This window comes from Microcaecilia unicolor, chromosome 2 (genome assembly GCF_901765095.1).
Source record: "Microcaecilia unicolor chromosome 2, aMicUni1.1, whole genome shotgun sequence".
In the NCBI taxonomy this organism is placed as follows: Eukaryota; Metazoa; Chordata; class Amphibia; order Gymnophiona; family Siphonopidae; genus Microcaecilia; species Microcaecilia unicolor.
The window spans coordinates 230200276-230419953 of record NC_044032.1 but is presented as its reverse complement, the minus strand read 5'-3'; the positions used below and the strand labels follow the sequence as shown (position 1 = coordinate 230419953).

The following is a 219678-nucleotide window of genomic DNA, read 5'->3' as shown; positions in this document are numbered from 1 at the left end:
GTGTTATCTTTCATTAGCAGTGGTAAAATGTATAGCTGGGCAAGGATTAGACCAAACTTCACTAATGTAGTTCAAATTACTCAATCCATTATCAATACAAAGAGGTAGAATGTAGTACAAAGAATGCCACATTCCCATGTATTCGGGCTTATAAATTTATCAATATACAAAGTGGAGTGGAGGAGTGGCCTAGTGGTTAGGGTGGTGGACTTTGGTCCTGAGGAACTGAGTTCGATTCCCACTTCAGGCACAGGCAGCTCCTTGTGATTCTGGGCAAGTCACTTAACCCTCCATTGCCCCATGTAAGCCGCATTGAGCCTGCCATGAGTGGGGAAGCGCGGGGTACAAATGTAACAAAAAAAAAAAAAGTATGCAAGATATACCTCACATGACCATTCATTCTACTGTCAAAAATAATTTTCAGCTGGTCCCCTTTTCTGTATCCCTTTTATCTAGCTTTCGTTCCTTGTTTGCAGTGAAAGCAAACTTGTTTACTTGTGAAAGTTGTTCTCAGAGGTCAACAATACACCATTCCTCATAAGCAGGTAACATCATCCTATGCAGCCATTGTTTTTAAAAGTTTAAGAATGCTCTACTGAGCATGTGCAGGAGTTCCCATGTCACCATGATCATGTTACTCGACTTCAGCTCTATAATTCTATTACTAGGAAAAGCCATTTAAACAAGTGAGGAAACGTGAAGCAGGTCACTGGAGTCTTTGGCAAGGGATGTTTCTGTGGAATGTAAAGTGTGAAAGCCAGATTGGAGTGGATCAAGAATGGCTCGGCTTGAGATAAAACTCAAGACAGCAGAGGTGAACAGCAAGTTCAGGTAAATTTGGATATGAAAGGGAAGATGACAGCAATGCAGATATGGTCCAGTGAAGGTTTGAGTGGTGGTGTGATCACATAGATGAAGTGTAAACAGTTACCAATTCTTTACACAGCAGTTTTTTTATGTCATCAGATTATTTATTAGGTTTCACAATCAGCCCCTTAGACTGCAGACCCGAGCAATAAGTATGTTCACACAAATACAAAAGGATCACAGGTTCTTTCAAAATAGTGTTGTTTTTTTTTTATCTGAGTACTATAATAACGGTTCTCCCAGAGGTAGGGAGGAAAGATAGTTTTATAACTAAGTCATTGTAGGGAGTGTTAACACTGCAATGCTGAAATACAATATGATAAGTTTCTGGATACTAAACCAACAAAAAAGTATAATTAGAGTGTTGAATATTACCTAAAGCTGACAATAAGAGCTCTGTTGGTATTATGTATTTAAAATTTTGACTTTATATTCTCTTGCTCTTTGAATAGTACAGATTTGCTAAAATCACTACCCTTTTTAGGAAAGTAAACTTTAGACTTATACTAAAGGATTAATTCTGGTGTGAACAGAAAATTCTTTTAACATGTATTCAACTGAAAACTTTTTTATTCCCAGGTAATAATGTCACAAATTACCTCGGGTAAGTATTATAGACTCAGTGTGTTTCAAACTTTAAATTCAAGTTAACAAACTTTACAATTTTCAGTAAGTATTCTTTCTTTCACAAAACAGCAAGTAAATCTTCATAATTTTAACTCTCAAGTGTAAATATAGAGCTGAATATATATTCTTAAGTAACAACATTCAATTTAGTAGTTGTTTTACTCATAAAATAATTTTCTTCTCATAGCTCTTCCTTTTACATGTAAGTAAATTCTGTTCTAAAATGGTGTTTACTTTTTCTTCCTGCAGAGAATAAATGTGTTTTTTTCCCTCCCTTACTAAAGCTTAGTGTGCACATGCTAAATGTCAAGAAGATTTTATACCTGTGGGCTTCTTAGCATTTAGTGTGCACTAATTCCATTAGCACGTGCACACTAATCTTTGGTAAAAGGGCCCCTTATTTCAAAAACCTTTCTTCTCTTGCTTGCTAGGGTGCCTTGAAGAAGATCCTTCTGGTTCAGGACTCTACTTGCAGAATCTTATTTGAAGATCTCAGGAACAGAAATACCTGCTACACAGCCAAGAACTCAGTAAAAGAAACTGGATTCCCTGTGTGCATGCATTTCTACAATGTTCTTCATTCATACTGTTTAACTATCTACAGTTCAAAATAAAAACAGCATAAATATCCCTACCTAGCAACTTATCAGCTGATTATTACTGTGTCCGTAAATCTATTTAAGTCACAACTAAAGTTTCAAAGTAGCAGAGGTGTCATCATGACAAACCAGATTACTATAAACACTCTCTCAATACACATACATTATCTTCTCACACAAAATTACATTCAAGGAGTTCTCCTCAAACTTATCTTTTTCCATCAGTTCCCCCCTTCCCCTCCATAAAAATCATGTCATGCCCCTTTGGACACATGCCCGCATACAAGCATCTACCAATGAAGTGCCTCAGGAGCGCTCTGCTGATGTCACATACCCAAAGGGTGTCCACGGGGAAGCCTGCTCCATTCCAGCACACCAGGTGAATCTCACTGAAGTGCACTCCAATCACACTAGGGAAGAGCATCTATTAATTAAGCACCTCTGGACCACTCAGCTGAGGTCACACACCCAAAGGGTGTCCACAGGAAAACCTGCTCCGTTCTGGCAGGCTGGGTGAACCTCACTACAGTGTGTTGACTCTAAGGTGACCATTTCTCCAACCGGCCTCCAGGAGCTGACTCACAGGTCAGTCCAGAGCTGTATGGAATGCATGCCACCATCTGCTGGAGACAGAGAATACCAATGAATTGTGGTTGCACAGAATCTTTTATAGCACAAACCTTGCAGATCATTAGGTCTCTATCTCCATCTGCTAGCTGATGAGAGCAACCCATATATTCTGGACTGTTAGGATAAGGGATAATGTTTACCTAAAAAGAACATGTCCTCTTTCAGTCTTTAGCCCCAACTGTTCAAACTGCCACTCTGATGCAAGTAAAATGTCTTCTCACTGTCTCCATCACGAGGTGTACCCACCTTGAATATTGGTCAATCACAGAGCACTTAGCCGACACCACTCTCCTTGCAGCATGAACTTTCATGCAGGCATAAATTCTACACACTCTGATACACATGAAACTGCCATGTTTTAAAAGTTAATGCAAAATTAACAGGTAATTTAGTGATATCACAGCAAAGTTTTTTCAATAGTTTATTCTGATTTTCTTTTCCTTTGTTAACACACAAAATAATGCCAGACATTGTCAATAATGATTTTCTAGTGTCTCGCCTCCTTTCCTGCCACATGGCTTCTGTAGGTGTTAAGTACCTTAGAAATGTTAATAAAGCAGGCTGTTTGGCAATTCCGAATAACTGTGCTTCTTTCAGATATTGAAGGAAAATTACTACACAGTGTCCTTATACCAGGAAACAGTCTGAATCTGTTTTGCATAGAAATGTCTGCAAGGCACAGTGTATCACACCAAGGGTACTTTATAAGAATATTTGTTGAATTACTCAGATTTGTATTTTAAAATGCTAAAACACAAATATAACCAATAGAAGTGGTAACTGTCAAATACATCTGATGAACATATTGCCACAAATACAATGTTAACATTTTGGTAGTGAAAGTTATCACCATTTCTATCTGCTCTATTACAGTACAAATTAGAAGTTTCCATAATAAAGCTGAGAAATATTATTAGTGATTCTGAATGCTTACCTGTTTCATATAAACAAATCTTAGGAAATTTTTAAAAGCACCAAGTTATAACAGCTGAAGAAAAATCTAAGAAAACAGAACCAGCAGCGCCAAAGGAAAACTGAAGAAAAAAAAAAAGCCAAAAAGGAAATAAAACTATAAAAAAAGTTTCACTTTCTATACTTCTCTCCATAGCATCAGTACTAAAACTGGAAAAGAAACAATGCACATGATAAAAAAAGTGTGTGAAAAAATGTTCAAGGCTGTTAAAAAATATATGTGGATGAGCTATTATAAATTTTGTGATATGTTGCAACATCTTTTTAATGCATCTTGTATCAATTCAAAAATTTCCAGTTATAAAGCAGTGTGGTACCTATATTAGTCTATACAGATCAAATAATTTGTAGAGATAACTTTCAAGAGTTACAGTTCTTTCATCACGTCAAAGTGGAATTAAGCATTTTTTTCTTTGACCTGATGAAGTGGGTATAGTTCATTACAGCTGGTCAGAACTACGGAATACTCCATAAAGTGACTAAATAGCACATGTGAAAGTGAGGCCCTGAAAGGAATCTTAAATGCCCCCTGTTAGTGGGGGAAGAGACTTTACAAACAATGCAGAGGTCCAGAATCATAGAGCCCTGGATCCAGATAGGTTTACAAGTAAATTTTAGAAAATCCTGCAGAACAAGCATTGTGGGGGTGCTGAATACATTGTCTCAGTGCTTGGTGAAACTGGGAAGCTTTCTCATCGACACCAGTGTCTTACCAACTTAGCTAGTTATTGAATTTTGACTCTTGGCAAAAGTGCTAGCAGATAACTTAGCATCAATTATGCTCGTTTTGATTTGGCAAGTCAAAGTGGGCTTTGTACATGGCTGCTACTGTCTTAAAACTTGCAGAGAATATTGTCTTCCACAAAATATTGCAAAAATAAGAATATATTATCAATGTTGATTAGTTTCAATACGAAGAAAGTTTGATCAGGTAAGCTGGGAGTTATTTGAGGTGTTGGAATTTTTGGTTGAATTTCCCTTTCTTTATTTTCATTCCATTTGCTGTATTTGGCTCCCAGGGCGTGGTGTTAGTGAATGTCTATATGCTTGAGGCATTTGAGACAAGGTTATCTGCTCTCATCCCTATTATTGTTCTTTTTAGAGCCTTTTTTGGGATGGGTAGTCAGGAATAAGGTAATCAAGGGGGTAAAATCAGGGGTTCATGAGCATAAGGTTGTTCTTTGCAGATGGACTCTAGTTCATTTGACAAAGCCTCATGTGTCTTTGCAGAATTTAATGAAGGAATTTGAGGTCTGCTACCTCAGACTGAAATTGAATTTAAGATCATTGTCCTTAAATCACCAAGATCAGGAACCAATGGAGCAGGGTATTTCCCCTAAGATGGGTTGGGGATTTGTTTAAATATTTGGGTATCATGTTGCTTGCAGATTTTAGCCATTAAGTTTATTAACAAGACATGAAAGCAAAGTTCATAATTTGAAGGTCGCTCCTGTTCTCACTAATTGAGAGAATAGGAAAAAAAGTAAATCTTTTAAAATGAACTAAGTAGCTTTATTTGCTGCAAGTGTTACCATTAAAGATTTTGAGGAGGGACTTATGAAAGATAAGCCAGACATTGGGTAGATTTCTATGGAAGGGGTCAAGGATACATATTTCCATAGTAACATTGGAAAGAACCTGGGAAGCAGAAGAGACAGACCTGCCCAATTTAGAATGTTACATTTTAACTTGTATATTGCACCATCTGAAAAGCTGATAGTATGAGACATAGCTTTATACCCCTCTAGAAGAATAGCATGACAGTTTCCTTCCTCAGTTTTCAATAACCAGTTGCGTGCCAAGATGAAGCAGATCTCCAGGGAGCCTCACTCAAGAGTGATTATAATTCCAGTGCATTAGGTCTGGAGTACTTTGTGTTCTAAAGTGGCACAGAACCCAAAGAGAGAATGCAGAATTTCAGCCAGGCTACAGTAATCAATTTTTAGGATTTGGGGAAGGAATGGAATTCAGTATTAGCACAAGTAGTACAAGAGGACAGGGTGATGTGTGTTTCAAGACTTGCAGCAACGATATGACCCCTAAATCCTCATGATTTTTAAAAGTTACCTCCAGCTGAAGAATTAGATTGCAACCCAGCGGAAGGTGCCACTATCAGATCAGTTTGGACCCCGCCTCCCAGAGCTGTCTGAGGTGGAAACAAGGGATAGGCTTTCTACTTCAGGGAATGGCTGAAAAGATGAACAAGAAGCTCCATTGTGCACTTTTGAAAGAGAAGTGGATTAGGGATTTGATCTGAAGGAATATATTACTACTAGTATTGCTAGGACCCTGAGGTTGATCTCCAGTGTTCAGATGCAAGAAATGCAATATAAGATAACACTGAGAGCCTATATATCTCTAGTTAGGGCTTTTTCAGCAGGGCACGCTAATTTGGAGACATGTAGACGAGGGCATGGATCTTTCAAACATCTTTTCAGGACTTGTCCTAGTATTCAGGAATATTGGCAGAAGATCCATGTGCATCATGGCCAGGTGACCAAGCAAATGTTGAAGCTTGATCCTGCAGGTAAGTTCTTAGATGATCCAAGGTTCCTAAAGGTGAAGTGGGAACCCTAAGCTATTCATATGGAAGGTATACCTATTGGGGAGAAGGGCATTCTTCTTATGTGAATGGAACCAGGTGAACCCACTTATTGGGGCTGGTGGAATTTTCTTCATGACTAATGCATATTCATTTATTTATTGGGGTTTATTAACTACCTTATAAAGAATTTAGGTTCACACAAATCTCCTATATGTCACGCCAAATTCACAGAAATTTAAGAATCTTATATACAATCCCCGCCACATAGAACTCATAGATAAACACTGATTCTACTTTAGGTGAGTCACACCTTATCCTTGTGGTATTAAAATGGAGCCTTTAACAGGGAGGAAGGATGTGGAGAATGGTGAGGAAAGATAGGTAGGGTGATGTTTGGCTGGTTTTGACTTGGGGTGGTCACCCAGAGAGGTTGTGATGCATTGTGTACACAGCCCCAGGTGGACATCAGAACCTATACCTCAAAGTTGCTTATCTCACCTATGTCATCTGTGGTCATCACCAAGACATCACACACAAACAAACCAACTAGAATTCATTCCATGGGAAATAATTTGTCTCTCTCAAACATGAATGCTCCCCTGAATTGAGAGAGAAACCTTAAACATTTCCAAAAATAAAACTTTGCAATATAATAATATTTATATTAGGTGAGTAACACCACAAAGTGTGTGAACTACTGAAATTTCTCACAGTATACAAAGGGCTCAGATTCAAAACTATATTTGAAGAATAACATGCTAAGAAGGACAAAGTTTCATAAAAATGTTTCTTTTTCCAGCAAAGATATATCTGGTTGCCTTAATACTTTTTCTCTGTTACAGTTTGGAGCTAAGTTGAGTCATCAGTTTTTCCAGCTTAATAGCCAAGCCCATGTTACCCTTGATCTTCAGTTTCCCAGACATAAATGCCATAGTTGGCTTCAGGTTCCTATAGAAAGGAAAGTGATAAAATTAAACAAAAAAAAAATATGATCCCAGAAACAGGATCCATTTTATTTTTCACTACCAATAACAGACATGCAAAGAATCTTATAAAAAAAAGATCTCAGTATTAAGTTAATACAAACTATGAAAAAATCTACTATCAAAATCCTAGCTATACAATGTGTTTCTCTTATACAGGATCTGTGAAGTTAGTCTAGGCAACAAATGACCCTCTCAACTTTGGCAGAGCTTCTTCTGGTCCTAACCTGGACACTTAACATGCAAGATATTTTGTACCATGCCTAGGCAATAAGCGGATGTTAGAAATGATTAAATATAATTAGCATAAAAGGATCATTTGGTTCACCTGGTCTGCCCATGTGTATCTGCATATTGTGCTAGCACAGGTCTTATTCTGTCTGGGGTCATCTGCCCCACTCGTGTACCACAAAGCATACTTAAATTACTACTACTACTTTTTATCATTTCTATAGCGCTACTAGAATTACACAGCACTGTACAGCAAGGTGGGCTTTTAGCCTAGATTTGAAGATGCCCAGAGATAGAGCTTGATGTACTGGCTCAAGAAATCTATTCCAGGCATATGGTGCAGCAAGATATGGACTTAGCAGTGGAGGAGAAGGGTGCAGTAAGAGAGATTATCTAATGAACGGAGTATAGGGAGAGATAAGAGTGCAGAGGTACTGAGGCTGCAAAGAGAATGCACTTGTAAGTCATTAAGAGGAATTTGAACAGTATGTGGAATGGATAGGGAGCCAATGAAGTGACTTGAAGAGAGGGCTAAAATAAGCATAGCGACACTGGCAGAATAAGTCGTGCAGCAGAATTTTGTGAAGGAGTGAGAGATAGCTTAGTAGGAGACCTGTGAGAAGCAAAATGCAATAGTCTAAGCAAGAGGTGATAAGAGTGTGGATAAGGGTTTAGTAGTATGCTCAGAAAGGAAAGGACGAATTTGGTGATATTATAGAGAAAGAAACAACAGTCTGTTAAATATGTGCAGACACAGAGAGAGAGGAGTAAAAGATGACCCCCAAGGTTACGAGCTGATGAGACAGGGAGGATGGAGTGTTATCCACAGAGAGAGATAATGGGGGAAGAGGAGAGGTTGGTTTTGGGGGGAAGATAAGTCTTGGTAATGTTTAGTTTCAGATGGCGATGAGACATCCAGGCAGCAATGTCAGACAGGCAGACTGATACTTGAGTCTGGATTCCTGCTGAAATTTCTGGTGTGGAAAGGTAGATCTGGGAGTCATCAGCATAAAGGTGATACTGAAAACCATGGGATGAGATCAGAGCACCAAAGAAAGAAGTATAGATGGTGAAAAGAAGAGGTCTCAAGACAAAGCCCTGAGGCACACCAACTGACTGTGGGATAGAAGTGAAGAAGGAACCCCCCCCCCCCCCCCAGAGTAAACCCTAAAAGTGTGATGGGAGAGATAAGAAGAAAACCAGGAAAGAACAGAGCCCTGAAATCCAAGCGAGGACAGCATATCAAGGAGTAGGCGGTGATCAACAGTGCCAAAGCAGCAGATAGATCGAGACGAATAAGGATAGAACAGAGACCTTTAGATCTGGCCAGGAACAGGTCATTGGAGACTTTAGCAAGTGCTGTTTCAGTTGAACAAAGATGGCAAAAGCCAGACTGAAGTGGATCAAGAATAGTTTGAGATGAAAGAAAGTCAAGAAAATGGCGGTGAACAACACGCTCAAGTATTTTGGATAGGAAAGGGAGGAGGGAGATGGGAAATGGGACGATAGTTGGAAGGACAGGTAGGGTCCAATGAAGGTTTTTTGAGAAGTGGTGTAACTACGGCATGTTTGAAGACATCAAGAATAGTCGCAGTGGAAAATGAAAGATCGAGGATATGACAGATAGAAGGGATGACAGTAGGAGAGACAGTGATAAGTTGGATGGGTGGGAACAGGATCAGAAGAACAGGTAGTTAGTTTCGAGGAGGAAAGAAAATGTAAAGTTTCCTCTTTAGTGATTTCAGAAAAGGAAGAAAAGGAGGCATGGGTTGAAGGAGGGTTGAGAGAATGGACTGAGGGAAGAACAGGTGAAGATGACTTGGTTGATAATTCAAGGTTAATCTTGTGAACCTTATCATGAATGTACTCAGCCAGAGTCTGGGGAGAAAGTGAATGGGAAGCTGGAGGTGAAGGCACTTTGAGGAGAGAGTTCATTGTAGAAGAAAGACATCAAGGTTTTGAGCCAAGAGAGTTTGTCAACTGGATGCAGTAGTCCTGTTTGGCAAGCAAAAGAGCAGATTGGAAGAAGGTCAGCAAGAATTTGAAATGTATGAAGTCAGCCTGGGCAAGGGATTTCAGCCAAAGGCGTTCGGCAGTTTGGGCATAGGAACACAGGAAGTGAATTCTAGAGGTCAGCCAAGGCTGGGATTTGATATGCCTTACACAGCAGGGAATGGAAGGAGAGTATCCAGAGCAGAGGAGAGAATAGTACAAAGGTACTTACTCTAATATAGTGGTTGAGAAGAGGTTTGAAACACTGGAGGACAGAGTAGAAAAGTCAATAGCCTGAAGATTCCTAAATGTATTGGTAGAGACTGGACGGGACTTGGGGGGGGGGGGTATTTAAGTGTGAAAGTTATCAGATGGTCAGAGAGGAGAAGAATGGAGGCACAGAAACTGGACAGGGAGCAATTGGAGATGATGATAAAATTAAGAACGTGGCCTTTCTGGTGAGTAGGGGTAGTGGAGCACAGTTGAAGACTGATAGAGGATGTTAAAGTGAGAAACTCAGAAGCATAAGAGTCAGAGGGATCATTAGCATGAATGTTAAAATCCCCAAGAATGAGGGAAGGAGATGAAGGTTCAAGAAAGAAGGAAAGCCAGGAATCAAAGTCAGTGAGAAAGGGATTTCTCAGGTGGTCGATAAATGACTGCTACTTGGAGAGGCAGAGGAGTGAATAGACAGATGGAGTGGACTTCGAAGGAAGAAAAAGCAGTGAGACTGATGTGGAGAAGAGGTTAAAATCTACAAGAGGGTGAAAGTATTAGCCCGACACCGCCTCCGTGGCCAACTAGGCGAGGAGTATGGGAGAAAAGGTAACCTCCATTAAAGAGGGCCGCAGCTGAAGCAGAGTCTTCAAGGCAAAGCCAAGACTCAGCTAGGGCAAGCAGATGGAGAGTATGAGAGATAAAGAGGTTGTGGATTTAGGAAAGTTTGTTGCAGACAGAGCGGCCATTTTACAGAACACATGAGAAAGGCAGAGAAGAAGGGGCGAGGACAGGAACAGAAATTAGATTGGAGACATCATGGTGTGACCTGCATGAATAGGATCAGAGCTGATGTGGAGGACCAGGATTGGGATCGATATCCCCAGCGGAGAGCAGGAGAAGGAGCAAGAGAGTACGGAGAAGAGCAGGAGAGGCATGACGACAGCGACAAAGGCGAGATGTACTCAGATAGAATAGAGATGGTTGAATGAAAAGAAGGAAATGGTGAAGGCTGAAACTGAGAAGGGAGAAGACAAAAGGGATGGTGAGATGATGAAAGTAGAAGGTGGGCAATGTGTTCCTGCGGTAAACAGTTGTTTCAGATAGAGAAAGAGATTGGGAAGGGACAGTACCAAGAAGAGAAACTGTACTGAAGCCATAAGAAATAGCAGAGAAAAAATACAAAGTGTACAGAGAAACTGTTTCGGCTCGCGGCACCTGGACCTGGAAGCCACCCCATAGAAGGCTGTGAGGATATGCAGACAGGCTGCAAGTCCTCCATAGCACCTGGAAGACGGCTGGTGGAAATGCTAAGCACCTGGAGCGAAGGCCTTGAGTGGATTGGGGTGGACCTGAAAGTCACCCCGGAGAAGGCTGTGAGGATATGCAGATGGGCTGAAAGTCCTCCACAGCACCTGGAAGGCAGCTGGTGGGAAGCACTAGGGCATCTGCTCTCACCATGCCAATAAGTAGTAAATAGCTGCTAGTGTTGCACATTTAAGTAAGGAAGCATAGGGGGAAGGCCAGTGGTGTGCTGGTAAATGTTTAACAACAGGCTCTCTCCCCTGTCCCCCTCTGCGCCCCCCCCCCCCCCAAATTGCACAGCTGGCTATAGTCGGGGAGAGAGCCTGGGGGGGGGGGGGTGGCAATGCATTACTCCAGAAAAAAAATTTAAATGATCCCAGGTTCCAATCCAATTCATGTTTAATGTGCGATGAAATGCCATAAATAAGTAAATAAATATAAACTTTTAATGTTGAGCACCTGATTCTCAAAGTTAACATATTCCAAACACTATAATGAAAATAAAATGATTTTTTTTCTACCTTTCTTGTATCTGAATAAGGTGTTTTTCTAGTGCATCATTCTTTGAAGTCAGTTCTTGGAACTCCTTCATGAACATCTCTTTTACTTTGTTCATTTCATCTCTAAGCTTTTCTCTTTCTTCTTCTTTCCACTTGTCAAATTTTTCAAAATCTCATTTTCTTTCGTTTTCTGATGCTCATACTCCTGTGAAAGTTTGGCCACTTGAGCACTTTTGCTCTGCTTCCAGCTGGCATTTGGTGAGTAGCAATTCTTCTTTCAACTTGTTGATCTCACCCTGTAGTCTGTCTGTCTGCACCACCTTCAGTTTTTCAAATGCAGTTTCTTCTGGATGGCGCCGATGGACATAACTCTGCACCCTACGTCTGGAATAAACTTCCTGAGCCCCTACGTCTTGCCCCATCCTTGGCCACCTTTAAATCTAGACTGAAAGCCCACCTCTTTAACATTCCTTTTGACTCGTAACCACTCGCCTCCACCTACCCTCCTCTCTTCCTTCCCGTTCACATTAATTGATTTGATTGCTAACTTTATTTATTTTGTTGTCTATTAGATTGTAAGCTCTTTGAGCAGGGACTGTCTTTCTTCTATGTTTGTGCAGCGCTGCGTACGCCTTGTAGCGCTATAGAAATGCTAAATAGTAGTAGAAAGGAATAATTCATAAAAGCCTTATGGCAAAGTTGACACTTGTGATAGGTATTGGCTCCTGCATGGATCATCATCTGCTGAGTGCTGATGATTTTCTTCCTACGTTTGCATTCATCTTTCAAGGATTTTACTTCCTCGGCTTGTTTGGCCACCTGTACTTTAATTTGATCTGTCTGGTTGATGGAGCCCTGCACCTTCTCTTCCAGTGCCTGCACGTTGGAAGTCAGATATTCCTGGGAGTGCAGCAGCAGATATTTGATGGTGAACTGTGCCAACCGGAGCAGTTTCAGGAGAATGGGATCCACCTCATTCAGGCAATGGGGACACTTCTCGTTCTCCACGTTGCAAAAAGTTATGTTTATTATGTGCTCCTGCAGCGTAAGGAAATCCAGCTCGTTGGCAGCTCTGTCCACATCGCATGGCACTGATCCACCTCCAGTCCAAGGTCTCCTGCCGAGCTCAGGAACTTAAAGGCTGGGAGATAGCCCAGTGGCATCCTAGCTGTAATAAGGAAGAAACCCTGGATTGGGGTGGACTCAGCGAGGAAGGCAGGCTGGCAAAACGGAGCACCGACTTCGGTCCCCACAAGGGATAGTACACCTTGTTATAGAAGTCCCTTCGAAATCTTCGCGCTGACTCTTCCCTGCCGGTTCGCGCTTCAAAATGGCCCGCCGAGACTTACAAGGGCGGCCTCCAAGACTTCAGTAGAAGTCTCGCGAGGCCACCTCTGGAAGTCTCGGCAGCCATTTTTAAAGAGCGAAACCGGCAGCGGGGGCGAGTTAGCGCTGGGCAGCAGGCAGGCAAGACTGCCTGCCCTGGACAGGTCGGTGAGGGACGAATCGGAGGGAGGGAGGAGAGCCGGCCGCGGGTTTTAACAACCGGCTCGCAAGTCGGAAGAAAGTTAACAACCGGCTCTTGCGAGCGGCTCCAACACACCACTGGGGGAAGGCAGTCTTCTGGTCTTTACTTCACATGTCCATCGAGTCAGACATAGTAATGATAGTGTTATTTCTAGAGGGGGGACTGAAACTTTCCCACAGCTCCAGCATTACCGCCCGCAGTCACCAGTACTCATTTTACAGCACACCCAAAAACCAGGAAAGATATCAGCTGAATCAGTTTTGAATACAGCACTGGGAGTGTTTATCAGCAGGGGTGGCTCAGTCAATGGACCAGGTGAAGCTCTGATCCAGGGCACCAAGTGCCCGAGCCCATGACGTCACCCGGCCCATATGTTTAATTCAAATCTTACCGACGCACGCCGACGGTCGCAAAGAAAGATGCGCAGGCAGGGGCAGTGACCAGTGTTCTTCAGTCTTTCTCCTATCCCCCTCGGGAGCTAGGTGACATCATGCTGCTGGATTGGTTGTTTCTTGCAAGACAGGCTGGGACTGCACAGCCAACATCCAATCACAGCATGCCTTGCAAGGAGGAGCGGGGACGCTGAAGAATTTAAACTGCTTCAGTGTCTACTGCTGTCTGCGCTTTTTCTTTGGAGATTTTCGAGTTTGCTGCCTGCCTCTGCTGCACAGACCCGCCACTGGTGCCGGTGCCACGTGCTGCCTGCCCCTGCCTGGCGCCCGCTGCTTCCTTCCCTTCTGGACAGGATAGTGTGGGACACAGCAAAAGTGACAAAGGTGGGTGGTAGCCAGCATGGAGAAAGACAAAGTCAGCTCTTAAAAGAACTGGGAACTTTTTCCGGAGAAGAAAGGTGCTGGAGAATGAAAGGAGAAGGAGCTATCCTTGAACTGAAGCAACTCCGAAACAGGCGACAGCTACAGCCTGCAATCAACCCTCAGAGCCTACGCAGAAAGCAAAAAAGAGATGATTGCTTAGGAGCTGGAGGCAAAAGAAAGTGTTGAGTGGGAGCAAAAGCTCCATGCTCCCCAACCCCTATGAGCCCATCCATGTCCTTACACTCTCACTCCAGAGAATGTGCAAAGGTAAGAGGAGATCCCCCACCTTCCTTCCTTCCTAACACACTCCCTGATTTCTGCTGCTGTGAGTTCTTGCTTTCTGCCCTAGCATCTGTATTTGAGAGTTTTACTAGAGATGTGTAAAGATGTTTGCAGCAGAAGGAATTCATGGAATACATTTTTAACAGGGCAGCAAACAACTGGTCGTCGTCTCCCATGTCAAGCTAGTCAGACCCAGCTTTCTCTTTTTTCCCTTAAAACAAAGAGCAAGCTACTGTGCAACAGGCACATTTCACCATTTTCTGCCTCTTTCATCAATAGATTTTCAAATATGTGAACTGGGGGGGGGGGGGGGAGTGGAATTAAGTCTTTGCTAGTTTCAGCAGACATGGCATGCCAGTTTGTACACAGGTCTGTGGGAAGAGTTGTTTACTCATATCATAAGTACATAAGTACATAAGTAGTGCCATACTGGGAAAGACCAAAGGTCCATCCAGCCCAGCATCCTGTCACCGACAGTGGCCAATCCAGGTCAAGGGCACCTGGCACGCTCCCCAAACGTAAAAACATTCCAGACAAGTTATACCTAAAAATGCGGAATTTTTCCAAGTCCATTTAATAGCGGTCTATGGACTTGTCCTTTAGGAATCTATCTAACCCCTTTTTAAACTCCGTCAAGCTAACCGCCCGTACCACGTTCTCCGGCAACAAATTCCAGAGTCTAATTACACGTTGGGTGAAGAAAAATTTTCTCCGATTCGTTTTAAATTTACCACACTGTAGCTTCAACTCATGCCCTCTAGTCCTAGTATTTTTGGATAGCGTGAACAGTCGCTTCACATCCACCCGATCCATTCCACTCATTATTTTATACACTTCTATCATATCTCCCCTCAGCCGTCTCTTCTCCAAGCTGAAAAGCCCTAGCCTTCTCAGCCTCTCTTCATAGGAAAGTCGTCCCATCCCACTATCATTTTCGTCGCCCTTCGCTGTACCTTTTCCAATTCTACTATATCTTTTTTGAGATACGGAGACCACTACTGAACACAATACTCCAGGTGCGGTCGCACCATGGAGCGATACAACGGCATTATAACATCCGCACTTGGAGTCCATACCCTTCCTAATAACACCCAACATTCTATTCGCTTTCCTAGCCGCAGCAGCACACTGAGCAGAAGGTTTCAGCGTATCATCGACGACGACGACACCCAGATCCCTTTCTTGATCCGTAACTCCTAACGCGGAACCTTGCAAGACGTAGCTATAATTCGGGTTCCTCTTACCCACATGCATCACTTTGCACTTGTCAACATTGAACTTCATCTGCCACTTGCACGCCCATTCTCCCAGTCTCGCAAGGTCTTCCTGTAATCGTTCACATTCCTCCTGCGACTTGACGACCCTGAATAATTTTGTGTCATCGGCGAATTTAATTACCTCACTAGTTATTCCCATCTCTAGGTCATTTATAAATACATTAAAAAGCAACGGACCCAGCACAGACCCCTGCGGGACCCCACTAACTACCCTCCTCCACTGAGAATACTGGCCACGCAATCCTACTCTCTGCTTCCTATCTTTCAACCAGTTCTTAATCCATAATAATACCCTACCTCCGATTCCATGACTCTGCAATTTCTTCAGGAGTCTTTCGTGCGGCACTTTGTCAGATTGGCCCTAATGTAGGAGGCAGGGTAGGGGGTAGGACAGGTGGGAGGTGAGGCACAGGAGCGCAAAAACGAAAGTTGGTCTGGGGTGCCACAACCTCTTGAGCCGGCCCTGTTTATCAGGCTGTCTGCATCCTCTCTCACTAGCCCCGAGATCTCTCATCATATCAATTGCTTCTCCATCCTTTCTATTTTGCAAAAAGCTACAGCACAACTAATCTCTTCAGAATACACAATGACGGTCACTTAATTTTCACGAGTCTGATGTATATGTCATAAAACTCACTTGGCATCACCTATGCTGATCATACAGCTTACCTGGCTATATTAACATCATAAAATGTTTTTCTCCACTTCAATATACTTGCATATTGTGGATCAGATTTCCCATTTTTTAACTAAGGGCTAGATTCCTTAAAATGTTACTGTTAGCAAACACTAACACAGTTATTGCATGTTACTAGTAACTACATTCCACTGCATGAAACAGGACCTTTGGTAAATAATGCACATGAATACGTTACCATGGTAGCACCTTTAATAATCTAGCCCTAAACACTATTATATTTTACTGACTTCTACTGATTAATGGAGAAATTATTTTATTAAAAAAAGAACTGTGGAGCTGGGGCAGGAGCAAAAGAAGAGAGGCTGGATTATGAGTCATTTGCTGAGAACATACATGGTTCTCTCTTCTTCCATCAATGGCAGAAAAGATTCCAGAATTTGATTTCTCACAAAACTCTTCCTCGACAAGACTGAAGTACTCAAGAAAAAAAGCCTTCCTCAAAGTACTTAATTGAGCAACAGGCTATGACACTCGCAAAGGAAAGAAAATTGCACAACCACAAGGTCTGTGTTTAAAAGGACACTTATCCTAGTGCATGCGGCACAAAATAATTCAGTAGAAAACTCAAGAAAATTGTTTTTTTGTTTTAACACTTGACAGAATCTTTTGCTAGTTACCTTTAAACATGTTCACAAAGTCAGCACTGTCCAAGCTCATAATTACATCTGCTCTAACTGGCGGCTCTCCACTTCCAGCACTTCCACTCAGATTCTTCAGATCAATGTACCAAGTTCCTGGATTTTCACCTGAAAATGAGGTCAGTGTAAACAGATTTAATGGAATACCTGCAATTTGCTATGCTTTACTACATAAAATGAAGAGAATCTGCCACACCACAAGAAACAGTTGCAGCCAACTGGACCGCAATCCTCAAAACCCTTCAGCTCCCAATCCAGGAAATTAATTTTACACCTGTAAACCATGCACTATTTATTGCAATTACCTGGACAGCAAAGTGTGTTGGATATAAAAAAGTCAATGGTTAGCCTCATTATTAACCATGACACTAGCTAGGTGGTTTCCAGATAAGGAATCAGATTAATTAGGGATGGGCTCATCTGCAGCTAGAAAATCTCATCTTCTGCTGTGGTTAAATGAATGAGCTTGAACTGGCCTTGTAAAAAGTAGGTATTGAAAGATGAGCAGCTCATATATTAAAAATTTAAATTAGATGCTAAATTAGGGAGGAGTAGCCTAGTGGTTAGTGCAGCGGACTTTGATCCTGGGGAACTGGGTTTGATTCCCACTGCAGCTCCTTGTGACTCTGGGCAAGTCACTTAATCCTCCATTGCCCCAGGTACAAATAAATACCTGTATATACTATGTAAACCACTTTGAATGTAGTTACAAAAACCACAGAAAGGTGGTATATCAAGTCCCATTCCCTTCCCCTTATTTAAAAATGCCAGAGGTTCCACAATAGTAAAGTCACCCCTTGCAAAGTTTTGGTGTGTCTGATAAAGATTCTGTAGAAATATTTTAACCTTCTGGGGCTCTGATAAGACCAATACTATAAATATCTAACTTTATTTTTTAATCATTAAAGAAAGACAACTCCTCTTACCAGACAATTCAAACTGGTAAACGCCTTGGGTAGTCTTCACTACCTCTTCATTGAGAGAAACCTTAATTACTCTGAAGGTTTCTGCCACAGGTCCTGTGGGTGCAGCCTGTTCCTTCCCTTGTTTGAAAGCAGCAGAAGCACCTACCAACACAATATTTAATATGAAAGAATGACAAGTTCATCCATTAAGCACGCAATTCAGGAATTGATTAAAGGGGCAAATCCTTCAGAACTAGCAAGTATTGTCCATGCTCAAAAGAGATACAAACGGAAACCAACTATATAAAAAGTTAGCCTAACATCAACTCCAGTAAAATACTGGAAGCTAGTATAAAACAGTTCCTGGTTACACACCTGGAAATTAATAATTAGTACTTGCAAGCATGAGGACGTTTTAGAATGCTGGCAGCAAACTCTAGAGAGAAAACCAAGTTAGTTGCTTACCTGTAGAAAGTATTCTCTTTGGACAGGGGAATACAAGGCCTCATAGCATGGGTGACATCACTGATGGAGCTCAACATGAGAACACTGCTTCAGCTTCAATTACTTTAGGAGCTTTTGCGAAGCATCACTGTGCATGCCACTTCCTGCCTGTTGCTTTTGCAAAGGACCTCAGTCTAGTATTAAGGCTTAGAGTAGAATACAATGCCTTGGGGAGATGGGTGGGGTATGTGAGGACCTGTTTCTCTAGTCCAAGAACACTTACTACAGGTAACTTGGTTTTCTCTGAGGACAAGTAGGGCTGTAAGTCCAAACACCATGGGACTCCCTAGCTACAGGCTGCCTTCAACAGAAAAAAAGGGAAAACAGCTAACACACAGGTGCTGCAATTGGCACATACCAAAATATTTTTGTCCATTTTTTTTTGGAAGGCAGTCAGGAAACAAAGAGAAGCGAGCCTTGAGGGGGTGGATTCTAATCCCAAAAGAGATCCTGAAAGATGGACTCACCAAACCTACTGTCACGTTGGGAGGCTTTCTAGAATTACTGTGATGTGAACAAATGGACAAAGTTCAGGTTGCAGCCTTGCAAATTTCCTACCTGGAGGTTGATCTCAAGTGGGCTACTGGCATTATGAGCTGCAATATGACCCTCAAGAGACAGGCCTGCTTGAGTATAAGCAGAGGAAATGCAGTCTGTAGCCAACAGGACAAAGTGTTTCTGGTAATGGTGGCTTCTGCTCTATTAGTGTCAAAAGAAACAAAAATGGGTGGTCTTGCTAAGTAGAAGGCCAACGTGTGCAATGCATTTTCACCTTTGTGGTCATAAGGCCTGGGGATTTTTCAGATCAGGTACTTTGGTTCACAGGTATTCAGTGGCTCAAAAGGAACTTTCATCAGCTAGTAATGAACAATGTTGAGCTCCCATGGTACTGCATTAGACTTAATATTAGGCTTCAATGGGATTTAAATAATGACCACCAGGACCCTTCAAGGTAGGACTAGGGAGGGGTTGTAGTATGTGGGGGGCGGTGGTGGCAACTGCGACGGTGGTGGGGGGGGGGTGTATTGTGCGGGAGGGGGTGGTGGGCAGGTTTTGACACAGTATAAGTCACACTCATAAGAAGGACAAAATATAAGAAACCAAACAGACTACATTAAGGGCATTAGTTATATTTAAACAAATGAGAGATCTGCATGAGAGAAAATATTTATTTTTATTATTTTGACTTATGAAAACCATTTGTCCCCGAAACATGCTCAAAACAGAATAATCCATTTGTTTAAAAGAGATGAGGTGAAGATGTAATTTCATGTGCCCCAATGAAAAGAGAGTTTTATTTTTAAATGAATTTAATTTCACAGTGTATTCCTTCCCAAGGCAGATTACAACAGTTAAAATGAACCCATCAGTAAACAGGATATCCTCACTGACATTTGGTCATGTGTTACTGTATTGTATAGAACAGTGTAGAAAAAGGAACACAAAATACAGAGATTTAGTACTGTTTTTACCAGGTACGATAATTTTGTAAGCATTTTAGTGATATTAAATTTTATTTCATGATATTTATATCTACATATGGAAAGTCATCCTCTACTTTTTTAGTCATTCCCTTTGTAGAATATATGCTAATAGGCAGAACTGATAAAATAGGTATCAGTCTCTCCTTCCTCTTTCCTTTTCCCACTAGTTATGTTTTATTGCAATATTCTAATTTACTAAGGTAAATCTTGTAAACTGAGTGTTTGCCTAAAGAATTACACTTCCAACTACACAAATGCAAACTTCTTTGTCTCATACAGCTAGTAGATGTAAGAGGTAAGAGACTTCAGATTCCCAGTGCTGCTTCCTATAATTTGGAAATGCATCGCTCTGCTATACCACTGGTTCGCTCTACTTTCAAATGCGGTAACCAGCAGGAATCCTCACTAGTCTTTCTCCCTCTATTAAGTGCCTAACCTCAAATTTACCCCAAAAGCAAGCGAGTACGTGACTTTGAGAAGTTTCTCACAGCTTAAGTAATTCATATTTTGTCCGTAGGGCTCGAGTAACGGGGGTTGGGCTCCTAAGGAAGCGATTGCGAAACAGGAGCTCGCTTTAGAGCCAACCTAAAGAAAAAAAAGGCCATGGAACACGTCCTGTACAAGACAAATTTCTTCCATAAAAATATATTTAAAAAGTGAAAAACTAGGAGGTTAGACACTTAATAGAGGGAGAAAGACTAATGAGGATTCCTGCTGGTTACTGCATTGGAAAGTAGAGTGAACCAGCGGTACAGCAGAGCGGTGCATTTCCAAATTATAGGAAGCAGCACCAGGAATCTGAAGTCTCTTACCTCTTACATCTACTAGCTGTATGAGACAAAGAAGTTTGCATTTGTGTAGTTGGAAGAATATTCTAATTTAGAAACCCCTCCCTCTCTCCCACATCTCAATAGATTTATTTTGTGATGGTTTAGCCATTCAAATTGAATTTAGCTAATGCCTCTTACCATGCTCTTCCATTTTAGTAGTCAGTGTGTCTGGGTCGTCATCTAAAAAAAAATCTGGTAGCAAAGGGTGACCTAAAAAGAAAAGAAAACCATGTGAATGTTCCATTGCTGCTTTAACTACTGATTTTATGGTTGTTGAAGTGACAAACATGATCTTGGATGCTACAACTCTGAGCAACAGAAAAAAACAGTAGACCCAAGAAACAGCTACATGTTCTTGCCCAACTTACAATGTCCTAAATATGTACCTTCCGATACAGAAATTTTTAAAAACTGATCTTGAGTCACCATATTCGAGCTTGTTCATTTCCACCAAAAATCCAAAAAAGGTGCCAACTAGGTGTATTTTCAAAGCACTTAGACTTACAAAGTTCCATAGTAACCTATGCTTTGAAAATGAGCCCCTATGTGTTTTTTGGTTTCTCTCCCATTTTCCACTCCTCTTTTCTATCCATGGTTGTAGTTCTTTTCCTTTTCTGAGTTTTGCTTATTTTTTATTTTGTAAACTGCTTCGATTGCTCTCACTGAAAGGCAGTATATCAAGTACCGTTAAACATAAAATAGGCCTATACCATAACCCTCCAGTAGCACACACAATGCTCTTGAACAAATTTACACCTACTGCTTAGAAGGTGCAAACATAAGAAAAATTACACTAGGCATGTACATATCACAACTCCACCCTCACTCCACTCAAACTATTCCCATAGGAATGCCTACGTACCATCCTGTCTGCATGAGTATTGAGCGCCACAATTTTGTAAGAGCTCTTTTGTGTGCACAGAGCATGCTGTAAAAGTGGAAATGCTCTATGAAATTACCCCCACAGGGAACACAGGAAACAAAATCTAAATCTAAGTACTGTGGAATTTCACTCTGAAAACTGGTGCCAAGTCCGCTAGTTCAAACTACCAGCAACGGTGACTTCAGGCAAGCCAGATCTGAGTTCCATATAGAAAGCTGCACGGGAACAAGGTCAGTGGGAATCCTGTGGTACTGCGGGGATCCCCTCCAGGTCTGCAGGGATGGATCCATGTCCTGTGGGGTTTCCGCACAAGTGCAAGTAAGCCTTCCCTTCCACCCCCCTGAGCCTCAGGGCTTCCTCCCCAAACACAACTCAATGCACCCTGGTGGTCTAGTGGCCACTTCGTGGCAGGAAAGATCCCCACTCTTTCTTGCCTGCTGCCTTCACATAATCAAAATGGCTGGTGAGAGGTCACTGCTTAGTCTCGGCAGCCATTTTAAAGAAGTGGCGACAGAGAGTGGATAAGCGGCAGTGGGCAGGAAAAAGCGGGAATCTTTGCTGCCCCCAAGAGGCCACTAGACCACTAGGGTGCACTGAAGTACATTCGGGGAGGACACTCTGACTCTGTGGAGGGGAGGGGAGGTGGGTGGATGGATGGATGGATGGATGGACGGGTGGCATCGTGGATGGATGGGAGGAGGCTGTAAAAAGAGTGGATGGAGTGTGGATACAGGGAGGGGGGGGGGGAATACAGCACATGGGATAGAAGGGGATGGAGAGGAGAGAAGAGGGGGACATGCTCACGGATGTTTGCTTTTTTGAAAACGTACATCTTTTAAAATTTTGTATTTAGCAGAGTACGGAAGAAAATGCATTTATTACTTCTACCAGTATTTTCACTGCTTATAGAATCTGGCTTTCTTGGGGTGTGGGTCAAGGTGACTGTCCAGCGGGGTGCGATGCGGTGGGGCTGGGTGAGCCAGGGGTAGGGATGGCGATCACTTGGGCTGGGAACGAGTTAAATTTCTGTCTCAGTGCAACTCTCTAGTTCCATCTCAATGTTCAGGTTGCAAGCCCTGTAGAGGAAGTATCCTGAATACCTGGGAAAGTAGGAGCACCAAGCAGTGTGTCAACTGACAGACCTAGCAGACTAAAAGTTTTATACTGGGTGAACTCTAGAAGGGGCTCTGTAACAGAGCAAATTAATGTGGAGACTACATAATTTCTTGCAGTAAACAAAATGATGTCACCTAAAACAAACAGTGATTCCATAGAATAAATCAAGTCACTAATATGTAACAAGTGTTCTCAGAGGACAACTGGATACTTAGAGGCATATTTTCAAAGCACTTAGCCTTCCAAAGTTCCATAGAAACCTATGGAACTTTGGAAGGCTAAGTGCTTTGAAAATGAGCCCCATAGTCTCAAATGTGGGTGATGTCATCCAACAGAGTTCAAATGAAAACTCCTCTCAAACTTGTTTACACACACTTTTGAGAGTGTAGCACCGTATATACTTCGTGCCTAGAACTGTTGCGCAGGTCCTTGCCAGTTGAGTTTCTAGCTTATTGAATACAACTCCAAAGGGAAGGAAGGAGTGTATGTGACACTACATATATATTCTGCTGTTTACAGAGAACACCTGCTGCAAGTAAGTAGCTGTTTACTGGGAGGACAAGGAGGATACAGTAATCTCATATGTGTGACTCCTTAGCTACAGACTGCCTTAAAAACAAAAAACCCAAGACAGAGGGTCCAAAAGTACATGAACCAAGACAGCAAAAAAAGCACAAAAGAACCTTCAAGACTGGAACAATGGTACAATCTTTAATGAAATAGACCCGACACGAGCCGTGATTCGGCACACTGAAACTGTCAGGTTCTCAGGTTCAGAGCCCGCGCAGATGGGCTCTGGAGCAAATGTGAGCCCTTGGGCTGCTGACGAGGAGCGACAGCAGGAGGCAAAACCCACTAACCAACACTGGGCTAGCACACCGGCACAGGCAAGGACTGTAGGCGCTGCCCAGCGAGCCGGAACACTTGGACTGGAATACACCGGACTGGTCCGCACTGGACTGGAACATACCGCACTGGAACACACTGGACCGGAACCCACTGGACTGGAGTACACCGGACTGGTCCACCCTGGACTGGAACACACCAGACCGGAACCCACTGGACTGGAGTACCCTGGACTGGTCCGCACTGCTTCACCTGCACTTAGCCACTAACCCTCCCAGGAGTTGAGCCCCTGGGTTCGAGTGGCCAGCAGGACTTACCGGATACCCCAGGACCAGGATACTAGAACAAGCTGGAAATAGGGTGCTCCAATGCCCTAAACTAACAGGGGTGCTCCTAACAGTAAACCAACAGAATTCCTAAGCACTACTAACAGAAGGGCTCCTAAGCACTAAACTAACAGAAGTGCTCCTAAACACAGTGCACCTATGCACTGAACTACAGCAGTGCCCCACAGCACTAAACTAACCAAGGGGAAACAGGGGAGCCACAAGGAGAAAGCAGGGAAGCAAAACACATAAACTAACACAGGTGCTCCTAAGCACCAAGCTAAAGCAGTGCTCCACAGCATTAAACTACTAAAGATGCTTCCTAAGCACCAAACCAACACAAGTGCTTCAAAAGGGAAAGCAGGGGAGCCACAAGGGAAAAGCAGGAACGCTAAACACAAGTCAAAAGTGCACACTGCACTAACAGTAACCTGGACCTATAGCAAACGCAAGCAGGGAAGCCAGACACAAAGACAGAAATGCACACTGCACCACCCCTACCTAAAGCAAACGCAAACGTTGCAAAGGCCCTGAAGGGAAGAACACCACTTCCTTATCAAGGCCCTGCCTGATGATGTCACAACTACCAGACACAGGCAGCCAGCACACTGAAACCCAGAAAGGCTTAACCCACACAGCTGCCTTATAGTGAAGCAATTAGAGTCATGCTGCTGGAAGCAGCCAGCACAGAGAGACAGAGCTAGCTCAGAAAGGACAGACAGAAGAAACAGAAGCCATCACAGAAGCTGACCCCCCAGAAATAAGGTAAGTCTTGGAGGGGTCACAGCAACAATCGTGACAGAAACATTTTGAATTGGCGAGTCACCGTATTATAAGGAGGACCGTTTGGGATTTTATTTTCTATCAAAGAGAATACTGGTTTGATCCGAGGCAGGCGCCATTCTGCACCAAAACATAGTCCATGTTGGGTCTATTCCATTAAGTGAATGATACATACCTGTAGCAGGTGTTCTCCGAGGACAGCAGGCTGATTGTTCTCACGACTGGGTGACGTCCGCGGCAGCCCCCACCAACCGGAAAAAGCTTCGCGGGCGGTCCGCACGCAGGGCACGCCCACCGCGCATGCGCGGCTGTCTTCCCGCCCGTGCGCGACCGTTCCCGCCAGTTGAATGACAAGCAAAAAGATGAAAACCCAACTCCAAAGGGGAGGAGGGAGGGTAGGTGAGAACAATCAGCCTGCTGTCCTCGGAGAACACCTGCTACAGGTATGTATCATTCACTTTTTCCGAGGACAAGCAGGCTGCTTGTTCTCACAACTGGGGTATCCCTAGCTCTCAGGCTCACTCAAAACAAGAACCCAGGTCAATTGAACCTCGCAACGGCGAGGATACAACAGAAAATTGACCTACGAAGAACAACTAACTGAGAGTGCAGCCTGACCAGAATAAATTCGGGTCCTGGAGGGTGGAGTTGGATTTACACCCCAAACAGATTCTGCAGCACCGACTGCCCGAACCGACTGTCGCGTCGGGTATCCTGCTGGAGGCAGTAATGTGATGTGAATGTGTGGACAGATGACCACGTCGCAGCCTTGCAGATCTCTTCAATAGTGGCTGACTTCAAGTGGGCCACTGACGCTGCCATGGCTCTAACACTATGAGCCGTGACATGACCCTCAAGAGCCAGCCCAGCCTGGGCGTAAGTGAAGGAAATGCAATCTGCTAGCCAATTGGAGATGGTGCGTTTCCCGACAGCGACCCCTAGCCTGTTAGGGTCGAAAAAAACAAACAATTGGGCGGACTGTCTGTGGGGCTGTGTCCGCTCCAAGTAGAAGGCCAATGCTCTCTTGCAGTCCAATGTGTGCAACTGACGTTCAGCAGGGCGGGTATGCGGCCTGGGGAAGAATGTTGGCAAGACAACTGACTGGTTAAGATGGAACTCCGACACCACCTTCGGCAGGAACTTTGGGTGGGTGCGGAGCACTACTCTGTTGTGATGAAATTTGGTATACGGAGCATGAGCTACCAGGGCTTGAAGCTCACTGACCCTACGAGCTAAAGTAACTGCCACCAAGAAAATGACCTTCCAGGTCAAGTACTTCAGATGGCAGGTATCCAGTGACTCAAAAGGAGGTTTCATCAGCGGGTGAGGACGACGTTGAGATCCCATGACACTGCAGGAGGCTTGATAGGGGGCTTTGACAAAAGCAAGCCTCTCATGAATCGAACGACTAAAGGCTCTCCAGAGATGGCTTTACCTTCCACACGATAATGGTAAGCACTAATCGCACTAAGGTGCTTCCTTACTGAGTTGGTCTTGAGGCCAGACTCTGATAAGTGCCAGAAGGTATTCAAGCAGGTTCTGTGCAGGGCAAAGAACGAGGTTCTAGGGCATGCTCTCACACCAAACGACAAACCTCCTCCACTTGAAAAAGTAACTCTTTTTAGTGGAATCCTTCCTAGAGGCAAGCAAGACACGGGAGACACCCTCAGACAGACCCAACGCAGTGAAGTCTACGCCCTCAAATACAGACCGTGAGAGCCAGGGACTGAAGGTTGGGGTGCAGCAACGCTCCGTCGTTCTGCGAAATGAGAGTCGGAAAACTCAATCTCACGGTTCTTCTGAGGACAACTCTATGAAGAAGAGGGAACAGATTGCGAGGCAAAAGGGCGCTATCAGCAATCATGGTGCCGCGGTCTTGACTTGAGCTTCAGTAAGGTCTTCCCCACCAAGGTATGGGAGGTAAGCATACAGGAGGCCGGTCCCCCAATGAAGGAGAAAGGCTGTCCGACGCTAGTCTGCGTGTGTCTGAAGTCTGGAACAGAACAGAGCAGCTTGTGGTTGGTCTGAGAGGCGAAACGGTCCACCGAGGGGGTTGCCCCACTCTCGGAAGATCTTGCGTACCACTATGGAATGGAGCAACCACTAGTGCGGTTGCATGACTCTGCTCAGTCTGTCGGCCAGACTGTTGTTTACGCCTGCCAGGTATGTGGCTTGGAGGAGCATGCCGAACTGGCAAGCCCAACTCCACATCCGACGGCTTCTGGCACAGGGGGCGAGATCCGGTGCCCCCCCTGCTTGTTGACGTAATACATTGCAACCTGATTGTCTGTCCGAATTTGGATAATTTGGCAGGACAGCGATCTCTGAAAGCCTTCAGTGCGTTCCAGATCGCTCGGAGCTCCAGGAGGTTGATCTGCAGATCCTTTTCCTGGAGGGACCACAGACCCTGGGTGTGGAGTCCATCGACATGAGCTCCCCACCCCAGGCGAGATGCATCCGTCGTCAGCACTTTTGTGGGCTGTGGAGTTGGATATGGACGTCCCAGGGTCAAATTGGTCCGAATGGTCCCACCAGAGCAGTGAAGTGCGGCAACTGGTGGAGAGGCGGATGACATCTTCTAGATTCCCGGTGGCTTGGAACCACTGGGAAGCTAGGGTCCATTGAGCAGATCTCATGTGAAGACGGAGCCCAGGGAGTCACATGGACTGTGGAGGCCATTATGACCCAGAAGTCTCAACATCTGCGAGCTGAGACGCTCTGGTCTGCGAAGCCAGGGACAGGAGGTTGTTGGCCCTCGCTCGGAAGGAAGGCCTGAGCGTCTGGGTATTCAGCAGAGCTCATATGAATTCCAGAGACTGGGTTGGCTGGAGATGGGACTTTGGGTAATTTATCACAAACCCCAGCAGCTCCAGGAGTTGAATAGTGCACTGCATGGACCGGAGGGCTCCTGCCTCCGAGGTGTTCTTGACCAGCCAATCGTCGAGATATGGGAACATGTGCACTCCCAGCTTGCGTAGATAAGCCGCTACCACCACGAAGCACTTTGTAAACACCCGTGGGCAGAGGCGAGCCCAAAGGGCAGCAACACAATACTGAAAGTGCCGTGCGCCCCAGGCGGAATCTGAGATACGTCTGTGAGCTGGCAGTATCGGGATGTGAGTGTATGCGTCCTTTAATCCAGGGAACATAGCCAATCATTTTTCTGAATCATTGGCAGAAGGGTCCCAAGGAAAGCATTCTGAACTTTTCTTTGACAGGAATTTGTTCAGGCCTCTCAGGTTCTAGGACTGGGGCGCATCCCCCTGTTTTCTTTTCCACAAGGAAGTACCTGGAATAGAATCCCTGCCCTTCCTGCTGGGTGGTACAGGCTCGACCGCATTGGCGCTGAGAAGGGCGGGAGAGTTCCTCTACAAGTACCTGCTTGTGATGGGAGCTGAAGGATTGAGCTCCCGGAGGACAATTTGGTGGACGGGAAGCCAAATTTAGGGCGTATCCGCACCGCACTATTTGGAGAAACCCACTGGCGGAGGTTATGAGAGGCCACCTTTGGTGAAAAAATTTTAACCTCCCTCCGACGGCAGATCGTCTGGCACGGACACTTTGAGGGCGGCTATGTTCCCGTGGATCCAGTCAAAAGCCCGTCCCCGGCTTTTGCTGTGGAGGCGCAGGGGCTGCTTAGGCGCATGCTGTTGACGAGAACGAGCGCGCTGGGGCCTGTCCCTGTGCCTGTCGAGGCCTTCGGGCCGGCTGGGTGTACCTGCGCTTGGCAAAAGCATAGGGCGCAGCCTGCCGGGCCCGGGAAAAACGTCCACCTGCTGAGGTGGATGCTGAAGGCGCCCGGTGGGAGAGCTTGTCGAGGGCGGTTTTCACGCTGATGCAGTTGGTCCACCAGCTGCTCGACCTTCTCGCCAAAAATGTTATCCCCCCGGCAAGGGACGTCGGCCAGTCTCTGCTGGGTGCGGTTGTCCAGGTCAGAGGCACGCAGCCATGAGAGCCTGCGCATCACTATACCTTGGGCCGCAGCACGAGATGCCAGTCACAGGTGTCATATATACCCCTGGACAGGAACTTTCTGCACGCCTTCAGCTGCCTGACCACCTCCTGATAAGGCCTGGACTGCTCCGGCGGGAGCTTATCAACCAGGTCCGCCAGTTGCTTCACAGTGTTCCGCATGTGGATGCTCGTGTAGAGCTGGTAAGATTGGATGCGGGTCACGAGCATGGAAGATGGTAGGCCTTCCTCCCAAACGAGTCCAGAGTGCGAGACTCCCGCCCCGGGGGCGCCGAGGCGGCGGTATCCCTCGAACTCCGTGCCCTCTTGAGAGCAGAATCCACGACCGCCGAGTCATGGGGCAATTGGGGCGCATTAACTCTGGGTCCGAGTGGATTCTGTACTGGGACTCTGCTTTCTTGGGAATGATGGGATTAGATAATGGTCTCATCCAGTTCCGAAGTAGTGTCTCTTTGAGGACATTGTGCAACGGCACCGTGGAGGACTCTCTAGGTGGTGATGGATAGTCGAGAACCTCGAGCATCTCAGCCCTCGGCTCATCCACAGAGACCACGGGGAAGGGAACGCAAATGGACATATCCCTTACAAAGGAGGCAAAGGAGAGGCTCTCAGGAGGCGAGAGCTTCCTCTCTGGTGAAGGCGTGGGGTCAGAGGGAAGGCCCACAGACTCCTCTGAGGAGAAATATCTGGGGTCCTCCTCTTCCCCCCCACGAGGCCTCTTCCTCGGTATCGGACATAAGCTCATGTAGCTGAGTCCTTAACCGGGCCCGGCTCGACGTCGAGGCACCGAGGCCTCGGTGTCGTCGAGCGGTGGACTCCCGCGCTGGCGGGGACGAAGCTCCCTCCATCAACGGGGACTCCACCTGCGTGGCGGTCGAGACTGGCGCCGCAAGCGGCGGCGGTGTCGAAGGCCTCGGCACCGGGCTAGAGCTCGCCAGCGCCACAGTCAACGGCGCCGAGGGCGCAAGCACCCCCGGCGCCGGCACAGCCTGGCGCATCAGCCCTTCCAGGATCCCCGGAAGGATGGCTCGGAGGCACTTGTCCAGGCCCGCTGTCGGGAAAGACGGGGGGGCCGGTAGAGGTGTCGGAAGCTGCTCGGGTCCAGGAGACTGCACCGAAGTGCTGGGACCCTGACGCGTCGGGACCTCCACTACCGAAGGGGACCTCTCCTCTCGACGCTGATGCTTCGGCGTCGACTCCTCGCGGCACCGAGAGCGGATGCATCGAAGGCGACCGATGACGGTGCTTCTTTGATTTTTTGTGGTGCCCGTCATCGGCGCCAGGTGGAATGGAGGAGGAGGAGGTCGATCCCCCTCGGTCTCGAGGAACCGGGTCAGACAGGGTTCGGTCCCGAGGGCCATGGGCAGAGGGAGTGACCGGGGCCGACTGCCCATGCGGCTTCTCACCCCTACCCTCACCGGAGGACCGGCGGGCCGACGGGACCTGTGCTCCTGGGGTCGATGCCATCGGTGCCGATTTCGCTGACATCGATACCGGTACCGAAGAACCGGCCGTCGATACCGATGCCGTCGAGGTCGACGTCGAGGGGCTGGCGCAAGTTCCAAAAAGACGGTCCCGTAGAACTTGCCTCGCAACTGAGTCCGTTTCCGGAGACCAAGACACAAGAGCACGACTTGATATTGTGCTCCAGCCCGAGGCACTGGAGGCACCAAGCGTGGGTGTCGGTCTGCGAGATAGGCCGGCCGCACCGACCACACTTCTTAAATCCACTCGGGACCTTTGAGGACATCGACGGAAAAATCGCGTCGGCGAAATTAAAGTCGTCGATGGTGGCGGTAAATCACACCTCAAAAATAAATCGACCGCGCGGCCACAAGGCCGCAACACGACGCCCCCGCTAGAAAACGAGGGAAAAACACGCGCGTTCACCTTCTCTTTTTTTTTTTAAACAAGAAAAAGAAAAGGGTCCGGGACGCGCGGGAACCAGAAACAAACAAAAAACTAAGAAATTCGCGAAAACACGACGGTTTTCCGGGGCTGACAAGAGAGAGCGGCGACGCACGACTCTCTCCAGCGCGGAAAAAACAAGACTGGCGGGAACGGTCGCGCACGGGCGGGAAGACGGCCGCGCATGCGCGGTGGGCCTGCCCTGCGTGCGGACCGCCCGCAAAGCTTTTTCCGGTTGGTGGGGGCTGCCGCGGACGTCATCCAGTCGTGAGAACAAGCAGCCTGCTTGTCCTCGGAGAAAAGACTGTACCATTGTTACAGTCCTGAAGGCCCTTTTGTGCTTTTTTGCTGCCTTTAACAAAAAAAAAATTGGAATAACAATTTTGGCCTTACAGAAGGCAAGGCACAAGAATACTGCAACAATAACTGAATTATATATATATCTCAAACAGCCTGGAACTGACATAACTGGGTCTAGGGGGTAGTAGAGTTGGGTTCTAAATCCTATATAAATTATGAAGGACTGTCTGGCCAAAACAGCTGTCATATCAGGAGCCCTGTTCCAAACAGTAATAAGTTCTCAATGTGTGGACCGAAGACCATGTCAAAGCTCTCCAAATTTCCTCTATGGAGGCTGACCTCAAGTGGGCTACCAACGCAGCCATAACTCTTAACATGATGAGCTGTGACATGACCCTGCAGTGAGCCAGCCTGGGCATAAATGATGGAAATACAGCCAATTAGAAAGAAAGAGTGTGTTTGCCAATAGCCTCCTGTCACAACTGTCAGGAATGGTGAGCCCTTGAACCAAAGCCGGAGCTTTGCCAGACAAATCACCTGGGCTGGCACAGGCAGGAATCAGAACAGACTGAACTAAGATAAATTAACAGACTCAACAAGGCAGGACAGAGGTAACTAAACACAATGGACTAAACAAGGACCGGATCCAGACGAGGCAAGGAAAAGAAGGCAAAAGGGGTAGAACTGGATCTGGTTAGGACTAGACTGCAGAAGACTAAACAAAGCACAACTAGACAGGCAAGACGGGGCAGGAGCTAGGCAACAGAATAACAGAAGACAATACACAAGGCAGGAACAGGATTCAGGAAACTCTAACAGGATTCTCAAACAAGCTTGGCTGGAACAGGATTCAGGATTCTCAAACAAGCTTGGCTGGAACAGGATTCAGGATTCTCAAACAAGCTTGGCTGGAACAGGATTCAGGATTCTCAAACAAGCTTGGCTGGAACAGGGATTCTCAAACAGGCTTGGCTGGAACCGGCAGGATTCTCAAACAGGATTCTCAAGCAGGCTTGGCTGCACAGGATGCTAGAACGGGCTTGGCGTGACTGGCACAGGATGCTAGAATGGGCTTGGCTGGATGCTGGAAAGGGCTTGGCTGGAACCGGAGTCTGAAAGGGACATGGCTTGACAGAGAGCAGGGACAGAAACTAGCTCAAACACATAGCAGGGGCAGAATCTGGCTCAAACACACAACAGGAACAGAACTTAGCAGAAACAGAGCTCAAGAGCCAGGAAAACATAGCAGGCAAAGGATTAAGCAGACTAAGGGAAGACAAACAAAAAAGCAATGTGTTTACCAGCATTCACAGCTGGAAAGGGAGAGGCCAGGAAGATTTAGAGGCAGCAGACCCAGCTGCATAGCAGGGAGGTAATTAGGGACAATGCTGGCTTCTACAGACTCTCAGAATTAACAGACAAGAACTATACACACAGGAAACAGAACAGGAGAAACAGAGCTTGGCTTAAACACAGAGCTTAACTATAGCAAGAGTCAAAAGCAGGGCTAGGCTAAAAGCAGGAGCCAAGGGTAGAATTAAACAGATACAGACACCAAGAGCAGGGTGTGACTCTATAGCCAGCCTTTCAGGATCAAGGTACAAAAGCAAACACATAGAAACAAAGCAAAGCATTGACACACAAGACTCAGAGGAACACAGAAAAGACCTTCAGGAGCAAGCCTCTCAGGAACCAAGCCAAGCAGGGAAATGCTCTAAACAGGTAACACAAGATTAAGAGACCTCTTACAAAGGCAACATAGGAAAGCTCCCTGGGTCCTTACAAAGGAGTAGGCTGATGATGTCACAAGTAGGAAATGAAGCAGAAGCAGGGAGACCAAAGCGAGGCTTGGCTTAAAGGAAGAACAACAGGGAAAAAGGCAGACTGGAGAGGTCACAGAGTTAGATACAGAGAAACAGTAGGTCTGAACATAAGGGCACAGCCACAACCGTGACACCTCCTGTTTTGGTCAAAAGATAAAAAAAAAGCTGGGTGGACTTTCTATGGGCTTTAGTCCACTCTAGATAGAAGGCCAGGACCACTGTATTGTTATAAAATTTTTTGCAAGGTGAATTAGTTACTAAAGTCTGGAGGCTCACTGATCCTGCATACTAAAGTGATCACCACAAAAAACAGGACCTTCCAGATCAGTTGCTCCAGGTGGCAGGTATCCAATGACATTTAATCATCTGAGTTAAATGACACCGAGGTCCCATGACACTGCAGGACGCTTCATTGGAAACAAGACTCTCAAAGTGAGCAGAGATGGGGGTTTATCTTCTACTTCATTATAATAAGCATCAAATGCACTAAAACACCCTGATACGGGCAGTCTTGAGATCAGACTCTGAAAAAATGCAGGAGATATTTAAGCAGTTTTTGTGTAGGACAGAAAGAATTTAGGGCCTTACCCTCACACCAGACAGCAAGCCTCTTCCATTTAAAGCTGTAAGAGCCAGGACATGTGATGCTATGCTCAGGAGAAGTCACTGATTGTGCTTCTCCTGCCACCTTTTCAGATACCCAGAGAACCAGCATATATTAACCTCCCCCCCCCCCCCCCCCCGTGTGAATTACTCCGGAGTGGTGTGGTGCAGTGCTTATTCGTCAGACAGGTGTGATGGCTACAAAAATTCAGAAAAAGGAGAGGGAAAATGAAGAGTTACTAAGGACAAGATGACAGGAACTTTAAGTCCTGCAGGCTCAATGATCAACTCAGCATGGGTGGCAGAGATTGCTGTGGAGGCAATAACGGCAATGGAAGCCATCCTGGAAAAGAGGCTGCACCCACTAGACACTAAATTGGAGCGACTCCATAAGTATATAAGTAATGCCACACTGGGAAAAGACCAAGGGTCCATCGAGCCCAGCATCCTGTCCACGACAGCGGCCAATCCAGGCCAAGGGCACCTGGCAAGCTTCCCAAACGTACAAACATTCTATACATGTTATTCCTGGAATTGTGGATTTTTCCCAAGTCCATTTAGTAGTGGTTTATGGACTTGTCCTTTAGGAAACCGTCTAACCCCTTTTTAAACTCTGCCAAGCTAACCGCCTTCACCACGTTCTCCGGCAACGAATTCCAGAGTTTAATTATGCGTTGGGTGAAGAAACATTTTCTCCGATTTGTTTTAAATTTACTACACTGTAGTTTCATCGCATGGCCCCAAGTCCTTGTATTTTTGGAAAGCGTGAACAGACACTTCACATCCACCTGTTTCACTCCACTCATTATTTTATATACCTCTATCATGCCTCCCCTCAGCCATCTCTTCTCCAAGCTGAAAAGCCCTAGCCTCCTTAGTCTTTCTTCATAGGGAAGTTGGCCCATCCCTGCTATCATTTTAGTCGCCCTTCGCTGCACCTTTTCCAGTTCTACTATATCTTTCTTGAGATGCGGCGACCAGAATTGAACACAATACTCACGGCGCACTCACACCATGGAGCGATACAACGGCATTATAACATCCTCACACCTGTTTTCCATACCTTTCCTAATAATACCCAACATTCTATTCGCTTTCCTAGCCGCAGCAACACACTGAGCAGAAGGTTTCAGTGTATTATTGACGACGACGACGACACCCAGATCCCTTTCTTGGTCCGTAACTCCTAACGTGGAACCTTGCATGACGTAGCTATAATTCGGGTTATTTTTTCCCACATGCATCACCTTGCACTTGCTCACATTAAATGTCATCTGCCATTTAGCTACCCACTCTCCCAGTCTCGTAAGGTCCTTCTGTAATTTTTCACAATCCTGTCGCGAGTTAACGACTTTGAATAACTTTGTGTCATCATCAAATTTAATTACCTCGCTAGTTACTCTCATCTCTAAATCATTTATACATATGTTAAAAAGCAGCGGTCCTAGCACAGACCCCTGAGGAACCCCACTAACTACCCTTCTCCATTGTGAATACTGCCCATTTAACCCCACTCTCTGTTTCCTATCCTTCAACCAGTTTTTAATCCACAATAGGACATTTCCTCCTATCCCATGACCCTCCAATTTCCTCTGTAGCCTTTCATGAGGTACCTTGTCAAACGCCTTTTGAAAATCCAGATACACAATATCAACCGGCTCCCCTGTGTCTACATGTTTGTTTACTCCTTCAAAGAATTGAAGTAAATTGGTCAGGCAAGATTTCCACAAACAAAAGCCGTGCTTACTTGGTCTCAGTAATCCATGTCCTTGGATGTGCTCTGTAATTTTGTTTTTAATAATAGTCTCTACCATTTTTCCTGGCACCGACGTCAGACTCACCGGTCTATAATTTCCCGGATCTCCTCTGGAACCTTTTTAAAAAATTGGCGTTACATTGGCCACCCTCCAATCTTCCGGTACCACGCTCGATTTTAAGGATAGATTGCATATCACTAACAGTAGCTCCGCAAGCTCATTTTTCAGTTCTATCAGTACTCTAGGATGAATACCATCCAGTCCAGGAGATTTGCTACTCTTCAGTTTGCTGAACTGCCCCATTACGTCCTCCAGGTTTACTGTGAAGTCAGTAAGTTTCTCTGACTCATCCGCTTGAAATACCATTTCCAACACCGGTATTCCACCCAAATATTCCTCAGTGAAGACCGAAGCAAAGAATTCATTCAATCTCTCCACTATGTCTTTGTCTTCCTTGATCACCCCTTTTACCCCTTGGTCATCCAGCGGCCCAACCAATTCTTTTGCCTGCTTTCTGCTTTTAATATACCGAAAAAAATTTTGCCTCTATGTTTTTTTGCCTCTAATGCTATCTTTTTTCGTAATCCCTCTTGGCCTTCTTTATCTGCGCCTTGCAATTGCTTTGACACTCCTTATGCTGCTTCTTGTTATTTTCAGACAGCTCCTTCTTCCATTTTCTGAAGGCATTTCTTTTAGCCCTAATAGCTTCCTTAACCTCACTTTTCAACCACGCCGGCTGTCTTTTGGACTTCCGTCTTTCTTTTCTAATTCGCTGAATATGTTTGGCCTGGGCCTCCAGGATGGTATTTTTGAACAGCGTCCAAGCCTCTTGTACAGTTTTTATCCTCTCAGTTGCCCCCCTAAGTTTTTTTTTTTTAATTGTTCTTCTCATTTTATCATAGTCTCCTTTTTTAAAGTTAAACGCTAACGTATTTGACTTCCTGTGTATAGTTATTTCAAGGTTGATATCAAAACTGATCATATTATGATCACTGTTATCAACATCCCTCAGTACCATAACATCCCTCACCAGATCATGCGCTCCACTAAGGATCAAGTCTAGAATTTTTCCTCCTCTCGTCGGCTCCTGCACCAGCTGCTTCATAAAGCTGTCCTTGATTTCATCAAGGAATTGTACCTCGGTAGCGTGTCCCGATGTTACATTTGCCCAGTCTATATTTGGATAATTGAAGTCACCCATTATTATCACATTGACCATTTTGTTTGTGTCTCTGATTTCTTTTATCATTTCTGCATCTACCTGCTCATCCTGGCGAGGCGGATGGTAGTACACTCCTATCACCGTCCTTTTCCATTTTATACATGGAATTTCAACCCACAATGATTCAAAGGTGTGATTTCTGTCCTGCTGAATTTGTAATCTATGTCCTGCTGAATTTGTAATCTATCTGAGTCAAGGCTCTCGTTAATATACAATGCTACCCATCCACCAATCTGGTCCACCCTATCACTATGATATACTTCGTACCCCGGTATGACAGTATCCCACTGGTTATCCTCCTTCCACCAGGTCTCAGTAATGCCTATTATATCCAATTTTTCATTTAGTGCAATATATTCCAACTCTCCCATCTTATTTCTTAGACTCCTAGCATTTGCATATAGACATTTCAGAGTATGTTTGTTGTTCCTATTTGCATGATGCTTAGTACTTGACACTATTGATTTGCCATTTTTTGTCTGATCTTTAGTTGTATTTAAGGGCACCTGGCCTACCACGGTCTGTTGTGCAACCTCACTATCCAGAAACCCTATCTTCCCTGTTTGTGAGGTATCCTTGCAAGATACTTTATCCCGAACCATGCGCTTTTGAGCGACTGTCGGCCTTCCCCCCATTTCTAGTTTAAAAGCTGCTCTATCTCCTTTTTAAATGCCAACACCAGCATCCTGGTCCCACCCTGGTTAAGGTGGAGCCCATCGTTTCGGAATAGGCTCCCCCTTCCCCAGAATGTTACCCAGTTCCTAACAAATCTAAAACCCTCCTACCTGCACCATCGTCTCATCCACGCATTGAGACTCCGGAGCTCTGCCTGTCTCTTGGGCCCTGCGCGTGGAACAGTTAGCATTTCAGAAAATGCAACCCTAGAGGATCTGGATTTGAGCTTTCTACCTGAGAGCCTAAATTTGGCTTCCAGAACCTCTCTCCCACATTTTCCTATGTCACTGGTACCCACATGTACCAAGACAGCCGACTCCTCCCCAGCACTATCTAAAATCCTATCTAGGTGACGCGTGATGTCCGCCACCTTCGCACCAGGCAGGCAAGCCACCAGGCAATCTTCATTTCACCAGCCACCCAGCTATCTATATGCCTAATGATCGAATCACCAACTACAACGGCTGTCCTAACCTTTCCCTCCCAGGCAGCACTTGGAGATATATCCTCGGTGCAAGAGGATAGTAAATCCCCTGGTGGGCATGTCCTGGCTACAGGAGTACTTCCTACATCACCAGGGTAATGCTCTCCTTCTAGGAGACCTCCCTCCTCAAAGGTAGCACAAAGGCTACCAGACTGGAGGTGGGACTTCTCTACAACATCCCTGTAGGTCTCTTCTATGTACCTCTCTGTCTCCCTCAGCTCCACCAAGTCTGCTACTCTAGCCTCAAGAGAATGAACACGTTCTCTAAGAGCTAGGAGCTCTTTGCATCGGGCACACACATATGACATCTCACCAACTGGGAGATAATCATACATGTGACACTCAATGCAAAAGACTGGACAGCACCCCTCTCGCTGCTGGACTGCTGACTCCATCTTAGTGTTTTTGAGTGTGTCAATAATTTAAAACTTGCTACAGTATTAAGGATATTAACCTAATATAAAAGTGTCTTTTAGTTTATATAGTATATTGTATGATTTATTTAGTGTTTCCTTCTTAGATGGTAATGAAATGTATTTAAAACTCTGTAAGAGCACTCCTTGCTTGTTACCCTAATTACAATAACTGACTATAATTGAAGAGTTGTCCTAGGGGTGGGCGAAAAGACTAAACTAGATCCTGCAGTGCTAGATTCTATCTGTTAATGCTGTGGTACAAAGCTTTTAAAACTAAGTGGAAAAGACTATGGAGATTAGTTGTTAAAATTTGTTTTTTATATTTTTATTTTGCCTAACACTAACCTACAATTCCTCCTTTAAACCCCAATCTTTAAGTTCCCAAAGCACAAAGCAAAGTAGTGTTCACTTACCAGAGAAATGTCTTCTTCTCTCAGGACTTCTCAGGGAGAATTAGATTACCTCAGCAAACTCATTTAACTAATTACAGATCAGATCATGTGGTTTATGTCGTCCAGTGTCCATGTCATAAATTGTACATTGGCATGAGAACAAGAGCTTTTAAAACAAGAATGTTATTTGGGGGGGGGGGTTCTTCAAAAACTTTTTTTTTTTTTTTAAAAGAGAGGTTTTTATCTTCTTACTAGTAAAAGAGGCCCGTTTCTGAGCAAATGAAACGGGCGCTAGCAAGGTTTTCGTCGCCAACACCCTCCCCCTTCCTCCCTGGCCAACCCCTTCGTTGTTATGCCATTGCTCCGGCCCCAACACCATGATGTTTGAGGCGAGGGCGGGGCCTGGAGTGATTTCCCGCCTCCCTCCCTCCCTCCCTTCGTTGTTCTGCCATAGCTCCGCCCTCGAGGGCAGGGCCCGGAGCGATTTTGGTGGCTTCACCACCACGAACCTTCAAACCTTTTTGAAGGAAGTCAGGGCTTGGCTTCACTGACGACAGTATCCTCAGAACGTTGAGGGTGAGTTTTATTATAGTAGATATCATAAATGATCCTGCTCATCATATAATTAAGCACTCAAAAAGAGGTGTGTGTATATCAGCACTTAACTTTTGGCAGCAATTTTTCACCAGGAACAAACCTCCACCAACATGGCCAGGTTTTGGAGTCCTTCATGGCAGCCATTTTTTCCTATGCAGGAGTGCAGTAAGAGATACATTTCGGACCTCTTCCGTGAAGAAGGACTTCGAAACCTGGCCATGTTAGTGGAGGTTTGTTCCTGGTGAAAAATTGCTGCCAAAAGTTAAGTGCTGATATACATACACCTCTTTTTAAGTGTTTAATTATACCATGAGTGGGCTCACATATAATTAACGTTAAAAAAAACCCTCTTTTTTTTTTTTACGTTTTTGAAGAAGAACCCCCCCCCCCCCAAATAATTGTAATAGAATAAATAAATTATAGGGGTAGATCCATGACGATTTGCGCTGCACCATTAATATAAAGGGACGGTGTTCCCATATGGTGTATGTGGCAAGACACTGATGATCCCCGTTTTAAAAAAAAATGGCTACATAAAGATTATTGATACTGTAGCCTTAAGAGAAGGCAAGATGCTGGTTGTGTACTAAGTACTGGTTGAAAACATGTACTCTATGCATGCATGTTTGGGACATATAAATGGACATTTAATGGATTAAGTCCCCACACTATAATTACACAGTCTTACAAATTGTATGCCTAAAGTTAGGCATGTAACTGCAGACTTACCCTAGTATTCCATAATGACAATTACGCACATAAATGCCATTTTAGAATTCACGCATAGCACACAGCATTCCAGCACCTAACTTCGGGCAACCTAAACAGAATTATCCCCTTTGTGAATACTTTTACTGCTGATGCAAAGCCAAACAGCAGCATGTGATACTGTAAGTGGTGTTCCACTACTATAAATCTCAGATACTTCCTGTAAAGTAGATGTGTCTCTACGTGAGTATATGTATCTTTTAAAGACCAGACAGCATAATCAAATCTCCTTGGCTAGATACAGTTCAGGGCCCTGAAGTCTAGAATGGGATGAAATCCTTCCTGAACACAAAAAACGAGAAGTACTTGGAATAAAATCTCTTCCCTCTTTTCTATGGTGGAATCAGCTTGACAGCATTGGCCTGTAAGAGGGAAAAGAGTTCTTTGATAAGCAATTCCTAATGCAGAGAGCTTAACTTGATGCTCTTGGTAGGCAATTTGGAAGAATGTGTTCTAATGGCAGAAGGTAACCTTCCCAGAGGATGTCACATCACCACAGGGAATGGCAGACTAGGAGGAATGATCCGGGCAGAAATCCCCTAAATCAGCTAGAATGTTGCTGTCGGAGGCTGGGGGGCGTGACAAGATGGCGGCCTAAGCGTTTGAGGACTGGCCACGGTGAATCTGCTGAGAGCCTTGTTTTCTTTTCTTTCCTATCTTTTTATTGCAAATGCCACATACCAAAAGGAAGGGGATAGTAAAGAGCCAGACGCCAACGGCTCGAACTTCCTCCCCATTTCAGCAAACACTGGACCGGTTCACAACGCCCTTCCCTGTTGTGAAGGCGAGCGACGCCGATTTGGGAGCCGTTGGAGGAGCACCGGCTCCCTCGGATTTAGAAATATCACTTTCGCCGCCTGATTAATCGACCTCGCGCATCCAGCGGTTACGGGGCAGGGAGAGGAGGAAGAGCCTGCTCGGAAGCCGTTTCAGACCAAACCTCGTTTGGCGCTAACCCTCCCCTGCACGCTGAGGCAACAACCCTGGAGGGGAATCCTCCAGCGGAGATAAACCTACAAGTGATATGGAGAATGCTGCAGGCTTTAAACCAGACAATAACAAAATCTGCTCGAGATACTTCTCAACTAGTAAGTAAAATTGACTTTTTGACCAATTCTTTAGAAAAAACTAAACAAGAAGCGACGTTACAAACTGAGGTATTTCAGCAGGAAGTAAAATCATTAAAATCAGTGACTGAATCCTTAGTAACGGATAAAATGGCGATACATAGAAAAATTGAGCAATTTGAAAATTTCAATAGAAGGCTTAATCTTAGAATATTAAATTTTCCTTGGACTCAGGAATTGAGTGCTACTGAGCTCTTTAAGAAGTATTTAAAAGAATTCTACTGTACCCGGACTCAGCTATACCTCCTTTAAATAGAGTATATTATTACCAAGTCCTCTACAGCTGAGCCGGAAGATAGTGGCAAGAAAAATAATTTGAACAAACATTTGAACTTTCAAGCACAGCTGGATATTTTCATTAATTTTGGAGACATCTACATCTGATATTGAGCACCGTAGAACTCTATTAATATCGTTTGTTTTTGAACAGGATTTGAACGCTGTATTGAAGTTATACTTAAAATGCTTTGAAATGTTTGTGGTCAAAGAGTGTGGATATACCCCGGATGTCTGTAAAACAAACTCAAGACAGGAGGAAAGAAATTTTTATTGTATAGAGAAGAACCCGAGCTTTGGGGCAACAATATTTATGGCCTACCCATGTAAATGTCTGGTTACATATTTGGGAGTAAAATATACCTTTTTGAACCGGAACATCTTATAGCATTCTTGGAGATGAAAAAAATAGCTAATAAACCTGTAGAGTAATCGATATCATTTAAGTATTAAAGTAATGGGGGTAAGGCCAGGCCATATATGCATTTTCTTTTTCTTTTTTGTTTAAGATCTCCTATTATCTAAATCACTTCCCCCCTTAAGGCAGAATTGTGGTCTAATTAATTGTATAGCTTGCTCTTTTTCTTACTGAAAGTATTGCAAGTTTAATGTTATAATTACCTTTGTTTTTGAACAAGCTGTACAGTGTATTACATATTGCATGTTCCGCATGTACTTTTAAACTGTTTTATTGACGATTATCACAATACAGATTAACTTAGAACATTCATATAACATTGCTTGATATACAAAACAGCATTCTTACAGCTTATACAACATCGCCAAACACTTTTCTTCCCCATTTTCTCCCCCCTCCCCTCTGCACAATTACTTATCAAGTGCTAATATCAGATGTTAAATGGCTTCTATTCCCAATATCATACACTTTAAGTACCTCGTTAGGTGCAATAGTGCTTATCACAAAATATCAGAAAACTAAACATCCAAGCTCTAGAGCACTGTCAAGCTTTAGCCATATACATCTCACTCAACCCCTTCAACCCCCCACCCAATACCTCCCCCCCTTGCAAGCAGGATTCCCCTCTGAACTAAATTACCACTCCAGGCTACCCATACTCTCCATTATTCCACTATTTATCAGGCATTAACAAGCAGACTACGTCCCCTTGGACTGAGAATTTGCAGGTATGGTGTCCAGATCTGTAGAAAGCGTACTCTACGCTTAGGCGATTGTTTTGAGTCCCTAGCCTCCCAAGAGGCCAGGAGATGCACCTGATTGCGCCAATGCCAATAAGCTGGCCCTTCCGATGAGACCCAGTACTGCATAATGCATTTCCGAGCTACCAAGCTCAGCTTCCTACATAACATTATAGCTGGGGCACCTAATGGAGCAAACGCTCTTGGTTGGTCCAACAGAAACTGCCTCTCCGTTCCTTGAATTCTATTCCCCAATCGAATCAAAAACCCTCTTACCCTCTGCCAGAACATACGCACCTTGGGGCATTGCCATAATGCATGATATAATGAGCTGGGACCCCCTCCGCATTTAGAGCACCCCGAGTTGTCCGGCCCAACATATGAGCCAGTTGTGCTTTAGACATATACCCCCGAAGGACCACTCTATAACCACACTCCTCAGCCTCTCATCTGTCACCAATGCCCGGATGCCTTTCAAGGTAGCTGGACACATCCCATGTTGCCAGTGAGGTCCCAAGATCTTGTTCCCATTTACGCTTAAGATCTACATATTGCCTCTGGGACCTACGCCTAACCCAGAGCCCCATACAATGCTGATACAGATTGCTTCTCCATGCATGTTCCGCATGTAAAAAATTTAAATGATAATAAATAAAATTAGAATGTGCTGTCACCAGGTTATTTTTGTTCTTTTTGGTCCCATATTACCTGGCTAACCCTAGAGCACGCTTTGACATGCACAGTGTGAGCAAAGTGGTGGATTTGTCTAGCTTTTACTTAGTCTGGGGCAGTTCCCAGGCATTAAAGTCGCTGCATTAACCACTAAGAGGCCAACTTACTACAAAAAAATTCTGTCTCCCTCCAGCCGACAGGTTGTCTAAGACAGTCACAAAGGTTCAGGCCTCTGCTGGTGACTGGGGAGCTGGCTGTTTGAGAATGAGATCCCCGAGTTGCTTGGAGGAGCCAAGAGGGAGAAGATACCTACACCTGTGAGAATAGTAGTACTTCCTTACCCTCCAAAAAAAAACCTTCTGGAAGAGAAGGATAGGTCAGGAATGGGCTTGGATAGGATTTTAAGAATATTTGAATGCTGTTAGAATATTCTCTTTCTGACTTGGCACATCCAAAGCTTCTCCTGTACTTCTGGCTTGAGGTCCAGGGCTTGCAAGCCATGTGATTCTGCAGGCACCAATCCCTACTGTAGAGGATCTGGATACCATATAAACAATAATAGGTCGCACAGATCATGAATTTTCCACACTCCTTCCCTTTGGCTACTAGCTCATGGAGTTTGTTGGCCTTCTCCTGAGAGACAGTGTCAGCAAACTGCTACACTTCACAGTGTTCCCAAGTGCGTGCCCATAAACAGCTGGGAAAAAGTTATATGGTCTTCTCATTTCCCTCTCTAAAGGGAAGAAAGATTAAAGTTACTTGAAGTAGCTTTGGCTTTTCAAGTTGCTAGACACTGGAAAGAATTTGATGGTATTTTTTTTCTCATCTCAGTCCTACCTGATCTTAAGGAGAAAGATTGATCTTTTTTGTTTTGGACATTTGTTTTGAAGAATAGTTCTTAAATTTTTAAAAATCGTTTTTATTTTACTCTCCCATAGGATTGTTCTGGTTCTGTTGTTACCCCGCTTTGAACTGTGAGGAGTAAGTGGGATACAAGACTAGATTTAGATTCTGATAAAACTTCTTCCCAAAAAGATTCTGTGAATGGCCACTGTCACAACTTTGTGTGTGTGTGTGTGTGTGTTGGCGGGGGGGAGGCAAGGAATTGGAGGATTTCCATGTTTCTGCCTCGGCTCCTCCTCAGTCTCCAAAGGAAAAGGATGGACTTCCCTGAAAAACTCAATGAATGAGAGTTCCTTTAAGGGAGATTTACGGCATCACAGTCAGAATGACCAAGTCCCCCTGAGTCACTTGATGAGGCATATTAAGAGCTAGGTCCCAGCACCTTGGAGGCTGTCATATCCCCTTGATGTCAAGAAGTCTATACGGTCTTCTTTGGGAGTGCTTTAAAGGCACTAGTGACCTCAGTGCCTTGATGCTCTTGGTGCCACACTTGAGGGAGTGTGGTGTTTGTGCACCCTGGCCACCGCTTGGAATCTGGCATCTATTTCCTTCGACACAAAGAGGATGATGACGAATCCTTCTTCCTAAGGACAGGATTGGAGGATGACCAACCCCCATGACCTCTATCAATTCTCAATGTTAAGGGCGAGTGATACACTCTTGATACCAATGCATCCCCCCAGGGCCTGATGTAGTTCTGAGAGCCATGGAGATCAGTGTTCTGATGTAGATGGACTAGGCTTTTCTGCATCAAAAATACATTTGCCCTGCTTTTTTAAACCATGGATTCCCCTCCTTGACATCTGTGAATACAGGAGACAAGTAGAGGAACTATGATTGGGTCACAGGCACTGAAGGCACCAATTGTTAATATCTGTTATGGATATGGTCCTGTTATACCTGGAATACTTTTTTAAACCACTGGAAGCTTTATTTTCTAGGACATGTCTGGAAAAATAGCCACAGTTAAATCAAAGAACTTGATGATCAAAATTTACCTGGCCAAGTGCACAGGGTCTAGGAAGACCAGAGAGGGCCAATGGAAAATAAAGGAAACTTTAAACAGCCAAAATCCTAGGGCAAGTATCTCACATGAAAGCAACAGGGCTTACACAAGAATTAGGCAAAAAAACAGAAAACTTTTTCATCAAATACATTTTGATGCGAGCTGAGGAGCTCGCAGAAAAATGGCAACTGGCTAGGTCCTGCATGACAGTGTCAAGCAGAAAGGCATGTGCATGCACAGTGCAACACTCTCAAATGTTTGTGTGAACAAGTCAGAAAGTAGTTCCTGCATAAGCCCCGTTGGATATGGTCACCCACATGTGAGACTACTGTATCATGCTTGGCCTCAAAGAATATAATAAACATAGAATTATCCTATCTTGAAAGTATCTTACATGATGTATTGAACTTACTTGAGCTTTTAGAATGTTCTCCATCACATTTTTTTAAATGGAGCCTGATATTTTTCCATATTTTTTTCTAATCCTTTATTTTCTCAGGCCTTTGGTTCCTTTGATGTATGATATTGTTTTATTTTTAATAACATGTACATTTACTTTGTAGTAAGTTTTATTTTAAGAATTACAAAGCAAAAAACTTTTTTTGTATAGTTTTTTTTGTGATGAAAGTTTTTATTGTCACTTTTTTTTAAATAATTTGTATGTGATTTGTTCCCCGTTTAAAATTTTACAGATATAGCTGGTTATAAATAAAGTTTTATTATTATTATATCACTTTATTAACTGCTCAGTGCACAAGATGCTTTACACAAGGATAAGAAAGCTGCACACTGATGTGATGGAAGCATGCATTGCATAGCGTTTAACTTTAGAAAAGATGATTACAAAATGAGAAAAACGGTGAAAAAAAGACTGAAAGGAGCAGCTCGCAGGGTAAAAAACTTGCATCAGGCGTGGATGCTGTTTAAAAACACCATCCTAGAGGTACAGGACAAATATATTCTGTGTATTAGAAAAAGGGGAAAAAGACCAAACATCAGCCGGCGTGGCTAAACAGTAAGGTAAAGGAAGTCATTAGAGCCAAAAAACAATCATTCAGAAAGTGGAGAAAAGAACCAACTGAAAGTAACAAGATCAAACATAAGGAATGCCAAGCCAAATGCAAAGCGGAGATAAGGAGGGCAAAAAAGGACTTTGAAAAAAAGTTAGCATTAGAAGCGAAAATACATAGTACATTTTTTTTACATACACTAAAAGCAGGAAGCTGGCTAAAGAATCGGTTGGGCCGCTGGACTAAAATGGTGTTAAAGGGGCGATCAGGGAAGACAAAGCCGTAGCGGAGAAATTAAATGAATTCTTTGCTTTGGTCTTCACCGAGGAGGATTTGGGAGGGACACCGGTGCTGGAAAGCGTATTTGAAGCAGGTGAGTCGGAGAAACTAAACAAATTCTCTGTAAACTTGGAGGATGTAATGGCTCAGTTCTGCAAACTGAAGAGTAGTAAATCACCAGGACCGGATGGTATTCATCCCAGAGTATTAACAGAACTGAAAAATGAACTTGTAGAGCTACTGTTAGTAATATGCAATCTATCCCTTAAATCACGTGTGGTACCGGAAGACTGGAGGGTAGCCAATGTTACCCGCTCGTAACCTCCGCTCACAGGACAAATCCCTCCTTTCAGTACCCTTCTTCACCACTGCCAACTCCAGGCTCCGGCCATTCTGCCTTGCCTCACCCTATGCCTGGAACAATCTTCCTCAACCCCTACGCCAAGCCCCCTCCCTACCCATCTTCAAATCTCTGCTTAAAACTCACCTCTTCAATGCTTTCGGCACCTAACCTTTCAAGAAATATAGTATGCCCTATCAGGTTGACTTTACACTTGTCTTTTAGATTGTACACTTGTCTCTAGATTGTACACCTGTCTTTTAGATTGTACACTTGTCTTTAGATTGTACACCTGTCTTTTAAATTGTAAGCTCCTTGAGCAGGGACTGTCCTTCCATGTTAAATTGTACAGCGCTGCGTAACCCTAGTAGCGCTTTAGAAATGTTAAGTAGTAGTAGTAGTACCGGAAGACTGGAGGGCAGCCAATGTTACGCCAATTTTTAAAAAAGGTTCCAGAGGAGATCCAGGAAATTATAGACCAGTGAGTCTGATGTCGGTACCGGGCAAAATGGTAGAGGCTATTATTAAGAATAAAATTGCAGAGCACATACAAAAACAAGGGCTGATGAGACAAAGTCAGCACGAATTTAGTGAAGGGAAGTCTTGCCTCACCAATCTACTGTGCTATAGAAATGATAAGTAGTAGTAGTACTGCATTTTTTTGAAGGGGTGAACAAACATGTGGACAATGGGGAGCTGGTGGATATTGTGTATCTGGATTTTCAAAAGGCGTTTCACAAAGTGCCTCATGAAAGACTCCAGAGGAAACTGGAGAGTCATGGGATCGGAGATAGGGTATTACTATGGATTAAGAACTGGTTGAAAGATAGGAAGCAGAGAGTAGGACTGAATGGTCAGTATTCTCAGTGGGGAAGGGTAGTTAGTGGGGTCCCGCAGGGGTCTGTGCTGGGACTGCTGCTTTTTAACATATTTATAAATGACCTAGAGATGGGATTAACTATTGAAGTAATTAAATTCGCAGATGACACAAAATTATTCAAGGTCGTCAAGTCGCAGGAGGAGTGTGAAAGATTACAGGAGGACCTCGCGAGACTAAGAGATTGGGCGTGCAAGTGGCAGATGAAGTTCAATGTTGACAAGTGCAAAGTGATGCATGTGGGTAAAAGGAACCCGAATTACAGCTATGTGTCATGCAAGGTTCCGCGTTAGGAGTCATGGACCTAGAAAGGGATCTGGGAGTCATCGTTGATAAGATGTTAAAAACTTCTGCTCAGTGTGCTGCGGCGGCTAAAAAAAGCGCACAGAATGTTGAGTATTATTAGGAAAGGGATGGAAAACAATCACAAGGATGTTATAATGCCATTGTTATCGCTCCATGGTGCGACTGCACCTAGAACATTGTGTCCAAGTCTGGTCGCCGCATCTCAAAAAAGATATAAAGGAATTAGAGAAGGTGCAGAGAAGGGCGACGAAAATGATAAAGGGAATGGAATGACTTCCCTATGAGGAAAGGCTGAGAAGGTTAGGGCTCTTCAGCTTGGAGAAAAGGCAGCTGAGGGGTGATATGATAGAAGTGTAGAAGATAATGAGCGGAATACAGCGGACAGATGTGAAGCGTTTGTTTACACTTTCAAAAAACAACAAAACCAGGGGACACAAGATGAAGCTAGAATATGGTAGATTTATTTTATTTATTTTACATTTGTACCCCAATCTTTCCCACTCATGGCAGGCTCAATGCGGCTTACATGGGGCAATGGAGGGTTAAGTGACTTGCCCAGAGTCACAAGGAGCTGCCTGAAGTGGGAATTGAACTCAGTTCCTCAGTTCCCCAGGACCAAAGTCCACCACCCTAACCACTTGGCCACTCCTCCACTCAAACAAACAGGAGAAAGTTTTCTTTACTCAGCATGTAGTCAGACTCTGGAACTCGTTGCCGGAAAATGTAGTGACAGTAGCTGGCCTTACGGAATTTAAAGGGGGTTTGGACAGATTCTTGAGGGAAAAGTCCATTGAACATATTAATTTTTTGGGGGGTGTGGGGGGGGGGGGGGGGTGGGGGGGTTGCCGGGTTCTTGAAGCCTGGATTGGCCACTGTGAGAGACAGGATGCTGGGCTTGATGGACCCTTGGTCTTTTCCCGGTATGGCGGTGCTTATGTACTTATGTGCTTATGATTTATTACAAGGTGAAATCAACAGCTCTTAGATTTAAAAAAAAAAAAAACTGAACTAAGTCTAGCGGATTTTTTTTTTTTTTTACATTTACCTGGAGAAATGGCATAAACACTAAAATCCTGTACTCCTTCTTTTTTCAGCAGCTGCTCATCAATGATAAAGTTGCCGGTGAAATCCTTTGGTTTTGTTATTATGGAATACGCTGCATCCGCCATGATATCAGGAGTCCGGCACTGTTTCTCTATACCAGAGCCTCCCAGCATATCCATAGCAGCCGTATGAATTGCTGCAAGTACAAAAATGCAAAGTTTCAGCAGTCAGTCTGGAGCTTGCCACTTTGTGGCTCCCACATAAAAGAGACTAATATGACATTTCCCTACACTATACTGCTAAGTTAACTCCCCCATTTTTGCATATGGTGTGCTTCTTAAAAAGAACACAAGGAAATGTTTTTTAAACCTCTATACAACAGTCTGATCCTAGTGTAAAACTACAAAAGTCATAATGTTCAGCGTAATGGATGTCATGCTAACGTATGATGATATACCATTTTGCATTATCTCCTTACAAACAAAATCAAAATACCATCAAAATTGTTCCCTAAACTGTAGCACAACTATATGAAGAACCCGTTTTTCAATATAAAGCCCAGACTGACATAATATGGTACTGGATAACACTTTACAAACAATTATGCACAGGTTAAGCAAAATGTATATATAGAGAAAGCATTTTATGATCAAAAATATACTTGCCTGGCCATAAATTGTACCCTAATTACTGATATATAATGGAAAAAGGGGATGTGAGTTCAATTTATGAGCTCAAGCTGGCTAAGGATGCTATGGGGGAGGGGGGATGTTTGGAGTCTCAGCCTCTGTACTAGCCCTACAGCTGTTGTCTGCATCACTTAGAATGGATTTTTTTTTTTAATAAGGAAATCTTCCATGTACTTGTGAGCAAAAGCTTGCAGCACCATGATCCAGTAGAAGCCAATTTTGAATGGGATGAAGCCTAAACATTAGGAAACTTCCAGGCCAAACCAAATATAAAGTACATCTTAACTAAGTCTACCACATGCCAAGGAGGGAAGACATGCAGGAGGGCACCCATTAAGCTCAGTTCTTTCCAACGGCTGAAGAACTTGGGCACTTTGGCATTCCTTTTGTCGCTATTAAGTCCAGAAGAGAACCCCAACGGTCCACTATCAGCTGAAAACCCTGACTGGATAGTTCCCATTCTCCTGAGTTCAACAAGTGTCTGCTGAGAAAGTCTGCCTCCACGTTCAAGGACACATCAACATGAGCTGCTGACAAGCTGAGAAGATTTTTCTCTGCCCAACTGACAAGGAAGGCCGCCTCCACCACCACTGGATGGCTGTGAGTCCCGCCTTGCTTGCTGATATAAGCCACTGCCATTGCATTGTTGGAGAAAACTCATACAAGGGCCCCACCAGAAAGGGAGCAAAGTCACGTACATTGTCCTGAGCGTCAAGCGATTTTTCGACCACTGATACCTCTGTTCCGTCTAGGTGCCCTGTGTCAGATGGAACTTGTAATGAGCTCCCCAACCTGACTTGCTGGCGTCTGTTGTCACCATCTCCCATTATGTTACCTAAGACCAGATGAAGGTGCCTTCCCTTCTTTGGCACAATGAAGCAGACAGAGTATCTGCCTTGTCCCTGTTCGGCATGGGGAACTGGAACAATGGCCCAGAGCACCAGCAATCTACAGAGGCCTGAACCTTGACTGCCTTTGTTCCCTTTCAACAAGGAGACTGAAAGAAGAGAGGAGCGACCGAGCAGGAGAACTCCAACTTGAAACCTTCAGAAAGAATATATAGAACCCACTGGTCTGATGTGATTTTGGCCTACTCCTCCTGAAACACCTGAAGGCGTCCTCCCACCAGAGGAAGAGAAGAGTGGAGCAGCCTTGCATCATTGCAAAGCTCTTGAGGCATTGGGCGCTGTAGCTAAGACGAGGATTTCCTGACCGCACGAAAGATTGGCATGCCTGAAAGCGGGCCTTATGACCATATTTCTGACAACCAGGCCATTACCATCTGCTGTCTTGAAATCTAGAGCCCCCTGAATATTGATGACCAGAGGTTTTTGGCTTATCCTCCAGCAACTGCTGTGGCTTAGTTCCCCCCTGTTCTTTCACCAAGTTACTGAGATATTCTCCAAATAGCCACTTGCCTCAAAAGGGCAGCTTAACTAGACGCGATACTGAAGTTGCATCTGCTGCCCAATGCAGCAACCAGAGTTGCCAACATGCCATGACAACCAAAGACATGCTGTGGGCCGTAACCCATAACATGTCATAAATAGCATCCACCAAGTAGGCCAACCCCGCTTCCAGCTGGGCATTATGGCACCCCATCTTGTGTTGTTGACTGCTGACACCACTTCAGTTATGCTCCTGCCACAAATGAGTAGTACCCTGTTGCTTGGAAGCCCAAAGAGGCCACTTCTAAGGCTTGTTTCCGCTAGCCTTCTAGCTTCCTATCCTGTAGGTCTTTTAGGGCAATGCCCCCTTCCACCAGCAAGGTGGTGGTCTTACTCACTCCCGTAAACAGGGAGCCCACCCCGGGAAGCTAAAATTTATCTTTCTCCCCTGGAATTAACAGGTAGAGGTGAGCCATGGCTCTTCCCACTCTCAGTTCTGTGTCTGGTGAGACCCATTCTGCTGTAATCAGGTCCTGAAGATCTGGATGCATCGAGAAGGCCTTAGAAGGACCTCTAAGCCCTCTCATGATTGATGAAGATGAAACTCCTGATGCCGAAGCAGAAAGCTCCTAATGGAAAGCACCACCAGTGTCTCAGAAATAAGAGTACTGAGCTCCTTTTTATGAAACAACCTCAGTACTTTTGGATCATCTCCCTCCTCCGACTCCTTCAAAGATGGCGCTTCTGAATAGATCAAGGTCACATCAAATAAAGAGGGAGAAGCAGAGATAGCCTCATGTGCCCACTCCTGGAGGTTTGAATGAGATCTCTTAGAAGCCGGAGGGGCAGCAGTGAAAAGCTGAAGCACCTTGCAGTAACTCTGACTATCCCTGTTTCAGTAAAGGCCTGGTATTAAGAGCAATATAAACAATGGCAAAAACATAGATCTCGATGCAGTTGAATGCTCTGTCAGATCCTGAGGCTGTAAAATGGTGGCCGTGCTCTGCACTTGATCAGCCAGAGGTTGCGCCTCACTACCAGTCAGCCCCAACAAAATGGCACCCATTCCTGCCCACATCAAACTGTACAATGACCCTGCTGGAGACAGAGCCCAAAGACCCAGACATATTCGGATGCTGCACCAAATCTGAAGATGTGCTATTTCCTCCGCATCCCACGGGATTCCCGGCTTGCACACACTGCAATGACCCAATGCTGGTTGGTAGATGCTGCGGTAGTTGTCATTCACTCTGTCACCAGTGCAGCACAACATGTCCCAAGCAGTCAGTTAGGATTCCTCCTCTGCACCAAGTAGAACTTGCAGCCCTCCAAATGGTTCAGAGTCAAAACTTTAGTCGGACTTACCACTGCTGGTTGCATCCCCCAAGCTCACAGTCTCCACAAGCCTTACCACAGGTGAGAAAGGCTCAGACTCAGGACTGATACTCTGTCCCATGCTCTCCAGCAAATCTCTTTCCTTCTCCTTTTTGTTTTCTAGGTTGTTTTTTTTTTTTTATATTTATTTATTGAATGTAAGTTTTACAAACAATAAAAGTTTGCTAGGTAATACAGAGAAATTAAGCTACATGAGGAAATTGAAAAGAGTGAAAGAAAAAACAATTTATAATATTTAAACTCTTCCTTAGACCCCAATAGGTATTCTGGGCCGGGGGGGGGGGGGGGGGGGTGTTAAGGTAAACTTAAGGAGCTTACTTTAAAGTGGAAAAAGAACAATAAATTCTGAATTGGCTTAGTCCTGATCCCATTCTTAATCTGTAGCTGATTCAGACATTCCAATCGGTCGGTTGGATAGTTTTTTTCATGTCCAGGAAAACACGTAGTTGATTTGGTTCAAAGAATACATATTTAATCCCCAGAAGACGAACCAGACATTTACAAGGATATGCTAAGGTAAAAGTTGCTCCTAAAGCTTTTGTCTTCTCTTTGAGGACCAAAAACTGCTTCCTTCTTTCTTGTATTGTTTTAGTCACATCCGGGTACATCCATATTTTTTGACCACAAAATAAGGCTGAGGAATTTTTAAAGTATAGTTTCATAACCATATTTAAATCCTGTTCGAACACAAAAGATACTATCAATGTTCCTCTAGTAGATATTTCTGTCATTGATTCTTCTACAAAAGCGGATAAATTTTGTATTCCAGGTTCAGTTGTGATTGAGGTAAATTCACTAGGCTAACTGAATCAGAGATCTCTTCTCGTTTCGAGGCAATAATTGGCAAATAATATATTTTATTACATGGAGGCATATTTGTTGAGGATGCTTTCAATATATCTTGTAGATATTTTTTGAAGAAATCATATGGTGTCAAGGCTAGTGATTTTTGGAAGTTCAATAATCTAAGTGCTGGTTATAGTTCTCTATTTGTTCTATTTTACGATGTATTAATAGTTTATCTTTCATTAAAACATCCACTGTGAGTTTTACATTATTAACTTCTTCTTGTGTCTGGAGAATTTGGTTTGCTGAATCAGTTTTAGCCTTATCAAGAGATTCAGAAATTATACCCAGTTTACTCACAATTAATGACATTTCTCAAGTTGATTTAGCAACTTCGGCAGTTAAATCCTGGACAGCTTTCCAAATAATCGCCATGATCACCTCCATGGGAGTTTCTTGCTCCAAGTTGCTTTTCTCTGTGAGTCCAGAGGGAGAACAGCCGATCAGGTCAGTGCTGTTAACATCTTCTGGTTCAGCCTGGCCTGTTAACTCGACTCTGGACTTCGCTGGACAATGAGGATTCAGCTCCGGCGGCGATAAGGTGGTATCCAGTCCCAGGAATGACGATGCTCTTCCAGCGGCAGTCAGCATGGGACTCACCAAGCCGGTATCTAATGGTGAACTCCGCATGTAGCGGTCAAGTGTTTGCTGGATTGGAGACGATACTAGGGGCATCAGCGGTTGTCCTTTCATTGTTCCTTTCCTTTTGGAATGAGGCATCTTGAATGAAAATGGTAAGAGGAATCACCAGCATACAGCCGAACTGTTCACGCAGCAGATTAGGACACCATCTTACCACCTACCTACATCTCTTCTAGGTTGTTGTGATGGAAAAGGAGAGCTCCACAGGAAACAGGGAGAGGTGAAGGGAGAGGAGTAAATTCACAGGACACCACAGACAGGGATCTGAAGACCTCCAGATATGACTCTGCAGACGCAAGCCACCCACAAAGCTCAATTGGGGACCAACTGGACCAGAAGTACTCACTCAGAACCAGAGGCTGAAAAGTGTGACCATCCACCTGCTGGAGATAGAAAATACCGAGAACCTGGACTGGATTCCAAGAGAGATATGTCTCAGCTCAGTTTTCAGTTCTCTATCTCCACCTGCTGGTTGATTGACACAACTATTTCACAGGTTCTAGAACAGTGTGGGAAGCTACGTTAATAGAATCGTTGAAGTAACTGGTAGATTTCAAATTAGGTATTCCAGCTCAACTCCTCAGCTCAAAGATTTGAAGAACACAGATCAATTAAAATATTTTCATTCCTTTGAAAAAGAAGGCACCAAAAATAATTATTTACCTGTTTTAGGCCACAATGCATTGACTGCAACTTCCCCTTTATACTCCTCTGCCATTCCAAGCACACACATAGACATGCCATACTTAGCTATAGTATAAGCTAAAACAAAGAGAAGGCAAAAATAAATCATTTATTCACTTATGTATGTAAAGTAGCACAATTTCTTAGCCCTCAAAACACAGTATAACAATTCAAATCTGCAGCTCCTTGAACGAAACCTGCCTGAACACATGACAAAAGGAGTATAAGAGATTCATATTCCAACATCTATATATATATATATATATATATATATATAAAAGGCACCTCCAATGTTCCAATGAAGCCTCAAGCCGGATGAGGTGCCCGAGATATCCGGTTTGGCCTGCAGTCATGTAGCTCCGCCCTCGCGTCAAAACGCGATGATGTCGAGGGCGGGGCAGCGAATGACGTCGAGGGCGGGGCGGTGAAGGCACAACGCACGAGTTCCACAGATTCAGTGATAGCAGCAGGGAGAGCGCTGCGAACTTTCATCACAACCAAGTCAGTGAGGGAGGGAGGGACGGGGGGGGGGGGGGGGGGGGGGGTGGAACTCGGAAGGAAGGAAGGGAGGGACGGAGGGAGGGGGGGAGGATGGTGGTGGTGGGGGATTACCTTGCTAGCGCCCATTTCATTGTTTTCCCGAAACGGGCATTTCTTACTAGTGGTTTAATATTACCATTCACCTTTTCGAACAAAGTAATTGTTTTCATATTAAAAGAGAAACTCATTTTACGTACCCACTTGGTAAAACCTCTAAAGGACTATATTAAGTATATTATTCTTAACATAGAAATATAGCAAATGATGGCAGATAAAGACCATATGGTCTATCCAGTCTGAGCATTCATACCAATCAAGCAGTCCTTTAATCCTTTTCTTTTCCATTTGAGATCTGTACTTGTCACTGAGATCTTTTGTGCTTTCTTGAAGACACAGTCCTCATCTTCACCATGTCAGGAAAAAGGTGACTAAAGTCTCCAGACACAAAAAATTAGGTTTTAATGACTTCTGCTAGAGCGAACAATTTGTAATACAATAAACTCCACCCTTGTGGAAAACTAAAGTTTAAAAAGTTCAAACATGTAACTTTTGCAGACGGCTTATGGACCTATGACATGAAAAACTGTCCATTCTGAACATTTTGGATCTACTTTAGTCACCTTTTCCAAGATATGATCACAAATATTTCCTTATATCCTGAATTTATCCCCTTTAACTGTCATCCACCCACATTCCAAAGCTCCCTTTCAATTCAGAAAGGACTGCCTCTTGTACATTTATGTCACAAAGGTATTTAAATAACTTTATCATATCTCTCCCCTTTCCTGCCTTTCTTAAGGTGATAATGATTTTTGAAGATCGTTGATTTTCTGTGGGGGGGGGGGGGTGTGAAATAAGGATATTACTATATTAAGCAGCAATTTCTGCTTAATGATTTTGAATGATTTTGACTATGGGATAGTCATGAATTTTGCTGTATTAAAATAAATTTGGCATTGACATGTTTTTACTAAATGCTTTCATGATTACATTGGTAAATCACATCGAACACCAATGGGGATAGAAGTGGGTTATAAATGCCTGATCAAATTAAAAATTAAATGCAATACAATAACCCCCCCCGGTCCTTTTCTTTCTTCATTCATTCATTCAGAGAAGTATTTCACCCCAATACTATAATCTTCCCTTGGTTTTTCTAGCCCAAATACATGGCCCTGCATTAATTTTAGACCACTCTTCAAGCTTTGCTCCTCATATTACACACCTTCTAGGAAGTTTATTCTATTGCAGATTTTTCTATCATACGCAAAGAGGCAAATCTTACCCGCAACTCTTCTGCAAAATCATCTAGGTGTCGTTATAGATAATATGCTAAAATCTTCTGCCCAGTGTGTGGTGGTGGCGGTGGCCCAAAAAGCAAATAGGATGCTAAATAAGACCGAGGATACTATAATGTCTGTATTACTTCCATAGTGCAACCTCACCTAGAATATTGAATTCAGTTCTGGTTGCCGTATTTGTTTAAAAAATTAAATAAACTAGAAAAGGTTCAAAGAAGAGCAACCAAAATGATAAAGGGGATGGAACTTCTCTAGTTATGAGGAAAGGCTAAAGAGGTTAGGGCTCTTCACCTGGAAAAGAGATGGCTGAGGAGACATATGACTGAGGTCTACAAAATCCTGAGGGTGTAAAATGAGAAGAAGTGAATCATTTTTTTTACTCTTTCAAAAAGAACAAAGACTAGGGGGCACTCCGTGAAGTTACATGGAGATACTTTTAGAACAAATAGGAAATATTTTTTCAATCAACGAATAATTAAGCTCTGGAATTCTTTGCTGGAAGATGCAGTAACAGCAGTTAGCGTATCTAGGTTTAAAAAAGGTTTGGTCAAACTCCTGGAGGAAAAGTCCATAGTTTGCTATTGAGGCAGACATGGGGAAGCCACTGCTTGCCCTGGGATTGGTAGCATGGAATGCTGCTACTATTTGTGTTTTTGCCAGGTACTTGTAACCTGGATTGGCCACTGTTAAAAACAGGATACTGGGCCAGATGGACCACTGGTCTCAGTATGGTTATTCTTACGTTCTTAATACGGTTGCACATTTAACGTATTAATAACGCAATTAATGCATTAAGGGCTAGGTTTACTATGCGGTGCTATGGGCGCGTTAGTGTTTTTAACGCACGTAAATGGTTTACGTGCATTAAACGCTAACTTGCCCATAGAAATGTACAGGCGCGATAGCGCTTAACGCGGCTTAAATTTACAGGCACGTTAAAAACACTAACGCACCTTAGTAAACATACCCCTTAATGTTTAACTCGTGTTAAATTTTTAACACAAGTTAACGTGTCTCTCCCCCACCCACAAACATCTAGCAATGCTCTGCCTGCACTTCTTGCCTCTCCGGCACTCTCCTCTGTGGCTCCTACTCCTTGCTTCTCACGGTCACTGCACTCAAAACACGCTACGTGTCACCCGGCTCCAAGCCTCTCTGTGAAACAGGAAGTTCTGTCAGAGGAGGCGTAACTTCCTGCTACAGAGAGGCTTTGGTATGGTTGACACAGTGTGCTTTTACTGCAGCAGCAGTTGTGAGGAGCAGGGAGAAGGAGCTGCAGAAGAGAGGGGGCTGTCCGAATACCGGAGAGGTAAGAGGAGGTGCCACTGCCAGCAGAAAAAAAAGGGAGACAGAGAAAGATGTGAACCGTGTTTTTTTTTTTTTGGGGGGGGGGGGGGTACGGCAGTGGCAGAAAGAGGAGAAAAGCCAGAGATGCGGGGGAGAAAGAGGAGAAGAGCAAGATATGTGAGGGAGGGGCAGCAGTGACGAGAGGAAATATGTGGGGGAGGGGCACCAGTGACGAGAGGAAATATGTGGGGGAGGGGCAGCAATGATAAGATGAAAAGAAGAGAGATGTGGGGGAGGGGCAGCAGCAGTGGGAGAAAGAGGGAGAGATGCGAGGGAGAAAAGGGTCAGAGCAGGAGAAAGAGGAAAAAGTGAGAGAGATGTGGTTGAGAGGTTGGGTGGCAGAGAGGTAAGAAGAGGTGCCTGGATAAAAAAAAGACAGAAAATAATATGAGGACTGGGGGGGGGGCAGTGGGAGAGGGACAAATGCTAAAAATTGGGGATGGAAGAATCAAAGAAGGGAGATGGTGCCTATAGAAGGGAGGGGAGGAAAAAGAGAAGGGAAAAATGGTGATCATGGATGGAAGGAAGGGATCATGCAATTAACTGCGGTTAAAATTTTTAATTGATGGACAGCCCTAGATCTTATGCTTCTTCTTCTCTCCTTATACGTTCAGAAGGATACCTAACAGTAACATCTGTGCCAACATGGATGACTGGCATTGGATAATAGTAGGCTTGATAAGTCTTGGCAAACTCCTTAATGTCTTGGATCTTAGCATTAGGTACACAGTACACTTCCCAGGACATCATGTCTGGTTGGCAGATGGATGCCTCTATATCACTCAGAAGGATCATCAACTGCCACTACCCTTTGCTTCCTAGTGGCCCCTGATCCAGCACAGGTTTTTGTGCTGTGGTTCCTCCTGTTCCTGGGATGTTCTCACTTGCTCCAAGGCTGCATAACATTTCTTCAGTTTGAAGGAAGGTGGAGTTGAGGTGTTGAATCTGCAGGATCTGGTGATCTGTGTCCAAGCTGTCCTCTTCAGTACAGTTGCATATTCTCCTTGTAGATTTTTGATACCTCAAGAATCATTTCAATGTGTTTCTCGTTGTCTCAGATGCTTTTCAGACTTGTCACCTCTTCACTCTGATCCTTAATTTTTTTCATGAGGGATTCAACCCGCAAGCACCTTTGCACATGGAACAAATTCCTCGCTTTGGAGAATGCTACCTATCTAGGCAGAAACCGTAACGGCAGCAGTAGCTTTGGCAACCTGATGGCTCCCAGTAGTATTTCAGTTGTAGGGTTTTTGTAATTGTTGAAAGAATAGAGAAAAAAGACCTACCTGTCCTGTTAATCCAAAACATAAACAATAATTCACTAAGTACTAACTAAAGCCACTCAGTGATGCTTAGATATTTTCCTGAATTTGAGGGTACTCTTTCTCTGTCAGGACCTATCGAACAGCTTCAAAATGCAAAAAAGTCTTTATTAAAATTATTTTATAAATTGGAATAAATTTATTTTACACAGACTATAACGTTTGCGTTACCTGCTCAAATACTGCCACTGCAGACCAAATGACACCATGGCTTATAAACTCTGGTCATTTAAGGCACTTACCGCAGTGATTTTTAAACCAGACAGGATTCATATTCAGTGGGGGGCTGAGATTTAGAATATGAGCGATTTTACTCTTCCTTAAGTAAGGAAGGCACAGCTTTGACCTGAAAATATAAACAAAATATCTGTATATACAATAGTATTCAAAACAGCAATAGCTTATACTACTTTAAACACTTCTGTAGTGCTATAAGATACATACAGTGCTATGACATATGAGGAAGTTCTAGTTAAGATGGATAGAAAAGACAAATTAACAGACACCATTAAGAAGCTAGAACTATACACCTTTGTTCCAACAAATACGTAAGGATATGGGAGGATGGAAGGGAATGTGGTTATCGTGGTGGGGCCGGATAGCAACGGCCCGAATGAATGTTTTACCCAGAGTGCTATTTCTGTTCCAAACCCTACCGATACAGGTACCCAGGGTGGAGTTGGGAAAGGTACAACGAGAGGTATCAAAATTTATATGGGGGGGCAGAGCACCGAGACAAAGTAGGAAACTGCTATGGCGGTCGGTGGATATGGGCGGGAGAGGTGTCCTGAATTTAGAATGGTACTATTGGGCAGCCCAGATGAAATTCATTTCTGCATGGAGTCAGGAGAGACCGTCAGTGGCGGCGCGCATGGACCAAAATGATGGTACAGAAATATAGCTGTATCTGGGCCTCAATACCACCCCATACCTATAGCAAGATATCCTCTAATCCATATGTGGGACATCTTCTAACCCTGTGGGCATCTTTTAGGACCCGTTTTTGGAAATCTAGAACCACATCCACCTATGCACATATTGGGGGGGAGCCAAGTTTCAGAGTAGGGGTGGGGAATAGGGTTGTGAAGCGGTGGGCGGAGAAGGGTTTGGTTTGCTTTAGAGACCTGCTGGAAGATGGGAAAATGAGAAAGTTTGCAGAGCTCAAGGAGCAACGTGAGGTCATAGACACAGATAGATTCTTTTACTTGCAAGTCCAACACTATATACACAAACAAGGGTGGTTGAGGAAGGACCCAGAGGAACATGAAGGGTTGGAGAACTTATGGGGATCTCTGGGGAAAATGAAGGGGGTTATATCTATACTGTATAAGTTTATACAAGGCAGGATTTTTGAGAAATGTAATTACATGTCCCAATGGGAGCGAGACTTGCAGAAGGAGTTCACAACAAATGAATGGATGGCGGTTATAATAGAAGTTAAAAAAGCTTCGAACGGTGTGTTGTTAAAAGAAAATGCCTTCAAGGTTCTCTCGAGATGGTACTTAACTCCGCACCAGCTGCATGCAATGTTTCCAGGTGTCTCGCAGCAGTGCTGGAGATGCGGTGCGGAGGTGGGTACCTTCTTACACATTTGGTGGTCGTGTAGAAAACTGCAATCTTATTGGAGAGAGATAACAGCAAAGATAGCAGCGCACACGGGCAAGCCGTTTCCATGTGATCCCCAGTGGTGCCTGCTAGGGCTGGGCAACAGACGTGGAGCAAAGTGGCAGAGACATTTAAAGAGAATGTGCAAAACACTGGAAACAGATGGAGGCACCAACTGAGCAAGATTGGATTTTGAAACTATCCCTTATCGGGGAAATGGAGAAGCTCATGGACAAGAGGGTGGGAAGATACAGCATGACATCTGAATTATGGACCCAGCTAAGGGAACTGACCCAAATGACTTAGTGTGTAATGAGTAGGAGGGGAGGGAGGGAGGGAGGGAGGAACGGGGGGGGGGGGGGGGGGGGGGAAGGGGGGAGGAGAGGGGGGTATAGAAAACTTTGTGTTTGTTTGTAATATCAAATCGAAGCTTGTTAATAAAAAATTTAAAGTTAAAAAAAAAAAGAACCTAGTACTATACAAACTATCTTTATAAGCAAATCTGATAGAACATTTCTTGCTAGCGTGACTTTTTCTTCAAGCTCTGATTTCTTCAAGTATATTAAAATTAGAGTTGTACCGAATAGCGTATTTTACTATTCAGCAGAATATGAATAATGAAAAATATTATTTGGCCACATATGAATACCAAATATGAATAATGGGCATTAAGCTTTAACCTAACAAATTTAACTTATTTCCTGTGCACAGTGGAACCCCCCCCCCCCCCCCCCCCCCCCCAATGGTTGGGTAAGAATCAGAGCCCTGTTGTACAACTGCACTGAACTCCAAGTGATTTTGGTGCAATATTGCACTAGCAGTCTGTAAGGGGAATTGGCTGCTACAGTTTTTTTCTCTTTGAATCACACTCTGAAAAGTATTTTTGCTCACTTTACACCGTGTCCTAGCTGTGTTTATGAAGGTACCTCAGCTCAAACTATCACAAAGATATGCTATAGTTTATCCTTTACCATCTACATTTGATCATATGAATTGCATGATAATGTTGAAGAGAAAAAATTAACAGGAACACACAGGAAAAATATATGCTAGCCCACAATCATTAATCTGGTAATCATTCCTGTTTAGGACATCTAAAAGCTGCGATTCAGGTAAGATTATGAAAATTAGAGTTTTAGACCATTACTCCTTGTCCAACATTCAGTTATGATTAACAAATATCACAGAATGTATGCTTGCAACTTTTTAAAATAGCTTGTGAATTCAGAGATCATGAAAGGAGCCAAGTTGATAGTACTGTAGTTCACTGTTCCTCAGAGTGTCACTGAATATTTGATAAACAGCAAACACAGCTTTCCATAAGAGCTATAAGGTCCTACTGGCTGCAGAGAGCACAAAATAAGGAGCAAGATACTTGAAATCCCCCATCACTGCTCTCTATTGCAGATTTCCCCTCCATCTATTGATAATCACAACTGTCATGTTTTACATTCATCTGTGTTGTCACCACAAATCACCATCAACCTGGGCTGGAAATAAGAACAACCCTACTGGGTCAGACCAATGGCCCATCTAGCCCAGTATCCTGCTTCCAACAGTGGCCAAACCAGGTCACAAGTAACTGGCAGAAACCCAGTTAGTAGCGCCATTCCATGCTACCAATCCCAGGGCAAGCAGTGGCTTCCCCCATGTCCATCTCAATAACAGACTATGTCCTCCAGGAACTTGACGAAACATTTTTTTAAACCCAGATACAGTAACTGCTGTTTCCGCATTCTCTGGGAACAAGTTCAGGAGCTTAACTATTCTTTGATTGAAAACATATTTCCTCCTATTTGGTTTAGAAGTATTTCCACACAATTTCCATGCTGCATTTTGCTACTTTCCCCATGAATGCGATCACAGACACTAGCAGCCTGGCCCAAAAATGTGAGGTTCTGCTCCCTTCCTTTTGACCAAAATCACCACCACTGCCAGCTACAGAGGAGATGGCATGAAAGACTCCCCTGCCTTCCTCCTCCCACCAGCCCCAAACATGCAGGGAAGGTGAGTTTTAATGATTGGGTCTGTGGCAATTAATGCACGTGGGAAGCCATGGTAAAATTAGCACAGGATATTGTGGTTAAGGAAATAGGACGTAAACTCCCTAATTCTATAACCTTGGTGCTTAAAGGTAAGTGCCACTTGTATGCATTTAGGGCTAGATTCTATATATGGTGCCTAAAAATTCTGCATGGAAAAAAATACGCCTAGGTGTATTCTCCAAAGTATGCCTACATTTTATAGAATAGGCTTAAATTTCCACGCAGTATATAGAATATGCTGAGCACCTCTCCACATGACCAAATTTAGTCGTGGGCATAAATCCAAATGCCTAAATTACGCACAATGTGGGTGTATTCTATAACAACATGCATAGATTTTAGAAATAGCCACAACCCTTTTCAATTATGCAACTTAGAATTACGCGAACCATATTACAGAATACGCATAGATCTTAACGGCAATTAGTGCTAGTTGCTTGTTAACATCCAATAGACAGACCTATGGGCTAGTCAACCAATTAATTTAAACACAATGTTATAGAAAATGCTTCAATTTCCCCACAAAATAAGGCACGATATACTGAATCTGGCAGATAATGCTTGGTCCAAAATAAAGAAACGCTATAGACCAATGATTATAGTGATTATTATGAGCTAAATGTAGGAGTGATAATTGTCTTTGTCAAGACTGTGACCGTGACCCCTCTTTTGACTCACCTTATTCTTGCTGGGCAGCTCATGAGCTGGCTTCTTTTCTACATGGTTGTGTTTGTCCTGTGTGTTCCAAGCCTCACTTCGGTGTTTAGTGTGTATTTCCTGTTTCTGTCCTGTAGGGTTTCCACGTCCTCTGTGTTTCAAGCCTTACTTTGGGGTCTGTGCATTTCCTGTCTCTGTCCTGTTATAAGGAAGTGGTTCACTTGCATTCAGGGCCTTTGCAATGCCAAAGGTCCCCAGGTTAGTCTGTGTGCTTGTGAGCACTTCTGCCTAGATCCTTGTTGCTTTGTTCTTAGCCTGTGTGCCCGCGGGCACTTCTGTGTCTTGTCTTCTTTATTGTGGTGCCTGTGTGCACTTCTGCCTTAGTCTTAGTTCTGTTGTTTGTCAGCTTTGTATCCTGCCTAGTCTGCCTTGCTAGTTCTAGTCCCTTCTACCTGAGCTTCAGCCATTGTTCTGTTGTTTGTCAGCTTGTATCCTGCCTAGTCTGCTTTGCTAGTTCTAGGGCCCTCTCCTTTAGCTTCTGCCTTAGTCCTGTTGCTTGTCTGTGTGGCTCAGCTTTGTATCCTGCTTGTCTGTCTTTACCCTGGTAGTTCTTAGCTCCAGTCCCCTTCCTGCTTGCCTCTGCCTTGCAAGCCTTCTACTTTGGTTCTGTCTCTTCTTGTCTGTCTTTACCCTGGAAGTCTCTGGCTTCAGTTCCCTTCCTGCTTGAGTATCCTGAATCCTGTTTCTGCCAAGCTTGTTTGGAAATCCTGAATCCTGCCTGAGTATCCGGAATCCTGTTTCTGCAAGCTTGTTTGGAAATCCTGAATCCTGCTTGAGTATCCTGAAGTCCGTTCCAGCATTTGGTTCCAGTCCAGCCAAGCCAAGCTTGTTCCAGTAGCTGACTCTATCCAAGCCAAGTGCATCTTGAATCTTGCCTAGTCTTGCTTGGGGGTTTTTGCCTCCTGCTGCTGCTCGCTGACAGTAGGCCAAGAGCTCATGTTGTTCCAGAGTTCACGCCTGGTTGTGACAGTCTTTATGCTCTTTCTATATAACAGTCTTTCCACAACTCTTAATATGAAGTTTTTTCACTGCTCACTTAGTTATGAAGATTGGGTGTTATTGATATTTATTTTACAATCTCATAGAAACCTTCTTTATGGGATTTTTTTGATTGCTACAGCCCAATAAAAATGGCATACCTTATAGCATTCAAACAACAGATATGAAGCTGATGTCAGTAGGCAGCTGAGGTGGCAAATGCAGCAGAGTCAGACACATAGACAGACAAGAAGGGCAGAGCAAAGTTGTTGGGTCACAGGAGTGGCTAAATTGAAGGCAGATTATATGTACAGTGGAATAAGGTATATGGAACTGGACTTAGTTATAAGGTGTGTGGCAAGCTAGTCCAGATGCTGAGTGAGTGGAAAGGGTTGGAAGAACAGCCAAGCAAATCACCTGCTTCCTGAAGTAGAGGTAGTGTTGAGTTAGGCACAGCTTCTCTGGGTGTGAGTTCCAAAGTGTAGGGCTACTCCTGAGAAAGCTCGCTAGCGGGTATCGCATCCCAACCCTGTTCCTTCTAGGTGCCAGATAGTTTATCATTCAATCTCATATTGAAAAATGGTACCCAGAACATTATCCCAGATTTCTCACTGATGAGGTAAGCAAAGTTAAACTTATGAAAAAAAATGTAATAACTTTAATGGGTTTGCAAAAAATAAACTCTTAATGGTTTTAATTCCTGTGTCATTTATAATAAAATATTTAGGCTTTTCGTCAGGGTAAATAAATTTTTTTTTTTTTTGTTTTTTGGGGGGGGGGGGGGGGGGGGGGTCCTTTTACAAAGCTGCAGTAAAAAGTGGCCTTAGCACACTCTTAAACGGTTCCTTCCCATGCACTAAGGCCACTTTTAACTGCTGCAGGAAAATGGCTGATTTTCCATTTTCCGAATGAATGGCCACACACTAAATGTTGACATTATCGCGTGGCCATTGCCAAAAATTTGTGCATGAGCCCTTATTGCCACCTATTTTGTATGGCCCTCCAGACACGCCACTCCCAGAAAAATGTACAAATATTTTTTAGCACGTGGTTTGCGCATGCACACATTAATTAAATTTGCAGATGATACAAAGTTATCCAGGGTCGTCTCGTCGTAGGAGGAGCGTGAAAGATTACAAGAAGACCTCATGAGACTGGGGGATTGGGCGTCCAAATGGCAGATGAAGTCCAACGTTGACAAGTGCAAAGTGATGCATGTGGGAAGGAGGAACCCGAATTACAGCTATGCCATGCAAGGTTCCACTTTATGAGTTACGGACCAAGAAAGGGATCTGGGAGTCATTGTGGATAGGACGTTGAAATCTTCAGCTCAATGTGCTGCGGCGGCTAAGAAGGCGAACAGAATGTTGAGTATTATTAGAAAAGGGATGGAAAACAAGCATGAGGATGTTATAATGCCTTTATATCGCTGCATGGTGCGACAGCACCTGGAGTACTGTGTTCAGTTCTGGTCGCCTCATCTCAAAAAAGATATAAAGGAATTGGAGAAGGTGCAGAGAAGGCCGACAAAAATGATAAAAGGGATGGGACAACTACCCTATGAGGAGAGGTTAAGACGGCTAGGACTCTTTAGCCTGGAGAAAAGGCGGCTGAGGGGTGATATGATAGAGGTCTACAAAATAATGAGTGGGGTAGAGCGGACAGATGTGAAGCATTTGTTTACACTTTCTAACAATAATAGAACCAGGGGACACAAGATGAAATTAGAATGTGGTAGGTTTAAAACAAATCAGAGAAAGTTTTTCTTTACTCAGCGCGTAGTTAAGACTCTGGAACTCATTGCTGGAGAAGGTAGTGATGGCAACTGGCCTTGCTGAGTTTAAAGGGGGTCTGGACAGATTCCTTAAGGAAAAGTCCATTGATCATTATTAAATTTGGGGTTTTTGCCAGGGGCCGGAGACAGAATGCTGGGTTTGATGGACCTTTGGTCTTTTCCCAGCGTGGCAGTGCTTATGTACTTATGTAAGCCCTGGCTGTCTGTAGCTTTCCCTTCCAGTTCGTTCCCTCAAGAGTCCTGCCCTCGCGGAAAGAGGAAATGACGTTAGAAGGCGGGACTCACAGAGAACGAACTCGAAGGGAGGGCTACAGACAGCCAGGGCTTTCAAAGGAGCAATGGAGAATCGGTGGGTGCCTGGAGGAGGGGGGGGGGGCAGAGGAGAAAGGACAATCGGAATCGGTAGGTGCCTGGAGGGGGGGGCAGGGGAGACTGGAGACTCGCTGGGTGGCTGGGGAAGAAAGGACAATCGGAATCGGTGGGTGCCTGGAGAGGGGGCAGGGGAGAGAGGAGAATCGCTGGGTGGCTGGAGGAGGGGGGAAGAAAGGACAATCGGAATTGGTGGGTGCCTGGAGGGGGGGGCAGGGGAGAGAGGAGACTCGCAGGGTGGCTACAGGGGGGGTAGGGGAGATAGGAGAATTGGTGGGTGGCTGGAGGGGGGGGCAGGGGACAGAGAAGACAGTCTCACTCTCTGTCACACACACACATTCACTCTCTCTCTCTCACACACAGTCACTGTCAAACACACTCTGTCAAACATACACACTCCGAGGAAAACCTTGATAGCGCCCGTTTCATCTGTTAGAAACGGGCAGTGCTTTTTTTGTAGAAAAAAAGGTGTTGGTGCTCATTATGTGCGGGGTCACCACACATGGCTCCACCTCTTTTATAGCCACACCCACATTAACCACGCCCCTTATACCAGCCATGGCGCATATAAACAGACATCATTGAAAATATTATACTAGGAGAAAAAAATAACGTGATTTTTTTCATTATAAATAATTTCTGTAAGCTGTTACAGCTCCAGTTTACCCAGTGCAAAATAAGACAGCAGATGTAAATTCTCAAATTGGACATATTCCAAACACTAAAATGAAAATAAAATGAAATGTTCTACCTTTGTTCTCTGGTGACTATTTTTCTATCCACATTGGTCCGAGTCTCTGATTCTGCTGCTCTCTATCTGTTCTCTTCACACCGTTTCCAGGGCTTCCTTTCCATTTATTTCTTTACTTTCCTCCTTTCTTCTTCATTTATTGCCCTACATCCATAAGTAAAAGCTGTGTCCTCCTCCGTGGAATTGACTGGAGGAGGTATAACGTTGATCCAGCTTTTGCCTATTTTCTCCATCCATGTGCAGTTTTTCTCCTCTCTTCCCTTTTCCTCATCTCCATCCATATGCAGTTTTTCTCCTCTCTTCCCTTTTCCTCATCTCCATCCATATGCAGTTTTTCTCCTCACTTCCCTTTCCCTCATCTCCATCCATGTGCATCTTTTTGGAGGGGAGGGCAGGGAAGAGAGGAGAATCGCAACTTCGGGTAAAAGAATTTGAAGCGCGGGAGCAGGAACGGAAGGGAGCAGGCAAGTGAGCCGGACCTCAAAAAAAAGGTGCCAGTACGCCATACCGGCACAAAAAAAGTACTGGAAACGGGCCTTTTATACTAGTTCTGAATAAAACACCAAGACTGGAAAGTAAAGGCTAAGTGTTTAACCATGGAGTGGAGGAGTGGCCTAGTGGTTAGGGTGGTGGACTCTGGTCCTGGGGAACTGAGGAACTGAGTTCGATTCCCACTTCAGGCACAGGCAGCTCCTTGTGACTCTGGGCAAGTCACTTAACCCTCCATTGCCCCATGTAAGCCGCATTGAGCCTGCCATGAGTGGGAAAGCGCGGGGTACAAATGTAATAAAAATAAAATAAATAAAATAAGCTCAGATCCATGGCAACATACTAAAATGTTACAAGCAAAAGCTAAATGAAATATCACTATTCCTCCTTAAATTCCACATTGATGTTTTGTTAACTGGCCCACCCCCAGTAATTCCACCTTGTTTATCCATATATCAAGGATAGCGGCATAAAGTGCAGAAAAAAAAAAAGCTTCTATGAGGCTTGAGTCCAAATGAATGCCATAGAATTGGGAACTCTGTACAATAAAACTGCTTACTTCTAACAGGTGTTTTCCAAGGATAGAAGAATATTCATTCCATACACTTTGGCAATTTTGATGGTACCGTGGATTGGATCACTCTTAGACAGTTTGCCAGAAATTTTCCATGCCCCACTTAGCTTGTGAAGGCTACTCCCACATCATCAGCAAAGCGTAAGAGTCCTTCCAGTTCAATATTACAATTTATTATTGAAGTCTACACCTTGGAGAAGTGGGTATGGTTGTGTGGAATGCATACCCTGCTTGCCCTGAGAGAAAAGAAAGTTGCTTATCTTTAACAGCTGTTCTCTCCACAGACAGCAGAATATGTATTCCACAAGTTAGAATAAATGGCTAAACACTTCTTTGCCCAAATTACCAGTGAACAAACAGTTAACAAAACATCTTCAATTTTATGTCGAGAGAGAGAGAATGGTGCTTCCCCTCAATAAGTTTTAAACAACTCCTTCCAACTAAGCTTATGTGTGTCCATGGATGTGATTTAAGACCAATTCTTGACCCACGAGTAAGACTATCAGTGATGTAGGTGAAACCTGCAATGATAAAACTGCAGAATGATTTTTTCCCTGCTCATTTTAACTTTTGAGCTGCTTGGTTTGCAAATTTTGGGTGGTTATATAGAAATTTTACTTTTTTTTTTTTTTTTTTTATTAAAGAAGACCTGAAATAAATAGGGAACAAAACGCCAGCTTGGATTCTATCCCTCAAAGATACATTAAGACAGACTGATCAAATCTGCATCAAAGTCATTGTTGTAAAGCAGGGGCTCTGAACCCAGTTCTGTTTTATTCTATTTTGTATGCTTAGTGCAGTCCACTTTCATTTACAGCAGAATATAAATGAAAAAATAAATAAAATAAATGTCCCAAAGACTGGGTTGAGAGCCCTGTTCTAAAAGTAATAGTAGAATCTGCATTTGATTGACTTTTCAAACACTTCTGAGTCTCACCATATGAGATGCTTTAGAAATACGTCCTTGAGGTTTTAAGAGTACTAGAATCCTCCACTGCTCCTATTTCTAAAATATATTATTTTACCTAGTGGGAAGAAGAAACTAGATGCTATCCAGCGGTCTAATCTTTCTATGAACACTTTGGATTTGACTAATTACCTAGAGAAATCTGAGGTGGAAGATGTGGCAATGGTGACTTTGATTGTACAACTAGCTTTGGACTCAAGGAATGATTGCCAAGATAATTCTTTAAATTTCATGATGTTTCTTTTCTTAATTGTAAAAGTTTGTATGCTTCCTGATGTCTTACCTATGACATAGAAGAAAAGGAAACAATTCTTATTGATGAACTGCACCATGCAGTAGCTTGGTGCTTTTTTTGTTGTAAGATATCCTCATGAATGTGTGGTTTAATACCAGCACGCTAAATGGGTGGGGGTTTTTTTTACACCATCCCCCCTCAGATAGCAGCTTTTTGGCTAACAAATGGGCTATTTTTCTTCCCCATCTGAAATCTGTATCATTGTGGTTCCCATATTCTTAGTGCTTGTTTTGAGCTATGATCTTTTTTTAATGATTTTTAAAAAATATTTTCCGATTCTTGCTTTATTCACTGCCTCCACCGCACAGCCTTTCAAAATATACTTCACAGAGACTTAGCTTAAGTAGGAGCAAGAGTGGGACCACTTAGCTTAATAACTAGAGAGGAAACTAACAAAGCCTAGTTTTTAAAAGGGGAAGTGATGATAAAATAAGGAAAATAGTAAAAAAACAAAACAAAAAAAAAGGAGCAGCTGTAAAAGGTTTACATTAAGTATGAGTATTGTTTAAAAATACCCATCCCAGGAGCCTAGACTATATGTATTCAACACATTAAAAATAAAAAAGGCCAACTGTCAACATGGTTAAAAGGTGATCTGAAAGAGGAAATCCTAACCAAAATAACATGTTAAAAGTTGGAAATCAGATCCAAATGAAGAAAACATGATAAGATATAATGCACTGATAAGGTAGGCAAAACAAATTTGAAAATAAGCATGCCAAAGGCAAAAATTCATAATAAAAACATTTTTCAAGAGCAGTCAAATCAAGAAGCCTGTTGGATTGTTATATTTAAAAGGGGTACTCAACCCATATGTTGCTGAGGTTCTAGCAAAATATAAACACTCCAGATTTAAAACGAATACTACCAAATAAGAAATTCTGAATGTCTTGCTGAACCAGGACAAGATTCAGGCCCTGCAAGCTTCCTTTCCTTTTGTTGGGCAAAGGACAGTATTATAGCTCAGCCCAGTGAGTACTAAATTGTATAGGTTAAGCTATGTTAAACTACTTAAAAGCCTATCTCATGACACTGACAAATGGCATGGAATTAAATCATACCTAGTTAGGTAGAATTGCAGTTGTTAAAATGATGCTGCTGCTAGATTCCTAAACGTATCAAACATTACCTCTTAAAATCCCAGACAATGCTATGCTCCAATTGCAGCAAAATGATTTTTTTTCTTATATTTGGAGGAAAAGACCACTCTGTGTTTCAAGGGAGGTCAGGGTGTTCCGGATCTTAAACAATATTATTGGGCTATACAACCAGAATCAAAACCTTAGGTTAGGATTTACTGCTTTCTATGAGGGATCTAATTTGTGTCTCAAGCTCCCTGCACGCAGTTAGTGCAGAACCCATTACAAAAGGAGATTCAGGAGGTGAATATCAGATTTTATGCTATGAAAGGCATTAGTAAATGCTCATGCTGTCTGTAGTAAAAGAGCCATGATATCAAATATAGTGCAGAACGAGTTTTGTTTTGTGTCACTGAAAGTTGGCTTCAGGAAACTGATTACACATTTGACTCAGATTTGGTCCAGGGTTTGAGCTTCTCCTAAGAATGGGTGATAACAGAAGAGTGAGGATACTCATTCTTGTAACATCTACCTTATAACCCCCCAAAAAAACCCAAACAACTTTTGATGGTATAAACCAGTGGTTCCTAAACATTCTCGGGTCACGGTGTCCGTAGGATACACATTTTCTCTAAGGTATTGAGACCTACCTTTGCTAGCAGGGATGCCCAAGTGCTGCTAGCTGAAGAGGTCCACTATCTGAGGCCCGAGCTCTATGCTGTGCAGCGAGCAAACCTATAGCATGCTTCAGCCACTGACGCCGGTATTCCCATTCATGTCCTCCTCTCCCCACTTCCATCCAGCCACTGCCCTCCTTCTCTCCCCACTTCTATCCAGCCACTGTAGAGTTAGCAATTCTAGTGCATTCAAGATGTTCCTTTTCAGGGACAGAGACCTATAGGGATGATCTGAGGCATTGTCTGGTAGTTCCTTCCCTGCAGCTCTTTCACTGACAGTAGTCAACGTACATGCAACAAATAGCCAACAAGGAGAGTTTTTCAGAGGAATTACACAACCCTTAGTATCTTTTTCTATAAGGGCTACGATTTTAGGAGGGGACTTTAATATTCTACCGGAAGTGTCTTTGGATCATTCTTAACAAAAAAAAGTTGGGAGGGGGGTAATATAGTATACTACATAAGAAAGCTCTGTTATCATTAGTTAAGGAGTTGGAATTAGTGGATGTCTAGCGCTTACTTCACCCAACACACAGGAATTATACTTTATAGTCACACTACAGGGACACACATACTCGAACAGATGTGATTTGGTGCCAAAGAAACGTATGAGGACAAGTGCAAGAAGCGCAAATGGAAAGTATTAAATATCGCATTTTGCCCCTATATGGGTAAAACTGGGCAATATGGAGGGGGTGGGGGGTGGGGAGAGAGGCGATTTTGGAGACTTAATGAAAATCATTTAAAGGACTGCCAAATCTGTGATGATCTTCAGGAAGTGATGCAACATTATTTAAATGAAAATGATCATGAGGATGTGAATGATAGTACTTTATTGGCTGCACTAAAAGTGGTAGTGAGGGGAACTTAATTAGATAGGAAGGTTATAAGGGCGCGACTCCTGCTTATGGCTTGATGGAGCTTGCTGTTATACCTCTTGCAATGCACATTTCAGAGGATGCCTTAAATTCAGCATGAACTTTGTCAGTATTTGCCAAGGTCTGCAATGTCAGATGCAATAGGTGGGCAGTCATGGCAGCATGTACTTATTGTTTTGGAACAATGACCCTGAACAAATTGAGCCAGCATTTGCAGGATCTGGGATTCAGAGAAAACCTTCCAGAATGATGTAAAAGGGGCAGTCGTGTGGTTTTTCAAGTCATAACACTTGGAGCCAGAACTGTTTGTTTACCACAATTTCAGGGACACAGTCCCTGACAAATCAAGATAAAAGGAACATCTTGGAGACCAGAAATCATCTGATAACCTAATCAAATCTGGGCTAGAAACTGTATCTAAACTTTCCTGTATCTCTTTGCATCCAGACCACCACAGAGCCTGCCCTGCCAGCTCCAGCACCTGCTGACCCACCTTCACCCAAGGAAATACAGACTCTATAAGTTATTGGGCAATAGGCAGAATGATTGTATTGTGGCCCAAGGTGTATGTTTTTCCTCTGATTTACTTTTATCTGTAGCAAGCATTTAAGGTGACATTAAACAAAGTATTTGTTGCTTTTCTTTGAGCTATCTGGCATATGCATTTCTTATTGACATGTTGAGTATCTTTGCACAATTAAGGCTGCTATAGTGGCTTGTAAGTAATTAGCTTTATTTTTCTAACTCTGGGGGCCAGCTGCACTAAACTTAACGAGCCCTTAACGAGCAAGTAGTAAATCCTGGCATGCACTACGGCCCAGATGCATCAACCAAACGTTAAAAAATAAGAATCGTAAAAGTGCTTAACGATTTTTAAAAAACGAGGCATGCACTACAAAAACACTCCAGAAATGTTCGGATCGGTATTGCAAAGTAGGATGTATCACAGAATCGTTAAACCAGTCATTAATCAGCGCCTAAAGCATGCGCAGAGCAGCCCAAGCGTTATGCTGGCTGCTCTGCGCATGCCACAAAGGCCCAGCTGTCAAAACAAACAAAAAAAAACCCCACAAACACATGTGTTTCGGGAGGGGGCAAAGGCACTCGTCGTGAGCGTCCTGTATGGACGCCTTGTCCCCACCCCCCCGCTGCTCCCTGCTTCCCCCCTCCCCGCACGAAAAATCTCCAATTTTAGCAGCCCCGGGCCGGCCCTCCTCCCTTCCTGTATTCTCCCACACTAGCTCCGCCTCCTGCCATGCTCCGGTCCCGTGCCCCGCCCCCCCTTTGGTCGTGGCTGCCGCTCCCCCCGTCCAACGATCCCCCCCCCTTTGCCTTACCGGCCCGTGCAGCGCCTCTCACCTCTGCTGCATGGGCAAGAAAGGGCTGATCGGCGAGTCAGAAGGCCTCCTCAGACGTCCCTTCTTTCTTCCTGGGCCCGCCCTCCTCTGACGTAGCACTGTTTAAGGTAAATCTAGACAAAAACTAGACAATGAGCATTACTATAGATAAGGAGAAGGAAGCTAAATTACAACGGAATTTCCCATTTAAGTGGGCTAATGTGGGAATATGATACTTGGGGTGTGCAAGTCGAGACTTGACCTTGCTACTCAAAGGATTATACTAGAATATTCCAGCAAATTTGAACAGATTTGAGTAAATGGAGGGGCATTTAGCTGTGGTTAAAATGAATATTTTCCCTCGCTTACAATTTTTGTTTCAGGCTTTGCCTTTGGACATACTAAAAGCTATTCTGACTAGTGTCCAGATAGAAATTACTACTATTGTAGCAATGCACATAGTTGGGCAGCAGGACAGTTGGAAATAAATTAATATAATCTGGTATTATTGGACGTTTCAACTGCGACAGCTATTAGACTGGGAAACAGGACCAGCAAGACAGGTGTACTATTGAAGCAAGACCACTTCCTAAATTTTGCTTTGAAGCATTTATCCCTGGATTCTATAAAGGTCACCCAAAATTGGGAGTTAATGGGATGGGCTCCAATGATTTAATTACTGGCACTAACAAGCACTTAATTGACACCAATTATGATTTGGGTACTGATCTGGCAACTCAAGGGGGGCATGGCTATGAGAGGGGCATGGGCGGTCACAAAAGATGCATGCAGTGTTACAGAATAGTGGTGGTCTGCACCAGGATTTACACCAGGTTCAGCTGACTTAAGTACCTGAGTGCCGAATTTGGTGTCCAAAGTTGAGCACTAAATTCGGAGCTCAACGCTGTTCTATAAAGAGAGCTCATCCAGAAGCATCCTTTATAGAACAGTGTTGAGTGCTGAATTTTCTGTGTCATTTATACTACTACTACTATAAATCATTTCTATAGCGATACCAGTCGTACGCAGCGCTTAGAATCTAGCCCTTATTGTGGTTATCTGGTTCTGTAAAACATAAGCTAAGTTTATTTAGATCTTCATATAGAGCAAGCCATTTGAGCTGAAATATTAAATTGCTGAAATAAAAGCAAGAAGGGGCTATTATTGATAGAAAAGGGGCAGGCTGAGAGTTAAAAGAATAAAACAGGCCAAATGTGGCAAGACGTGGTAGCTGATGTCCTGAACCTTGCAGGGGTGAAGGCAAGGGAACCAAAGAGAAAAAACTCCCAAAACAACCACACTAGTTTTTATAGTTTACACTTCAAGTATGAAATGCGTCTTGAAATACAAATGTCTTTATAGGTTATTCTATGCCCAACTGGTAACCAATGTTCTTTATACAACATGATCAAATTTATAGGAGTTAGTGAGAAGCTTTACTGCAGAATTCTGCATAATCTGTAAACAGTAGTGTGCTGGAGCCGGCTCGCACGAGTAGGTTGTTAAATTTTGCGAGCCGGCTGTCGATGGAGCCAGGCAGCCAGCACACAAACAACTGTGGCTGTAAACATTATATATCCAAAGTGTGAATACCATGTAAGAGTGAATTACAATAGTCAAGTTTACTAATAACAAAAGCATGAATCAGTAAACATTACATTAGGGCTTATATCCCACTAACACCTTTTCAGTTCTAAGTGGTTTACAAACATCTTAAAAGGATATAGAGATCAGAACATTCCTCTGAGAATTACAATGGTTGCTTTGGAGACAAGCAGAAATCTAATTATAATACATATTTCTTAAATAAGAAAGTTTTTATCTTCTTTCCTTGCATAAATAACTGAATAAAGCATATGTAATTTGAAGAAACAGGAGCGTACAATTGCATGTATTTGTGATCTAAAATTAAGGTGTTGATCTAAGAGCACTCCCAAGATTAACAGTTGATTGGAGGGCAACAGTTGATTGGAAGGCAACAGTGTATCCTGCTATACTGATGGGAATTATCGGTTTGGGGTCACTCAGGTGAAAAGAACTCCTTGTGTCTTATCTGGATTCAGTTTTAGTTTGTGGGTTGACAACCAATCGGCAAAGAGATCTAATTTGTTATTCAGAACAGAAATGTCTTGGGAAAAATTGTAATCGAGAATGCTAAGGATCTGCATATCGTCTGCGTATATGAACGGGGTTACATCTAAAGACTGTATAAGTATCAATAGTAGTGACATAAAAATATTAAACAGTGTAGGTGCAAGTATGGTGCCTTGCGGTACCCTGCATACTAGGGTATACAATTCAGATTGTGACTCCTGCCCCCTCTGAAGGGACACCACCTTGTAGTGGTGGAGGGGCTTCTGTGTTTCAATGACTCAGAGGGCTATGCTGAAGGTTTACCAATATCAGACAGGCCTCCGAGGAGAAACCAGACAAAGAATGTCCCAAACTGGGAGAGTGGTAAGATGGCGACCTGAAGTTCGTATGCCCAATGGTCCAGCTGCCCTCTGAAGTTTCGTCTTCTTTACGTAAATTTCCTCTCTGCAATTGCAGTTACCTTAACTGAGAGAAAGGGGACAACCGGCGGTCAGCAGCCGATTTGCCAGTGTTCTGTCCCCTGAGCAGCAAGTACGGGACCGCTGCGCGACGAACTGCCCACAGATGAAAGGGTTGGCGAGTCCTTTGATTAGCGCTGGCGAAGGAGCATTGACGCTCTTGGACCTGGAAAAAACAACTCCATCGCTCCCAAATTATTCAACCACTATGTCCAAAGGAGTGGAGGAGTGAGTTAGAGGCATATGCTGAAACGGAGGATGTTTACAGCAGAACCCGAATCGGCGGAACCACTCCTAAACACCTAAGAGAAATCAGCTTGGATTTTTGGGCTCCCGTGGAGGTTACATTGAATACCATCTGGAAGGCGCCTCGGGACCTAACGGTGGCAGTAAATAATTTTGTTTCAGATATAATTTTATTAGAGAGTTACATGGACAATTTAACTGAACCCTTTGAGAGTGAAAAATTGATATAACAAATGATTCTAGACGAGCAAGAAGTGGTTATGATTTTGAAATTGATAATAGACCAGAAACTTTGAATAATAAAATGAATATTATTGTAGATGATTAATATCGAGATTATTCTTTTCCCAGAGTTCCGGGTATGACGCCTAAAGTTTTCCTCAGAAATATTTCCTCAATTATTACTTTAAAAGGAGTGAAGCCTGTGAAAACTGGGATTACTTTAATCGGTGGGATTTGAATTAGAGACTGTATTGTTAAATAACTTCTGTTTTTTAAAAGAGAAAGAATGTAGTCAGATGTATTATTTCTAACTAATATTGGACAATAAGTATGTTTTCAATGAAATGATTTGACTATACACCTTATTGGCCTTGAAGAAGACAACCAGATGATCAATGTGGAATAATGAATTAGATGAGTAATATCTGGGGATAATCAGGTTAATACCACTTTTTTTTTCTGTTTACTGTTTAATTGATCTCCTTGTCTTGTTTCACTCTCCCTATTTAGTGGTCTAAGGAAGAGAATAGAATTACCTGACTGAAATAATTCCTATTTATTACCTTCTCTGTATTTCCGGCAAGTTGTTTTATCACTTGTAAAAATGTAAATGGTTATAAATAAAAAATTTAAAAAAGAGATTGTGACTCCTGCCATAAAAGAGAGTACTGGTACGATCTTTAAGGTATGAGGAGAACCAGTCATAGACAGTGTCCACGATATCTATCGCATGTAATCAGTAAAGTAGGAGATCACGATCTATAAGATCAAAGGTTGCTGTTAGATCAAGTAATAAAAGCAGCACAGCCTTATTTTAGGCTAGATGATAATTGATGTAGGTAGTAATACCGAGCTATGCAGTTTCAGTACTCCGATAACACCCTGTCTGATTGCGGTGCAAATGAACTGATTTTTTTTTGTAAAGTTATCCAATTTTTATTGGACAATTACTTCTGTAATTTTGGATGCAAATGGGAGATTAGAGAAAGGATGGAGTTTAGAAAGAGTAGAAGCTCCAATAATTTTCTCTCATTAAGCCTTCATACGAAAGCAAAGAACACAGCTGGAAGGGTATGTTTCAGGCCCCAAATGCTGAAGACACCAAGAATCATGTCTTTGCCAGAGATGGTCCTATTGCACTGGCTACAGCGCTTTAAACCACTAGGAACCTTTGATGATGACATGGAAGGGAAAACAGCCATGGCCAAATCCAATGACTCAATGGTAATGGAAAAAAGGGGAAGAGTCCAACCAAAGCTCAGGCCTATGCGGGCCTACCGAGTGCAGTAAAAACAAAGGAAAATTTAAAAAAAAGTGAGGAAAATTGAACTAAAACTATAAAGAGAGGGAGAGGAAAATTTCCCGTAAGAAAATAAAACAAAAATCAGGGAAAAACCTCTGAACGGAAGGTACAAAACCAAAAAACCTATGCTCACACACTAGACGCTGTGAAGAGAGCGGGACAATCACGTTCTCTCCTCACTGTGGATGAGAAGAGACTGATGGTCCCGTGCTCTCACAGCAGATGTGAAGGCACTTGTGCATGTGCGGTGGGGACACTGAGCATGCTCTTAAAGCTGTATTAGCTTGTATAAGCTCCACACTGGGCGATGTCGTCACCCACAGGTAAGAATGTGGTCTGCTTGGGCTTGGAGAAATAAAATTATCCAGAATGGAAACTATTAAGGGCAGTTTTTCAGGCAGTATTGGATCTTCAAGGTCAGGGAAGATATACGTATTAGCAGTAAGAAAAATGCTGAATTTCCACTATGTGTAGAGAGATAGCAACATTTTTTGAACAGGATATTACAGATATGTGTCAGACAATAACAGCCAGGAACTGACAGCAATAATAGTGCCCTTGACAAATTTGATCAGCTGGACTGTGAAAGAGTGAGGCAGTGCAAACATTTAATACAGCAAGTTCCAGTTCAACCATAGTTAGTAAAAGACGGTGAAAGTGACATTTTGAAACCACTTACATGTATAATTAATACTTTGAATCTGTAATCGCTATCACAATTGAGATACAATTATTTATCCAGTGCTGAAAAAGGAAAATCTGGACCCTACAGTCCTCAGAAATACAGACAATATCAAATTTTTTCCAGTTCTTGGAAAATTGAAGGAGTGGTGGTTGGAGAATAACTAACTTCATCCATACCTGGCTGATTTTCATTAATTCCATGGTACCAAGACAGTATTGGTTATCTCTTAATGACATCAAGAAATCTGGCTAGGGGTGTTGACTTAGTTTTGATTACTGGATTACTAGCTTTGAGATGAAATCTATTTTACACACAGATATACAGATCTACTGTAAGCTTGGGGACTGATTGACCTGGAGGAGCATTTTCAAAAGAAATGTATAAGTTGGAATTTGGACGTCTTTGTAAAACGTCCAAATTCGGAGGTGGGGAGAAGGTCATTTTCGAAAAAAGATGGACGTCCATCTTTGGTTTCGAAAATACCATGGACGTCCTTGGATTTGGATGGCTTTGGTTTTCGGTGATTTTCGAAACCAAAGACGTCCAAGTCTAAAACATCCAAATGCAAGCCATTTGGACATGGGAGGAGCCAGCATTTGTAGTACACTGGTCCCCCTGACATGCCAGGACAGCAATCGAGCACCCTAGGAGGCACTGCAGTGGACTTCATAAAATGCTCCCAGGTACACAGCTCCCTTAGCTTTTTTTTTTTTTTTACATTTGTACCCCGCATTTTCCTACTCATGGCAGGCTCAATGCGGCTTACATGGGGCAATGGAGGGTTAAGTGACTTGCCCAGAGTCACAAGGAGCTGCCTGTGCCTGTAGTGGGAATCGAATTCAGTTCCTTAGTTCCCCAGGACCAAAGTCCACCACCCTAACCACTAGGCCACTCCTCCACTCAAACAAATAGGAGAAAGTTTTTCTTTACTCAGCGTGTAGTCAGACTCTGGAACTCGTTGCCAGAAAATGTAGTGACAGCAGCTGGCCTTATGGAATTTAAAGGGGGTTTAGACAGATTCTTGAGGGAAAAGTCCATTGAACATTATTAATTTTTTTTTTTTTTTTTTTTTTTTTGGGGGGGGGGGGGGGGGGGTTGCCGGGTTCTTGAAGCCTGGATTGGCCACTGTCAGAGACAGGATGCTGGGCTTGATGGACCCTTGATCTTTTCCCGGTATGGCAGTGCTTATGTACTTACGTGCTTATGATTTATTACAAGGTGAAATCAACAGCTCTTAGATTAAAAAAGAAAACTGAACTGAGTCTAGTGGATTTTTTTTTTTTACATTTACCTGGAGAAATGGCATAAACACTAAAATCCTGTATTCCTTCTTTTTTCAGCAGCTGCTCATCAATGATAAAGTTGCCCAAACCCACTACCCCAACTGTACACCTCTATCATAGCCCTTACGGGTGAAGGGGGGCACCTATATTAGGGTACAGAGGGTTTCTGGTGGGTTTTGGAGGGCTCGCTGTTTCCTCCACAAATGTAACAGGTAGGGGAAGTATGGGCCTGGGTCCACCAGTCTGAAGTGCACTGCACCTACTATGAAGCTACTCCAGGAACCTGCATGCACTGTCATGGGCCTGAGTATGACATCTAAGGCTGGCATAGAGGCTGGCAAGTGATATTTTTAATGATGTTTTTTGAGGGTGGGAGGGGGTTAGTGACCACTGGGGGGGGAGTAACGGGAGGTCATTTCGGGCATCTTTTTGTGCCTTATTCGTAATAAAAACAGGTCCGGGTGAAAACGTCCAAGTTTTAGTCCTGGACGTCTTTCCTTTTTTCCAATATGGTTCAAAGACGTCCAAGTCCCACCTCCACCACGCCTCTGATATGCCCCCTTGAGATTTGGACATCCTTGCGACAGATTTCCGATAGAGATGTCCAAAATCAGGTTTTGATTATACCGATTTGGATGTCTCTGAGAGATGGACGTCCAAGTGCCGGGTATACATATAAACTCGGGTATACATATAAAAAGTATCACATACCATGTAACATAGTAAATGATGTAAAATGAGTTTATCTTGTTGGGCAGACTGGATGGACCATACAGGACTTTATCTGCCGTCATTTACTATGTTACTATATGTTACGTCACTTTTTGGACGTCCATCTCTTTCCAAAATGAGCCTGTAAGTGACCTGTGGTATTTGCTCACTGCATTCAAAACTGGTTGGTACAGAACATTCTGCATTTGAATCGGATTAAATCTTAATTGTCAAGGGTGAGTAAACCAACTTTTGGGTTTCCTCCTTGACAATTGTTTTGGAGAATGATGGTCTTCCAATGAAAACTCAAGTAAAAGTCCTAGGAGTTACTCTAGATGTTGAACTAAGATGTTGTTCTGGCCATTACAATTTATTCAGAATTTAAGATCCTATTTGTCTAAGAATATTCTTGAGTTGGTTATCTAAGTGGTGATTATGGGCTATTTGGATTATTGTAATTCGAAAATTAAAACAGTTCAACATACTGCAGCCCCGTCATTAATGAACTAAAATTAACTGACTGTAAATCATCAACACTAAAGGAGCCACAATGGCTTTCTGGTTCATGTATGGCAACCTTCAAGATGGGTTCCCATAACAGTCAACAAAATAAGGGAGCCGATTTATTCAGGTTATCTGCCCGCGATGCCATCTTGACCCCCAGTATTAGCTATTTTCTAATAAATACTCAAACTAAAAACATATTCCATTCAACTTAACTCAACCCAAACCGACTGCAGTAACGCGCCCCCCCCCCCCCAAATCCCCCTCAAAGTCCACCTACAGGAGCACCCTTAGCTCTGCTCCTTTCTTGGCGCACAGACATGGTGCTTGCCCTTCTTCACCGCGCGGTCCGAGTGACATCACCCAAGTGGGTGGGACTAATGCTGTCCCGGGGCAGAGGCAACTTGGAAGTTGCCGGAACTCCTGTTATAGCAGGAGAGAGCAGAGGAGCAGATGGTAACACAGCAGGTAATCCCTCAGACAGATGTAAGACTTATTCCATACTTCCTCCTGCTACAATTCCCCATACTTCAATGTTTTAAAACTGAGATTCTACCTCCCAGTTTCTATTACAGAATTTCATATATAAGCATGTAAGGAAGCTAAAATTTAAGAATGAATGCTAGAAGTACCCGTTATATCTTTTGCTTCAAAACAGAAATTACAGCAATTGTGTTAAAATTTGCATAAAATCATAACCAGGGATGTGGAGTTGGTACACCAAGCCTTCAACTCTGACTCCTCCATTTTTCTACTGTTTGACTCCAACTCTGACTCCTACATGAGTGGAGGAGCAGCCTAGTGGTTAGTGCAGCAGACTTTGATCCTGGGGAACTGGGTTCGATTCCCACTGCAGTTCCTTGTGACTGTGGGCAAGTTACTTAACCCTCCATTGCCCCAGGTACAAAATAAGTACCTGTACATATGTAAACGCTTTGACTGTAGTTGCAAAATACCACAGAAAGGCGGTATATCAAGTCCCATTTCCCTTTACTAAATATAGTACACCTAAGAAAATTTTGATTAATTACAGAAAGCTAGGATATTTCTTTATATACAAAATTAGAGCAGGTCACAAAACATATTTATTTGAAGTTTGAACAAAGAAAAATCCTGTCAAATATGTAATACACTGTTGAAAGTTTTTATTTTGAAGCTGGAGTTAGAGTCGGTACATTTTTACCAACTCCAACTCCACCCAAAACTGCTCCCAACTCAGACTCCACAGCCCAGATCTGAACTTCAAATTTCATTACATTCTTCACCATTTTACAACCTATTCTCTTTTAAAATTTATGTTACTAAGATGTCAGTACAGTCCCATTGTAGAAAGTGCTTCTTTTATCAGAATACTTTCATATGCCTCAGTCTATAATAGAACACACTTAAATGCTTTTACTGAAGGTGGGCATTTTCTCAATAATAATAATTCTAATGGCAAACTAACATTCACAACTTCAAATTGTGGATGGCTCATGTGCTGAAAGATTATTACTAAATTTGAAAAGGATAATTAGAATTTTACTAAGAGTTGCTGCCTGCATTTTATTCCAAGAAAACAATTTACATGTCTTTGATCTATTCTGTTCTTCATTTTGATGTTAATTTGCTTCTAAATGAAAATAAGTTCGCTTTATATCATCACTGCTTACAGCTGCCAAAACCACAACTGAATGAAAGAAGCCAGAGATTCTTTCAGAGCACTCTTCAGCTGAATGCATGTTTCAGACTCACTGATGTAAAACACCAACATCATTTGCAATTCTTCAGTATAAAAAGACAAACAAGTGGGGCATCAGAACACAGAAAATGGACATAAGAAACCTCATGCCAAAGGGGAGACATTTTCATATGCTCAGGCCTTTTTTGAGTTTAGTGGAGAATCCAGACTGTCTGTATAATGGGGACATCTGTTTTTCAAGGATGGGCTAGGAGGGGCTGCTCTTCCATTCTGCAGCTTTGCAGGGTGGTAGGGGGAGGAGCTTTCCATCCTTTGCACAGGTACAACAAAAAAATGGGTATCCCTAATTCCCATCACTGGACATAATTTACAGGCACGCCACTATCATGATAGTTCAATTTGAAAATATGGGGTAACGTGGGACTGTACTACTTTAGAACTGAAATTGTTCATGTTCCCATTCCTTCTTAATCAATTATCAGTTTGGTATAACCTGGTAAGAGACACTCTAGATATAAAGGGTAATTCTAAGCTGCCTGAGATCTGGAGGGAGGATACACGACAAGATTTTGATGAACCCTAGTTCCTAGACATGTTCACCACTACTTTTGATATGCTAAATAAGCAGACCTACAGGAGACTCAATTCAAGATTTAACACCAAGCCTATCTTCCACAGCAAAGAAGGGGTCATTTGGGTTTATGGGATGATGCCACCTGTTAACTATTTGGACACAGGTTTTGTCATCCTTAGAAACTACAACACAAATGTTTCTATCAGGGAATTACAGCACCTTGCTACTAGGGGACAGCAGTCCCTGGTAGACCAAAACATTCCCAAATTGACTTGCAAATTTCTGAGTATAGCGTTAGTGTTGGTTAAAGCTATATTGAAATTTTGGACAGTGGAAGACGGCCTGATCTCTGGAAAAAGAAAGTGGGTGTAGTGGTGAAACATGAAAAATGTAAACTACAGGGAAACAGATCAATAGATAAGTACATAAGTACAGCCATACTGGGAAAGACCAAAGGTCCATCTAGCCCAGCATCCTGTCACCGACAGTGGCCAATCCAGGTCAAGGGCACCTGGCACGCTCCCCAAACGTAAAAACATTCCAGACAAGTTATACCTAAAAATGCGGAATTTTTCCAAGTCCATTTAATAGCGGTCTATGGACTTGTCCTTTAGGAATCTATCTAACCCCTTTTTAAACTCCGTCAAGCTAACCGCCCGTACCACGTTCTCCGGCAACGAATTCCAGAGTCTAATTACACGTTGGGTGAAGAAAAATTTTCTCCTATTCGTTTTAAATTTACCACACTGTAGCTTCAACTCATGCCCTCTAGTCCTAGTATTTTTGGATAGTGTGAACAGTCGCTTCACATCCACCCGATCCATTCCACTCATTATTTTATACACTTCTATCATATCTCCCCTCAGCCGTCTCTTCTCCAAGCTGAAAAGCCCTAGCCTTCTCAGCCTCTCTTCATAGGAAAGTCGTCCCATCCCCACTATCATTTTCGTCGCCCTTCGCTGTACCTTTTCCAATTCTACTATATCTTTTTTGAGATACGGAGACCAGTACTGAACACAATACTCCAGGCAATGCTATCTGTATTACTTGGCTGAAATGGATCAGGCAGGCTGAGATAGCTCTCCCTTAGGAAAGTCAGTGCTGCTAACACTATGTCTACGTCAAAAAGTGTTTGAGATTGACAGACCGGGTTGCGTGTATGAATTATGAATGCTAGGATAGTTATGTGATCGTATAGTAAGTGCTGTGTGGAAGTTTACTTATTTATTTTCCAAAGCTTGATATATCGCAAATTGATCCAAAAAGGCAACTAAGCAGGTTACGAAACAAGAAGTAATGCTAATGGAGGTAGAGGGGCAGAGAAAGCTGAGGGTGGGGAGAAGTTAGAGAGTACAGAAAGAGCAAAAGACAGACCTAAGAGGAGAGAGAATGAAAAGTCAGAGAGAAAAGGGGAGTCTTGAGAAGGGCATTGAAAGAGGGAAGGGAAGAAACAGTCCGAAGGTGAGAAGGAAGGGAATTCCAAAGCTTAGGACTTAGATAACTAAATGTGGTGTCACGAGAGATAGTCAAATGTACAGCAGAGGGAGAGGGAATGCAAATTAGATTACCTGAGGAAGAATGGAGAAGGCGAGAAGGAGTATAAGAGGTCAGAGGTTTGTGCATTGTGTTGCAAAAAGGTAAAAATAGTGGAAAGAGTCATGCAGTCAATTATCATCACAGACTCTATTAACTTGAAGTGCTGCGTCTGTGCTACAGATGTAGATAAGTATCATTGATTTAGCTCATATTTCTACCTTTAGATTAGATCACTATGACAACTATGAACCGAATGTTAGTGATATCTGTTTACATTAGCAGAGGTAAAGGACCAGCTTGTAGTTCATTGGTGTTTCTCTACTTAATGTGTCAAAGATATTATGGGGCTCATTTTCGAAACAGAAAAACATCCAAAAAGTGGCACAAGGAGGCAGATGCACTTTTCTGGCCAAAACTTCAGCTAAAGGATTTTCAAAAGCACAAGAGATGCCATCTATTATCTATCATCTAGTTATACATATTCCCCCAAATTCTATACATCGTGCCAACATTTCTACATGGAAATCAAAGCGTATTCCATAACAGTGCGCATAACCTAATTGGTTAACAAGACAATCAGTGTTGATAATTGCCTGATGGTGGCAGTAGGTTGAGATCCTTTGGAACAAGGTTCAATTCTCTCTGCAGCTCTGTGTGACCCTGGGCAAGTCACTTAACCCTCCGTTGCTCCAGGTACAACAGTAGTACAATGTACTACTTAGATTGAGCCCACTAGGGACAGACCTAGTACCTGTAAAATGAAACTGTAAACTGCTTAGGTCTAAGCGGTATATAAATACTTGAATGAATAAGCAATTATTGACACTAAATGACATTTGTGACAGAACGGTGGGTTTTTAAGCCTGTGATAATTGTTTTGCTATTTTCTTGCAATGTATTTCTCTAGTTTGGCCAGCAGGTGGTGCATGTTGTGTTTTAAGCTGTTGCAAAAAAGTGAATGATTCCTCCTTTAGTTTAAGCAGAGAGAGGAAATGACTGCAGTGATGCGGCCAGCTATTTTCAAATGTTGTTCTGGGCCCTGATTGGCCTGGAGTTTGAAGTTACTGAGTTACTGGTTTTGCCTCTAGTTTCAGCCAGGGAGGAGAGAGAGTTCTCTTTGCTGAAGCCCTGTAAACAGTTATGTTTGATAACTTGTGAGTAGCTATATGTCCTGATCTCCTCAGGTACTAGTTAGATAGCAAACAAATGTTTAGCTAGTGTTATAATTGATCCATATTTCAGTTACCTGTTATTGTTTTGCTGATTGCACCTTTTCTGTTCATTGTTATAAATTTTCAGACAATAAACATTTTCAGTTTATTGCCCCTGCTTGTCTGGACTGATTAAGAATTCTGATGATTTGTGTGTTGGGTCTGTGAGTGTTTTCTAGGAACTGTGGGGGCACTGGGAGTTTGGCCCCAGTAACCTAGAAATCACTGAGGATAATTTGTGAGCGGGAGACTCACCCAGAGGCGGTTGTGACCCAGTCAGTAGGAGGAGGGTGCTAGTATAGAGCACAAGCGGCAGGTCCAGGCGGACCTGAGCTGTGATGGGGATAGACCCCCTAAGTGGTCGCGGGGTAACTCCAGGGGGGTAGCTAGACGTTTCGTCACAGCATTAATTAGAATTTACATGCAGAATTGTCTAAACATATTCTATAAAGTGCTGCGTGTAAATTCTAAGTCGTATAGTTGAAAAGAGGGTGTGTCCATTGGCGTAGAACGGGTGGGTCATGGGAGTTTCTAAAATCTATGCACTTTGTTATAGAATACACCCGTCCGTGCCTAATTCAGGTGTCAGCATTTATACCAGGTTTTACTTGCCATAACTGCCTGCGACTAAATTTATTTGTGCGGACAGGCACTCAGAGTACTCTATAAACTGCATGGAAATTTGGATGTATTCTATAAAGTACACTTAAATTAAGGCATACTTTATAGAATATGCTTAGGCAAATTTCATTTTGGCGCTGTTTAGGCATGATATATACAATCTACTCCATGACGACAATATATCGAATATGGTGGTTTAAAGATTATTTGCCCTATGTAACTTTATATTTTTATATGCAATATATATTGTCATGTTCAGGAGGATGCTCATGCCCCAGCCCATGAACCTGTCCCCAAAATTGTTTTCCCACGAAGGTAAAGGGTTCTTGAAACACCAAGTACACCAGTAGACAAAGAATTCCCAGGCTGGAGGGAAGGGGAGGGGAGGAGAGGTCACAGATGCTCAGAAAACTTTGCAGGGACAGGTTACTGAAGACAAGACCAGAGGAAGATAAACCACCCTGGATCTGCAGCCAGTATGTAATGGCTTCTAGCTGGTTCAAGGGGGTGGAATTCCTAACGAGACCTAAAAGACTGGAGGGGCCAGAGATACAAGGGGAGGATCAAATGTCAGAAGCGGAGTTTATGGACTGTTTCAATGCAGCCTAATGGGTAGAACCCCAAAGTATGGAAATGTGAGGGAGAAAAGGGGATTCCCCCGCCCATAGCTAGTTGACAGCTATGGGTTGGGGAATGGTGCTTGCTATGTAAGAAAACTATCCCAAGAATTGCTGTCAGGGGTCCCCCTGAACTCATAAAACCGGGAGAGCCAAACCAGAGAAGAGACTAAAAGTGGTGTTGGATTTTCCAAATTTGATTTGCATATGACTTATGGACAGTTAAAATCACTGGATTATAAATTGCTAGGGAAGGAATTCAGGGTTGGAGTTTGTGGACTTTACTGTATACTTTAAGATTATTTTCTATCTTGATGATGATTAGATGCTGAATTTGTTTGTTCACCCTGAGAAGGAAAGCAACCCAGAATTGGGACCATGGGAGCAGTCAACAGGATAAGACAGATACCGGCCCACTTGGGCCATCCAGGGTTGTGGACCAATCCTGAAGAGAGAAGGACCCTTTTTCTTGGAGGAACGCTGGGAACTTATCTTAGACTACTGCATGGATCTTACAAGTGCGTGCACCTAAATTGTTGGTGGAGGATCCTTACCTGCAACAATATGGTTTTATGTATTTTCAGTTTATTGTATGCATCCATAGTAACCCCTGATTCATGTCGGCAAAACATGATGGGTATTGTGTGATCATCTACCAAAGTTTTTATACAGAGCACTTTATTATCTTCTTTTTTTTAGTGACACTTAATTTCTTCATTATTTTTATCCCTAATATACAGTGTTGTATAGTAAGTAAAAGTAACTAGTTACTGTACTTAAGTAAACATTTGATCATGAAACATCTTACTTTTACTAAAGTAATAATTTCACCAATTTTTGCTATTTTTACCTAGTTACATTTGATGTTTGCAGTTAAAAGTAAAAGCAGAACTGAGGTGTAAACGACGATTCCTTGGTAAATCAAATGAAGCAGTAAAACTGGAACAGAACTCTGGCAATGCAAACCTTGTCATGCAAACAGTTGATCATACCGATCATACCTTAAATTTTGATGTTCCGGGAGCATAGACTATGAGAATAGTGGAGTTGCCTGTGTTTGCTGAACTGGTTACTGGTCTTCAGCCAAACAGAACAGTGATGAGTGGGTCACTTTGTTCACCAAGAGTTGCAACGAGCTTCAACTTCATTTCCGTTTCAGACATATGTCTCTAGCACAACAGACTTCTGGTCATCCCATGGAAAATGTTACATTGGGGTGACACATTGATAGAGGTCTTAAAGAGAAAGTCTCCTCGTCTGGCCTTAAAAGGATTGAAGAGTTTGCACACATTTGACATTCTTGCACCATTTCTTGAAGACATTCGTATGGAGTTTACCATCAGATGAAAAACTGTTAGAACAGATAATGATTCCAACTTTGTAAAAGCCTTCTCTGTAACTAGGCATCATGACGATAAGATGAAGATGCAAATGATGAATAAGACAACACTACTTCTAATGCAGATAATGACAATGATGACAGCACTACAGCCAGGTCAGATATGAAGAAAATATTTTTACCAGACTGAACACTTCACTTCCAGCCAGTGCAGTTGCTGAATGCCTTTTTAGCTGTGCTGGTTTAATAATGACTCAAAAGTGTACCTACAAGAGTGATAGTCATTTCTAAAATTTAGTTTTACTAAAAGCAGAGTGGCTTGAACTGTAGAGCAATAAAGTCATTGAGATAAAAATGTTAAAGTTAGTTGCAGTACTTTTACTCAAAATGTATTATACTAGGCAATAATTATTTTATTTTCAGTTAAGTACATTTTTTAATATGCTCTTCACTGTAAATACTTAAGTATTAAAACATGCATTTTTTCTGTTACTTAAGTATTTTGACTTAATACTTTGAACACTGCTGAGGAATAGCAATTAGCGGGGTTTTAAAAAAAGGTTTGGATGGCTTCCTAAAGGAGCATTATTAAAATGGACTTGGGGAAAATCCACTGCTTATTTCTAGGTGTTGCGTTCTCGAGGGCCTTGGCATACTGTCAGGTCCTCGAGGCAGGAGTGGAGTTCGTGAGCCCTTGGGCCACTGCCGAGGAGCGGCAGCGGCAGGCAAGACCACCTCGGGACTGGAAACACAGAAGAGCAGTACTGGAACTCTGGACTGGAGTAGTACAAGGCAGGCAACTAGAACAGATGAGACAGGAACAGCTTCACCTGCACCTAGCCACCGTTCCTCCGGAGTTGAGCTCCAAAGTGCAGGCGGCCGGCAGGACTTGCAGGATAAGGCAGGAACTGAAGATCAAGAGGACCCACCCTGGATCTGGGATACACGAGGGCGACAGGGCACGGAACTAGACTCAGACAGTGTGTTGCTGCACAGCCACTAGCAAGACCCAGAAGACAGACCAAGGAACAAAAGGCGTACAGAAGCTAGCAGGAGCAAGGACTAGGGCAGCAACACACTAGATTAAACGGGGATCCGGGAATACCCACAGGGTAAACCCTCTAGCTAGGAGGAGACAGGATACAGGAATAATCACCCAGGAACACACTAGCCAGACAGATACAGGATTCAGGATATACCCTCAGGATATACAAGCAGGGTAGGCACACAGGCTAGGCAAGGCAGGGTTCAGGGTAAAGACAGCAAACCAGGAAGAACAGGCCAAGGGTCTGAAGCCACAGCCGTTCCACACACTGACTGGGGAACCTACAAAGGCTGAGGCTTCACATACAGACAGAGAACAAACCCGGACAAAGGCTTCACCCCAACACAGGGTAAGCCTGGAGCAGAGGCTTCACCCCAAACACAGGGTAAGCCAGGAAGTACCCGCAGTCCACAGACAGACAGTGGCAGGGAAGACCCCCCACAGAAGGACAACAGAGACACAAACACAGAAAGAAACTGGGCTGGAACCCAGAGAGAGGCTAAGCAGTAGTGCAGCAGACACTTACTAACCTGACCTGGCCTAAGAGCATAGCACTTATGCAAAGGCCCAGAATGCCAGCACAGCACTTCCTTATGAAGGCTCTCACTGATGAGGTCACCAGCAGCAGGACAGAAGCAGGAAGTACCTTGACCCCAAAGAGAGGCTTGACACACATAGGAAGTGAGCCCACAGGAAAGACAAGCAGGAGCCATCTTGGAAGCTGGCATAGAGCCGGTGGCCGCCATCTTAGAGGCTGGCTCCCTAGAGAGGCATAGCCCACACAGGTGAGGTCTAGTGAAGCAATCAGGTTCATGCTGGAAGCAGCCAGCACACCAGGACAGAGACAAGACTAACACAAACACAGAGAGAAGCCAGCACAGCCGCTGGCCCCCAGAAATGAGGTAAGTCTGAGGGTGGTCACGGCCACAGACGCAACACTAGGATAAGCAGCATAAAATGTATTGTACTTTCTTGGGATCTTGCCAAGTACTTGTGACCTGGATTGGCCACTGTCGGAAACGGGATGCTGGGCTTAATGGACCTTCGGTCTCTCCCAGTATGGCAATACTTATGTACCTATGTAACTATGTCTATATCTGTCTAAATTTTATCTTGGTGTATTATATTTTACCATATTGGTAAATTATTTGATAACCCTGTACCCTCACTAAGTATTTTGCAGCCAGCTATGAGAGAAGTAATTTCTCAGCATTTCCTTATAGACTTTACATCTGTTTTAAAACATTTTTTCTATGGTTGCAATGAACCATCTCAGCAATCCCCACCATAACCCCAAGACAGAAAACTGCAGATGTTATTTTATTCAGCCAGCTATCATAAGAGCATAAGCGTTGCCATACTGGGACAGAATGAAGGTCTATCAAGCCCAGTGTTCTGTTTCCAACAGTGGCCAATTCAGGTAACAAGAACTGGCAAGATCCCAGAACAGTAAAACAGATTTTATTGATTTTAACGAAATCAATCAAAGTCTACACATCATGAACACCTGGGCAGATGCATTTCGTTTGAAACTAAATGCAGAAAAAACTCAATGCCTGATACTCACCTCCCAATACAACACGAATTAATTTACCGCTATAAACACACCAAAACTAAACCTTCCAATCTCAGAAACTTTAAAAATTCTTGGAGTCACTATCGACCGCCACCTAACACTCGAAACTCATGCAAACAACACAACCAAAAAGATGTTCTACTGCATGTGGAAACTGAAAAGAATAAGACCATTCTTCCCAAGATCCGTCCTTCGCATCCTAGTGCAATCCCTCGTACTCAGCCATCTGGATTACTGCAACTCACTATACGCAGGTTGCAAAGAGCAAATACTGAGGAAACTTCAAACAGCCCAGAATACAGCAGCCAGACTCATCTTCAGAAAACCAAAATATGAAAGTGCAAAACCCTTACAAGAGAAGCTACAATGGCTTCCACTCAAGGAACGCATTACTTTTAAAGTATGCACATTAGTCCACAAAATCATTCACGGTGAAGCCCCAGCTTACATGTCTGAGTTAATAGACTTACCACCCAGAAACGCTAAAAGATCATCCCGAACTTTCCTCAACCTCCACTTCCCTAATTGCAAGGGCTTGAAATACAAGACGTTACACGCATCAACCTTTTCTTACACGAGCACGCAGTTCTGGAATACACTGCCGCGCAACCTGAGAACGATCTACAAGCAAGCCACCTTCCACAAATTACTGAAGACCCATCTTTTTGAACAAATTTACGGAAAGAACCAAAACACATAACACCACCAAAACACACTCACTGTTCATTAATGCATCAATACATCCACTTCTGAACTCTCATCCCCAATAATCTCACCTCACCCATACCTTTATTCACAGAAATATCTATACCATATGTCTTTGTGTCTTAATATTGCCCTTTTAGCTTCCCGTTGTCTCTTTCCAATGTTTCACGGTTTTGTTCCATTGTTATATTCCTTAACGATACTTTGATTGTCTCGCATAACTCTTCACAATGTAATCCATAACCAAGTTGTAACAAATTGTATTTCCATTATTCATAATATATTGTAAGCCACACTGAGCCCGCAAAAAGGTGGGAAAATGTGGGATACAAATGCAATAAATAATAATAATAAATAGAAATGAGCAGTGGATTTTCCCAAATCCATATGCGAGGGAGTGGGTGACACAGTGCTGGCGTACCTTGATACACTCCCTCACTGAGGTTACAGTTCAGCAACCTTACGGTAGGCGGCGCTAAACCTGCCATGTCAGAGGCTGAACTGCAGAGCCAATGTAGCATAGGGAGGTTAGGCTGCCTGGCCAGGAGGGAATGGCTCAACAGTGAGCAGGAAGTAAAAAGCCCTCTGGTAGTGCAGAACGCGGAGGCCCTGGGAGGAGAGGAGCTGCCCTGGAGTACAGGTCTCCACTACTTGTGTGTAAGCTATGAGAACCTGGATAAGGTAGGCTATGTTTTGACTTTAGCTTTATAAGAATCCTGTTGACTCCTATTAGAAAACCTGTATGTACTATGGGCTTGTGATCTGTCAGCTACAAGCCTGTGTGGAGTTTGTGTCTGAACCTAAAAGAGACCCAATTCTTCACCTGTGAAGTATCAGTGTTCAGTATTTCTTTAAACAAATATCTACCTCAACTTCTGGAAAAACCTAAAAAAACACACCTTTTCAGGAAGTTCCTCCCCTCAGCGACTTCATAACTTCTTAACCATTAAAAACATCCCAAATAACCTCAAAAATGGAAAACGATGTATACCTCACTCCCACAAATACTACCTACTCAACCCAAATGCTTTGAAAATGCAATCTACGCTACTCCAGATCATTGGCATTAAGTATCCACAACAACTAACTGACATTCTGTAATCCACCTCTGTCTGTTGCAATATGTAAGCCACATTGAACCTACCAAAGGGTGGGAAAATGTGGGATACAAATGAAATAAATAAATAAATAGATATCACTTCATTAAGACATTTGCTTCTAGGATATCAGGAGCACCTTACACTGCTTTCCTCTTAGCCTATTCCCCAAGTCTCTTATCAACACTGGTCCCTCATTTCTTTCATTTCAATTCAGAACCATTATCCTAGAAGACTAATATTCACACTGATAGTTCATCTTCTCTGGATAAGGAACTAACCTTCATATCTTCTCTTGACTTTTGGAAGCTAAATTATCCCATGTAGCTGGCCACATCAGAGGTGGTGTTCTCATCTTATCTCTCTTTATCAGCAGGCACTGTTGCTGTGTCATTGTCCAATCAATTTCTGGTCCAGTTTAATTTGTTGCAGTCATTTCAGTCCTAACCTCAGCATTCTTGTTCTAGCACCTCTGGGTGATTAGATCAGTGGTCTGCTAATAATTTTAGCAAAAAGAGTTTGTTTTTGTTTTTTAGACGATTTGGTCTCTCCCTGGGTCCTCCAGCTTCCACCTGGAGCTCTGTATTGGAAGAAACTTAATGAGACTGCTCCTCACACTTAACAATATTAATAAAAATGTACCATCCCTGGTATCCAACTAAACATCATCTTTTTAAAAGTCAGACTCATTAGGCTGAGAGGCATTGAGGAAAAAACAGAACTACTACAAAGCTGACTAAATGTAGTGATCTTACAATGTTGTATAACACTATTAGGCAGGTTTATTTCAGGAAACGAATTCATCTAGACAACCACCCTACCAGACTTTTCAAAATCCTAATGCTTATTTCTTCTTCAGCAATTCCTCTACTCCCCTTAGATCCAATTGTTCTTACAGCTGATTTGTTTGCATCTCTCTTTTCAGATAAGGTGTTTTCTGTTCAATAGATATTTCCCCCATTAATTCCTCGAATCCAACTGCTCTACATTTAATCTTATAATCAGAGCCATGGTCATAATCAGGTACACACAGCACCTCAAGCTAAACTCCTGCCGAACGAGTACACTACCTATAACAATAGCAACATTTTGCTGGGAAGAATACTGAAACAAATTGCTTGGCTACTGTGCTGAGAGAGAATGAATAGACACAGAGCTTGAAGAAAAGAAAAAGTCAATTCAAAAGGACTTTGGACCTAAGAAGAGACTGTCCAGAAATAAGTTAAGGGCAAAAAGAAAAGGTCTCTCCATATCCAAAGGAAGCAATAGGACAGTAAGCACAGCAGCTGACAGCAAGGCAAGAAGCCTTTAAGGAATCAAACGTGCCCAAGTGTTTCAAGTACTGGTGGTTAGGCGCTGAAGAGAAGCTAACAAATATGAATACACAAAAAAAGAAAACAAAGAAAAATATACTTGCCGTTTGTAGCTGCAGTCTCTAGCTTTCCAGGGAGAGGTGCTCGTGGTGGAGTGAGGAGGAAAGGGACTCAGCACCAGAGTGTTGCCCTCCAATTGTGAGGTCCCCATACTCGACTGGTACTCAGCAAATTACTGAACCAGGAGTTCAGCCTCTTGGGGGCCCCTTAACCCTAAGAACCCCTGCCAGGGTAAGGGGTGGAAAGGGAATGGGACTTAGGAGATTTCCAAGTATTTCCAGACAAAATCCATATATCCTCTGCCATTATATGTAGAAAAGAAACACTAGCTCAACCAAAAACTATAATAAGATAGTTGGGGAGCTGATGGGGCTAAGCAGCCAAGGCACTGCATGAGAAACCATCATCATCCACTGAGACAGAGAAGAACAGCAAGAGATTCTTCTCTGTCTTCATCTGCAGGTTTACCGACACAAGACACAAGTGTGGACTAGAGAGCTGCAAGGGACAGAGGATAGAGGGATTCCTTCCAGGTCTGCGGGGTTCCCGCGGAAATGCATGGCAATCTGAGCTTTGCCTCCCCTATCCCAACCCGCAGGGTGCTCTCCCAGTACATACCTCAAGCCAGCCTGGTGGTCTAGTGGATTCTTCGGGACAGGAAACAACCTCACTCTTTCCTGCCCGCTGCAGCTGATCCTCTGTCTGTTGCCGCTTTTTTAAAATGGCTGCAGAGACTTCCAGCGGCGGCCTCACGAGACTTCCATGGAAGCCTTGGAAGACCACTCTTGGCAGCCATTTTAAAGAAGCGGTGCTGCAGAAAGAGGGTCAGCGGCAGCAGGCAGGAAAGACTAGGTATCTTTCCTGCCCCGAAGAAGCCACTAGACCACCAGGGTGGCTTGAGGTATCTGCTGGGAGGGCACCCAGAGCTGGAGGGGAGGTCTAGAGTCATATGTGGGAGGGAGGGAACTGTAAAAAAAGCAAGGTTAGTATCGATTTCCCTTTCCTTGTGCAGCCATCATTGCTGTACACTCAAAACAAGCAAGCAAACCTGAGATGCTGCACCCACGTTGTTGTTCTTTATTGTTGGTGGCATTTTTATTTAATTTCGTTTATATTTTCAAACATACTGGCTTGTGCATATGGATGTACGCAGAGGAAGTATAATAATGGAATATCTTTTCATTGGTAGAGTAGTAATTTGTTATAAATCGTAATCAGTGTGTCATTTGGAGGGGGCTGGTTATAGGGACACCCTAGTACTGTTCTATTCATACAGAGATTTTTTCTTCTCCTGGTAAAGAGCAACTAAAACAAACATCATGTTATGAGAATCAGGTACTCAACATTCAGAGTTTCTAGCTATTTACTTATTTATGACATTTATATCCCACATTAAACATGAATTAGGTTGAAACCTGGGAGCATTTAAAAAAATTTTTTTTTCTGTGCCTACATCAAAAGAAAAAAATGGCATATGGGAACTTGCTTCTTTTGTTTTGTGGATTGCAGTGGTATATTATAAAAATGTACTTGCCTTTTTTTAAATGCCCAGTTGGATATATATCCTAATCTCAACTTTGTTAAATGTTTCAGACATATCCATCTACTTGCTCCCATGATATAACTGAATTCTATTATTCTGTTTCACTGTATTTTCAAACATAAGCTACATGGAACCCAGTTTGCCTGGGATAATGTGTGATATGTTAAAAAAAAGTCCTTTATTTCTAATAATTTTTTGCTATTGTTTTCAATAGCATTTTGGGTGAACCAGTGTGGCAGCAATCTCTGTCTATTGGCTTCAGCCCACAAAACAGGCTAGATAGGCTACTACTACTTATCATTTCTATAGTGCTACCGGACATACACAGCTCACCCCGTCTCCTGTTTTACCTAACCTCCTTGGTAAAAAGGGTGGCAGAAGTGTGGGTGCAGGGAAGAGGGAAAAAAGATTGGTAAGGGGGAAATACATGGAGGAGTGGGGAAGGGAAAAGGGGAAATAGAGCAAATGGGATACAAGGGGATGGAGAGGAGAGGGGGACATGTTGCACATGATATGTGTATCTTACTTAATTTTGTATTTAGCAAAGTACGGAAGAAAATGATTTATGTTACTTTTACTAGTATTTTTACTGCTTAAGGAATCTGGCTTTCATGTGGGGGTGGGGGGGTGGGGGGAGGTCAAGATGATTGCAGCATGACAAGGGCAGAGCAGGGCGGGCCGGGGACTGAGATAGAGGAGATTACTTGAGGTGGGGACAGGTGGGGATGGGTTAGATTTCCGTCCTTGTGCAACTCTCTAGTCTGATCTGTTGCTGATGCATTACTACTGTGTTCTTGCAAAGTTTAACCTAATTATTTATTTTCAAAATACTTACGTAAGGTAGGTTCCCCTGGTGTTCACACCCATCATAAGATCCACTTTCTTCATAGGAGTTTCCAACGTACCAGTCAAATTGATGGCACTGGCATTGTTCACCAGAACATCTATTCCTGATTTTAAAATAAATAAAAATTCAGTTTTCAAAAATTTTCACCAGGACTGTGACAAATTAGCACCATTGGTTATCTATATTCCTTTTTTTTTTCTATGCATGTTTCTTCTCGTAACAGCTGAAATCAGTCTGGTGCTTGGTTTGGATCTGGACTCATCTTTCCAAATCCAAGCTGAGTTGATACATATTTATTTTTTTACCCACAGGGAGCAGGAACATGCTTTGTTTTTCTGAAAAGTGTTCCATAGGCCTAGTATCACTACATAAATGGCAGTTCCTATATACTACTACTACTATTTAGCATTTCTATAGCGCTACAAGGCATACGCAGCGCTGCACAAACATAGAAGAAAGACAGTCCCTGCTCAAAGAGCTTACAATCTAATAGACAAAGCTTACAATCTAATAGACAATCTATATAGAAATTACAGCCAGCCATGTCTCATCTAGTGCAGTTACCTGACCTCTGGTTTTATCATTACTTGCTTGAAATTAAAGATTCTCCACATTTATCATGTTTTCTTGGAACTCCAATAGCATTTGCTCCACCATCTTTCTCTAGGAGGCTGCTCCATTTATTCATTATCCTTTTCTGTGAAGAAATATTTCCTTGTAGTGTCTCACTGGCATGAGACATTAAGAGTATGGACAATCTATTGAAAAAAATACTTAGTTTTTGTGCTTTATCTTTGAGTTACCTAACAACTAAATGTATTTCATGCTCTCTTTCCTTTACTCTAAAAGACTCCAAGGGCCCTTGGTCTCCTACAGTTCAATGGCAAAGGCTACAAAACCTTACCCTACCCCTGGAACTGCCTCATCTAAGTGGAACCTACTCAGAATCACAGGAAACTATCACCATCATCATTTCGAATGGCAATCCAATGGCAGAACTTCAGGCCACATCTGCCTTTCCCATCCCAGAGAGTCAAAACTGCAGATATAATATGCCCCCCCCCCCCTAAACATTTGAGCCCTAGGTACATACCTAATTTGCCTATGCCTTAACCTCGTCCCAGTCAGGGGACCTTGGAAACTAAGAAAAAGTAAAGAAATTGTAACTCCAAAATGGTTACAAAACAAAACAAAAAAAAAACTTTGGCTAGAAAACCCAGGAAAGCAAGACTGCATCTATGCACTAGCATCAATATCAATAAAGACAAAGAGGTCTAGGATGGGGTGCATTCCCCCCGTCTTCTTCTAAAAAGGAAGTACCTGGAGTAGAATCCCTGCCCCTTTTCCACCGGTGGAATGGGTTCAACCACATGGGCCTTCAGAAGGGTGGACAATTCCTCTGCAAGTACCTGCCTGTGCTGACAGCTGAATGAAACATGCGTGGGATAAACATAAAGGAATCCTGTTCAGAAGGAATGGATCCTCAGGAGCTTAGCCGAGATTGGGTTGCAGAGCCGGTGGTGGGAGGCGGGGCTGGTGGTTGGGAGGCGGGGATACTGCTGGGCAGACTTATACGGTCTGTGCCCTGAAGAGCACAGGTACAAATCAAAGTAGGGTATACACAAAAAGTAGCACATATGAGTTTATCTTGTTGGGCAGACTGGATGGACCGTGCAGGTCTTTTTCTGCCGTCATCTACTCTGTTACTATGTTACTATGTAATGGACTTTCTGTGGACAATTTGGAAGTTTGAGATGCCAATTGAGGGCGTACACAAGATGGACTATTTGAAGAACCCACCAGACGGAGGTTATAAGAGGCCACTTTTGGTGAAAAAAATGTTAACCTCCCCTGACCGGCAAGTGTCCGGGATGGACACTTTTACCGCAGATATGCTCTGCTGGAGCCAGTCAAAAGCTTGTTCCTTGCTTTGCCTGGGGAGCAGCAGGGGTCTTAGGCGCATGCTGTTGATGTGAACAAGCATGCTGGGGTTAAGCCTGAGTAGGCTGGCACACCGAAGAGTTGTACCTACGCCTAGGATAGTAATAGGAACTCTTCCTTGGCTTGCCAAAAGTCCTCCTAGCTGAGGAGGCTGATGCAGAAGGTGCCTGGCGGGAAGAGAGAAGAGATGGTATCAGTGTTTTTTTTTATTTGGTCAGCAACCTCTTCAACCTTCTCTCCAAAAAGGTTATCCCCCAGCACGGGGCATCCCCCAACCTGCTCAACAGAATGTTCCAAGTCAGAAACATGCAGATATGAGAGTCTGTGACTTGCCATACTTTGAGCAGAGATCCTGGATGCCACTTCAAAGTGTAGTAAGTACCCCTGGCCAAGATCAACACACCTTCTGCTCCTTGACCATCCGGCGAAAATACTCAACCTGCTCAGGAGAGAGTGCATCAACAAAGTCCGACAACTGGAACACCGAGTTTTGCAAGTACACGCTCATGAAGAGCTGGTAAGATTGTATATGGGAGAAGAGCATTGAAGCCTGGTACATCTTCCTCCCAAAAGAATCCAGGGTTCTAGCTTCTATGCCTGGGGGCGCCAAAGCATAGTCTCTAGAACTCCTGGCTCTTTTGAGAGCGGATGCTACCACCATGGAATTGTGAGGCAACTGAGGCTTATCAAAACCAGGCGCACTATGGAGCCGGTACTGGATGTCGATCTTGGGCATGACAGGCACCGACAGAGGGGACTCCCAATTCTTGACAAGGATTTCCCCAAGTACCTCGTGGAGAGGGGCAGTCACAGCCTCCTTAGGAGGAGATGTATAGCCCAGGACCTCAAGCATCTTGGTGTTGAGAAGTCAGCTCTCGTCTCAGCTCCAGTGAAGCTTCCACCACTGACATCAAGGGAGTGCTGGCTTGGGTGGCAGTCGACACTGATGCTGCAACTGCAGGATGAGGTCAATAGAGAATCCACAAAGCGTGGAGAACTCAAAGAAGACCCACGGATACTTTGTAAAACAAACAGAAAAGTGGGCACAAAACCAGGAGTCTCAGAGACTGGATCACAGTAAAGCTAAAACCAAATTTTATTAATTAGTATATTTGACTCCTGATGCAGGCCTTTTGGCCGAAACACAACGGTTGTGTCGAGTCAAATATACTAATTAATAAAATTTGGTTTTAGCTTTACTGTGATCCAGTCTCTGGGACTCCTGGTTTTGTGCCCACATTTCTGTTTGTTTTACTGCAGGATGAGGGCCAGGCGGGGCCACAACGGGAGGCAGGATAGGCACAAGCACCCCTGATGCCGATGCACATCATTGCATAAGGCCATCCAGCAACTCGGAGCAAGGTCTGGATGAGCTTCTCAAGGGCCGACACTGGAAAAAGCTGGGGTGCCAGCTGAGGTGTAGGTTGCAGAACCGCTGGGGTTGACGCTGGAGCTGGTTCTCGGCTGCTAGGAGACAGGCGCTACGGTACCTCCTGTATGGAAGGGGAATGGTCCTCCCAGTGCCGACGCTTCTCAGGTGCCAAATCCTTTGACGCCCCGGAGCTCCCGGCACTATGTATTGAAGGTGACAGATGACAATGCATCTTGGTCTTCGCCCAAAGCGTGTCACCAAGGCTCCTCGGTGCCGAGGATGACTTTGAATCCTCACATCGCCTCGGGGTCGGGTCCAACGATGGACGATCCTGGAGGCCCTGTACAGCAGTAGGCCTCGAGGGAGTTGGAGACTCACTTGATGCGTCACTGCTCCCAGTGTCTACGGGTCTAGTAGCAGCCATGCTTACCAATGCTCCTGCTGCTAGTGCAATGCTCGACATTGATGCTGACGCCTCCGACATAGAGGAACCACACTTGGCTCCAAAAATCCTCTCTCGTTGAGCCTCTCAGGAAAGCTGGGTCCTCTTCTTCATACGAAGACAGAGAACACAGTTAGCAGGGCTATGGTCGGGCCCAAGACAATGCAGACACCAAGAATGAGTGTCCTTCCCCGAGACTGCCCAATTGCACCGGGTACAGTGCTTGAAGTCATTGGGAATCTTCTTGGACATTGACGGAAAAACTTCATCAGCTAAATTAAACAATGCAATGGTGCCTGAAAAAGGGGCAAGGCAAGTTAAAAAAAAAGAAAAGGGAAAGTCCCGGTCCAAGTCAGGGCCTAAAAGTGGCCTGATGATGACGGAAAAACAATAAAACTTAAAACAGGGAAAAACAACTCTAAGTAAAATAAAGGAGAGGTAAAAATGGTTCCTTCAAGAGGAACTCAATTATAAAGATGAAAAAATAGCCAGAAGGCATAAAAAAAATAGCTAAGACAGAGCGAATGAGAGGGCAAGAAAAACACCTTCTCCTAAAACTGAGGAGACTGTGGTCACGCAATGGGCGGGAAGGCACTTGCGCTCCACATAGCGCTCTTTTAGCTATGGCAAATGCTGGACAAGGCGAAGCAGATCGGCGTCAACCACTTGTGAGAATATAGAAGCCTGCCTATCCTCAGAAAAATTTTTTTCCTTACTCTGTGATGCCTCAGAACCGCTTCTCTCCCCCTGCATGGCAATCAGGCTCTGCATATACTCAAGCAAGGGGTTTGCGTTGGGGTATTTGAAAAGATTTCCCACAAATTTTTCTTTAAAAGCTGCCAGTTTTTAATTAATTTGAAAGCAGAAGGAAGCCCTTGACAGCCTCTAAGCAGTGGTAGTGAAAGACTAATGTATGCAAGTCAGAGCAAACCTAAAAGTGAAAGCACATATTGGTACCTGTTTTCTGCACAAATATAAGCTTTTCAGGTGAAAACAAATCTGAAAAGCTTATATTTAAAGGGGCAAAAGAACTGTGCCCATGTGTGCTTTGCTTCCAAATTTGCCTGGTGTATGTGCTTATTCACAAAACTCTTTTGTGTGTGTGCACCATGCATGTTCCTCCCCCTTGCTTTTAGTCAAATAGTGCACACATCATTTTTTTTTTACAGTTGAGCATTGGGGAGCTATTTTGCTGCACTGCTTCCATGGTATTGACTGGATGCTGGTCTAGATAGAGCAGCGTTCTGAGCATCGGCCCACAAATGTGTCTAACTGCTCTTACAACAGGGTCAGGAGACCCATCAATAAGAATGCATTGAAAACTATGTACTTCTGGAAGCTATTATTCCTATTGTCCCATTGCCACCCACTGCCCTCCCCCCCCAATTCTGTTTGTTGCTCTTGGGTTAAGATAATCCTTAAAAGATCAATTAATACATAATTCTTCCTTAAGAACTCTTTTTTAAGAGAAAAATAAACCACAATCTGGACCATCAAAATGCTTATATCACCTTTCACACCAGATTGACATGCTTTTACATTAACCTATTCTTACGTTCTCTGCTCACCAGATTATGCAAATATACCGTGACCATTCTTACTAATCTGACCACGTAGTCATTCCACACATCTGAATGAGGGCTATAAAGAATAGTTTTTTTTACATATGAATACATATGTGGGAATGCTCATCTGTAATACCAAGGTTAAATAAATACTTATGAAAAAAAGGTTTATAGATCAATGACTTATTCTGTGTGACTACGTTCAGTTACTAGACACTTTTTTTTTCACATCTGTTTAGAGAAAGATGGTGGACATCAATCCACTAGTACCAGATGTGGATTGCAGGGTATCTATGCTGATTTTGTGATTTTGTACAGTTACCATAATTTATATTACTGTTCTGAATTTATGGCATCTGAGTCAGAAAAGATATACAATTCTGGTTCCTGGAGGACTTTTTTTTTCTCTCAATTCTCTTTTATTGCCATTCAACATACAAATGTATACAAGAAACAAGAATATACATCCTGGAGGACTTCTAATGGGCCTGGCTTTCAAAGTAACCAAGCCTTACAAATTATTTCTTAAAAATGAAAAAATATATACAGATTTCTCAAGAATCTTTACTGTAGTTTAATGGAAAATTAAAAACTAGTTCCTGGGACCTGTTCCACACCCTTGCTTTATAACATCTAGCAGCCTGCAAAGAGCAATAATGGAATTAGCTATATGGAGAGCTATATTCTGCTCATAGTCGGAGATACTGTCTGCTCTAGTCTCTTATACACAAGAGACACAGAGTGAACAGAAGTTAATCATGAATACTGTCTCCAACGTTCATATTTCCTCAATTCTGACTTGTGCCAGCATTCCAGGCATTTTCAAATGTCAAAGTGTGTAGCACATGAGTCACAAACACATTTGTGACAAATTTAAGAGAACTTGGAAAGATCTTAGGAGGACTAAATGTGCACCAAAAAGGAATCAGTAGAAAAAAAAAAAAGAGGCTATGTAAACCAGGAACAAATATAAATAAATGAAGATCACACATATCTGCAGCATTTCTCATCTCCATAGCCTTCTAGAAAAAAACTTACCATCCTGCATTGTGTATTCAATTCAATTCTTGTATACCTCTAATATCCCCTTTCCAGGCGAGACAAAAGCATATAGTGCTAGTGTGAGGTATGAGAAACATTAGAGACCACTGGTGTAATGCATGAGACTAAAAACATTAAAGGAAAGGATAATGGATCAAAACATTAAAGGAAAGGATAATGGATCATACAAGGAAGTAGAAGTCATGATGGATTATAATGAAGCAGTCTTTGGGAAGAGAAAGGTTTTTAGCCTGTTCCTGAAGTTGAGGTAGCTGCTTCCTGCACTGATAGGAATAGGTAGAAAGTTCCATATTTGACTCCAAGAATGAGGAATAGAGAGCTGAAAATCTTCTGATTTTGGATTGTCTTTTGAAATGGTGATGCTAGCATTAGTTGCTGTTTCAGCCTGTTAGACTGGACCAGATATAGCGAAGCGGTCTTAGTCAAAAGTTCAGAGCTCTGTAATATTTGAAAAACTAAACAAGCAGCTTTGAACCCAAGTCTTTCTGCTAAGTGAAGCCAGTGCAGTTTGTTTAGATGAGTTGAAACACTAGTATATTAGTCTTGCAGCTGTATTCTGTATGATTCGCAGTTTTTTTCTGATATTGACACTTAATACCAAAAAATAGAACGTTACAGTAATCCAAGTGAGGTAGAACTAACATTTGGACTAGCAGTGCGAAGGCTTTTTGGTCGAAGAATGGTCTGACTAGATGTAGCTGCCTTATTTTGAATAGTGTTTTCTTCCATAGCTGATTAATATGGGAACAGAAGGTAAGCGAAGAATCAAGCAAGACCCGTAATACCCTGGTTTCAGATTTGACTGTAAAGCTTTGACCACTGGGTCCTCAACTCCCTGATTTTGGAACCACAGGACTTTGGTTTTTTGCATATTCAGTTTATTGGTCAGGGCCCAGTTGCTAATAGCAGTCATACCATTCGCTACAGACTGAGTTGGATCTTTGTTTGATGCTGTTACTGGTAAGAAAAGCAGGATGTCATCTGCGTAGGATAATAGTAGTTCATTAAGTCCCTGTGTATTCAGGCAAGGGATGACTAAAGAGGTTGAACAGGATTGGTAAGAGGGGAGATCCTTGCGGGACCCCGCATAGTAGACCAGTATCTGAAAAGTTGGTTGTTTTGCTTGACAGAATAGCTTCAATTTGAAAAGAATTCACTGAACCATTTGAGCACAGTGCCTGTTATTCCTATCTGATCCAGGCGTTTTAAGTAGCAATGTGCGGTCAACCACATCAAACAACGTCAATATATCGAATTGGAGAAGAATTACTTGGTCGTCTTTGCATAGGTGTTGTTTGACATATATAGTTAGAACTAGTAATAATGTTTCCGTACTATGCAATGATCTGAAGCCGAATTGTGACCAGTGTAAAATAGAAAATTTTTCCAAATAAAGAGAGTTGTTCACTAATGTAGGCTTCTAATGTTTTAGTAAAAAGGTGTATGGTTGCCACTGGACGGTAGTTTGCAGGCGATGTTACATCTAGCCTAGATCCCTTCAGTAGTGGAGTGAGAACAATTTTGCCCATATCAGGAGGAAGAGAGCCAGTTTTTAACAGCTCATTCAGATCATTGAGTAACCAGTTTACTGCTGCCACAGGGATGAATTTGAGTAGGCGTTTTGGGCACTGATTCAGGGAGCAGTTGGCTTGGAAGCATTTCAACTGTACTGATCTTACATGCTCAGCTGTTAGTGGTTGAAAAGATTCCCTGTTTTGGTCAGTTCTTGAGTCCTTGGGCTGTAGGATCTCCGTCGATTAAGGTTGAACTACGGGTTGGGCTATTTTCCTCTGTTGAAGTAGCCTTAGATAGTTCGGACCTATATTGGAGGATCTTATTGGCGAAATGATCAGCGAGGTCTTGGGGGGTGGGACATGTTTTCTATGAATGTTCATCCTTATTAGTGGAAGCTAGTGTTTTAACTAAGGACCTATTAGGCAGTTACAGTATTGGCATTTTGAGTCAGTAACCTTCTTTTTGTAGCACTGGAAGGCTGACTTCCATTTGGATTTATTAGTAGTATCTTTGTCCTTTCTCCATTGCTTTTCAAGGTGTCAACATTCCTTTTTCAGAATGGACAGTTCCTCTGTAAACCACGGCAAATTTCTTGATGTCTTGACCTTTTTAGTGGTAAATGGAGCAATTTGGTCTAGTATGGCTTTCACCTTGGTGTCCCAGCGGGATTTGATCGAACCATGTGTAGGAGATGCGGTAGTGAGGGAATCTGTTAGCTCCGACCAGAAAGTGGCCTCATTGATTTTACCTGTGGTGGAGATGAGTTTGGAGGACTTGTGTCTGGATAAGTTTGACATACAGATATCAATGGTGAAATCCAGTTGGAAATGGTCAGACCATGGTACTGGCTTCCATTTGAATGAATTAATCAAGCTATTAGGATAGGACATCATGAAGTCCAACATATGTCCTTTTTCATGAGTTGCACACTTGGAGAATGTAGTTAAGTTCGTAGTCCTTCAGAAATTATTTGAAGTTGTGGACATCGGTGTCTGCATCATTTTCCAAGTGTAGGTTCAAGTCTCCCAGGAAGATAATCCTTGAGAATTGTGACATGGCAGAGGAAGTAATCTCTACAAGTAGTGGTTCTGCCTTGGACCAAGCTCCCCGAGGATGGTAACCGAAGAGTAGGGAGATTTGATTTGCCTCATTTGAATCATCCCAGAATTTGCAAAGCATGTATTCCAGTTCAGGGAAAACCCCAGAACTAACTAAAGACACGTGGAAAACAACTCTTAAAGATAAAAGCAAGTCTGCCTCCTTTTTACCCTGTCTTGGAGAATGAAGAATACCAACTTCTGTGAGCCATGTTTCTGAGATAAACAGAAAGCCCAGATCTGAAGATTCTAGCAGCTCCCTGAGTAAGACAGCCTAGTCCCCCACAGATCCAGCGTTGATACAGATGGTTGGGCCAGGAGTGAGTTCAGACTTGTGCTCCAAAGGGGAGAGTTGTTTGGTTAACTACAAAGGTAACAAGGTTTTTTTAGGCCCTCGAATGTTAGCCATTTTGTTCTGGTCTGTAACCATAGTAGTATTCTGATGGTATATATTGGAATTGTCTAGCAGGTATCTGACATTACAATTAGGGTGTTTCTTAGTACAGGGTTTTCTAGACTGATTATAGATTACAGGGATAGGATTAGGCAATAAATTATCTGGTAGGTTGCCGCCCGATGTGCTCAAGAGGGCTAAGGAAATCCATGTGAGCCACTTCATGCTGATACCTTTTTGAGCTAGTTTAAGTCAGTTGGGTTTAGTGCTCTTTATCGGTTTTAAATGTGTGCTGTTAAAGATTTCAGAACTGAGCTCTCCTTGAAGGTAGAAGCTACCGATGGTGAGGAAAGGTCATGGTGTCAGGAACTCATAAGGTGGGGATGTGTGAATGTGCCGGTGTGGCAAACTTCAAAATGACACTATGACTTGTAATTAGGTAGGGTTCCTCATTTAAGCTGCCATTCCTCCAAAGCTAGTCGTGCAGCAGTAGGGAGTTTATATCGGGTGAGAGGCCACAGTGCAGCTCATGTTATAGAGTTGTTGATTTCCTTTGTTTGTTGTTTGAAGAATGGTTATAAGTACAGAGCTGAGCAAGATGAGGATTTGGACAGAATTGACCTTAAGCATTCCTTGGGTACCTTTAACAGGCTGCCGTTCTTCCATAGTCAGTCGTGCAGCTTTGAAGGGAGAGTTTTTGGCGAACGCCAGGCCACAGTGTGGCTCTCATGGTTACGAAACCAGATAGTTCCCTTATTCATGCAGGAAAAACGTCAGGTACTATTATTTCATGGAGAGGGTGGTAGATACTTGAAAGCCTTCCCGTGGTGGAGATGAAAACGGTAACAGAATTTAAAAATGCGTGGAATAAACACAAAGGAATCCTGTTCAGAAGGAGTACATCCACAGAAGATTAGTGGAGATTGGGTGGCAACATTGGTAATTGTGAAGCAAAGCTAGTGCTTTGCAGAATTCTACAGTCTGTGCCCTGAAAATGGCAAGGACAAATCAATGACAGTATGCATATAAAAGTATTGCATATAATGAGTTTATCTTGTTGGGAAGACTGGATGGACTGTTCAGGTCTTTATCTGTCATTATCTACTATGTTACTATCAGGCTCATTTTCAAAGCACTTAGCCTCCCAAAGTTCCATAGAAACCTATGGAACTTAGCCTCCCAAAGTGCTTTGAAAATATGCCTCTATATATTCAAGATGCAGGCTTGGAATTACTGCAGGCAATGGAGAGGGGAGGAGGAGGAGGAGGAGGAGGAGATCTGAGCATTTCAGAAATTTGTAAGACAAAGAGGTGTCGTTGACCTTCACTATACCTACATAAGTACATAAGTATGACCATACTGGGTCAGACCAAGGGTCCATCAAGCCCAGCATCCTGTTTCCAACAGTGGCTAATCCAGGTCACAAATACCTGGCAAGATCCCAAAAAAGTACAAAACATTTTATACTGCTTATCCCAGAAATAGTGGATTTTCCCCAAGTCCATTTAATAATGGTCTATGGACTTTTCCTTTAGGAAGCCATCCAAACCTTTTTTAAACTCTGCAAAGCTAACCGCCTTTACCACATTCTCTGGCTACGAATTCCAGGGTTTAATTACACGTTGAGTAAAAAAACATTTTCTCTGATTTGTTTTAAATTTACTACATTGTAGCTTCATCGAATGCCCCCTAGTCCTAGTATTTTTGGAAAGCGTAAACAGACGCTTCACTTCGTTCAACTCCACTCATTATTTTACATACCTCTATTATATCTCCTCTCAGCCGCCTTTTCTCCAAGCTGAAGAACCCTAGCTGCTTTAGTCTTTCCTCATAGGGAAGTCGTCCCATCCCTTCTATCATTTTCGTCACCCTTCTCTGCACCTTTTCTAATGCCAATATATCTTTTTTGAGATGCGGCGACCAGAAATGAACAAAATATTCGAGGTGCGGTCACACCATGGAGCGATACAAAGGCATTATAACGTCCTCAGTTTTGTTTTCCATTCGTTTCCTAATAATACCTAACATTCTATTTGCTTTCTTAGCCGCAGCAGCACACTGAGCAGAAGGTTTCAACGTATCATCAACAATGACACCTAGATCCGTTTCTTGGTCTGTGACTCCTAACGTGGAACCCTGCATGATGTAGCTATCGGGTTCCTCTTTCCCACATGCATCACTTTGCACTTGCTCACATTAAACCTCATCTGCCATTTAGATGCCCAGTCTCCCAGTCTTGTAAGGTCCTCTTGGAATGTTGCCAGGGGAAATGCTTGGTAATTTGGTTTTTATTAAAGTCCAGTATCTAATATTTAACAGGCACTTCTGTTCGTTAAGGACATGCATCAGATGGATGTGTTTCACTCCTGTAAAATTATTTGAAAATTTTAATGCTGAGGAAGCTTCAGCAAAATAACAGAGCTTAAGAAATGGTATAAGTTATAGATATGAACATTAACTCACAAGTTGTAGTAGTGGTTTCAGTTAGCAGTTTCTGATCCTGGTGTCCTTTGTTCCACTTGATGGCGATCTCTGGAGGTTTTTCAGTTGTAAATCCAGCTTATTTCACAAGCAAAGAGAGTCAAAGATCAAAGCAAGAGAGAAACAAATGGCTGTACTTAGAACTTCTATGTGAATTTCTTTGAAAACTTAATGCAGAGGGGGTTGATGGTTGACTTTAGTTTTAAGGAATCTAACAGATTCAGAATTTTAGAAATACTACTACTACTTATCACTTCTATAGTGCTACAAGACACACACTGAACATGAAAAGACAGTCCTTGCTCGATAGAGCTTACAATCTAATCAGGAAAGACAAACAGGACAAATAAGGGATAAGGGAATTACTAAGGTGGGAATGATAAAACATGGGTACTGAACAAATGAGTAAGGGTTAGGAGTTAAAAGCAGCATCAAAAAGGTATGAACGTTATAGTTTCTGGTTCTGATATCCTTGGATGGTCCAACTGATGCAGGTTGCTGTAGGCTTCTTTGTTGTTCAGGAGGAGGGTTAGATGTAAATATAAATCCAGCACCGATCACAAGGCATGAGGAGAGTTATTTGTAATATGAAGGGAAGATTAAAGTTTCTTTTCTCCAGTCAAAATAAATGAAAGAAGTTCAAAGTAAAATTGAGGACTGGTGTTACGTCTGTGCTCACCTCGCCCTCTGGTGGCCAGAACCGGTGGCTGCTATGGACTATCTCCCGTTCCAGATTTCAGCCCAGTCCGGTCCGGATCTTCCAGACTTGCTTGCTTGGATTGAACCTGCCCAGCTCCCGTAGTTGCCTGGTGATTGCTGCAGCTGAGTCTCAGTTGCTGCTGGGCTTATTAGCCATTTTGAATCTCTCTGCCTTTGCATCGTCTAAGGCCCTGGTATGTTGGTTCTTGTTGCACTTCAGCCTGATTTGATTCCTTGTTTTGGTTCCTTGCCAGAGTCTGTTTAGTTTTTGTGTGCTTAGCATGTACTGTCCTAGTCTTGATTCTTAGTTGTTTTCTGTGCCTTGTTTTGGGTTCTCTGTGTTTCTTGTTTAGTGGCTGCTTGCAGCTTTCAGTCCTTTCTCTTGTTTGTCAGGGTTTGTTTCCTGCTTTTGTGGCTGCTTACAGTTTCCAGTTTCCATCCCCTAGCTTGTCCTTTCCCTGCCTTGTGTTGTGTTGTCTATTCTGTGAGTCCTGGCCCAGTTTCCTGCCTTGCTGCCTATGTTTAGTCCTTTTCCCTCTGACCCTCAGTCCCTGTGCTGCCTAGCTGTATCCAGTCCTGCCTTGCCCAGTAAGTCCTGCCGGACACCTGCAGCCAGGAGCTCAACTCCGGGTGAAAAGTGGCCAAGTGCAGGTGAAGTTTAAGGGTACCTGCTCTGCTTTAGTCCTACTTGTTTGCCTCTGCTGCAACTCCGGTCCGGGGTCCAGTCCTGTCCTGCCTAGTTGCCGGTGTGGGGTGGTTTTGCCTGCCCCTGCCGCTCCTCGGCAGTGGTCCAAGGGCTCACAAACCTAGTTCCAGCTTGGAAAACGTGATAGAATGCAAAGGCCATGAGCTTGGCACAATCCACCCTACCTACTGGGTCTCCGGCCTATGAATTTTTCTTTTGCTGGCACTCTGGGGTTCCCGTCTCTGACCTTGTTTCCTGTTGGCAGTCCCGCTCCCAGCCCGGGTACAGCTCCTAGTTCCAGTTCGGATCCCAGTTCCAACTCAATTTTTGCCCTGGAGAATTCTTGTGAAGCTGCAGCGGAGAGAACGCGTGGCTGGGGGGTCTGCTTCTGTTTCTGCTATTGATTCTTCTATCACACTCCTCGAATACCGCAGAAGACATCTCTTTGATCCAGCCTTGTGGAATACTTCTGAAGCCGATGCTGAGAGAAGGCGTGGCTGGGGGTCTGCTTCTGTTGTTAACCCAGTTTCTGTTATTGACTCTTCTATCACACTCCTCGAATACCACAGCAGACTTCTTTTTGATCCAGCCCTGTGGAATACTCCTGAAGCTGACGCGGAGAGGAGGCGTCTTGAGGGTCCCGAGTGCATAGCTGCCCTGCAGCCTTTTTTCACTTCCAGTCAAGATGCGGAGTCCGAGCCGAGTTCCAGCTCCAGCCGAGATGCGGAGGCCAAGCTGAGTTCCAGCTCCAGCCAAGATGCTGAGTCCGCTCTAAGCTCCAGTACCAGCCAAGATGCTGAGGCCAAGCTGAGTTCCAGTTCCAGCCCAGATGCTGAGTCCAAGCCGAGTTCCCGTTCCGGCCAAGAGGCGAAGTCCAGTCCTGATGCCAGTCCGGGTTCATCTTGAGCCTTGTTCAAGCTCCAGCCAAGCTACCCCTGCTCCTGTTTTGAGGCTCCTCCATACATTTCACCATTGTTACCCGTGGAGACCTGAATGGTCGTGGGGGCCTTGAGAGGGAGATACTGTTACGTCTGTGCTCACCTCGCCCGCTGGTGGCCAGAAACGGTGGCTGCTATGAACTATCTCCCGTTCCAGATTTCAGCCCAGTCCGGTCCGGATCTTCCTGGCTGCCAGACTTGCTTGCTTGGATTGAACCTGCCCAGCTCCCGTAGTTGCCTGGTGATTGCTGCAGTGAGTCTCAGTTGCTGCTGAGCTTATTAGCCATTTTGAATCTCTCTGCCTTTGCATCGTCTAAGGCCCTGGTATGTTGGTGCTTGTTGCACTTCAGCCTGATTTGATTCCTTGTTTTGTTTCCTTGCCAGAGTCTGTTTAGTCTTTGTGTGCTTAGTTTGTATTGTCATAGTCTTGATTCTTAGTTGTTTTCTGTGCCTTGTTTTGGGTTCTCTGTGTTTCTTGTTTAGTGGCTGCTTGCAGCTTTCAGTCTTCTCTCTTGTTTGTCAGGGTTTGTTTCCTGCTTTTGTGGCTGCTTACAGCTTCCAGTTTCCGTCCCCTAGCTTGTCCTTTCCCTGCCTTGTGTTGTGTTGTCTATTCTGTGAGTCCTGGCCCAGTTTCCTGCCTTGCTGCCTATGTTTAGTCCTTTTCCCTCTGACCCTCAGTCCCTGTGCTGCCTAGCTGTATCCAGTCCTGCCTTGCCCAGTAAGTCCTGCCGGACACCTGCAGCCAGGAGCTCAACTCCGGGTGAAAAGTGGCCAAGTGCAGGTGAAGTTTAAGGGTACCTGCTCTGCTTTAGTCCTACTTGTTTGCCTCTGCTGCAACTCTGGTCCGGGGTCGAGTCCTGTTCTGCCTAGTCTCCGGTGTGGGGCGGTTTTGCCTGCCCCTGCCGCTCCTCGGCAGTGGTCCAAGGGCTCACAAACCTAGTTCCAGCTTGGAAAACGTGACAACTGGTGCCTCAACACAGACTGAGCAGGACGTCAATAAAAGTTTGTGTTGTAAATAAGCAAAAAATGTATTATTTAATCTAAATTGAAGAGCCTGATGTGAACCCAGCCACCCAGTTAGGCAGCTGGAGGTAGCAAAAAACCTAGTGAGTTTATTAGAACCAACATTGTATGGCAAGGTGGTACATTCCCTTTAAATGTGGAATACACTGAAAATAAAATTAGTCTTGAATTGACAAGTTTTTGTTTAAAAACCTAAAACCAACAGTACCCATTCAAAACCATCTTCTTAAAATAATTTGAACTTATAAACAAAAAATAAAAATTACAGAAGGTGCACATGGACTATTTTATTATACCTCCAAATGTCTTCACTGCTTGCTCCACAGCATTGCTAATTTGTTCCTCATCCCTCACATCGACAATACATGGTAAAGCTTTTCCTCCAGCTGCTTCGACTTGAAAACAGAAAGGGGAAAAAAAAAGTTATTCCATCACATCCTGGATTGATAAACTAATATCAAATACAATGCAGTGAAACTATTTATAACATCTGAAACGTGCGGGAAAGCAAGGCCTAAGTGCCACAATTAATTGAAAGACATGAAGCATAGGTTACAGGTTGTTACCATACTTGAATTCAGGGCAATACCCATGAGCATGCCATGGTAAAAGAAAAATAAGGGGGGGGGGGGGGGGGAAATGTTAAGGCATTATTTCATTGCTTTCATTCACTGAAGAGAAATCTAGATCCAAATAATTGTCTTTTAACAGAACTTCTCTTAAGCCTTAAAAAAACCAAACTAACAACAAAACGTTTCTGCTCCACAACACAGAACTCTCCCCTGAACTCACTACTTCCCACTGCTAAACCCCAACATGTTTCAGAATACAGCCATAATGAGAAATAAGTATACACAGGCTAATCATTCAAGCACCTGCACAGATTTATCCTTCCTTAATGTCTTGTAAGTCTCAGTTTCTAGGGATTAAACTGCTTAAAAAATAGAAGACAGGAGGGTTTCCTCAGGCCATCTACCCCTCCTTTCCAACTAGCAATGGCACTGATCGATCAGGTTCAGATCAGGATTCAGGGGATGGCGCAGCATGCTGAATTTCCAGCCTGCTGAGTTGCTTACATGTAATGGGGTTCTCCAGATACAGGAGGATTATACAGCCACACAAATGGTGATGTTACATAGACAGAGCTATAGATATATCTGAGCTCTGGAGAGCAGATCTATCTAAAAGATTCCTCTGGGCATGCACAGGTTTCCTGTGCAGGTTAACACCCTCTGCAGCTCAGTCAGTAGCTTAGCCGATACGTGCTTCAACTAAAGAAAAGAAAGCAGGTGGGACTGAGTGGCTGCATGATGCTGTCTGAGAATCCCTGTTACAGGTAAGCAGCTTCACAGTACTGAGTTTAGGAATTCTGCTTGACTCAACTTTATGTGGCGAGTCTCAAATTTGCTATCCTACATCAATATTATTTGTAAAGTTGCGTTTTTTTCTGTCAGATTTGGTCCTACTTTACTTTGGATGATTTGCAGATGTTGACTTAGGCTCTGATTTGTGCGTGTCTGGATTATTTTAACTTTCTTTAAGTAGGGTTATCATAGAATTCGTTATCTCATTTACAATTAATCCAAAACACTGCTGCTAGAATAATTATGTTCAGATCAAAATTTGAAAAAATTACTCTACTGTTGATGACCATTCACTGGTTGCCAATTAGGGCACATTGAATTTAAAGTGCTATGTCATGTACAAAATCATGAATGGGATGAGACCAAATTATTTAGCTAATTTACTCAGTCTCCATGTTAACAGACATGGCAGACAGCTGCATCGCAATAAGTTGGAATTGTCACTGTTGTCTTGTATTTAAACTGGCATATTCTTATAAGGCAAGAAGGCAAACACAGCGAAGGCGACACAAAAGATGTAAAAAAAAACGTCCAATGGACTCAAAGAGTTCACATTAGAAGTTTTATTCAAAAATATGCGATGGACTTCACATAAATTGTGTTTCAGCTGCGAGGGCCTGCCTCAGGAGTTCCTAAACAATACAGAAAGAACATACACATAAATATTGATAAAAATGATAAAAACAAATACAGAGGAATGAAGACTGTATAGAAAAACTTGCATAAGTCATACATTACCATCTATGACGTGTGATAATCATACAGGACTAAAACAATATACAATAAAATGTTATATATATTACACACACACCCAACATATGATATATTTAATATAATATCCATAAAGACTCCTAAGAAAGAAAGTAATTATAACATAATAGAGATAAAAGTGCACCACTGGAATATAAATTAACATTTATATGTATAAGGGTGCCATAAGGGATTTCAAAGATTATTAAAAAAAAATCTAGCAAGAATTAAAAACTCTATAAATGTAAGTAAAAAGTATACATAAAGCCATGAAAACATGTTACGGATTAAAATCATATACATATGGGGTGGAATTAAATGTGCAAACTATTTAAAATAGCATGCGAGTGTAAAATGTTGGGTCACAATTTTGGGTGTGCGTACTATGTGGACACAAAAATGACATCATGCTTCATGTAGGCACAAAAGAAATGTCTTTCGAGGCCGCCGTTGGAAGTATCGGCAGCCATTTTAAAGGAGATGTGGCAGCAAGAGAGTCAGTGCCAGCAGTGGGCAGGTAAGACTGGAGATCTTTCCAGTCCTGAAGACTCCACTGGACCACCAGGGTGGCTTCAGGTATGTCCCAGGAGAGAACCCTGCGGCTCGGTGGAGCAGGGAGGAGGTCTGGAATAGATGGGCAGGTGGGTGGGTGGGGAGGACACTGTACAAAAAAAACAAAATTAAAATCAGGGTATGTGTGTCATTTGGAGGGGCTGGTTAAAGGGATGGGGAGGGGAGGATACAGTAAAAACAAAATCAAGGTAATATCTGTGTCATTTGGAGGGGCTGGTTAAAGGGATACCCTAGTACTATTATATTCATGAAGAGATTTTTTTTCTCCTGGTAAAGGGCCACTAAACAGACATCATGTTATGAGAATTAGGTGCTCAACATTCAGAGTTTCTATTTACTTATTTATGGCATTTTATCCCACATTAAACATTAATTAGACTGAAACCTTGGAGCATTAAAAAAATTTTTCCTGTGCCTACATCAAAAGAAAAAAAGATGGCTTGTGGGAATTTACTCCTTTTGCTTTGTGGAATGCAGTGGTATATTATAAAAATGCATGTGCCTTTTTTTTATTATTACTATTTCACAGAGAAGGTATTGATTAATGAGGGAAGGGTTTCCTTCATGTAGAACTGTCCAGTGTCAGTCTAAATGTGCCAACATTGTCCAGTTCAGCCCACACTATTAGCAGCCAAGTTCATACAAAGTTAATTATGTTCAGTGGAAAATAAATCAGGCTGCTTGCTATGTGAATATTCAATCACTGTTTCATTATTGCTACCAAGTATTACATATTAAAGGGGATTTGTCTTAATTCATTTATCCAGTCCTTACATGCACATGGTCTTGCTTTTTAAACCCAACGGTTTCCTCTGATAGCATTGCGCATAATTGAATTCGTTTTTCTGTACACGTTTTGCATGATTTGTCTTTATTTGAAATAAAAAAATGCTTAAAACAAATCTTGTCGAACTGGTCTGCACAGGGCCCCACAATTGCTAAAACCAGCCCTGATAATATAATTTAAATAATGAAAGACCATATTTTACTTCCAAGCAAAACAGCCTCCACACACATGGACTGCAGCTAATGAAAACAAACTAAAGGACAAGATGGTTTTACAGTGGCTGACTTTGCACCACTCTCAGAGCAACAACTGACGTCATAACTCTACAGAAAGGCTAATACCTAAGGAGCTTATCATCGCAAATTTAAAGACTTATCCTGCTAAAAAATGCAAAAAAAAACATTTATTTGGAGCGCATTCCTGGTAAAATGTTATATCAAAAACATTTATTTGGAAAACTCTATTTACCGTATAAACTATTGTGCAAGTTCATAACTACATTACTTGCAATCACAATACAAACAAACAAATGAATAGAAAATAGAGTAGTGCCTCATGTTCCCCCCACCCCACCCCATTCAGGACTACCTTAAAGTCCCTGGCACTCTGGTGGTGTAGTCAGGACAGGAATCATGCTCTAGTTACAGCAGCCATTTTGAAAGCACAATCAGAATGGGCAGGAATAACTGGGGATCTGTCCCACCCCAAATACTCCTAGACCAGAGATTTTAAGAAAAGCCAAGCGAGGACAACATGTGTGGGAGGGGGAGAGGGAGACAAACAGGACAAAGCACAAATTTTTCGCTTCCACTGAAAACACATGGTCATTTTCCGATCCCTGAAGGACTTTCAGTTTAAGTTTAGCATTTGAGGCAATGAACGGTTAAGTGACTTGTCCAAGACTTCAAGGAGCATCAGTGGGATTTGAACTCCGGCTTCCCTGGTTCTCAGCCTGCTGTTCTAACCATTAGGTACGTTCTCAGCCTGCTGTTCTAACCATTAGGTACAGCTTATACAGATACCTAATGTTTGGTAACTCAACAGCAAACTAAAGACTAGCAGAGCTGAAGCCTATTTTATGGTTGCCAGTAACCTCAGAATTTCTGTTACAGTACTGCTGCACATTATTGTTCACATTGCCAACTGGAAGATGCTGGACTGGGGAGCTAGGACTGACTGACAGCCAAGTGTTAAAGTACCTGCATATATTTCCAGAATACTATAAATACTAGTCTGTTCAATATGTTGTATCATTTTGCCAAGCACTATTTGTTTTTTTTTTTGGTACATAATTCCCTGGAGTGAATACAGTGTGTATAATACCATCAGTAAAAGAGGTACTGGGGGAGGACGCTTGTAGACAATAAAAGGGGTTCTTCCCTGCTGTGTTAAAAAGTACCCCTACTGTCCATCTCTTTTTTTTTTCTTGAGTGTTTCTCATACAGGGAGGACCAGTGTTCCCTTTTAAACTGTGCTAAACATCCAGTATAGTAGCTATAAAATACAAATGAACAAGTAGGGAAAGGATACAGAGAATGGCTCATTTCCAATCTCCCTCCGAGAGAGAGAGAGAGAGAGAGAGAGAGAGAGAGAGAGAGAGAGAGACCGTCAGTAAGCAGTGCTCAGAAGATAATGTAACGGAAAATTTTCACTCATGTCAACTCAATCCTTTGCTCGTGAAGAAAACGTTTTCCTCACGCCAACCCAGTCCTTAGAAAGAACATTGTCTGGGACCCTGCTTTAGACAAGTCTCATCTACCCCGACACTCTCAATATCTTGTCTCACCCAAAGAGCTCCTAACTTTAGCTAATACCCTAGATTTATTGGATGTATGGCATACTCTGCACCCTTTAGCTCAGGACTATACCCATCTATTGAGAGCTTTACCCATTCTCGCATGGACTACATTTTGATGTCTCGAACCTTGTTAACAGATGTGATAGCGACTGACACTGGTTGTATTCCGATCTGGGTTTTCAGGCTTATATTCAAAAACGGTGGCAGGATTACTACCTACATAATAGTACGAATGCTTCCCACCCACTGTTATATTGGGTAACTGTGAAGGCGGTGTTAAGGGGTGATATTATTAGCTACACGAGTCACAAACGAAAAATGTGAGACAAAGAAATATTGCATTTGGAGACCCAAAGTACTGCAGCACGCAGAGCCTTGGGAGTTGCCCTCAATCCTCTCTTAAAGCTCACCTGCTGACGTTACAAACTTCCTTAAATGAATTTCTTCACCAAAGAGCTTCAAATTCCATTGCTTACAATAAATTCCAGTTTTACAAATATGACAACAAGGGTGGGAAGCTTTTGGTAAAACTCATTCGTAATTGAACTGGCCCAAAAAAAGACCATTAGGGATGGAACTGGTATTTTAGTACATTCTGATGTCGAGATATCTAACACTAGTAAAAGAGGCCCGTTTCAGAGCAAATGAAACGGGCGCTAGCAAGGTTTTTGTCGCCAACACCCCCCCCTCCTTCCCTGGCCAACCCCTTCGTTGTTCGGCCATTGCTCCGCCCCCAACATCATGACGTTTGACGCGAGGGTGGGGCCCGGAGCGATTTCCCACCTCCCCACCCCCGCCTCCCTCCCTGCCAACCCCTTTGTTGTTCTGCCATTGCTCCGCCCTCGAGGGCGGGGCCCGGAGCGATTTTGGTGGCTTCACCACCACGAACCTTCGAACCTTTTTGAAGGAAGTCAAGGCTTGGCTTCACTGACGTCAGTGTCCTCAGAACGTTGAGGGTGAGTTTTATTATAGTAGATTTTTAAGGATTATTATTCCACTCTTTATGGTGCACCACAAGATCATGGATTAGAATGTTCCACCTACTTGGATAATCTGATTTGCCTCGACTGACCACGGAACAGGCAACTTCTTTAAATTCACAGTAGATGAAGTGGGGCTGGGCAATTCAGCATTGGTGAAAGCCCCTGGGATAGATGGTTATAGGGCTGAATTTTATACTTGTTACAAGATAGCATCACTGCTCTAGTGGCTGCTGTGTTCAACTAATTGATTAGAACCAAAACGATTCCATCATTGTTAAATACAGCAAATATTATAGTGCTTCTCAGACCAGGCTGAGATGAGCTGTTGCTCTCTTCATATAGGCCTGTTTCCCTTTTGAATTATGGAATCAAGCTTTATGCAAAGATCTTGGCAAACAGGTTTTTACGGGTGCACCCATCTATTATTCATGATTCCCAGGTTGAGTTTGTGAAGGACAGCTATATGGTTAAACACACTGACATCCTTAGAGAAAATGCGATGAGGCTTGACGGCCATTTCTGCAGATCAGCTTCGACGCATAGAAGGCCTTCCTTAAAGTTGGGTGGCATTTTTTGTTTTTGGTCTTAGAGAAGTATGGAGTGGGAGGGCTGTTCTTGGATGAAGTTACAGCACTATACACACAACCTCAGGCAAAAATATGGGTTAATGGGAGTTTCTCTAAGGTCTTTTCTATCTCACTTTCTCCCCTACTTTTTGTACTAGTTTTGGATCCTTTGTTGCGGGAGGTCCAGGCAAATCCAGACATCGGTGGAGTACAGACTGGGGAACAGACATTCAAAATTGTGGCCTTTGTCAAAGATTTATTGGTTCACATTGTTGAGGGCTTATTTGTACTCAGTCTAGTCTTTTCCGGATAGGAGCATTAAAAACACATTATTCTAAATGTCTACGGTGTTATAACAACTATATTCATGCTTTCTGGCTTTGCCACACTATTAAAATTTTTTGGCAACAAGTACAAGGTTTTCTAATCCAGATTCTAAACACATAAGTTCCACTTTCCCCACAGGTCATAAGAACGTCCATATTAGGTCAGACCAATGGTCCCTCTAGCCCAGTATCCTGCTTCCAGCAGTGGCCAATCCAGGTCACAAGTACCTGGCAGAAACCCACTTAGTAGCCCCATTCCATGCTACAAATCCCAGGGCAAGGCCTGCCTGCTTGATTTTGGAGATTCTTTTATGTTGGCAAAGTGGAATTAAACTGTTTATCAGGAAAGCATATTTAATTGGGAAAAAGAGCATTTTCATCTCTTGAGTACCTTCTATTTCCTCTTCAAACTGGGCTTGGAGGCTGTTCTACATCAATTGATGCTTTAGGAGGCCCAAGGGATTTGTGGCAAAGTTCGTAAGAAAAAGAAGTTTTTATTGATTTGGAAGGCTTATTTACAATTTCTATCTCCCCAGGCACACAACTTGGTACTTACTACATTGTAAATACTTTCATCCGACATAGGCTTAGAGATCTAATGTTGTCCTTGTCTTTTTTCTTTCAACTGACTGGATGTGGTCTATCGGTCTTTATTTTGGACTTGGGAGGGGACGGTTAATTTCATTTTATTATTGATTCATTAGTGGTAGAAGGTCATGAGAAACCAGATTTCCTTCACTGTTCACGTTCACCAAGGTTGGGATACTTGGGATTAAGAGAACCAGGGGGGGGGGTGGGGGGGAGGTCATTCCTTCATAACATCGGTACTTTGAGGGTTGGAGGTTGCTTATGGGTTTGGTTCTTATTGTAAAACTGAACATTATATCATGCTCTTGGTCTCTTTTGTCACATGTTCAATAAATTGTTTAAGCATAAAAAGTAAAACTAGATTTGAATTAGAGAACACATGCACATAGAGGGTGATCACATAAGCTTCCTTCCCTTCAAAAGTAGGATAAAAAATTCATTCTGTAACAATGCCAGCAAAAAAAAAAAAAAAAAACCTACTTTAAAATGCAGCTCAGTGCAGGTAGCTAAAATAAAAAAAAAAACTACAAAATAATCACCATAAAAATCTGTAGAAGAAAGTCTGAGACCAAAAAAAAGTTTCAACTGCATAAAATTAAAAGTTCACAGGATCTTGATAATAAATCCCACTCACCCTCATCACCCCACCAACCGCCAAAAACAAAAATTGCAACAAAAATGGACAGAAGGTGGACAGAACTTGGTTGGTTTCCAATGACTTCATTAGGGCCTCTTCATATTAAGAAAAGATCTTTCCGCATAAGTGTGCTAACAAATAGGCATTTCTTATCAAATGATACATTTGAACCTATCACTATACTCAGCTCTTATGCACCCATGAAGAAGGTTGAAGGTAAAATTTAGCCCATCACCATTCTATGATGAATAAACCTTACTTTCCTCAGCAGCTGTATAGATCGTGCCTGGAAGTTTAGGGTGGGAATGGGCTGTCTTGGCAGCAATCACTACATTTGCCCCATCCTTGGCTGCTTTCAAGGCGATTGCTTTTCCGATGCCACGGCTTGCACCAGTGACAAAGAGAGTACAGCCTGCCAGCTTCCTAAAACAAAAGCAAATGCAAAACTGGTCACTGGTGGTAGAGTTTTAACATAGAAACCAACTTTAAAGTTTTGAAATAAAGCAAGCAACTTCAAAGAATGTGTCATTAAGATCAAACACTGTTCATCCTTAATATTCTTTCCTTTCCTGGGACAAATGAAAACATCTTTAGAACAGTACATGAAAGTCTTTCACAGCTGTTCATTTATTATTCAATCCTAATGGAAATTCAACAACTTTAGCAAACAAAAACTATCTGTTAAAATACCTGCTTATGAACATATGGCAATTTTGTTTCTAGGGTTTGATTTCAGAAAGAGAAGCCCACAACAGTATTCTAGAAGCTTTTTTTTCTGGATCTTGTGGAGAACACCAGCACAAGTATGTATAAAGTAGAGTTGGGGGGGGGGGGGGGTCTAGCGCAGTATGGTACGATCATTTCAAGAAAAGCCCGACACAGCCACGTTTCAGCTTATGCCTGAATCAGGACACATGCATACATCCAATGGTTTAGGTATCACACATCCAAAACAAATTGCTCTCAAAAAATTATGGGAAAATTAGGTTCTTACCCTTGGTAATTTTCTTTCCTTTAGTCACAGCAGATGAATCCATTACGAATGGGTTGTGTCCACCTACCAGCAGGGGGAGATAGAGAACACTGAAAACCATCATGCCTCTAGGATGGCTAGCTCCATCTGCCTCTCAGTATTTTGAAGCTTCCAAAGCAGTGTTAAACCGCAAAGTAGCATAGCATGAACTTTCCTCACAGCGAACGAACACCCCAGAACAGGAGCAATAACACAAAGGAGGGACGAACTCAACCTCCTGTAGTAGAACAGAAATCCTGAAGACTGTTTTCCAACTTCTCCCAATGAGGGAACATGTCTGCAGGAAAAACTGAACACAAAACAGAGTCAATCAGGGAGGGATCATGGATTCATCTGCTGTGATTAAAGGAAAGAAAATTACAGGAAAGAAAATTACCAAGGTAAGAACCTATAGTGACTTTAGATGCTGGAGACCCTCTGCGAAGACCTGACAACAATACGAAAAGGTGACCAGAGGTCCTGAAAGCATTTGACATCTGCAGATACTGCAACAGAGCCCTGCGCACATCCAGAAGGTGCAACTGCCCAAAAGATTCCGGAAACTCCTCCCTAGAAAAGGAGGGCAGATAAATAGTCTGGTTTAGGTGAAACGCTGAAACCACCTTAGGCAGGAAGGAAGGCACTGTACGTACTGTTACTCCGGACTCTGAGATTTGCAGAAATGGGTCTCGACAGGACAGCGCCTGGAGCTCAGACACCCGTCTCACCGATGTAATGGCCACCAAAAAGACTGTTTTTAGAGTCGCATCCTTCTCCAAAGCTCGTCTCAATGGCTCGAAGGGCGAACACTGAAGAGCCTTTAATACTAGCCCCAGGTTCCAAGCCGGACAAGGGGCCCGCATGGGAGGCCGGAGCCGAAGCACCCCTCTAAGAAACTGTGCAATGTCCAGATGCGCAGCCAGGGAGAGGCCCAAGACCTTCCCCCAAAAATATGCCAACGTTGCCACTAGAACATGCAGGGAATTATAGGCCAAGCTTTTTGTACACCATCCTGCAAAAACTCAAGTATCGGTGAGACAGAAGCCCGCATGGGTGTGATCGCTTTAGAAACACACCGAGCCTCAACTGGTGCCAGATCCAAGCATAGGCAACGGAAGTGGAACGCTTGCGGGCCTGCAAGAGAGTGGAGATGACCTTGTTAGAATAGCCCTTGCCTCTCAATTACGCCCTTTCTATAGCCATGCCATAAGACCAAAACAGCATGGATCCTCCATGGTCACCGGACCCTGCGTCAACAGGTTTGGTACCAGAGGCAAAGGAAGGGGAGCCTCCACCAGCATCCGCAGGAGGTCCTAATACCACGGCTCCTGGGCCAATCCGGGGCAATGAGGATCATCACTCCTTGAAGCAGCCGAATTCGCAGGAGGAGTCCCCCTATTAAGGGCCAAGGAGGGAACACATACAGGAGGCCGGGGGCCAGGGTTGAGCCAAGGCATCCAACCCCGCCGAGCGAGGATCTCTCCGTCTGCTGAAAAGGGACGGGACTGTGGCATTTGTGCTTGAGGCCGTAAGATCCGCTACGGGCGTTCCCCATTTGGCACAGATCTGAAGGAACACTTCGTCTGCCAGTTCCCACTCCGCAGGGTCGATTTGAGACCTGCTTAGAAAATCGGCTTGCACGTTGCTCTGACCTGCTATGTGAGCTGCTGACAGAAGCTGCAGATGCAGCTCAGCCCAGTGGCATATCTGAGCGGCCTCTGCGGCCAGTGCTTGACACCGAGTGCCGCCTTGTCGATTTATGTAGGCCACTGCTGTCGTGTTGTCCGACAGAACTCTGATAGCCAATCCCTCTAGAGTCTTGTGAAAGGCCAGAAGAGCCTGGAATATCGCTCTCAGTTCCAAGTGATTGATGGACCACCCCGTTTCCTTGGGTGTCCACAGACCCTGGGCATAGCTTCCTTGGCAATGTGCTCCCCAGCCCCTCAGGCTGGCATCCGCTACCACCAGGCACCAATCGGGAAGCACTAGCGGCATTCCTCGCTGCAGCATGCTGTCTGAGAGCCACCACTCCATACTGAGACGGGCCGCAGGGAGCCACATGAGTCTGCACTGATAATCCTGGGAGATAGGAGACCATCGTTGAAGCAGGGCAATCTGAAGAGGTCTCATGTGCACTCTTGCCCATGGCACCACGTCCAAGGTGGCAGTCATCGACCCCCAACAGCTGGACAAAGTCCCAAGCTCACGGGCAAGGCATCCTCAGGAGCAGACAGACCTGATTCTGAAGCTTGCACCGCCTTTGGTCGGGTAGAAAGACAAACCCTGAGGCCGTGTCGAACCGGACCCCCAAATATTCTAGAGATTGAGAGGGGTATCAGGTGACTCTTGGGTATATTGACAACCCAGCCCAGAGATTGCAGTACTGAGACCACTCTGGCTGTTACATGACGACTCTCTTCTGCAGAGTCCGCTCTGATGAGCCAGTCATCGAGGTACGGGTGAACCCGGATACCCTCTCGCCTGATAAAGGCAGCTACTACCACCATTACCTTGGAAAAGGTTCAGGGAGCTGTGGCGAGGCCAAAAGGCAAGGCCCGAAACTGGAAATGTTTTCCCAATACCACAAATTGGAGGAACCGTTGGTGCGGGGGCCATATAGGAATGTGCAAGTAAGCTTCTTTTAGGTCCAGAGAAGTGAGGAACTCTCCTGGCTGTACCGCCGCAATGATGGAGCGCAGGGTTTCCATGTGAAAATGCCGCACTCTTAGTGACTCGTTGACTTTCTTTAAGTCGAGAATGGGTTGAAAAGGCCCGCCTTTTTGCAGCACCACAAAATAAATGGAGTAACGACCGCGGCCGTGTTCGGCGGGAGGCACGGGGATCACTGCTCCAAGGTGCAACAAGACTTGTAAGGTCTCCTCTACCGTCACCCGTTTGATGGCAGTGCCGCTTTGGGACTCCACAAACACGTTTCTCACCAGGACACCGAATTCCAATCGGTAACCTTCTCTGATCAGGTCCAGGACCCACTGATCTGAGGTAATCTTGGTCCACTCCTCGAGAAAGAGGGAAAGGCGTCCTCCTACAGCTGTAAAGGAGGAGTGGACCGGCGTCCCATCATTGTGGAGGATGGCCCTGAACTCCTGGCCTTGAGCCTGTCGCTGCAGAGCGTTTGTCCGAGCAAAAGGAGTTCCTCTGCTGAAAGCGGGCACGTTGAGTAAACCCAGCACAGCGCCCCGGGCAATACCTTCTAGCTTCACGGAAGAGAGGTCTGGAGGAGGAGGGAACCACCTGACCCTTGGAAGAAGGCCGCAGCCTATCCTCAGGTAACCGCTGGGGTTTAGCATCCCCCAGGTCTTTAACAATCTTCTCCAACTCCTCTCCAAATAACAGAAGGCCCCGAAAGGGCAACTTCACCAGCCTTTGCTTAGAAGCCATGTCAGCCGCCCAATGCCATAGCCATAGAAGGCGGCGGGCGACACCGCCACAGACCTCTGTTTAGCCGAAGCTCTGACCAGATCATAGAGGGCGTCAGCTAAAAATGACAAGGTCGACTCCATGCGCGGTGCAACCTCAGCAAGGGTCTCCGCACCATCCACAGGCTGTTCCACTGCCTGTTGTAACCAAGAAAGGCAGGCTCGAGCAGCATAAGAAATGCAAACAGACGTCCTTAAGGCTAGGCCCGAAATCTCAAAGGACCATTTTAGCGCTGATTCCAGCCGCCGGTCCTGAATGTCATTCAGGGCGACCCCTCCCTCTACTGGGAGGGTGGTCTTTCTTGTCACCGCCGTGACTAAGGCATCCACTTTAGGCATCCCAAAACGGGCCAAGTACTCCTCACTCAGAGGGTAAAGGTGCCCCATCTCCCTGGCACTTAAGCTCTTGGATGGAGTCATGCAAAGGAAAGGCTCGAGCAGGCTTCTTAGTACTCTCCATCCTCGGATTACCAGAGGAGGCCTCGCCTTTAACAGGATCATCAACAGAGAGGGCCTGTAAGGCATCAGAGGTAAGTGCTGGTAGCTCATTGCGGTGGAAAATCCGAACCGCAGTGAGATCATCCAGATCCAGTGGCAAACCGGCACCTTCCTCTGGCTCCTCAGACCACGAAGGCCTGCCAGATCCCTCAGAGTCTCCACAACCCGACCACAGGGGGGGAAGGGGGGTGCGCCACTCTCCGACGGGGAATTTACCCTATGCTTAGCGTGCATCGAACACTCAGGGGCATCCACATCTAACATCAGCCCCGGGCCATCATCAATAGGAGGGGGACCACAGTAGCAATGCAGTGTCAGACACCTGCGGCAGAGCTCTTTTCAGCATGAAGGCTTTATGTAAAATAAGCACAAACTCGGGGGGAGAAAAACTCGCCCTGACCTCCCGTCTACGAATTAGGAGCCACGGGGAACGGAGCTCCTCTGGTAGCCTCAGCCCGAGGCGCCCCTCTGCTCTCAGACTCCTCCGCAACCGCGGGGGTTGAGCCATGCGGCATTTCCAAGATGGCGCCCGCTGCCAGCTCCATCGAGCGGGAAGAATCATCGCTCACCATGCTTGTACTGGCTCTACCGTCTAAACAGCACGTTTTACAGAGCCCCGCTGCTGATCTGCACTTGCCACAACGGGAAGAGCACTTAACTCCCTCAGCAGCCATCACTGAAAAATGGAGGAATAAAATTCAAAATGGTGGCTTTGCGCCAAAATCACCTTGATCGGAACGCCGTCCGCGGGCCCTCCCTGGAGGAGCTGAGTACCGCTCTTACCTCAAAGGACCAAGTCCACGAGCTCTGGTCACGCTGCACAGTCAGGAAAAGCCTCAGAAATAGCGGCGCTGAACAAGAGCATACTTTTTTTTTTTTTTTAACGCTGTGAGGAACGTCGGAGGCAAACAGCTACAGAGATACTCCGGAGGCAGAAGAGGGTGGGAAAGGCAGGGAAAGGGCGAACCTATGTGCCTTTAAAGTGGACTCCACTTAGCCACAACACCCCTGCTAGAACTGGCAAAAGCACAGGAGCCACCCCAGGCAGAATCTTCAAGGAGCTGAACAAGCTGCGTCCAACCCTGGTGGGAGATAGAGAAATACTGAGAGGCAGATGGAGCTAGCCGTCCTAGAGGCACTATGGTTTTCAGTGTTCTCTATCTCCCCCTGCTGGTAGGTGGACACAACCCATTCGTAATGGATTCATCTGCTGCTGATGACAAGGAAGAAAGCTTGTTGTCTATTCAGCTGCTGAAAGATTTTATTATGTTTTATATCACAAACTTGAAATTAAATTATTTGCTCAAATTGTTAGATCCTTGTTTTACACTTGAAACATTAATGTTATCTAATTTTTAACAATTAGCCTAATAAGCCCAGGGTACCTTTTAGAATTAAGACACCAACTGTAATGGCTATCATCATTGGCTCCACCACCTGCCTAAAAAACTACAGAGAAAAACTCTCAAACTAATGATCTAACTGAGAGAAAAGTCTGTAGTAAAAGGGTCGATAGGGTTAAATAATTTTGAATCAAGTGCATAAACAAAGTCTAACTAGAACTGCTGAAACTCTAAAGCTGGTTAAATACGATAAGAAGTCAAAAAATTCCAATGTTACAAATAATCAGACCACGGATTAGAGGGGTACTTAGCTTGACCCAGTGGTATCATACCACGACTCTATCGTCTTGTTTCGTCAAGTTCATCCATCAGTTCCGATATTGCAATCTATTCGGTCGGAATCAACTTTTCCATCCAACTAGAATCTGGTTCATCATCCAAACTCTATATTTCTCATTTTAGGCCGGTGGTGGAGCCAATGATGATAGATCCTAAAAGGTACCCTGGGATTATGAGGCTAATTGTTAAAAATGATTCAAGTGTAAAACAAGGATCTAACAATTTGAGCAAATAATTTAATTTCAAGTTTCTGATTCGCTCTATTCAGTTTAAAATTTTTTGAATTATGTTTTATATGCAATGAAATGCCACTTATGTCCCAAGAGATTATTGTTTCATCCTCTAAGTTACTGCTCCCAAGCAACTCTCCCCCAAAAAAGGTCAAAGCGGACAACCATGGGGAGAGGTGTCTCAGCCCTTCAACTCCCCTCCCCATCCATATTCCAAATCAAAAGAAAACTCCTTTTAAAAGAGTAATCTCTAAACAGGAGATCATATTTCTTAATTAGCAGAGGTTCCCTAATTACCCTATCCCCATGTAAATTCCCTTCTTGCTGTCTCATAAATCTCCCCAAACAGTTAACAGCATATACAGCAAACACCACGATATAACACACCTCTTCAGTAAAAACTAAACCCCCCTTCCTACCTAAACGTTTTGAAAACATCATTAGTTTTGACTTGCCCAATCCCTTTCACCCCCCAAAAAAAACACTACAAAGGTTCCAACTAGAACCTATTTCAGGAATATAAATTACACTCTTGAACTTAGGGGCCGATGATCAGAAGCAAACGCAGACGCTAGAGGCTATTAGCGCCATATTAGCGCCTGTGTTTGCTACCGCCCTATGATCAGAGGCCCCTGAGCGTGTGAAACTCGCAGGCGATCTCTGAACACAACTAGCACGCAAATGCATGCAAAACAGGGCTCTTATCGCAAGAAGCATGCAAATGCATGCTAAACGTATTCCTCCCCAATGATCAGCGACCAGCGCGCCAAATATTGACACACTGTCCACGGCAGACCCTATGCCAGCTCGGAGCTCACATTAGGGTTTACAGACCATTGGGGAGGAACGGTGAGCCCTGTCCAGCGTGAATTTGCATGCTGGAAGGCCTTAGTCCCCCAATGCAGCCCCCCCCCCCCACAGAAGCAGGAACCCCCCACCCCGAGCCAGTGACATGGGGTCTGGAGGTCCGGTGGACCTACAGTCCTCCCGACCCCCCCCCCTCATACATGTTTGGGGGGGCTAGAGATCCGGGGGGGGGGGGGGAGAGGCTCCAACCCCCCTCCCCCCCCCCCAAAAAAAAAGCCCTGGTGGCCCAGTGGAGCACAAATCAAAGTACCTCGACCTGGTGATCTAGCTGCCCTCTTCCCTGCTCACCTGTACCTTTGTTGGAGGAGGGAGGTAGACTCCTTCCTCTTCCAGCAGCGCAGTCTTGAAAATGGCAGCGTCCAGCCCTGCCCAGTGCATCCTGGGATGCGCTGGGTGGGGCTTCACACCATATAAGGGAACCTATGATCATAAATTTGCATGCTATTATCTCTAATCATAGGGGCGGTAAAGCCCTGTGCTATTCCAGTGCTGTTTTTAGAGCGCTGTTTGGAACAGCACAGGGCTTTCGATCATCTGGGCATTAAAGAATGAGAAAGAGAAAATTAAATAACCAAACAATCCCTTTATATTAGGCAAAGCCAAGTTACAATAAAATACTAAGGGCCCTGTTTACAAAGGCTCGCTAGCTTTCTTTACATCACGCTAAAAATTAGCACGCATTGTGTAGGCACCCATTGTGGGCATCTACACAGCAAGTGCTGTTTAGCGCGCGCTAAAGAACACTATTATGTCTTTGTAAACAGGGTTTCAAGTGAAAACAATCAATGTACACAAGTCACTAGTGAAACAACCACTTGCAGCAGTTTAATCAGCCACTGGCTAACGCTTAGAAAATTTACCACAGAAAAACCAAACTAAGGGCCCCTTTTACTAAGCTGTGGTAAAAGGGGCCCTATGGTAGCATTGGCCTGCAACGAGGCCTCCTTTTAACACAGCACGTAAAGGGCCAGTATTTTTTTTTTTTTTTAAGATAAATGGTCCTGCAATAAGTGAACTTACTGTGCGGCAATTTCCCAGGGGAGCCTTTACCGCCACCCCTTTAGGAGGCAGTAAGGGGGCTCCCACGCTCACCTGGCATTAACCAGGCAGCACGCAGGGCTGCCTGATTACCACTAAGACCCCCTGCTAGAAAATAAAAATGCATTTTCTAGTGCTGAAGTTGGTATGCGACAGAAACTGGGACTACCGCCAGGCTCCTGCTGTAAGCCCAATTTGCCACATGCCACAACGCAGCAGTAGCCCTACTGCCCTTTACTAAAAGGGCTCCTAAGTCTCACATGAAGGGTGATGTGCAAATATGTTGACAGTATCAAATCTCTGCTCGTGGAGGGGAGGACTCAGGTAATCTTTAGCTGCCTTCAATGTGAATCAGGGACAGCAACGTATATTCACAACTCTCAATTTTGCAGAATACAGAAACCAATGTTTTCTTGTGTTGAAACAGTTTGGAGCAAATGGAAGCAGACTCCTTTTGCATCGTTGTCATAAGTGATAAGTAATCTTTAAAACATAGGATACACTTCCCCTCATATTCCAACTGTCCTCCATTCTGGAGTGCTTGTAGGATCGCTACTTTATGGGTGAAATTAAGTAGCTTGACAATCACCACCCGGGGCCAAGCACTGGAATCCCTCTGAGGGTCTAAACAATGGTAAGAATTTTATGAATTTTTCTTTTATGTGTGTTCAAGCATTGCACCATTAGCCTTCAATCTCATTTGAGCTTTGAACCTTGAGAATTTTGGCTTTTTTATGTTGCTGTTTTCTAATAGTTTATATCTGATTTACACACAGTGCTGTCAGCATTTTTTTTTTTTACAAGCATTTCCTGGTTTCTTTAGTTGCGGAGATTTTGTACATTATCCCTTTATAGCACTGAAGAATTTCTGCTAATATTTCCAATCAAGAGGGTCAAGTACTTTGATTTACCTTAGTTGGTAATTAGAGTTAACTTTTTATCTTATACTGTCCCTCTACATTTTTCTATCTTTAAAAAAAAATTATATTTTACTCATCATGGAGGTTCCACCGTAGTCCTTCTACATTTTACAAAGAAAGCTTTGAAGCGTGTTTGGCACCAGTTCTTTTTAGTTGGTTATACTGCAGACTATTATTATTATTTATCTATATACTTAAGAGTACACAATTTAATTAACCAGGCTCCATGTTTATTATGGTTATTTTTAGTACTGTACCCCTGAAGTAACCTGTGTGTGGGTGAAATGTGGACCATGTCAGGTGATATTTTAATAACACCATTTTTTTTTTTTTTAGAATTTGTGTTGGATTTGTTGTTTGTTGCATCTACTAGTGTGGAGGAGTAGCCTAGTGGTTAGTGCTACGGACTCTGATCCTGGGGAATTGGGTTTGATTCCCACTGCAGCTCCTTGTGGCTCTGGGCAAGTCACTTAACCCTCCATTGTCCCAGATACAAATAAGTACCTGTATATTTATTTATTTATTTATTTATTGCATTTGTATCCCACATTTTCCCACCTCTTTGCAGACTCAATGTGGCTTACAATAAATACATCATGAGTGATGGAAATATATTAGAAAATAGACATTCAGTGTTACAGAAAGATCTTGGGGAACAAGATAATGATAAAACATAATATATGAATAAACAAGTAGATATTGTTAGATAGTTCTGAATATATGTGGGGGGGGGGGGGTTGTGTATATTCACATTGGTTGGTCTTTGTAGTATGCCTTGTTAAACAGATGGGTCTTCAGTAGTTTGCGAAAGTTCGTTAGTTCATAGATCATTTTTAAGTTGCGCGGCAGTGTGTTCCATAACTGTGTGCTCAAGTAGGTAAAGTTTGACACGTACATTAATTTATATTTTAGACCTTTGCAGGTAGGGAAGTGCAGATCAAGGAATTTGCGGGATGATCTTTGAATGTAGTTGGAAAAACCACAGAAAGACGGTATATAAGTCCCATTTGTGCGGATCTGAACAGCCTCTCTATTCTGCGTGGTGCTGTTATTACTACTTTGGACTTTTTTTCCCCCTCTACTAGCACAGACACTATTAGAGGTCGGCATGAGGGAAGGGATGGCACCCCTTCAAAAGTTGGGGACTAATTCAATTCAGCATCTCCCCACTACCAGTATGACTTCCTTACCCTTTGCCCCCGTCTTCCCAAAAGGAAGCATGAAAAGTACAGATCTGCTAGCCACCAATGCCACTCCACTCTTTTGCTGTCATTGCTACTTACTGCAGCAATTTTAGCATTTTGTTTTGGGGGTTTTTTTTTTTTTTTTACCGTACATCAAAGCACCCACTGCTCTCTTCCCTCCTTCCCCGCTTAGTACTCTCTTCAGGACAGGAGTGAATCAAAACCGGATTTAGAGGATCAGTGCAAGTTCTCTAAAGTGGAGTAACAATACCTGGCCGAACCGATTTTTATGCAGTCCCAAGCCTCTAAGCACTTTTAAACACATCATGTATTACTTTGGCATCATATGTCAAATCTATCATGCCAGCAAAGTTATCCGAATCGCTAAAAACGGCCCAAGTTCACCTTACCCTGTGTTAGGCAGCATATCTTAAAATCTGGAGGTGTACAGAAACTTGTTTAAGAGTGAACCACGAACTTCCGCGCTCTCCCCAAACACCTTTGCTCTACTTTCCTCTCCAGTCAGTCAAGATAGATAGGTCCCAGCATGAAACCTTACCAAAGGGCATATAACATTCGGCCGTTATTGATGACGCAATACAGCGACGCTTTAAACGCGGGCACGCAAAGCCAGCCATAACGTTTAAGCCAATTAGGTCAATATCTGTTTCCCTTTCCCAGGCTGCCGTCATCGCCATACACTCACAGCAAAGCTATCAAACCCATTGCCGTTCTTTATTGTTGGTAGCATTTTTATTTAATCTTACCTATATTTTCAAGCATGCCGGCTGGTGCAGGACACAGATGTACACAGAGGAAGTATCATAACGGAATAGCTTGGTTATAAATCGTAATCGGAGGGGCAGGTTCTGAGGCAGCTTGTTCCTGCAACAATTCCTACGGATGCCCTAGCACTGTTATATTCGTGCAGAGGTTTTTTTTTCTCCTGTAAGGGGCCACTAAAACAGACATCAGGTTATGAGAATCAGCTGCTCAGCATTAGATGTCTGTCTGTCTGTCTATTTATTTATTTATGACAATTATATTTATTTATTTACGACATTTATATCACACATTAAACATGAATTAGGTTGAAAACTGGGAGCATTCAAAAAATTTATTTCCTGTGCCTACATAAAAAAAAAAGATGGCATGTAGGAACTTGTTACTTTTGTTTTGTGGATTGCAGTGGTATATTATAAAAATGCACTTAATATTTTTTATTATTACTATTTAAAACAGATATTGAATAATGAGAGCAGAGCTACCTTCATGCTGAAGTCCAGAGTCATTCTAAATGTGCAAACATTGTCCAGTTCAGCACACTGTTAACCACCAAGTTCATATAAAGTTAATTATGTTCAGTGGAAAATAAATCTGTTGGCTCAGGCAGCCTGCTGTGAATATTCCATCATTGTTTCATTATTGCTACCATGTATTACATATTATGGGCATTTGATTTCAACTTTGATTTAGGGCCCTGTTTACTAAGGTGCGTTAGCATTTTTAACGCACCTACAATTAGCGCGTGCGCTAACTGTGTAGGAGCCTATAGGGATATTGTAGGTGTGTACATGGTTAGCGCACGTTAAAGATGTTAATGCGCCTATAACACAGTAAACAGGGCTCTTAGTTTGTTTATCCAGACCTTACATGCACATGGTTTTGCTTTTTAAACCCAAAGGTGAATCCTAAGGGTAGTTGAACAATTAGGCATACACTGTGTTGTTTCAGACTTTACTTGTTTTTGAGTGCTTTGGGTCATGCTAGGGAGGTAAACTTCCTTGATGAAATAAAGGACAGCTTTATGGTGCAGCTGGTACAGGAGCCGACGAGAGAAGGAAAAATTCTAGACTTAGTCATTTGTGGAGCGCATGATCTGGTACGGGAGGTAATGGTCCGGGGGCCGCTTAACAACAGTGATCATAACATGATCACCTTTGAAATTTGCTTTCAAAAAGGTAAACAAAGGAAGTCAAATATGTTAACTTTAAAAAAGGAAGTTATGATGAAATGAGAACGGTAAAAAAAAAAAAACTTAAAGAAGTGACTGAGAGGGTAAGAAACCTACAACAGGCGTGAATGCTGTTCAAAAACACCGTCCTGGAGGCCCAGACCAAACATATTCCACGTATCAGAAAAGGAGGATGGAAAACCAAACGACAGCCGGCATGGTTACAAAGTGAGGTAAAGGAGGCTATTGGAGCTAAAAAGGAATCCTTCAGAAAATGGAAGAAGGAGCCAAATGAAGAAAATAAGAAACGGCATAAGGAATGTCAAGTCAGATGCAAAGCACTGATATGAAAGGCAAAGACAGATATTGAAAGAAAGATAGCGTTAGAGGCGAAAACTGATAGTAAACATTTTTTTAGATACATTAAAAGCAGGAAACCAACAAAAGAATCAGTTGGCCTGCTGGATGACCAGGGTGTAAAAGGGGCGATCAAGGAAGACAAAGAAATAGCAGAAAAACTAAATGAGCTCTTTGCTTCGGTCTTCACTGAGGAAGATTTGGGTGAGATACCGGTGCCGGACAGGGTATTCAAAGCTGAAGAGTCAGAAAAACAATGAAATATCTGTAAACCTGGAAGACGTAATGGAGCAGTTCTGCAAACTGAAGAATAGCAAATTTCCTGGACTGGATGGTTTTCACCCCAGGGTACTGATAGAACTAAAAAATGAGCTGGCAGAGCTACTGTTATTGATTTGTAATTTATCCTTAAAATCGAGCGTGGTACTGGAAGATTGGAGGGTGGCCGATGTAACGCCGATATTTTAAAAAGGTTCCAGAGGAGACCCGGGAAATTATAGACCGGTGAGTCTGACGTCAGTGCCGGGCAAAATGGTTGAGACTATTATCAAGAACAGAATTACAGAGCACATTCAAAAGCACGGACTAATGGGACAAAGTCAACATGGATTTAGTGAAGGGAAGTCTTGCCTCACCAATCTGCTGCATTTGTTTGAAGGGGTTAACAAACATGTAGACAAAAGTGAGCTGGTTGATATTGTGTATCTAGATTTTCAGAAGGTGTTTGATAAAGTCCCTCATGAAAGACTACAGAGAAAATTAGATGGATATGGGATCGGAGGTAGTGTCTTATTGTGGATTAAAAACTGGTTGAAAGATAGGAAACAGAGAGTAGGATTAAAAGGTCAATATTCGCAATGGAGAAGGGTAGTTAGTGGGGTCCCTCAGGGATTTGTGCTGGGACCTCTGCTTTTTAACATATTCATAAATGACCTAGAGATGGGGGTAACTAGTGAGGTAATTACATTTGCCGATGACACAAAGTTATTCAAAGTTGTCAAATCGCAGGAAGATTGTGAAAAATTACAAGAGGACCTTACGAGACTGGGCGACTGGGCGTCTAAATGGCAGATGGCGTATAATGTGAACAAGTGCAAAGTGATGCAGGTGGGAAAGAGGAACCCAAACTATAACTACGTCATGCAAGGTTCACGGACCAAGAAAGGGATCTAGGTGTCATCATTGATGATACATTGAAAACTTCTGCTCAATGTGCTGCTGTGGCTAGGAAAGCAAATAGAATGTTGGGTATCATTAGGAAAGGGATTGAAAACAAAAATAAGGACATTATTTTGCCATTGTATCGCTCCATGGTGCAACTGCACCTCGAGTATTGTGTTCAATTCTGGTCGCCGCACCTCAAAAAAGATATAGTGGAATTGGAAAAGGTGCAGAGAAGGGTGACAAAGATGATACAGGGGATGGGACGGCTTCCTTATTAGGAAAGGCTGAAGAGGCTGGGGCTCTTCAGCTGGGAGAAAAGACGGCTGAGGGGAGATATGATAGAGGTCTATAAGATAATGGGTGGAATGGAACGGGTCAATGTGGAGCGTCTGTTTACGCTTTCCAAAAATACTAGGACAAGGGGGCATGCGATGAAGCTGCAGTGTGGTAAATTTAAAACGAATCGGAGGAAATTTTTCTTCACTCTACGCGTAGTTAAACTCTGGAATTAGCTTCCGGAAAAAGTGGTTAAGGCGCTTAACTTAGCGGACTTCAAAAAAGGTTGGATGGCTTCCTGGAGGAAATGGCCATAGAATGTTATTGAATGGACGAGGGAATAATACACTATTTCTAGGATGGGCGGGACAAATTGCTTGTTCTTTTGGCCGCTATCGGTGACAGGGTGCTGGGCTCGATGGACCCTTGGTCTGTCCCAGCATGGCGATGTTTATGTACATCTGCTGTCTGGAATTTTGGACGATGGAAATAAGAAAATAAAAATTAAATTTTGGATGTACGCTGTAAAAGTTGTTGTTTTCTTTTATAATGTGATGGATGCCTGTTCTGGTGTGTGCATATGATAATCTTTTAATAACTGCCTATACTTATGGCTATTATTTCTGAACATGTGGCATCATTAAAGGACAAACTTTTAAATGCCCAGTTGGGTATATATGCTAATCTCAACTTAAATGTTTCAGATATAATCATCTATTTGCGCCCATGATATAACTGAATTCTATTATTCTGCCTCACTGTATTTTCAAATGACAGCCACATTGAACCCAACTTTGCTTTGGATAATGTGTGATATAAATGTAAAAAAAAAATTATGTATCCTACACCTTTTAAGACATTGCCTACCTGCTGGGTAGTGATGGCACAAGGAAAGCAAGTTTAGTCCAGTGAAGACTAACTCAAAATAACCTGTTCCTTAGCTGGGCCCTAGTATTACCATATTGAAAATGCGACCAAACCATGCCTCTGTGGTTATGTTCCACTAATAAGTTAAATGATTAAATGGATTTCTTGAAAGGATTATATAAACTTTGCAGTGGCGTAGCCAGACCTGACATTTTGGCTGGGTCCAGAGCTAATATGGGTGGGCACTATATATATAAGTATTCTGCCCAACAGCTGCCCTGCATCAACATAAACCACATACTTACTGGATGGGGATGGGCTCCTCATTGCCTACTCCAGGGCAAAAGCGATCTATTTAATGACTAAATACATCTTTTTTATTTTTTGCCCTAGGCAGTGGAGAGTCTACCTCCCATGGCCCATCCAGAAGCCCACCACCAGACCAGAGCCATCATTTTGATTAAAAGAGTAATCAAAATGCTGGCTGGTCACGATGGTGGGCTTCTGGGTTAGGGGTGGGCTCACTTCCTAGGGCAAATAAAAAGGTATATTTTAATAATTAAATATACATTGTTTGCCCTAGGCACTGACAGTGAAGAACTGCTTACCCCACCCAGAAATTCCCAACAATAAATTTTAATAGTGCCCAGCTAGCTTCATTTTTAAAAAATTACATGATGATGTAAAAACAAAATACATATTGAAAATTTTATTACCTGGTCCTGCAGTGCATGACTCAACTCAACAGCAGCAGCAGCATGCAGCGAAGGAAGGACACGGTCACGCACGGGTCACCAGAGGTCAAGCTGCAACCTGCAGTGCGACTGCGTGTGTGCGTGCCCACCGTGCCGAGTCTGCCTCTGCTCTGCCTAAAAAGTCTGTGGGTGGGACTGTAGATCAGCTGAGCGGGTGGCCACCTCCGGCACGATGACGCGGTACGAAAGTGATGTGTGCAACCACGCTTGGGTGGTAAAGTGATGTGTGCAACGGGCGGGCCTGAGCCGAGATTGGATGGGCCTGGGCCCACCCGTAGCTAAGCCCCTGAAACTTTGGATGCATGACTAGGGACATGTACAGCCACAAAACAATCTTTTAGGATGGATAGTGTTCACAATCGTCCAGATAGAGATAAGAGTTTAGGCACAGTATAAGTCATCACAAGAACAAAATATAAGAAAACCAATGGATTGCATTAGGGGCTTATAAGCCTATTTAGTTATGTTTACACAAAAAAGATCTGTATGAAACAAAATATTTATTTTTATTTTGACTTATAAAACCACTTGCCCCTGAAACATGTTCAAAACAGAAAAATTCATTTGTGTATCTAAAAGGTAAACTTGTACAAAACAGATGAAGATGTGATTCAATGTGCCCCAATGACTACTATTACTACTACTACTATTTAGCATTTCTATAGCGCTACAAGGCATACGCAGCGCTGCACAAACAATGAAAGGAGAGTTTAATTCTACTTCTATTTAATTTCAATATATTCATCATCTTTATATACACCAGGCTTCCCAAGGCAGATTACAACAGTTAAGATGAACCCATCAGGAAACAGGATATCCTCACTGAAATTTGGCCATACTTATTGTATAGAACAGGGTAGAAAAATTAGCACTGAATACAGAGTTTGTAAGTGCTATTTCTACCAGCTACAATAATTTTTAAGCTGTCAATTTTAATTTAATATTTATATCTACATATGGGTAGCTTTTAAATAAATTAAAAAGCTGTCCAATAAGTACAAAAAAAAAAAACATTTTAAGGCACTGCCTATCCAACTGGAACAGCTTGTGCCTTTTTACAGATGGACCACACATAGGCAGTCACTTATTTATTTCTTTTTTTTATTTTTTTTTTACTTGCAGCTTTTATTTAAATCAGAGCAAAAACCATACAATCATTCACGAACATCCACATCAAACTGTATACAACTCTTTTATTAGCCCTATGGGTTTAGGCAGTCTCTTATTTCTAATAGTCTTTTGCTATTGTTTTCAATAATGTTTTCTATTGTTTTGGGTGAGTGAAAATGGTGGCAAGCTCCACCTACTGGCTTCAGCACATATGATGGGCTAGATAGGCTCCTGCCAAGGGGGTTTGATGAACAGGAGATGGTGTGAGCCTATCTGGCCCATTCAGTGGGCTGAACAAGGGCTGAAGGCAGTGGACGGAGCTTGCTGCCATACTGAGTGACCCCAAACGTTCGCAGACACTATTGAAAACAATAGCAAATGTGAGAAGTTTATAATTGTTTTAGTAAACAATCTTGGTTTTGCATGCTTTCTGTTAGGAGAGGATGGGGGAATGTAAGGGAGGTTGGGGGTGGGGTTTGGGGAGTTTTCAATGGGTCTGAGAAGTGGGGGGTATAGGGTTATAGTCAAAATGTATTTCAGGGCTCCAGAACTTGCTTTGTTATTTGCAGTGCTGTACTGTGGATGTCAGTGCTGCGCTACATGCCTTTATTTTACTTATAATGACAATAAAGATATTTCTACATATAAAAGTAGCAATGCTTACATCTGACAGCTTTTTTTAAAATTTATTTTAAAGCTTGCCATATGTAGATATATGTCATGAAATAAAACTGAAAATCATTAAGGGCCTCTTATCAAGCCAAGCTTGCAGTCCCCGGTGTGGCAATGCTGACAATGCCCATTAGACTTCATTGGCAATGCCACGTGGGAACTGTTAGTGTGGCTTGATAAAAGAGGCCCCAAAACAGCATAAAATTATTGTAGCTGGTTGAAAAACAGTAGTTATAAGCTCTCTGTATTTTGTGCTAATTTTTCTACAATGTTCTATAGAATACTGTAAAACATACCTAAATTTCAGTGAGGATATCCTGTTTCTTGATGGGTTCATTTTAACTTGTTGTAATCTGCTTTGGGAATCCTGATGCTATATATTGAAATTAAATGGAAGTAACATTAAACTTTCCTTTAATTGGGGCACATGGAATCACATCCTCATTTCATCTCTTTTGTAGAAGTTTACATTTTAGATACACAAATGGATCATTCTGTTTTGAGCATGTTTCAGGGAAAAGTGGTTTTATAAGTCAAAATAATACAAATAAATATTTTGTTTCATGCATAAGAACATAAAAGTATTGGATTAAACTCAAATAAGTGAAGAGGGAAATACGTCTAGCGAAAGCACAAGTGGAAGAAAAAATGGCTAAAGATGTAAAGAGAGATGACAAGACCTTTTTCAGATATATTGGAGAAAGGAGAAAATATAGGAATGGAATTGCAAGACTGAAAGATAATGACTTTGTGGAGAGTGATAAAGATAAAGCGAACGTGTTAACAATTATTCTCTTCTGTGTTCATGGAAGAAAATCCCGGGAGAAGGGACTGAAGTCTGCTGCTGAGGGACTATCTGGGAATGGAGTCGATACGGCACCGTTACCAGAAGAAAGAGTTTATAACAGCTTGAGAATCTGAAGGTGGACAAAGCTATGGGGCCGGATAGGATACATCCCAGTATACTGAAGGAACTCAGAGAGATCCTGGTGGGACCTCTTAAAGATTTATTTAATGATCTTTAGAGATGGGAGAGGTTCCGTGGGATTGGAGACAAGTTGATATGGTTCCTCTTTACAAAAGTGGAGACAGGAAAGAAATGGGAAACTACAGACCAGTAAGTCCCATGTCGGTGGTAGGAAAAATAATGGAGTAGCTGCTGAAAGAAAGGATAGTTAACTTTCTAGAAGCCAACAGGTTACAGGACCTGAGGAAAACTGGCTTTACCAAAGGAAAATCCTCCCAAAAGAATCTTATTGACTTCTTTGGCTGGGTGACCAAAGAACTGGATGAAGGACGTGTGCTAGATGTAATCTACTTAGATTTCAGCAAAGCCTTTGATATGGTCCCCTACAGAAGACTCGTGAATAAGCTGAAAGGGCTGAACTTAGGACCAAAAGTGGTGAACTGTATAGGAAACTGGTTGACCGACAGGTAGCAGAGGGTAAATGGAATCCGCTCGGAGGAAAGGAAGGTGAGCAGTGGAGTTCCTCAGGGGTCGGTGCTGGGGCCTATTCTGTTAAATATATTTGTGGGAGATATTGCTGAAGGGTTGGAAGGAAAGGTTTGCCTTTTTGCAGATGACACGAAAATAGCCAATATTGTGGAAACCCTGGAGGGAGCAGAAACAATGAGAAGGAATCTCTGAACTTTAGAAGAATGGTCAAGGGTTTGGCAGTTAAAATTTAATGCTAAGAAATGTAGAGTGATGCACTTGGAGTGCAGAAACCCAAAAGAGAGATACCGGATAGGAGGGGAGAGATTAGTAAGCTCAATTCAGGAGAGACACCTTGGGGTGTTGGTGTCCGAGGATCTGAAGGTGAAGAAACAATGTCACAAGGCGACCACCGTGGCCAGAAGGATGCTAGGCTACGTAGAGAGGGGCATAACCAGCAGAAGAAAGAAGGTGTTGATGCCCCTCTACAAGTTGTTGGTGAGGCCCCACTTGGAGTATTGTGTTCAGTTTTTGAGGCTGTACCTTGCTAAAGATGTAAAAAGACTGGAAGTGGTGCAAAGAAAAGCTACAAAAATGGTATGGGATTTGCGTTGCAAACAGTACCAGGAGTAGCTTGCTGACCTGAACATGTATACCTTGGAGGAAAGGAGAAACAGGGGTGACGTGATACAGACGTTCAAATATTTGAAAGGTAATAATCCGCAAACAAACCTTTCCGTAGATGGGAAGGCGGTAGAACTAGAGGATATGAATTGAGGTTGAAGGGGGGCAGACTCAGGAAGTATTTTTTCAGAGAGGTCGGTGGTTACGTGGAATGCCAACCCACGGGAGGTGGTGAAGATGAAAACGGTAATAGAATTCAAACATGTTTGGGATAAACACAAAGGAATCCTGTTTAGAAGGAATGGATCCACGGAATCTTAGTGAAGATTGGGCGGCAAAGCTGGTAATTGGGAAGTAAAACCGGTGCTGGGCAGACTTCTACGGTCTACACCTTGATTGTGACTGAATAGATATGGATGGGCTACAGTGTAAATTTTAAGGGGCTTCAACGTTAGCTTGAGAACTTTTAGTACAAGAAGAGGCAGACTTCTACGGTCTGTGCCCTGAGAATGGCAAGGACAAATCAAACTTGGGGTATACATATAAAGTATAGCATACCAAATAAAATGAGTTTATCTTGTTGGGCAAACTGGATGGATCGTAGAGGTCTTTACCTGCCATCATTTACCAATGGTCCATCTAGCCCTGGCAGAAAACCAAATTGTGGCAACACTCCATACTACAAATCCCAGGGCAAGCAGTTGTTTCCCATGTCTGCCTCAATAGCAAACTATGGACTTTTCCTCCAGGAATTTGTCCAAACCTTTTTTAAACCCTGATACGTTAACCGCTGTTACCACATCCTCCAGCAAAGAGTTCCAGAGCTTAACTATTCGTTGAGTGAAAAAATATTTCCTCCTATTTCTTTTAAAAGTATTTCCATCATGTAGTGGAGGAGTGGCCTAGTGGTTAGGGTGGTGGACTTTGGTGCTGGGGAACTGAGGAACTGAGTTCGATTCCCAGCACAGGCAGCTCCTTGTGACTCTGGGCAAGTCACTTAACCCTCCATTGCCTGCCGCAATGAGCCTGCCATGAGTGGGAAAGCGCGGGGTACAAATGTAATAAAAAAAAAAGTATTTCCATGTAACTTCCTCGAGTGTCCCCTAGTCTTTGTACTTTTGGAACGAGTACAAAATCAATTTACTTCTACTCGTTCTATACCACTCAGGAATTTGTAGACTTAAATCATATCTCCCCTCATCCTTCTCTTTTCCAAGCTGAAGAGCCCTAACCTCTTTAGCCTTTCCTCATACGAGAGGAGTTCCATCCCCTTTATCATTTTGGTTGCTCTTCTTTGAACCCTTTCTGCTATATATTTTTGAGATACGGCGGCCAGAACTGAACTCAATACTCAAGGTGCGGATGCACCATGTAGCGATACAAAAGCATTATAGTGTTTTCGGTCTTACCGTCCCTTTCCTAATAATGCCTAGCATCCTATTTGATTTTTTGTCCACCACTGCTCACTGAGGTGAAGATATTAGTGTATTATCTACAATGATAACCAGTTCTTTTTCTTGAGCGCTGACCCCCAAGGTGGATCCTAGCATCAGGTAACTATGATTCGGACTATTCTTTCCAATGTGCATCACCTTGCATATGTTAAATAGTACTGGTCCAGTACAGATCCCTGCGGCACTTCACTGTTCTCCCTCCTCCATTGAGAGAAATGACCATTTAACACTACCCTCTGTTTTCTGTCCAATAACCAATTATTAATCCACACCAGAACCTTGCCTCCGATCCTATGACTCTTTAATTTTCTCAGGAGTCTCTCATGAGGATCTTTATCAAAACTTTATCAAAAGCAGATCTCTTAGTTGTTGAAACATAACTAAGGGTTTCTTTTATAAAGCTGTGTGGTAAATGACAGGAAGTCCATTCAATTACTATGAGCTTCCTCTTATTTGCCATGTTGTAATTCCTAGTGTGGCTTTGTAAAAGCAGCCCTAAATGGACTTTAAGCTCCTGCTGCAGTCTATTTGTTTTCTTATATTTTGTTCTTGTGATTAATTTTGCTGTGCCAAAACTGAAAACTCGTATCTCTTCTTTCTGGTGGATAATACAAGAAGCTCATTGTGAACACTATCCACCCTAAAAGGTTGTTTTGTGGCTGTATATGAGGAATTGTGATCAGGCCACTGAGCGACTGAACCTGGCCCGGGGTAGGGCCGCCGCTGCTGGGCCTGGGCCAGGGCTGCTGCCGCCCCCCCCTAATCGCTGCCACTGCTGAAATACCTTGGCTGGCGGGGATCCCAGGCCCCGCCAGTAGAAGACGTGAACTTCTCCAGCGCTGACTGCATGCCCCTGCAGCTGCTTTTCCTCTTAGGGCATGCTCAGTTTGAAAACCGAGCAACAAAACCACCAGAGGTAGAAAATAACAACGGTGTCCCACATAAAGTCTCAGGAGCAGGTACAGGAGTGGGAATAGAACCCGGCTCTTCAAAAAGCAGACCGAAGGCGTCCAATGTTTGAAATATAATTTATTAAAAGAAGACTCTCCAAGGTACCCTGTTTCGGCACTAAGAGCGCCTTCCTCAGGAGTTTGGATGCTTTGTCTTGAAAGGTTAGTTGACAAAGTGCGCCGGATAGTCTTTTGTAAGTGACATTTTGGTCTTGAGAAAGACCTTTAGTGTATATTAGGAGAAAAGGCTGCTGCATGCCACTAGTTTGTTGTAAGAAAAAATCAAGTACTGTATACTGGTTTCAAAAAAAGAAAAGAGACTTCTGGTGTGTGCTGATGTGTCGAGGTTATACTTCTTGGATATTAAAGCTTTAAGGATATTAGGCTTTTAGAGGCCTTGACAGTACTTGATAATGGATTTCTAAGTAAACAGTCTGTCCTGCATCTACATAAACCACATGCACGCTTATGAAAATCTTGGAAACACTGATATTTTTATGTTTAAAGAACATTCAACCAGCAGCAAAGAAACAATACCCAATTCTGATCATACCTTAATTTGGGTGGACATGGATTTAGGTTCCTCGCGGTTTCGTAGGGGCCATTGGAGATTTCCCTTCTATATATTTGAAGATACCCATTTTCAGGACTATCTGCATCAGAAATGGTCTCTTTTTGCTGAATCTAATATGTGTCATGAGTCAGAGCCCTGATTGATGTTACTGTAAGCCCTCTTGTAGCGGAGCAAGGTATTACAATGATGGTAATAAAATTGTCAAGGTGTTTCCCCAAATAAACTCTATGCCAACCATGGAGTTTAACAATAATAGTACATTTGTAAACATTTAAGCAAACTAACAGCAGTTTTTATCCAGCTTTCCCTTTACAGAGCTCTAAGAATATACCAACAACATATCATTCAAGGACATTTTCAAACAATTTCAACATTTTAGGAACTAGATCACATAAGTATTTTATTTTTTCCCCTCTATAAAACTAGACAAAATAGGTAAACTTATAGACTTCTTTTCCTACTTGGAATTGATACTTTGTGCTAAAATTATATTTTTCCAGGTTCATCAAATTCCGCAAGAGGATAACTCTGGAACCAGGTAAGTACAAGTTCTAACCTACCTAGCTCTCTGTCCCAGCAGCTCTTTTCTGTATTGTCTTTCCATTTCAGTCTTTATGTTGTTGTCACTTAGCTTTCTTCCAGCTCTCTTATTAATCTTCTCTCGTCTTCTTTCGTTGTGTTGGGTACCAGTGCTCTTCTTCGCCACATCTCAGGGTTCTTGAGTACCTACTGACCTGACTTTACATAAATAAAATAGAGAAACTTACATCCCTACCTAAGATGTTCGGGGATTTGTGAATGACCTTAGGTAATTTCCTGACTAGCTTCCCAACCCACTGCTGCTCCTTGTGATCTTGGGCAAGTAACTTAACCCTCCATCGCCTCAGGTACAAAATTAGATTGTGAGCCCTCCAGGGACAGAGAAATACCCAGTGTATCTGAATGTAACTCATCTTGAGCTACTACTGAAAAAGGTGTGAGCAAAATAATAAAAAAAATAATAATAAAGGTTACTTTAATGACCCTAAGCTAACCCTCCCACATTAGCTCAAGAAAGAATGTTTTTCAGCCACACAACACTCAATTGTCCAGCAGAAGCACAAGCATTGCAGACCATCAGAGAGACAATTTTAATCATCCCTCTGAATGACAGCAGTGGAAAACTGCTGTGTAAAACATACCAACTTTGCAATTTTTGAACTGATTAACTCCCGTTTACTAAGCTGTGCACTAATGCCAACACAACAATGGGCTGTGTCGGCATTGTCACACAGCTTAGTAAACAGCGGGGTAAGAGTTTTCAACCTTTATAGAAAGAAACCCTTTTCACTGTCAGTCCTTATTTTCTGGCAGCTCTCTGAGGTAAGAATTAAAATGCCTCACATCTGGATCTAAGATTCAAAAGCAGTTCAGTCGTGCTCTCAATACAGCTACAGTCCAGGTACAGCTCCACTGCACAATCAAAATTATTCCAAAGTTAAGTAAAATTGAAAGCATTTTTTTCTCAGCTCTTCTACAAACCAAAAATTCTTTTAAATATTTTAACCCAAGGGTTACATTACTGAATTCTATTATTCTGTCTCACTGTATTTTCAGATGTAAGCCACATTAAACGCGAGTTTGCTTGGGATAATGTGGGATATAAGTGTAAAAAAATAAAATATTGTATCCTCCACCTTTTAAGGCACTGCCTATCCAACTGGATGGTGATGGCACAAGGAAAGCACGTTTGGCCCAGTGAAGGCTGCGAGAAAGGTGTAAAAATATTGCTTTTTCATTTAACATAATTGCAAAAATAACTTACGCCCTAGTAGAAAGGAACTCTTTAGGGATGGAAGTATAACTATACTTCTGTAGGCCCTTTCTAACAGAAATCACTGTATTATAGCTTTCTAAAATCATTAACAAAAGGAACTCTGTTAGTTTAAAGTAATATGTGCAAAATGATAAAAGTGCTGAGACAGTGAGGAAAGAGAGAAGAAAGGGGCGGGGGGGGGGGGGGGGGGGGGGGTAAGAAGCCCAAAGAGCTGAAACAACAATGTATCAAAGCATGAGACCATGAAGCTGTAAGACTATGGACAAAGGGGAAGGTGGAACATGCCATGTGCTGAACTATGCAAAGCTCTCACATAAAGGTTTAAAGATACAAAAATGCAAACCAAGCAGAACAAACAATGGATAGAGACTCAACTGCTTGGGTGATGGGAAAATTTTTAGAGGACTGTCATATGATAATTAAAAATGATGTATTATGGGTTGGTAAATGTGATTAATATCCAATGAGAAACTTATGGGCAGATACTTAATGTAACTAAAAAAAAAGGGTATAAAACCTGTAAACACTACGGAGGGGTGTGCATATTGCTTCTAGAGGCACCCACCTTTGCAAAGGTGTATTTTGAAATAATTAATTAATTAAGACTTGTTTCACCAAATCTGGTTTCATAAGTTCTTTTTGTATAAGTTCTCAGATTATCTGGGGGCTATTTATAACGAATTTGTGGGCTCGAGTCCGGGATAAAGTCATCAGAGACATCGGTGGCTGGCTGCTGACCAAGGGAAGACGCGCTCTGTGGGATATAAATGTAAAAAAATAAACTCTTTAGTCTCTTAGCAAATGGTTTATCCTTGATAACTTTTTGTAAATGGGAATCAGCGATCTGGTCTGATCATTTTTGTTGTAATTTTATGCTGAATACCACTATCCCTGATGGGGTGGACTGAGAGTGGTCTGGGCCCCTGGGCACTGAGGTTGGTTTTGGCCCCCTGCCTGGCCGCTGCCCTACACCACCCTTACCGCCGTGCTGCTGCCCCAGTCCTACCTGAAGGGCCCTGGTGGTCTAGTGGTCTCCGCGGAAGGGGGGAGCATATTCTTTCCTGCCCACTGCACTGCCTCTATTCCCCTGCTTGTTGGTGCCGCTGTGTTTTCAAAATGGTAGTCTCATGGGTCTCAGCAGTCTCGCAAGACTTCCGCAAGGAATCTCGGATGCCATTTTTAAAGTATGGCGGTGCCAGGCAGGGGGAATAGCAGCAGCACAATAGGCAGGAAAGAACATATTTCCTCTCACCCCCCGCAGAGGCCACTAGATCACCAGCAGCGCGCCTTTAAAGGTAGGACCAGGGAGGGCTGTAGTGTGCGGCGGGCTCTAGGCAGAGCCTCTGGGCCCCCTAGAGCCTCTGGGCCCTTGGACAATGCCCCGTTGCCCGAAATGGTCAGTCCGCCCGATCTCTGATAAAAACTGTAATTGTTTTAGGAATAATAGATTGGGAAGGGGAAAGATTGATGGTGTGAATTATTGGTCCAGGATAATTCCTCCGTTGGAAAAATCAGAGGAACACTCATGAAAACATAAGAACAGTCATACTGGGTCAGACCAGTGGTCCATCTAGCCCAGTATCCTGTTTCCAACAGTGACCAAGCCAGGTCACAAGTACCTAGCAGTACCTAAATAATGGAAATATTCCATGCTACCAATCCCAGGGCAAGCAGTAGCTTCCCCATGTCTGTCTCAAATAGCAGAAAGCAGACTAGGGACTTTTCCTCCAGGAACTTGTCCAAACCTTTCTTAAATTCAGATACGCTAACTGCTGTTACTACATCCTCAGGCAAAGAGTTCCAGAGTTTAACTATATTTCCTCCTATTTGTTTTAAAAGTATTTCCATGTAACTTCTTTGAGTGTCCTCTAGTCTTTGTACTTTTGGAACGAGTAAAAAATCAATTCACTTCTACTTGTTCTACATATCTCCCCTCATCCGTCTCTTTTCCAAGCTGAAAAGCCCTAACCTCTTTAGCCTTTCCTCATACGAGAGTAGTTCCATCCCCGTTATCATTTTGGTCGCTCTTTTTTGAACCTTTTCTAATTCCGCTATATTTTTTGAGATACAATGACCAGTACTCAAGGTCTTATTCACCATCCCTTTCCTAATAATTCTTAGCATCCTGTTTGCTTTTTTGGCTACTGCCGCACACTGAGCAGAATAATTCCGTATTATCTACAATGACATCTAGATCTTTTTCTTGGATGCTGACCCCCAAGGTGGATCCTAGCATCAGGTAACTATGATTCAGATTATTCTTTCCAATGTGCATCACTTTGCATTTCTCCACATTAAATTTCATCTGCCATTTGGATGCCAGTCTTCCACTTTCCTAAGCACTTCCTGCAATTTTTCAGTCTGCATGTGTTTTAACAACCTTGAATAGTTTTGTGTCATCTGCAGATTTAATCACCTCACTCATTCCGATTTCCTATCATTTATACACGTTAAATAGCACCAGTCCCAGTACTGATCCTTGTGGCACTCCACTATTTACCCTCCTCCATTGAGAGAAATGACCATTTAACCCTACTCTCTGTTTTTTTTGTTACATTTGTACCCTGTGCTTTCCCACTCATGGCAGGCTCAATGCGGCTTACATATACAGGTACTTATTTGTACCTGGGGCAATGAAGGGTTAAGTGACTTGCCCAGAGTCACAAGGAGAAGGAGCTGCCTGTGCCTGAAGTGGGAATCGAACTCAGTTCCCCAGTTCCCCAGGACCAGAGTCCACCACCCTAACCACTAGGCCACTCCTCTGTCCAATAACCTATTCCTAATCCACACCAGAACATGGCCTCCTATCCCATGACTCTTTAATTTTCATAGGAGTCTTTCATGAGGAATTTTGTCAAAAGCTTTCTCAAAATATAGATACACTACATCAACCAATTCACCTTTTTATCCACGTTTATTCAAGCCTTCAAAGAAATTAAATAAATTGGTGAGGTGAGGCAAGGCAAGGCTTCCCTCAGCTGAACCCATGCTATGTCCCATTAAACCACGTTTACTTATGTGTTCCATAATTTTATTCTTTATAATAGTCTCCGCTATTTTACCCAGCATTGACGTCAGGCTTACTGGTCTGTAATTTCTTGGATCACCCCTGGAACCCTTTTTAAAAATCGGCTTTACATTGCCCACCCTCCAATCTTCAGGAACTATGGACGATTTGAAATGATAGGTTACATATTACTAACAGCAGATCAGCAATTTCATGCTTCAGTTCTTTGAGTACCTTCGGATGTATGCCATTCGGTCCAGGTGATTTACTAGTCTTTAATTTGTCGATTTGGCTCAGTATGTCTTCCAGGTTCACAGAGATTTCTTTCAGTTCTTCCACATCATCACCCTTGAAAACCATTTCTGATACAGGTAGATCTCTTACATCTTCTTCCATAAAGATCGAAGCAAAGAATTCATTGTTTCTCCACTATGGCCTTGTCCTCCCTAAGTGCCCCTTTTTCTTCTTCCTGAACTAATGGTCCCAAGGATTCCCTTGCAGGCTGCTTCTGATGTACCTGAAAAAGGTGTTACTGTGAATTTTAGCTTCTGTGGCAAGTTTCTCTTCATATTCTCTTTTAGCCTTCTTTATCAATGCTTTGCATCTGACTTGCCAGTGCTTATATTGATTCTTATTTTTTTTTTCATTTGGGTTCTTTTTCCATTCTTTGAAGGACATTATTTTGGCTGAAATAGCCTCTTTCACTTTACTTTTTAACCATGCTGGCTGTCATTTCCTCTTCTTTCCACCATTGTAAGTATGTTGAATGCATCTGGTCTGCCTGATGTGGAGGCATATTTTCAAAGCACTTTGACTTACAAAGTTCCATAGTAACCTATGGAACTTTGTAAGCCTAAGTGCTTTGAAAATTAGACCCTTAGAGGGGCATTTTCGAAAGAAACGTCTAAATCAGAATTTGGATTTTAAAAGACGTCCCAATTCCGAACAGGAAAGCAGGTCATTTTTTAAAAAGATGGACGTCTATCTTTTGTGTTCGTAAATACTACGAACGTCCTGTGATTTGGACGTCCTTTTTTTGGTCCATTTTCAACGTCCAAATGCAAGACGTCCAAAACAGAGGAGGAGTGGCTTAATGGTTAGTGCAGTGGGCTTTGATCCTGGCAACATGGGTTAAATTCCCACTGCTGCTCCTTGTGACTTTGGGCAAGTCAAATGCACAAGGGGCATTTTTGGATATAACATCCAAGTCTGAATTTGGACGTTTTTTGTAAAACGTCCAAAATCAGAACAGGAAAGGTCATTTTCTACAAAAACAAAGTCTATCATTTCCTTTTGAAAATGCTGTTTGGAAAAATGTTTTCTGATTTGGATGTTTTATTTTTTGGTCCATCTTCAAACAAATACATCCAAATGCAAAACGTACAAAATACACAAGGAAATCCACAATAAATTGAAACCATTCACATGTTCTAAGTGTGGTAAAAGCTTTGGTTGTAATGTAAATCTCAAAGTGCATCAGAAAGTCCACATGGGACAGAAACCATGTGCATGTATAGAGTCTGGTAAAAGCTTTGGTCAGAAGGTAAACCTCACAATGCACCAGAGAATACACCCAGGAGTGAAGCCATTTACATGTCCTGAGTGTGATAAAAGCTTCGGTTGGAAAGAAAGCTTCACATGGCATCAGAAAATCCACACAGGGATGAAACCATTTACATGCACTGAGGTGGTAAAAGCTTCAGTTGCATTGGGGCAGGTAATTAGGGAATGTACACTCTTGCTTTGAAATATGGAAAAATAGCACTCTGGTATTTAGATAAATGTAATGAGACCTCCTTTTCATCTATAGATCTGAATTCAAAACCCAAATCTAATTATAAACAATAGACACAAGGCTCAGATGTTATATAAAAAAACCCCAGAAAGCTTGGTATCAGGTAGAATAGTGGAAAAGTGACATCCCAGGAAAGCAATAGGGCCTCCTTGGAGCCACTGCAGTGGACTTTATAAAATGCTCCCAGGTACACACCTCACCATTGCTCCCTTACCTTGTCTGCTGAGCCCCCCCAAAACCCACTACCCCCAACTGTACAACACTACCATAGCCTTTACAGGTGAATGGAGCACCAATATGTGGGTACAGTGGGTATCTGGTGGGTTTTGGAGGGCTCACAGTCTCCTCCACAAGTGTAACAAGTAGGGGGAGGTAGAAGCCTGAGTCCACCTGTCTGCAGTGCACTGCACCACTACTAGACTACTCCAGGGACCTGCATGCTATTCTAATTGACCTGAGTATAACATCTGAGGCTGGCATAGAGGCTAGCAAGTCATATTTTCAATCACATTTTGGGGGGGGTGGGAGGGGGATAGTGACCACTGGGGGAGTAAGGGGAGGTGATCCCCGATTCCCTCCAGTGGTCAGAATAGCTGACTATAAATGAAGAGTTGTGCTAGGGGTGGGTGGGATTGAAGACTAAACTAGGTCATGCTGTGTATTTTAGAGGCTGTTAATGATGTAGGTTGTGGCAGAGAGTTCAAGCTGACTCACTAATCAGATTGCCCTTAATAACCTTTGCAAATATTCTACTTCCTCACACCTTAATTAATACCTATTTCAAGTCAGTAGCACTGCTACCTCTCCAGCAGCCAAAGAGCAGAAAATAACTGTCTTTTAGAATAAAATGTGAGGCTTGCTACTATCATTTTTAATGTTATTTAGCTATTAAGTTTCTACCTCTAGAAAAAGTTTCAGTTGTCTGGCTGCTGGAGAGGTCTTTTAGATGTTTTAGATATGAATCAATTTGGTTTCAGGTCACTGCACGGTACTGAAACATTGCTAATTTCTATTTTGGATACTGTCAGAGAGATTTTTGATAAAGGTAAGCATTATCTTATGGTAAGCCTGGACAAATCTGCAGCCTTCAATACCATTAATCATACCATATTGATCAACAGGCAGCAGGGCCAGACTGACAGTGATCTGGGTCCCCAGGCAATAAGGATCATTGGGCCTCCCTTCCCCTCCCCAGGTCCTGCTGCCTCCCTCTCCCCCTGCCTTTAAGCTGCCAGTACCACTGACATTTTCCTTTAGCTTGGCTGCTGCAAGTACAGCTCAGCCTCCGGGTACCTCAAAGCTTCCTTTCCTCCATGCAGACAGGGGCACCAGTAGCTACATTGGTCATCAGCTGCTGATGCAGGAACTTCCTTCTGTGGTGGCATGCCCTTGTGGAAGAAGGAAGTTACCTCAGAAGAGAGGTGGTCCGAGGCAGAGAGAAGTTCTGCTGTCAGCAGCAGACAGCCAATGTAGCTGCTGGTGCTCCTGCATGGAGGAAAGGATGCTTTGAGCCACTACCTGGAGGTGGGGGTTCAGAGACGGCAGTGCGAGAGGGGGAGAGTGAGGAGGCATCCTGGTCCCAGGGACAGAAGGGTGTCGGGCACGTGGGAGGGAAGTACTAGGCCTGGCACTGCCTGATTGCTCGAATGGTCAGTCTGACCCCGGTAGGCAGGAAATATCTTCTTTCTGTCAATTCTGTCAAACTTGAAATAGGAACAACAAACAAAGTTTGAAATGTCTATATGCAAATGCCAGGAGCCTAAGAAATAAGATGGGAGAGTTAGAATATATTGCACTAAATGAAAAATTAGATATAATAGGCATCTCTGAGACCTGGTGGAAGGAGGATAACAATGGGACACTGTCATACCGGGGTACAAATTATATCGTACTGATAGAGTGGATCGAATTGGTGGAGAGGTAGCATTGTATATTAAGGAGAGACTTGAATCCAATAGATTGAAAATTCTGCAGGAAACAAAACACTTCTTGGAATCACTGTGGATTGAAATTCCATGTATAAAGGGGAAAAGGATAGTGATAGGAGTGAACTACCATCTGCCTGGCCAGGAAGAATGGACGAATGCAGAAATGTTAAAGGAAATTAGGGACGCAAACAAACTGGGCAACACAATAACAATGGGCGATTTCAATTACCTCGATATTGACTGGGTAAATGTAACATCGGGGCACGCTAGGGAGGTAAAATTCCTTGGTGAAATCAAGGACTGCTTTATGGAGTGGCTGGTACAGGAGCCGACAAGAGAAGGAAAAATTCTAGACCTAGTCCTTAGTGGAGTGCACGATCTGGTGCGGGAGGTAATGGTGCTGGGGCTGCTTGATAACAGTGATCATAATATGATCGGATTTGATATTAGCTTTGAAGTAAGTATACATAGGAAATCAAATACATTAGCGTTTAACTTTAAAAAAGGAGACTATGATAAAATGAGAAGAACGGTGAAAATAAATCTTAGAGGAGCAGCAGCAAGGGTCAAAAATTGGCATCATGCGTGGATGCTGTTCAAAAACACCGTCCTGGAAGCCCAGGCCAAATATATTCCGCATATTAAAAAAGGAGGACGGAAGACCAAACGACAGCCGGCATGGTTAAAAAGTGCTGTGAAGGAAGCTATTAGAGCTAAAAGAAAATCCTTCAGAAATTGGAAGAAGGAACCGACTGAAAATAATAAGAAACGGCATAAGGAATGTCAAGTTAAACGCAAAGCGCTGATAAGGAAGGCTAAGAGGGACTTTGAAAAAAAGATTGCATTGGAGGCAAAAACCCATAGTAAAATATTTTTTAGGTATATTAAAAGCAGGAAGCCGGCAAAAGAATCGGTTGGACCGCTAGATGACCAGGGTGTAAAAGGGGCAATCAGGGAAGGCAAAGCCGTAGCGGAGAGATTAAATGAATTCTTTGCTTCGGTCTTCACCGAGGAAGATTTGGGTGGGATACTGGTGCCATAAATGGTATTCGAAGCTGACGAGTCAGAGAAACTTAATTAATTCTATGTAAACCTGGAGGATGTAATGGGGCAGTTCTACAAACTGAAGAGTTGCAAATCTCCTGGACTGGATGGTATTCATCCCAGAGTACTGATAGAACTGAAAAATGAGCTTGGGGAGCTACTGTTAGTAATATGTAATCTATCCTTAAAATCGAGTGTGGTACCAGAAGATTGCAGGGCGGCCAATGTAACGCCGATTTTTAAAAAAGGTTCCAGAGGAGATCCAGGAAATTATAGACCGGTGAGTCTGACGTCGGTGCCAGGCAAAATGGTAGAGACTATTATAAAGAACAAAATTACAGAGCATATTCAAAAGCATGGATTAATGAGACAAAGTCAACATGGATTTAGTGAAGGGACATCTTGCCTCACCAATCTACTACATTTCTTTACAGGGGTGAACAAACATGTGGATAAAGGTGAGCCGGTTGATATTGTGTATCTGGATTTTCAGAAGGAATATGACAAAGTCCTTCATGAAAGACTCCAGAGGAAATTGGAGAGTCATGGGATAGGAGGTAGTGTTCTATTGTGGATTAAAAACTGGTTAAAAGATAGAAAACAGAGAGTAGGGTTAAATAGTCAGTATTCTCAATGGAGAAGGGTAGTTAGTGGGGTTCCCCAGGGGTCTGTACTGGGACCGCTGCTTTTTAACATATTTATAAATGACCTAGAGATGGGAGTAACTAGTGAGGTAATTAAATTTGCTGATGACACAAAGTTATTCAAAGTCCTTAAATCGCAGGTGGATTGTGAAAAATTACAAGAAGACCTTACTAGACTGGGAGACTGGGCGTCTAAATGGCAGATGACGTTTAATGTGAGCAAGTGCAGAGTGATGCATGTGGGAAAGAGGAACCTGAATTATAGCTATGTCATGCAAGGTTCCACGTTAGGAGTCACAGACCAAGAAAGGGATCTAGGTGTCGTCGTTGACGATACATTGAAACCTTCTACTCAGTGTGCTGCTGCGGCTAAGAAAGCACATAGAATGTTAGGTATTATTAGGAAAGGAATGGAAAACAAAAATGAGGATGTTATAATGCCTTTGTATCGGTCCATGGTGCGACCGCACCTCGTATACTGTGTTCAATTCTGGTCGCCACATCTCAAAAAAAGATATAGTGGAATTAGAAAAGGTACAGAGAAGGGTGATGAAAATGATAAAGGGGGTAGGACGACTTCCCTATGAGGAAAGGCTAAAGTGGCTAGGGCTCTTCAGCTTGGAGTAAATGCGGCTGAGAGGAGATATGATAGAAGTCTATAAAATAATGAGTGGAATTGAACGGGTAGATGTGAAGTGTCTGTTTACGCTTCCAAAAATACTAGGACTAGGGGGCATGCGATGAAGCTACAATGTAGTCAATTTAAAACGAATCGGAGAAAATGTTTCTTCACTCAATGTGTAATTAAACTCTGGAATTCGTTGCCAGGGAATGTGGTAAAAGCAGTTAGCTTAGTGGAGTTTAAAAAAGGTTTGGAGGGCTTCCTAAAGGAAAAGTCCATAGACCATTATTAAATGGACTTGGGGAAAACCCACTATTTCTGGGATAAGCAGTATAGAATGTTTTGTACTTTTTTGGGGCTCTTGCCAGGTATTTGTGACCTGGATTGGCCACTGTTGGAAACAGGATGCTGGGCTTGATGGACCTTTGGTCTTTCACAGTATGGCAATACTTATGTAAATGAGCTAGATTATTTTTCAGGTGTATGGCAAGGTTCAGCACTTTCTGCTATGCTGTTTGACATCTTTCTGTTATCTCTGTGTAGACTCCTGAATTGTTTTCAGCTTACTTATAAACTATATGCAGATGATATTCAATTTTTGGTGGAGCTCGGCAGCTCTATTGATGATACTTTTAAGTTATTTACTCTTTATTTTAATGTTGTTAATCAGTGGTTGCGTAATCATCTTCAACTGAATATAGCAAAAAACACAGATCTCAATTCTGTCTGGTTTTTCGTTTGATAGTATTCCTCCTGACTTTGTCATTGGTAATGTGTCTATCCCAATTGTTAACTCTATTAGAAATCTAGATGTCATGTTAGATTCTAAGCTAAAAATTAAGATGCATGTTCAGAAAGTAATTAAGCATGTATTTTGCAAGCTAAGGTTGACTAGGCGTCTGCTTCTTGAACTTCCATTTATTTATCCAGAGTACTGTTATTCCATGCTTCGATTACTGTAATGGTCTACTTCTGAGGTTGCGTGGGAATATTTTAAAAGCCTTGCAGGCTGCTCAAAACGCAGCCAGAGTAATTTATGGCTTTTCCTGGTATACACATCACACCAATTAAAAAATGTTACATTGGCTCCCCATTAAGCAGAGGATCGCTTTTAAATATTTATTATTAATTTTCAAAGTGTGAAATAATCTAGTTTCTCCTGTTCTATCCTCTTCCTTACGAGCATACCAAACTGCAAGAGCTTTGAGATCTTCTAATGCTAACCTTTTGGAAAGGTTTTTGAAAAGTCGCAATGTGGATACAGGAGACCACCTTGATACAGCTATTAGCGAAACGTAGATCTATGTCGGTGGACTAGTGTCTCCAATATGATTTAAGTCCTTTAAAAAGCTAAGTATTTTTATGAATAAGTATTTAAATGTTGAACGTTGGAAAAGATATAACCTCAGAAATCTATATTTGATAAAAAGAAAACTATAAAAATAATATGAAGGTCTACTACTACTAATATTTAGCATTTCTATAGCACTACAAGGCGTACGCAGTGCTGCACAAACATAGAAGAAAGACAGTCCCTGCTCAAAGAGCTTACAATCTAATACACAAAAAATAAAGTAATCAAATCAATTAATGTGTACAGGAAGGAGGAGAGGAGGGTAGGTGGAGGCGAGTGGTTACAAGTGGTTATGAGTCAAAAGCAATGTTAAAGAGGTGGGCTTTCAGTCTAGATTTAAAGGTGGCCAAGGATGGGGCAAGACGTAGGGGCTCAGGAAGTTCATTCCAGGCGTAGGGTGCAGCGAGACAGAAGGCGCGAAGTCTGGAGTTGGTAGTAGTGGAGAAGGGAACAGATAAGAAGGATTTATCCATGGAGCGGAGTGCACGGGAAGGGGTGTAGGGAAGGACGAGTGTGGAGAGATACTGGGGAGCAGCAGAGTGAGTATGTTTATAGGTTAGTAGAATAAGTTTGAACAGGATGCGAAAACGGATAGGGAGCCAGTGAAGCGACTTGAGGAGAGGGGTAGTATGAGTAAAGCGGCCCTGGCGGAAGACGAGACGGGCAGCAGAGTTTTGAACCGATTGGAGAGGGGAGAGGGGAGAGGTGACTAAGTGGGAGGCCAGCAAGAAGCAGATTGCTGTAGTCTAAACGAGAGGTGACAAGGGTGTGGATGAGGGTTTTGGTAGAGTGCTCGGAAAGAAAGGGGCAGATTTTACGGATGTTGTAAAGAAAGAAACGACAGGTCTTGGCGATCTGCTGGATATGAGCAGAGAAGGAGAGAGAAGAGTCAAAGATGACCCCAAGGTTTCGAGCTGAGGAGACAGGAAGAATGAGAGAGCCATCAACAGAAACAGAAAACGGGGGGAGTGGGGATGTGGGTTTGGGGGGGGGGGGAAATGAGAAGCTTGGTTTTGGTCATGTTTAATTTCAGGTGGCGTTGAGACATCCAGACAGCAATGTCAGACAAGCACGCTGAAACGTTGGTTTGGATGCAAGGTGAGATATCAGGGGTAGAAAGGTAGATTTGGGAGTCATCAGCATAGAGATGGTAGGAAAAGCCATGGGATGAGATTAATGAACCAAGGGAAGAAGTGTAGATAGAAAAGAGGAGGGGACCAAGAACAGAACCCTGAGGTACGCTGACAGGCAGAGGGATAGAAGTAGAAGAGGATCCACCAGAGTGAACACTAAAGGTGCGGAGGGAGAGGTAGGAAGAGAACCAGGAAAGGACAGAGCCCTGGAATCCAAGTGAGGACAGGGTATCGAGAAGTATGCTGTGATCGACAGTGTCAAAAGCAGCGGAAAGATCAAGAAGAATGAGGATGGAATATTGACCTCTGGATTTAGCCAGTAATAGGTCATTGGAGACTTTAGTAAGCGCAGTTTCGGTTGAGTGGAGAGGGCGAAAACCAGATTGTAATGGGTCAAGAATAGCATGCGTGGAGAGAAAATCAAGGCAGCGGTGGTGAACAGCACGCTCAAGTAATTTGCAGAGAAAAGGGAGGAGGGAGATGAGGATTGCGGTGGTGCCCCTTCAAATTTGAAATCTGCATGGCTCAGTTAGCCAAGACGGAAGCACGCCCGCTATCTGATGATCTCATATATAAAAAAAAAGGTTGTATAAATCTGTACTGAATAAGTGAATGTACTCTTGATTTAAAATTGATGTGAAGTAGAGCGCAGTTTGAAGATATTGACTGATTGCTCTCTTCCGTATATACTATATATGCCGGCTGTTAACCTTTTGGAAAGGCCATCTTTGAAGGCCTTAGATCAGTTTAGGAGGGAGCTTAAAACATTATTCTTAGAAGCATTTGGCAACCAGCAAGTCTCTGTTTAGGTATGAGTCATATCTGCTTTGGTAAGCTAGTGAGTAGCGTGTAGTTGATGTTAGTTTACTTACTGTGTGTGGAGTCCTTGGTGTAGTATGAACTTGATGGTAATGTTTTTGTTATGATTTGTCATTTCATCATTATGAATGTACTTATTGTAAACCACCACTTATTGTAAATTACATTTATTACGTAATCAGCTTTGCTGGTGAAGCGCTGTTTGCTTTGCAGAGCGATTTATTTGTGATTACACTGCATTTTAGCAGCCAGGATTTTGATATCTTCTCTAAGTCAAGTTTTGTCACCATCATACAAAAGATTTGTCTGACCCCTATGGCAGGCCTTTGTACCGAAACACGGCCGCGTCAGGTCGGTTTTATGCCTTTCATTATCATATAGACTCCTATATCCATAGGGTTGATTTTATGCCTTTTTAAAATAAAGACTCCTACAATTTTTACTTCCTTTTTGAGTTTGCCTTACTCTTTATTTTTGCTCATGTTTGCGTGAGGGACCTTTCCTCCTTTTTATTTGTCCACCCATTACAAAACCTAAACCCAGCAAACTCTCCCATCCAACAAACTACTAAGGGATTTTTAGGATTGACTTTCTCATCTTCCCCATAGGTACGCTAAACAAAGTAGCATTCACACTTAAACTGCATAGAGTTTTCAAATTACTCACTTCCAGGAGGGAGATTTTAACCTAGTCCTGAATTTCTGACAACTTCATTATGTTGCATTATGCACAGAATCAGGAACTACATGTTTCGGTATGTAGATTTAAAAGCAGCTGCAGGACTGGCCAAAACGGTCTCCTTCCTAGAACTGGGCAACATGGGCTGTGTGGGATTCACAACAACCAGCTTCCTCTTCCCCTACCTCCTCCCTAACTCACAATCAACCCAGCACATGAGGAAAAACACGGAAAAGGAAAGAGCTGAAGCGTACACATGGAACAAAAGAGAAAGATAACGAAAAGCCATCTGTGTAGAAACCCCACCCTGCCCACACATTAGCTCCAAAGCTCTTATTACAAACATTTTTCAGGAACTGGGAAGCTGCATCAAAACAAGATGAGCAAGGGCCCATCCCACAGACATTAACGTACCAATCACCAATCGCAGCAGCATTTAAGGTGGAACGCTGAGAGACAAGACAGGATTGCAGAAAATTCAACACAAAGGCTAATAGGGCACCAGGCAGATTCAGCACACCTGCACTTCGTACCACCCTTGTTCCCTCCCCACCTTAGCCAAAAGAGAAAAATATCAATATAAAAAGGCATTCCCCCCTCCCTCCTACATACATAAACACCTTAAGCAGTCTAGGGAACGTCCCTGTTACTGCTCCGGCATTTTAGTCAGAGCAACTCAGCTTCTATGTTACCTGCGAACAGCAACATTAAATAACAAAAAGCCAGCCAAGTCCAATTATAAATAGACTGTGTACGGAACAACCATCAAACAAGCTCAGAATCCGATGAACTACCTGCGATTAGGTTCCGAAGATTAATGTTCTTTGCGTTGTGTCCTGCGATGCTTCAGCAAGGGGGCGAAACACCTGGGTTGTGCCACTGTGTTCTACGCGCAGTGTGGCCGGATAAAGCTTTGTACATTTAATTCCTTGTTTTCCAGATACTTGCTTAAGGGCGGAGGATCCGTGCGATCCGCTCTTTACCTTCCGTTTCTTAACAGTGCCCAAGCTCTACCTTAGCTTTTCCAGTTCAGGCGAAAAATCGTGAAAGAAATGTATTTTTTATCTTGAAATGCAACTTTACTCTTGCTTCTAGCAGCAACGAAAATACGGATCTTCTTAGAAATTATGCGTCTGGACAGTCACGGTTCATGACCTTCCGCTCTATCTACTGGCTTAGGAACAAGTGTGCGGTGAGCCCTCTCCAGCCTAACGGTGTTCTGTCTCTTAGAAGGTGAGGCTCAGGATTTCAGAAAGGAAAGCAGCGCTGCATAAATGTCACACAGTTAGCCCCTTCAACTTTTTCAGGTAAGCCAACTGTGCCCAACATATTTCTCTGGTGTCGGTTTTCTGCATCCTCCTGAAGCTCAGATACAGCCTTGTTTTGTTTAATTTTGTGAGAGTTGTTAGTCATGGCCACTTCTTCTACATCCTCTAACAGGGCTCCACGCACGTGGTCAGGTGTATTCCTGAATAGTTACTGCTGCTCGGGGGATTTTTCGTTTAGTCTGGTATTTTAGCTCGCCGAGTCGCCGTAATTGTGGCAGAAAGGTTGTTGGACTTTAAAGGCAGAGCACAGTTTTTTTGTGTGTGGCTTTTTTTGTTTGCATCAGGGGCAGGCAGAATTACACCTCACTGCCTCTTGCCCCCCACCTTTACACCCAGCTTTATATTTAAAGTTAGTTGAGCTAGCTCTGTGGGTGCTTGATCACCCCCAATATTTAACAAACTCCTTGATTATGTCCATGAAGATGTAATTTGGGTTTAGCACCCCCCCCCCCCCAAATTATTATGAAAAGTTAGCTCCTCTCCTCTGGTTGGTTTAGTTAACTGTGGTTTAACGTGTATTCTACAAGTAGGAACCAGATCTGTAGATGCCAGTGGATACTGAGCACCCCTGTATTTAGCCAAGCTCCTTCATTGTGGACCAGGGAGGCGTACTTTGCGTTTGGCACCCTCAATCATTTTGAAATGTTGTGTAAACAAAGGCCACCTATTGTATTTCAAATATAATATAAATATTACTTCTCTCTTTTCTCCCTGTGATTTTCCTGCTTGTCAGCATTTCTCATCTGTCTCCCCCTCCGGCCATTGCACACACTGAGCTTAATGGTTAAGATCGTTCTGGGGGTGGCTTCCTCGCGTCCTGGCTGTGCAAAATTTCAGGGTATTTCAATTGGTGTTGTGTAGAGTCTAGCATAGCCCCTCTCTGCCTTTTCCATTTCCTTGTTGTCGTCTACCATTTCTCCTTCCCCTGCCCTGTGATCTGTGAGACTGGCCGTGAGTTAGTGCACTTCTTTACTTGCACAGCCGCTTTTGGTCGGACGGTGGAGAGCGTATGACCACCTGACTGGACGCGAGGTCCGAGCTGAGCTTGTTTTCTTGTGTGTGCACTTCTGACACAGAGAGCAGGCTAGAGCTGCATTGCCTCCCAGTTCCCCACCACCGTCTGGGTAGGTTTTTTTTTTTTTTTTTTTTTTTTTTCTCAGCAGCTTGGGCGGTTGAGGCCATTTCTGCACCTCTTTGCTCCAGGCGCTGCTGCCAGTCAGTCTCACCCAGGCGGGGCGGACGCACCCGAATTTTTGAAATTATCACCATTGCCCATGCTGTACTGCTGCTGCAAGCTGAGCATCATCCAGTTAAAGCTAAATACATATTCTTATTTTAGTAGATGATGCGCCCTAACGTCCCTCCCCATATGAAGCCAGGGCAGGTGACCCCCCCCCTCACAGTGGCATCTCTAGACAGATATATTTGATGGTGGTGGGGTGGACAACGTGACATTTCTTCACATGGTACCCATCTTTTCCCAATGGGGTGTAGCCAGACAACAGATTGTGGGTGGGCCTAGGCAAGAAGTGGGTGGGCACCAAGTGTTCTCTCCCTGCCCCCCCCCCCAAAAAAAAAAAAAAATATCTAAGCTGGCAGGAAAATGCTTCTTTCCACCTTGACAGTCTGCAAAGGCATGTGCTGAAAACTGAGCTTGCGCAGGTTCCGGTATCGTTGAGAGTAGCGTTTTTGTTACCATTAGGCGAAAGTCTTCAGCTGGTGAAGCTTGGGATCCCTACCAGCTACCGCTAAACTTGTGCTACTGTTGGGTGGGCCTAAGCCCTAAGTGGGTGGGCCCTGGCCCACCCAGGCCCACCTGTGGCTAAGCCACTGATAAAACATCATTGCTTTCTACACATAAAGAAATCCATCCCTTCCGCTAGTTTCAGCTACCCCTAAAACATCATTCAACAAGTTCTTCTTCTATGTGGACCTGAATCTCAGTGCAAATCCTGAAACTTCACTTCTGTATCACAAACTCCATTTTCCCCAGCAATGGAGCTATCCGCCTTATAACTTGCAAAAAATATTCAAATCGTGATTATCACCTGAGGAACTGCGTACACTCCTTCCACTGCCAGATATTTTGTTTAAAGTAAAAGGGTTTTTCTTTGTGTGGTAACTCTACAGATGTAGTGACCATCTGGCCAGCATTTTTATTTTGGGTGGCACTGGCCAGTATTGGTGGCCCCAGCCAGAGAGCCTGCTTTCCAATAGGACCAGATATTTCCCCTTTCGTTCTATAAACCTGTGCACCCAATTTAATCATAGTGCACAAAATTGCACATGCAGGTTATAGAATACGTTCAGTTGCATGCCATAACTTAATTGAGAAGTTAATTGCTGTTAATTGGCACTAATTTGCAGTCGCATGCTTAACTGCACTTAGCCTGTATTCTGTACCCTTAGCGCACAACTTCTTCAGCACGTAACTGTGAGGGGGCTGTGAATGTGGGAGGGTCATGGACGGGTCAGGTGCATACCTAGTATTTACACTTAAAGGTTAGAGTACAGGCAGGTACTCATGCAACGGTAACATTTAGGTGTGGACATTACACCAGCCATTGACGTGGTGTAAGTGGCTGTCTGTCAACGTTGGGATGGAAATGCAGATTTAAGCTAGTATTCTACAATAGCAATTGCTTATTTATTAATTTATTCAATCTTGTATCCCACAATTATCCAAAAACTAAGGTAATATGTGAATTACCTGCAGAGAATTACCCCCTTTGCAAAGTAACTAAAAACTTTTATAGAGGAAAGTTACTACAGCCCTAACCCCGCCATGAAAAGGCAGTACACTGGATCCCAGAGAACCGAACAGACCCTATTAATATACCTGCTACTGGGAAACAAGCTGAACTGTTACAGATTCCTACATAGTCATCACATGCTAGCAAAATCCTTCACGTCAAATCACACATGTAGAACATAAACAGACCCTCGTGTGATACAGAATAGGGAACAACAGTAAACGTGCAGACAAAAACTGAAATGGAGACCCCCCCCCCAGGAAAGCCAGACTGTATAAGCAGTGCAACATTGGTAAAAGAGAAACAAATGTACTTTTTTTTTTCCTTGTACTCTGCTAAATACAAAAGACCATACATTTTCTAAAGCAGATGCATTCCAATCCTTAAAGTATTAATTTTTTTTATTTATTTTCTAATGGGCATTTTGTTTTTCTATTTGGGCTGGTTTCAGTCTTTTTGACTTTTCATGTGTGTCTTCTTTTCCTAGTTGGCCTTTCCAGTTCTTCTTTCATCTCTTGTCCTTCTTCCTGTCTTTCTCTACATCTGTCTGGCACTGATTTTTTTGTTTTTAATGGTTTCTTTTCTCACTTCTCTGTATTCACTTATATGTGATTTGACTCCTCATTTTCCCTTTTTCCTTACTCTTTCTTTACACATCTCATCTACCTACTGGCTTTTTTCATCCCTTTTCTCTAATATTCCCATTGCCCCCTCTGTCTCTCTTCTTCCTAGTCTCCTAGCCCTCCTCATCTTTCACCCACTCCCTAGCCCTCCACTGCCATCTTCTCAGCCGCCTTCTACCCTCTACTGCCTCTCATCCCCTTCACTAGCCCCAGCTCTGTCCCTATCTCTCCTTCCTTCCTTTGCCTCTAGGCCATTCTTCTCTCTTTTACCCTCCTACCCCATCTCCTATTGTTTCTCTTTCACCATCTTTTTAACCTCACCAGTCTCAACACCTTCAGAGATATATCCCTTTTCAGTGCTTCTAATCCTATCTCCATTCTTCCATTATTTGTACTATGTCTCAACCTCTCCACACAATTTATCTCCTTTCTCTTACCCCATTTCACACTCTCATTCATATCCCACCTATCAACATACCCCCAATCAAACCTACCAATTGCCAGGTCTTCACTTTCCCCTTGAAATTCCCACTATCTCCTAACCATAATTCCCTGCACTGCTCTCCAGCACACTCCCACTCAGTCACAAAGTCCCATCCATCTTCTGCTCTATTTCTTTTCTTCCCCATCCCCAAGTTCCATCCTTCTGCTCCCTTCCCTGCCCTCCCCTCTGTCTCCAAGTCCTCCTGGCCCAGCACCGGTAAGCTGCTCTTGCTTGGTTAGGACTGTGGCTTTCATACCAGGTAGCTCCTTCCTCCTTTGTAGAGCAACCAGGTGTGTGATTCAAGAGTGCTCAGTTGGGGTGGGTGGCTCTGTATCTACCGTGTCCTGCGTGGTTCCAACATCATCTGTGGATATCGATCTGAGGTTCATGGCTAACTGTGACATAGAGATATTGTACACCCCCAAGTGTGTCAGAGAATTTGGACTCGGACTTTTGTGGCAACTGAAAATGTGTATCTTACTCAGGAGAGAGTGTTTTTCTTTTTGGGGAGGGGGCATAAATAAAAAAGAGAGAATGTTGGTAGCTCAAAGTGAGGTTACATACAGGTACATGAGGTATTTTCCTGTCCCTGCCAGTTTTAGTCTATTTGTACCTGAGGCAATAGAGGGCTAAGTGACTTGCCCATGATCCCAAGGGGCATCAGTGGGATTTAAACCCTGGCTTTCCTGATTCTCGGCCCACTGTTCGATTATGCTACTCTGTAGCAATATGCTGCTATTTTAATGGCTGGGTGATTGCTCTCAGCACTATACTATAGCAAACTGTCTGAGATCCAGCAGTGCAATTAATATCTATTCTAAATACCTCAGCCGTGCAACTGTAGTAAAATTTTCACCCATTAAGATTTAAGCACTGTCCTCCCTATCTATTCCTTCTTATGTGGTTTAGAACTTAATAGGTAACTTTTCAGCATGATGCTTAGCTTTGTCGACTCAGGGGTAATTAATGCTGAAAAGTTACCTATTAAGTTCTAAACCACATAAGAAGAAATAGGGAAAAAATACATACATTTAAAAGACTGATGAAGAGGATAGTGCTTAAATCTTAATAGGTGAAAATTTTACCATTGAGTTGCATAGCTGAAGTCTTTGGAACAGATATTAATTGCAGTCCTGTAGCAATAGCGTACTGATTAGTTTCCCTGGCTGCACCAGCATATGTAAAAGAAGACTAGCACTGGATCCACCTACTGCAACTGATCTGACAGGAACTGTTCTTATCAAGTAAGGCATAACTGTACTTTGGACAAAATTCTGCAGTGAAACCAGGGCTGTAAAGTTGGAGTCGGAAGCAATTTTGGGTGGAGTCGGAGTTGCTAAAAATATACCCAGTCCAGCGTCAGAATAAAAGTTTACAGCGTTACAATATATGGTAAATTTTATCATATTATACTTAGATATATATTTTTGTCCTGGATCTAAAGTACTGGTAGTTATATTTACCAGTACTTTAGATCCAGAACAAAAAATTTAAAATCTAATATCAGTCGGAGTTGGGCAGTAGAAAAATAGAGGAGTCGGAGTCAAAGGTTTGGTGTAGTGACTCCATAGCCCTGAGTGAAACCCCATAAACCGTTAATAGCCACACGGACTTAAGAAAAGCCACATCTTGTTCCTGGGAGTTCATTCCATAGTATTTTTTTAATGCTCTAATCTGTTTATGTGAACCAGTCTTCTGAGTCTGTGGATTTGTGTGGTGCCTCTGCTAAGGGACACAAGTTTGGACCTTTTTTTGTGACAGTTTTGCATTCAGACTTCTGCAGCTCTGTGGGCAGGACTTGGCACTTCTCCCGCTTTAGCAGAGCCTACTCTTTAATAGGATACTGTTCTCCAAGGACAAGCAGGGTAGGCAGTCCTCTTGAGTGAATGACGTCCTCTGGAGCCCAGGCTGGAGATTTGGCATCAAAGCTTTCAGAGGTATGTAGAGCTGTGCTCTTCATATGAGTAGAACGTCTGCGTTTAACTTCATTGTGAGGGGCCACCTCAAAGCCTAGCTGGGGCTAGTTTCCATGATATGTGAATATCTGTTCCATCATTCAACCTTATGATTACAGAGCCTTATATACAAAAGATTTCTCTATAAGCAGGACATATACCCCGGATTCTGTATAGCGCGACCAAAATTGCGTGCACAAATCCAGTCATATTCTGGATTTGTGAGCGCAATTTAATTACTTAAGCCCATTGGTGCTGATAATTGCCACTTAAGCACTTATTGATACTAATCGCCATTAGTTAGAATTTACACGCACAACTTACTAGGCATATTTTGTAAATTGGTGTGTGTAAATAAGGGACGTGGCCGTGGGCATTCTGCAAAACTGTGCACGGTTGTAGAATACACCTGCTCTGTGCCTAACTTAGTTTTACTTGGCATAGATGGATGCACCTAGAGTTAGGCGCAGGCATGGCCATTAGGTGTATTCTATAAGCTGCGCCTAGATTTTTACAGAATATGCTTAGTTGGAAATATTTTCAGGTGCCATATATAGAATCTATTCCATAATCCCTGATGCCTAGGTGATGTCATCTGACGGTGCCTGGGCTGGACAGGATGTAAACAAGCTGTCAGAACTCCAGTGCTTTCTAGAATGGTGCGTTCCCCATCTGCACCGTTGGCATGGGCCATCTTGTTTTTTTTTTTTTTCTGCGGCACCCAGAGGGCATGCCTCATTTTTGTTGCCTTCATGTTTTTTAACCAGTTGTCAGTTCTTAAGTTTACATTTTCTCTTCTACCCTTTTTTAAATTGCTTATGTAACTTGACAAGTCATATACCTTACAAGAAGGGTGTGTACAATACAAGAAAGGGGAATATAGCTCCCTCCGTTTACTAATCATCTGGAGTTCCCTAATCTGAGGGATCCCAAAGCGATGGTCACTGAGTATATCACCCCTGAAACTTAACAATATTTGTTCCTTAATTTATCATGCACATCAGTTTCCCCCCTATAAGTATAGTACAGTCTTTCAACTGACATTATTTCCACTACCTGTTCAGCTCAGTGTACCATAGATGGGAGGCCATCATCCAAAAAGTAGTAATAGTGTGCCTTGTAGTGTGGATCAGATGCTCCGCCAGTTCCCAGTCCTCGCCATGTAATTCTAATCCCACCTGCACCCTAAGAGGCAGAACAGAGGTGCCACGGTAAAATGAAGCCCCAAGATCATCCAAATTTGAGTTTTTACTTCCTGCCAAAAATGAGCTATTACTGGGCAGGACCACCACATATGATTACAAAAATGTCCACTTTTTGCTCCTTTTTGAACAACCAACAACGGTAGCAACCCATAGGGTTATTTGGTCAGTTGATAAGTCTTGTTCCTATTCCTTACCACTGAGGCCCAGATGCACAAAACTTTAACGACCTTTTAACGAGGAAATTTTAAACCGTAGCATGCATTAAAGGACATTTTCCGACAAGGCTAGCAGCTAACGAAAACGGAATGCAAACGAGAAACTACCGTTGAAATGTGGTCAATTCGTAATGCACTAACCATACCGACGACTGCAACGAACCATTTACCGTCAGAAATTTAACGTCAGCTCAGACCTGTCGTTAAGGCCTGAGCTGTCATCTCCCCGCTGCACCCTGCACCATAAAAATCATGTGTAGTAGTAGTTTAAAAAGGAAAGTGAGCTCCCCGCTTTCCCCTGCATAAAAAAATGTCTCCACAAACATTAACAAAGGATTGGGAGGGGGCAAAGGTGCTCGTCAGGAGCATCCTGTGTGGATGGCCTTGCCCCGCCCCCACCCGAGATCGCCGCTGCTCCCCGCTTCTCTGTTCATGAAATATAAAATGTTAAAAATCGAAACTTCTGCATCGCCGGGCCCCCCGCCATTCCTGTCTCTCTCTTCTGCTACTGTCGGCAATGCTCCGCCTCCCGCCATCCTCCGGCCCCGCCCCCCTGAGTTCGTCGCCGCCACTCCCCCCTCCACCGGACCCCCCCTCTGCCATAATGGCCGGTGCAGCGCCTCTCACCTGTGTGTGAAGGCGCTGCACGGGTTGGATCAACTGTTCTCGATCGCTTCTGTCTCCTCCTCCGTCTGAAGGGTGGGGGGCCCGGCGATGCAGAAGTTTAGATTTTTAACATTTTGTATTTCATGAACGGAGAAGCGGAGAGCAGCAGCGATCTCGGGCGGGGGAGGGCAAGGCCATCCACATAGGACGCTCCTGACGAGCGCCTTTGCCCCCTCCCGATCCTTTGTTAATGTTTGTGGAGACATTTTTTTATGCAGGGGAAAGCGGGGAGCTCACTTTTCTTTTTAAACTACTACTACACGTGATTTTTATGGTGCAGGGGGCAGCGGGGAGGTGACAGCTCAGGCCTTAACGACAGGTTTGAGCTGACGTTAAATTTCTGACGGTAAATGGTTCGTTGCAGTCGTCGGTATGGTTAGTGCATTCCGAATTGACCACATTTCAATGGTGGTTTCTCGTTTGCATTCCATTTTCGTTAGCTGCTAGCCTTGTCGGGAAATGGCCTTTAATGCATGCAACGGTTTCAAATTTCCTCGTTAAAGGGTCGTTAAAGTTTTGTGCATCTGGGCCTAAATTCGGTAATGGCTTTTACAATTTTGCTTTTTTTTACGTTTGGTTGATGCATCTGGGCCTGAATCTGCTGTTCTGCTCACACAGCTTGTGTTCACGTGTTTATGATGCTGTTGTGAGATAAGCTGCTTACAACAGTCATGTCATCTTTACTGTTATAGGTTGAATGCTGCATGTAACTCAGTCCCTCCAGTCTTGCGTTCTCCTTGCTTCATTGCCTTAGCTCAGGATATAACTTTTTGATCTTATTAGTTATCTTTAGAGACCTTAGTCGTCATGGGTAATCTACTATTCCACTCCTTCTAAATCAGATTTTCTGTGTTGGGACACAGAAATTGTAGTCTGGCTCTCTGCCTGTCTCTGTAGGCAGCATTTTCTTTTTACTGTTTTATACTCAACTGAAACCAGTGGTGTAGTCAGACCTCAATTTTTGGGGGGTTGGGGGGGCATATTTTGCCCCGCCTTCCCACCACAACCCCACATACCTGGGCGGGTGGGGGTCCTCGAGCCCTGCCAGCAGAATCCTTCCTGCAGCAATATTTGATGCTGTGCTGCCTGTCCCGCTTTCCTGCCCCGACACGCATGCTCGGTTTTATTTTGAAATTGAGCATGCGTTTCACTCATGCTCGATTTTTCACTAAAACCGATCATGCACGCGGGGCAGGGGAAAAGCAGGACAGGCAGTGCAGTGCCGAATATTGCTGCAAGAAAGCTTCTGCTAGCAGTGACTGGGGACCCCTGCCAGCCAAACCAGCAGACCTTGGGGGCCTGAACCCAAAATTGTGTGTGTGTGGGGGGGGGGGGGGGGGGCAGGGCCCCCAAAGATCCCTGTGGGTATGCCACTGACTGAAATATCTACAGAAACTTATCACACTTGTGTTGTCCCACATCAGTGCAGTGGTCTTTATTTCAGCTGTGTACGGTTTCCTCTTTGCTTATTTGTAATAAAATGTTGGAAATTTAGAAGGTGATTCGTCTTATATGGATATTGATCTTGTTTAACTTGCTGTCTAGTAATAACAGCCAATATATATTGCAAGGGCAAAATATCCACACTTGGATTCTGGATTTTCTAACAGGATTTTCTTTCCCTGCAAGATAGGATTGTTTTGATACTGACTTTTAAGGAAAAGGTTCTCCCACCTCTTGTTCAAATGGTGGTCCGTTATGTACCAGGACATCTGTTGCACCCTGGTAGTGTGCCTTGGCTAACTGTCCCCGATCTGCGGCAAGTACAAGGAAAGGAGCCTATTTTATGTTTCACTTATCCTGTGGAACTTGTTGCCACAGTGGTTAAAGGAGGAAGGTTCTTTAAGGCATCTGCTTTTTTGCTCAGGCATTCAGGGGCCAATGATCAGAGGTAAATGTGAGTGCTAGAGGCCATTAGCGCCAGACTAGTGCCTGCATTTACCTGTGCTTCATGATCAGCTGCCCGGAGAGCCAGAACAAAAGAGCGCTGCTTAGATCAACGCAAGTAGCATGCTAATGCGTGCTGGTGCACTGTTTTGTTCCAGCGTTCCATGATCAAAGTTAGAGCGCGTTGAACAACGGCATTCTATCCTCTAAAACCCTATGCCAGCTTGGAGCAGGCGTTAGGGCAGGAGTCAGTACCAGCAAGCCTGAAAAGTCCATAATCAGAAAGTTACACGCTGTGTTACTGAATTTGGGGGTTGCATGCCTAACTTGCGTGCCAGGATTTATGTAATTCCTTGCACCTAAAGTTGGGTGTGGGAATCTGCAGTAAGCGCTATTCTGTAAAGAGCACTTAGCCTGGACATGTATTTTTTCCCGGTGCCTATTTTTCACTGCCATTTACTGAATCTGGCCCATAATGTGCAACACTGGTCCAAAACCTCTGAAGCTTAGGGTAGTTCCACGGGCAGTGCAACAGAGTATTGACTGACAAATTTTAGGTGATTGGATGCACCCCTTCACTCCACTCCCATAAGTGGAGGAATTTGGTACAATATACCTACCAGTTTCCATTTCCACTGCTACTCTTGAGAGAGTTACTGCCCTGAATATTGGCAGCTAATCCCTGCATGGTGTTAAAAAGTTAGAGGCCAGGCCATAATTCTTGACATTTGTCCAGCCGTGACTTGGTGTGTGCTGAACAAAACCCGCTGTTAGCATTAAAAATGCTGACAGACAATGCAGTCTCAGTGATATGCATCTCTGTGAAGACTAAATCTTGAAGCTACCCACGATGAATTGGATTGATCTTAAAAACTCAGACCATGCCATCAACGTGTAAGAGATTGTATGAGTATGATAGCAAAAAAATGAAGATATTCTAGATTGGGGAAATAGATGCCTTTAAAAAGGAAATGTCTGTCTGCATGTGAAAGCACATATTGGTAGAATTTGGTCTTTTCAGCAAAACTGTTCAAATTGATTAACCACTTTTTGTTCAAATACAGTAAAGCATTATATACAACAGTAGTATTAAAATTATAAAAGAAAAGCTATGATAAGAAATGTTTAAATATTTCTGTGGTATACTTTCAGTTGAAAGGCAGCTCTGGACTGAGGGGGCATAGGATGATGGTGAAAGGGAACAGAGTCGGACTTAGAAGTAATCTGAGGAAATATGACTTCATGGAGAGAGTGGTGAATTTGTGGAACAGCCTCCCAGTGGAGACAAGGACTGTATCTGAATTCAAGCAAGCATGGGACAGGGGAAGATATAGTAGGTGGAATGGAGGGGTAGACTGGATAGGTCATGTGGTCTTTATCTGCCTTCATTTTAGAAGCCAACTGAAAACTATGGTTTTGGTTCTGGCAGAAACCAAATCCATGGCTGAAATTCGTTGCTCGGTTTTGGCAGGAACCGAAGCTGAAACTGAAAACACTGTGCCCTCCCTGCCCACTCCCATCCTGGCAGGAGCCAGCCAGCTAGCCGCTTGCCTACCCACGGGAAAATGGGTGCCTCTGGGCCTCCATGCAGCTGTCCCTTCCCCTCAGCAAAGATCTCACAACCCCCTCCCCCGGGCTGCCCAGGCCTACCTTAGCAGACCCTGATGATCTAGTGGCCCCCTTGGGGGTAGGAATGAGTGGGCTTCATTCCTGCCCCAAAGAGGCCATTAGACCACCAGGGCTTGTTAAAGTAGGGCCGAATGGCCTGGGTCAGGGGAGTTTTGGTTTCTGCTAAAAATGCAGTGGGGTATTTGGCAGAAACCAGAACCTGAATTTCTCATCAGTTTCAGTTCCAAAACCGAAATTCAGTTGGCCTCTACTTAATTTTATTTTCCAAAAGGCAGCTACCCAGCCACACTGGAAATCTGTTCAGTAGCTACGGTGCATCAAATTATTAAAATTCATCAGGTGATGTCAGTTGAAATGTGCTGTAATGTGTGTCTTTTTAAAAAAGATTGAGTGTTTTTGTTTGCTACTTTCCTTTTGGAATTTCACTGTCTGTGCCTCTTCATGCAGCATGAGACAGATCTGGGCCATTGTTCTACTCTGCCTTGGGCTATCTACCAAACGTGCAGCATTTCACTATATATTAAAAAAAAAAAAAATCATGGTTCCAAAACCATGGAACCCAGGGAACTATAAAAGATAAGTGATTTTTTTTTTTTAACCATGTTTTTTTTTTTTTTAAATATATGGTGAAATGCACGTTTGGGATATAAAAAGTTCAAAACAACTATGTGTTTGTGATAGTCCTGTGAAGAAATATGAGCATATTCAAAAATGTATTTCTATTACAATATATTGAAGTTCATTATTATTAACAGCTTTACACAAACAGGCCTGTAAGCCTTAGGGCCCTACAGGGAACTGTGAAACTAGAGAGTGCTTTGTTTGCAGAAAGCCTGGTCATCTAAATGCAGACTGTAGAGTATGGAAAGCTAGAATAAACCAGAGTTCTAAGCATAAAGATAAGTAGGCTGTGAGGAAGCCTGAAAACAATTCTTAACATTTAGTTGTTTTTTTTTTTTTGTTAACATTTGTACCCCGCGCTTTCCCACTCATGGCAGGCTCAGTGCGGCTTACATATTGTATACAGGTACTTATTTGTACCTGGGGCAATGGAGGGTTAAGTGACTTGCCCAAAGTTTGCTTTAAGCACTGTGCAAATGCTGTTTCACTGAAGGCATGGCATATTGATTCAGGTGCCACAAGTCATATAGAAAATTATATAAATGTCTTCACTTACTTTAAGAAGACTAATGGTGAATGTATTGCTACAGCTGATGTTCAGTGTATGATCTCTCAAGGAGTGGGGGAAAGATATGTCCAGCCTTTACACTGTGGGTCCCCCTGGGTTCTATACTTTCACCTCTTCTTTTTAATGTTTTTCTTAGTCTGTTGGCCATTCTCATCTAATCAAAAGGTATATCTGCCTACTTTTATGTTGATGACATCCTCTTACTTTACCCTGCATTTAGGCCCACTTCAGGACTGTTTAAACTGTGTAGCAGACTGGTTATTCGATCGCAGATTAGTGCTTAATAAAGATAAAACTGTTACATGCTGGATCACAGGCCACTTGTCTTCTCCAACAAACACGATCCTGTAGAGCCAGTTGAATCATTTAAATGTCTTGGAATTAAGTTATCCTTTGCTCCACAAGTTTCTCAGTGATGATAAAGCTAGCTTTTTCGTTCTCCATCAGTTGCGCTCAGCTTTCCCTTTGTTTTAAATTTACTACTTTGTAGCTTCAGTGCATGCCCTCTAGTCCTAGTATTTTTGGAACGAGTAAACAAGCGATCCACATCTACCCGTTCTACTCCACTCATCACTTTATATACTTCTATCATATCTCCCCTCAGCCATCTCCTCTCCAAGCTGAAGAGCCTAGCCGCTTCGCCTTTCCTCATAATGAAATCATCCCATCCTCTTTATCATTTTCATCGCCTTTCTCTGTACCTTTTCTAATTCCACTATATATTTTTTGAGATGCAGTGACCAGAACTGCACACAATATACGAGGTGCGGTCGCACCATGGAGCAATACAAAGACATTATAACATCCTCATTTTTGTTTTCCATTCTTTTTGGTAGGTTTGTTTCGCCTTGAAAGCTTTGAACCTGGAGATATTATGTGGTATTGAAATTTTGTTTATAAACGACGGGACTGGAATGCTGAGGAAAATTGGAGAAGGGGGGTTACACATACCATGGATTGATTCGGTTTTCTGAATTTTTAACTGAAATTAAATTACGACAAAAGTTCTCCAAGATTGCAATAAATACAAATAAATCAAAACAAAAGAAGATGAGACCTGCTGTCTAATTACTCATCCTCATCCCTACCTTTCTGATATTATTGTCATCTTTTGCTCATAGTGTCCTGCCCTGCCCCGAGGAAGAAGGTTCTGGCCTTTGAAAGCCAATCAAAAAAGACATTAAGTTGGTTCAATAAAAAAGGAATCATGCTGGATCGAAGATGACTGAGAGAGGGCACTGTAATGATGGGGAAGAAATGCAAGGGGAAACCTAAGGACATGCACTCTTGAGTCACAGGTTTTATCCCTGCTTCAACAAGTTACCATCACCGAAGTCTTCTCCCATCAATCGTTGAATTCTCTTGCTGAGCCAAGTGAAGCAGCAGCCCTGGGAGACTCTGATGTCACTGTGAGTCCAGATCAGCATCAAGCACCGCTCCCCCCTATGATGGTGATTCAGCTCGGAAGTGTGCTGCAGTGCTCCTCATTGCAGGTTAGCATGGAGGTTGGGGAAGAAAATCCTTTGGTTAGAGAAACCCCCGGGGCCATCTGACCAAGAAGCTCATGGTAGCCATTGTTCGATGGATTCTTTCACTGCAATGCCGATTTCCTTAGGTTTACTGACAGTTTTGGACAGGGAAGTTTTGCTGGAGTGGCTAAAGACCCCTGTACTCATGGTAAGACCTGAGCAGATCTCTCTCGACTGTTTGGGAAGGTTTGGTTTTCTTTGTATATGGCAGTAACATCCCTCACTAAGGGGTTCTTTTGCTGGGGCATGCTCTTGTTTTTGGCGTGTGCTGGGATTGTGGGTGCGCTAAACGGAGATGGCAAGGCGTCTCTGGCATTCAGCGCGTCCGCAGTTTATGGCGTGCGCTGGGAGCGTGGGTGCGCTTTAGTAGAAGACGCCCTCAGGCTGTGGTGTTCTTTAGTACATCTACATTGAAAATTGACAGTAATATGGAAACTTTGTAAGTTCATCTTCAGACAGTTTCTGTAGAGTTTTCAGTCACAGAAAGTGCAATCTGCCCTTGTCAATAGATGGATTGAGAATCTGGAAAACTCCATGAGGTTTCTAAATTTGTGTTTTATCAATTTTCCTAAACATCCTCTTTTCTCTGCTAATCAGTTTTTGAAGAGCTATTTTGAGGAGACTTTACTGATTCCTAAAAGGCTATACCACCTGTCTCTAAACTAAATTATATTCCATCAAATATTAGGCCAGTGGATATGAGTGTTGGTCATGGAACCGCCCATGAGGTGCAAGATACATCTCAGGACAGTCGTGACTTAATTTTTGCGATACACAGAAGCTCTTTATGGGATATTTCCTGATTTAACAAAGGCTACACAGGAGCTCAGGAAGATGTTTCTTCAAATGCGGCCACAGGTTCTTTTGCATGGGGCCATATTTTTATTATGCTATGTAACCTATTCCTCAAAAAAAAAATGTGTTTTTTCTTTGACCCAAAGCAGTTGAAATTATTTGTAGATGCAAAGCCCTCTCCCAGCTTCAGAAGTAAAAGCTTGATAGCTTGTGTAGTACGAGCTGATCTCAGTTTGTGCTTGCATTGGTGGTTTAATTTCCTCTTATTGAACCCAGGCTTCAGGGATTTATTTCTTTGTCCTTGGATCCCTTTCTCTTCCTCTTTTGAGGACTGATGAGTACAATTTTTTTTCTTTTGATGTTTTATATAAGAAGATATTTAAGTTTCTAATTTTTTTTCTTGTTTAATTATGTCCAATATGAATCTTTCTCTTTCAAGTGTAATGCTTGTTAATAATTTTTAATTGCATTTAACAAAAAATATATTTTTCTTTTATTGTTTAGTTTTACATCAATTTATTAGTCTTAAAATGGACTTACACAGCAACCACATTGCTTTGAGTACAAGACACTCCCCCTTTCTCTGAAGTTCATTTTTAGGATATGAAACTGAAACTAAAGTTTTTACCCTTCTCTGAGAATCATGGCTGCTGCAAGCACTGCTGAGAGTTTGCAGGAAGAAGCTTTTTGTCCCATCTGTCTGGATTATTTTACAGATCCAGTGATCACAGAGTGCAGACACAACTTCTGTCGCTCCTGTATCACTGAGAGCTGGGAGGGGATAGAAACAAACTTCCCCTGTCCCCAGTGCAGGGCAACATCTCTGCAGACAAACCTCAGGCCTAACAGGCAGCTGGCAAATATCATCACAATGCTGAAAACATTTTCAGAAAGAAGCCAAGCAGAAAATCTGTGTGAAAAGCATGAAGAGAAATTAAAATTGTTCTGCACAGAGGATGGGAAAGCAATCTGTGTTATCTGCAAAGAAGGCAAGGACCACAGATCTCACAGTGTGATACCAATAGAGGAGGCTGTGCAGGAATACAAGGTGTGTATCAGTATCTTTATTATCACAGTGTGGCCAGAGGTCATAGATCTCACACTGAACCCTATAAAGAAAGCTGTGCAGGAGTACAAGGTGTGTGTCTTATGCTACGATGGAAGCTGCGCAGGTTTGGAAGGTGTGCAAATAGGGACTAGTATGTGACTGTGTTGCCTGCTCAGAAGATAAATATAATAGCACAAGTACACACTTTCAAATTGAATAGTTGCTTAATTCTGAAAACTGAGTGCCTAAGTTAACCCCTTTGAAAACTGAGTAGGGCTCGGCACTTAAACGTAACTCTTCTTACGATTCCCCAGTGTGTCTGTTGCACATGGACTTTACTTTACCACAACCTCACTTTGTATTTGTTGTAACCGGTATTGGCGATCGCCTCTACGGTACTATGTAAGCCACATTGAGCCTGCAAATAGGTGGGAAAATGTGGGATACAAATGTAACAAATTATGTGATTTGTAAGAAACATTTTTGCTCTGTTGTGTTTTACATTGTGAGTTTGCTTCTTTCAGAGCGTTCGTAAATTTTGTTCCTCTCGTTAACGCCTATGTTACAAAGGTGCACTATGGGCGCATTAGCGTTTTTAATGTGCGTAAATGGTTTATGGGCATTAAAACGCTAACACGCTCATAGAAAGGTATAGGTGCGTTAGCGTTTAACATGCCTTAAATTTAAGGGTGTGTTAGAAACACTAATGCACCTTAGTAAACATACCCCTAACTTTATTTTGGTTATCTGCAGCACCTGTCTTCTCTGGCTAGGTTGGTTGTGGCAGCAACATCTGCGTCTCTTTTATTGGCAATGAGAAACAAGGCCTTCCTCTTAATTTTGGGGTGTTGCAACACTTATTTCCCAGCCCTTTTGATTATGTACATGGAATGGTGCAACCTCCCTGCTGTTTTTATGCATATCTGAAATATTTTAAGTTTTTGTTGTGTGTTATTTATAAAAATAATAAAAAGATTTCAACTACATGTTTCCTTATCAACAGCAGATGAATCCATTAACTGATTGGTTGTATCTGCCTACCAGTAGGTGGAGATAGAGAACACTGAAAGTACACAGTGATCTGGACGTCTAGCCCCTTCTACCTTCAGTATATCTCTGTCTCCCAGCAGGTGTGGACGTCGCTTTCTCAGCTCCTGGATTTCTGCCTGGGGTGGTTCCTGTGCTTTGCCAGTCGAGCGGGGGTGTAGGGCTGGTGGTGCCCACTTTAAAGGCATACTTGGTTTTCCCTGTCCCTGCCTTACTCCATTCCCCCTCCTCCCAGATTCCCTCTGTGGCTGTCTGCCTCCAACTTTCCTCACAGTATAAAAAAAAAAAAAAAAGAGGCTCGCTTTTAACAGCGCAGCAACTTCTGAGGCTTTCTCCAGCGCTCCTGGAACTTCGCATTCTGACCGGAGCTCGTTTGACTTGGTCTCCAGAGGTGTGGAGAGTGGTGCCCAGCTCCTCTGGGGAGGTTCCCGCTGACAGTGTTCCTGTGCGGGGTAAGTTTTGGTGTGATGCTGCCATTTTGTTTCTATTTTCCGCCGAAGAAGGGCGATGGCTGCTGAAGCGGTTAAGCACTGCTCCCGATGTGGAAATTCAGGACAGCAGTGGGGCTTTGCAGCACATGCTGCTTAGACACTAATGCTGGCACGAGCATGGCTGGTGGTGATTCTTCCCGCCTGACGGAGTTTGCAGCGGGCACCATTTTGGTTGCGCCGCGTGACTCGATCCTCGCTGTGGCTGAGGAGTCTGAGTGCAGGGGGACGCCTCTCCTCGAGGTTTCTAGAGAGGCTCATGCCTCCGCTTCCCCTAATATAGGAGCGGATGGTCAGGGTGCGTTTTTTGCCCCTGAATTTGTGCTGATGATGCTTAAGGCCTTTATGTTAAAAAAGAGTCCTGCCTGAGCCTTCTGCAAATTTACTGCGGACTGGATTGCCTCCAAGTTTTGAAAGCTCAGCGTCTGCTGGAGACTTTATCTCTTCCCCCGAGCTCTTGGCTGAGGCTAAACGCAGACGAGTGTCCACACCTTCTGAGGGTGCTTCTCTGTCACCCCCCTTTCTCCCCCGTTGTCTGTTTTGGGGATTCTGATGGGTCTGGCAGGCCCTCACGTACTGATGATCCAGAGGAGGGTAGCTGCTTGCCACAGGAGTTGGATAACCCTATAGCGGTACGGATTTTCCACCGCGACAAGCTGCCAGCTCTCATTTCTGATGCCTTACAGGCCCTCAGTATTGACGATCCTGATGTGGCCACAGCCTCTTCTATTAACCCTAAGATGGCCAGTACTAGAAAGCCTTCTCGGGCTTTTCTGGTGCATGACTCCATCCAAGAGCTTATTACAGCTCAATGGGCTGAACCTGATGGCCCCTTGAAAGTGGCTAGAGCTATGTGTCACCTTTACCCTGTGGGTGAATCCCACTTGTCCCTCTTTGGGATGCCTAAGGTGGACACGTTGGTCACTGCGGTGACTAAGAAAACTACTCTCCCTGTGGAGGGAGGAGTCGCATTGAAGGATATGCAGGACTGGTGGCTGGAATTTGCCTTGAAGCGGTCCTTTGAAATCTCGGCCCTCTCCTTAAGGGCAGCTATTTGCAGTTCCTATGCAGCACGGGCTTGCCTTTCCTGGCTACAGCAGGCGGTCGAACAGCCTGTGGATGGAGCGGGTTCCCTCTCTGAGGTCGCCCTGCATGTGGAGTCTGCCCTGGCCTTTTTGGCTGATGCCCTTTATGATCTGGTCAGATCTGCTAAACAGATGTCTTTAGCTGTTTCTGCTTGCCGCCTTCTTTGGCTGATATGACCTCTAAACAAAGGCTGGTGAGGTTACCCTTTCAGGGCCTCCTTTTATTTGGGGAGGAATTGGAGAAGACCGTCAAGGACCTAGGGGACTCTAAATCCCAACGGTTGCCTGAGGATAGGCCGAGGCCTTCTTCCAAGAGCCCTTCCTTCCCCCCTCTTCTAGACCACGTTTTCGAGAGGCTCGAAGATACCGCCCTGGGCGTTCGGTGGGGAGACTGGAGAAGAAAGATTTTGTTTGCTTTTCAAAATACATGCAGTTACACACTTAACTGGCTACAGTTAGGCATGGGCGCTTAAACCAGCCTTTGAGCTGGTGATACCAGTGACGACATTTTGGCTACTTTTGACAAGAATCATGACATCAGTGATCTCCTCTTGGGGGATATTAGTATATATTTAGGTAGACTTGGCTAAAGAAGGGTCAATGCAGTGATTCCTACAGAGTGAGCTTGTACGATTTTAGAAGTTGCCCTCGCACAAATTTTGTTCCCACTACTATTAACTAGCAGATTAAAAAGTACCACAATGGAGTCTTTCATGGCTCCTGACATCACAAACTTCTGAACATCTCATTGTCATGGAAACGATACATAGATGATGCATTGGCTTCTTGGGAAGGTAAATGTATCGGTTGGTTTTGACTGAAAGTAAAGATGACAACCTGAAAATCCCAAACTAATAAGAGTGTAGAAGAGGTTCTGATGTGGATACATAGATTAAACAGGAAACCTTGCCCCCCCCCCCCCCCCCCCCCCCAAAAAAAAATCAGTGTGGTTACAAAACTTAGAAATAGCTTCAGTTTGCTAGCTATCAGAATCATACTTTGAAAGAAATTGACTAATGGGGAGGTTTACTTAAGAAGATATTAATGAATTTAATGTTCAGGCTGTAGATACGAGTAACAGGGTTTGAGGCAGAGGGTTCCTTGACAAATGTATTTTACAAAGATATGAGAACACTGGCTATAAGTATGAGCATGTTAACAGAATCTGGTAAAACCAAAGAGCTCAATTTGTTATACATGTTTAGATTCTCACAAATAATTACGTGCTATTAGGGAAGTGGTGAAGAAGCACTGGCATATAGTCCAACAGGGCTGGCTTAACCTATGGACCAGGTGAGGTTCTGACCCAGGGTGTCAAAAGCCAGTTCCTGTGATGTCACCAGCCCTGTAGGTAAAGGTGGCCCAAAGTTTTACTTGGAGGTTGCATGTGCAGGGAAATAAAGTCTGTTATGGACTTCCACCTCCATGTGCATTGCAGTGATCCTGATAACCCGTCCCTCTCCCCAGCTTTGGGTCACCACCTGCATAACGGGGCCTCTGGCAAATACCAAGGCTGTCTTAGGACCCCCCCCCCCCCCCTCCACAGAAGCTGTGCCTTTTTGGAATCTCCCGCTGCCACCCATCCTCCCGGAAGACACCTTGTATTGGGCATCCAATCCTAGCATGCCTTGCAGGGAGGAACGGGATGCTGAAGCATTTAAATTGCTTCAGCATCTTACCACGTTCTTTTGGCCTGCTTGCTGGAGCTGAGTGTTACTACTACTTAACATTTCTAGAGCGCTACTAGGGTTACGCAGCGCTGTACAATAGCGTTCCCATCGATGGCAGCAACGATTTCCAGCATTCTAGCTAAGGAAACCAACAAGGAGGGGCCAGGGTCCCAGTCTGGGGGGGGGGGAGGGGGGAACGGAATGAATCAGGAATCTTGCTATGGTGCCGGGGGGGGGGGGGGGAGGGAGGAATAAGGCTGCTGAAAGGGGGCATGGGGTGCAAAATTCCCCAGGCCCGAGCTTGGACCCAGCAGTGGCAAGCTTCTTCCTGCCTGCTCCTGGGTCTGTCCTCTCCTGCTCCTACGAGCCAGGAGTCGGGACCCGGATGATTACATTATTGCGATATAGCATTAATGCAATCATCCGGGTCCCAACTCCTGGCACACAGGAGCAGTGCAGTAGTGACTCAGAGACAGAAAGTATTCTGCTTCCAACAGTGGGCCAGTCCAGGTCACAAGTACCACCAAATTGTAGCAACATTCCGTACTACCAATCCCAGGGCAAGCAGTGGCTTCCCCCATGTCTGTGTGAACAGCAGACTATGGATTTTTCCAAACCTTTTTTAAACCCAGATACGCTAACTGCTGTTACCAGGGCCGCCGAGAGTGGGGGACAGGAGGGACAAAATTCCCCGGGCCTGGGCCTCAAGGGGGGCCCGGCGCCGGAGTCCCACCCGCCCTCCGTCATCAGGGGCAACAGGAGTGGTCACACAGGGCCTCGCGCCACCAGGGGCCCCGCGGCGCTTCCTGTCGCTCCCTGCCACATCGTCGCGACGCTCAGCTTCTCATTCTTTTCAGCCGCCCTGCATTTAAAAAGTTGCAGCGACGGCGAAAAACCAGGCTCGGCTCGCCTCTCCTTTAAGCCCTTCCCCTTCTCTCTCAGCATGCACTGATGCAATTTCCGGTTTCCGCGAAGGCGGCACAGTGCACACTGAGAGAGAAGGGGATGGGCTTAAAGGAGAGGCAAGCCTGTTTTTTCGCCTCCGCTGCAACTTTTTAAACGCAGGGCGGCTGGAAGGAAAGGAGGGCTGTGGTGAAAAATTGAGGGCACGCCTGGCGCTGGGAACTGAAACTCGGATGGGGGGGGTGAAAAGGGGAGTAAGTTGGGACCTGTGGGGCGAGACACTGGACATGGAGGGGAGGACAGGGAGCAAAGGAGAATCACTGGGGATGGGTAGGGAGGGCAAGGGAGAGAGGAGAGTTGCTATGGATGGATGGAGGGGAGGGTAAGAGAAATGCTGGACATGGATGGAAGTGAGGGAAGACAGGAAGGAGATGCACATGGATGGAGGAGAGGGAAGAGAGAGGAAGGAGATGCATCCTGACGGAGATGAGGGAAAGGGAAAAGAGGAGAAAAACTGCACATGGTTGTAGAAAATAGGCAAAAGCTGGATCCACTCTATACCTCCTCCAGTCAAGTCCGCAGAGGACCCAGCTTTTACCTATGGATGTAGGGCAAGAAATAAAGAAGAAAGGAGGAAAGTAAAGAAATTAAATGGAAAGGAAACCCTGGAAGTGGAGTTAAGGGAGCAGATAGAGAGCAGCAGAATCAGAGACTGGGACCAACATGATCTGAAAAACAGTCACAAGACAACAAAGGTAGAAAAAATCATTTTATTTTCATTTTAGTGTTTGGAATATGTCCAATTTGAGAATTTACATCTGCTGTCTTATTTTGCAATGTATAGCAATGTTCTGTTTTTCTGGTATTGTGCTGCATGCAGAATCTGTATGCTAATTTGGTTTCTGTCATTTTGGATATACTGGAGCGGGGTGGGGTGGGTGGGCCCCAGCGAACTGGTCTGCACAGCTCCGAAAGTTGCTAAGACCGGCCCTGTCCGTCGTCGACCCAATGCCACCAGGCTGGGCCCCCTGTATTGAAATCACAGCGCCACTCACCTCCGTGTGAAAGCGCTGCAGGCAGCAGCAGATCGCCTCCCTTCAGGCTTCCTTCCCTCTCTGTGTCCCGCCGTCACGGAAGTTACGTCAGACGAGGGCGGGACACGGAGGGAAGGAGGCCCGAAGGAGGGAGGCGATCTGCTGCTGCCTGCAGCGCTTTCACATGGAGATGAGAGGTGCTGTGATTTCAATGCAGGGGCCCAGTGGCGGGCGGAGGGGGGGCGGGTAGAGGGGGAGCGGCGGTGACCTCAGGGGGGGCCCTGGGGGGGGGGCCTTGTCCCGGGCCTGGCCCAGTCTCTCAGCGGCCCTGGCTGTTACCACATCGTCTGGCAATGAGTTCCAGAGCTTAACTATTCTTTGAGTGAAAAAAAATATTTCCTCCTATTTGTTTTAAAGTATTTCCATGTAATGTTATTGAGTGTCCCCTGTTCTTTGTACTTTTTTTTTTTTTTTTTTTTTTTTTTTGAAAGAGTGAAAAATTGGTTCACCTACCTGTTCTGCAGAATCTGCACTGCTCAGGATTTTGTAGACCTCAGTCATCAAGGAGAAAAAGAGACAAACATGTCACCTCAGCTTTATTATCACAATCAAATGCAAGATCTAAGACTCTGGGTCAGTTTTGATGCAGAAAACATGGTCTTTGCCCACTAATTATTGACATTGATATCTATGTTTCTGGTTACCAAAAAGCAGCTCATCCTACTTGGGACTTTTTTGATTTATCAGATGGAATGTTTTGTATCTTGTACAATGGCTGTATGACCTTTTGTATATTGGTAAGAGTAAGGGGTGTTTTCAGAGAAGAATTTTGGAAAATAAAAACTGTATTAGGAGGAAAAAGAATTGTAAGTTCCACTTATTGTGCACTGCCAAATCCCTAAAAGGGGCATTATGTAAAGGTCTCTGGTTCTTTGAATTATGTGTTTTGTTACGGCATGAGGAATATAGATCAGTGGCGTAGCCACGGGTGGGCCGGGGCCCACCCACTTAGGGCTCAGGCCCATCCAACAATAGCACATGGTAATGAAAATGCTGCACTCCACAATACTGGCACCTTCGCATGCTCAGTTTTCAGCGCATGCCTGCTGCAGACTACCAAGTTGGAGACTGGAGAGAAGCATTTTCCCACCAGATGAGAGATTTTTTGGTTTGGGGGTGGGGGAGAGAACATTTGGTGCCCACCCACTTGCCTAGGCCCACCCAAAATCTGCTGTCTGGCTACGCCTCTGATATAGATAAGATACTTTTAAAAGAGAAACAAAGATATATTTTTAAAAATGTACAGTGTCATCACTGTCTACAATATAGAACATTCTAATTCTTGATTCAAACCATCACATGGTTTGAATCGAGAATTAGAATGTTCTATATGATTAGAGGTGGTTTAGAAGGGATTTTCTTTTTACTTCAGACTTTTTTTTTTTTTGTTTAAAATTTTTTTTTAAATAAATAACCACCTTTAAAAAAATTAGATGTTTGTTTATTTAGTTTTTGTATAGATTTTTCATGGTTTTATTACATTGTATATCCCCAATCTCAATCAAAGGGGACCTGTGAGAAATTGCGGCTATAAACAGCAGGAGCTCAAGGGATCTCATTAGCATAGTGACAGCCAGAGCGGCCATTTCAGTGCATGGTGTTTTTGGAAGCAGGAAACAGTAACAGTAAGTTCCCTTTTCTGTTGATGTCATGTAATTGGGGTCAGTATAGTCCCCCCAGGCTTTAGGATTTTACAGTCTTTTATGTTTTGACAGCCTTTTCCAGTTTTGTATATGAAAAGGTTTTTTTTTTATTTTTTATTTGTAGTCATTTTACAGGCAAGAATTATTTAATTTTAAAGTCTGCCTTGGCTATGTATTTTTTTTTCCTGTGTATTGTAACAGGGAGTTTAGGAATGGGGAAATAGAAACTCTGTGTAGAGTTCCGTGGGTTGGAGGTGTAGGGAGTATCTTGGAGTCTCTGGAGCGAAGGCAGCGGCGTCTTTTTCTGACTCCTGGGGGTGTTTGCGCTTGCCCCCGGGAGTGAAGGGATGTTCGGGCCCGAAAAGGGGCCGGAGAGAGTGGGGGGACGCTGCAGGGAGCAGCGCCGTCATTTTAGACTCCCGGGGACGATTGGGCACGTCCATGGGTGGGTGTTTTGAGGCCGGTTTTCGGGGGGGGGGGGGGGGAGTCGCGGCGCTTTGAGGAGTCGGGGGGCCACCCGGGGAAGGCTGAGCCTGGCCGGAGGACTTGGTGCCAGGACGTGGGAAGTCCGTTTTGGGGTCAGCAGGCTCTCCGCGTTGAAGGGAAGAGGAGGAGGAGAAGAAGACGTCGGCGTGAGTGTGCATGAGGCGGCGTGCCTCATGCACATATCAGGAACGCGCATCTTCCCGTTTAGGCCGAAGCTGGGACCTAAATTTTGGGCCGGTTTCGGTTTTTTTTTATTTTAGCTCCGTTTTCGCTGCTGATCGTCGAAGACTGGAATGGAGGGCAGGCTAGACGTGTAAGGAAAATCTAGATTAAGGTAAGGGGGTTTTTGACCCAAAATTTTAATTTATGTATTTTTAAAATGTGTAAATTCGTTTTTTTATTTTTTAAAAATCAGGGATTTGTTCAATTTAAATGTGGTTTTCGGTTTAGGGTTCAGGGGATTTTTCCAGATTTTTCCAGTGGGTTACATTTTGAATTTTAATATTATAAGGGGGTCTTTTGGGAGGGGTCTGATTTTAAGGGGTTAATTAAGGGTTAATTTTTTTAATTCGATAGGGTAGGTCTGGAAGGGGAGTTTGAAATTTATGGGATGGTTTTTGGTTGGATTTAGGGATTTTGGAGGGGTTTAGAATAGTTTATTTGAGGGCGGACATTGGAATTTGGGATTTTTAAAATTGAAAAACAGGGATGGATGGAGAATGGGGGATTTAATTTTTGGGCCAAATGTTAAGTGTTTTGGGTAAACTGTAGGGTGGCTAGGATTTTTGGAAACATTTTTCCATTGAAATCTATGGGATTTTTCTGTTTAAAATGGAGCTGGAGCAGCGCTGGTCAACATTCCGCAAGTCAGCTTGGCCAGTTTAGAATTTTTAAAGGGTATAGTGATTGGCTGAGCTGACTTCGGAATGGCAAGCCAGCGCTGGTCTCCTTGGCAACGGTGGTTGGGCAGTTGGTCAGAATGTGTTTGGGAGTCAAGGTGAGAGGAGGTGCTATGTGCGTTGGGAGAGTGTGAGAGTGGTTTCAGAGTAAAAAGGGTAAAGGTTTGAGGAAATCTTGAGGAAGTATTGGAATATAGGACATTGGTTAGGGTTTAGGCTGTTTGGTAGAGTTGATATTCATTTTTATTGGGATTTGGGGTAGTTTTAAGGGGGTTTGAAAAGGTGAATGGAGTGTATGGGAAGTTGAGTTATAGTGCATAGTCTGGATTAATATTAGAATCTGGGTGGGATAATTGGTTTTAAAGGTTAAGTTAATAGAGATAGGATAGGTATAGGGGTTATAGAATGGAAGGTTGAAAGTATAACTGAGAGTATGGGATTTGAATGAGGGGTATGAGTGAATAAAGACTGCCAAACACATGAAATAGAAAAGTTAGGTAAAATAAAAGTTTAATTAGGAAAAGTAAGCCTGTAGGATAGAGAAATGTTTAATTTATTTTGATTTTATTAGTCAGATGGCCACAGTATAAAACTGTTACTGACACTAGGTATCCTGGTTACCTGATCAGCGAAGGGAGGGTCTTGCTTCCATTTACTTTATTAAAGAGTGAGGTTTAGGGAGAAGAGCTGTCGTCTGCCAGGAATTCCGGAACAGCTGACGCAATAACTACAAGGGCCCCAACGCAAGAAAGGTTCACCGGCATACTGGAGAGAGAAGAACAGCATATAGCTAAGTGACAGTAAAGGGGATTCGGGAACTGGGGATAGAGGGAAAACGGTGGGGTTAGTTGTGAAACCTGAAAGAGAAAGGAGAACAAACCAAACAAATACTTACCTGTACCTGGAAGGGTTGGGTGGAGATATCTCCTGTAAGAATCACATTCTAAAGAAACACCTATTAAGGGAATACTTAAAGACATTAGTAAGGGTTAAAAAAAAATACAGGGAAGAAAAATGAAGAACTTATCTGATATTTAATCTGGTGCAGCGATGAAATTCAATCTGTAGAGAAAAAATGAATGATAAATTTGGGGGTTTATGAAATATTACTTGTTTTTATTTAACTGCGGTTACTGTTTTATTGAAGTTTTGAATAAATGTTATCTGGTTACATGAAAAACACCTGGTTGTTACCTGATTTTGGAAGCTTGGGCAAGAAAGAATCCTAAAATTTTAGTTTATTTTCCTCTCTTAGAGATTAAGAGACGTGGTTAGTTATTGTACCCACTTTCCAGCCTTGGTGATTGGGTTTCAACTAAGCTGTCACGACTACCATCATCCGGCTGTTGAGACACCCATTACCTATTACAGCATACCCAAAGCTGAGGGGGTGAGGCACAGTATGCTTTTTGATTCTAAGAATAGTTGAGTTTTGCTGTAGCCTTGGACCTTTTGGTTAATTAAGTTACTTATACATTCCAACCACATGTGACCATGTGCAATCTTCAGCATGAGTTTTTTTTAGCTCTTTGATCTTTAATGTTGCATTTTTGATATTCCTATTTTTTTTTAAATTTTAGATATTACCTTTAGTATTTCTTTTATGTTCCTTTACCCCATTGATTGGTCTTTTATCTACTTTTGCAAAGCAGTCACTACTCAGGGTTTTACGTTCTGCTTTTAGGTTGTCATTTTATACAATGATTGTATGTTCCACTGACACAGACTCCATATTGAAACATGGCCATGTGGATTGTATTTATGATTTTTATACTGGATATTTAGGTTTTGGTGCTTTCTCTTACACTATTTTTCATCTGTATTCTGTCACAGTTTTAAACTTTGGACATGTTCTAATTGAATTTTTTTCTGATGCTGTGTTTCAGCAATCGTTATCAAAAGTAGCAGTGGCCATATATCTAAATGTAACCATATATCGTATCAACAGGCCATTAATTTTCCTAATGTCTATACTTAAATCAATATGTCCTGCACATACACATTCCTTTATCAGGCGTCCGTATTGTCAACTGACAACATGTCAGCCAAGAAGATCCAGGAACCTTGTCAGAAGCAGTCTTCTCCACTCAACATCAAAGGTAATGTAGCCACTGCTGCTTTTGATAACGATTGCTGAAACACTGTCTTTGTTATCTTTGGTAATGATTTATGAAGTATATGATGTTATGTAATGAAAAGGTTTTGTATAATTGGTTTTATGGATGAGTGAGGATGTAGTAAGCATGAAGAAGTGTTGGTTTAAAATGACGATTTTATTAGTGAATTATTAAGTGTAACATTTGAATAAAGATTTATAATTAAATGCAATGGTTGTTTAAGAAAGTGCGTGTATGCTAATTTACAACCAATTGAAGATGATAAGCCTAGATTGGAATATTGTTTTAACAATGATTAGGTAATATGGCTACAGGCAGTTGGGACTCGAAGTCAGGATTTTCAGTAGACACATCACTAATTTGCTTGGAGGTACACGATTATTTGATACTGTAGACTGTTCATCCCATTTAGATTGGAATGATATATCTAGATTACATAAATAGGTTCAAGTGAGGGAGAGAGAAGGCCTGCCCACCCATCTGTCCAGAAACCCAAACGGCAGGCTCGAAAAATACACCCAGACCCCCGACAGTCCCCTGATCAAATAAAACATTGAAGTCTCCAGTCTCAACGGGAAAGGAAATGCTAGAATGTAGGCACTGCAGATAAAAACAATGTTACAAGAGCTGTCCAGATTGTTTTGAAAGATGGGACTGATAAAAGGTTTGCTTATGAAGACCACAGTACTCTACAATGCATCCCTGTGTAGAAAACTTGATGTGCCAGCATCAGTATCTTATACTTAATACAGGCCAAGTGCTGCTCTTTCAGAAGAGGCATAACATTAGCATTTAATTTGGCTCCATAAAGTAATTTTGTTGCTGTGTTCTGGATCGGTTGCAGTCTCTTCAACAGATATTGTGGGAACCCTACTTTCAAAGAGTTACAGTAGTCTGATCTATTAATCACCAGCCCATGGAGTAAGAACATAAGAATAGCCCTACTGGGTCAGAGCAGTGGTCCATATAGCCCAGTATCCGGTTGCCAACAGTGGCCAGTCTAGGTCACAAGTAACTGACAGAAACCCAAATAGTAGCAACATTCCATACTACAATCCCAGGACAAGCAGTGGCTTCCCCATGTCTTTCTTTAATGCTTTAGTATCTAATAGATATCTTAATGAATGCGTTTCTCTTAAATACAAGAATGATGTCTTATTATCTTAAATAGTTACAAGGCAAAGTAAAGCTTAGAATCAAACATATAAACGGCAAGTGACCGACTCACCTGCAAATGCGCAGTAGAGTCGGAATGCTGAGAGTGTAGAAGTCCAAGCCCCGCCTCCACCAGCAGTACAGCCCAATAGGGAGGAGGGCTTGGACATGGGCGTGGAAATCGGAGGAGGAGGGGGCGGAACTGGGGGGGAGGGCAGGGGAGAGAGCAGGGTTGGTGGACGGGGGGGGGGGGGGAGTTAGGCCATAGGAAAACAAAAAACTAGCCCGTTGTTACGGGCTTAATGGCTAGTCAAAAATAAAAGAAGTCAGAAAACTATTAATATAGATATAGGTTCTTGTCGATTGTGGGGATATAGGGTGGATATTCAGAGTTTAAGATCCACATCGCTTCCCATTTCTTAGATTCAGACTAACTTCTGTTCCTCTAGCCATTGTGCAATTCTGTTTAGTTTCCCTTCCGATTCTACCTGAAATGGGAAAATCCCAGGAGTCATGGACTATCACCAGCTGGATGTCATCAGCATAAAAGTATGCACTTAGTACCAGATCCTGAATCAGTAGAGCCAAGGGTGCAATATAGATGTTGACTAATATAGGAGGCAATACGGACCCCTGCAGGTCACCAAAAGACAAGAGAAAGACATCTGAGAATCAGTTGGTAACAAAAATATGAAATGGGTGGCTGGAGAAATAAGATCTAAACCAGCCCAATAATTCCTGATTCTTCCAGCCTCATTAGGAGGCATGGGTGATAAACAGTATCAAATGCTGCTACCAGATTGAAACAGAAAAATGTAACTGAGTCAGACCAATGGTCTATCTAGCCCAGTATCCTGCTTCCAGCAGTGGCCAATCCAGGTCACAAGTATCTGACAGAAACCCAATTAGTAGCAACATTCCACATTACCAATCCCAGGATAAGCAGTGGCTTCCCCATGTCTTTCTCAATAGCAGATTCTGGACTTTTCCTCCAAGAACTTGTCCAAACTTTTTTTAAACCCAGATATGCTGATGGCTGTTACTACACCTTCCGGCAAAGAGTTCCCACTATTCATTGAGTGAAAAAAAACATTTCCTTCTATTTGTTTTGAAACTAATTCCATGTAACTTCATTGAGTGTTCCCTAGTCTTTGTACTTTTTGAAAGACAAAAACTCAATTCACTTCTACTCATTCTACACCACTCAGGATTTTGTAGACCTCCATCGTATCTCCCCTTAGCCTTCTCTTTTCCATGCTGAAGAACCCTAACCTATTTAGCCTTTCCTCATATGAGAGTTCCATCCCGTTTATCATTTTAGTCGCTCTTCTTTTAATCTTTTCTAATTCCGCTATATCTTTTATTTTATAAATACAGGAAACCAAAACTGAATGTGATACTCTAGGTGAGGACACCCTAACCCTGTTACATTAGTGCAGAGATGTTTTTTTTCTTCTGGTAAAGGGCTTCTAGAACAAATATCTTGTTATGAGAATCAGGTGCTCAACGTTCAGAGTTTCTATCTATTTACTTACTTACTTATGGCATTTTATCCCATATTAAACATGAATTAGATTGGAACCTGGGAGCATTTAAACTTTTTTTTTTTTTTTTTTTTCCTGGAGAGAGTAATGCATTGCCCCCACCCTGAGGCTCTCTCCCTGGGAATAGCCAGCTCTGCAATTTTTTTTTGGGGGGGGGCAGAGGTGGACGGGGGGGGGGGGGGGGGCGTAGAGTTAGGGGGGCACAGAAGTGGACCGGGGAGAGAGCCTGTTAAAAATTTACCTGCACATCACTGAGTGGAGGAGTAGTCTAATGGTTACTGCAGAGGATTTTGATCCTGGGGAATTGGGTTCAATTCCCACTGCAGCTCCTTGTGACTCTGGGCAAGTCACTTAACCTTCCATTGCCCCAGGTACAAATAAGTACCTATATAAACTATGTAAAGTGCTTTGAATATAGTTGTAAAAACCTTTCCCTGCCTTCCACTAAGGAGCTGCTGAAAACCTACCTCTTCAAACAAGCCTATCCAATTGACCCAACTTAATTCACGAACCTAATCCACACCACTAGCATTATCCTTACATTAAACCCTCCCCCACATCTCTTCCTCTTGCCCTACTTTATACAATTATGTTATTTCTGTGATACTTTGTATCAGACATTGTAACTTTGTACCACACTTTGTGAACTGCACTAAACCTGCATTGTAACTCTGTACTGTACTTTGTAAGCCGCACTGAACCTGCTAACAGCGGGAAAGAGCGGGGTATAAATGCTACAAATAAAAATTAGATCTAAAATGGCTCCATCTATTGTCTGTTCCTGGGCCAGTTGCTCCAAGAAGCAGTCATTTATTACATCAAGGAAGTTAATCTCCCTGGCACTCCCTGATGTAACATCTATCCAGGCAGTAGGCAGATAAAAACCATACGGCCTATCCATGCCAGTGTCATCTGCTCTCCCTATCACTCTCTTAGAGATCCTATTTACTTCTTCTAAGCGCTCTTGAATTCAGATACTGTTTTCATCTCCACAGGGAGGTTGTAACATGAATTCACCACCCTTTCCGTGAAGAAGTATTTCCTCAGGTTACTTCTGAGCCTATCCTCTTTCTCCTTCATCCTACGCCCCCTCTTTCCAGAGCTTCCTTGCAATTGAAAGAGACTCACCTCCTGTGGATTTATGCCACTTAGGTATTTAAATGTGTCTCTATCGTATCTCCCCTCTCCTGCCTTTCTTCTAAATTATACATATTGACTTCTTTAAGTCTGTCCCTGTATGCTTTATGACGAAGACCACTGACCATTTTAGTAGCCGCCCTCTCGACTGACTCCATCCTGTTTATATGTTTTTGAAGGTGCAGTCTCCAGAATTGTACACAATATTCTAAATGAGGTCTCACCAGAGTTTAATACAGGGGCATTATCACCTCCTTTTTCCTAGTAACCATTCCTCTCCCTATTCACCAAAGCATCCTTCTAGCTTTTGCTATTGCCTCTGTGCAAAGAGACAAACCTTACCAAATAGCCCTTCAGTAATATTGTTTACAAAAATATTAAAAATAACCGACCCAAGAACTGAAGCTTGTGGCACACCACTGGATAATATTTTTTTTCCCTCCTCAGAATGAGCTTCATTCACCCTCTGTTGCCTTTTTCTCAACCAGTTCCTAACCCAGTGTCACTTTAGGGCTCATACCGAGGGTTCTCATTTTATTTATTAGTCGTCTGTGCAGAACCATGTCAAAGGCTTTGCTGAAAACTAAATACCACATTTAGTGCTTTCCCTCAATCTGGTCACCCAGTCAAAGAAATTAATCAGATTTGCATGACTAGATCTGCCTCTAGTGAAACCATGTTGCATCGGGTCCTGTATTCCATTGGATTACAAAAACTTTACTATTCTCTGTTTTTAAAAGTGTTTCCATTAATTTACTTACTGCAGAAGTCAGACTTACTGGCCTGTAGTTCCAAACCTCTTCTTTACTTCTGCTTTTGTGGAGAGGGACCACATCTGCTGTTCTCCAGTCCTCCGGGACCCCTCCTGACTAGAGAAGAATTGAAAAGGTCAGCCAACAGAGCTGCTAGAACTTCCTAAATTCCTCGAGTACCCTCGAATGTATGCCATCTCGCCACATCGCTTTGTCCACCTTTAGTTTAGCCAGCTCCTCATGAGCACAGTCCTCTGAAAACCGTTTGAGGATTACCACCCCTCCATTCCTTTTTTCCTATTTGTGTTTGTCTTCTGTAGTTCTGCTCCCAGCCCTTCAGCTGAGAACATAGAACAGAAATATTTGTTAAATAATTTTGCCTTATCTTGATTAGCTTCTGCATATTCTTCCCCTTCACCTTTGAGTCTCACAATGTCACTTTTGCACTTCCTCTTATCACTAACGTATCTAAAAAATGTATTGTCGCCCCTATTTTATTGTATTGTCTTATTTTTTCTTCCATTTGCATATTTGCTTTCCTGGCTGCTCTACCAGCTTCTTTTACTTTTCCAGATATTGTCACCTGTCTTCCTCTTTCTGTGATCTCATGTAGTTTATAAAGGTTAACCTCTTTTTTGATATATCCCTATTACTTTGTGACAAACCATTTAATCTAGTAGTTTCACCAACAGAGTTTCTGTATAAGGCCAGTATGGAACCCTGATTGGTGGGGTTGAAGAGCATTTGTAGAATCCCAGAAGTGGGAGACTTGCTGTGCTACTGCCTTTTCCAGTATTTTATGCATAAATGGCAGGTTAGAGACTGGTCTATAGTTTTGCCAGATCTTACTTATCTAAGGGTCTTTTACTAAGGTGCGCTAAAACGTAGCTAGCGCTAAGTGCTGAGACACCCATAGTATTATAATGGGCATCTCAGCGTTTAATGCCAGCTAAAAATGCTAGCGCACCTTAGTAAAAGACTCCCCCCCCCCCCCCCCCCCGCAAGGTTGTTTTCCTTAGTAAGGGACAAATGATAGAACTTTCCTAGCCTTCAGGAAATAAGCCTTCCCTTAGACTAATATTCAAAGTCACATTTGGAAAATGATGGCCAACTTTCCTTGAACAGTTTGGGTAGAATATTATCTGCTAAGCGACAGGTGTTTTATTTACTGAAGTCAGCAATTTTCCTATTGCAAAAAGCGTCAGCAAACAGAAGACTGAAAAGCAGCTGGTAGGGACGTTTCCTTTGTTATTTGTCTGAAACTGATCAGTGAGGGATAATGGAGCAAAGTGGTGAACAATTGTGCAGGATTGTTTATGAAGAGAGAACTGTATTAATTAAGAAGTTGCCAAAGTTATCTGGCAGGAGCTCTAGAGCGTTTTGGTCTGGAAATAGTTCATGAACAATGTGATAAAGTTGTTTTGAATAATTAACTTTATCAAGAAAAAGATATGAAAAAAACTTTTCCCTACAACTACTTCTGTTTATATTCCCTCAGCATGGTCTTATAATGACTTATGCTGAGGGGTCTTTTTACCATTTCTTTTGGCTTTCTTCAGTTGCCTTCTTAAGAAGCAATGCTCCTTTTTATACCAAGATTTTGTGAACAGTACTTTTTCCTGTCTTAGCTTTCTTGGTGCCAGATCATCGAGGACTCATACTTACATAGTACATACATAAGTATTGCCATACTGGGACAGACCAAAGGTCCAGCAAGCCCAGCATCCTGTTTCCAATGCAGGTCACAAATACCTGGCAAGATCCCAAAAAAGTACAAAACATTTTATACTGCTTATCCCCAAAATAGTGAATTTTCCCTAAGTCCAATTTAATAATGGTCTATGAATTTTTCCTTTAAGAAGCCGTCCAAACCTTTTTTTAAACTCTGCTAAGCTAACCGCGTTTATCACATTCTCTGGAAATGAATTACAGAGTTTAATTACACGTTGAATGAATAAATATTTTCTCTGATTCATTTTAAATTTACTACTTTGTAGCTTCATCGCGTTCCCCCTAGTCCTAGTATTTTTGGAAAGTGTAAACAGATGCTTCAAGTCTACCCATTTAACTCCACTCATCATTTTGTAGTGCTCCGAGATACAGGTTCAGTAAGGGTAAAGTGGCTCACTTCCACTCATCATTTTATAGACCTCTATCATATCTCCCCTCAGCCGCCTTTTCTTCAAGCTGAAGAACCCTAGCCGCTTTAGCCTTTCCTCATAGGGAAGTCATCCCATCCCCTTTATCATTTTCATCACCCTTCTCTGCAACTTTTCTAATTCTACTATATCTTTTTTGAGATGCGGCGACCAGAATTGAACACAATATTCGAGGTGCGGTCGCACCATGGAGCGATACAAAGGCATCATCACATCCTCATGTTTGTTTTCCATTCCTGTCCTAATAATACCTAACCTTCTATTTGTTACTTATCTTCAGCAGCACACTGAGCAGAAGGTTTCAACGTATGATCAATGACGACACTTAGATCCCTTTCTTGGTCAGTGACTCCTAATGTGGAACCTTGCAGACGTAGCTATAATTCGGGTTCCTCTTTCCCACATGCATCACTTTGCACTTGCTCACATTAAACATCATGTGCCATTTAGACACCCAGTCTCGTAAGGTCCTCTTGTAATTTTTCACAATCCTTCTGTGATTTAACGACTTTGAATAATTTTGTGTCATCAGCAAATTTAATTACCTCACTAGTTACCCCCATCTCTAGGTCATCTATAAATATGTTAAAAAGCAGCAGTCCCAGCACAGACCCCTGGGGAACCCCACTAACTACCCTTCTCCATTGAGACTACTGACCATTTAAACCTACTCTCTGTTTTCTCTCTTTTAACCAGTTTTTAAGCCACAGTAGGACACTACCTCCTATCCCATGACTCTCCAATTTTCTCTGGAGTCTTTCATGAGGTACTTTGTCAAATTACTTTTGAAAATCCAGATACACAATATCAACCGGCTCACCATATGTTTGTTCACCCCGTCAAAGAAATGTAATAAGTAATGCCACACTGGGAAAAGACCAAAGGTCCATCGATTGGTGAGGCAAGGTTTCCCTTTACTGAATCCATGTTGGCTTTGTCTCATTAATCCATGCTTTTGAATATGCTTTGTAATTTTGTTCTTTATATTAGTCTCTACCATTTTGCCCTGCACCGATGTCAGACTCACCGGTCTATAATTTCTCGGATCTCCTCTGGAACCTTTTTAAAATATCGGCGTTACATTGGCCACCCTCCATTCTTCCGATACCATTCTCGATTTTTAAAGATAAATTACGTGTTACTAACAATTGTTCCACAAGTTCATTTTTCAATTCTATCAGTACTCTGGGATGAATACCATCCAGTCCAGGAGATTTGCTACTCTTCAATTTGTCAAATTGCCCCATTACATCCTCCAGCTTTATAGAGATTTCATTCACTTTCTCCGACTCGTCAGCTTTGAATACCATTTCTGGCACCAGTAGTAGTCTTCCCTGATTGCCCCTTTTATCCCTTGGTCACCTAGCGGTCCAACCGATTCTTTTGTTGGCTTCCTGCTTTTAATATACCTAAACAAATTTTTACTATGTGTTTTTGCCTCCAACGCAATCTTTTTTTTTTTTTTTTTTTTTTCCCCCCCCAAAAGTCCCTCTTTGCCTTCCTTATCAGCATTTTTCATTTGACTTGACATTCCTTATGCTGTTTCTTATTATTTTCAGTCAGTTCCTTCTTCCAGTTTCTGAAGGATTTTCTTTTAGCTCTAAGAACTTCCTTCACCTTACTTTTTAACCATGCTGGCTGTTGTTTGGTCTTCCTTCCTCCTTTTTTAATATGCAGAATATATTTGTCCTGGGCTTCCAGTATGGTATTTTTGAACAGCATCCACGCCTGATGTAAATGTTTGACCCTCGCAGCCGCTCCTCAAGTTTTTTTTTTCTTCCACTGTTCTCATTTTCATAGCATTTAAGTTTAAAAAAGGAGACTATTTCCTGCGTATACTTACTCCAAAGCTAATATCAAATCTGATCAAATTATGATCACGGTTACCAAGCGGCCTCAGCACCATTACCTACTGCACCAGATCATGTGCTCCACTAAGGACTAGGTCTAGTATTTTTTCCTTCTCTTGTCGGCTCCTATGCCAGCTGCTCCATAAAGTAGTCCTTGATTTTGTTAAGGAATTTTACTTCCCTAGCATGCCCTGATGTTACATTTACCCAGTCAAATATTTGGGTATTTGAAATCACCCATTATTATTGTGTTGCCCAGTTTAGCATCTCTAATTTCCTTCAACATTTCTACATCCGTCTGTTCATTCTGGTCAGGTGGACGATAGTACACTTCTATCACTGTCCTTTTCTCCTTTATACATGGAATTTCAATCCAGCATTTTCAATCTATTTGATTCAAGGCTCTCCTTAACATACAATGCTGCCCCTTCACCAATTTGATCCACCCTATCACTATGATATAATTTGTACCCCGGTATGATAGTGTCCCACTGGTTATCGTCCTTCCACCAGGTCCAGAGATGCCTATATTTTTTAATTTAGTGCAATATATTCTAACTCTCCCATCTTATGTCTTAAGCTTCTGGCATTCACATATAGACAATTCAAACTGTTGTTCATATTTATATCATTATGCTCAGTACTTGACAGTATTAATTTGCAATCTATTATCTGTTTTTTATTTTTATTTAAGGACATCCGATCTACTATGGTCTCTCTTGCAACCTCACTTTTGGGATACCCTATCTTCCCTGTTTTGGTGATATCTTTGAAAGATACCTTATTCCGAACCATGCGCTTTTGAGCGACTGCCGGCCTTCCCCCAGTTTCTAGTTTAAAAGCTGCTCTATCTCCTTTTTAAATGCTGATCCCAGCAGCCTGGTTAAGGTGGAGCCCATCCTTTCAGAATAGGCTCCCCCCCCCCCTCCCAGAATGTTGTACAAATTATCCCTCCGTGTACACAATGAAAGAACTTGCTCAATATTGGAGGTGCATGGCACCCACAAATCTAGCCCCTATGACCATACATACAGCTTGCTCAATTTGTTTAATTTTCTTACCTGCTGGATGCTGAAGACTACACTACTTCCTGTCATTGAAGCCTGGGGAATCATAGCTGGTGTTGACCACCAAAGAATGTTGGACTGTGCAAAATTTTCAGCCCATTTGCAAAACTTTTCAGTGACCAAATTTTGTGATTTTTAAAATGGTAATCGCAACAAGGTGACAAAATTGCGAAAGCTTATTATTATTAAGTTAATAATCCTATATAATAAAAAGCACCTCCAACATTCTGAAGCTGACTCCGTGGCACTGTGACAGTGTAGGGTTTGTAAGTCTGTAGTTCAGCGTTTCATTGGCTCTCACTGTCAACGAAGAACCAATCAGACAGAACGGAACTTGAAGGAGGGAAGTGGAGTGGATTGAATCTCTAACAAACAATCATATACAGGGAGGTACGAACATCAGTGGAGGCAAATGCACAGAACGGAAGGGAAGACAAACATTTAATCACTTTGTCACACACAGACACATCACACACAGAGACATCACAGACACACTCTCAATCACTCTGTGTATCTCTCTCTTACACTATCTGTAAAACACACTGTCACTCTCAGTCTCTCACCTGGGCAACTGTATGTTGCATTCTCACGAGTAAGGAGCTCTTCTGATGTGATTGTTAAACTGATTGAAGGGCCTGAACAAGGAAACCTTTTACCACATTGTAACACAGTTTACACAAAAAAATATTGTGTATAAAGAAATCTTACACATGTAAACAACAATTATATTCAGAATACAACCGTGGAAACATTAATGGCAGGAACTCATTACATTCCTAGTGCCCGTTTCATTGCATTAAGAAATGGGCCTTTTTTAACTAGTCATTTAATATTTTAAAAAGTTAGTAGTAATATATTGATTTACATTATAATAGTACATTAATATTTTGTCTTAATGTCATTCACATTTCACAGTTCTTATTTTTTGTTGTACTTTCCAGAAAGAATAAGCATTATCCAAAAGTTTAATTCTCATAAGGTTGACCCAATAGTCCACTTCTAAATGGTTCTTTGTTTGAATTTGGTTCATCAAGCTAAACCATCTCTTGCAATCAGCGTTAGGTGCATGAAATGTAGCACAAATGTCCAGAAAAAGAGACAGAACATTGAAACGTTCTGCTGCAGAATATGTCTTCACAATAATTCATTACATTTCATTTTTATCACTCTCGCTGTTAACTGAAACTTCACATACTAATTATACAGATTTTCCCTAAAACTGCTCTCTGACCTGTTGAGGAAGGTATTATATCTTCCTTCTAATATTTCCATTTGCGCTTTTCTATAAGAACTCTTGTAAATTTTGTGAGGTGGGAAAGTAATCATTGTTAAAAATTGACCTTTCTTTAATCTTGTATTTCTGAGCTATCAAAGTGATCACAAGCTTGTTTCACAAAATGGACTACAGCTGTAGTGTCAACAATGCTATTTTTTTTTTTTTTTTTTTTACTTCTTTGAAAAAATGGACAGTTGTCAAGATGTTTTGATTGAAGTTTCATAATTTTGGCTTTGGTGAAATTGGAAAGCCTCCACTGTTATGCTGACTTCTTAAGTGGTGCTCATTAACATCTCTGCCAGTTCTCTTAATTAGTCACTCAGAATGGTGATAGCGGATATTCTGGCTTGACCAGTTCGTCTAAGCAGTATATGTCAATAGGGCTGTTGTCTTCTTCAATTTGTTCTTTATAATAATGTGACAGTATTGTATAATTGCTCATTAAAGCTCTCATAGCAAAATGCCTTGAAGCCACCTAACTTAATTCAAAGGCCTGAATGAAAGAGATTTAAAGTAGCCCGACAATGCTCTTCACATGTTGACTTTTTCCACAAATGACAGATGAAACATTTTGTAAATGGTTTGTAAAAGTTTCAGTGCCTTTCACTAATGAAACCTTCTTCCAGGCATTATTGATTCGTAGATCTTCTCTGTGGGCAACACAGAAGCTCCTCAAGGTAGATCTGGGTAGAACTGCTGCCACATCATTATGCTTCCCTAACAATATAGATGCCCCATCTAATGTAAACATTATCACTTTACTTAAATCAAGGTCTTTATCTTTATAAAAGTTTGTAATTACCACAACAGTTGATGAATGATTATAAGCCATTATCTACAATCAGTATAAAAATGCAAGCTTTTGTAATAATTACTGTTTTATAACTAAGTGTATGCATTCACTAAATCTGAACATGTAATTTTTTTGCTTCTCCAGTGTTAAGGAACTTAACATTCTTTGTAATGTGATTGTGGAATTCCTGTACTGACAACACTGATAAGGTTTAATTCAGGTTTATTGTTGACAACGAAACAAGAAAACAATCAGTGAACCATTACAGTCATCAAAAAGTTTTAAATTTTAACCTCTCTTCACCCCATTCCCAGAAACACAAGAGCACCAATCAAACAGAGAGAATTAGAATGCAGAGGGCCTGGACTGTTATGACCCTCTGCTTCAAGATAACATGCAACAGACTTATTCTGACCACCCCAAGATAAAAAAATTAAATAAAGGAGAAGGGGGGGGGGGAGGGAGAATAAAAACATAGAGATAAAGGAGAAGGGAGGGAGGAATAAAAGCATAGAAATATTCTCACCGAGATTCCTGCAGACTCTTATAAAGTATTCAGTCTCCCACTATCAAGCTCATTTTCAAAGCACTTAGCCTCCCAAAGTTCCATAGAAACCTATGGAACTTAGCCTCCCAAAGTGCTTTGAAAATATGCCTCTTTGTGTCCCAAGGTGAATCAATATGAGAAACTGTTTGATGCACTCTAGATGTATGAGTAAAACCTTTTGTCATCAGAATGTAAGAGTCTCTTCTTGGAACCAATGTTTCTTTATTTTTAGTGGACGAAATGGCTATAAATTTTATTTTTCCTTTTTTTTTTTCTTTTCCTGATGTTAATGCCTATTACATGATCATAATTTGTTGTGAAATAATGATTTAAACTAATAAATAAATAAAATAAAAAAAGAATGTAAGAGTCTCTAGGAATCTAGCAAGTTGAGCCATAAAAAAGCGATCTAATACCCATCCCAGAATCCACCCCCCCAAGTCCCCTGATATTCTGGTCGAACAATCCATACTAGGATCCACCACCAAATTCATGTCCCCTGCAACTATTTGAGTATTTAACACACTCTTAGATCAGTTGTCTATAAAAAGGCTTTTTCATAAGGGACTGGACCATACACTCGCACAAATACCAGTTCCCGATCTTGCAGGTTAAGCTGGACACCCAGGTAGTGCCCTCTCACATCCTGAAACAAAAGCTGACTCTGCACATTGTAATCACTTATGTATTAACTAGCCGTTGAGCCCTTGAAAACGGGCTACTTTTGGAATGGGGGGGGGGGTTCCGAGCCCCCCCCCGGAGTTGCCGCCGCTGCCCCTCCACCCGGCCCGAGCAGCACTGTAAACTTACATCAGCACGCAGCAGCAGGCACATCAGCAAAGCTGCCGTCGGGGCGGGCTTCCTTCTCTGCCTGTATCCCGCCCTCGTGTGATGTAACGTCGGCGAGGGCGGGACAAAGGCAGAGAAGGAAGCCCGACGGCAGCTTTGCTGATGTGCCTGCTGCTGCGTGGTGATGTAAGTTCACAGTGCTCGGGCCAGATGGAGGGGCGGCAGCGACTCCGGGGGAGGGGAAGTGGTTCTGACGTTTGCAGCATGCCAGTAGAGACTTCCCTCTCTGTCCCACCCCCGTCATCACGTATTGACGCGGGGGCGGGGCAGAGAGGGAAGTCTCTATTGCGCATTTGCGCGTGAGTAAGGTCACTCGCCGTTTATATGTTTGATAAAACTGCACCTCCCCCACACCCTTCCATTGAGGAACAATCTACCTCTTCAACCCACTGCATTTTCAACATCTGATGCTCCGTAGAGGAGAGTCGGGTTTTCTGTAGACGCACAATATCTGCCTTATGCCGTTTCAGTGCCCTTAACATTTTGGCATGTTTAACAGGGAAAGTAATGCCACTCGCATTCCAAAAAATGATGCACACGCCACTGTGAGTAGCCTTACTCAGGGCCCCTGAAAAGGACAGAGTGTAGAGGTAGTCGAATCCATGTAACTGTCACTGGGTGCCCAGCTCCATCCAGGATCACAGGAAACCAATGGAGGAAATATTCCCAAGAATGGGCAACCCAATAGCCTGGTCCACCCCCCAAAAACATACAAAAAACATTATGGCTATCAATCTCAGAAGTCTCAAAAACTCGCACCACCACCCCCATACTACAGAACCTACCCCCCCCCCCCCCCCCAACATCACCTGTCTGCAGAGTGCTCTCACGCCTATTGCCTTAGAGAACCTGAGATCACTCTATGAGCCAGGAGGTCTCCCACCCCCAAGCCAGCAGTAAACCACATATACGACAGTAAACAATTGAACTATCAAGAAATATTGGCCAATGCCAGCACAGAAAATGAAAGCTTATCAGTCTCACATAAGAATAACAGTGCCAAATACAGTGCAAGACTTGATAACAGTAATTCTCCATAGCAGGTAATGTGTTCACAAAATCCTGTGCTGATTGTATGGTATCGAACATGTTCCACTGCCCTCTACATACACTTTCAAAACAGCAGGATAAAGGAATATAAATCGATCTTGCACTCGTGCGTTATGTTACACAGTGGAGTAAATCGTCATCACCTTTCCAACAGGTCAGGGGAATAATCCTGGAAAAGGAAAGTTTTTTTTGCTCCCCATCATAGGTGAATGTTTCACGGTTCTGCCTGAACCATCACAGCAATTCCACTTTGGCTGTAATACCCCCTTACTTGGGCACTCCTGGATTCGAGGTTTGACCTGGTTAGAGCCTCCCAAAGGCAGTCTGTTGGGCCCTTACTTGGTACTTGGTGCCTTCTCCTGGGAAAGAAAAGTGCTGTTAGGGTGAGATTACCCTCTTCTCCCCCCAGGAACAATAATAAAAAGTACTGTGATGAACAGGGCTGGCTAATGAATTAAACAAGCTTTATTTAACTATTTATACAAATCTATGCATATATATACCACTATTCAGTCTTTATACACCATATTCCTAGATCCTGTTGCTCAGGGTTTTCTTTAGCAAATACAACAAATCAAATGTAATGACGGCTAATCTTTTTAAACCAAATACTATTTCAATTTATGACCTCTAGCATCACAGTCACTCTTGGGCTCCAGTATTCAGAGTTGATGACTGTGGTGCCAGAGGGCATCAATTGTAAGTGTTCAGTCCCCGTCAGTCTGGCTTGCCCAGGTAACAGCTATAAGCTCTTTTCTGCTGCCTAATCAGATTAGTGTGTGGGCATGGCTGAGTGTGGTCTAGGTCTTCCCTTCCTTACCCGCCAGTTCACCCACTCCCAGTCTACTCTGATCTCGGGCCTTATCTCTTGCTGGGCCCCTGGTGCTGATAGCACCCTGGAAGCTGCCTCCCTTGCTGGGCTCCTAGTGCCGATCGTACCCTGGAGTCCTTCATCCTGGCTAGGCCCTTAGTGCTGATTGCATCCCGGAGGCCTTCACCCTCACTGTCATTATTGATGATATCGAAACCTGCTCAGTGTGCAGCGGCGGCATCAAAGAAAGCAAATAGAACGTTGGGAGTGATTAGGAAAGGAATGGAAAACAAAACAGAGAATATTATAATGTCTTTGTATCACTCCATGGTGTGACCATACCTTGACTGTGCAATTTTATTCACCACAACCAGTGGCGTACCAAGGGGGGGCGGTGGGGGCGGTCCGCCCCGGGTGCACGCTGCTGGGGGGTGCCGCAGCGCGCGCCTGTCGGCTGAGTCCGAGTTCGCTAACTTCGTTCGTTCACTGTAGCTCCCTCTGCCCCGGAACAGGTTACTTCCTGTTCCAGGGCAGAGGGAGCTGCAGCGAATGAATGAAGTTAGCGAACTCGGACTCAGCCGACAGGCGCGTGCCGTGGCACCCGGGGGGGGGGTTGTTATTTCGCCGGGGGGGGGGGGGGGAGGTGTCATTTCGTAGGGGGGGGGGCGCATCGGCGATCTGCCCCGGGTGTCATGCAGGCTAGGAACGCCACTGACCACAACTCAAGAGATATGGCAGAATTAGAAAAGGGCTAGAGAAGGGTGACAAAAATGATAGAGGATGGGACAACACCCTTATGATGGACCTTTGGTCTGTCCTAGTATGGTGAGGCTTTTTTTTTCTTAGTTCCAGCTCTGCCTACAGACTGTCCCAGCACTAGTTGGACAGTGCTGCGGCGGTTAAGGCCAATATTCTGTAACACTGCCTGGTTAAATGCTGCTGAATATTGGCAGCTGGCCTGCTCGGTATGGTTTAAATGGGCAGGAGCCTCTCTTGCCTACTTAAATTGTGCTGAATACTGACCCCTTAGTTTTCAGTCTTGAAGTGGTATTGTAGGAAGGGGGACCCAGAACTGAGATAAAGCTGTAATACTTATGTTCATACAGTGTAAGATGCCTTTATCCACTGCCTAGGGTGAACCTGTTCACAAAGGCACTTAATTTAGGTTTATTAATTTGGGTAAAGTGGTAGAGTAGTCTTCTCTCAAATCTATTCAGAGAAAGCCGGGAGAAATGTAACCAGGGTAAAAAAAAAATGATTAAAAAAAATGCTCACCCGGGCCTGAGGGCTGGCAAGTTGAGGAGGACTGTTGGCTGGATCCCCAGGGTGGCTGCAGAGGGAGACTTGTGGGCTGTTGTTGTCTTCTTGCTGTCAGGAGTTGTCAGACCTGGGCTGTGGGGAAGATGCAGCTGCAGAATGGCACTGGTGTGAGGCAGGGGCGTAGCCAGACCTCACAGTGGGAGGGGGCCAGAGCCCGAGGTGGGGGGGGGAGCAAATAACCTTGGCTGGTGGGGGTCCCCAACCCCCGCCAGCTGAAGCCTTCTCCAGCACCACTGCATTGCCTGCCCTGTTCTCTCTTCCCCCTTACATCCTGTATGCTCCTTTTAGTGAAACTCGGGGGCCCAGGGGAAATTTGAGGAAGCCCAGGCTTCCGTGGCCCCATGTAGCTATGCCACTGGTGTGAGGCTTGCTTGGTGCAGATATGCACATCATGATTTTTGCATGCATGTATGCACACTTGGTAGGTGCCAATTTGTGCCAGGAGTGAAGGGGCTATTTTGGGGGGGAAGAATCGGCCTGATGCAAGTGATGGGCCGTGGCCAAGTCGGGGATGGCTTTCCCTGCATAGATTTGAGAGAAGGTTGGCAGCCCCGAATCTGCAAGTTCACAGAAGTGCATTGAGTTTGGGCACCGGCTCATCAGAAGCTGAGTCATGGAGCAGAGCAGATGAGAGGAACTGGCATTGTAAAAAGGAAAGAAATTATTTCAGTTTGGAATTATTTGGTGTGCCATGTATCAGCTAGCTGCAGGAGATAGCTTGAGCTGCCTCATGGCCACTACTGCTGGGTTAAAGTTCTAAACTGTTTCATGAGGCAGTTGGGAGGGAGACACGGAGATGAGTGATTGCACAATGTGTTGACTGAGGTCAGCTGGTAAAATGGTTTTTGATGATATTTGGTTGGGAAATGGCGAGTGTGTGATTTGATTGATCCATTCATTCAGAGTTAGTGACCTATTTGCCACTCTCCACAGCCTTTCTTTCTCCAGTGTTAGTATGGTTCCCATGTGATTAGAACCAACAAATTATTAAGGGAAAACTAGTAACATGTGTATTAAAGAAATGACAAATTTGAGGAACTGATTATATCTATTGTGAGGCTTGTTGAGTTAGCTGTCTAAGTAACAGTTTTCTTGCTGGTAAAAAAAAGCTATAGAAGCTTAGTAAGGGGCCTGAGACACAGAGTGAAGTAGAGCTTGAGTGAGGAAGAGAAACACAGCAATAAACTGCGGGTTGGAAGTAGTTAGGGTACCTAATGATCCTTTTATTTCAAATGGATTAGCTAGAATACAGTGTCATGTAAAGAACTGGTAACACAAAGGAGACATACACACTAGGGAGGTAGGGTTTTCCTTCTTTTCCTTTAAGTTAGGAGAGTAGGAGCGCTATCTGAGGCGGAATACTTACCTAGGAAGATCCTGGGAGAAGACGTTGAAAGCCTCTGAAGAAGGTACCCAACCAAGAGTCCTAGGAAAAGGAAGCAAAACCTGGGAGCTATGTGACTGAGTAAATGGACAAAAATGTGCATTCTAAGACAGAGGAAGAGGGAAATTTAATGTGACAGAGAGGGAGAAAAATACTTATCTGTTGTTGTAGCCTGGAAATGGAAACTGGATTTCTGAAGAGCCTGAAAGACAAAAGAAGGGAAATCAAATTAAAGAACCTAGCCCAAACTGTGCTGGTTAAATGACAGTCTCCAAGTTAGAGGTCTAATGATGTTTATCTGAGAGTGTTTCTGTTCGAAGATGCTGTTGTAATCTCATAAGTCTGCAAGGTAAAAAGTTATGTGTTATTTAAAATCTACTCATGTTGAGACATTTATAATCATTTAACACCCAATCAGTAATATATTACAAGAAATTTCTGGTCTGGTGTGGAGATTAATTTGGGAAACCAATATCTTTCTCTGCCACCAGAGGGGTTTACAAATGCTTTTATGGTTCACATATATATTTTGATATGTCGTCATCTGCTCATTTCTGAATTTCTGATCTGAAGATGTTACTTTTGAAAACTAATCAAAAAATGTATTACGTTTAGTCCAATAAAAGGTATCTTATTTTCTTTCCTTTGTTTTCTTTTATTTATTTATTTTTGTTACATTTCTTTTTATTGATTTATTACCTTCAATTAGAAATGCACTGAGACTTGAACTAAGGTTAGATACAATGCTGCTCCTTTTACTTGTTTAATATAGCTTTTCCTAACACGTAAGTTGGGACCAGTATCCTCCGTTTTAAGTCTGGTTTTTCAACCCACCCGATTCAAGCAGTGATGCTCAAGCATGGGGTTATAGCCACCTCATCTGACCTTATGAATATAGGATCTGGAAACCATTCCACTCCCCAACTTGTAGAAAATAATTCTCATGAAACTAATTTCTGGTCAGTAGATGAAGGTTGCAATAGTGCTATCCATTGTTTTGTGTCGATTCTTATGTCTTATTATTATTATAGCAGCATTTAATTTTTGAAAGGGCAACTACAACAAAATAAGGAAAATGGTTAAAAAGAAGCTAAAAGGGTAAGCTGCAAAGGTTATGACTTTAAATCAGGCATGTACATTGCTTAAAAATACCATTGTGGAAGCCCAGACCAGAAGTATTTCATGTATTAACAAAGGTGGAAAGAAGAGCAAAAGACAGCCAGTATGGTTAAAAGGTGAAGTGAAAGAGGCTATTAGAGCCAAAAGAACATCAAAGAATGGAAAAAGGATCTGAATGAAGAAAATAAGAAGCAACATAAGCACTATCAAGCTAGATGCAAAGCATTGATAAAGAAGGCTAAAAAAAGAATATGAAGAAAAACTTGCCGTGGAGACAAAAACTCATAGTAACCTTTTTGAGGTACATCAGAAGCAGCAAGCCTGTGAAGGGAGTTCGTAGGACTGTTAGATCATGAAGGAGCAAAAGGGGCCTCAGGGAGGACAAGGCCACAGTGGAGAAATTGATTGAATTCTTTGCTTCGGTCTTTAAAGAAGATGTAAAAGATCTACCTGTACTGGAAATGGTTTTCAAGGGTGACATTGTGGAGGAACTGAAAGAAATTTCAGTGAACCTGGAAGATGTACTGAGTCAAATTGACAAGTTAAAGAAAGCTACCTGGACCAGATGGCATACACCCCAGGGAACTGAAAGAACTCAAACATGAAACTGCTGATCTGCTGTTAGTGATCTTTAACCTGTCATCAAATTGTCCATAAAATACCTGAAAATTGGAGGGTGGCCACTGTAATGTTGATTTTTGAAAAGGGTTCCAGTGGTGAGCTGTGAAATTACAGACCAGTAAGCCTGACTTCAGTACTAAGCAAAATACTGGAAATTATGGAGCACATAGACAAACATGGTTTAATGGGACAGAGTCAGCATGGGTTCAGCCAAGGGAAGTCTTGCCTCAACGATTTGCTTCATTTCTTAGCAGGTGTAAACAAACGTGGACAAAGGTGAGCCAGTTGATTTAGTGTATCTAGATTTTCAGAAAGTTTTTGACAAAGTTCTTCATGAGAGACTCCTAAGAAAATTAAAAAGTCATGGGATAGAAGGCAATGTCTTTCTGTGGATTAGGAATTGTTATTGGACAGAAAACAGAGGGTAGGATTAGATGGCCATTTTTCTTAATAGAGATGGGTGAATAGTGGAATGCCGCAGGGATCTGTACTGGGACCAGTGCTATTTAACATATTTATAAATGATCTGGAAATCGGAACGACGAGTGAGGTGATTAAAGTTGCAGATGACACAAAACTATTCAAAGCTGTCAAAGCACATGTGGATTGTGAAAAATTGCAGGAAGACCTTGCGAAACTGGAAGACTGGGTATCCAAAAGGCAGATGAAATTTAATGTTGACAAATGCAAAGTGATGCACATTGGGAAGAATAATCTGAATTATAGTTAACTGATGCTAGGATCCACCTTAGGAGACAGCACTCAAGAAGAAGATCTAGGTGTTATTGTACAGATTACGCTGAAATCTTCTGCCCAGTGTGCGGCAATGGCCAACAAATCAAACAGGATGCTAGGAATTATTAGGAAAGGGAAGCAAAATAAGACCAAAAATATTATTATGCTTTTGTATCACTCCATGGTGTTACCTCACCTTGAGTACTGCATTCAGTGCTGGTCGCCGTATCTCAAAAAAGATATAGTGGAATTAGAAAAGGTTCAAAGAAGAGCAACCAAAATGATAAAGGCGATGTAACTCCTCCCATATGAAAAAAGGCTAAAGAGGTTTAGGGCTCTTCAGCTTGGAAAAGAGATGGCTGAGGGGGGATATGATTGAGGTCTATAAAATCCTGAGTGGTGTAGAATGGGTAAAAGTGAATTTATTTTTCACTCTTTCAAAAAGTACAAAGACCAGGGGACACTCAATGAAATTACTTGGAAATACTTTTAAAACAAATAGGAGGAAATAAACTCAAAGAATAGTTAAGCTCTGGAACTCATTGCTGGAGAATGTGGTAACAGCAGTTAGCATATCAAGGTTTGGACAAATTCTTGGAGAAAAAGTCCAGAGTCTGTTATTGAGATGGACATGGTGGAAGCTACTGCTTGCCACGGGATTGGTAGCATGGAATTTTGCTACTAATTGGGTTTCTGCCAGGTACTTGTGACCTGGATTGACCACTGTTGGAAGCAGAATACTGAGTAGATGGATCATTGGTCTGACCAGAATGGCTAATCTTACGTCAATAGGAATGAGGTTTCTATCGGGTCTCTTGTGGTACCTTGCTTTGTAAGAGAAACCTCTGTTCACTGTTCAGTAACAATTTAGTTATTTTTCTTATGGGACCAATGAAAACAGCACACTGAGGGCCAGATGCACTAAACTTAACGAGCTAGCAACGTGGTTTTAAAACTAGTTCTAGTTAGTTTAGCGTGCCAGTACTAAACGGGGACATGCACAAAAGGGTTCTCCGAGCCATTTTCCTGTCACAGTAGCAGCCAACGAAAACGGAATGCAAAGCTATTATGAGCTAATTACTATACAAATGTGCTAGCAAGGCAATGCAGAGCCATTTTCCGACCCGATGCACAGAAGCAAACCCTACCTTCAGATCTGAAATCTTAACATGAGGTCTGGAACTCTCGTCAATGCCTCTTTAATAAATTCAGCAAAGTGCCCATGACTGAGAAGCAAACCGGAAGCCACCTTGACCCTCCTCCGTCTGATGTCTGGTGTTTCTAAGATCTCCCAAAGTAAGATGTGGAGGGTTGCAGAACTGTGCTGACGATCCACATGGGAAATTAAAATGGTCGCAGTGCTATTGCTGGTGGGTTGATTTAAGAACTACTCTAGGAGGCAGCAAGCTAAAGTGAGCTAGAAATATGAACAAAATGACTGCACTCGGAACCAGTCACCCCCGGAGCTCCCTGCTCCAGCCATTCCAGCTGGTCTCTCTCATCCACTCACCGCACGTTTAGCTGACACCAGTGTCAGCTAAATGCACTGCGATTGGCTGGCAGGCAGGCACTTCGAGGCAGGATCAAAGTCTGTAGACGACTATTATACATGCAGCTTGTCGGCGTGTATGAAGCCGTCTGTGGCATTCGCAGAGCAGCCACGCTTAATGTATGGCTGCTCTGCGCATGCTCACCTGATCGACTGGCTGGAAGGAAATCGCATGCAAATATGCTAACAGCGAGCAGCTCATTTTCATGCGATTTCCTTCATGCGTCCCCGTTGTTTTCCAAATCGGTAAGCAGCAACCGGGGGGTCGGGAAGAGCTTTTAGCGTGTAGTTAGTGCATCTTGCTCTGAGTGAAAGTTTTATTTCCATGGGTTTTCTGGTTTTAAATGTAAAATATCAACTTGTTGCCAGTGGTGGTCCTTTGTGCTAGTGAAGTTTTGGAAATGGGGGGAGGGGGTGATGATAGGAACAAGACAGTGGTAAACCTCGAGTGACTTGTGTCACCAGCAGCCCTGTGGAAAGTTAGCGTGCATTTCTTTCTATGCCCTGTCAAGAATGGAACTGCCTTGGAAGCTGCATAGCATGGAAATCACTGAGGATTTTTCTAGCTGGGTATCCAAGTGGGATGGTCACCTTAGCTTATTTAAAGCCCCAGGGTTTGAGGGAAAGTGTCTTTTTTTTTTTTTTTTTTTTTTCTTGTTCCTAAGGCTTCTCAAGGCAGGGCTCTTGGCGCCACCCAGTTCTCAGGTTAAAAGAAAAGAGGATACCCACACTAGCCCACTCCTCAAGTCACTTCACTGGCTCCCTCACTGGCTCCCTGTCCGCTTCCGCATACAGTTCAAACTTCTCTTACTGACCTTTAAATGCATCCACTGTACAGCCCCCCATTACCTCTCCACTCTCATCTCTCCCTACATCCCTCCCCGTGAACTCCGCTCACTGGACAAATCTCTCTTGTCGTCCCCCTTCACCTCCACTGCTACCTCCAGGTTCCTTTTCTCTCGCGGCACCTTATGCCTGGAATAGACTTCCTGGACCTATATGTCTAGCTCCATCTCTACCTGTTTTAAAATCAATGCTGAAAACCCACCTTTTCACTGCTGCTTTTAGCTCCTAGCCACTACTCGGTTGCCCTCCCCTTGTCCCTTCCTTCCTTCTCACCCAGTACCTCCCTCACCCTTAACTGTTTTGTCTGTCTGCATTATTTAGATTGTAATCTCTTTGAGCAGGGACTGTCTCTTTGTGTCAGGTGTTCAGCGCAGTGTGCGTCTGGTAGCGCTATACAAATGCTAATAATAATAATATTGGAGGAGGGTGGCAAATCCCAAATTCCTGCCCAGAAGCTGTCTGACCAGAGAGGAGAACTGCAAGGTCTATGAATGAGTTATACATATACACCACATGACAAATCACATGTGCACACATCACATCTTCACTGTGCTCTTGATATACACAAGGCCCTTCTCCCATACCTTAGATATCACACCCACAACGGACACCCCCATTTAGTCTTGCTATCTTAGATAACCATCAACACATCCCACATGTAAAACCCCCACACCATGCTTACTCCTACCTCCAGTATCCATCCACACACACTCTATTTGAAATATCCCTCAATTTCCAACCCCACTTCCCATCTACTCTGCCCCCTACTACCTTGGAAAATATTTTATTATAGTGGCCCAATTTTTCCTTGCAGCACCCCTTCAGTCCTATCTAAGCCATTGGCCTTGGGACTACAACGCTCTCACTGCTAGAAATTGCTAATGCTAGAAGCTGCTACTGCTCTCTGGAAACACTGCAGTAGGCAGGAAGACCAACATGCTATTTTTTTTTTTAATATGAGCAAAGATCCGTGCGATTTTTTTTTTTTTTTTTAGACATGAGCTAAGATCTGCCCAACCTGAGCAAGTTCTCCTTTTTTGCAGCACAAGTTACTGGGGTATTGGGAGAGGCAGGCAGGAGCAGGAAGTGCTGGCAGCCAGCTACTTTTTATTTGCTTACTTGTCGACAGAAAGACTGTGAGATTGAGGTAGGTCCAGGGGCTGAGCTACTGACTACGGGAAAGAGAAAGTAAAACTGGAAAGCAGATCTACAGGGCCATCTACGTTGGTATACAAGAAAAAAAAACTTTATTAATACTTCTTAAAAAAGTGGAAGTGGCTTGATGTTTTGTTTAGGCTGTTGCAAGGTGTGGCTGTAATCCGAGGCTCCAGTGGCCTGATGTGTGTTGCGGCTGGGGGAGAGAGTCCGCTCCATGAACAGCAGGCTGTGGGGTGGTTTGAGCTGCTGTTCACAGCCTCGGGTAGGAGCTAAATCTGAACTCCGGTTCAAGCAGCAGCAATGACAGCTCTTTCCGTCCAACTGGAAAAAGTAAGTTAGCAGCAGTGTACCGATTTTCTGCGCTCATATGAAAAGGTATATCAGGAAGGCAACCAGACTGCTGCTGGGACAAGAATTTTTCTTCCAGCAGTGCTGGGCTGCGGAAAGCACAGGGCCCGTATTGTATTTTTTTTATTGTATAAATTTTTAAATAGCCGAACTCGGCCAAGGAGGTAATTGGAGACTTGTGAAAGGAAAAGATACATTAGGAAGAGGTTAGGAAAGAGAAGAGAGGTAATGGAGGGCTAGGATGAGGGAAACAGGATCGCTACAGCAGGATGGAGAGAGAAGGTAGGAGGGAATGGGGTAGAGAGGAAAAGAAGGCAAACGAGAAGTGAGAAGACTGGAGGAAGAGAATAGGGAAGAGTAAGTTGAGGGAGGAGGGGACGGAGAGAGAGATGAGGGTCAAAGAGAAAAGGACTAAGGGCAGGAATGGGGGAGGGGTGGGATTTAAAAGTGCAAAGGCTGGAGGTTGAGGGGGGTGGAGTTTGCGACTGTGTGGAAAGGAGTAAGTAAGTAAGGTATGTGTATATGTTTTAAGGGTTGGGATGTGTCAGTTTGGGAAATGTGCTTCTCTCTCTTTTAAGTCGCAAAATACAAGAAAGTGCATTTCTGTTTCTCGTTTTCCTGTATTTTACTGCTCATAGAATTTAGATTTAGAGGTTGCTGTTTGTTTTTCATTTGCATGTTTCTACTCGGTGTTTCCTTATTCTATACCATATTCTCTGTGTGTGACTAAGGTGAAAGATTTTGTCAGCATATAGGGATCTGTAGCTGTCACATATGTTCTGTTTTCCCTGTACAGGAGTATGGGGTTCTAGACTCTGGTTTAATATTTGCAGTGCTGGGTTTCTGTACTTCACTTATAGGAGTTAGTGCTGTTTTAATACGGTCTTGGCTATGTAGGTTGCGAGTACCCTTTTTTTTTTTTTTTTTTGTATTCTTCTTGAGATGATACCATACTTTTAATATTTTTATTTTGTTATATGGTGAATTGTAAGGGGTAATGCTTGGCTCTATTAGGGAATGTGGAGTTTGTGTTCTCCGAGGACAAGCAGGCTGCTTGTTCTCACATGTGGGTCGACATCCGCGTTGGCCCAGGAATCGGCATTTTGCAAGCAAAATATTTAAAAAGTTTTGCCCGAGTCTTCTGGCGTGCGTGCAGCGCACACGGCGCATATGCGAACTAATTTCCCACCAGTTGCGTGAGCACTTCTCTTCAGTTTTTATTTATCTGCGTTGAGGTGCGGCAGCGTTTGTTTCTGCTCCTCTTCAGGCCCAGGAAGAGTCTTCACTGATAGCGAGTTCGTTCGCTTCTGTTGCTTATTTTTTTTTTATAAGATTAAAAAAAATAAAAATAAGGTTTCCTTTTAGTTTTTTTCGCTTATTTTAAGTTTTCTTTTTTTTTCTTCACGGCCGGCCTTTAGGCCGCGCGGTAGGGTTCTCTCCTTTTCTCTTTTGTTCCTTTTTCTGTTTTTAGGCACAATTGCATCTTTTGATTTCGCCGAAGCTGTTTTTCCTTCCATGTCATCGAAGACACCCAGCGGCTTCAAGCGTTGTACTCGATGCAACTGGACGATCTCGGGTACCAATACCCATGCTTGGTATATCCAGTGCCTTGGGCCCGACCATAGCCCAGCCGCTTGTAGTCTGTATCTTCATATGAAGAAACGGACCCAAGCGTCTAGAGAGGCCCAACGAGAAAAACCTTTTGGGGCTCAGTCTGGTCCTTCGACATCGAAGGGAGCATTGAAGGGAACATCAACGTCAGGGAGAGAGGTAATGACTGCTATGAGACCAACTCGTGCTTGAAGCAGTGAGGTGTCGAGTGGGTCTCCACCTGCCTCGAGGCCTCCTGTTATGCAGGCCCCCCGGGACTGGCCTTTGTCGGGACCGGCCTTTGTCGGACCTGGCCCTGAGGAAGCATGAGGATTCCACGTCCTCATCGGTACTGAGGAGTCTCGATGACGGGCGTTGAGCGAAGGCTAAGAAGCACTGTCGTCGTTCTCCTTCACATGGTACCGGGAGCTCCGAGACGTTGAGAGAGTCGGCACCCAAGAAGCGTTGGCGCCGAGAGGATCACTCCCCCTCGAAACAGGAGGTGTCGATGTATCTGTCTCGTAGCAGCCCGATGCCTGGCTCCCGAGCCTCCACGGATTCTGACACTGCCTATCCCACCGACCCCGCAGCCTTCTCTGATGGCGGCTCTCGCCGAGCGCATCTGGACCATGTTTCCAGAACTTCTGGAGGGACTGCTAAGTCAGTCAGCTTCAGTGTCGGGGGTGCTTGCGCCTTCTGTACCATCTGCTGCAGCAGTGTCTGGCCTTTTACCTGTGGTGAGGCCCCCAACTGCCCCGTCAGCTGCCACCCAGGTCGATTCCCCTTAGACATTGGTGGCGGGAGCTTCGCCGCAGTTGGACAGGGCATCAACCTCTCGACATCACCATAGAGGACATCGTTCCTCGGCGTCGAGGCAGGTCCAGTGTCGAAGCACCTTAACTCAGGTTTTATCCGACACTGAGCAGGAGTGTTCGTGAGAGTCAGATGAGGATCCCAGGTACTTCTCTTTTGACGAGTCCTTTGGGATTCCCTCTGATCCTTTCCCTCTGCTAGAAAGGAGCCTGTCTCCACTGGAGAGTCTGTCCTTTTCCTCTTTTGTCCGGGAAATGGCTACGGCTATTCTCTTCCCTGTTGAGGATGAGCCCAGGACTGAGATGCTCGAGGTCTTGGATTATTCTTCTCCATCTAAAGAGACTGTGACAGTTCCTCTGCATAAGGTACTGAAGGAAGAAGTCCTTATGCGAAGTTTCGCCCCTCTGTTTGCCCCCGTGGTCCCGAAAAAAGCTGACTCCCAGTATCGGATCCACAGTGAACCTGGGTTGATGAGGTCTGTTACCCCACAATTCCATGGTGGTGGACTCCGCCCTCAAGAGAGCCAGGATTACTAGATACTATGCTTCGGCGCCCCCAGGCAGAGAAGCTAGGACTCTTGATTCTTTTGGGAGGAAGACGTATCAGGCCGTAATGCTCACTGCCAAGATCCAGTCATACCAGCTCTTCACGAGTGTACGCTTGTGGGACTCGATACGTCAACTGTCCAGCATGGTTGATGCACTCCCTACGGAGCTGGCCGAGCCTTTTCTCCAGGTGGTAAGGCAGCAGAAGGCATGTTGCAAGTTCCTGGCCAGGGGTACTTTTGACGTGACATCCAGAATTCGCTGCTCAAGGTATAGTGATGCACAGACTCTCATGGCTGCTTGTCTTTGACCTGGATCATTCTGTCCAGCAGCGGATGACTGATGTTCCCTGCCGGGGGACAATCTTTTTGGAGGAAAAGTAGAGGATCTAGTTGATCGAATCAAGATGCATAATGATGCTATGGATTCTCTCTCCCACCAGGCGCCTTCTGCTACTGCCTCCTCATCTAAGAGGTTTTTTGGAGGGAGGAGGAGTGCCCCCTATGCCTACTCTAGGCATAGGTACACTCCTGCTCGGCAACCTGCCGAGGCTCAACCCCAGCGAGCTAGTTCTCGTCAACAGCGTGCGACTAAGGCCCATTCTGCTCCCCAGCAAAAGCAAGGAATGGGCTTTTGACTGGCTCCAGTTCAGCATAGCCTCAGTAAAAGTGTCCATTCCGGATGACTTACCGGTTGAGGGGAGGTTGATGTTTTTTCAACAAAGATGGCCTCTCATAACCTCCGACCGGTGGGTTCTTCAAATAGTCCGGTTAGGATACACTCTCAATCTGGAATCCAAACCTCCAAATTGCCCACCGGGAGCTCAATCTTACAGTTCCCACCACAAGCAGGTACTTGCAGAGGAACTCTTCACCCTTCTAAAGGCCAGTGCGGTCGAAACCTGTTCCACCAGGGGAAGAAGGGCTGAGATTCTATTCCAGGTACTTCCTTTTGCAAAAGAAAACGGGGGGGGGGGGGGGGGGGATGTGTTCCATCCTAGACTTAAGGGGCCTGAACAAATTTCTAGTTTGAGAAAACTTCGGGATGGTCTCCCTGGGCATCCTTCTTCCCATGATTCAAGAAAACAATTGGCTATGCTCTCTGGATTTAAGGGATGCTTATACACACATCTCGATACTTCCTGTGAACTGGAAGTAATCTTCGATTTTCTGTTGGGAACTCAGCACTTCCAGTACTGTGTGCTGCCTTTTGTTCTGGCATCTGCACCCAGAGTATTCACAAAGTGCCTAGCGGTAGTCGCAGCGTCGCTAAGCAGACTGGGAGTGCATGTGTTCCCTTATCTTGATGATTGACTGGTGAAGAGCACCTTGAAGGCAGGCGCTCAGAAGTCCATGCGATTGACTATTCAGGTGCTAGAACTACTGGGGTTTGTGATCAATTATCCCAAGTCCCATCTCACTCCAGCCCAAAAGTTGAAATTCATTGGAGCCCTTTTGAACACAAAGACAGTTCGAGCTTATCTTCCCGAGGCAAGGGCAGACAACCTCCTGTCCTGGTGTCCCTAGCTCGAGCGTCTCAACAGGTCACGGCTCGGCAGATGTTGAGGCTTCTGGGCCACATGGCCTGTACAGATCATGTGACTCCCGTGGCACGCCTACACATGAGATCGGCTCAGTGGACCCTAGCATCCCAATGGTACCAAGCTGCGGGGCGCCTAGAGGATGTAATCCAACTGTCCACTGACTTTTGGGATTCTCTGCATTGGTGGATGATTCGATCCAATTTGACCTTGGGATGTCCATTCCAAATTCCTCAGCCAAAAAAAGAGCTGACGATGGATTCATCCCTCCTGGGGTGGGGAGCTCATGTAGATGAGCTTCACACTCAAGGAACCTGGTCCTTTCAAGGAAAAGGTCTTCAGATCAATCTCCTGGAATTGCAAGCGATCTGGAATGCTCTAAAGGCTTTCAGAGACCGGCTGTCCAGCCAAATCATTTTGATTCAGACAGACAATCAGGTTGCCATGCATATTACCAACAAGCAGGAGGGCACCGGATCTCGACCTCTGTGTCAGGAAGCCGTCCAGATGTGGCTTTGGGCGCGCCATCATGGCGTGTTTCTGCAAGCCACTTATCTGTCAGGCGTAAACAACAGTCTGGCTGAGAGGTTGAGCAGGATAATGCAACTTCACAAGTGGTCACTGAACATGAGCATAGTCCGCAAGGTCTTCCGAGCGTGGGGCATCCCCCTCAGAGGATCTTTTTGCCACTCAGATCAATTACAAGGTCCCTCAGTTCTGTTCCAGGCTTCAGGCCCACGACAGACTAGCGTCAGATTCCTTTCTCCTACATTGGGGACAGGCCTTCTGTATGCATATCCTCCCTTACCTCTAGTAGGGAAGACTTTGCTGAAACTCAAGCAGGACTGCGGAACCATGCTTGATTGCACCCTTCTGGCCGCGTCAGATTTGGTTCCCTTTTCTTCTGGAGTTGTCCTCCGAAGAACCGTGGAGATTGGAGTGTTTTCCAACTCTCATCACTCAGAAAGAGGGGTCGCTTCTACATCCCAACCTCCAGTCTCTGGCTCTTATGGCCTGGATGTTGAGAGCTTAGAATTTGCCTCCTTGGGTCTTTCAGAGGGTGTCTCCCGAGCCTTGCTTGTTTCCAGAAAAGATTCCACAAAGAGGTGTTACTCTTTCAAATGGAGGAGGTTTGCCGTCTGGTGTGACAGCAAGGCCCTAGGTCCTCTTTCTTGTCCTACACAGACCCTGCTTGAATACCTTCTACACTTGCCAGAGTCTGGTTTCAAGACCAACTCCGTAAGGGTTCACCTTAGTGCGATTAGTTCTTATCATCGCCGTGTAGAGGATAAGCCTTTCTCTGGATAGCCTTTAGTTCGCTTCATAAGATGTTTTCTTTTGTCAAAGCCCCCGGTCAAGCCTCCACCAGTGTCATGGGATCTCAACATCGTTCTCACCCAGCTGATGAAAGCTCTTTTTGAGCCACTGAATTCCTGCCATCTGAAGTACTTGACTTGGAAGGTCTCTTTCTTTGTGGCTGTTACTTCAGCTTGTAGAGTCAGTGAGCTTCAGGCCTTGGTAGTGCATGCACCTTATATTAAGTGCCATCACAACAGAGTAGCCCTCCACACGCACCCTAAGTTCTTGCCGAAGGTGGTATTGGAGTTCCATCTGAACCAGTCTATCGTCTTGCTAACATTTTTTCCCCGTCCTCATACCCGCCCTGGCGAAAGCAGTTTCCATACCTTGGACTGTAAGAGAGCATTGGCCTTTTACATGGAGCAGACAAAGCCCTTCAGACAGTCCACTCAGTTTGTTTTTTTTCGATCCCAACAGGAGGGGAGTCGCCATCGAAAACGCACAATCTCTAATTGGCTAGCAGATTGCATTTCCTTCACTTATGCCCAAGCTGGGCTGACTCTAGAGGGTCATGTCACAGCTCATAATGTTAGAGCCATGGCTGCATCAGTGGCTCACTTACTCAGCCTCCATTCAGGAGATTTGCAAGGCTGCAACGTGGTCATCAGTCCACACATTCACATCTCACTACTGCCTTCAGCAGGATACCCGACGCGACAGTTGGTTTGGGCAGTTGGTGCTGCAAAATCTGTTCTGGGTTTAGGATCCAACTCTACCCCCCTAGACCCATTTTTGTTCTGTTCCAGGCTGCACTCTCAGTTGTTTATGGTTTCAGGTCATTCTATGTTATGTCCTCACCGTTGCGAAGCCCAATTGACCAATGTTCATTGTTTTGAGTGAGCCTTGGTGCTAGAGATACCCCACATGTGAGAACAAGCAGCCTGCTTGTCCTCAGAGAAAGTGAAGCTACTTACCTGTAGCAGGTATTCTCCGAGGACAGCAGGCTGATTGTTCTCACAATCCCACCTACCCTCCCCTTTGGAGTTATTTATTTCTCTGTATGTGATGGGTGGGAAATCAGTTCGCGCATGCGCGGTGCGCGCTGCACATGCGCCAGAAGACTCTGGCAAAACTTTTTAAATATTTTGCTTGCAAAATGCCGATTCGTGGGCCGACGCGGACATCAACCCACATGTGAGAACAATCAGCCTGCTGTCCTCGGAGAATACCTGCTACAGGTAAGTATCTTAGCTTTACAGAACCAAGACGTATGGGATTTATATTGAGTTTCTCTCCTGTATTTTATAGATTTGAAGACTGATATTATCAAATATTTATCATAATAGTTTTACTGAGCAGCTGAAACTGGGGGTTTCTTTGTACATAAGACGGAACCTTTTTTCTAGCGTTTTTCATAGCTATCAAATATAGGGAAAGGGAATGGGACTTAATATACTACCTTTGTTTGGTTTTTCCAATTACATTCAAAGTGGTTTACATTATATACAGGTACTTATTTTTACCTGGGACAATGGAGGGTTAAGTGACTTGCCCAGAGTCACAAGGAGCTGCAGTGGGAATTGAACCCAGTTTCCAGGATCAAAGTCTGCTGCAATAACCACTAGAAGGGCTGTGATGTGATTGGTGTGATATAAGTCCGTTTGGTTTGAGCCCGGCAGTAAATGAATCTGTGACTGAAACTGGCCACTTGGCTTCAGCAGAAACTGAAGCTGAAAACAAAGAGTGCCTTCCCCGGCAGCAGTTTGCCTTTACCTGTGCCGTTCTAATCTCAAAATGACTGCTGGGATCTCCAGCAGCAGTCTTGCAAAGCAATTTTGACCTGGAGCCGGAACGTCTTCAGGAGTGAGCGGGGATGCTCCTATGCCCGCTACTTGCCAAGGGGGTGGGGGGGCTGGGTTCGGGAGAGGGGCTGCCATAAGGGTAGGTATTCTGTGGGCAGTGTGGACTCTCTGAGTTCATGTGGTGCTCCAAGGCCTGCCCTTTTGGCTGCTTCGTTAGGGAGCAGTGGGTTCTGGCCAGCGTGAAGCTCAACTGCAATACCCTTTGCAGGGGACAAGGATTTATTTTATTTATTGGGATTTATTAACCATCTTTATGAAGAGACTCCCCCAAGGTGGTGTACAGCAGGTACAGTTTAACATAAAAATTACAGTTTTGTTAACAGCATAACAATAGTAAAATGACCTCTTTTACTTAACTGCACTAGTGATTCCTGGTGTGGCAAATGTGACGCAGCCCATTCAATTCGAATGGGCTTCATTGCATTTGCTGCATGGGAATCGCCAGCATGGTTTAGTAAAAGGGGCCTTTAGATGAGATAAGTGAAACCTAATAATAGGACCAACAATAAAACCGTTATTAGAAATATACACAACAGCACTGCAGAACAAACATATAAAAGAAATACGATAAATGCCAGTACAATACAAACAATACCTTAATAGACAGCATGGAAGAACTTTCAGATAACAAAGATATAATAGGATTGTCAGTATGGTATCAATGAAACACCTAATATGCAAGCATTAGAATATTTGAATAACAGATATGATGCTAATGCTTTTCTTACAATACAGCTTACTATGTATCAGAGAGGTCAAAATTTGTGGGTTGGGGCCAGAGGCAAGCTCTAAAGAGATCCATTAGTTGCTTTCCCAGGCCAAGTCTGCTATTCAGGGCCAGGCAATGGTGGAGACATATAATATAGCATATGTTGAGCTGCTGAGCTGGAGTGTCTCCTCTCAAAGAAATCCAGTGTACTAAACGTTTTTATTATCCAAGATACATAGAATCGGGAATCTATGGTTTACGCAGTAATTACAATCTCTTGTGGTCTTATAAAGAAGTCTGTCATATATGTATCTTGGCTAGGCTCATTGGTTGCGGCTGTAGATTAATCTAGGACTCTCTTGGCCTGACAGTTCTGGGCTGGTACAGCAGCTTGAATGAAGAGGCTTTGAGACTTCTTCTAGTTTTTGTTTTTTTTTTGCTATTGGTTCTTTTTTCATTTCAAGTGGCTTGTTCTGCTCCTGGATGGGACCAAACAGGGTTTTACTAAGGAGTATATTCCACTTGCGCCAAAGATCACACAAGAAAGGAGTTAGTACTTCTCTCCTTGGTGGACTTGGCAGGTTCTCCTTGCCTATTGGATGCTCCAAAGGAAAGAGATGGTATCTCAGATCCCCATCTTTGGAACTACTAGGGCAGCTGGTGGGCCTAGCAAAGGCTGTGAAGCAATACATTGTTGAACAGAGATGATGGTGGCTAGGACGTCTGGGAAAGTGTCCTGGCAGTTC

General features: G+C 43.4%; 2 protein-coding genes and 1 long non-coding RNA gene across 9 annotated transcripts in view; 2 read left to right on the top strand and 1 right to left on the bottom strand.

Moving 5' to 3' along the window:
• Positions 1 to 976: 976 nt before the first annotated feature.
• HSDL2 (hydroxysteroid dehydrogenase like 2) lies at positions 977 to 131302 on the bottom strand. Its single transcript, XM_030193772.1, has 11 exons — positions 131145 to 131302; positions 120126 to 120289; positions 111791 to 111889; positions 96269 to 96383; positions 58696 to 58799; positions 53923 to 54021; positions 48301 to 48495; positions 20569 to 20640; positions 17634 to 17774; positions 16687 to 16815; positions 977 to 7188 (listed from the first exon to the last, which is right to left on the bottom strand). The coding sequence occupies exons 1-11, from the start codon at positions 131159 to 131161 to the stop codon at positions 7181 to 7183; spliced, it is 1143 nt and encodes a 380-aa protein (XP_030049632.1). The 5' UTR covers positions 131162 to 131302; the 3' UTR covers positions 977 to 7180.
• On the top strand, positions 94996 to 113230 carry LOC115463352. The gene is made up of 3 exons (XR_003941027.1): positions 94996 to 95075; positions 95989 to 96000; positions 113220 to 113230. It is a non-coding gene; the product is annotated as an uncharacterized LOC115463352 (long non-coding RNA).
• A 27090-nt stretch (positions 131303 to 158392) lies between the features above and the next one.
• Positions 158393 to 219678, top strand: part of PTBP3 (polypyrimidine tract binding protein 3) — a 286927-nt gene continuing 225641 nt past the window's right edge. For 3 of the 7 annotated variants that reach the window (XM_030193767.1, XM_030193771.1, XM_030193768.1), the window contains exon 1: positions 158393 to 159073. Coding sequence is in view for 2 of the 7 variants with exons in the window: in XM_030193765.1 (XP_030049625.1) it covers positions 164841 to 164891 (51 nt within the window). In the remaining 5 variants the exon portion in view is untranslated. Of the gene's footprint in view, positions 159074 to 164793; positions 164892 to 210255; positions 210557 to 219678 lie in introns of those variants that run through there. The other 4 variants (XM_030193765.1, XM_030193770.1, XM_030193766.1 and 1 more) reach the window with 4 other exon arrangements.

Excerpts from the sequence above, each read along its gene's own strand:
- HSDL2 (XM_030193772.1), bottom strand. Across the intron at positions 48,496-53,922 it reads TGCATTGTGGCCTAAAACAG|CAATTCATACGGCTGCTATG; the intron begins GTAAATAATTAT and ends TTGTACTTGCAG. Across the intron at positions 16,816-17,633 it reads TTACCAGTTTGAATTGTCTG|GTGAAAATCCAGGAACTTGG; the intron begins GTAAGAGGAGTT and ends CCTCATTTTCAG.